Source organism: Delphinus delphis, chromosome 17 (genome assembly GCF_949987515.2).
Source record: "Delphinus delphis chromosome 17, mDelDel1.2, whole genome shotgun sequence".
Taxonomy (NCBI): domain Eukaryota; kingdom Metazoa; phylum Chordata; class Mammalia; order Artiodactyla; family Delphinidae; genus Delphinus; species Delphinus delphis.
The window spans coordinates 52,702,081-52,990,438 of NC_082699.1; the positions used below are offsets into that span (position 1 = coordinate 52,702,081).

At 39.8% G+C, this 288,358-nt stretch overlaps 2 protein-coding genes, 2 non-coding genes and 1 pseudogene across 14 annotated transcripts; 2 read left to right on the forward strand and 3 right to left on the reverse strand.

Moving 5' to 3' along the window:
- Nucleotides 1-8,386: 8,386 nt before the first annotated feature.
- Nucleotides 8,387-39,825, forward strand: EBAG9 (estrogen receptor binding site associated antigen 9). Of its 3 annotated transcripts, none has more exons than XM_059995072.1 (8): nt 8,387-8,612; nt 9,739-9,819; nt 18,484-18,581; nt 21,578-21,656; nt 22,374-22,532; nt 24,767-24,874; nt 35,407-35,498; nt 39,293-39,825. In XM_059995072.1, exons 3-8 carry the CDS (start codon nt 18,499-18,501, stop codon nt 39,411-39,413), a joined length of 642 nt encoding a protein of 213 aa, XP_059851055.1. In that variant the 5' UTR covers nt 8,387-8,612; nt 9,739-9,819; nt 18,484-18,498; the 3' UTR covers nt 39,414-39,825. The 3 variants fall into 3 exon arrangements, with proteins under 3 accessions (XP_059851055.1, XP_059851057.1, XP_059851056.1); XM_059995073.1 differs by lacking the exon at nt 8,387-8,612 and adding an exon at nt 9,119-9,166; XM_059995074.1 differs by lacking the exons at nt 8,387-8,612; nt 9,739-9,819 and adding an exon at nt 8,798-9,166.
- Nucleotides 15,198-15,301, reverse strand: LOC132413428 (U6 spliceosomal RNA). The gene has a single exon (XR_009516726.1). It is a non-coding gene; the product is annotated as a U6 spliceosomal RNA (small nuclear RNA).
- Nucleotides 39,826-52,183: 12,358 nt separating the features above from the next.
- Nucleotides 52,184-165,072, reverse strand: SYBU (syntabulin). Of its 9 annotated transcripts, none has more exons than XM_059995080.1 (9): nt 165,061-165,072; nt 124,258-124,338; nt 122,316-122,517; nt 100,601-100,798; nt 97,658-97,717; nt 63,488-63,590; nt 56,815-57,018; nt 55,665-55,814; nt 52,184-53,999 (listed from the first exon to the last, which is right to left on the reverse strand). In XM_059995080.1, exons 2-9 carry the CDS (start codon nt 124,279-124,281, stop codon nt 52,916-52,918), a joined length of 2,025 nt encoding a protein of 674 aa, XP_059851063.1. In that variant the 5' UTR covers nt 124,282-124,338; nt 165,061-165,072; the 3' UTR covers nt 52,184-52,915. The 9 variants fall into 9 exon arrangements, with proteins under 9 accessions (XP_059851063.1, XP_059851061.1, XP_059851064.1 ...); XM_059995078.1 differs by lacking the exon at nt 165,061-165,072 and adding an exon at nt 164,456-164,640; XM_059995081.2 differs by lacking the exon at nt 165,061-165,072 and adding an exon at nt 164,456-164,481 and having other exon boundaries at nt 122,316-122,514.
- On the reverse strand, nt 137,125-137,231 carry LOC132413419 (U6 spliceosomal RNA). The gene has a single exon (XR_009516718.1). It is a non-coding gene; the product is annotated as a U6 spliceosomal RNA (small nuclear RNA).
- A 43,533-nt stretch (nt 165,073-208,605) lies between the features above and the next one.
- Nucleotides 208,606-210,166, forward strand: LOC132440285 (importin subunit alpha-1 pseudogene; annotated as a pseudogene).
- The last annotated feature ends 78,192 nt before the right edge of the window (nt 210,167-288,358 follow it).

Sequence of the window (288,358 nt, forward strand, 5' to 3'; positions counted from 1 at the left end):
GACAAGAAAGGGAATAAGGTTTTAGATAGATTAACCATAAACTTCGCAGGGGAGCTCGGTTTTAAGGGGACTGGGTTTCACTAATACAAGTCATTTGAGAATAAAAGGAATTTCTAAATTTTTGCTTCTTAGCCACAGACTTTGTTAAAAAGTTCCTGATTTAACTTCTTTAGGTTTCTGGCTGTCTGCTTTTAAAATTTTTCTAAAGTTATTATAGTACATACCCATAATTATTTATGCCAGATAAATTACAATTTTAACTACTAGTGTTTTTTTTTTTTACAGCTTTATTGGAGTATAATTGCTTTACAATGGTGTGTTAGTTTCTGCTTTATAACAAAGTGAATCAGTTATACATATACATATATCCCCATATCTCCTCCCTCTTGCATCTCCCTCCCTCCCACCCTCCCTATCCCACCCCTCCAGGTGGTCACAAAGCACCGAGCTGATCTCCCTGTGCTGTGCGGCTGCTTCCCACTAGCTATCTATTTTACGTTTGGTATTAACTACTAGTTTTTAAAATGCCTAATTGTTATAAATCCGTGGGCAATATGGCTTCACATAGCCTTCATTCACAAGCTGGCTACTTTTTTTTTTTTTTTAATAATGTTTCTCTGAACAATCCTGCCTTAGAAATTTGTGTTTAAATTTTTAAAAATACTTCTAAACGTAACAAGTGGGTATTTAGCTGTTGAGCAAGTCATTTAAAAATACTTTGTGTGTTAGTACTGTTTCTCCAGGATCTGAAAGATTCATAAAGTAAATATGATGTTCCCATTTTAGTCAATATAAGGAAGAGAGAATAAAGAGGTAGTAAGAATATCTTCCTGTATTTCTGATAATAAGTAAAACATTTATGTCTTGTACTATTGTCTCTACTCTTTTCTCAGCTGCATCACCTTCTGATCATTGCAATGATTTCTAGGTGGTCTACCTACTTTTACCTCTTCTCCATTTTATCCTGAAGAGTGCTAGCTAAAATACTACTAGTACTACTACTAATAGTAATAACAATAACAATAATTAAAGATTTACCACATCTTTACTACATTGAGTGTTCTACGTGGACTCTTTCCTTACATTTATGCTATGAAGATATTATCCCCTTTTCCAGATGAGGAAACAATACAGCAAAAGATTAAATTAAATGCCCCAGTTCACAGAGCTTTTAATGGTAAAGCTGGGATTCAAATCTAACTCCAGATCTCAGCTCCAACATTTAATTGCCTCCCACTTTTCCCCAAGTAGGAGAAAGTGTTTCACTGTGAAGAGAGTTTTCAGAAAAACATATTTAGGTCCAAATTCATGTTCAAATTCTAGTTTAAATTTTACCACCTCTATGCCCTCAGGCAAGTTCTTAGTCTCCTTTATTTTCAGTATCTTCACCTATAAAATGTGGGAAATATCCTACCTTGAGGACCGATTATCATATATAAGGCACCTAACCCAGTGCCCAACAGGTGGTAAGCTCTCAGTAAAAGGTAGCCACTCCTGTTATTGTTATAACCATAATGTTGCCTATATTATGTCATTCGCTGGCCCATAAACCATTAGGCTCCTTATTGTACCAGAACAGTACCTAGCATGTAATGAACACAATGTGAGTGTTAATTATTAGAAACACTGGCCAGGTACAGGGCCATGAAGAACAAAGACTTTCTCAGCAGTGAGTGCAGCGAGAAATGACCAATTTGTGTACAGTGAGGTTTTTGTTTTGTTTTGTTTTGTTTGTGGTACGCGGGCTTCTCACGGTTGTGGCCTCTCCCGTTGCGGAGCACAGGCTCCGGACGCACAGGCTCAGCGGCCATGGCTCACGGGCCCAGCCGCTCCGCGACATGTGGGATCTTCCTGGACCGGGGCACGAACCCGTGTCCCCTGCATCGGCAGGTGGACCACTGCACCACCAGGGAAGCCCTGTACAGTGAGTTTTTATAAACAATATTGTGGCATCTTCTAGGGACTCTCCTTAAAAGATGGCTATTATGCATCCCTTTGCCCTTCTGCATCCTTTCCTGTTTTTCCCGCCTAATGGAGCAAGACGTCTCCTTGCACCAGGAAAACAAATGCCAGCCCCTTTGGGGAGGATATAGAGAACTCAGGTGAAAAGAGTTTGGGCCCCTGACCATAGCAGCCTTTGCTGTTTCAGGGTTTCATTGCTACTCTGCCAGAGTCCTAAGCCTAACTGATACATCTCCTGGTTTCATCAGATTCCTGAGGTGGCAAAACATGAAAGGAACAAGAGCATAGGGAATTCATCCTTTCTACAGGGAAGGTGGGCAGAGGCAATGCCAGGGCAAGGAAATGGTTTCAAATAGCTCATACTTTTTTTTTTTTTTTTTTGGCTGTGTTGGGTCTTGGTTGCTGCACGAGGGCTTTCTCTAGTTGCGGTGAGCGGGGGCTGCTCTTCGTTGCGGTGCGTGGGCTTCTCACTGCGGTGGCTTCTCTTGTTGTGGAGCACAGGCCCTAGGCGTGTGGGCTTCAGTATTTGCACCTCGCAGGTTCTAGAGCGTAGGCTCAGTAGTCATGGCGGCACGGGTTTATTTGCTCTGTATCATGTGGGATCTTCCCAGACCAGGGCTCGAATCCGTGTCCCCTGCATTGGCAGGCAGATTCTTAACCACTGCACCACCAGGGAAGTCCCAGCTCATACACTTTTGAAGTTATTATCTGTATCCTCCAAAACAGAGATGCTTAAACCTTGATCTGAATCCATGTGTATTTGGTTTGGGAAACCCATCAGAAACCATTGGAGGGGAACTTCTCAGGTGGCCCAGTGGTTAAGAATCCGCCTGCCAACGCAGGGGACACGGGTTTGATCCCTGGTCCGGGAAGATCCCACATGCCGTGGAGCACCTAAGCCCATGTGCCACAACTACTGAGTCTGTGCTCTAGAGCCCACCAGCCACAACTACTGAGCCCACTTGCTGTAACTACTGAAGCCCGCGTGCCTAGAGCCTGTGCTCTGCAACAAGAGAAGCCACCGCAATGAGAAGCCCGCACACCGCAACTAAGAGCAGTTCCGGCTCGCCACAACTAGAGGAAGCCCGCGCACAGAAACAAAGACCCAACACAGCCAAAAATAAATAACTAAATTTTAAAACATTAAAAAAAAAGAAAGAAACCATTGGAGGGTCACACCCTTCTTCCATTCTCATCAGTGGACATTTTCAGCTTCCTCAGGTTGCCACCAGCTGACAAGAAGTGTTCAATCTCTAGTGAAAGAAACATAAAGATTTATCCCTGCCAACTTTGCCTCCCCAGAGAGTAGCTACAGGCACAATGTGTAAGACCAAAAAAGAAGGGGCCTGCTGTCAGCGTTATAGTAGGTATTGATACTCGAATACTTGTGGGCAGTCTGCCCAGCTACAAACCTCTTACCACACTAGTTGCAGGCTCTGATACACTACTCTAGTTATTATGATCAGATCATGCTAAAATTAGAAAGCTCTTTAGGAAAAACTGTTCTTCCCAGAATTCTGTTTACCCCTGACAAGCTGATTTTATTAGGGAAATTCCTTTCAGTTAAGGGCTGTGTGTTCTATTGATTCCTCTAACATGCTTAGCACACACTGTGCCCATGGTAAGTGTTGAGTAAACTGTTTAATTAAGCAAATGAATAGACAGCATGATGAAACTTTTCCTCTATGAGATTTTTGAGATAAAGAAACCCTACCAAAATATAACAGAAATTGCACTGTACCTTGACTTACTGCCTTAACATTTCAAATAACAGTGTATAAAATTCACACCCAGTTAGAGACCACTAGTTACGATTGCCATGGTAATGGGCTCTGTGCCTATGAGCAGAAAAAAATAATTCCTTTTGGGCAGGATACTTATGAGTGTGTCTGGCTATGTGGCAAGATATTTTCCTTTGGTTTTTCTTGAGAGTAATGTATGTATTTAAGCAGATGATCCTTTATACATGTAAATTCTCCCTAGGAAGAGAGAAAATAAATAAGTTCTTTATACTGAAAACTTCTAGGATGATTATAATATGGATTTAATTCTTACTTATAAAGGGTTTAATTTCAAATAAAAATTAGAGCAAGGAATACATATTTCACTGTGAGGAGGTAATTTTCACTGTATGAAATGTACATCTTATACAGACAAATACCTTTAACAAGAATTGCTGATATGTCTAATATTTTAAAGGGCCAGAGGTGGTCAGAGAATGATCCAAGAGCAGCACTTTGAAATTAAGAGATTAAAAAGCAACAGTCAAGGGACTTCCCCGGCGGTCCAGTGGGTAAGACTCCTTGCTTCCACTGCAGGGGCCATGGGATCGATCCCTGGTCGGGGAACTAAGATCCCACAAACTGCGCAGCCAAAAAAAAAAAAAAAAAACCAAAAGCAAAAATCGAGACAGTATCCTCCTAAGTGAATTTGCATTAATGGACAACAACAAATCTTTATTTTGAACAGGAGCGTTAGCATGAAGAAGTATGTGCTTGAAAAATATTTCTATTAATCATGCAGTGACGTACTGAGCTGAACTAGAGGATCAAAGATCATTATGATAATCCTGGTGTGCTAAAATAATAGACACTGAGAAGAAAAAATGGACGAAATCTGGCAACAGATAGTATTTTGAGAAAAATATCCAGTGAGTAGTGAGAAACAGCATGAAGAGGGAAGGGTAGGGCTGTAGGTGCTTTTGTTCTAATAGCTGCTCTTTCACTCTACATCTTTAAAGCAAAGAGGCAAAGGAGGTGGGGGGTGAACTCAGAGCACAGCTTCAAAGCTGAGTGTTCCTTCCTCTTTTCCCCTTTTTAACATGTTACTAATAAATATGTCTATTTCTGCTTGCTGATGACACAAAATTCACCTCTGTTTTCCTTAGAAGCACTATTCCTTGTTGTGAGCTAAAAGAAGATTCAGGGACTTGAAGAGGATAAACCTGTACATCTAAGAGCTTTCATTGATTTTATTGCTTTGTTTCCAACACATTTCCATGTACATTATGCCACTTACTTTGCCAAATAAATCCATAAGGCAGGAATTATTAGCCTGATTTTGCAGGTGAGAAAAGGCTCAAACTTGTTCAAGATCAAAGCCATAATGTCCATCATGCTATAGCTGAATGGAGTAGGCTTTCATTGTTGATTCAGTGTTGCTTTAAGTTTTCAATTCACATGTTAGTCATGTTATAAACTGTTATGTTATATTGGTTGAATGAATCATATTTACTGTTAGAAATAGTAAATGGCATTAGATTGCCAGGTCCGCTCAGATCAAGTCTACTTAACTCATAATATAGCTGAATTATATTATAGCTCTGATAACAATATGGGCAGTGCCAAGAGGTATTACACTGCTGAACCTCACTACTGAAACATAATAATGAAGAGTTCACCCCATTTTTTCATATGAATCCATTTCTGAAAATAAGACATGGATTATTTTTCTCCATTCCTATCCAGACATCTTCTAAAGGGACTTGGTTAACTCTTAATTATTCTTAAACCTTGAGTCTTCCTGTATTTAGCAATAAAAATTACTACTAATTGAAGATATGCTATAGAAATAATGATGAAACATATTTATTTAAATCCTTCACAGAATGTTAATTTTCTTTTAATAGAAAAGAAATTAAAAAGCTGCTTCAGGGTTTTTGGTTTCTCTATTAAGCAATTGATCCTAACTATTAAATGGTGATTATGGATATTAAGAAATAAATTATGGTTTTCCATAACATTAAAATGTACTATTTTGAAAGCAAGCAAAATTCTCTAGAAAAGAAAGATCAATAAATCAATCCATTAAAATTATCACCAGATAATCCTTTGCTTTCAAATGTATCTGTTCAAAACTGTCACTCTATAAGCTACAAGGCTTTGTTTTGCTTGATCAAGAAATTAATGTGACTTTACGATCCGTATTCAACCGTGAACAGCTGCTCATCAATAAAAAGCCATTAATGTCCAAGTCAGAACAGCAGGTCTAAGATTGTGCTTAAGGAAAAAACCATCCCTTCAGTGAAAAGCCAGGGAACTGAGTTGGGAAAGACCTGGAAGCCCTGGGCTGTGTTTGCAAGGTCTGCCCTACCTCCCAGGCAGGGATGGGAGGTCAGTTGACAAGACACTACTCAGAGCCAGCTGGAGAATTCAGAACAAGGAAGCCTATCCAGGCTTTGAACTGGGAGAGTAAGTGGTGTGTTGGAAGCTGATAGAATGAAAATAATCAAGCTGGTGATTGGGGATTGGGCAGGCAAATCAGAAGACTTAAAGTGGGCAAAATGGTCCTGACACAGAGCAGGTATAATTAACTGTACCCCATGAAAAAGAGGCAATCCAAAAAGAAATATTTCATATATCAGGTTCTATCCCTTATGCCCCTCCCACTTGACATTTGGTGGTACTCCTCCCCACTCCACCCAAGCCTTGGGCAGAGAACAGGACTGCAAATTGCACACTGCCAAGAGTGGTCCCCAAGCAAGACCCCAAATTATTGGCACTTATGATCCCCAATTGTGGGATTACTACTCAACAACTAAAGATGATTTTTATTTTTTTTTTATTTTATTTTTTTGCGTTACACGGGCCTCTCACTGTTGTGGCCTCTTCTGTTGCGGAGCACAGGCTCCGGACGCGCAGGCTCAGCGGCCATGGCTCACGGGTCTAGCCGCTCCGCGGCATGTGGGATCTTGCCGGACAGGGACACGAACCCGTGTCCCCTGCATCGGGCAGGCGGACTCTCAACCACTGCGCCACCAGGGAAGCCCTAAAGATGATTTTTAAGTATTCTTTTATAGGTATTTTTAAAGTAAATTTTAAGTTTGCAGACTTTAGCAAGCTTTCTGTTTGTTTTGTTGTTGCGCTGGAAAACAAGTATTCACTATTTGTTTCTGGAAAAATATGTACCTTTTGTTTCATTTGCAAATGGAAAATTTAATAAAGAAAACTGAGGAATAATTAAAAAAGAAAAGGAAGAAAAGACCATAGGGATATAATAAATAACTTGAAGCAAAGATACACATCACTAAGGAAAAGCATTTTGAAAACATGCTCATGTCAAGATGTAAACTAGCCTGGATTTTTGATTTTGGGAATCAAAAAAAATTCTAGAAATTTTGAATTATTGGAACTTAGGCATTTGAAGAGTTTAAGGGCTAGAACAGGTGTTTAAGGGACTGTGGAGGGTCAAGTGGACTTAGGGAGCTGTAGTTACTGGGAATGATTTAGTAGTAATGTAGTACTAGTAGCAGGCAGTAACAGCTCTTATTTAAGAATGCTTGCTATGCACCAGGGTCTGCCCTAAGAGCTTTGCAAGCATTGGCCATGAAGTAGGCACTATTATGGCCACTTTACTGATGAGGAAACTGAAGTTTAGGGATATAATAACTTATACAAGGTTACACAGAATAATTCCAGAGCAAAGTAATAAACATTCTTTTTCTTCCCCTCCTGAGGATAAACAAGTTAAATTATTAATAGCAATGTGGTATAGACTGGGGTGGGGGGAGGGGGTGGAGGTACTGGAAATTTAAGTGGGTAGGTAAGTGCTGGTCAGGGTGACAGAACGAAGGTAGTTGTAGCCAAAAAAGAGGTTAAAAAAAAAAAAAGGCTGGTTGAGGAACAATTTGCATGAACAGCTTTCAGTCTTTGACCAACATAAACTTCTAACCTTCCTCACCAGTCACTTTACAACAGTGGAGCAGATACTTTTCTGAGGGCCCCTTACCAACAATAGCAAAGGATCCTAGCCTTTTAACAGCATACAGGATGAAAAGAAACAAAAAACAATCAGGCGTCAAAGACAGAACCATAGAAAAAGAACACCTTAATTTGGAAGGGTGGCTAGCTCGGTAAGCCAGGAACAAATGCAGGGACACGGTGAAGTAACACTTTTTAACTTACAGTTAAAGGAAATTCAATCAAAAATTACCAGCAGGAGCCTACATTCTGAATTAAACTCAGCGATTCGCACCCCTAAAGTTGTGGAATGATTGAGATCTGGCCAGATCCATCATTTTGAGACAGCTACGGCTCCCTCATTTTTTGCAATCTAAACACGTATTTCTCTTGGTCTCATCTGGTAGGGGGATTCTGTGGATTTAAGGAAAGGGGGCATGGTTGGAGCGGAGGCACTGTGTATAGAAACTAGAGCAACACGGGACGAGCCCAGACACTCAGCAAAAAAACAGTCTATATAGCCAGCAACGGTCACAAAAATCCTACTCCTGACCAAGCCCAGGCAGCTGCCACGCCGGCCTCCCCCACTCACCCCGCCCCCCAACGCTCATTGGCTCTCAGCCCCGACGCCGGACCCGCAGCCTCTCGCCTATTGGGCCAGACAGGACCTGGGGCGGGGTGCGGAAACAAGAGTTTGGGACTACTGAGAGCCGCCTTCGAGGGCTAAGGAGAGGCAGGAGGTGGGACTGGGGGAGGGTTTCCCGACCAGGGGGCGACTATGGCAGCTGCGCGGCGGCAGCGGCGGCTGAGACGGAGCGCGCGCCCGGCTTTGAATGAGCGGGGCTGGGACTGAACCGGCGGAGCGCAAGCTCGAGGAAGCGACCGGCAGCGCGCGTGCGCGCGCCCTGTGTGCGCGCGCAGCCCGCGGCAGCTCGGAGCCTCCGCCGGGCGGGCGGGGAGGGGGAGGGGCAGGTGAGTGTGTGCGGCTCGCGCGCCCTCGAGGGGCTTCCCTCCCCCACCCCCATTCCGATCCGGACCCGGGTCTTGGCGGGGGGGGGGTGTCCTCTGCCCTTCCCCAGTTAGCCCTCGTTTCTGCCCCGCACTTCCCGCCCTCCCACCTTCCTTTTCGGCCCTCCACCCGGTTTCCCCCCACCGAGGCCGACTGCCACTCTATGGTACTGTTTCCGGGTCAGGCTGACCTCTGGGGTGAGGGAACCGCGACCCGGAGCGGGCCCCGGGCGTGCAGCCCTCACCATGCGGGCTCACGCGTGGGAGACCGTGCTGCGGGGCTCCAGCCGGCATTCCCGGGTCCCCAGATTCGTCCCCCACAGGGAAATTTGCCCGTTCTTCCTGCCCTTCCTCTACAGGCCTTGCTCCTTACCAAGCAGATTTTTCTAAAATCCAAGTCCCAGTCCACTTGGCACCCACTTGGAGCAATTGAGAGCGTTTTCACCAAACGCCGTACATATGGCGTCGGATTGTGCAACCTGAAAACGCTCCTGTTGGTTTTCGCATCTGTACAGTGGGTATGATTTTTTTTTATCAGACAATTTCAAGTGGGTAATCTGAAGTTAAAACATTTTAGTTATGAAACTCGTTCCTTTTGAGCCTTTCAGGAGACTTTACTCTGCCTTTGTAAGAGCCTCAGTGGTATTTGAGGGCCTGACTTTGAGTTGCCTTAGATGGTCCAGTTTTCGCCCGCTCTCACGTTCTACTTCTAGTTCCCCTTCTCTTGCCGCTACCGAACTTTGGTTTTTCAAATTTAAGTGAGGTCAGGTGGTTTTATTTTTGGAGCCTTGTGATATACCTTAACCTACTTCAGAGATTTACAAACTTAATTTGAGGATATTCTGTACTGTACTAGATTATATGGTGTTTCAAATTTTGGTATTAAAAACATTCAAAAATATAGTTTTAGAAATACAGCAATTAGTGACTTGTTTAGTGTGTACCAACATAGATTTCGGCTTGGCTTATTTAACAATTTGTGAGATAGTGACTCTACTGAAAAGATCTCGCCAGCAGTTTACATGGAATTACAGGGACGAAGGATACATTTAATCTTTCAGTTTCTAATGCATTTTTTTTTTAATTGTAGGTGAATCTTTTTCACTTGACACAGCCAAGCTGTCACTCCTGTTGACTTCCTAGAGATGTCATTTGTCCAAAAGCGCTGAGGGTAGGTTGCTTTATGGTTCTGAACCTTATTTCGGCTATATCTCAAGTTTTTGTATTTTTGTAGTAATTTTTAAGGAAACTTTAACTTTAAAATTAGATTATATTAGCATATTTCAGTTCTAGAAAGTATTTCGACAGAGTAAAAATGCAAGTAGCTTAAGATGTGTACTTCTCAGATTGGTGATCTAGAGAGCGTTTCAAAAATCAACTGAGGCAATGAGTGTAAAATTTAAGAAGAGGTTTCTTAAATGGGATGTGATGTGGGAAGAGCCTGGGCTTTGGGGTCAGTCTCTTTAACTTCTGGGTGAGTGAATGTGAACTTCACTAGCAGTTGAGCCTCATCTGTTAAATGGGAATAGTGAAACTCACCTCCTTTGTTTGTCTTTAGAATTCCAGTGAGGCCATAGAAGGTACATTGTCTAGAACTATATTGAGTGCTCAAGGAATGATAATTTCCCTTCGTTCAACAAATATTTGAGTACCTACAATGTGCTTAGCATTGGCTAAGACCTAGAAATACCAACTGAGCAAGACTGATGGGGCCCTGCCTCCCTAGTTTTTTGCATTGTCACTGGCTTGTGACAGTTGAGCAGCGTACACAGGGTTTCTGTGTACTGGGTCAGTAGTGTTTCCCATCACCCGGGGTAGTATCTGTTACATAGTAGGTGCTAAATATACGTGTGTGTGATACACACACACACACACACACACACACACACACACACACACATACACACACACAGAGAAATGAATTGGAACATTAAGTAAATATGGGTCCCAAAGAACTGATTCCTGCCTTCAAGTCAGTGTAATTGATAAAATCAAAAGTGTTACTTGATGGTTAACATGATTGCATTTTCCCCCATTTCAGTTGCAATTGGTTGGAAAATTTATCTTGGAAATTATAATACCATCACTGAATTACTAAAAATGTTTATTATTAGTGAGGTATTCTTGGCTTTTGCATTAAATAGACCTAGATTTGAATCTAGATCATTGGGTGTGGGAACATGGAAACATGAGCTTACTCTCTGCTTCAATTCTATGAAAAGAGAGCAATAATATCTATCTCATAAGATGGTTTTATGGTGAGATAATACTTAAGTAGTGCTTGGCACATAGTAGCTAGTCAGTGAATATTAGTTTTTCTCTTTTATTAATCACAAAAGCAACTTTTCCACAGAATGAGGATATTCTTAATTGCTAGGGAGAGAATTCTATTCTGGTGTCAATAATAGTCCCACTTTCTGATTTACTATTGGAACAAAACTTTAAATTTTATTTTTAGTTACCATTAAAGTCATTCAATTTGACAAATACTTATTGAACAATGACACACAGCAATATTTGTGGCAGAGCGATGACCGTCGTTACCAAGCCTTTATATGAAACTTATTCTCAACTCTTCATTCATGTAAATCCTGAGACCGACTCTTTTCCCCAGTCCTTAAATATTAAATGTCTTCTCCCTTCAAAACATCCTGATAGAGTATCTCCTCAACTCTTTCCCCTTTTCTCCCTAATGCCCCATGCTCTACGGTCTCTTTCCTAGCTCTTTTTTTGTTTATAATTTTTCTGAAAATTTAGGCTAAATCTTCATTTAGGGAAGTTTGCTTTGAGAGTTTGGTTGAGAGTTTTATTTTTGACAAATTAGCTTTAAAATGAAGCTTTTGTTCATCACCTTAATTGTTCACATCATTCTGCTCGTACTGAAGCAATCAAACCTTTCTTTCACGTCTTATTTTGCAAGTAGTAACTGGAGGTAACAGATGAATAAGATTCTCATGGGAAGGATTGTAAAGGATGAATACAGTATATAGAAATAACTATGGTACAAAATAGAAAATATAGGTGCAGTAAGAGAAAAATCCTGCAATTAAAAAGACTTTGCAATAGTTCAGCAAGAAATAATAAAGGCTTATGCTAGGGAGATTGCAGTGGAAATAGGGAAGAATATGGATAGTATTAGGAAATGGAATTAGGTCTTTTTGGCAGTTTGCATGTAAGGGGATAAGAGAAAGGAGGAGTCAAAAACGTTACATTTTTTTAATCCTTTTAAATTGCTGTTTGGGGATGTTTTTGACAGAAATATTTTAGTTACTTGAACAGTGAAATTGTTAATATTTTCTTCGTTCAGTCTATTTTAGAGTCACGTTCTTTTCATCCTCTCAGTTAGTAGGCCAACTCCAGGCATAGGCATTCAGAAAATCATTCAACGCATATGGCGATACAACTTGCACATGTACAAAATGCATGAGCATTGCTAAGGGAGCCTTTTGGAACTCTTCTTACTGAAGAGTCTACTTGCCCTTTACACCCTTCTAACCCTAGAAGTAGAAAGTGTTTTGCCTTTCTTTAGAAGGGATTGGCAATAGTGGCTCTACGGAGCAGTTTAGGATCAGGTACTGCAAGAGTTAACTGCATTTTCCTTGCTTTCTGGTTTTGTTTCGCTTTTATTATTTTTGTTTTGTTTTGAACTTTCATATCAAGGTATAATACACAAGCAGTGTATACAGTAAAATAAACTGGTGTTGCCACCACTCAAATTGAGATACAGACCTTAGTTCCCTCATGCTTCTATACCACCCCCCCCAATCAGAGGTGAACACCATCTTTTATTATGTAATTTTTAACCAGTCAGTGTAATATCTTACTAGTTGAGAAAATTATTACATGCTCTTTTCAAGACTTTAGGAGGTTATTGCTCATATATAGTAATTGAAAGCAAAGCAGTGCTCTCTCCTTTAATCCACTTGAAATACTTTTTAAAATAGCATATTAGTACAGTGATGGTATATTTATCCAGGGAGATTTAAATATTTACGTTATATTTTAAATTTCATTGCTTATCTTATATCCATATAAGATAATTTTAAAATAAAAGTCAGCATCTCAGTTTTGCGTAGATGGAACATACAGCTATCTTTTTAATTTGGCTCCATGATCATTATTACTTAAGTTACATTTTATTCCCTTTTAAGTAAATATGTATAGAACTGAAGTCCAAATATACTGTTGATGTTTTCTTATTTTGGAAAAAAATATTAAATTATGTTTTCTTTTTTTGTTTTATGGAATCACTCTACTCCAAATATTGGTGTTAACCGACTATAATGATTGCTTGGAAACTTTCTACTGATGGCCTAGGAGTAGGATAAGTTTTAGTTGTGACTTTGTTATTGGTTTTTGCCTCACCTTGAACAGAAAAGTTAACTTCAGTGTATCTTAAGTCTGCTGGTTGAGAAAGCTAAGAAGTTGGATGATACATTGATATATTCAAATTACCCCAACATAAGAATCATGATTCTAAATGCTTACTCAGTAATTTTCCTCCTTTGACAGATGAAAGGCAAGGAAAAGCTAAAACATAAAATTCCATTGTCAGAAACATCATTCCTCTGTGTGTGTGTGTGTGTGTGTGTGTGTACATACCTGTAATTTCTTGTGACTTGATTTAACATGTGATCTACTCTACCTCTATACTGGAAAAATAGCCATCTCTCATGAATTAACAAATTTTAGTTTCCTTTTACCTCTTGTGTATTTATTTTGAGTCTCTGAATGAGGAAACTTATGGTTACTTAATATATTTAACTCTAACTTATGCCAAAACTCATTTTAAGAAATATTTAAATTAGTGATTGTTAGGATAATATATGTAGTACATGTATGGTATAGGTGACTAAAATGTGTAAAGAAATATTTGGAAATAATGACCATGTTTAAAAGGCTAGCAAAATGATACCTGTTTTGCCATTTTTGAGAATTTTTTTTGTCCTGTTGTTGCCACGGCTTTAACTAGTTCCCAGTTCCTTAGCATTTCTTTTATATAAATCATATCTTTTGATTTAATCATAGGGAGGCAGTATGAGTGTGATCTTTTAGGACTCAATCATTAGACTACCTGGGTTCAGATTCCACTTTTTTAACTTAACAGCTCTGTGTCTTCGGGCAGCTTCCTTAAGCACTCTGTGCCTTGGTTTCCCTATCTAAAATAGGAATAAAATAGTACTTACCTCCAGTCCTTCATAGGGTTGTTCTGAGCATTAAACGAGTTATTACATGTAAAGCACTAAGAAAGCTTGTATTAGAGTAAGAGTTAGCTATTATGGTATGTTGAAATGCTGCTGTGAAATCAGAGTTCCATTCCTAGAGAAATTCTGTAATATGTTTCTTGTCACTAATTGACTTAGTTTCCTACCGAAAATTGGCTCTCCATAGTTGCAACTAATCAATATAAAATAATGGTCTTAATGACTTCTTTTAAGATTCTCATCAGAATCTGAAAACTCATGACATAATACTGTTTTTTTAATGTCTTATTAGATTGTTTTTACTAGATTTTTGAGCTACAGTTGACACAAAATGAACTGCACATTTTTTAAATGTAAAATTTTATCAGTTTTGATTAATATATACACTCCTGTGAAACCATTACCACAATCAAAATAGTAAGTATATCCAGTACCTCCAGTACTCATGCTCCTTTGTACTCCATCCTTCTCACCCCTTCCTGCCCCATCTCAAGGCACCACTGATCTATTTTCTGTCACTAGAGATTTGTTTGTATTTTCTAGAGCTTTTTTTTTTTAATAAATGGGATCATATAGTATATATTCTTTTTTTGTCTGGCTTCTTTTCATTCAGCTTAATTATTTTGAGATATATCCATGCTATTGCTTGCAGTAGTAGTTCATTCTTTTTTATTGTTGAGTAGTGTTCTATTATATGTATATACCACAATTTGTTTATCCATTCACCTGTTGATGTACATTTGGGTTGTTTCCAGTTTGGAGCTATTAAAAATAAAGCTGCTGGGCTTCCCTGCTGGCGCAGTGGTTGAGAGTCCGCCTGCCGATGCAGGGGATACGGGTTCGTGCCCCTGTCCGGGAAGATCCCACATGCCGCGGAGCGGCTAGGCCCGTGAGCCATGGCTGCTGAGCCTGCGCATCCGGAGCCTGTGCTCCGCAGCAGGAGGGGCCACGACAGTGAGAGGCCCACATACCGCAAAAATAAAAAAAAAATTTAAAAATAAAATAAAGCTGCTATTCAAAAACAACACGTTTTTGAATGGGTGTATGGTTTCATTTATCTTGGGTGAATTCCTAAGAGTAGAATGGTTGGGTCATATGCTGCATGTTGGTTTAACTTTGTAAGAAACTGCCAACTGTTTTCCAAAATGGCTGTATCATTTTACCTTCCCACTACCAGTGTATGAGAGTTACGGTTGCTTCACATCCTTGACAGTACTTGGTATTTTTAATTTGAGCCATTTTAACATGTGTGTAATGGTTTTTAAGTGTTTTTCTTTTTAACATCTTTATTGGAGTATAATTGTTTTACAATGTTGTGTTAGTTTCTGCTGTATAACAAAATGAAAAAAAAATGGAACGCTTCACGAATTTGCATGTCACCTTTGCGCAGGGACCATACTAATCTCTGTATCGTTCCAATTTTAGTATATGTGCTGCCAAAGCAAGCACTAAATGTTTTAATTTGCATTTCTCTGATGATTAATGATGTTCACCATTATTTCAATGTACTTATTTACCATTGTATATCTTCTTTGGTGAAGTGTCTATTCACACCTTTTGCCCATTTTTTAAAAATTAAGTTGTTTTCTTACTGAGTTTTGAGAGGTTCTTATGTATTCCAGATACAAGTTCTTTATCAGATATATGCTTTGCAAAGATTTTCTTCCAGTCTGTGGCTTGTCTTTTTATTCCCTTAACAGTGTTTTTGAATTGTAGAAGTTTTAAATTTTGATGAAGCCCTGTTTATCCTTTTTTTTTTTTATGGATTGTGCTTTTGGTGTCGTATCTAAAAAGATATTTGCCTAAACCAGGTCACAAAGATTTTGTCCAATTTTATTTTTCTAGAAGTTTTGTAGTTTTTGTTTTTTTTGTCTGCGTTGGGTCTTCATTGCTGCTCATAGCTTTCTCTAAGTGCAGCAAGCGAGGGCTACTCTTCTTTGTGGTGCTCAAGCTTCTCATTGTGGTGGCTTCTCTTGTTGCAGAGCACAGGCTCTAGGTGCGTGGGCTTCAGTAGTTGTGGCATACAGGCTCCGTAGTTGTGGCTTGCAGGCTCTAGAGCACAGTCTCAGTAGTTGTGGCGCATGGGCTTAAGTTGCTCTGTGGCATGTGGGAGCTTCCCGGACCAGGGCTCGAACCCATGTCCCCTTCATTGGCAGGCAGATTCTTAACCACTGTGCCACCAGGGAAGTCCTAGTTTTAGGTTTTATATTTATATCTGTGGTCCATTTTGAGTACTTTTTGTAAATGGTGTGAAATATGGATTGAAGGTTTTGGGGTTTGGGTGACTTTTTTTGGCATATGGGTATCCAGTTTTTCCAGCACTATTAGTCAGAAAGACTGTCCCTTCTCCACTGAATGGCCTTCACATGTTCATAAATTTCAGTTGTTCATATTTTGTGGGTCTATTTCTATACCTTCCATTCTGTACCATTGATCTATTTATCAGTCTTGACTCCAGTACCACATCATTTTGATTACTGTAGCTTTATAATGAATCTTGAAATCAGGTAGTATTAGCCCTTCTGCTTTGATTTTTTTTCAACATTGTTTTGACCATTATAGGTCCTTTACGTTTCTATATGAATTTTAGAATTAGCTTATCAAATTTTAGAGAAAAAAGCTTGCTGAGATTTTGATTGGGATTTCACTGAATCTGTAGTTCAATTTAGGGAGATTTGATATCTTAACAGTATCAAGTCTTTGAGCCATGAAAGATCTTTAAGTTAATAAGGGTCTTTTAATTTCTCTCATCAATGTTTTATAGTTTCTGATACATGTCTTTCATTAGATTTCTCCCTAAGTACTTTATATTTTCTGTACTCTTATAATTTTTAAAAATTTTAGTTTGTGATCATTTGTTGCTAACATAAAAATACAGTTGATTATAGATTCCATTGAATTTTCTAGATAGACTATAGATACAATTTTACTTCTTCCTTTCCAGTCTGAATGCCTTTTATTTCCTTTTCTTGCTTGATTGCACTGGCCAGAACCTCTGCTACGGTATTAAGCAGAAGTGACAAAAGCAGATGTGCTTATGTTGTTCATAATCTTAGGTGGGAAGTGTCCAGTTTTTCACCATTAAGTCTCATGTTACTATGGGTTTTTCATAGATGTCCTTGGTCAGGTTGAGAAAGTTCCCTTCTATTTCTAGTTGGTTGTTTTTAAGGAGTTTTGTGTCTGTTCATAAGATACTGGTCTCTAGTTTTCTTTTCTGATAATGTCTTTGGTCTAGATTAGTGTCAGTGTAATGGTAGCCTCAAAGAGTGAGTTGATAAAAAATCCCTCTCCTTCAGTTTTCTGGCACTGTGTGTAGAATTGGTATTACTTCTTAAGTATTTGATAGAATTCATTCATGAAGTCATCTGGGCTTGGGGGATTTTTAACTACAAATTCAATTTCTTTAATAAATACAGAGATTTTCAGGTTATCTGTTTTTTCTTGCTGTGCTTTCATAACTTGTTTCTTTCAAGGAATTTGTCCATTTCATCTTGTCAAATATAGGCATAAAGTTATAATACTTTCTCAATATACTCTTCATATTTGTAGACTCTCTAGTAATGTCACCTCTCTTTTATGATATTGGCATAATTTGTTATTAGGGACATGTGTTTTGGGTTCTTATGTACTTTTGATTAACTGACCCCTTTATCACTATGAAATGAACATTTTTATGTCTGCTAATATTATTTTTGCTAAAAATCTACTCTCTGACATTGAAATAGTCAATTTAACTTTCTTTCAATTAGTGTTAGCATGGTATATTTTTCCGTCATCCTTTTGCTTTTAACCTATTTGTGTTTTTATACTTAAAGTACATTTTTTGCATCCTATCTAACAATCTCTGGCTTTAAATTTGCATTTAACGAGATTATTGATCCAGTTGGGTTTAATTCTATCCTCTTGCTATTTGTTGTTCCATCTAATATTTGTTCCCCTTTACCTTGTTTTCTACTACCTTTTCTATTGAGTATTTTCTATCTTCTCTGTTGGCTTATTAGCTATAACTGGACTTTACCCCTCAGAGAATATGATTCAATTGATTTACTAGGGGTGGGCCCAGTTATCATTATTTCTTTAAATATGTGTGAACTACTGGACTAGATGATCTCTATAGTTCACTTCCAGTTTATTAGCTATGTGCCCATAAGTTATTTGACCTGTCTTAATTTCCTCATCTACAAAATGGGTATGATAAAATGTATCTATCTAGAAGTTAAAAGTTTTATATATTTTGAATAGTATTAATATGTTCATATGATTCAAATTTCAAAAGGTACAGAAGACTCAGTATATACTGTTTTATACTTTTTTGATTTTTCATTTTTAATAGAAAAATTATAAATAAGTTGTAAATAGATGATTTAAGTACAATTTAAAAAAACATTCTGAGAGTAGTTTGAAAAGGTTTTTTTCCTCCCAACTATTCAAAACTCTTCAAAACTTTCTTGTCAATATGATTTACATTTTAATTTTTAAATTTACTGTGTTATATTTGTACTTTCTAAAGGAAAGTAAAAAATATGTCTGATTTTTACAGTTCATAGTAGGACTTTTCAGGTTGACTTCAGAACTTGAGTATAGCTTATGAAATCACCTTAATGCATTTATTTTTGTGCTTTTTTCCACAGGTTTTGATTCCCACCATGGCTATCACACAGTTTCGGTTATTTAAAGTTTGTACCTGCCTAGCAACAGTATTCTCATTCCTAAAGAGATTAATATGCAGGTAAAGAAATTTTATGTTCAAATTGACCTGGTTATCTTCTTGCTGATTTTAGATACCTTCATAACTACAAAAAGGCAGGACATACTATATTTAAGCTAAATATCTTGATTGCAATATTCATTTATTAATCTCTAGTATTTTTTATATTTTTTTCAGATTTTTATATATTTTTTCAGATCTAGAAAGTAGAGGTTCAGTTCTTCTCTTTCAAATTCTTACATCTTCCATTAAAATAACATTCTTAGTATTATAGAATTTCAGAGATAAACAAACTAAATTTCATTGTTGTAATCATCAGAAAGTTTTTATGTACATAATTGTTTTATTATCAGGATATTTTAAGATGGTTAAGTGGAATTAGGCATAGGTATTTCTTTTTTTTTTTTTTTTTAATTTATTTTTGGCTGCATTGGGTCTTTGTTGCTGTGTGCAGGCTTTCTCCAGTTGCGGCGAGCGGGGACTACTCTTCTTTGTGGTGCACGGGCCACTCATTGCAGTGGCCTCTCCCATTGCAGAGCTCAGGCTCTAGGCATGCGGGCTTCAGTAGTTGTGGCTTGCAGGCTCTAGAGCGCAGGCTCAGTAGTTGTGGCACACGGACTTAATTGCTCTGCGGCATGTGGGATCCTCCGGAACCAGGGCTCAAGCCCCTGTCCCCTGCATTGGCAGGCAGATTCTTAACCACTGCACCACCAGGGAAGCCCCCATGGGTATTTCTTTACATATTACATTATGAGTGTTCTTTTTCTGTTAAAAAAAAACCCAAAAAACTTTAACAGAGAAACCCCAAACAGAATAGATTTTTTTTTTTTGTCTCTTAAATAATATTCCAGAATGTACAGGTAGTCCAGGGTAGATAAGTCCTTCTGCTTCAGTAAGTCATTCAGAGACTCAGATTCCTTCTATTTTGTCATACTGCCGGACCCTAGAGCTATAGTTCCTAAACTGTATGCCAAGGTACTTCAGGGCTTGCATTACACTCATGGGGTACTGTAGGATACTTCAGATTTTCCAACAAAACACAATGAATGTGATAGTGTCTATTAAACACTAAACAAACTGTTGGCTCAAGGTAGTTCACATTTGCAACATTAGATCCTGCAGTATGTTTTGATGATGTTCTTGAATATTTGAGATAAGTTTTTGTTTACTTGTATTTTGGGTAACCTATCTTGGCAAAGCTAGGTTGTAATTAAAAGCAAGTACTAAACCAAAATTAATATGGAACAGAAAATAAGGGTGAGTCCAAGGCTTGAGGAGCTGTGCAGTATCCAACAGGCACACACATTCCATTAATAAGTAATTGTGGTTATTAAAGAGTGAAATCAACATATTATTTTTTCTTTAAATTCATATGTATTTTTTTCTAATGGCTACTAAGCAGATAGGACATACATAAGTATTAAATTGTTTGGGCCTAACTACTTAATCAGTGGAATTGTTAGGTATTTCTTTTGGCCTAGAAGTACTGTGAAAAAAGTACCGACACAGTAAGAGCAGCATAGAATAAAAGAGGAAATGGAGGGCAATCAGCTCTTTTTTTAAGTGGATATGATTTAGAAGTTACACACAATTCTGTTCACAGCCTATTATCCAGAGCTTAGCCACCTAGCTGCAAGGGAGGCTAGGAAATGTAATCTCAAGCTAAATGGCCATTTTATAACTACTAAAACTCTGAAGATTAAATGGCATTGAATTTTATTGTTAGAAGTAGCATAGCCAGAAAAAAACTAGGTTAAAGCAGGATGAGTGTGGATATTAATGCCAGGAGGCTGGAGGTTAAAAAGAAGTAGTTGTGTTAACAGTGGTGATAAATTATAGGTGCTTTTCTCTTTGCATCTGTTATTTTCTAAAACTTTTGTTGAATATAGATTACTTTTAGTATAAGATACTGCATTTGATTTAAAAATATTAAGGACATTTTTGTTGTCACTATGAACTTCTCTTGTCAATGTAAATATGTTCAGGATTGATTGTATATTCAGTTTTAAAGAAAACTGACCCTTTGTTAGAATAAGCTTTTCTTGTCAGAAAGAACCTAGATCATATGTTCTAAAATACCAGGTTTACATCATAAATTTAGTAGTAGACTGTATTACTTTTTTTCTTCATCCTTTAAACAAAGTATGATTTCTAAACTTAGCTGACTTTACCAACTAGTTCTAAGCAGATGCTTCATAGATTATTTGAAATGAAGCAAGTGACTAATCATTTATAATAGCTACCATTTTTTAATGTGTTATTAAAAAGCAGGCACAGTCTAGTGTCTAGCTATTTTAAATGTCAGTTAAATCCTTACAACAACCTTGCAAAGGTAGGTTTGAATACCTGCCTTTTACAGATGAGGATACTCAGGCCGAGAGATAGGTAATTCTAACTAGATTCATAATTAATAGAAGTAACATTGAAAACCATGGTTTACACAGATTCCATAGCCCATGCTCTTAACAACTCTGTGACAATACTTACCTTCTTTAATATAGTACTTTTCCCACTAATCCTTAAAACTTGGGTACAGTTTATAGTTCAACCCAGTGATTTTCAAACTTCTTAATAGTTTAATAGTAATCTTAATGAGAAACCAACTATGTAAAGCAAAAGCCAGGCCACCCTGGTTAAAATAGCATAGGTATCTGAGAGCTTCACTTACAGAATTCACAGTACTCTTAGGAGCATGGTTTGAAATCAGTTTGTGTTTTTGTTTTTGGCTTTATATTCTTCCTGAATTTGACTATAATTCTGAATCCTAAGCCAAAAAGCTGTTGGGTTATCCTGTCCAGTACTTCTAAAATATTTAAAAGATATTTGATACATGCCTTTTCTTTTCATATCTTAACAAATTTTTCTTTTCATATCTTAACAATTGTTAATTATTAAAATAAATAATTCAAAAATTGAAAAAGACCTTCTCTTATAAGCCTTAAGTTACTGTCCGTAGTGCTTTTGCCCATGCTTGTTTTGGTAGTTTCTTGAAATAAATTATTTCATTTTTGTTTTAGATCTGGCAGAGGACGGAAATTAAGTGGAGACCAAATAACTTTGCCAACTACAGTTGATTATTCATCCGTTCCTAAGCAGGTAATTTTTTTTTTGAATGTTGAATAAGTGTTCCAGAACCATATTTTTCAAACTGGATTGCCGACCATTAGTATGTCGTGAAATTAATTTGGTAGTCAGGGTCAGGATTTTTATTGTTGTTATTAAATTTTTTTATTCTAAAATTTTTATTTTCTGTTTCTTTGCTGAGGATTTCTTTTTTTTTTTATTGGTTTTAAGAGTGTTTGTTATTGCTTATTGAAGCATTTTTATAATAACAATTTTAAAGTCTTAGGTAATTCCAACATTTATATCATCTTGGGGTTTGTGTCTGTTGATTGACTTTTTCCATTCAAGTTGAGATTTCTTAATTGTTCATTTGCAGGTTACTTCACGGTTATGTTGAATATTATGTTTGGGACTCTATCTTATTTAAATACTATAAAGAATGTTATTATTTATTATTTTATCAGGCAATAAACCTGGTTAAGGTTAGATTGCAAGTTCCAAGTCTCCTTCTGTGGGCTGTAGTTTTAATGTCAGTTCAATTTTTAAAGCAAAAAAATTTTCTTTTGTTTTGTTGTTTGTATTTTTTTAATGGGTAGAACAGAATGTCCAACTCATAGAATATTTCTTTTAAACTTTTCATCTAGTTTTGGTATGTGGTATAAAATTTGTATTTTCCCATTGGTCAAAAAAGTTTGAATAACCAATGTTTTAGAAAGCTCATTTTTCTAATAAATGATGAATTAAATTTAGACAGATGTTGAAGAGTGGACTTCCTGGGATGAAGATGCACCCACAAGTGTAAAGATTGAAGGAGGGAATGGGAATGTTGCAACACAGCAAAATGTTTTAGAACAACTGGAACCTGACTATTTTAAGGACATGACACCAACTATAAGGAAAACCCAGAAAGTATGTTAAAGATTTGTGCTTTTGGAGATAAAACTATTAAACGACTCTTCAGATTCCTATAATTAAAATTAGTATAATTGGTATTTGTTAGAAAGCCTATTTCTAATTAGCAATTGTGTTTTCTGTCATGTTAAAGAAGCTTATATATTCAAGTGACCTGGACACAGATCTAGTAAATTGTACCCCCAAGTCTTTTAAAATTGTGTCTAAGCATTTATAGAAATCCTACTGTATGTCAGATTCTAGACTCCAGTCTCTGCTATGGAGACTAAGCTGATTAAGATACAGTTCTAACCTTAAAAGATTAGTTCACAGTTTAGTGATGTCTACAAACTGATAAGTAGTTTCCATTGTTTATAACCATTATCAAACTGATGCAAGGCTCTGAGAACTTAGTGTAATTGTTGTGGGTTTGTGTAGTCATCCACACTTTATTTTATCCCTTTTGAGTTATATAGTTATACATGGACAATCACTTAAAGATGCAGGGAATTATTAGAAAAAGAACAATGGCTGAGTATTTTCCTTTCTTTTTATCAAAATAGTACATGTACATTTGAAAGTTGTTTTTAAATATCTTTCTTTCTTTCTTTCTTTCTTTCTTTCCTTTCTTTCCTTTCTTTCCTTTCTTTCTTCGTTGGGTCTTTGTTGCTGTGCGCCGGCTTTCGTAGTTGCGGCGAGCCAGAACTCCTCTTCATTGCGGTGCACGGGCTTCTCATTGCGGTGGCTTCTCTTGTTGCGTAGCATTGGCTCTAGGCGCACGGGCTTCAGTAGTTGTGGCACACGGGCTTAGTTGCTCTGTGGCATGTGGGATCTTCCTGGACCAGGGCTCGAACCCATGTCCCCTGCATTGGCAGGCAGATTCCTAAGCACTGTGCCACCAGGAAAGTCCCTGAAAATTGTTTTTAAATCAAAGAATATAGAAGAGCTTATAATGAAAAGCAATAGGGCTTCCCTGGTGGCGCAGTGGTTGAGAGTCCGCCTGCCAACGCTGGGGACACAGTTCGTGCCCCGGTCCGGGAAGATCCCATATGCCGCGGAGTGGCTGGGCCCATGAGCCATGGCCGCGGAGCCTGTGCTCCGCAACAGGAGAGGCCACAATGGTGAGAGGCCCGCGTACCGCAAAACAAAACAAAACAAAAAAAAAGAAAATCAATAGACTTCTGCCCCATCATTCTTCATACCAGTTCTACTTTCTAAAAGCAGCCACCCATAACTTTTTCTGTTTGGGCTTCTAGCATTTTTCATCATATCTGTATATAGTATTCTTATATTGCTATGTCTTGATTTACCAATCACAGATATTGTCCACTGACTGCATACTATGGTAAACGGGGGTTTATTTCATACCCTCTTACCCCCTTTTCAAATACGGTAATGTTTTTATTCCAGTCTACCTCATCAGTCATCCTGCTGTTTTCAAAAGAAAAAAATACTTAAAGTTCCATTGTTCAATCAAGCATAGAAAATATTTTTTATCAATATACTTATAAAATGAGGACATTCTTTATTCCACAATTCTCTAATAGGGTTTTTCACCCTCTTCTACCTTCCAGCCAGTTTCATCTGTATATTTATTTTTAGATTTTCAAGGCTGATAACATTTACATGCTGTAATCATAGTTGTTTTTGTTGAGTTGTCCAAATGCATTAAGTTGTATATTTTTCAAGGAGTTTTAAGTGAATTTCTTAGTAGATGAGTACCTTTTATTTTGAAAGTCTATTTTGCGGCTCTTAATAGGAACTCAGTATATTGCAATAGTACCTAAATAAATTAGTTAGAATGAAAATACTTTTAAGCTACAAAACTAATACTACTGGCCTGAAAGAGTTAATGTATTCATAGATACCCACATGCTTAGAGAACTGGTTATACTTCTGGTAGGATATGATACATGTTCTTGTTTAATACAGTGACTAAAAATGCCTAATTATATTTTGGGGGGGTCCAGGGAAAGTAGGGAAAGAGGAAAGAGGAAGAGGAAAATTTATTGTTTTAGAAAAAAGTGAAATATAGTTTTTCTTAGTATGCAACTGATTTGTGTGACAATTGCCTAAGAATTTTGGTGCTCTATATAGACTGTAAAAAAATTTTTTTTACATTGTAAATTTTAAAAGAAGAAAGGTAGAACATATTTTAAATAATTATAAAATGCTTTGGTCAGTTAATTTGTCTGTGTTTATATAGTGATGTGTAAAATGTTCCTATAATTCTCTTTCGATTAATCTTTCAGATCATTATTAAGAAGAGAGAACCATTAAATTTTGGCATCCCAGATGGTAGCACAGGTTTCTCTAGTAGACTAGCAGCTACACAAGATATGCCTTTTATTCATCAATCTGTAAGTATGCTAATGGTATCTAGGCAAGAGCTTTTTTTTCATTTCTATTTTCTTAAAAGAAGAAAAAAATTAAAATGAATTGAACATAGTATTTGTATTTGTATGACTTTGAAACAGGTGTAGCAGATCAAGAGAGGTTACCAATCCTGTCCTTTTATGAGATTATAAATTATATCAGATATGAAGATCAGGGTCCATTGTACACATAAAAGATAGAGACAAAAATGTTATTGAAAAATATGACCTTTACATTTTTAAGTCTTTTGTCATTTACAGACAGTTCTGGGTGTACTCTGATGCTTTCGCAAAAATGTTCCTATAAAAGGGTTTCATCTTCAAGGAATTCATGGAAAAGACTCTGACAAGTACAGGTTTCTGGTAACTGCCTATACTGCTGAACTGAATGAATAAGCATTTTCAGAACGCTAATGGAAAACTGATGAATTCATAAAAGTGCTAACAAAAGATCAAGACGGAAAAAAAAATTACATGGGACTGAGTGAACTGATGAGGATGATTATAATTTTTGTGACTTTCTGTTTGAATAAAAATTAAAAAATCCCACAAGGACTCAGAGGCAAAAGATATACAAATCAATTTTCACTGTAAAGTAAAGGACCTGTTACAGTGGAGGATTACTGGACTGAATGTCAATATTGTGACATAGTGTGAGTGTGAGTGTTTGTTAATTGCAGTCGTTGCTTTTGTTGTGGTCATCCATTTGCAATGCTTGGTGTCAGTTTATTTATCTCTTGTAAAAATAAAATACAGTGTGTGTGTGTGTGTGTGTGTGTGTGTGTGTGTGAAAAAAATATGACCTTTAAAGAGATTACCACTAAAATTTAACCTTAATAGCAGGTTATTTTTAAGTAAGTTATGAATTGTTTCCCTAGTAGAGTATATTTACATTTAAAGTGTGGTTTAACTTAAAATAGATTTGACTTAAATACAACACTTCTATGGACAAAAGTAGTGAGGAAAGTATATAGCTGTGATTTTCAACCTTGGAGGCTATCAGAATCAACTTTGAACTTTTTTTTTCTTTTTTTTTTGTTGATACAGAGATGTCACATTTAATTTATTTGAAACAAATTAAAGGGAAAAATCATTGTGGAAACTCTCCTATAAATGACTGAAATTCTTATATCAAACTAAGTCATTTTTTTATCTGGTGTTGATATGAGAAAACTCTTTTCTCAGTAGAAGTGCTCTATTTCTTAAATTAGCTCCATAAATCTCTACATTCTTTCCAACTGATTAAGACAAGTTCACATTTGGAATATGAGGAGTCTGAAATGGAAGTCGAAGGTACTCAAAAGTATATATATAGTACTTTTTAGACTAAAAGCTTTCCTTAGAACTGCGATATAAAAAGCAGTGACTAAATATATAAAACAATAGCCAGATTACCAATAAGTGTACATCTCAAACACAAACCATTACTTTGCATTTAGGGAAGAAAAATATTAAATTCTTGCATCTTGCTTAATGTTCAATCTGCTTATGTAAGTAGATATTGGTTTTTTGGGTTTTTTTGTTTTATTCAAATAGTCACAAAAATTAAAATCATCCTCATCAGTTCACTCAGTCCCATGTAATTAATTTTTTTTCATCTTGATCTTTTGTTAGCACTTTTATGAATTCATCAGTTTTCCATTAGAGTTCTGAAAATGCCTATTCATTCAGTTCAGCAGTATAGTCAGTTGCCAGAAGCCTGTACTTGTCAGTCTCTTCCATGAATTCCTTGAAGATGAAACCCGTTTATAGGAACAGTTTTGCAAAAGCATCAGAGTACACCCAGAACTGTCTGTAAATGACAGAAGACTTAAAAATGACCACGGTTAAAGCTTTGATGAAAGTTCATGATAATACAGTTGACAAGGAAATTTAGTTATTTCTGAGATATACATTTTAAAGTAATAACTAGGATTATGACTTATAACATTCTACCAGTACATATAAGATTTTTAGGAATTTCATGTAATGTCTGAAACATTTATATTAATATATTTCCATACAAATAACCCAAAGAAAGTTTAGTATTAGTTTTTGTTTTTAATAAATTTATTTATTTTTGGCTGTGTTGGGTCTTCGTTGCTGTGCGCAGGCTTTCTCTGGTTATGGTGAGTGAGGGCTACTCTTCGTTGCGGTGCGCAGGCTTCTCATTGCGGTGGCTTCTCTTGTTACGGAGCACAGGCTCTAAGCACGGACGCTTCAGTAGTTGTGACAAGTGGGCTCAGTAGTTGTGGCTTGTGGGCTCTAGAGCGCAGGTTCAGTAGTTGTGGTACACGGACTTAGTTGCTCCGCGGCATGTGGGATCTTCCTGGACCAGGGCACGAACCTGTGTCCCATGCGTTGGCAGGCAGATTCTTAACCACTGTGCCACCATGGAAGCCCTTTTTTTAAAAAAATTTTTAAATTTAATTTTATTTATTTTTTTATGCAGCAGGTTCTTATTAGTCACCAATTTTATACACATCAGTGTGTACATGTCAATCACAATCACCCAATTCAGCACACCACCATCCCCAGCCCCCCATGGCTTTCCCCCCTTGGTGTCCATACGTTTGTTCTCTACATCTGTGTCTCAACTTCTGCCCTGCAAACCGGTTCATCTGTACCATTTTTCTAGGTTCCACATGCATGCATTAATATACGATATTTGTTTTTCTCTTTCTGACTTACTTCACTCTGTGTGACAGTCTCTAGTTCCATCCACGTCTCAACAAATGACTCAATTTTGTTCCTTTTTATGGCTGAGTAATATTCCATTGTATATATGTGCCACTACTTCTTTATCCATTCGTCTGTCGATGGGCATTTAGGTTGCTTCCATGACCTGGCTATTGTAAATAGTACTGCAATGAACATTGGGGTGCATGTGTCTTTTTGAATTATGGTTTTCTCTGGGTATATGCCCAGTAGTGGGATTGCTGGATCATATGGTATTCTATTTTTAGTTTTTTAAGGAACCTCCATAATGTTCTCCATAGTGGCTGTATCAATTTACATTCCCGCCAACAGTGCAAGAGGGTTCCCTTTTCTCCACATCCTCTCTAGCATTTGTTGTTTGTAGATTTTCTGATGATGCCCATTCTAACTAGTGTGAGGTGATACCTCATTGTAGTTTTGATTTGCATTTCTCAAATAATTAGTGAGGTTGAGCAGCTTTTCATGTGCCTCTTGGGCATCTGTATGTCTTCTTTGGAGAAATGTCTATTTAGGTCTTCTGCCCATTTTTGGATTGGGTTGTTTGTTTCTTTAATATTGAGCTACATGAGCTGTTTATATATCTTGGAGATTAATCCTTTGTCCGTTGATTCGTTTGCAAATATTTTCTCCCATTTTGAAGGTTATCCTTTCATGTTGTTTATGGTTTCCTTTGCTGTGCAAAAGCTTTGAAGTTTCATTAGGTCCCATTTGTTTATTTTTGTTTTTATTTCCATTACTCTAGGAGGTGGATCAAAAAAGATCTTGCTGTGATTTATGTCAAAGAGTGTTCTTCCTATGTTTTCCTCTAAGAGTTTTATAGTGTCTGGTCTTACATTTAGGTCTCAAATCCATTTTCAGTTTATTTTTGTGTATGGTGTTAGGGAGTGTTCTAATTTCATTCTTTTACATGTAGCTGTCCAGTTTTCCCAGCACCACTTATTGAAGAGACTGTCTTTTCTGCATTGTATATCCTTGCCTCCTCTGTAAAAGATTAGTTGACCATATGTGCCTGGGTTTATCTCTAGGCTTTCTATCTTGTTCCATTGATCTACGTTTCTGTTTTTGTGCCAGTACCATATTGTCTTGATTACTGTAGTTTTGTAGTATAGTCAGAAGTCAGGGAGTCTGATTCCTCCAGCTCCGTTTTTTTCTCTCAAGACTGCTTTAGCTATTCGGCATCTTTTGTGTCTCCATACAAATTTTAAGATGTTTTGTTCTAGTTCTGTAAAAAATGCCATTGGTAATTTGATTGAGTTTGCATTGAATCTGTAGATTGGGTAGTATAGTCATTTTCACAGTATTGATTCTTCCAATCCAAGAACATGGTATATCTCTCCATCTGTTGGTATCATCTTTAATTTCTTTCCTCAGTGTCTTATAGTTTTCTGCATACAGGTCTTTTGTCTCCCTAGGTAGGTTTATTCCTAGGTATTTTATTCTTTTTGTTGCAATGGTAAATGGGAGTGTTTCTTTAATTTCTCTTTCAGATTTTTCATCATTAGTGTATAGGAATGCAAGAGATTTCTGTGCATTAATTTTGTATCCTGCAACTTTATCAGATTCATTGATTAGCTCTAGTAGTTTTCTGGTGGCATTTTTAGGATTCTCCATGTATACTATCATGTCATCTGCAAACAGTGACAGTTTTACTTCTTTTCCAATTTGTATTCCTTTTATTTCTTTTTCTTCTCTGATTGCCGTGGTAGGACTTCCAAAACTATGTTGAATAATAGTGGTGAGAGTGGGCATCCTTGTCTTGTTCCTGATCTTAGAGGAAATGCTTTCAGTTTTTCACCATTGAGAATGATGTTTGCTGTGGGTTTGTCGTATATGGCCTTTATTATGTTGAGGTAGGTTCCCTCTATACCCACTTTCTGGAGAGTTTTAATCATAAATGGGTGTTGAATTTTGTCAAAAGCTTTTTCTGCGTCTATTGAGTTGATCATATGGTTTTTATTCTGCAGTTTGTTAATATGGTGTATCACATTGATTGCTTTGTGTATATTGAAGAATCCTTACATCCCTTGGATAAATCACTCTTGATCATGGTGTATGATCCTTTTAATGTGTTCTTGGATTCTGTTTGCTGGTATTTTGTTGAGGATTTTTGCATCTGTATTCATCTGTGATATTGGTCTGTAATTTTCTTTCTTTTTAGTACCTTTGTCTGGTTTTGGTATCAGGGTGATGATGGTGGCCTCATAAAATGAGTTTGGGAATGTTCCTTCCTCTGCAATTTTTTGGAAGAGTTTGAGAAAGATGGGTGTTAGATTTTCTCTAAATGTTTGATAGAATTCACTTGTGAAGCCATCTGGTCCTGGACTTTTGTTTGTTGGAAGACTTTTTTTTTTTTTTTTTGCGGCACGCGGGCCTCTCACTGTTGTGGCCTCTCCCATTGCAGAGCACAGGCTCTGGAGGCGCAGGCTCAGCAGCCATGGCTCGTGGGCCCAGCCACTCTGTGCCTTGTGGGATCTTCCCGGGCTGGGGCATGAACCCATGTCCCCTGCATCGGCAGGCGGACTCTCAACCACTGTGCCACCAGGGAAGCCCTGTTGGAAGATTTTTAATCACAGTTTCCATTTCATTACTTGTGATTGGTCTGTTTGTATTTTCTATTTCTTCCTGGTTCAGTCTTGGAAGGTTATACCTTTCTAAGAATTTGTCCATTTCTTCCAGGTTGTCCATTTTATTGGCATACAGTTGCTTGTAGTAGTCTCTTGGGATGCTTTGTATTTCAGTGGTGTCTGTTGTAACTTCTCCTTTTTCATTTCTAATTTTATTGATTTGAGTCCTCTCCCTCTTTTTCTTGATGAGTCTGGCTAATGGTTTATCAATTTTGTTTATCTTCTCAAAGAATCAGCTTTTAGTTTTATTGATCTTTGCTATTGTTTTCTTTGTTTCTATTTCATTTATTTCTGCTCCGATCTTTATGATTTCTTTCCTTCTGCTCACTTTGGGTTTTGTTTGTTCTTCTTTCTCTAGTTCCTTTAGGTGTAAGGTTAGATTGTTTATTTGAGATTTTTCTTGTTTCTTGAGGTAGACTTGTATAGGTATAAACTTCCCTCTTAGAACTGCTTTTGCTGCATCCCATAGGTTTTGGATTGTCGTGTTTTCATTGTCATTTGTCTCTAGGTATTTTTTGATTTTCTCTTTGATTTCTTCAGTGACCTCTTGGTTATTTAGTAACGTATTGTTTAGCCTCCATGTGTTTGCGTTTTTTTACATTTTTTCCCCTGTAATTCATTTCTAATCTCATAGTGTTGTGGTCAGAAAAGATGCTTGATATGATTTCAATTTTCTTAAATTTTCTGAGGCTTGATTTGTGACCCAAGATGTGATCTATCCTGGAGAATCCCGTGTGCACTTGAGAAGAAAGTGTAATCTGCTATTTTTGGATGGAATGTCCTATAAATATCAATTAAATCTATCTGGTCTGTTGTGTCATTTAAAGCTTCTGTTTCCTTATTTATTTTCATTTTGGATGATCTGTCCATTGGTGTAAGTGAAGTGTTTAAGACCCCCACTATTATTGTGTTACTGGCGATTTCCTCTTTAATAGCTGTTAGCAGTTGCCTTATATATTGAGGTGCTCCTATGTTGGCTGCATATATATTTATAATTGTTATATCTTCTTCTTGGATTGATCCTTCGATCATTATGTAGTGTTCTTCCTTGTCTCTTGTAACATCCTTTATTTTAATGTCTATTTTATCTGATATGAGTATTGTTACTCCAGCTTTCTTTTGATTTCCATTTGCATGGAATATCTTTTTCCATCCCCTCACTTTCAGTCTGTATGTGTCCCTAGGTCTGAAGTGGGTCTCTTGTAGACAAAATATAGATGGGTCTTGTTTTTGTATCCATTCAGCAAGCCTGTGTCTTTTGGTTGGAGCATTTAATCCATTCACATTTAAGGTAATTATCGATATGTATGTTCCTATGACCATTTTCTTAACTGTTTTGGGTTTGTTTTTGTAGGTCCTTTTTTTCTCTTGTGTTTCCCAGTTAGAGAAGTTTCTTTAGCATTTGTTGTAGTGCTGGTTTGGTGGTGCTGAATTCTCTTAGCTTTTGCTTGTCTGTAAAGCTTTTGATTTCTCCATCGAATCTGAATGAGATCCTTGCCAGGTAGAGTAATCTTGGTTGTAGGTTCTTCCCTTTCATCACTTTAAGTATATCATGCCACGGTCTTCTGGCTTGTAGAGTTTCTGCTGAGAAATCAGCTGTTAACCTTATGGGAGTTCCCTTGTAGGTTATTTTGTCATTTTTCCCTTGCTGCTTGCAATAATTTTTCTTTGTCTTTAATTTTTGCCAATTTGCTTACTATGTGTCTTGGTGTGCTTCTCCTTTGGTTTATCCTGTATGGGACTCTCTGCGCTTCCTGGACTTGGGTGTCTATTTCCTTTCCCATGTTAGGGAAGTTTTCGACTATAATCTCTTCAAATATTTTCTTTGGTCCTTTCTCTCTCTCTTCTCCTTCTGGGAACCCTATAATGCGAATGTTGTTGCGTTTAATGTTGTCCCAGAGGTCTCTTAGGCTGTCATCATCTCTTTTCATTCTCTTTTCTTTATTCTGTTCCACAGCAGTGAATTCCATCATTCTGTCTTCCAGGTCACTTATCGGTTCTTCTGCCTCAGTTATTCTGCTATTGATTCCTTCTAGTGTAGTTTTCATTTCAGTTATTGTATTGTTCATCTCTGTTTGTTTGTTCTTTAATTCTTCTAGGTCTTTGTTAAACATTTCTTGCACCTTCTCGATCTTTGCCTCCATTCTTTTTCCGAGGTCCTGGATCATCTTCACTATCATTATTCTGAATCCTTTTTCTGGAAGGTTGCCTATCTCCACTTCATTTAGTCATTTTTCTGGGGGTTTATCTTGTTCCTTCATCTGGTACATAGCCCTCTGCCTTTTCATCTTGTCTCTTTCTGTGAATGTGTTTTTGTTCCACAGGCTGCAGGATTGTAGTTCTTCTTGCTTCTGCTGTCTGCCCTCTGGTGGATGAGGCTATCTAAGAGGCTTGTGTAAGTTTTTTGATGGGAGGGACTGGTGGTGGGTAGAGCTGACTGTTGCTCTGGTGGGCAGAGCTCAGTAAAACTTTAATCCACTTGACTGTTGAAGGGTGTGGCTGGGTTCCCTCCCTGTTGGTTTTTTGGCCTGAGGCAACCCAACACTGGAGCCTACCTGGGCTCTTTGGTGGAGCTAATGACAGACTCTTGGAGGGTTCACGCCAAGGAGTACTTCCCAGAACTTCTGCTGCCAGTGTCCTTGTCCCCACGGTGACACACAGCCTCCCGCCACCTCTGCAGGAGACCCTCCAACACTAGCAGGTAGGTCTGGTTCAGTCTCCCCTGGGTTCACTGCTCCTTCCCCTGTGTCCCGATGCACACACTACTTTGTGTGTGCCCTCCTAGAGTGCAGTCTCTGTTTCCCCCAGTCCTGTCAAAGTCCTGCAATCAGATCCCACTAGTCTTCAAAGTCTGATTCTCTAGGAGTTCCTTCTCCCATTGCCGGGCCCCCAGGTTGGGAAGCCTGACGTGGGGCTCAGAACCTTCACTCCAGTGGGTGGACTTCTGTGGTATAAGTGTTCTTCAGTCTGTGAGTCACCCACCCAGCAGTTACGGGATTTGATTTTACTGTGATTGCGCCCCTCCTACCGTCTCATTGTGACTTCTCCTTTGTCTTTGGATGTGGGGTATCTTTTTTGGTGAGTTCCAGTGTCTTCTTGTCGATGATTGTCCCTTTGAACTTTTTAAAACACACCACTGTCCAGACCCCTCCCCAGACCCTAGCTTTTAAGTATGTTTTGATTGATTAATTATTGATTAGTAATTATTGACTGCTTGATTACATTAGTTATCCATTGTTGTATAACAACCCCACACTTAGTGGCTTGAACAACAATAAATATTTTTTTTATCTCATAGTTTCTGTGGATTAGGAATCCACAGAATTCCTAATTCTGTGATAGCTCTTTTTATACTAAGGATATTAACTCTTTTCTGTCATCGTTTACAATTTTCACTTTATTATCGGCTTTATAATTTAGTTTGGATGTTTTTAATGGGCAGATGTATTTAGTTTTTAATGTAGCAAATCTGTTAATTAAAACTTCTTCTTTACTTCGAAGACCATCTCTACTAAAGGATCAGTTACTCTTTTTTTTATGGTCATAGTCATTTCACCTTTTTTGTATCTAAATGTTTTATACACTAAAAGTCAAACACCTCAGTGGAAAAATGGATAAATTTACAAATAAGAAATAGACATACCTGATAACATGAAGAAAAGTTTGATCTTATTAGTTCTCAAAGAAATTCAAAGTAAATTAACAAGACACCATTTAAAATCTTAACATATTAGCAAAGATAGAAAAGAAGGCAGTTACCTACTCGTATTGACAAAAATGCAAGGAAACAAGACTTCCACCTACTGCTGTCAGGAGAATAAGTTGGTATAACTTTTCAAGAGAGTCATTCAGTGACTTTGAAAATCCTTTTCTTTGATTTAGCCAGTTTACTTTTAGAAATTTACATTAAACATACAATCAGAAATTTTTTAAAAAAATTTTTTAACAGTGGATTGTATCTCATTTATGGTTAAGAGCAGAAAATTCAACACTTTTTATTTCGGTTTTAGGTCTAAGTGCTCAAAAGAGAATATAATAAATCTGTTCACAGCTTGGTGCCAGTTATTTTATGCATGTAATTATTTCCCCACCAACTAAACATTCTAGAATGAGCATTTTCATTGTTTGTGGAAGGAAAAAGTGAACGTTTAGAGGTCTGGCCTGGGGAATAGTAGAAGGTAGTGTGGCCAGCCTGATGGTATCAAGTAAGACAGGCAAAAGGAAGCACGATATAGAAGTACTCCAATAAATAGTAAATTTTGCCTGACTTGTCATTTTTCCCTGGGACCCAGACAGTAACTGCCACTGAAAAATCTAGAAAATTACTTGTGCTTAAATGGAGATGACTATGCTAGTTTGGAGACGTTGGTTCTTCCAGTTCATCTCCCCAACACAGAGTAGTCCAGTCAAGCATCTCTAATCCAGCCTGGGATCAGTCTGTCTCTTCTCTTTCCTCCACCCCCCACTCCTTCTTCTTATTGAAAAGAGAGATAACAGAGAGAACAAATGTTCTATTCTTGTCTATTCCAAACTAAAGTAGGCAAAAAAAGAAAAGTTAATATAAAAGGAGTATCGTTTAAAACATAAAATAGGAAGAAACCTGGACTTTCCAGGACTGTTGAGTATGGAAGGTCATGCGTCTCAGGAAATCCCTCAGTTCCAGGCAAACCAGGGGCAGTCATTTGAGCCTATATAGGATGTGTTAAGAAAGTGGAGAAGATACAGGGCAATGACAAGGTCTGAGTTATGCTTTAAAAGATACTCTTCTTGGGCTTCCCTGGTTGCGCAGTGGTTAGGAATCCGCCTCCCAATGCAGGGCACATGGGTTCGAGCCCTGGTCCGGGAAAATCTCACATGCCACAGAGCAGCTAAGCCCGTGCACCACAACTGCTGAGCCTGTGCTGTAGAGCCCGCGAGCAACAACTACTGAAGCCCACGCACCTAGAGCCCGTGCTTCGCAACAGGAGAAGTCACCACAATGAGAAGCCCACGCATCGCAACAATGAGTGGTCCCCGCTCACTGCAACTAAGAAAGCCGCGCGCACAGCAATGAAGACCCAACACAGCCAAAAAATAAATAAATAAATAAATAAATAAATAATAAATTCTTTTAAACAAAAATACTGTCTTGACCACTGAGTGGAAAAAGGATGGCTCTTGACCATTGTAATTTTGCTTTGTTTTGTTTTATTGTAGCCTGAATTAGGTGACTTGGATACCTGGCAGGAAAATACCAATGCATGGGAAGAAGAAGAAGATGCGGCCTGGCAAGCCGAAGAAGTTCTGAGGTATTTGAGTAATATTTACACTGCAGCCCGCGTAGAAGAACTGGTTTTGTTCATGTCGCATTTAAGGTCAAGAAAGCTTATTCTGCCAAATGTTGTATTTTTCGTCATTCTCATTTGAACCTTGATAATATGGGATAGTTTTTTTTGTATTTCAGACTACATATGCTATTTTATATGATTAAAACCTCACAGAAACCAACAATTTAAAGCAATATAGATACAAAAGAATAATTTATTAATGGAGAATGAAACCTTTTACATATATACACGATATTGAACTATATGCTTTATACTTCATTCCCTATAAAATATATTTATCTCTTGAAATGTCCTGCCGTGAAATGTGAGTCACAACAATGTATGTTCTTTAGGTCAGAAGTTATACCTTTAGTTTTGTTTCCCCATGGTCTGGCATAGTGCCAGCACTGCTCATTTGAATAGAGCAGTGAATAGCACTGCTATTTGAAAATAACTTGTATTGTACTCTACATTTGTATGTGTACTTCAATTTATGTACTTGAAAGCCCTGAGGTAGATAAGATAAGTCATATACTTACTGCCTGCTCTACAGAAAATATTATTCTGGAGGTTTTCAACTTTGTTTTTGTTGGTTATGTTCTTATTTTTTTGTTTTTGTGAGCAGTAACTTAATTCTTGCTACTACCACATTAGGTCAAAAAGAAAATTTACCTTGAGAGAGTCTGTGACTCATCACTGATGAAAACTCAGATATGTAGATGTATCTAAATTACTTTTGCATTTTTCAAGATGATAAAGTAAAATATAGCAATGTGTTTTTTTCAAATATGGCTTTTATAATTGGGATAGAAAATGAATTACTCTTGGGCTTCCCTGGTGGCGCAGTGGTTGAGAGTCCGCCTGCCGATGCAGGGGACGCGGGTTCGTGCCCCGGTCCGGGAAGATCCCACATGCCGCGGAGGGGCTAGGCCCGTGAGCCATGGCCGCTGAGCCTGCGCGTCCGGAGTCTGTGCTCCGCCACGGGAGAGGCCACAACAGTTAGGCCCGCGTATCGGAAAAAAAAAAAAAAAAAAAAATGAATTACTCTTTATTTGACTATCTTAACGAAACAACTGATTTCATTTTTGTGTTGTCCTTTCCTCTCTTTACCAATAAATTATAATTACCTTGAACAACCAGCAGAGGGTGTAGTTAAATAACTGGGAGTTAAGGCTGACCTCTTTTTGATCTTGTCCTTACTGTTTTCAGCATTTTTTTTTTTAAACAGGAAGGGGTCACATTAGTAAATTTGTGAGAGTTTAAAATATTTAGTTCCTGCTTGATAATTATTCAATATAAAGGAAATAGTTTTAAAATTGTAAACATTTATGTTGCATGGATTTCAAAAAAGGTGTCACTTATTTTTTCATTTTTTATTTTTTATTCTGTTTCTTTTGGATAAATCATAGATACAGAAGTCTGGGTATTTTAGAACATTTTGGGGATTCTAGTGATGATTGGTGTCATCAACCACAAGGATAATAAAGGAAGGAGCTATTCATTTTGAATCCAGTAATCTTAATGCCAACACTGTAGAGTTTATGAGTTCACAAGTAGCTGAACATTCACTGTACAAAAACCTTTTCTTTTTCACCCTATCTTCTTGCACCCTGAACAAAACAAAACCAAAAAACTCAAACTTAGTGCTTTTGATATGACAGCTTGGGAGAGGGATCCTATTAGTCAGTAATAGACATGTTTCTTGCTTCAGGTTCCATAAGTAGAGCCAAAAACACTTCCATATGTTGTTACCGCCCTCAGGATAACACAGAGAATTTTAAAAGTGTATCCATAATCCACAGCCTCTAACCTAGCCTCTTCCCCATTGCCACTTTAAATACTGCCAGTACCATGATCAGTATCATTAAGGAAAAAGATTCTGGTACCTTAGTGATTCCAGACATGTATCTGGACAGGAAAAATATATTTTGTCTGCATTAATGTCTAAGTTGCCTCTTGTACCAGAAATATTAATTGTTGATGTTTATATATCAGCTAGTAACTAGGTCAAAGCTCGATTATCTTATGTTTGTAACCTAGCCAGCCCTTTTTAATTCTTTTTCTCTTTCTTTTTTTGCCACAGACATTTTGATGTTTTTAGTGCAGGTATCAGTTTTGCTTGAAAGTGAGCAGAGCTAGTGAAAAGTAGATTTTTTAAAACTATTCTTTTGAAATTTTAGTTAATTGATGGTGACGGTCAAAATGTTGCCCAAACTAAGGCTCTCTACTTTCTTGAATTTTGGTCATCCATACCTCTGCTTACTCCCATTTGTAAGTATGATTGAGAAGTGTATATACATTTCACTCACTATAGCCAGCTTTGAGCTGTCCCATGTATGGGTAATCCACACTAGATTTTTCTCTATATAATCCAGTGTTGCCTATCTGCTGCCCAGCTGTGCCCTACAGCTTCCTTCCTCAGCCTTGTGTGCTTCTTGACTTACTTTCTCATATCCTAAACCTTCAGACCCAGGACCAACTTCTGTTCTTCTTTCTCCTATTTCATCACCACACTCCTACTCCCACTTCCCATACAGATCAATAAGATAGAGCACTTAGATGTGGAATCTAAAATATGACACAAATGAACCTATCTATGAAACAGAAACAGACTCACAGACATAGAGAACAGACTTGTGGTTGCCGGGCGGGGGTGGGGGTGGATTGAGACTTGGAGGTTAGCAGATGCAAACTACCATATATAGAACGGATAAATGACAAAGTCCGACTGTATAGTATACAGACTATATTCAATATCCTGTGATAAACCATAATTGAAAAGAATATTTTTTAAAATGTATATATATGCATAAATGAATCACTTTACCATACAGTGGAAATTAACAGAACATTGTAAATCAACTCTACTTCAATTAAAAAAAATCAGTAAATATAGAGGGGTTTAGTGATTCTAGATCAGTGGAGTTAGGGAGGGACTGGGGGGAAGGTATTTCATAATGTGTAATTAGTAAATACCCACCATTCTGCCCCTTCATTAGTAGAGCTATTCAAATCTTTAAATAGATTTCTAGCTTCTAGTTGGAAGTCATGTCTTAGGTTTCCATTTTCTCTTTGCTTTGTGCTCTGTACATCTGTGTTCTTGACATCCTTTAGCTGACTATTTTTAACTATTATAATAACAGAATATTTAATCCTAAATATCAGGCTTTTCTGAATGGTACCAAAAAGAAGGTGTGGTCCAATGGAAGTAGTGTTTTAGTGAAAATAATCTGAAGAAGAGGGATCAGGAGATGCGGGTTCTTAACCTTAATCTTATGATTTTGGACATTTCACTTAACCTGAATGCCCCATTTTACTTTTTTTTTTTTTTTTTTTTGGCGATACGCGGGCCTCTCATGTTGTGGCCTCTCCTGTTGCGGAGCACAGGCTCCGGACGCGCAGGCTCAGCAGCCATGGCTCACGGGCCCAGCCGCTCCGCGGCATGTGGGATCTTCCCGGACGGGGGCACGAACCCGTGTCCCCTGCATCGGCAGGCGGACTCTCAACCACTGCGCCACCAGGGAAGCCCCCATTTTACTTATTTTTAAACCAGAGATAATACCTTTTTTATTTTGTAAGTCATGTTCTAAAGATTAAAAAAGTATATACTGTTTTTGAAAATCTTTGAAATTTCAAAGCAGTGAGAAGAATGAAGACTTTTTAAACTTAAATTTGATGATAATAAAAGGGCAGTGCTGTTTCTTTCTAGAATTTATTCGCCATTTTACCTGTGTAGTGTTTTCTAAAAGTAAAAATACAAATATGTTTCTTTTCAGGCAGCAGAAGATAGCAGACAGAGAAAAGAGAGCAGCAGAACAACAAAGGAAGAAAATGGAAAAGGAAGCACAGCGGCTAATGAAGAAGGAACAAAACAAAATTGGTGTGAAACTTTCATAGCAAAATGTCCTTCAGATGCATAGTGCCAGTGGGAGAAATATGAGCTCCACAGCCCAAGCAACATTTGTATGGAGCTAAGAGTATTTCCAGAATACAAATACTCTGCTTGATTTTGATGCATTCATCAGGCCATACAGGACACCAGGATTCTCTCAAAGTCCCTTGAACTCTTGGTGATTGAGACTCGAAGAACACAAAAGACTTGTGAGACAATATTTTCTTCAACATGTTCCAACTGTAAGACAATTGTTTGCTGTAGATAAATTATTACAAATGGAATATATCAGTACCTCTTCAAGCTAGTGTTTCTAGCTAATTAAATGGGTGTAAATTTTATGGTGGGAAAGAACTCTGCTGTCTATAATGCTTTCCTTCAATGTGCATAATGATAAAATAAATAATTTTAAATATTCTTTTGTTTCCATGATTACCTGACCTAAATCAGACAGACTTGCAGAGCTTTAACTTCTTATTTTTGTTGTCAGAAGCTGGTACTGGCACACATTTCCTTTAACTTGAACTGGTATTCATTAGGGATCTGGTAATTTCAGTTTTCAAGAAAATGACATTAAATGCAATAATTTTATTTAGTACAAACATTTTGTACATCATTGTTTTCTTTTAGATGGTGTTGTTATACATATCTGTCATTTATATTACATGTATAAACATACTGAAAATCAGTTAAAATGGCAAATTTGTTTTACATTATTATAACTTGTGAGTTTTAAAAGCTAGTATTAGTAGTTTTTCCCTGTCATTGTAGATTTTCAGATGTTATGGTATCTTTAAGTACCTTAGTTCCTCCCCACCAAAAGGTATTAATTTACAAATGCATATAGCCTTCAGTTTTACTATTTCAAAGCTTTTAGATAATTTCTGTGTCAGTTTTATATATCTGACATAATACAGGTTACCTATGTTGTTGACTAAGGTAACATTATTGATTTATTAAAACAAGATAGGAATAATAATACTTCTATTTTCAGATGTTGACTAGCTCCAAAATAGTTTTCAGGAAATAGATATAGACTGTGTTCATAGGGAAAAATGTAGATTTGATAGTTTAAAATCTCATTAATTTTGTCTCCACAATTAAAATACATCCAGCCTGACCTTCTATGGCTTTAGAATTTAATATTTTTACTTTCTTAAAAGCTGTTGCCCAAATGAACATTTTGTGGAGTTTGAAAATGTCGTAAATACTCTACAGGCCAAATACTGCTAATTTATTTGAATTAAAGTGATATTTCATGGTAAAATCACAAACTATACAACGAGCTAAGTTCTTACCCCTAAGCTTCCAGACTAAATGCAATTTATTTTTTATTTTTAAAAAATTTTTATTGGAGTACAGTTGATTTACAGTGTGTTAGTTTTAGGTGTACAGCAAAGTGGAATCGGTTGAAATTTAACTTTGATAAAAAAACTTCCTGTTATAGCCCCAAGCTATATTTTCAGTTATGTTTATTAGAGAGTTTTTGCCAGTAAACTCCCAATTAAATAGAATTAGACTCAAATTTTTAATAAAAAATGAATTATCTTATGTCATTTGTATTTATTTTAGTTATTTTAGGAATGCTACATGTTTTCTCTAAATTGGGGGTTCGAAAGGATAATTTCTCCTTTAGTACAATCAGTCTTACTGTTTTTCCCCCATAGTTTTTTTTTCTTTTTTTTCCCCCATAGTTATTGAAGTCTGCTTTGGTCATGATTTTCATGTGTGAGATTTTGTTTTTTGTTTGGTTTTTTATTTTTGTTTATTTAGAAATAAAGACTGGGTAGAAATTATAGTCTGTATAGATTAATTAGGAAGAAAGAGATTTTTCTCATGGAAAGAATAGATACGAATTCTTGAATTTTTTGACCTCTGTTGGTATGTAAACTAAACTCCTGTATTAAATTGGGTATATTGTTCCAAAAGAAGTCATGGAGTTAAATACATATGATAAATCCTTTAGTAGCAAACTGGCTCCTTTAGCTTCTAAATTTATGGTTTCTTAATTTTAGCAAAGGATTATCAGTTTTAGAAGCTTATTAGTAGAAGTGAAAAAGAAATATGGATAGGCATAGACAGAATTAGTGAAGTGCTACCCATCATCTGAATTGTGCATTTCATGTACTGAGATAACAAATAATCAAAAACATGTGAAACTTATTCTGTGTTTTTTATATATATATTTCATGGTTTCTAGCCATCTCCTTTTATTAAGCTTTAGCTAGGGATATCCTCTAATTGAATCCTGGCTCTTTTTTAGTAGCATCTTTAACTGAGTCAATATTCAGCATCTGAATTCCTCAGTTTCAACATGTACTCGCCTCAGGCCAGGGCAGTGACTGTTCCTGGATGAAGACTGGTGGTTGGGAAGAAGGTGGTAGCTCTAGAAACTGGCATCTGGATTGATCTTCAACACCACTCTACAAGCTTACCACTAGAGTATAAATTTAACCACGGCCAATGTTCCAAAAAGCCTAAACTTTGTCAATACAGGTACGTATACCTTGTTTTATTGCACTTTGTTTTGTTGTGCTTTGCAGATACTGTATTTTTAACAAATTGAAGGTTTGTGGCAACCCTGTGTCGAGCAAGTTTATCAGCACCAATTTTCCAACAGCCTTTGCTCACTTCTTTACATTTTGGTATTTTCACAGTATTTCAAACTTTTTCATTATTGTATTTGTTATGGTGATCAGTGATTTTTAATTTACTATTGTTTTTGGGGTGTGAACCATACCCATATAAGATACGACAGTGAACTTAATTGATAAATGTTGTATGTGTTCTGCCTGCTTCACCAACTAGCCCTTCCCCCATCTTTGTCCCTCTCCTCCCACCTCCCTATCCCCTGAGACACAGCAATATTGAAACTAGGCAAATTTAAAACCCTACGATGGCCTCTAAGTGTTCAAAAGAAAGGAAGAGTCATACATCTCTTACTTTAAATCAAAAAGCTAGAAATGATTAAGTCGTGAGGAATGCATGGTGAAAGTTGAGATAGGCCCAAACTAGGCCTCTTGTGCCGAACAGCCAAGTTGTGAATGTAAAGGAAAAGTTCTTGAAGGAAATTTAAAGTGCTACTCCAGGGAACATACAGATAAGAAAGCTTTATTGCTAACATGGAGAAAGTTTTAGTGGTCTGGATAGAAGATCAAACTACCCACAACATTCCTTTAATCCAGAAGCCTTATCCAGAGCGAGGCCCTAACTCTCTTCAATTCTGTGAGGGCTGAGAGGTGAGGCAGAAGAAAAGTTTGAAGCTAGCAGAGATTTGTCCATGAGGTTTAAGGAAGAAGTTATTTCCCTAACAAATGTGCAAGGTTAGGCAGCAAGTGCTAATGTAGAAGTTGCAGAATGTCATCCAGAAGATCTAGCTAAGATTATTCATGAAGATGGCTGCAGTAAACAACAGATTTTCAATGTAGGTGAAACAGGTTTACATGGGAAGAAGTTGCCATCTAGGACTTTTGTATTTAGAGAGAAATCAATGCCTGGCTTCAAATCTTCAAGAGACAGGCTGACTCTCTCGTTAGGGGCTAATGCAGCTGGTGACTTTAAGTTGAAGCCAATGCTTATTTACCATTCCCCAAATCCTCGGATCTTCAAGAATTACGCTAAATCTACTCTGCCTGTGCTCTACAAATGGAACAACAAAGCATTGATAACAGCACGTCGGTTTACAATATGGTTTACTGAATATTTTAAGCCAACTGTTGAGACCTACTGCTCAAAAAAAAAAAAAAAAAAGATTCCTTTCAAAATATTCCTGCTTATGGACAATGCTCCAGCTCTGATGGAGATGTACAATGAGAGTCATATTGTTTTCTAGCCTGCTAACACAGCATCCATTCTGCAGCTCATGCATCAGGGAGTCATTTCGATTTTCAAGTCTTATTATTTAAGAAATACATTTTGTAAGGCCATAGCTGCCATTGATAGTTATTCCTCGGGTGGATCTGGGCAAAGTCAATTAAAAACCGTATGGAAAGGATTCACCATTCTAGATGCCATTAGGAGCATTCATGATTCATGGGGAAAGGTCAAAATATCAACATAAAAGCATTTGGGAGACGTTGCTTAAAACCCTCGTGGATGACTTTAAGGGGTTCAAGACTTCAGTGGAGGAAGTCACTGCAGATGTGGAAATAGCAAGAGAACTAGAATTAGAAGTGGAGCCTGAAGATGTGACTGAATTGCTGCAATCTCATGATAAAGCTAAATGGATCTGGAGTTACTTCTTACGGAAGAGCCAAAGAAAGTGGTTTCTTGAGATGGAATCTGCTCCTGGTGAAGATGCTGTGAAGGTTGTTGAAGTGGCAGCAGAGGATGTAGAATATCACATACACTTAATTGATAAAGCAGCACCAGGGTTTGGGAGGAGGGACTCCAATTTTGAGAAAAGTTCTACTGTGGGTGAAATGCTATCAAACAGCGCTGCATGCTACAGAGAAATAATTCCTAGAAAGGAAGAGTCAATCAGTGCATCAAATTTCATTGTTATCTTTAAGAAATTTTCACAGCCACCCCAGCCTTTAGCAACCACCAACCTAATCAGTCAGCAGCCATCAACATGGAGGCAAGACCCTCCACCAGAAAAAGATTATGACTCACTGAAGGCTCAGATGATGGTTAGCATATTTAGCAATAAAGAATTTTTAAGTTGAGGTATGTACACTTTTTTGACATAATGCTATTGCACACTTAATGGACTACAGTATAGTATAAACGTAACTTTTCTATGCACTGGGAAACCAAAGCATTCCTGTGACTTAGTTTGTTGCAGTATTTGCTTTATTGTGCTCATCTGGATGACGTATTTACTAAAGGCATGCTCTGGGCCACAGAGCTAACATTTACATTTTCCTCAATCCTTTGTAGCTCAGCTTTGAGATAACCTACTGAAATGATTTTCACACTCCTTAGCCCCTTGTTCAGAGGAAATCTTTCATAAGTGTGTCGGCGAATACAGCAGTTACCAAGGTGGGTGCTTCCGGCTGAAGTCAAATTGGGAGGTTGGGGTGCTCTAGGGCCTGCAGATGGCTGCAGGCGAAGGAGCTTCTCCCCTCTCTTACAGGTGAATGGAGGGCTGAAGAAGATGGTGGATCCATTAAGAGCTCATTTTAGTAGCTAATAACTTAATCAACTTGTTTTTCCCATTATGCAGATTTTTAAAATTTAAGTTGTTCTCTCCTGATATCAAAGACAGCTTTTTTTTTCTTTGTGTAATTTACTTCCATTTTCTTTAATACAACCAAGGCTGTTTCAAGGTTACATCAACAGCTAGTAACTTTCTTTCACTTTGCTTTCTTTTTTAAAAATTATTATTTATTTATGTTTTATTTTGGCTGTTCCAGGTCCTGGTTGTGGCACGCAGAATCTTCCTTGCAGCCTGTGGGATCTTTAGTTTCGGCATGCGGACTTCTTAGTTGTGGCATATGGACTTCAGTTGCAGCATGCATGAGAGATCTAGTTCCGTGACCAGGGATCGAACCCGGGCCCCCTGCATTGGGAGCATGGAGTCTTACCCACTGGACCTCCAGGGAAGTCCCTCTTTTACTTTGCTTTCTTTTTTTTTTTTTTCCTTAAATTTGTGTATTCATTTATTTTATTTTTGGCTGTGTTGGGTCTTCGTTGCTGTGCGTAGGCTTCTCATTGCCGTGGCTTCTCTTGTTGCGGAGCACGGGCTCTAGGCTCATGGGCTTCAGTAGTTGTGGCTCGTGGGCTCTAGAGCGCAGGCTCAGTAGTTGTGGCACACAGGCTTAGTTGCTCCGCGGCATGTGGGATCTTCCCGGACCAGGCTCAAACCCGTGTCCCATGCACTGGCAGGCAGATTCTTAACCACTGCGCCACCAGGGAAGTCCCTACTTTGCTTGCTATCTTTTATTTTCAGTGTCCCTTAGTTGTGGCCATTGGACTGCTCAGTAACTAGAGTAAGTTTTGAGAGTAGTTAATATGCTTTTTCACCAGAAGCCTCAATCTCCTAAGCTGGAAAGAGACACTATTCTAGAAGACCCCTCATCCTCCACCCCATACGACAGATTTCTACCCTTGCATAACTGCTGTTGCAACTGCTAATCCACAATCAGGAGTGTTACAGAGAAACTCACTAGAAGTCTTTGACCACCCAAGACAATCTCAGCCTTTCCCTTCAGGGAACTTCCATGGCTATTTTTGCAGGGACCTTGCCTATATACTGCTCTGATCACATCAATTTTGAGAGCTTCTCAGAGTTCTCCAGCTGCTGCAGAGATGGGGCAATATTAAACAAATCGCCTGTGATTGCAAATCTTTTGAATGGTGGTGGTGGTTTTAAGGGTTAACTGAGACTGAGTGTTCATTATAGTGCCTGGCAACATATATAAGTGCTCAACAACGGTAGTTGTGAGCCCCTGCACACACTTCCTTATGAGCCCCTGCATGCACTTTCTCATGGGATCCTGTGCACACCTCCCACCTCTCACCACACACAGATGTTGCAGCCCCTTCCCTGAGGAGAGTGGGAGAAGTTGACTGATCTTACAAAATTTTTACACACCTTTAAGTTGAACTGCAAGTTTAATAAGAAAGAGAATCAACATTGACTCCGTGGCTCGGCACCATCAGAGAATTTTAACTATCAGTGACTCCTCACATCCGTTGAGGTGGACATTATCCCCACTTGACATGTAAGGAAACCAAAGCTTAGAAGCACAATTGTGTGCCAACTTAATGGAAAGGAAAATAGCAAGCTTTGAGAGCAGCTATATTAGTGTTTAATCAGCATTCTAAATGGACTATGAAGGCCTATCTTCACTTGATGAAACTACGAGCTGCCAAAGAGTGAGCTTTTAGTCATTCCTCTCTGGTTCTTAAAGAGCTCAGTGATGTTACAAATGATAGTAGATAATGTGTTTCTAAGAATTTATTTAATAAACATGAAAGAAATTAGCTTGGCTTTTATTTTCATATAAATAACAACTGTGGTTGAATGTCAATGCCATATAATTATGTATTTCCAGGTTACTCGGGTCAGATGTTATAATCAAGGCAAAATGAAGTGTGGTTTATATTCACACATTTGCATAGGCCAATTAGCTCACTTGATTGGGTCACATTTCAAATGAGGCCAAGGTCACAGTTTCATACATGTGCAGACCAGTACTACACCCAGAGACCTTCCTGCTACAAATTGTGTCCCTGACCTTGTCCGGGTATCTTCCTAACACGTGTCTTCAGGATCTGGTTCAGAGAGTGATTGGCACAAAAAAAATCATCCCCGTGAACGGGAACTCAAAGGACATAGTCTGAGTTGGTGGTGTGTTGAGAGAAATTGCTATGGTTTCTTATTCTTGGGTCAATTTTGGCTCATTATAAGATATTAATATCTTCTGGTAATTGGTTTCATTTGTTAAAATATTCAGACCTTAATTTGAATCCTTAATTTATACAGCAATGCAGTTTCCAAACCTGTTGACTATTCCTGGGTAAAAAGAGTCGTTACCTATTTTATGGAGAAAAGTGACATCATCATTAGATATACTGGCCCTTGAAATAAATGAAAAAAAAATTTTTTACTCGGTATTTTATTGTAGTGGTCAATAAAGTAAGCTGTGCATAAGAATAGAGATATGAAGTGTGCCCTATTTAAGTTTAAAGCACACAAGTGATTTTGATTCCTTTTTGAAGCTCTGCAGTGCATCCAGGCCTCTTTAGTTGCCTATCTGTCTTGATTCGAAGGAGCCCTTGTGGAGTAACGTGGTACCTGGGTGATCATCTTTAAAACTTTTTTCCATGCACTGCTTTCAGTGTGAAAATTATTAAGACTGCTTTCAAGTTTTTCATTTTCTCCATACAAGCCAGAAATAATGCGCTGGTTCAGAAGAATTAAAGGTCAGTTTAAAATGCCAGCACCTATTGTTTACTGTAGAAAGTGAGGCTGGCAAACCGTTTCAAACCCTGTGAGCTATCTGATTGCAAGGAAGGAGAGAAAGGATCTTTCTTACTGCACCATCAAATTAGAGAAATATTGCAGTTGTTAATAGTTTTCATATTCCAGTCCATTAAAGCTACAGTCTAGCAAAAATTTAATTTTTCAGTTATTCAAATAGCTTTGATCAGAAATGCTACTTTGAAGGAACAAGGGTGAAAATATCTCTGAAGGTGGGCCAGATAAGATTACCATGGGAGGAACTCTAGGGCCATGAGGAGGAAAGCTCTGACGCCTGCCTTTAACAGCATTCACTAGAAAGCCTGGACTGTGGGTTTTACATCATCATTTCACATCCATAATCCCAGATGCTTCCATTGCCTCTGGAGATGGAGTGACTCTCTTCCCACTCAAATCAACAGAGCAGAGGCAAACAAAGTTTTGTGAGAAAAGGTTAGAAAACATCTCTATTAAGCATTAATTTGTTTAGGACAGTAGAAGATCGAGTCCTTCACCATTATCCAGAGTACTTACTCTTCCAATGAACTGAGAGTTACCACATAGGAGATCTTACTTGAAGTGGCAGTTTTCAAAGAACCTGGTATATAGTGAACTGGTTTTTAAACTGTTCGCAGAGGTGACACTGGAACCACTGCAGGAGATGAGAGGGAGGCAAATGGGAGGTCTCCAGGCCTGGTGCCCTGTTCCAAACACTGCACTTTTATGTGTTTTGTGTATTGGGTTTTTTTATGTTGAAAATTTATTTTTGAGAGAGACACACCTTTTACAAAACTTAAATGCTGCTGAAATATTCCGGTCTTCTAACACAAACTTTTGAGTAGCATTTAAACCTTTTTTAATTTTAAAATTCTTTGGAATCATTGTTATAACCATTAGTTACCACAATCATCGTGATTGAGGGAGAATCAGTAGTCACAGCAGAGAATGTCTTCCAGTGGTTTGAAAATAATTACCTGATATAAACATGTTGTTTATATTCTATTTGGACCTTCCAATTGTTTTTTTTCTCCCAGGACCATTGGGAGTTTGTTGACATTCTTTCAAGATTTGATTTCTGTAAACTGCTATTTTTAATTGCCTAGGTTACTGCTTCATTGTACACATTTTGCCTGGTAAGACTGGGAATAAGTGAATTTTGTAAAAGTGCTCACTGAGCCAAAATGGCAGTCGGAACCTACCCCCAAACTTTCAAAATCCTCAAGAGAAAAACATATTGGACCCAGCCACTACTTAGGCAGGGCCTATGACAAATGTAAGTCACAGACTTCCTTTTTCTCCTGCCACAAATGTCAGAAACACTTGGCATCTGAGTGTATTGTATTTTTTCCCCTTTCTGAACAGCTCAACTTGGAAAGGTCAGCATATCCCTTTGGGAAAAATCTTTTCTCATAAATTGGAATGTTTGCACACGTAACTGTAGGAAATGTTTAACATTTGCTTTGATGGGACAGCAATTTATTCAATAGAGTAGAATTGTTCTTCTTTTTCCATCTTCCTGCCTGTTTGTACATCACAGGCACCCAAATTACGGAAAGCAACTTTGAGGCAGTTCTTTCTATGGGATCAGATCATCCTGTCCACAAAACCAGCCAACGCCTTGGGCTTCCGAAATGCAAGCTATGACCCATCTTTTATTTACTCTGAGGGACTCATTTGTGACAGACTTTGTTCTGAGTAAAAGCAGTAATTTTCCACAATACATATCGAAACCCTGGGAAAGAAGGAGAGGAAAAGGTGGGGGAAGGAGGCAGGGAGAAAAAGAAAAACAGAATAGCCACTGCCAGGGTCTCCTGTTTTACCTTCGCACAGATTTGTTTCCATGTGTATAACAAGTTACACTACACTGTGTCCACTGTTGCAAATGAGTTAACTTTCTTTGAATCTTCTGGTTTGAGTAAAAGAAAAGATACAGGTCATTAAGACAACAAAGCAAGTTGCTGTTTGGGATCAGCTGCCTCCAGTGTGGTAATCAACATAATCGTTTGCAGCTCACAGAGAATTCTTCACCAGCGCCCATCTTGCCATCCATCTTGAACTGATGAACAGTTCTGAGTTTATGTGGTTCTATTTGTTTCTGTAGCAACAGACGGATACCAAAAACACGCTTGTAATTTTTCTTAAAAATGCTTAATTTAGCAATGATGAAAAATAAACACAAGGAGGGAGTGTAAGGAAGATAGCAGTATCTAGGTGTTGGTCTGGGCTAGACTACAGGAAGGGACCTATGTCAGCATGGCTCATTAGTTTGGGAAGCTTCCGATTATTCACTTCCAGAAACAGCTTCCCTTCCATTTCAGCCAAGTCCCTCTGCTGCTGAGTGTGTGCTGTGTAAGAGCCCATATGTGTGCCTGAGGCACGTGTGTATCCCACGGAAGACACAGCCTATCTGAGACAGCCCACCTCGCTCCACGACTCCATCCTGTCCCTTTGTGTCTTCTCAAGGACTTCCCTCCTTCAATTAATTCTTTCTCTCCTAGATCATCAGTTTCTTTCTCGTCATTGGCTCAATCACAAAAGCCTACAAACATTATCTCCTCTCAATATTGAAAAATAAAACAGATCCTTGCAACGCATATCCCCTTGTAACTGCTACCCACTGCCCTACTCCCCATTCACGGTAAAACTTCAAAAAAAATTAGCTGCACACATTGATTTCCGCTTTCTCTCTTCCATTCACTCTCCAACCCACTCCAGTCTGGCTTCCATCCCCATTTTTGCAAAGAAAATGATCTTGACAGTCACTAAGACTTTGTTGTCAAAGCTAGTGGACATCTATCTGTTCTCATGTTACTCAACTTCCTAATAGGATTTCAATACAGTTGACCATTCTCTGCTCTTGGTTTTCAGAATATTGCAGTTATCTAGTTTTCCTCCTGCCTTTGGGCTGCCTCTCTCAGGCTGTTTTGTTGGTTCTACATCCTCCACCTCTATCTAGATGTAGAAGTGCCCTTGGACTCAGTCCCTGGCCTTCTTTTCCTCTTTACACTCTCCCTGGATGATTTCATCCATCCCATGGTTTTAAACAGTAAGTAAATGCTGAAGAACCCCTGTTTTATAACCCTAACCCTGATGACTCCTGTGATTTTCACATTCATACATGCAGTTACTCACTTGACATTTCCACATATTTAACAGACTTCTCAAATTTATTGTCCCAAACTAGCTTCTGTTGAACTTTTCCATTCTCAGTAAATGACACCACTATTGACCCAGATGCTCAAGTCAAAAACCTGAGTGATCCTAAATTTCTCTCTTCCTTAAACCCTACCTCATCTCCTCCCCACATCCCATCTATCAGCAAATTGCATCAGTACTATTTTCAAGATCTGTCTTTAATTATTCAACTTAATCTCTATATCCACTTCTACCTCCAAATTGTCGTCACTCATCTGGACTATTACAGTGGTCTTCCTGCTGCCACTCCTGCCTCCGTACAATACATCCTGCCCATAGCAGCCACAGAGTCAAAAAAAGAAAAAAAAAAGAAAGGAAAAAATCCAGATTGTATCATTGTCCTGTATAAAGTCTGTTAATATTTCTCATTGCAGTGGGAATAAATTCAAACCAACCCTACCATGGTTTACCTGGCCCCATATGAACTAGCTTCTCTTCCACTTCTCCAACCACCCCCGTGCCCCTCACTCTGCTCTAGCTACGCTGGTCTCCTTGATGCCCCTCTAACATGTCAAGCCCTTTTCTGCCTCAGGGCCTTTGCCTCTGTTCTTTTTGCAAAATTTTACCCCCCATATCTTCCCACAGCTGGCTCTTTATCATCCATGAGCACTAATGGTATTTCTTCGGACAGGTGTTCCTGGCCTTTGTCCCCATCAGTCTTGGTCAAAGCATCTGATTCCCTTGGAAGCACTTACACTATCCAGAATTAATTTGTTCATTTGTTGGCATGTTCTGCGTCTTTCACAGACAGAATGTGAGTTCCCTGAAGGCAGAAGCCTTGTCTGTCTCCTTCGCTATCGACGACAGGTCTAGCGAAGTGCCTAACGACGTGTGAGCACCCAGTAAGTATTTGTTGGATGAATTCATTCAACAGCTATTTTTAGAACCCCTACAATATGCCACCTACTGTTCTAAGTGCTTGACATTTTTCTGTGAACGAAACAGAACACAGATCTCTGCCCTCAGAGACCTAGTATTTTAGTGGGGGAGACGGGCAATAAGCAAGACATAGTAAGTGACAATACAGTACGTTTAAAGGTGATATGTGCTGTGGAAGAAGAGTTTCTGGGTGAAAACTTAGGATATTCCCCAGTCTCTTCCATTTGTGTGTAAAGTGGAAAAGTCATTTGCTTTGCAGACCCTTGAAATCTTGGCTTCTAGAGATGAAAGATGAGATCCTGAGCAATCTACCTCTTTAAGGCTCAGCTCCCTTATCTGTAGAGTAATACCCATATCACAAGATCGGTGTGAGGAATAAATTAATAGATTTAATACTGTCTCATCCCTTCCCAGCCACCCACTCTCACCCTATTATTCCAAGGGGAGGACACATACGGTGCAGCATTTTCTCCCTCTCTGAACCCCCAGCATGCTTTAAAACAAAATCAGCCCAACTTTCCTGAAAATACCCAGTATATCCTTACTGAATAAATATGTGGACTAACAAGTGTATGGATAATTTCAGAGCAAACAAACAATCAAAGCTACTTGTCTTCAGAAACAATGCTTTTTAAAAGACAGAGTAGGAAGTCCTCACCTTTCTTTAATAATTATTTTCCCTCTTTATCATTTAATTCCATTTTTACAGATCCCTACTGTTAAAGATGGAAGGATCTGCTTTCCATTTAGTCTTTCTTACCATATGTAAAAGTAAAATCCCAGAGAGAAATATTTTATAGGAGGATAGAACATTTATTTAAATGGAAACACTAATCTTTATTTTCATCATGCTGAAGTGTGTGGTTACAAACGATTTTCAATAAAACACTATATATAATAAGCAAAAAATAAGTTAATACAATGTAAACCTTACATATAGTTTCATCAATTGACAGGTTTAAGAACAGACAAGCCATTTAAGACTTTGGAGCTACATCTAGTAGAAAACTGCAAACACTCAAACCTTATCAACCCCAAGTAAGACACTAAAGAGCTATCAAGACTTCTTCAAACCAGTTACACAAATACATTTTTCTTTTTGGTTACAATCCCCTGCTATGCACAAGACCACTGGAATGCTGTAACAATTACACATTTTAAAACGGCAAAAAGCAAAGCAAGGAGATAACATGCCAGCCTTATAGAAGCTGTCTTGAAAGTGCAAACTTTGCATTTTCTCTACCTGCACCACTAGGATAAGTACGGGTACCTCAGACGACACGGCAAGATCGTGAGCATGCTTTCTATATCACACTGGTGGGACATGTACTGGAACCAGGTCTCCATGCCTTCGAAGATACCTCCCGTTTTAAACAGTGAACAGGCTTCAACTAAATATAGTGCAAATCAAATACCGAGGAGCAAAAACGACAGAACAGAGACCGCCACAGGTCGACCCGCTGCTTCTCCACCTAGCATCAGGCCACACGGGACAGACTGGCACACGGAAGTGACATCTTCTGTCTAGGGTTTGATATGACAGGTGGTGCGGCGGAGCGAGTGCAGGGCCACCATGCAGCAGCCCCGCAGCAACGCCCCGATGTTGTAGATGGGATCCGTTCCCCCCCTCTGAGTACTGAACGCCCACAGCACGGTGGGGACCACGGGGGCCGCCACGGCCAGGAGATCCACCAGGAAACTGCTGCTCCAGTACCGCCCCACGACGCCCCCGCCGCACAGCGGGACCAGGCTGTTCAGCCTTTCCTCCGCGGAGCCTGCAAAATCCAGCTCTCTCATGAGGCGGTTCCCACGTGCCTCCGGACCCACCTCGGCGGTCGGGGTCTCCACGGGAGACAAAAGGATGGCGGAGTTTGGATTTCTTGGAGTTAAATCGACCACGATGGCAGAGATGGACTCCAGGAAGCTTTCCATCGAGTCGGCCCTGGACTCATCCTCAGGGGACGTGGAGCTGGAGGGACAGGGGTCCTGGAGCTTGAGCACATGCCGGATGAGCTCAGAGACGGCAGGGCTGTAGGGCACCACGTCGGTCTGCACGGCCTGCTCTGCCACCGCGCTGCCCTCTTCCTGACCCTCCAACTCGAGGACCTTTGCCCCAGGGCTGGCACGAAGCAGCTCCAGGTCGCCGGCCTCCACGGTGGTGGCTGTCACCAGCTCATCGAACACATCTGTGCCGTGGCCTGCGCTGTGTTCCCCCAGCAGCTCGCTGTTGGCCCCCGGCTCCTCCGGGGTCAGCGCCTCGGCCGTCGGGCCAGAAGCCGTGCTGAGGGCTAAGCCCTTCTCCGGGGAATCACACGGAAAGTCGAGACACAGCTCGTCCCTCAGAGAGCCACTGTGCGCCATCTCCATGCTCTGAAGTAGAGACTCCAGCTTCTTGTTTTGAATGTTTATGTCCACAAAATATTTCTGAATGCCTTTGTCCTTATCGGCCAAGCTGCTCCTCATTGTTTCGATGACCTGTTTGAGCTGTTGGATCTCCTTCCTGGCTTCCTTGAGGGCCAGCTGGGCCTCCACCCGGTGGCACTCTTCCTCAATCCAGTCCTCCCGCATTCGGGCCAGCTGGGACTTCAGCTCCACGATCTCACTCTCCCTACAGCCAGAGGAGACAAGCCCTGCTCAGAAAAAGGCCAACTGTGAAGCAGGCAGCAAGCAATTCTGGCGCCCAGCCCAGCCCGTGCTCTCCCACCGGAAACATACAGGTTAAATCAGTTTTGAAATTCTATTAGCCCTGAACTGCCCCCTTAACTGTAAAACAGCTAAAATAATAACAGTAACTAGAATCAGAATAAAAAATGCTATTATTGTTTGTTTTTTTTTTTTTCTTTTTGAGTGCCCACCATATGTCTGATATTTCACTAAGTACTTTTCAGGAATTATCCTCTATTCAATACAGACAGACCTCGTTTTACTGCACTTTGCTTTATCGTGCTTCGCAGATAGTGTCTTTTTTTTTTACAAATTGAAGGTTTGTGGCAACCCTGCTTTGTCAGACGCTGGTTAGCATTTTTTAGCAATTAAGGTATTTTAAAATTAAGGTTTGTGCACTGTTTTTAGATATAATGCTACTGCACCCTTAGTAGACTCTAGTGTAGTGAAATAACTTTTATATGTGATGAGAAGTGAAAAAATTCATATGACTCACTTTATTGCAATATTTGCTTTACTGCAGTGGTCTGGAACTGAACCTGCAACATCTCTGAGGTAGTCCTGTATTTAATATTGGAAATTGTTTTATTGGAACACATTAGTGTCTCTTAGCTTGCTTTTATCTCCATAGTCTACTCTTTCCTATGTCCACAAAACAACTTGTGGAAGGAAAGTCCGTATCACTTTTAATTACCTATCAAAGGCAGAAGGCAGACTGATAAGCTTTAGCAGTGCAAAACAGTTCTGATCATATACCAATGATAAGTTCTTAAAAATTTATTTAAATCATAAAGTCCTTGCTACATGTTGCAAGGACTTTGTGAAATGTTGATCATTCTGTCTCCTCTCAGGCAGGATGACACTGGATCCATCCTACACGGAAGGGAATCTATTTTGTTTTTAGATCCTTCACAGGACCCTATTTCCAGATATTTGTCAAAAAATTCTTCCTTACATATAATTTCTTCATAGTCCGTGTAAATATATGTCCTCATATTCTCAGTGTTTATGAAGACCAGGTAGTCAGGATCCTGACATATTTGAAGAGATGCTGTAAGTATTGCTTCTTTAAGTTTAGGCTTGACTCTTCTCCAGTTTCACTGCCTTCCCATACCTCCCTCCCATGATTATTCAAACCCTCCCATAGATTCCTCAAATCATAAACCAAAGACTTGAAGGGCTTCCCTGGTGGCACAGTGGTTGAGAGTCCGCCTGCCGATGCAGGGGACACAGGTTCGTGCCCCAGTCCGGGAAGATCCCACGTGCCGCGGAGCGGCTGGGCCCTTGAACCATGGCCGCTGAGCCTGCGCGTCCGGAGCCTGTGCTCCGCAACGGAAGAGGCCACAACAGTGAGAGGCCCGTGTACCGCAAAAAAAAAAAAAAAAGCTGGACACACCCAGAAAAAGCAGAGGATCCCTTCCAACCCAGGAGGGTTCCCTGGACCCCTGAAACAGCAGGATTATAAAATAGCTCTTTTGAGAGACTGATTTAAGAAATGTGACAAAAATTAAATGAAGTCATTTGTCTTCTTTTCTTGTGTCGGTTCATATTTCATTTTATGGAAAAAGAAAATGTCCTAAACCACAGCGTGCAAGGAATGTGGATTCACCTCTCATGCAGTCGGCGCTCAGACTCCTTGAGCCTGGTCTTCAGGTGTCTCACTGTAACCTCTTTCTGCTGCAGAGGAGTCAAGTACTGCTCTGGATTTGGGGGTTTGACACCATGATTTTCACCACAGGACATGTACCTTCCAGATCGTCTGAAACAATCGAAGTAGCGACATGTTACTTTTTCTATAAAAAGAAAAGTTAAGGCACAGCTAACAGGTTGAGAAGAAATGGCAGCCGTTTGCTGGGACCTTAAACCCCAGCAGCGTGTGACCTCACTTCAGAAGGGGGACAATAATCCACCTGCCAATCTTAGGACTGTTCAAACTGGGAAGATTGGGGGCCGGGTGTTTGTGGAGGGGGTGGGGACAGGGGAGAGGGAGATTTTCTGTGGCCTAGGGATGATCTCATATAAAACAATGCACAATTGTCCACCGGCCTGCCTGGCAGTTCAGAGTAACAGGCTATTATGTTAAAGGACAGTGAGTAGGGGCAGGTGGGAGGGCAGGAAGGAGCGAGGTGACCTCGCTTCCACACAACGTGCCACTTGCCTAAAGGTCCTGATTGTTGTTAGTTGAATTCAGATTGTTCTGACATCAGTCCCTGGTGTGAGTGTGCTGACTTGGTGGAAACTTTCGTTCTTCTGCAGGGAAAAAGGCTAGTCGTCTCACCAGATAGGTTTTGTAAGAGAGGCGCCCAGTGCTCTACAAAACTTCCCTTGCTGGAATCTTGGCCCCTCTTAGGCCTGGCCAAGAGTTCCTGCTCTATTCCCAGTGCTTGACACAGTACTGGGCACAACGTGGTGCTCAATAAACATCTGATGTTTGAGTGAATGAGCAAACACACGAATGGCTCTTCTCTGTTCGGAGGGAAATGCACAGGACCCTCCTACTGCCGCTGTGCCATTTTTACTGCCTAGCCAGGAACTCCTGGGACTGCGGAACCTTATTAGAAATGAAACTGTGGCTCGTGTCCTTTCTGCAGCAGCCCTTGAAGGATTAGCTGAGTGTGGGAAAGGAAAGAGAAGTGTTGTATGACAGAATAAGGCAGGGGATCAAGAGTTGTATCATTTAAAAAAAATTTTTTTTTTAAAGAGAAGCTTACCAAGTAGGACAAACTAAGAGTCATGAATTGGGAGACAGACGCACTCACCTCATGACGGGGCTGCAGTCACTTCCCTTGTAGGAGCCGGAGTTGCTGCTACTGGGGGAAGAAGGCGCATAACTGGGATGGATGTTAACGGGACTCAGCTGATTCCTGCACAGCATGGACAGAAGGTCCTTCTCCCGTGGGGAGGGTGGGCTGTTGCCAGTCTTGTACGATGAAGCTCCATTGCTCCGCCCATGGGGACCTCGACTGGGAGAGAAGCATGAAGAATGTTAGAATCCTTGGGGCTGTAGATACTCAAATGCGAACGCTTTGTTCCTTCTTAAAAGCTAGTCACCACTGAGGAAATCCAATCTATAGGGTTGAAAAGGGCAACATAATTATTAGAGCAATTTGGCTTTATAAGTCGCCTTCTTCCCACCTGCCCGATATTTTCTCTCCTGTGTCACCAGCACAGGCAACCTCTCCCTCTTCTATTCTTTCAAATAGTTTCTGACCATAGATTAAACCCAGCTGCCTGCTAAGAACACAAACCATGTAAAATATTGATTTGGTTTCGTTTCGTTCCAGAGGCCATTTTGAAGATGTGGCTTTTGTTCCAGTATACCTGTTTCTGTGTAAAAATATTCAGATTTGGCTCACGTCGGGTAAGAAAATTAGGGTGTTTCATTTGGAGGATGGGGGAGAAGGGGTTTGCCCGTAAAGAAGAAGGAAAAAACAGGATAAATATAACCCACATAAATGTATCGTCTGTAATTTTAACCACCTATTTTTTTCTTTTTTTTTCCATCCCCAATGACATAGCACAACCTTTATCATTTAACTGCTTAAAATGTTAGCCCCCTTTTTTTCCCTGCCTCTTGTCTTGCCCCTCCAGCAAGGAGGCCGTCCCTGTGGTGAGAGTGGCTTTTCCAATATGGAATTTGAGTATCGCTGGCCTCCTCAAAGCCATTCAGTGATTCCCCGCAGCCTCCAGAATAAAGGCCAGACCCCTTAATACAGCTCACAAGGTCTGACCCCACTACCCCATCCAACGCATCCTCTGCTGTTCCTCCCCCTGCATTCCAGACGATGTACAGTTTCCTGATGGTCCACGCTCTCCATCATCTTTTTATTATTCTCTCTGCCTAGAATTGTTCTTCTGCTCCTACCCTGAGCCTCTGGGTACCTCCTACTTCAAGACTGATGGTAACCTACTCCAAGCAGCCTTCTCTGGACCCCTCACTCCTTCGGCCAGTGTAGGTAATGTTCACCGGTGCTTTCCAACACCCTGTGCAGGCTTCACCGTGGAAATTATCACAGTGCCTCACCACAGCACGTCTGTCTGTCTTTCCACTAGACTAGGGCATCCTGAGGGCAGAAGCACAGCCTGTGCTTTTACATCCCCACTACCTCCTGGCACATGCTAGGTTCTTCCTAAATGACTGCTAAGGGAATAAACTGGGTTGAAGTCCTGGCACTGCCACTTACTAGGAACTTAGGCAAGTAAGCCACTTAATATTGGGGGTATATGATAACTCTCACAAAGTTGATGTGCAAATAAATCAAAGAATGGATGTTGAGTACATTGGACAAGCTGTTAAGGGCAATTCAACTGCAGGGTACTGTTTCTGGATAAACTGTTTGAACCTCCCTGTTAATCTAGTTCCATTAAATTTGATACCCCGGAGTGTAAGGAAGCATCTAGAGAATGTTGAAATTACTTTAAATAGGGTAGCACGTCTATGTCAGGAATATATCTTGCTGACATTACAAGGAAACCAAAGGGAACAAGATACTTTTCATATAGCAGGACTTATTTTTGTCAATCCCTCTTTGCAATTTTGATTACAACTGTATCCAACGGACACATCTCACTGAGAAACATGAGTGAATGTGAGTATGAGTGTGTGTGTGGGTCTACTTGGCTCCAAAATCACAATTACTTACTTAAAATCGAATACAATTTGAACTAGCAGTCAACCCAGTAAATCACATATAAATGAAACATCACCAGATTCTAAACTTAAAAAGTTCTTTCCTTTTGAAATCATCCACATGGACTCTGCCTCCTTTTTTGTGAGAAGAGGACATTTTATATGGAACAGATGGGCTGGTGGCTTTGTGACAAACCAACTTCAGCAGTTCTTTGGTGGGTGTGGGGCAGAAAAGAATATGTACTCTGGCTTGGATGTGCCTCTCTATGCTTCACTTCTGTTGGCCTGACTATTTCTTAATGTGGCTGTGAGAAAGATGGAGAGTCAACCATTACAAGTTAGGAGAAAGAGTAAGGAGCTATCCCTCATGTGGACCTGGGGAGTTCTATTCTGAGTTAACCTTTGCTGAGAACCTTCTGTGACCCAAGCCTTGTTGCGGGTGCTCTATGAACATTGTTTCACTTAATTTTGACCATCATGGCAATAAGGCTTATGGCAGTAAGACTGGTACAATGATCATTTCCCTTTTATATTATGTGAAGTACAGGCAATACTCAGTTATGTGAAATAACTGAAGCTCAGGGGAAAAAAAAACTGGTTCAAGAACACACAGCTCAATTGGGATTTAAATCTAGGTCTCAACTCTACAGAAATGTCTCCAGCTTTATACAAGTGGAATATATTGTTTGGGTCTTGTAAACAGGTATATTAGGTACTGGCTAGGTATGTGGTTATTACCTGAAGAATTTACCACTGACTTCTTTAGTTTGATGCATGCACTAAGATGCACGATTAGTGACATACAAATTAAATGAGATGAGGATTTTGTAAGAACTCATCTGCTATACAGAAAAGAGCAAAAACTCTTCAGACTATCAAACATTACTAAGGTATAATTGAGTCTTGAAATATATTTCAGGAAATGAGCTATTAGGCTGTTTGTAATAGCTAACTTTAAAAAAAGAAACTACATGCTTTAAATTATCAGTTCTGTCCCTTACATTTAGTTTAGTTCAAATGCTAACATATGTGGGTACAAACTCATTGTGGATGATAATAAAAAACATTTGCAATGGAGAAGACAGGATTCCATGTTTGTCAAGGCCGTGCACAGGCAAATCTGACGCTACCTTCCTAGCTCTCCCCAAATCCCTTGGTCTGATGGACAAAAAGAATGCAGCCCACAGAGAGGAGATAGAATTCTGGTACCCCGCCCCCTTCCTGCAAATCTTCCTGCAAAACTGGAAAGTGAGAGAAAGGGAGAAGTGAAGAAGGGATCCTCAGAAGGCTCCCAGGTGACTCTCTATTCTCCAGGCATTGCCCTTTCCTTCAGGTAACATCCTCACCCTCACCGTCACCGTCACCACCACCATCACCATGCTCACCAGCACTATTATGGGCTGAATGGTGTCCTCCCCAAATTCGCAGGTGGAAGCCCTAACCCCCAGTACCTAAGAATGTGACTGTATTTGGAAACGGGGCTTTAAAAAAGGTATTTGTGCTAAAATGAGGCCCTTAGGATGGGCCCTAATCCCAATTTGACTAGTACCCTTATATGAAGAGGAAATTTGGACACAGACAGGCACAGAGAAAAGACAAGGTGAGGAAACAGGGACAACACAGCCATCTACAAGCCAAGGAGCAAGGCCTCCACAGAAGCCAGTCCTGCTGATACCTTGATCTTGGACCTCTAGCTTCCAGAATTGTGAGAAAGTACATTTATGTTGTTTAACGCCCCCCCCCCGAGTCTACGGTATTTTGTTATAACAGCCTGAGCAAACTAATACGATCATATTCACCATCATCAGCGGCAACAGTGGCAGCATCTTGCCCATTAGTATTATTTTTATCACTATTGACTAAAACAAGCATGTAATGGCTCTTTTCCTGAGTTCTGGGCACCGTGTTAAGCATTCATATCTATCAGTTCATTTAAATCAGTGAGGTAGGTGCCATTATTACCCCATTTTCCAGAACAGGAAACTGAGGCTCGGGGCCCTGGGTCTTGCACCTAATAAGCAATGGATGCTGAACTCAAGCCCAGGTCCATCTGACTCCAAATCCCGAGCTTTTTTTTTTTCTTCTTCTTACTTCTCTCTGCCTCTGATTAAGATTAGAGTTTTAGCTTTGTTGTTGTTGTTTTTAAATTAATTTATTTTTGGCTGCATTGGGTCTTCGTTGCTGTGCACGGGCTTTCTCTAGTTGCAGCGAGCGGGGGCTACTCTTCGTAGTGCGCGGGTCTCTCATTGCGGTGGCTTCTCTTGTTGCAGAGCACGGGCTCTAGGTGTGCAGGTTTCAGTAGTTGTGGCACGCGGACTCTAGAGCATAGGCTCAGTAGTTGTGGCGCACGGGCTTAGTTGCTCCGCGGCATGTGGGATCTTCCTGGACCAGGGCTCGAACCCACGTCCCCTGCATTGGCAGGCGGATTTTAACCACTGTGCCACCAGGGAAGCCCTAGGGTTCTAGTTTAAGAAAGAGAACTCCTCAGAAATATCAGCAGAGTTGGCCTTCTCTAAGACGAGATGGTTTGTAAATCTTTTAAGTTTTGTTTTTAAAATTGCCTGTCAAAAACATTCCTTCCAACTACCTCTGTCCTTCATTTCCCCCACCCCTTCACCACATGTTCCTGCTAGCCTTCCTCCCAGGATCTAATTCTCCACAAAGAAAATTCATCTACTACAGGAGGAACCAGCCAATTAAAAGGATCATAAGTTATTTTAAAGTTTTGCATGGTACCCGGCCCATCTAGAGGAGCTATCCTCAATGCATGGTCCTGTAGAACACACAGATTGCGTGAAACACCTGAGGTGCTCCAGACCAGATATCTACTGATGGTGCTCTGTGCCTGGGTCAGATAAAAAAGTGAACATAACGGACAGAACATTTGCCTATTTCAATTTCCCATTGAGCATATATCTATTATGCATATATTAGTCTATTAAGCATATATCTGATTTGCACATAACTATATTTAACAACTTTATGTTTAACACATCAATTTTTCATCACTGAGAGAATTCATGGATTCCAGACTAGAATATTTTCTCTAAGTCACTCAGTATAACTGACATTACCTTGGAATTTAACCACAAACACAAATTCCTTTGAAATGCTTAACAAAATTGGCCTGCTCTTCAGGCCGTTTCTTTTTTCTTTTGCCTCTCTGTTCTTTGATGCCTTGTACCAATGGGTATGTGCTAATTTCTTGAATGGGTGAGATAAATGGCTTATTCTCAGAGCAAGCCACGTCTGATTTGTACAGAGAATGTTTATAGTTACATCCTGTGATCCCAGAGGCACTTTATTTCCAAAATAAACGGTATTTATCGATTTTGAAGAACAACTGTGCTTCTTCACTGTGGACTTCACTCTTTAGTTACAAGTTTGTTTGGCTTCAGCTTTAACAATAAAACTCTGCACTGGGGATCTCAGGTCCCTTTATAAGTATCAGCCATATCTTCTGCTCACCTAAGAGAAGTGGGAAACATTTGCTTGCTCAGTCCTGGAAATGCAAGCTTTTAGAAACTAAACAGCTTTTCTTCAGCAAGGAACCTTAAAAATCATGTGGCCCAATCTCCTTTTTACACATTTGGACACTGCGGCCCAGGACAGTCAAGTGACAGTCACCCCTGTGTCGTGTGGCTCACTCCATCGCTTTGTTCAGGTCCCTGCCCAGAGCTCACCTCATCACAGGGTCTCCAGGAACCAGCCTATCTAGAATATACCAAACATCCTATTACCCTCCATATCCTTTCCCTGTATTAAAAAATATATATATTATTTATATGCATTTATTATCCTTCTTTCTCTACTAGAACGAAAATAGTTTTTCATAAGTTTTGTTTACTGCCATATCTCTAGAAACTGTGTCACAGTAGATGCTCAATAAATACGTATTGAATGAATAAATGAAGCCACTGACGGCAGCAGAGAATCCTGGGGCTGACTAGCTGTCCTGCCAAACGTGAACAGTGGCTCCCATTTCCCTCACAGATCTTCTCTCCCCCAGTCCAAACAGCACCAATGGCGAACACCTGCTGATGTTTCGAGCAATGACCTCACACTTTACCTGAATTAACTAATTTAACCCTAACAATAAACCCTACCAGGTGGGTATGACTGTAGTCCTATTTTCCAGGGGAGAAAACTGAGGCGTAGAGAAGTTGAGCAACTTGCTCAGGGCCACACAGCCTGTAGATGGTGGAGCTGGCGTTCAAACCAACGTAGCCTGGCTCCAGAGCCCTCACACTTAGCTATTCTGTTCTACTGCCTCTTTCGGTGGGTAGGGGACACCCAGGCCTATGAACTCCAAACTTTCTTCACCCCTTCCCCACGTGAACGTTGGAGGTGGCCAGAGGGTCACTATGCTTCTTTCACAAAGACGAAAAAGGAAGCTCAGCTAGAGGAAAGAAAGGGTGAAGTGAGAGGCTTTGCAGCTAAGAGGACAGATTCATGAAGGGGCGGCAGGGTGGGAAGTGGGAGCCGACTAGCCTGATCCTCAGGTGAGCACACAGGTGGGTGAGGGAAGGAGAGAGATGGGAGGGAAGGCGCCAGGGCTGCACGAGAGGGCGTCGCGGGCGGAGGAACACAGGGCAACCACGTCGTGACCAAGGTAGGTGAGGCTGGGAAAAGTACCAACTGTGAATCACTGTAAAAACCAGCCAAGCAAAAAGCACTCACTGAATAAGCATAAAATCGGAACGCACAGTAATCCAGGTGGTTCTAGAGAAACAAAGTACAGGTCAGTCGCCCGCGTAACACGTCTTAACGATTACAGAGCAGGGGGCAGGAGGCGGGCCTACTTGCGTGAGAAAGAGGACCGCTTGCTTCCCGCAGCAGACATGTGGACCTCAGGCGCCGAGATGCTGCCCGTGCTGCTCGAGGAGCTAAAATCGGCTTCGCTACCTGAAAAACAAAGGGGGAGAGAAGCATGAAGGAAATGAAACCCGAGAACACGCTGGCCAGTTCCCTGCCCTCCGACGTCCCTGGCTCCCCGCGTTTGCACACGGACTCGGCAAGTGGCCGGGTTCCAGCGCTCCCAGGCTCCCAGCGTTTTCCGCAAAGCAGACGAGAGAAGGCGCAGGCATGAGGGCGTCGTTTCATAAGCACAGCTTGGGAGCACAGTGAGGCAGGTTTCATAGATGCCGGCTTCCTGCAGAGGAGCAGCGGTGACCCGGGTCCGGCCCCAGTGCCCGCCTCTCCCTGTGCGCCAGCACTCCCGGGAACATCAACGTGCCGGCCCCAACGTTCAGCAGAATGAAAAGCCTGCTCGTCACCCCCAAAGAAGTTTTTCCCAGCGAGTTTATCTTTAGGCTTTGTAGTCGTCTAGCCGTACTTGAGTTTGGCACGTTAGGGTCTGGAGATAAGCAACCGTCTAGAAGCTGTCATGGGGAAAGTCTGGGCTGCAGATAACTGCTCCAACCGGCACTATCTGATTATCCACCTTCTCTGGCTGCAGCTGCAGTTTTTCTATGAAGAACAGAACCTTAACAAATAGCAGGAACTGAACATTTCCAGAGACAGTGAAAAAAGTTCACAGTGACAGTGACAGAAGCTGTGAATGAAATTGAAATTTGAATAGTTTTGGGGGTGAGTGGAGGGGTCTATTAGTTTACAAATATCACGTTACATTTGAGCACAGACCAGAGTTCAGTGTGTAATTGGAAACATGCTGTGTGGTAGAATAACTAATATAAATTCACTTTTAACAAAAAAAATACATAGTTCTGAAATAGTAATAATGAAAACATTCCATGGATTGCCTGGGGAAGTGCAGGGGCCATGGAAGAGGTAACAGAACAACAGGAAGAAGAGAACCAGGATTTTTTTTTTTTAAAGAAGAAATTCCAGATGTTTTTGGAGAAATCAATCTGATAGGTACACAATTTTATTTGACCTTGTTTCTCAACTCCTATGCCACAATTTGTGACTCTTCTGGTCTAAAACCCAGAGCCAGATCACATTTCTGAGTTGAGGAAAATATGAATAATCTAAATCCCTTGCATTTCTAACAAGCAGTGATCAGTAATCCTCATTTATTGATGATCGCAAGTCTTTATTGAGAGCACACTAGGTTCCAGGCCCTGTTCAAAATTCTTTCTATACTTTGTATCTGTTCATCTTGACAGCTTTGTAAGGCAGATATTAATCTCACTCTTCTACTATTGAGGAAACCAAAGCTGATTTACTTGTCCAAGACTTGTGGGTGATGAATCCTGTCCAGGACTAAATCCCATAATACTCCTGTGATAACATGTCCTCAGGAAGGCAGTGGTTAGAAGCGGGGGCAGGAGAGGTTCCTCTATACACTGCCATCTCCCCCACAGTCAAGATGAGCCATAGGGACAAGATGCAGCCAGACCAGCCCACTGGTGGACAGGTGCTCTCACTAATGGGGTGTTTTAGTGTTGCTGGAGGGGAACGTCAATGACAGCAAGGCAAAGAGAGAGAAAAATCCCTTCCCTGGTTTCTAGGACCTCTCAGGAAGGTCAGCCTCTTCTGGGAAATAGATCGAGAAGGACCCCTTAGTGCAGATGACAGCAGTGAATCCCAACTCCCGCAGAATTCTGGGAGGATTAAGGTAGCAATTTATCAGAACTGGGACTGGCTATTCCTTCTGGATTTCAGAGACTTTTGTCTAATGATGTAATGAACTCCCAGAAGCTCCCTGAACCTAATTAGTTGCCTCTGAGTAATGTGTTGGCTAACCTGTAGTATTTAACAGTCTCAAGGACTCATGATTGGTAGTGCTATCCAGGAACACACTAGTCCTGACAGCCTAATTCAACCAGCCTTGTCTGCTAGTACATTACCAGGCTGGTTATTAAATGATAGAGGTGGACAGTTTTCAAAAATAGATCCCATGGTTGCAGCTACCAGGTGTAAGATATTATTTTCTAATGTAAAATTATTACTCCGAAACACCCAATTTTCACTCTTTAAAAGGTATGCAGAAATTCATCAATTACAATTTAACTGCCTGCATAAAAACGGAAATTCTAGAACAGAAACAGACAATTGCTGAAAACCCATTGTTACCTCACGATGGCTCTGATCTGCAGTAATTATGTACCCTGAACTGAAGGGACAACTTTGTTCTAAACTTTATTGCTCCTGGCACTCAATATATTGACTCTTTACTGTTTGAGTACTATGATAGTGAAAAATGTATATGCTACTTAACTATTTCTGTTTATGATTTTTAAAAATATAAACTATTTCCAGTTTGCTTATTGCCATGTAAAGTCAATGCACTCTTTTTAAGGGATACACAGAAAAGGCAATTTTACTGTGTGATCTGAATATATTCTCCCCATTTACTAAGAAAACTCAGAATAAGGCTGGAGGCCTGAAAACCTCTTATTTATCTATTATCTGGCAACAAAGACACTGGGAGTGAGAGGCACTCCTTAATGCATTTCCTTTAAACAGTGTATGCAACTAGGTGATTGCCATGGGTGCTGTATGTAGTTCAGTGCTCTTTTGGGTTACTAGAATCATACAAAGAGAGTTCCTAACCTAAAAACATAGGCCCTGAGTCAGACAGCCCAGGTTCAAATCCCACCTCTACTGCTTGCTAGATGGAAGACGTAGGCACATTACTTCACCTCTCTCTGCCTCAATTTCTTAATCTGTGAAATGGACATTGATGATCATAGCACCTGCCTCGTAGGGTTATTGTAAGCAATGAATATCTATCTGCCATCTTAGAAAAACACCTGATCTGTTGTAAGCGCTCAATAAATGTTAGCTGTTATTATTATTCTGCAGGGGTTAAAAAGACAACTTTTATTATACTATACATCTCCTTTGCGGAAAATTTAGAAAATAGCAACGATGCAGAGGGAAAAATATAGTCTATAATTCCATCACCAAAAAATAACCTTTTGGCATGTAACTATTCAGCATTCATACTTAATACATTATTATGTAACCTAATTGTTTTTCTTTTAATATGTGAATATCTTTAAAACATGGCACATTTTGTTTTACTAAATCAATGAATATGTAGGCTATGTCCAATTTTTCCATCATTAGAAGCAAAAACTATGTGCCAGAAACCATCCTGAGCATCTTTTACATATTAATTCATTTATTTCTCATGACAGGACAGACCCTATGAGGTAGGGACAGCTAAGGCAGAGAAGTTGAGTGATGCTCACCAGGTGTCACGACCTGGCTCTAATTCTACTAAGAAGTAGAGCCAAGAGGGAAACCAGGCCATCTGACCCCAGGGTCCATGCTTTTTTTTTTTTTTTAATTATATCTTTTTTTTAAGTTAATTAATTATTTTTGGCTGTATTGGGTCTTCGTTGCTGCACGCGGGCTTTGTCTAGTTGTGGCGAGCGGGGGCTACTCTTCGTTGCGGTGCACGGGTTTCTCATTGCAGTGGCTTCTCTTGTTGTGGAGCACAGGCTCTAGGTGCATGGGCTTCAGTGGTTGTGGCTCGCAGGCTCTAGAGCGCAGGCTCAGTAGTTGTAGCTCACAGGCTTAGTTGCTCCTCGGCATGTGGGATCTTCCCGGACCAGGGCTTGAACCCGTGTCCCCTGCATTGGCAGGCGGATTCTTAACCACTGCGCCATCAGGGAAGCCCAGGGTCCATGCTCTTAAACAAGGGCTTAATGGCTATCCTTGGGCATACAAATTTACATCCTTGTTTATTTCCTTAGAATAAATTCCTAAAAGTGGAATATTTAAGCCATAGTATATACTCATTTTAAGACTTTTAGTATATATTCCATAGGGATTTTTTGGATGGCATCAGCCGAAAGCAGTTTTGGTGGACAAGGAAGTGTTTGCCCCCATCTGCCCGTGTGTAGACACCTGATTGGTAAATCTCTGATGCCACAGGGAATACTTCGACAAAGCACAGGAAACAGTATTTGGCCATTGAAGAGCTGTGCTTGAAAAGCTGAAGGGAATTTAAAAATATGCATATCCAAGCCATCCTCATCAACACTGTCTCCAACCAGCTGCTGGGGTTGGCAGAGCAGGGTTCCAGGACTAAACAGGGAGGATGCACTTGATGACCTTTAAGATAGTTGTGATGCCGATGTCCTGGTGATTACACACCCTGCAGCGGGCTTTCCAACCATCAGGGAGCTACGTTTTTTGTTCAGTGGTACTGCTGGATCCTCTCGAGAGGCTTTATTTTTATTCATAACCTTAGGGTAATAAGCATTCTGTGCATGTGATGGTAAGGCCGGGAATTAGAGAAGGAAGGGTCAATGGAAACAAAAAGAATATGGGCAAAGACTGATAACTAGATGTAGTTTTTAAAAACACTGCCTGTGATTCAGTCTCTTAGGACGTTATTATTTTTGCCTCCTTTCAGGAGACTGTGAATTCCTCATACATCAGAACATCACAGGCCTCTGAGAACAGAGCCATCCTGACGTCTACGAAGCTGTATTAAGCCAGCCTAAACCACTGCTTTAAGCAGCCCCAAACCTTCCTTTATCCTTTGTCACCACAAAGCTATCAAATTAATTCAGGTTGGCCACCTATATCCCCAGCTCAAATAGAAGCAGCAAATTAAAACAAAAACAAAACAGTCCCCCATCAATTCATCCTCCTATCCCCACCGCCCCCCCCCCCACAGCTACACAGATCTTTTATTTAAAGGTCTCTAGGGAGGAGAGAGAAGCCATTTTCACTGCAAGCAAGCAGCACTATGAAGGAGGAGCTGCAGCAGTGGACACATGTAATTACAGAAGGAGCTACTCCAAGTATGTTCAGTAGCAGTGACTCTTAGCTGCAGAGCTTTGCGGGCCCAGCCAAGGAATCCAAAAAATGCTTCACAGGGGCTTCCCTGGTGACGCAGTGGTTGAGGGTCTGCCTGCCGATGCAGGGGACACGGGTTCGAGTCCTGGTCCGGGAGGATCCCACATGCCGCGGAGTGAATGAGCCCGTGCGCCACAACTACTGAGCCTGCGCGTCTGGAGCTTGTGCTCCGCAACAAGAGAGGCCGCAATAGTGGGAGGCCCGCGCACTGCGATAAAGAGTGGCCCCCGCTTGCCACAACTGGAGAAAGCCCTCGCACAGAAACGAAGACCCAACACAGCAAAAAAAAAAAAAAAAAGTAAAATGGAAATGTTATATATATTAAAAAAAAATGCTTCACAGCCCAAAAAGGATTTTTGTTTTAGCTTTTGCAAACTATTCCCAGAACCCCCATAGGTGTTTATCTCAGAAACACACACACACACACACACACACATATATATATATGTTTTCTTGCATATCAGAACATGTCTTTCTGAAAAATTGTAAATACCATTTCCATTTTATCATAATTTCAGAAAAGATTTATCTTCATTCTGATTGATGTCCGTATGGAGCTGCCATTCAGTTAAAAGCATATATGTAGGGCTTCCCTGGTGGCGCAGTGGTTAAGAGTCCGCCTGCTGATGCAGGTGGACAGGGTTCGTGCCCCGGTCCGGGAAGACCCCACATGCCGCGGAGCGGCTGGGCCCATGAGCCATGGCTGCTGAGCCTGTGCTCCGCAACGGGAGAGGCCACAACAGTGAGAGGCCCGCGTACCGCAAAAAAAAAAAAAAAAAAAAGTGATTCAAACTGCCATGAGGGCATGACTCTCTCTCTGAGCCTGCCTGTGTGTCTATCCACACATACTGCACTTCTTTTTTCTCCTAATAAATACTTTACTTGTTTCACTACTTTCTTTGTGGGAATTCTTTTTCTGCAAAGCCGTAGGGCCAGGGCCTTGTCACCGACCACTGGTCTAGTGGCTAGGATTTGGTGCTCTCACCATTGTGACCCGACCTCAATCACTGGCTGGGAACTGAAACCCTGCCTCAAGCTGCTGCAGGCCCAGGCCACCCAAAATCATATTAAATCAGCCAAAAAAAAAAAAAAAACAACCCACAGAAAACTGGGCAAAGGACATGAACAGGCAGATGGCAAAGAAAGAAAAATAAACAACCAATATACCTGAAAAGCCATACAATCTCACTTATAAAATTAAAAATGTAAATGAAAAAAAGATTTTTCTCATCAGATTGGCAAAAGAAGAAAATCAAAGTTTGATAACACTGGTCTGTTAAGGGTTTGGGGCAAAACACTGGTAAGATTTAGCGAGAGTGTGAATTGGTGCAATGTACATAAAAAAGAAAACTATACTGCTAGGAACTTATCCTGCACATAAGCGTTCAAAAAGACAAGTAAATTGTCCTTCAATACTGACTGGTTAAGTCAGGTGGTACAGCAACCTAAGAGGATACTCTGCAATCATGAAAAGGGGTGACGTGAACCTGTGTGTGCTGAAGTGAAAAGATCCGGAAGACCTGTTTGTTATTAGACAAGAAAAACAAGATGCATAAGAGTGGGTGTGGCATGCTTGCTTCTGTGTAAACAATTCTTTAAATAATAAATAACTTGCTACATGCATAGAACATTTTTCTTGAGGGACAAAATAGAGATTTGTTAATAATGGTTTCCCTTGAAAATAGGACAGTGAAGATATAAAGAGACTCTTCATTTTATAACTTCCTGAGCCATTTGGCTTTTCTAACCATGTGCTTATATTACACTTGTTATAAAAATTATAAATAGGGGTACAGTGCAATTATGGACAATTGATTTTTTTTCTTTTTTCCTTAAAAAAATCTAAAATTTTTAAAGGAAAATCATTATATAATAAAAGTAATCATGGACTTCCCTGGTGGTGCAGTGGTTAAGAATCCACCTGCCAATGCAGGGACACGGGTTTGATCCCTGGTCTGGGAAGATCCCACTTGCCGTGGAGCAACTAAGCCTGTGCGTCACAACTACTGAAGCCTGTGCGCCACAACTACTGAAGCCTGTGCGCCTAGAGTCCATGTTCCGCAACAAAAGAAGCCATCGCAGTGAGAAGCCTGTGTGCCACAACGAAGAGTAGCCCCTGCTCGCCACAACTAGAGAAAGCCCATGTGCAGCAACAAAGACCCAACACAGCCAAAAATAAATAAATTAAAAAAATAAAAAGTAATCACATCACATAGTGCAGTATTAAGAGGGCTTCGGAGTGAAGCCACTTGGGTTTGAATCATGGCTCTTCTACTAACTCTCTGGAGCTTTGAGCAAGTTGTTTACCCTCTCCCTGCCTCAGTTTCTTCATCTGTAAAATAGGGATGAAGATATTAATAGTGGGTATTGCTAAGGGATTGTGGGGATTAGGCGAAACATACAAAGAAATTAGAACAGTGTCTGGCGCATAGCAAGCACTCAATATACGTTAGCTTTTATTATTTCTAACTAGAATTACAGGTACGGTGGCTTGAGGTCCAGAAGACCTTTCCCTTAAAAAGCCCCACAATAGGAAATGCCTTATCTCTCTCAAGTCAGGCATTTTTATAGTCACTCTTCACAAAAAGTGGTCTTCCCTCAGTGGAGAGCATGTTTCTATTTTCAACCGTGTGTGTGTGTGTGTGTGTGTGTCTGTGTGTACATAATAGAGTATGTATAAAGATCCATGGTTCTGAAACAAACTCCCCATGGACGCCTCCAAATATCTAGAGTTTCCCCTGGGTTAATGCACACAGGTTTGCTGCTCAAGTCTCGACAAGGCCAGTCCCCGGAGGAAGGAAGGAAGGGAGCATGGAAGAGGAGGCACAAGAGGGCCGTAAGGTCAAAGACAGCTCCATCATGGTCACTCCTTTATCTCGGCCCGGCTCAGCCACCTGTCCTTGGCAGAAATACAGACAGTCTACCTGCCGACCAAGAAAAGTAAATGAAAGAATTGATAAGCAAAGAGGGTGTAAAGAAACTTCAAGAGGGAAGGAGGAAGTGAATGTTTCAGAGCAAGGCGAAAAGCCTATTAATCTCCCTCAGGGACTCAGGATCTAACTAGTCTCCTTCTGCCTCACTCCCCAGGAAAATTAAGACTGCACTGGCCAACCTCAGCAGAGTACAGGAAGGGAGAATGGGTGCTGTTTGGCTTCACGAATGACCGCCCAGCTTCCCTGGGCCTCCTCTTGTCATTAGTAATAAATAAATAAGCGACCGTGTCAATTCACCAGAGATGGTCAAGAGGGGAATGCTAGAGAAGAGATCAATCAATTCAACCCAAGGCCCATCGGATGCTTCTGGGGTCCTCCAGCACCGCTGCCAGGCACAACCCAGCATCACCAGGAGGGGGCGCCAGCCTGCAAGTTCACACACCAACAAGCTCTACCCAGAGAAGGCTCTACAAAGCCTGGCTACACCCCTCACTAGCCATGTGTTCTTGGCCAAGTGTTTTTAACCTCTCTAACCCTTAGTTTCCTTATTTATGTATATACGTATATATACATATATATATATATATATATATAAAGGATAATTTATTGTTTAACAAAAATTTATTGAGCATCTGCCATGTGCCATGAGTCAGGCCCTGCTCTAGGTGGGTGATTCCTACCTTGTTGATTTGTTGTGAAGTTGAAATGAATGGGAAGTGAAATGCATGGAAAGTGTTTGACATGCTCATAAATATTAATCTTATAATTATTAATAATAATGCAATGATTTCTAAACCTTACTATGCATAAGGGTCACCTGGGAAGTTGAATAATAGTGCAGATTTCTGGGCAACACTCACAGAAATTCCACTTCAGAAGGTCGGGGGAACCCAGGAATCTGCATTTTACATAATTACGATATATGATTTTGCAGCAGATGGTCATGGACACACTGTGAGGAGGGGCGCTCCAAAGATAAAGAGCACAGAGAATCTCTCTCCAGTCCAGCCAACTGCAAGAGCTTTCTTCGATGGGAAGTGGAAGGTGAGTGAGCAGAAGTTAAGGCGGCCAGGCTGCCAACACGAGTTCATTCGTTCAAGGGCAAGGTACACAGGAGAGAAGAGTTTAACTTACAGAGTGATCTGTTCCCTCACCGCTCTCCAGAAGCACCTTCCTGGGCTAAAGGCATTTTCAGAGGATTGGAAGGGAAGGGGGGATATACAGAAGGTACCAGTTCCAGCCAAACTCAAGTGCACACATGTTCGTTTGTAAAGCTAGTAGGATACTTAGCAGTTGGTCCATGGTTTGAAGTCCTCATAGTCCTGTTTTAAAGAGGAAGGACCGAACAGTTTGGACTTGGGGGTGTCCAACATCATTCAGCAGAAACACCGCACAATCCAGCCAGCTGTCCTCTGGGGCATCCCATCAGCCCTAACCTGCTGCCTCTGGTGTGGTCAAGGTGTCCCTGGCCGACAGGCTGAGTGGCACCAAAGGAACCACACAGGCATGCGGAGCCTCCCACACTGAACAAGCATTGGGCACAGGCCCTTTAGAAGGTGGGCTTGAGGGGCAACCCTCTCCCCCACTAAATGGGTCTGGGAAGGGCTGCATCCACAGTGGCCATGAACTTCATCTATATTGATTATCTTGGGGGCCTGGTAATAGCAAGAGCAAATCCTCCTTGAAGAAGTTTTCACTCTTACATTTTCCTCATCTCTGATTTGTCGAATTTACTCAACTGAATTTCTCCCACTTAAAAAAAAGCCAGCTGGTGAGCCTGCTGCTTCTGTTTAAGGAGAAGTGTTTATCCAGTGTTTATCAAAGTGAGGCGCCTGCCCTCCGCGTCTGGGAAAAGTAGCGCTCAAGGGAGCAGGGGTGTCACCATGGGGACAGTTGACAGGGGAGGATGGAGACTGTGAAGGGGTGGGAGAGAGAACTGGGGACTGACATGCCACCAGCACTACAAAGTCAGAGCAGGGCTGGGAATTGTGTCTGGGACTCTAAGTCCAGAGTATAAGGGAGAAGGTTAAGGATGGATCTTTTTCCAAGTCCCCTCATTTTCCACCCTTAGTAAGGCTGAGCCAGTGCTGTCTGAAAGCAGTTTGAGACCATGAATGGAACAGAATCACCCACTTGCTAGGAAGAAGATGACATAATTTATAATTTGCTGCAGAGACATGCAAGAGGGTTCTAAAACAGCATTTCTTTCTTTTTTTTTTTTTTTTAAACCTCACTCTGTCCTTAAGCACAGTTTTTAAAATTGACTCCAAGACCTAACAGCCTTGATGGCCTCCCCTATTCCTTGTCACCGTCACGGCTATGTGACGGCCTGCAGGGCACACCATTCAAGGTCTGCTCTCTGCTCACAGGCTCCTGGGGGGCCACCACCCACCTCCCACACTGAAGTCGCAACTCACAAGGCCTCACTCCCTTGACTTTCGCAGCATCACTGACCTTGCCCTTTGCTCCATTTAAACAGTCCACCAGTGGAGTTACATCACTGGACCTTGTCAGCACTTGGCCGTGCTCCACTTCTAATATCTTGACATCCTTTCACCTTGGTTCCTAAATAATCTGTCCTTTCTCTTTCTCTCTCACATTTTCAATCCCCATGAAGTTGTTTCTCTTCACTTTTTATGAGGTAATATAGTTTAGTAGCCTCCGTTACTAGCTGTGTGACCTTGGGAAAGGCACTTAGCCTCTCTGTGCCTCACCTTCTTCTATGGAAGGAGAATGATAACAGTATCCTTCTTACAGAGTTGTTGTAAGGATTATGTAAACTAATATATGTAAAAGCATGTAAAAAGTAGGGCCTAGCACTCGGTAAGCATTTTAAAATATTGCTATTCTTTTTATTTTTCTTCTCACGATTTCCCTCTCTGAATCACATCTGGTTCCCAACACATGAAAGGCCAAAATCGGGAAGGGCTTGGAGCAGAGGCCAGGAGTGAGGTGAGGCTGGTGTGGGGTGTGAGTGGTGAGCAAGGATTCAAAACAAGCAAGAAAATAAACAAACAGAAAAAGATTCTGACAGGAGTGTGGTAAAGATTCTTCCTCATCCCTTTAGACTGTAAATCAACGAGTAAATCCTCAGACTCAGGCTGTATTGACTAAACTCTCCAATTTCACAGGAGACCCTCAAGCACACTAAACAATAGAGAGCTAATCATCGAACCTTCTCGTAGGGTCTGGGGGGTCACAAATAACGCACTCAGGAGACAACATCTCCACAAGGGCAAGATTTCATCAGTTCATATCTGTACATCCCACAGCTCTTTGCACACCTAGCAAATGTCAAGTTGAGGTGCTGACCCTGTCTTCAGAAAGAGGCAAACGTCTTAGGAGGAATATAAATTAGATGCTAAAAGCGGCCAACAAAGGAAAATACTATTCCCTATTGGAAGGATTAAGATTCCATGGAGATGCCCAGTGAACTAGCTAGCCTTTGAAACTATTCACGACAATCCAAGACTATAGCAGGAGGAGTCATAGAGATGGGCGTCCGGGGTGAAAGCAACAGCACGTGGAGACAGCACTGGAGGGAGAAGCAATGGCGGGAATGAGGTGATAAATTCAATTTAGAAGCAGGCTGGTTTAAAATCCTTCTTAGACACAGGTCCCAAAGTTTTATTGGACACATAGATCTTTTTAATTTCTAAAATTCCTACCTTTGCTTCTCTGAGAAAACATGTAAACATGTGACCTTTCTCAGACAGGTGGATATAAAAGAAAAGGAAGCATACATGTTTTTCCTACTCCAGGGATACTAAAACCTTAGTTTTGTCTGAAGTCACTCTACTGACAATCTTTGATGATCTACTGACACCCACCCCCCTCCTTAGTGATTTCCATATGTAAGCTGTACCAACTGAGACAAGAGAGTGGAGGAAGTGGCCAAGACGTCAGGTCACATAGTGCTGTGTGGAGCCCAAGCATGGACCTAGGGAGCAGCGTTGCATTATTTTCTCTGCAACCCAGAGAGCTATTTTCCCACTTGCCCCCCCACCCATTTTTAAATCTTAGTTTCAGAAGCACAGAACTGGATTAACCAAATTCCTTGGCTCTTGACACACACTCATCATTAGCTCATGTGAGGCTATATTTTTACTTACTGACTGGTTTATCTATTTTTGTTTTTGTTTATTTCTTCACACCTAATATTATAATAAATGAAGAAACCAGCCCCATCATAAAAACTAGAACGTCGACACCAACTTACATCTACTTCCTCATCCTACTGCCTGTTCACCACTTCCTGCTTTCATTTTTACAAAGAACAATCACATCTATTTGTATTCCTACAAGGCAGATTTTTTTCTTGTTTTGTCTATTTTTTACTTTTTAATAAACAGGTTATCATGATATGAATAATACTGGGGATGATTTTCACTCAAAATTATGTTGCTAAAATTCTCCATATAGCTGTAGTACATTCATTTGACTGCTATATAATAGTCCACTCTATGACCTACACCGTAATTTACGTCTTAATTCTTCTGATGACGAGAAGATGAGTTGGGTTAATTCCAGCTACTCATCTAGCTAGGTTTTCCACTCTGAATAAACATCTACTTGCATTTCCAGAGGCTCAAGTCTTCCAAAGAAACAAAATCAAAAGAGTAAATCCACTTTTATGTAATATATTCCATGGACAAAAAAATGCTCTGTGAATCATTTGTTTATACACATTTGTCTTTATATCCCTTTCCCTCTCATTGTTATGGAGAATCAAGAGTTAAATATAAAACTAGACACTGCATTACCCCAATCCAATTTTAGGACCCAACATGCCCAAGGTGACCCTTTGTCCTAGCGTCTTTCTGACCTGGAAACCCTATAATTTCAAGAATTACCTGATGTCCTATTGGATTTGGCTTAGGTCACTCCATGACCTAGCCCCTTAGCTTTGGCAATGAGACCAGCCCATGGACATGAGAAGCTGACCCAGAGTTACTGGACCATGCATATAACCTCACTGAGGGAGAAAACCCTTGTCCCTCACAGGGTAGAGGAAGGGGGACAGGTGGCGGCTTAACGCAGCCCAGAAGGTAGTTAAGTACCTAGTTCTAAGACCAAATGCTAGGTTTGAGTCACAGGTGAGGGACGTTTCCGAGTCTTAAAGCAGGCCCCACTGTTTAGAGAAGGGGGAGCTACTGTATAAACGTCTCTATGTTAGAAAGCAACTGGTTTGGTTTAGAAATGTTAAAGGCAAAGCAAAGATGTCCATCTTCTTTCGCATCTAAGCCTCTACATGGTAGAGCTGATGTTTGGTCGCTTCAAATCATCTTTGTGAATTTAAATAACTAGGTCTGTGGAGCAGGTCTGCTAATTATAGGGTAGATTTTAAACCATCCTCTGCCCTAGAGTCACCAATCATCCTCCTATTCCTCTAAGACAGTGGTTCTCAAAGTGTGGTCCCAAACAGCATCAGCATCACCTGGGAACTTATCAGAAATGCAGATTCTCAGATCCCACCCCAGACCTACAGACTCAGCAACTCAACACTAAAGTTTGACAAGAACCCCTATTCTAACGCACCCTCTGACTGAGATCACTCATATATCGGCTTCCTGAATGGCTGCCTCTGAGAAATAGAGCAGCTGGCTTGACTGTGATTTAAAATATAGCTGCGGGGACTTCCCTGGGGGTGCACTGGTTAAGAATCCGCCTGCCAATGCAGGGGACACGGGTTCGAGCCCTGGTCCGGGAAGATCCCACATGCTGCGGAGCAACTAAGCCCGTGCACCACAGCTAGTGAGCCTGCGCTCTAGAGCCCGCGAGCCACAACTACTGACGCTCACGTGCCTAGAGCCCATGCTCCGTAACAAGAGAAGCCACTGCAATGAGAAGCCCACACACTGCAATGAAGAGTAGCCCCCGCTCGCTGCAACTAGAGAAAACCCGCGTGCAGCAGCGAAGACCCAACACAGCCAAAAATTAAATAAATAAATATATTTTTAAAAAGAATAGTAAAAATAAATAAATAAAATAAAATACGGCTGCGCATCACAGCATACATTTTGGGAATCATTTTTACATATTTCACATTCAAAATGTGTCAGTTTCTTACTTTGCTTGGCACAATACCGAGTGTTACTAGCCATGCTTCATGAAACTGACAATACATATTTAACAGCTGTGGTTAAAAGCAGATTCTAGCATTGATGGGTTCCAAGAGAAAATATCTGATCTTTCAGTTAGTGATAGTGTGGCCTTGGCAATCGATTAACCTCTCTACCCCTCAGTTTACTCACTCTAAAGAGGGATTCCATGCCTATCGCATGGAACCGTTGTTAGGACTCAGTGACATAATGAGGACCGCCGTAAGTGTGCATTAACATTCCTCATTATTATTATTGGCCTACTTACCCCTATGTTTGGTATGTGTTGCTAAACACTAAGTTTCTCTAAGCATTTCTGCATATGGGCACCATACTTTTTTTTTTTTAGTACAGTAAGTCCTCTACATACGAACAATTTCCATTCCAAGAGTGAGTTCATAAGTCCAATTTGTTCGTAAGTCCAACAGAGTTAGCCTAGGTACCCAACTAACACAATTGGCTATATAGTACTGTACTGTAACAGGTTTATAATACTTTTCACACAAATAATACATAAAAAACAAAGAAACAAAAAATAAAGAAAACATTTTTAATCTAACAGTACGGTACCTTGAAAAGTATAGTAGTACAGTACAACAGCTGGCATACAGGGGCTGGCATCGAGTGAACAGGCAAGAAGAGTTACTGACTGGAGGAGGGAGAGGAGGTGGGAGATGGTAGAGCTGAAGGATCCTCAGCAATAGGAGACGGAGGGAAAGCTGCAACGTCACTCATGCCTGACGTTGATGGAACACACGTTCGCATCTTTCAAAGTTCACAACTTGAAGGTTCGTATGTAGAGGACTTGCTGTACCATGACTTAAATAAGAAGGTGAAGACTTTATTACATGACTAAACTCTTAATATAAGTGATGAGTTTATTACAGGTCACCTGGCTTCTCTCAGTAATGGTCAGAAAGGGCTTATTACGTTCGCATACTATTCAATGTGCTTTACGTGTATTCTCATTTAATCCTCACATCAAACCTATGAAACAGGTACAGTTTTATTCCCATTTTACAGATGACAGAGGAGAGAACAGGTGATTTGCTCAAGGTTAAACAGCTTGTATATAGTGAAGCTGGGGTTTGAAGGTGGGCATTTAGGCTTGAGAAATACCACAATAGGAGATGCATCTAGATATGCCCTGAACACTGAGAATGCACACCTGCACAAAACTTCAACTCTACCTTCCCTGTAAGCGCCTGTTTGCCTGCTCTTGTAAAGGGCTTGCTGAAACCTTTCAAAATTCATGTACAAACCATCTGCAGCGGGGGTCTTAATAAGATTATCACCCTCTGCTCTGCATCCCTTACCAGAGAGCAAACAATTAGCGGACACAGGCCACGCTAGCCAGGAGACAGCTCTTTATTCTTTTTAGCACATGAACCCATGGGGCTGAGCCATTCACCTATTTTCAACAAAAATAATAGGACTGAGCCTTCATTCTGAAATGAGAAGTTAATATATTGTGAATACACTTAAAAGATTGCCATTTTAAAACATCGAATAGATAGGGGTTTTTGGTGGTGTGATCTGAGGCCCATCTGCATCAGTGTCACCTGGATACTTGCTGAAAATAGATTCTTGACTCATATCCCAGATCTGCCCACTGACATTTCCTCAAGTCATTCCTGTAATACACATTTTTACAAATGCCCAGGTGATCTTTTACGACACTGAAGTTTGAGAACCACTACAATAAATGGCCCTGGTTTTCAATATTTAATTATAGATTGCAGCCACCTACTCAAATCGGTCTGTAGTAACTCCGTGATCCGTCTGCTTCTTCGCATCCTGAACGCTCCACCCCAGGCCATGATCATTTCTTGCTGGAATTATGACAGAGTCACACACTGTGTCCCAGCTGCTCTGTGTGGCTCCAAGCATTCCATCTTCCACGCTGCTCCAGAGCGTAAATCTGATCAGGTGTTTCCCCTGTTGAAACCCTTTAATGGTGCCCGTGTCCTTTAAGATAAAGTCCAAACTCCATAGCGTGGAGTGTCCGTACAAGTCCCCCATACCTGGATTATTGTCCTGTCCCTCTGGGACTGGCTAACTACTACCTGTTCTTCAGGTCTCAGGTTAGCCTTGATCTTTTACTCCTTAGGGAAAGAGATTAGAAGCCCTTCCTTTATGCTCTCACCCCACCCAGAATTTTAACGAGCATTTATCTCATTGTAAGACCTCTGTCTTGTTCATCACTGTATCACCCACACCAAGCACAGTGCCTGGTATAGAACAGACTCAGAAGAATATTTATTGAATGAAGGAAGAAAGGTAGTAAAAGAACTTACAGAAATAGTTGTGGAAATACTACCAGTTTTTGAGAAATCACAAAGCAAGAGAGATAGCCAGTTGGAGATGGACAAAAAGTACACAGATTATCAAGGCAGAGGAAAAAACAAATTCTGGAAATCATAAACTGCTTAGTTTGGTGCTTATCTCCAGTAAAATTGTAGAAAAGGTCCATCCCTTAATAAGGCAAGTAGAAGCCAGCAGAAGTTCACTAAGAACCTATAGATAGAAAAAAACAATTCTCACTTCCTTCCTTGACAAGAGTTATGCTTTGGGGCTGCCACATAATCAGCTACCTGGAATTCAGTAGGCATTTAGTCACAACACTTAGGAAAGTCTTATGAACAAGGGTGACGTATGCCCTGGAGGACGGCACAGGTCAGGACCCAGAGGATGTTGACTAATGGACTGTCTGCCAACCTCAAGGGAAATCTCTAGTAACGTGTCACCTGGCTCCGTCCTTGCCCTTATCCTATTTTAACATGCTTTATTAATGACACGAATGAAAACGTGGACGGCCTGGTGCTGACGGCAGACTAGAGATTACACAAACCTTGAAGGGAAAACTAAAACAACAGATGACAGAGTCAGACAGTAACATTACTAGCCGTTGTGTACTAAAAGCCTACTTCATCAAGGACTCTATCTCTGCTATTTTCTTGAATCTAAAGACGTATGTTCTAAAGACATACAGGGTGTAGAAGAGGAAACTGAGGTTCTGAGTGGTGATGAGCCTTGCCCAAGTCACAAAGCTAGTAACAGCAGAGCTAGCCCTTCTGGCTCCAGAGTTGGCTTTCTTCTTTGACCACTCTTCATGGGACCTCGTCATCAGAATTCACAAAGATCTAAGAACTGGAAACCAAGATGATAGCATTCAATTCAGTCCATTTCAAATACGTATTGAGCTGTGCACAGGCTAAGGCACTGGAAGGGGGGAAAACATGGAGAAGTACAATCCCAGTGCTCAAGGCTCCTTTCAGGAGGAGACAAGCTATAGAGACAAGCAACTAGGATACGAGAGGACATGCTGAGTGCAATACAGAGAGAGGGCACTAAGGTACCACAAAGGAGGAAGAAATACTCTCAGACAGGGTGAGTGGAAGAGGGCAGGGACTATGTCAGGGAAGAGATACCACCTGAGATGGGCCTTGAGCAGCCGGGGGAACACGACCAACTGCTGGGGGTGCAGAAGGAAGCAGATCTTTAGTGAACGGGGGTGGCATGAACTGAAACCCAGAGGAAGGAAAACACAGGGCATATTTAGAATATACTGAACCCCTTCTTTGGCTGGAGTACAGCGATCAGATGAGAAAACGCAGCCAAAAGGGTGAGTTGTAGAGAGCTGAAGAATGGAAAGCTACGCTAAGGGCCTCTACTCTGAAGGCAAGAGGGAGCCATGGCGAGTTTTGAACAGGGTGTTCACGTGAACAGAGTGGTGCTTTATGGAGATCTTGCAGCAGTAATATCTGGAGGAGCGACTGCAGGCTGGAAGGCAAGGCAGGTGACTATTACAGTTAGAAACTGGGCCGTAAGGGAAGGGGGAAAGAGTCCTGACTACAGAGTCCCTCTCCACATAGCTCTTAGGTTCACAAACTTAACCACATAGGTTCAAAATCGTTTAAAACCCCAGGTGAACTAAAGGATTGAAAACGGGAAAAGCATAAAGCAAGTTAAACATTAAGAGACACCTCTTCTTATGTTACACACTTGACTGCAGTTCTACCCACATAAAAGAACAACTGAATAGCGATGTGTATATTTTCTGTACAACCAAAGAGACAAAAAGCAAAACAGGAATTATCTCAGTCAAATGCAAGGAAAAAATGTCTCTTGTATGGCCCGAGGACTATGTGAAAAACAGGATAATCTAATCAGAATGGATTGAGCTGCTCCAAGACCAATGCTACATTTACCACTGTGTAATCCATGTTTAACGCAAATATTTTTTATTTGCAAGCACAAATGTCAATCAAATAAAAATAAACAAGCTGGGTAAATTCTGGCCATTTCTGGCATCTGTACAGAGTGTTAGAACAAAAGCGAATGGAGCAATGGAAGGCCTCATGGGGTTTGTTTTAATTCAGACATGTGTTCAAGGAACTAAAGTGAGAACTGGGGAGGCAGGGAAAAATGAAGTCACCTGGAAATGTTTCCAGAAGAAGGCCTGGCAACACAACAGAGAGGATTTCTGGATGAGGGGAGGGACGGGCTTGGAAGAAAGCAGATGCGAGGCAGGTGGACCAGCTCCCGCACTCTTGCCCTGGGACAAGCAAGGCCAGCGAAGCCTGGCACCTCCCAGGGAGGGGACTTCACCCAGACGCCACGCTCCCACTGTGCCTTCAGAGCTGGGTGCTCGCTGGGCAGAGAGGCAAGGCATTCTGCGAACCAGCTGAGCTGCCAGCAGTAAGCTCCCACGGTCACCTCACCCCACTGTTTAACCCAATGAAGACTATTTAAACTCTCCAGCTTCTGAACGAAATGTTTCTGAATGTCCCTCTGAAAACATTCTCTGCTGATTTTTGTGTGCTGCGTAGCATTTAGAAAGAATGAAGCTCTCTCGTGATCAGATTGTACCCTGCACACAAATTATGCTCTGCCTTGCCATGGATTTGTTTAATGGAACCTTCCCTAGGATCTCAACTCAAAATGACGTCTGGCACGGAGCACACGTTCCCCGGCCAACACTTGGCTGGCCCAGGTCCTCTACCCCACCCCCAACACAAGTCAAGTTTTTTTTTTTTTCCCCCGCGGTATGCGGGCCTCTGGGATCTTCCCGGACCGGGGCATGAACCCATGTCCCCTGCATCGGCAAGCGGACTCTCAACCACTGTGCCACCAGGGAAGCCCACAAGTCAACTTTTAATTCAAGTGTACTCGGTGTTCTCTAGTCTCTCCACCTCTCTCCTCCCCACCCCACAATGTTCTAAGAAAAGCCAAAATGGAATGGAAAAGCAAAGCTGATTATTACAAAACTATTAAGGCCACTCTCTTTAGGACCACTGGAGAGTGTTCACATGGTGATAAAATGAGGAGGGTAAGTAGGAAATGGTAGTCTCGAAGTATCCCCAAACAATTCAACAGTATGTAACTAATTCCTGTGGCCTGCTTCTATAAGCACCCCAAAGAGACAAAACCAACAAGGCTCAAAAGGAACAAATGCACTAAAACTGAATTCCAAAATCTCCTTGGTGTAGAGCATCACAAAAATATCTTCTAGGCTCTAGCAGGGCATATCCATCTGTTCACAAATATCTAGTAAGGACCTACTAAGTTTTAGGCACTGTGCTAATTATGGAGGGCACAAAGGCAAATGGCCCCATGTTCAAAGTTTACCCCTGTGCGCCAACATATTTTTAGGGACACATACCTAAGGTGGTAAAAATTATTTTTTAAATGCAAGGAATTGATAAAACACACATTTGAAGACAGTAGTTACCTCTGGGGAAAGGCAGAGAATGGGATCTGGGAGAGCACACAGGCAGCTTCGGTGGTGGTAATTCTTGAAGTGAAAGGTGGGTCACAGTGTTTGCTTTATTGTTATACTGCATAGCTTACGTGTATGTTATATCTGTTCTTTATCTGCGTCATATTATATACATAATATTTTAAAAGAAATAATGCAGCATAAATAAATTTTAAATAAAAAATAAAATGGGGGTGTGGAAGAAGGAAGAAAGGAAGGAAGGAAGGGAGGAAGGAAGGAAGGGAAGGAAGGACGGAAAAAAGCATGGTCCATGTCCTAAAGAGGCTCACATCCTAGTAGATGAAAGAGCCGTCTAAAAAATAAGTATTAAATACAACATGGTGGGCTTCCCTGGTGGCGCAGTGGTTGAGAGTCTGCCTGCTGATGCAGGAGACACGGGTTCGTGCCCCGGTCCGGGAAGATCCCACAGGCCGCGGAGCGGCTGGGCCCGTGAGCCATGGCCGCTGAGCCTGCGCATCCGGAGCCTGTGCTCCGCAACGGGAGAGGCCACAACAGTGAGAGGCCCGCGTACCGCAAAAAAATAAATAAATAAATAAATAAATACAACATGGTAACCATGACAATAGAATTTTTTTAAAACTCTAAGGAAGTATACAGTACTAAAGTTAACGGCAATGGCATGTAAAATTCAGATCCCCAAGTGTCTTTGCACTTAAAACCGAGTCTTACCCTTTATAAGTGTCAATATAGCATGACTTCCCCTGGGACTCTTTTCAGAACCCCAAAGTCTGGGTTCCACGGCCCTCCTCTGTGTACTCACGGGACCTGGTACTTCCCCCAGAAACATATCACATCACACATGTACAGGGAGCCCTTGGTTTTACTGTTGTATTTTGGTGCCTGGCTCACTGGCTGGCACATCAATAGTTGCTGAAAAAACAAATGAGTTGAAGCAACTGACAAAGGATTAATCTCCAAAATATACAAGCAGCTCACGCAGCTCAATATCAAAAAAACAAACAACCCAATCCAAAAATGGGCAGAAGACCTAAACAGACAATTCTCCAAAGAAGATATACAGATTGCCAACAAACACATGAAAGGATGCTCAACATTACTAATCATTCATTACAGAAATGCAAATCAGAACTAAAATGAGGTATCACCTCACACCAGTCAGAACGGCCATCATCAAAAAATCTACAAACAATAAATGCTGGAGAGGGTGTGGAGAAAAGGGAACACTCTTGCACTGTTGGTGGGAATGTAAATTGATACAGCCACTATGGAGAACAGTATGAAGGTTCCTTAAAAAACTAAAAATAGAACTGCCATATGACCCAGCAATCCCACTACTGGGCATATACCCTGAGAAAACCATAATTCCAAGAGTCATGTACCACAATGTTCATTGCAGCTCTATTTACAATAGCCAGGACAGGGAAGCAACCTAAGTGTCCATCGACAGATGAATGGATAAAGAAGATGTGGCACATATATACAATGGAATATTACTCAGCCATAAAAAGAAATGAAATTGAGTTATTTGTAGTGAGGTGGATGGACCTAGAGTCTGTCATACAGAGTGAAGTAAGTCAGAAAGAGAAAAGCAAATACCGTATGCTAACACATATATATGGAATCTAAAGGAAAAAAAAAAGGTTCTGAAGAACCTAGGGGCAGGACAGGAATAAAGACGTAGACATAGAGAATGGGCTTGAGCACACGGGGAGGGGGAAGGGTAAGCTGGGACGAAGTGAGAGAGTGGCACAGACATATATACACTACCAAATGTAAAATAGCTAGCTAGTGGGAAGCAGCTGCATAGCACAGGGAGATCAGCTCGGTGCTTTGTGACCACCTAGAGGGGTGGGATAGGGAGAGTGGGAGGGAGAGGTAAGAGGGAGGAGATACTGGGACATATGTATGCGTATAGCTGATTCACTTTGTTATACTGCAGCAACTAACACAACAATGTAAAGCAATTACACTCCAATAAAGATGTTAAAAAACAAAACAAATGAGTAGCATTACTGGGTTCAGGTCTGTTAAGTGGTGGCTGAGACTGAAGAGAAAAGGAAGGGTGGAAACGCTAAGCTGGAGAATCCTATCCAAGACTCAAGAATGCCCCAGCTTTGCACAGACAAAACCCCTTCATTGTCCCTGATAAGCTGGGCTCGGCAGTGTAGAAGACCACAGCACCGCCCGCAGATCCTGAACCACTGCTCTCTATGCACTAATGTTTCTCAGCTTGGATCCTTCGCTTCTTCCACAAACGCTAAGGGGAAAAACATTGGATGTCAGGCAGTAACCCAGTATCAGGTTCAGGCAGAGCCTCCATCTCTCAAGAACAGTCAGGCCTGCCAGTCGCCTGGGCAGAAATGAGATCTTCCTGGCAGAGGCTTGCAGAGCCTGCATATCTCAGCCACAGGGGTGAGCCCAAGAGGCCAAAGATGAGGGAAGATCCAGTTTCTCTGAATAATGTGTGCTGCCACACAAGACAAGGGGACATCCTTCCCTCTGAAACTGCCACAAACTCTCTCAGATGCAAAAGCACTAGGCAAATAGAACTGTCAACTGAGACCTCAGAATGCTCCTCAGATGTCAACAAAAGGATGTGATCCCCAGCTCATGACAGCAGCACCAAGCACCTAACAAACACTTGACAAATTGTGCACTGTCAGAGCATGTGCCTGTCTGATTAGTAACAATGGAAAAGGAAGTGGGTCATTATTTTGGTCACGGACCAGTATCATACAGATAAAAGGTCACCGTGCCAGTGGGGATATTGCTATGGATTTAACTTTTGCCTTGAAACATTGCAAGAGACGGCTTATTCTAGCTTGATTATCTGAGTGATATTGCAACAGAAATCGTGTTTAGCAGAATATATTTAGCTCTATGTTTGGACATACAGTGAGTCCCAAGTTCCCAACCTCTAGAGACCTCATTTTAAATTGCATCCTACAAATGTCCTCCCCTTTTTTTCCATTCAAGCAAATTGGTATAGCCCTTGTTCTACTTGCCACATTCTTTCCAGGGCAAACAGATGGAAGGAAGAGAACATGCCAGAAAGAAGAAATGGAAACTGAAAATGACATTACAATGAAAATAAAGCTGCAAAATATTATCTGGGTCAACTCTTCATACGTTTTAAAATCAGCACCAGCAGGCTCTGCACATATGGCATTGGTTTTATATTTTTTTGGTTCAGATGTCACACAGGATTAGTGCAAAAGGAAAAATCCCAGCATGGAACCTATTTTTATACAGATTAATCAATCATTTCGCATCTCTTCCTTTCCCATCATTCCCCAAACTTTCAGCTTAATGAAACTGCTCTCATTCAAAATATGTCGTTTACTGCACTCTGAACGGAAATCCTTTCAGGAAAGGAAGTGGGCTTAGAATTTGAACCTAGGTTTTTAAATGTCACATTTTTAATTCAAGTTATAAATATTAACTAGACTTAGGCTATGGCCCAGCCCCTTTTAGCTTATAGCCATTGTGGAGTCCTACATATCCATCAGTGGTAGCAAAACAAATTGGCAAACATTTTATTATGTAGATATAGATATAGCCATTTAACGAAAACAGAAAGCCACACATTTGAAAAGAGAAACCTACTGCATATTTCACGTTTTGTTCTGTTGTCTACATTTTCAAGTACACTGAATGTCATAATTCCCATCGGAAAACCAAGCACACAGTTAGGTTCTTAGTAAGTATTTGCTAGGAAATTTGATAGGCTGAATGGCATCAAACCAAAGAATTGTTCAAGTTATTCGCTACAGCCTCCCTTAACTACAAGGCATTGTGAAAATGATGACGGTGATGCTTACAGTAATCATAATACAACAGCAGTGACTGTTTAGTGTACGTCATGTGCCACTGATGATGTCATTGAATTTTCAAAGCAGCCTTGTGTCATAGGTACTATGATTATTCCATTATACAGATTAGGAAACAGAGAGGAAATTCCGATATTTTGAGGTTGAAAAAAATCCCATACAATGCTGGTTTTCAGAGATGGGCAGGAGAATTGATCACAGACACGTTGAAAAAGGGAAATGGAGCCTTATAATACTCATGAGGTGAAAAACTTTGGAGAAAGTGTCATCGACATCGTTTCCAGGTCTCCAAAACCATGATCACTACAGAGTTCATCATGCACCTTTATTTGTCTGCTGCCCCTTTGATGGGTGGAAATTATATTTATAAAATATGAAGGCAGTGACCTAAAGCTCGACCTCAGTGACAAAGTCAGAGCCAGAGGAGCCACCAGTAGGTTCACATCCTCAAAGGGTGGTACCTTTTCACCATTTGGGGCAATTAAAATTGAGCCATGACTAACAGTTAGAAGAGATGACATTACACTGGTTGTCCTTTGCATGAATGGTCAGTCATGAGTACAGAAAATAAGAGACATTTACAGTCTAGTGTAATACTCTGTGCTCCCTCTTTTATGCGATTAAAAATGAATCTCTGTTTATACCAATACAGTACATGTTCTGCTTTTTGTTTAGAGCTGCTAGATGCCAGCTACCTTCTGTGAAAATCTAATTTTACACAATTTTAAAGTTATTGAACTAGACTTGGTGTTACCATACACACAGTCTTTTGTTTCCACTAATTAATTTTAACACCACAGGCATTAATCATTTGCCCAGCAAATGAAAATTGCTTTAAGATGACTCATGTGTTTTACAACATTGCAAACCCAACCCTTATGCTCTTGGAATGTACAGTAAAGAGGAAGTATTAGAGCAAATCAGTTAATAAAAAGAAAATTCTTCCACATCCCAATTCCACAGTCATGGAGAGTTTTAGAATTTCTACTGGATGCTACATGAGAAAAGTAAATTAAAACTGGTTAGAGAGATGGTCTCCGAATAATTTCCATGGTGAACTGGCAGATATGAGCACATGAGCGAGATCTCTCTTGAAAATAAGCACATCGAGTTTCAGTCTACACAGAGGCCCACTGCAAACTCTGTGCAGTGCCAATTAGCATTAACTGTGGCTGTGCTCATCTATTCCCACAGCACGTTGCTGGGTAAGGCCAAGCTCTGCATTTACAAATGCAGCAAGCAATGCTCAGAGTTAGAAGAGCATTCTAAAATGTAATCGTCCATGGTCAATCTTTTTCCCTTTGGCTTCGAATGGCAGACTCACAAATGACAAGGGGTATTTAAAACAATATATGTGTGTATTTTTAAAAGTTTAGATCCAGATTCTGCATTCAGAATATCTGGAAGGCGAGTGGAAAATTTGTTTTTAGACTACACTTTTAGCCTACCACAACTAACTTGACACACACATATACACAAAGAGCATATGCTCTGGGATCCAATATAATTATTTACTTACTGTGACTAATATGACTTACTTAGAAGGTAAGCTCCGTAGACTTTCATGGCAAACACTGCCTCTGCAAACAGCCTCCCACCACAGGCTGGGCTATGTCTTGTGCAGAAATACAGTGTGTGCAGCTCAGCTCATCTCTCCGTGGAGTACAGTCTCAGAGTGGGGTATCCATGGAGACCGAGCCTCCTACTTGTGCAGGGCAAGGAAGTTACTCCGCTGGGCACCATAGCAACAGGAGGCAGAGGGGAGGTTGGCCAATCAGGGAAGAGCACAGGAGCTTCTCCCTGGTGACTGCAGCATTTCAAATGAAACCATCGCCCTCATGAATGAACACAAAGCATTTAAGGAAACATCAAATTGTCAAACAGAAGTAAATGCGTACACAACAGTCAAGGCTAATCCTTTGACAATTACGGAGCAACACTGTGAGTCTTTCCACAATGATTAAATCCGAAAGATCAAGGAAGAAATTACATCCAAACCCCACACAGTCCTACATTTAATGGCAAGCATGTGATGCTTTGAGGAAAATACTTGGTGTACTTCGTGAATTCCAGCTATTTAAATATGCAACGCACTTCACAGTGCTTCCCAGGAGACAGGAACAGGAGACATCCATTGTTCTGATGGGGGAGAATGGAGTCGAGCGCTCCCTAGGACAACTGTTGGCATAGCGCTTCCAAACAGGAGTTTGCTTAGAGTAATAAGCACGTTTATCAAGCTTCCAGCAAAGCCCTCCATTGTATCAGAATAATTCTAACTAAGAAGGCATCCATGATAAAATAGGGCCAATGCAGACAAGATGGTGAGTGAACATTCAAATGCCTTGAAGCTGTGCTATTTGCAAACTCTCTTCATTTCTCATTTAATCATGGTAACGATCATTTATTGAGCACATACTGTAGACCAGGCAAATACTGTAACTAGAAACACAACTTCTTACCAGATGCAGACTCTGATCTTTGCAAAGATACAGGATGTGCATGTTTACTTCTTAGTGCTGTGCAGTATTTACTCCACGCATATACAGGCCTATCTCATTTTATTGCGCTTTGCTTTATTGCACTTTACAGACATTGTGTTTTTTTTACAAACTGAAGGCATATGGTAACCCTGAGCTGTCAGATGATGATTTGCATTTGATAGCATAAAGTATTTTTAAATTAAGATATGTATATTTTTTAGACATAATGCTATTGCACATTTACTAGACTACAGTACAGTGTAAATATAACTTTTATATACTCCAGGAAACCAAAAAATTCATGTGACTCACTTTATCACAATATTCACCTTACTGCAGTGGTCTGGAACCAACCCACAGTATCTCTAAGGTAGGCCTGTACTCTGTTACATACTTAACATATTTTACGATTCTCACAGCAACCTTAGAAGGATAAGCATTAATTGTTCCTCCATATTATAAAAAAAAAGAGAAAACATTTCCTTATGTTTACAAAAGAAACTCTCCTGCCCCCTGACTCCCCCTCCCCTCACTGCTGGGCAGGTGACCTGGTCCACCCTATTCAATGTCTAAATACAAGGTGAGGTACCTTCCTCCTTATATTAAAGTTGTTCCAAAGCCTCTTATTATAGAGCTCTCTCTTATAATTACCTTCGTTGAACAAAAAGTGTCATCTGAAAAAGATACATCAGTCTGAATTGACCTCAGTCGGTGCTAGTTTGGGCCGCCTTCAGAGATCAACTGATGGGATTGTTTAAAATGAAGAAGGCCAAGAAATTCAAAACCAGATTTTGTAATTATTCCTGTCATATGACTTCTCCAACCTTTTAAAGATCAATTTAAATAGCAATAGTCAATGGTTAAGTTGTAGACTGAAAAACATATTCTTTGCTAACTAAACTCAGGAACTGAATAGCTTTGGGTAGTGACGGATACTTACATTGCATCTACAGGAAAACAGAAAAACCAGCTGTCCCGTGCTATCCATGGATGTTGTGATAGCCTGCTCTTTGCCCTCCAATGTCCACCTCATTCTCCCCTTCTTCCATAATAATAGGTGCCCAGGTGACTAAGATGTCCTGGGATATAATTGGAAACGACACGTGTCACTTCTGTGCTCTGACCTTAAAATGACTGGGTGAGTATCCCCCGGTCCCTCTCCCCCTTCCTTCTGCCTGGTATAGGACAGCTGGCCTGACACAGCTGCCTACCAGCCTCGGTCAACCAAACACTTATGTACTGTTTTATGAGACAGATCAACTCCTGTCTAATTTTAACCTCTGGATTTGGGGGCGTTTTTTTACATTAACTTAACTCATACCCTCACAGTACTTGTAGGCTTGAAAACAATACCCAATAAAAGCACCAGACATGCCTTCGAAACTGCTTTATATTAAACAAATTGGGCAGCAGTGAAGATAATTTGCTCTGGAAAAGATGGCTGAGTTGAAAGGTAGCTCGAACGATAAGCAAGACAATAAATTTTTTATATTAACTATGAATAACAAGATCAATGTTACTAAATTAATAAGAGTATAAATTGGTATGTTTAACTAAAAAAATAAATTTAAAAAACCTATCGGATATTGACTGTTTCATCCATCTCTAAAGGTTTACTCCAGTTAGCAAATAAAATAAAACATTTTTAATCTCATTAGGAAAATGCAGGGCCTTATATTCTGTCATATAACTGTTTCCCTACACTTTGCTATTTTCACTGCCTTCTCATTAATGTACCTGCTTCCAGTTTCATCTCTTGATAATCCGAGTTCCACAGAGCAGCCAAAAGGATCTTGAACATATACATTAAATCGTCTCTCTTAAAACCGGCCAGAGGTTCCCATTGCTCTAAAGACACAAACCTCACCTGCGACAACTCTTCTCCCTTCCTAGGTCACTGCTCTGCCCACTGCCCCCCAAACCCTCCCCAAATGTGAAGGAATATGACTAAGTTCTCAGCTCAACTGTCATCTCCCCAGACACTCCTTGCCCCATGCCCATGACTGTCTATAGCATTACCCTGTTTTCCTTGTCACTATCTGAACTTATCTTGTTTGTCTGCTTGTGTGTGTATCAGCCATCTCCCCCTGTTAAAGGCAGGCTCCAAAAGAATAGGCATCTTTTCCCTTTTTTCCACTCCTCTATCCCGAATGCCTGGAACAGTGGTGTCAGCACAGCGTAAATGCTTCATAAACACTTGTTGAGTGAATGAATGACAGCTGGTCAATCAATGTATAGCCAGGATTCAAACTGAGGTTTAGCAGAAACCTTACACGTGGTGAAGTGAGGGTTGCCGTCCTTCAGACTCCTACACAGTGATCACCTTCCTGCAATGCCACACTCTAATCCATGCATCTTGGAATGTAAGCCCATTGCAGCCAGCTTCCTGAAGCTTACCTCACTTAACCATGGGCTGCATTCACGTAGCTTGCTGCTGTCCCTTGGCTGCTCTCAGATACAGCTTCAGGTGGTAGTAGACCTTAATTCATTGAATTACCCAAATGAACTTACACGACTTTTGCTCAACACGTAACTTTTGTCAATAACCCTACTGTCCACCCATATGCCACACAACAGACTATACTGGTGAGGAAGAAAGAGAGGTCGGAGTACTTATCCCTCTGCTTCCTTTCTTGTCAGGTGCTTTGTTCCTCTACCAAAGTACACGGTTCCCTCACATGTAGCCTGGGAATTCTCTCCCTCTGGGTCCTGGGTATCTCGACCTTCCTCTGGCCTCTGGCCTCTTCAGGATGGGGGAAGGGCTCCAAGCCATTACCATCGCCGTACTTGTTGGATTTCCTTAATCAGGCCCATTCCTGTGTATGCAGTGTCTTCAATAAACTCTTCTCAATTAGGACAAAAAAAAAAAAAAAAAAAGCCCAACCTAAAGAATGTATCTGCATGATTTATAACTCTTAGTTTATAGGTTTGTGTGTAAAAGAAGTTTCCAGGTTTATTTCTCTTATGCTGGTAGTTGATAAATATCTTTAATGGTGGGTGTGTGGTCTGCTGGAGTGTCTGCTACGTATGAGAGCCCCATAATGCTTCGTTCTTAACACGTTAGAGCACTTAGCGTCTGGCAGGCTCTCACACCGGTAGCTAGAACACTGTACATGCAATAAATCCTCGTAGACCTGGGATCTGGATGGCAGGGCCTCTGGGAAGAAGAAGATTATAATTCACTAATTCTTAGGGAAAAACCATTAGCAGACCATTTGGCACCGTTACATTGATTGGGTGCATCATCAAAAGCACAGATGGGAGAGAGGCGTGAGAGTAAATATGTAAGTAATCCTGCCATAAAGATAAATACTCAGGTCTCCTCATCATATTTAAGCTTTTTTTCACTGGTCTGGTCTCTGCTGGGGGGAAGGGATAGACTATAAAATAGTTCACCATAAAACATTCTCTGCTGTATCCTGGGGGAACGTTGTTTCTCTCAGAGTGAAAGAAAGTTTCAGAGATCGATTTCGGTATCAGTGCAAAAGCTCTTGTTTAAGTTGACAAAGCCTAATGATCTTTGTTTACGAAAGTATTTTTTTTTTTTGCGAAAAGTATTAATGACATGCAGGGCAGCACATAAAACATTGTGACAAGTACAGAAAGGACTAGTTCATGATTAAGCAGAAAATCCTGAAGACCTTAACATTTCTTTGATGTTGACATCCTCAGGGTTTATTTTACTGACCTGCATCCAAACAGCCTCCTGTGTTTAACTTTCTGTATTTCATTGAAGTTACACTGAGGTTCACTGATTCTGTTACCAGCAACAGCCAGCATGATCTGTATACGGACTGTATCAGCTAATCTATAGGGCTCTACAGATATTTTTTAAAAATCCCTGTCTTATATCAATACATCTTTCTCAATTGTCACACTCTCCTATTAATTAGGAATAATTAAAATTATTCCTTTGAAGTCAGACCTTAGACGCAGTGCAGTAGTTAAGAGTTAGAAGCAAGACTACCCTGTTTAAAATCCATTTACAAACTGTGTGACCTTGCATGAATTAACCTCTCTATGCCACAGTTTCTCTATCTGTAAAATACGGGAGAATGATTTCACTTTCTCACACTGATATTGGGATTAAATGAGTAAAGTCCTTGGAATTTTGCCTGGGACAGTCAGGGCTCAATAAATATTAGCTAAAACAATTTTTAATCAAGCTTCAGAGTCATGCAAGCCCACAACATTTAATATATTCTTCCAGATATCTTCGGTATCTGAAATAGACTTAAGCCTTTATTTGAGGCTGGGCTTTGCTGCTGGAAGAACTTTGATTGAAACTGTAAGCTATTAGAAAAGTACTGCCCCTTGCCAAAGAATGCAGCATGTTTCCATTTAACCAAAATCTCTTTTAGCACTAAAATTTTAATTTTTCCACTCTATGAAAACATTTCTAAAATGTTCAAGACGTTTTCCTGCCCTCATACACATTATTTTCTGCCAACTCCACCATCACACTGACTCAGTCTGTTTCTGGAACATTAATTATTGCATTAAGTGCTACAAAACATTTAAAGCCTGAAACACTTAGAAGGCCACTACGCTTTTCAGTGGTCTTTTGTCTGCTTTTTCATATTTTCCCATCTCTTTCTTCATTGTCAAGCCAACAGCTGTCAGTTAATGCTCTTTTCAGTGCCCTCCTGTAGCAAACACTCCCCCCCATGTTATGTGAATTGGGAGACATGACCTCCTAGAATTTTTTTGAAATAAACATATAAGTTCTGTGGACAGTTTTAAGGGTTTTCCTGTAAACAAAGTGCAAGGAATTTCTGATATCTATTTTAAGAGCAACAAATGACCATTCTTAACATTTACTAAGGAGTTACTTTGTGCTAGGTCCAATGCTGGGCATTTTACATTCTTTAATCTGTTTAGTTGTCACAATAACCCATTTTACAGATGCTGAATACCAAGTTTCCAGAAGATAACAAGTAGCTGAAGAGTGCACAGTTATAAAGAGGTGGTATGGAACTGTGAACCTAGTACACTGGGCTCCTGAGTCTGGTGGTTAGAAGGTGTCCCCCCAGCCCTGCCCTCCCCCCACTTTTTTTCTGAAGAAACAAACTGGGTAAGCTGTGAGTCTCCTCTTTGTAGCTCAAATTATTATAAGAATGTATGTCCCACCCGCACCCCATCCTGTAAACTGTCTCTTTTATTTCACAGAACTAACTTTGAAGTGAAAGGGACAATGCTTGTGATAAGCACGGGAACAGCTGCAGGCTATCGGCTGTGTGTGAAAGAGCCTCAATCTACTAAGGGAACCAGTGTTGATTAATCATTAACCCAGTTGGTGCCTTCAGAGTTTTCCAGCAAATGCCTCTGAATGTGGGAAAGCGTCTTCTTAAAGTAACCCATCCTCTGTTGTTGTTGTGAGGTTATTACAGTTCATCTGGCCAGGTCTCTGATTTCAAAAGCCTGGGTGGTGTCTGATGACAAGGGAATACTAACTTAGTCTGAATGCTGATGGCAGAGGTGACATCTTTCAAATGCAGATTTCAACATTTCAGTTTCTAAATGTGGGTTTCTTTTTAATTATAGTGACCCTAACCATTTGCTCCTGACCTATCTCCTTAACCGGGAGGTGTTTTTTTCTCCCTTTCACATTTTCTAAATATTTGTTTAAATTGTGTAATTCTTCCCCCGCTCTCCCACAAGCCTTGTGTAGGAAGGATTTAGTACTTGCATTTGTAGAACAATAACACTGGGTCTTTTTCTCCTTTGGGTTAAGATGCTCCCCAAGTAGAAAATCAAGCATTAAAGGAGGCCCAGGAATGTCATTTAATGTCCTAGCACAGAAATCCAATTAGGCCTTTCCTTTCTAGGTGAGAAAAATCTCATCAGGAAAACTGACTGTGAACTACATATAGGAAAAGCACCTGGGAGAAGGAATGGTAGCACCGCAGATCCCTCAAAAAGTATTGGGATTTTATATACACACTACTATATATATAAAATAGATAACTAATAAGGACCTACTGTATAACACAGGGAACTCTACTCAATAATCTGTAATGACCTATATGGGAAAAGAATCTAAAAAAGAGTGCATATATGTGTATGTATAACTGATTCACTTTGCTGTACAGCGGAAACTAACACAACATTGTAAATCAACTATACTCCAATAAAAATTAATTATTAAAAAAAAAAGTTCCCAATCAGAATGCCTTCATTCCCTTCCTTTTAATCTGTACTGCAGCCCAGATTTATTGTAGTTTTCTGCCTTAAACGATAAGGTCCCTAAGAGCAGGGATGATGTTGAGGTCATCTTTGCTTATCTTTCCCATGTTCCCCCCACACTACACATGATTCCTTGTGCACTCTATTCTCAGAGAAGTATTTACTGAACACCTACCTGATGACAGACATTGTATTACACTCTGGAGATTCAGTCTTAAATGTGTGCTGAGTTGACATGAAAAAGGCAAAGCCATTATTCAACTGAACTGCAGGGGTGTTTTCTTCCGCTCTTTGGTGGTAATTTTTAATTAAATCTGCATAGGCATTAAGTGATAGAAGCCAAAATGACAGAAGGCTCACTGCCTCCAAGAAGTTCCAACACGAGTCCTGCTTGGCGGAAAGCAGGGCTTTCATGCTGGGCGCGTGCCACAGTACCCTGCTGGAGAGGTGCTGGCGTGCTCAGCTCACCTTTCAGAGCCCTTCCTGGCATCCTGTGACACAGTTCTCTTCTCCTTCTGCATTAGATACTCAGTAAATATTATTAGCTCTTTATCTGAATGACCAAAGGGGCATTTCTATAACTCCCTTCTGAGATGAACAGCAGTTTCCAGAATCTAGAACAACGGACCTAAAATAAAACGAGCCCAGGTTAATGTTAAAGGGCCCTTGAGCATCTGTATAAGAGACACTAATTGCTTGCTATTTTAATAAACTGGTATTGGTCCTAAGGAGTCGATTTATTTAAAAAAAGTAGAGCGCACATCAAGAGCGGAAGATGAGTTTAGGCTGAGGGGAGATGGTCACCTGGGGACAGAGGAGGTGGAACATTTTAACCGGAGAGCAGTATCTTCTTGTGGTTTAACAGATTATGTCTCTGCATTTTATAATTTTTGGAGTCACCCAGGGGCCTCGGTTCCAGGATTTCCTCTCCTCCTATTTATGAGAATGACAGATTTATTCTGCTGAAAGTTCAGAGAACTATAGGTCACGGTGCAGATTGTTCGAAATACAAAGAGCTTACTGTCCAGAATTGGGGCCCAGTCAAAAGCTCGAGCAATGGTTTTTAGTGATGACATTAGGAATTTCAGGCAACTAAGAAATAACCTTTAGGGACCCCTGTGACCTTGATAAAATGCAAATAAATCAAAAAACCACGAGGTCAGCACTACTTAGGTGATAAGTTTGCCTCTGAGCAATTAAACCAGAAGCAGTTGACAAAGGCCCTGTCTCAGGCTCTGCCTCTGGGCAAGGGTCATTAAACTAGGAGTCATAAATCCTAATAAAGGAGACCCATGAAACCTCAGAAATAGTATGTGATATTCTGTGTGTGTTTTTCTGGAGTATGGGTCTGTGGCCTTCACTATTCTCAAATGATCCATTATCAAAACAGCATGAAGAACAACTCTTGTTTTCTTTCCTCCCTTCTTCCCTCCCTCCCCCTCTCCTTTTTATTCTTTTTGTCTGCATGTTCTTCATGAAAGCATAAGGCTTAAACATTCTCAGCAAGACAAATAGTTGATCTTTAGCAAGTATCTTCTGTAGGAACCAGACTTGCTGAGGGTGGATTCTGTACATACACATAGGGTTTTAAATCTTTCATTAAGATATGATTATTCTTATTATGATTATTGAAACAAGGAAGGGCAAGGATAATCTTAACTGCCATTTAAATTTAGGTGGTTCTTGCTGCACCACACTTGTCTCTTTTTTCACTGTTTCTTTGTATTGTCACCACCATAAAATGTTTTTGGAATGGGGCCAGGGGGTGGAGGCGTGGTGAATAACAAAAATGAAATAATTTCAGGTTGCATTCAAGTCCTACAATACCTTCACAATAAAAATCTACTTTTTCTTCACAATCCATGAAGAGGACATTCTTTCCTGCAGCATTTCATATTCTCAATCCCATAGCCTACCTTTGCTGTTGAGGTCAACCAATGTTGATTGTGCCCTCGATACACACCGGCCCCTGTGTGCTAGGAATACAAAAAGAGGATGACAGGGCTTCTGCTCTTAAACTCACATCCTGTATGCTACAGAAGCAGACTCCATTGGTGACTGCTCCCAGGTTAAAAGAAAATTGAGAACATTTCTCAAAGGAAGATATACAAATAGCCAATAAGCACATGAAAAGATGCTCATCATTGGGCTTCCCTGGTGGCGCAGTGGTTGAGAGTCCGCCTGCTGATGCAGGGGACACGGGTTCATGCCATGGTCCGGGAATATCCCACATGCCGCGGAGCGGCTGGGCCCGTGAGCCATGGCCGCTGAGCCTGCGCGTCCAGAGCCTGTGCTCCGCAATGGGAGAGGCCACAACAGTGAGAGGCCCGCGTACCGCAAAAAAAAAAAAAAAAAAAAAAATGCTCATCATCTTTAGCCACCAGGGAAATGTAAATCAAAAGCACAATGAAATACCACTTCACACTCACTAGAGGGGGTATAATCAAAAAGATAGACAATAACAGCTGTTGATAAAGATGTGGAGAAACTGAAACCCTTATACATTGCTGGTGGTTTGTAAAGTGGTGCAGACATTTGGGAATACAGTTTGGCAATTCCTCAAAGGGTTAAACATAGAGTTGTCATATGATTCAGCAATTTCATTCCTAGGTATATACCTAAGAGAACTGAAAGCATCACAAAAACCTGTATATGGATGTCCATGGCACCATTATTCATGATAGCCCCAAAGTGGAAACAATCCAAATGTTCATCATCAACTGTGAATGGATAAGCAAGATGTGGTCTGTCACCACACTAAGGCAAGAGGTTAATAACAGGGGAAACTGGAAGTAGTGGTAGTGAGGGGGGATATAAGAACTCTGTTACTGTCTGCTCAATTTTTCTGTAAACCCAAAATTGCTCAAAAAAAAGTCTATTTTAAAATGTGGTATATCCATACAATAGAATATTACTGAGCCATTAAAAGAATGAAGTACTAATACATGAACCTTGAAAACATTATGCTAAGTGAAAGAAGCCGAACACAAAAGGCCACATATTGTATGATTCCTTTATATGAGATGTCCAGAACAGGCAAATCAGACAGAGGGTAGGCTGGTGGTTGCCAAGGGCTGGAAGAAAGGAAAAGCAGACAGTGACTGCTAATGGGTATGAGGCTTCTTTTGGGGGAGATTAAAATGTCCTGAAATTGGACAGTAGTGATGTTTGTATGATCTTTTTTCTTTTTTTTTTTTTTTTGCGGTATGAGGGCCTCTCACCATTGTGGCCTCTCCCGTTGTGGAGCACAGGCTCCGGACGCGCAGGCTCAACGGCCATGGCTCACGGGCCCAGCCGCTTCGCAGCACGTGGGATCTTCCTGGACTGGGGCACGAACCCGTGTCCCCTGCATCAGCAGGCACTCAACCACTGCGCCACCAGGGAAGCCCTGTATGATCTTTTGAATATGCTAAATACCACTGAAATGTACACTTTAAGAGGGTGAATTTTATGGTATATCAATTATTTCTTAATTTCAAAAAAGGAGAACTGAGTTGGGGGAGGGAGGAAGACAGTTCTGATTCTTGAGTACACAAGGTAATGGTTTATTTCTTGGCTATAATTACAGGACACTCTTCAATTCATTGTCTCTGTCTTAAATATTGGGGGTACCCAACACCTTTTTTACAATGTCCATCTTTCTCTTTTATATGCTGTCTTCTCCATTGTGTACCATTCTCTTTCTTTTTTATATTTTTCCGAAGCAAAGGACTGTTAACAAATTCATCATGACTAACATTTACCAGGAACTATTAGGAAACAGGGGATTTCTTCTTCATACAGTTTAAGTTTTGCTCTCAGACTAAACAACATTCTCTTTGGTTGACCAAAAGCAAGACGAAGAATAATCCATTAAGATATGCTATGCATGTCAATTATTCAGGAAGAACAAAAGCAGAGAGAGATGGAAGAGGACACAGGACCTTCCAATGGCAGCGTACACAGGACCAACCTTTGGCTCCATTGAAATAAAGCCATCTATAGCTCCTTGCACAATAATGATATCACCAAACAAAAATCAGAAGACAAATGTAAGGAATGGGGCTCATGCAAGCCATTAATCTGTCTTTTCAGGCTCATTAATATGTATAGTACAACTGGTGATACTGAAGAAAATAATGCAATATAGGGGTTGTCTCTCAGTGCCAATACTCAGGTCCTTTTATTTTCAAGTTATAACTTTAATTTCACTAAAACTATATTTGTTCATATACTGTATATATTTCTGAGATGGAAAATATTTATTTATATATTGCAAATTCTGAGAACTGACCTTTTCTGATGTTCATGGCATCTCATTCACTGTAATAAAAATCTCCATTTCACCTCATAGCTTTTACTATTTTGTAATTATTGAACATTCTATGTATATATATATTGAATATAGAGCATCATATTCATATTTAAATCTTTAAAAGCAAATAAAATAACTAGGTCAGCAAGTATGCCCAGCCCTACAGATGTGCATCAAGATAACTTGTTCTTTTCACAATTTGTGCACACTTTGAATGGTACCAAGTAATTTCTTAGTATAATTTATGCTAGACTTAATTATATAGTTTAAGTGTCTGTTAGACCATTCAGTTAACATTTCTTCAAATTTCCTCCCTTTTTTACATGTCTTTATAATGGACACATATGTCACTATGCATTCTCAATTATTAACAACTAGTACAGAAAATATTCCACTCTATGCTCTACCTCCTTTACTTAAAAAAAAAAAAAAAGATGTGTCTGGGTGCTAGGTACAGCATTAGTGTTCCCTACCTTGATATCCAGGTGTTTCATTTCAAATTTCATTTGAAATCCCTCTAGTCATATTGCTCCAATAAGAACATGAAGAGTTTACGTACACTCACCTGGCTTTACAAGGCCTGACTTTGGTTCCTTCTTATGTCGAGCTGACTGGATGCTTCCCTCACCAACCATTCCAACTGTGCATTTCTTTCTGATAAAGTCTTCATCACTTCCAGGGCAAAAGCCAACAGGGCTGCTGCCAGCATCCGAGGGCGTTTTCACGGGAGATACTGACTGACTACTAGGACAGCCTGTGTCATCTGGAAGACAAGAATCAATGAGTGTTTAATGAAGAGGGAGGAAATCAATGATGGCAAAGGGAGGGCAGGCAGTGAGCCATGCCCACACGCGCTCACACACGTACTCTGCTCAAGAGGCCCGGGTTGACTCCTGTGGGTGACTTGCCTTTTATTTTCCATATTCTGGCCAATCGTGTTAACAAAGGAAATATCAGCTATTATAAAACATATTTTAAGGCAAAACCTTACAAGATTTTGCATCACAAATACTTCTGTAACATTCTTGTTGTCAAAACCTAAATTAGTTTGTTTTGACCCTTGAGGTAGTATACTTTCGGGTCATAATCGTCCATACATTTTTGATGGGGTAGGTAAAAAAAACGTTTGCCAGAGCAATTCAGGATTATTCATATGAAGTCTTCGGGGTTGTCGGGGTTAGGAAAAAGTTACTTGAATATTATTGACCACACCCAGTTTTTGATTACTGGGCCCATCAAGTGGTTAACAGAGTTTGATAGAGGCGAGAGCTGGCTTTAGGAGTTCAAGAAAGCAGAAGGCAGTGATCCTGTTTTATTATAAAACGCACTCAACCCAAAATACATCAGTCAGATATATTGCTGCTTGGGGTAAATGGGTAAAATAAAAATGATATTCAAATTAAAAATATTCCCTTAACTTTCAAGTTATATATTACTACCATGGTCATTACTATAAGTTACTATGCATGATATGAAGTGACCTGTGTAGATGCTTATAAAGCAAACAGGAAAGTCGCATTGCTGACTCCTATAAATGCTTTCCATATCTATTAAATATTTATAATGGTTGGTTAATTCAGTTATACCGTGGTGAGAACTGTATGGGAATTTAAAGCCAATCAACATTACTTAACAGTATGTCTACTCAAACTAATCAATTAGTGGTAAATCTTCACTGCTAAATAATTCTTTATTACATGGAAATATTTTGATGTCAGAGTTATTTTAGTAACTAAGTGGGCAAAAAGTGAATAAGGACATTTAGTACTAATAACTTTTAGGACTCTTACACTTTTATAAATATTAAAGGAACTAAAATAACTTGCCATCTATCAAAGGCTATCTTAAAACTTCATAGCTTGAATGAAGACAGAAACAGAAGTAGTTCTGAATAAAATATACTGGTTGCCTGAATTAAGATGACTAGAATCCATCTAAAAAGTAATTGCCTTTGCTTCACTTTTGGCCTCTATTTCAATTTTTATTATGAAATATCTAAGTTCCTAGAACAAAGTGAACTTGGCACTAGTAAAATGATGTATTTCTCTTGTATCTTTTTTGACTTTTGGACATAGTAGTCTATATAGGACCTCAATGGTCTGTTTCTGGAAGTAAATGGTTTTTAGTGCACGGTTCATACCTTCTGTCTTTGTTGCTCTTTTAAATGTGCTATGTTCTTCCTGAACTGAAGAGACTTTGTCCCTGAATCACTGTGATGAGACTCCTCTTGGCCACTACTGCTCAGCTATTTCGCTATTGTCCCTGGCTTTCTCCTACATTTGCATGTCCCATTGCTTCAATCCAAAGAAATCTGAGTGCAAAGTTGCTAATTACTCAGACAGATTCCAGCACTTTTACAAGGTTCAACAGGTCTGCACATGGCCTTGGGAGAGCCTGCCTGGTTCCTGATTCCTATCCCAAAGCAGAGAAGCTCAAATGATTGAGGTCTAATCATCCAAAATTACCTATTGTCTTTAAAAGTATTTCCCTATGAGTCAGTTCCATAAATTACTTCTTTTAAAAGAGAGATGGCCCAAATTAACAAAAATCCATGCTTCAGATTCTCTACCCTAAAAGGTAATTTTTCTTGAGAACTCTCAGACTCAAAGGGACAAAATTAAACAATTTCCAGTACTGAGAAACACCGTCGAAATTGTAATTTAAGTAAACAGAAAATGAATGTGTTTTGTTTGGTTCTACTATCATTTTGCCAGAGTTAATAAGAAGGAATGTGGATATGCCATGTTTTCAGTACTAGTCATTTCAAGGATTAAGTACTAGGGTCTGATTAAAAATTGGGGACTGAAGTGATTCAGAATGGTGGCAGTTTAGGGAAGGCAGTAGCAATTTTTCACCTGGCATGTATGCCTCACCTGTCATCAATATTTACAGCCAATAACTCTGGGGGCAAGGACTGAGGAGATGAATACCTAAATAAATCTTTAACTTCAGGTACCTCGTACAGCAATTTGAATCATTACCTAGTAAACAAGTGTTCATTTATCACCTCTTAACTGTCTGGTACTGCACTTCACATTGTGGGGGAAACGAGAGGCATTTGAGACATTGTCTTTCATTAAACAAATATGTATCAAGTCCTGGCACTGAACCAGCCACAGGCACTGTACCCAGCCCCCATACTGATGGAGCTTATAAGTAAGTAAAAGGGGTTGGTAAATATCACTTCCAGCACATAGTTCCTGTAAGCTGCTAAGTCTGTTAAGGCAAATCCATACCCAAGAAAAACTGAGTTATCAGAGAAGCTTGGGGCATGTGCCTGTTTTGTGTAATGGGACCAACACTAACAAAGGAATCTGGTTTTGGAAAGGGCAGGGCCATTAATTTTCCTACTACAGAGACCACACTTTAAGTTATGCAAAGTAAGCCCCGAGCAAAAGCGACAGAGCTTCAGTACCAGAGAGTCATCTGGTCACCTGTGGCACCTGAGGTATTCTCCTCTGTGCAGCACTGAAGAAGTGGTTATTTTTCCAACAAGTCTTGTTTAGGGCCCCTTCCCTCCTCCCCCTTCCCCTTCCCTCCTCTTCCTCCTTTTTAACTTCATGATCAGAGCTGGAAGCAGACCACAAGCCCAGATGAAGATAATATTCCTTTCCAAAATGCACTGCAAGATACTCTTAGTTCACATTTACTCCAAGATTCTAAGAATAGGGAACCAAGTTGATGTTCTTTGCTTGTTCACGTCTAATCACGTGCCAAACTACATGTGGATCCAGCACATATTAAAGAGATTTATTTATTAAACCTGATTCAGTGAAGCACTTTGTGTGTGCCCTCTGTTCTTTGCTGCTACCTTGACTGTTGAATTTGTCTTATAGAATTATAGCTTTTATTACTTATGTTAGTATAAAGAAATTATCAATGAGAAAAACTTCTAATATGACACCATGAGGAAACTGTTTCTGGGCAGGAAACGGCAGAAATCCTGAATGATTTACCCAGAAAAGTGTGGGTTGTTTCAGATTTCCAGAATGGAGAAAAGTAAGAACATTTCAGTCTGGTTTTGGCATAAGGGAAGCTTTCCTCCAAGGCTTTATAGGAAGAGAGTGTAGGAGACTCTCAATTCTACTGGAGAGAAATGGGTTTTTCTTTTAAAACACACTTAAACACGCACCCACACCAGCTCTAACATAGTTGAGTTTTTACATTTCTTTCTCACTATTCATGGTTAAGTATAACTTCATTAAAATAAATACACACGCAATAGGACCATTTTCCATGTTTTGCACAGTGTGATCCATTTGGGATGGATCCATACGAGATGATTTCCTTCCAGGATCAACAATTTAAAATCCCATTTACTTGGGTCCGGGATGGCCCCTGGTGGATCTCAGGTGGTCTAAATGATCACCATCTGCACTGAAGGAGACTAATTTACATGCCCTGTTTTATTTATACTGAGGAATAAGTTCTTCCGCTGATTTGTTCTTGTTTATTTGCTTTGAATACGTCAACCCACAGGATTAAGGATAACTGAAGAATATTTACAGATCCAGGAACCTCCAGAAGTTGTGGCCCACCTCAAGTGCTGTAAGAAATATAATACTGACTAGTTTCCAAATTGGTTTTAAGGGAAAAAATTTTTAATGTCTATAAAGACAGATGAGAGAAGCAGACATCTCATATAATTTTGTAGTCTGGAGGTTGTTAAAAAATGATTTTTAATCTACTTTCCTCTCCCTTTACATTACAAGCTTTTTGAGAATACAGGATATAGTTAATAATTGTAAAATGACTCTACTTATAATTCTGAAAAAAGTGTGTATAAGTATCTTTTAAGATAATTTGTATCTTATTCTAAATGGACTAAAGAAACTTGCTAAATTAAAGAAAATCTGTTGGGTTGTTAAAATTTTAACAGATTTTTAAATTATAACAGTAATAATCTTTAATGCAGAAGATGTAGAGCACAGAAAAGTACAAAGAAGTGAAAAAAAAAAGGGGGGGGGGATAATATTTTCCTATAATTGTACTGCCCAGAAAAAATATTTAACTATTTGGCGTACTTCTTACTGATTTTTATACATAGGATTTACTTGCTTGCTTGCTCTTTGTTTTGTTAAAATTTCAACATACATTATAGTTTCATCACTCTGTTATCGAAAATTTCTCCCTGGAATTTGTCAGGCTAGAAAGAAAGAAGCTACTAAGACTAACAGTAGCCAACACAAAGGGGCCCCACTGGCCAAAGATGGAATAATTTGAGCATCAGAAAGAATAATAAATGCAAATGACTGATAATCATTGGATATACTTTAAAGGTCTATGAGTTCATAGTAATACAAAATAAAACTAAAAAAAGAAAGGCCCTTTCAACTCCCCCAAAATCCCAACCCACTGGAAATCTTTGGAAGTGACCCAGGGGCCAATTCTTTATATTGAAATTTGGCAATTAAAAGGAAAGAAAGAATTAATATATATCCTGATTGTAGAAAATGTTACTGGACAAACTGTATTTCAGGATAACTTAAATCGCTCATTGACATTGGAAAGTTCTCCCTTACAGAAGCATTCTGGTTAATGAAAGTAGATGGAATAGCAGAAAATTACTACAGTTGACCTTTGAACAACATGCGGGTTAGAGGTGCTAACCTCCATACAGTCGAAAACCCACGTGTAACTTAGCAGTGGCCCACCACATATGTGGTTCTATACCCAAGGATTCAACAAACAGCCGATCATGTAGGACTGTAGTATATCTCCATTTTAAAAATCTGAGTATAAATGGGCCCACACACTTCAAACGCATGTTGTTCAAGGGTCAACTGTATTTTGCAATTATTTATAATGAAATACTTGATTTAGGCAACAAACGTAACGGATGAAACCATCAGACAAAAGGCTGGTGGAGAGTCTGCAGTAGAGGGATCAAGCCTTTACCCATTTGTACCACCTGAGTATTCTTAGCATAGCTGACAGTGGGGTAACAGACATTATATACCTTCTGATGGGATGTGAGATGAAGCACACAGGATTCTCCACATTCTCGCCACAAAAAAACTGTCCCTGAATCTAATCAAGCTTTAACACTAATGTCCACCTTATAAAATAGATGGAGAACAGTAATGGGTTAAATCAGGGGTTGGCAAACTGCAGCCTGCAGGCCAAATCCTGTCAGCGGCCTGCTTTTGTAAATCAAATGTTATTGGAACACAGCCCAATACTTTACATAGTGTCAACTGTGGCTTTCAAGCACAAAGGTGAATAATTACAACAGAGATCATCTGGCCAGCAAAGCTGAAAATATTTCCTAGCTGGTCCTTTTCAGAAAAAGTTTGCGGGCCTCTGGGTTAAATGATACCATGAGGAAGCAAACGGGCACTTTTGAGACAACTAGGGCTAGTAGTTTCAGTGTTCTCTAGCGTACCAAGGAATTATGTTAAATTCCTTGTTAAATCATGTTAGTAATGAAAATGGCACTGTGATTATGTAAGAAAATGTCCATTTTTTTTAAGAAAGCATGCTGAGGTATGTAGGTAGACATGAAATAACATGATGTCTGGATATATTCTTTAAAATGCTTCAGCAAAGTAAAGGAGAGAAGGGAAAAAGGGATAGATGTCGCAAATATGACAGCACCTTGCTATTAATCTGGATAAAGTGCACAAGCAGCTTATTGGTGTTCATTGTGGTATTATCTCTTCTTTGGGTATGTTTTTAAAAGTGTCAAAATGTTTTATTTAATTTCGCAAAAACATTATTTTAAATAAGTAACTATTTAAAATAGGAACACAGTGTTTCTAAAAATCAATTCCTTCTTGTAGGGTATTTTAGGATGTTTCCAATTTTCTCACTATCATTGAAATTGCTTTAACACCACATTTTACAGATAAATCTCTTGTCAAAATTTTTATTATCTCATAGAACATATCTCTAAAAATGGATTACTAAGACTTCTGAGAAATTTGAGGCAATTTATATTCCTATTATATTGTATGAGAGTATCCCACTTATTCAATTCCTGCCAATAATGAATACTAGTTTGTTTGCATTTTTGCCAAGTTAATGATGCAAAGTGTATTTCTGATGTCTTAGCTTGCATGTATTTAATTATCAGTGAGGCTTAATGTCCTTCATATGTTTGCTGGCCTTTTACTTTTACACTTATCCTATGTATTGTTCATGTCCTCTGACAACTTTTCTATTAAGGTGTTAAGGACTTCTTATTGATCTGTAAGAAATCCTTATACATGAAAGGCATGGCCCTTTGGCACATTTCACCAAGTTCGTTTGCTTTTAATTTATAATGTTTTTGACAACCAACCTTTTCTAATTTCTAGTTGTCAAATCTCTCCATATTTTCCTTTGTGATTTCTTCCAATGCTTTAATGCTTAGAATGTCCTTATTAACTCCAAGATCAATTAACTATTACCTACGCTTTCCTCTAGATTTTTATAATTTCAGTTTTTATTATATCAAATCCATCTGGAATTCATTTTAAAATGCAGTGTAAGGTTAGATGTTAACTGTACTATTATTTTCTTAATTTTTAGGAAATTTATCCTTTCCATATTACTTTGAAATGCTTTTCTGATAAAATTTTGAAAGCAATGAATATCTTTTGCAAAGTGAGTATATATATACACACACACATATACATCTGTATATATATATATTTTTTTAATCCACATTTTAAAATATTAGGATTGCCCAAAGTGTGTGTGTCATATAATTTCCTGATATTTAACTGAAGTGTCTAACAACCAGTGCCACCCAACACATTTGGTGGCAATTAGGATGACCAAGTTCCTACTTCAACTTCCTTGTAACCTAAAGATTACATATAAAATATTTCTACGAAGTCCAAGAAACATCTCTAGAACTTCTGGTTCACTTCTGAATTTAGATCTCAGAGCTCATTTGTTTTCCGAAATGCTGAACTAAACAATTCCAAAAGACATACTTAAAAATAACATCAGGTGGAAGAAAACATGGTTTTGTGCCATAATGTCTTGAAACATTCAGTTATGGTTTGATGCTGTTCAATGTTCAGTTGCATAATGTGGAGGAAGAATCATTTCTATTTTAAGGAAACATTACTTTAAACTCTACAGAACTCTAGTTGATTCTCATGAATGACAAAAGTGTTTACAGCCTATTTATTCATCCATTCAACAAATATTTACTGAGTATCTACTACGTGCCAGACACTGTTATAGGTGTTACTAGTCTTACTGATCCAGACACTGACATTTTTTAAGATAGTCCAATGGAGACAGATAAAATGTCTATAGCTTAAACTCATGGTTAATCTGAACCCTGTGAAATTCTTACTACTAACCATGCTCTGAAAGGATGTAGGTAGGTAAGAAAGGATGCTCTGAAAGGATGTAGGTAGGTAAGAAAAGTAACGTTTATTAAGTAGCTATCATGTGGCAAGGATACTAATTTTTATCATATAATTTTAATAATATCTCATTTTTATAGGTGGAAAAACTGAGGCTCAGAGAGGTTAACAAATCCAGCCACACAGCTACTAAGGTATGGACCCAAAGATTCAAACTCAGGTTTGTCTGACTGTAAAGTCCTTGTTTTTCTCAGCACCACAAGCTAACTGTTTTCTAAGTTTTCCTACCTATGTTTGTTCCAAGAGGAAACAGCAGAAATTCTGGGAATGCTCAAATTAAAAACAGACAAAGGAAGCTGTTAGAAAGAAGCCATCCCATCATAAACAGACCACAAAATTTGAGACAAGAAACTCTAGTTGTTTCCAGTTTTTGCTTCAACACAGTAACCATTTAATGCATGTCGTTCAGATAATTTGCATTCTAGGCTTTCAGTAGCCAAATTTGAACTTCTATTCCTTCACCTAATTTTAGCATCTTTTCGGAGTGAGAATTCACAAGTCTACAAGTCTCCACACTAATTTTGATTCAGTATTATACAATGTGACACTACACAACTGCCAATGTTGAAGTGTAGGAATCTCATTCATCCATCCATCCATCCATCCTTCCCACAAACGATTAATGATTTCCTATTGTGTGCCAGACAGTCTTCAAGATATTAGAAATGTAATGATGACCAAGACTCCAAGATCCCCGTCCTCAAGGAGTTCCCATTCTAGTGGTGGAGACAGTTAATGAAGAAGTAACAAAACACACAGAGAAGAAATTTTGATTGTGATGTACTGTTAATGAAACAAACTGGGTGATACTATAGAGACTAGCTGGGTGGGAGGTCGGAAGGTACTTCATTAGACAGGTTGTCATGGAAGGTCCTGAAGAGGTAATTTGAATTGAGACCAAAAAAAATGAGAAGGAACCAATCCTGAAAAAGGCAGGGAAGAGAAAAGTCCAGGAAGAGGGAACAAGGAGTTTGGTGCATTGAGGAAACTGAGAAGAGGCCCGGAAAGCTGAGGGCAGAGAAGAATTGCTGATGAGGCTGAAGGCATGTGGAGGATTATAGGCAGGAAACCTACATTAATCTCCAGTGCAACGGAAGCCATCGTGTGCATTAAGCAGGAGATGACCATGATTGGTCTGTGGAGAACAGACTGAATTAGTGATGTTATGTCTTGCTAATATTTACTGAGTGCCTACTAAGTACCAGGTATGTTTAGAATACTAAGCACTTACTTAACACATTTAGTTAACTTAATCTCTTTGAGACAGACACTAATAAGACAGGCATACAAAACCAGCACTAGAGCTTAAGACACCTCCCTGAGGCCACAGTAAGCCGCGGATATGAGTCCAAAGAGGCTATAACTCCAGAGGCTCCTTCTTAGCCCCTATGCTGTGTGGTCCCTTTAGGAATGAAGGTTTAGAAGCAATAAACCCACGTGGAGACCACTGTCATAGTAGAAATGACAGATGACAGTGGTTTGGGGTGGTAGTAGTAAAAATTGAGAAAAGGAGATGGATTTGGGATACATTTTGGAAACATAATTGGCAGCATTAAGATATGACAATGAGGGCTTCCCTGGTGGCGCCGTGGTTGAGAGTCCGCCTGCCGATGCAGGGGACACAGGTTCGTGCCCCGGTCCAGGAAGATCCCACATGCCGCGGAGCGGCTGGGCCCGTGAGCCATGGCCGCTGAGCCTGTGCCTACGGAGCCTGTGCTCCGCAGCAGGAGAGGCCACAACAGTGAGAGGCCCGCGTACCGCAAAAAAAAAAAAAAAAGATATGACAATGAAAAGTAGGAAGGGGTCAAGAATACCTTCTAGGTTCTTTGCTTAAGCAATGGAGAATATGGTGGTCACTACTGATTTTGGAGAAAAATGGGTTTATGCGTTTGTGGGGGGTGAAATTAAGAATTCTGGTTTTGATACGTTAAATCTGAGACACAAATTAACCAGGACACTGGAGATATCAAGTAGGCAGTTGGATATGTGAGCCTAAAGCTCAGAGGAGAGGTCGGGTAGCGGAGCATCACCATCCTACAAGTGAGGAAGTTAAAGGTTTGAGCCCTTGGGGAGGGCAGGAAAAGAGGGCTGAAGACTGAGGCACCTGACACTGTGAGGGGGGAAGGGATGGGGTGGAGCTAAGACTCTCAGAGGGCGGGACCTCAGGAGCCAAGGAGGAAAATCTTTCCTAAGAAAGATGCTTGTTCAACCGTGTTGAGCGCTGCCGGGAAATCAAGGAAAATGAGGACAGACAAGAGAACGTCAGATTCGCCGACGTGGTCACTCACGTGCTTGACGAAGGCGAATTACGGGGATCGGATTTTGGAGTTTTGCTTGTGAAGGAGGAGCAGGGAAATAAGATGGCAGGTGCAAGGTGATGAGGGGTCAAAGGGAACTTAATTTCTCTGAAGGATGTGTAAACGCGAGCGTACGTGTGTGCCGATGGAGGTGAGCTTGTTAAAGTAATTGGAACGAAGCCCCTCCACGAAGACATGCAACCCACGTCTATAAAAACCAAGTGGAGAACTGAGAAATTATTTAATGAACGTTTCCCTGGTTTCTTGGAGACAAAATAATCATTTCCCATATAAACATTCCCGGGATTTCTGAGCTATTTTGGAGCCTTGAGTACTCCCATAAAAGTCATTCTGGTGCAGCACTCGGCAGCAAAGGAGCACGTGAAGTGAAGTGAGGTGAGGCAGGTCCATTTCTTCACAGGACTCGTGCTTTCTCTCAAACAAGGGTCTCTACTTGGTTTTCTACCAAGCGCCGAGTTGTCTGATTTGTACGAGCAACCACAGGAGGAATTTGCAGGGGAAAATATCTTGGTCCAAATAGTCAATGTAGTATAATGACACATTATCTAGGAGTTTTGGTGAGGGAGCAGCCGATGCTGAAATCGGGAACCAGGGTGGCTCAGTCACTGCCAGGAGACAGGTGAGCCCCAGCAGGGGGGTGGGGAATTCTTCTGTCTCGCAAGCTTTTATTTCTCTTGCTCTTTCTTTCACAGGGTTATGATCTTTCCAAAACAGGGATGTTACTAATACTTCTGATCTTCCCTCTTCTTAGTAATATGAGTTTATTTGCAGCCTCTAAGCCATACCTTTATAAAGATTTGTGTTTTTTTTAAGGTTCCTTGTTGAGAAAAGATAGCAGAGAGGGAGAAGGGGAGAGGGAGGGAGGCGAGCTGGAAGGTAGGAAGGAAAGAATAGAGACACAGAGACAGACACTAAGAAGCTATCTCTTGATCTCTTGAGAACCTTGTAAGAAGGAAACTGCAAACCACTCTTAGGACACCTGAATTACAGTGAGCTCTTTTGCAGCAATGTAAATCCTTTCCCCCTTCCTTCTATTTTTTTCTCACATTGAGAATTTGAAGATAGTGCTTGTCAAGACGGAGTAAGGCATAAAAATGGAGAAATGTTAAAGAACATTAAGGAAAAAACAATGCTTATTATACAGTTTGTGTAACTGCTACATGTCAATTTTTTTCTATTTGGAAAAAAAGGAATTGTTTTAGGGAATATATGTGAAGCACGGTATTTACTTCACTTTAAAGAAAAGGTACAAAGAAAGAAAAGAGAGGAACAAGTTAGTTCCAGTGACATTCACAAAATGAAATTCCGAATTTTGAAAGTTAGCCTCAGAGATGAAACGTCCATCCACAGAAGAATGGCTGAATAAATGAAGGCCCTCCAAACAGTGGAATACGAGCTGTCATTACAACGAATGGGGTCACTTCTATGGACTGACAAGCAGTGACAGGTACAGGGACTGCCTGGAATACACATTCCTGGAGGTCAGGAGTCCTGTCAGAGTTGTTCATCCTTCTAGTTCAGCTCCTAGGATAGCACCTTGCCCACAACAGGTGTTCAGTAAATATTCACTTAAATAAACAGAAAGGGTCATAGGTCAGTACAGCGTGATCTCACTTTGGCAAAAAGCAAAACAAGATAAACCCTATAAATGTGATTACGTCCACTCTGACATATGTGTTTGCACATGGTTATTAGGTTTGAGCTGAAAACATATAATAATTAGCATTAAGGAAAAGATAATCCTCACAAACACCTCAGAATACATAGAAGGGCAGGTTAAGGCCCACAGGGTCTCAAGAATTCTGAGAATTGGGTCAGCGTCTAAGATGAATCCTACCTTCAGGGACCCCCACACTAAAGAGGAGAGAATAAGAGGGAGCCAGCCAGGAAAGAGGAGGCGCCCTGTGAAAATTCACACGGAGCAGGGAAAAGTTGAAGGATGGGTTTCTAGGGGATGGGTGTGAGTGCTGGGCAAGCCCCCATCATGGGCACTGGGAAGTTTGGTTTGGGTTCCCTCAAAAGTGGGAGCAGTCAGCCCAACACGACTGGCTTCCTGGAGCCAGAGCAGTGTAACCCGGGCAGCGACTGGAGGGCGGGCGCCACGAACAACCAGCAATGCGCAGAGAAGCTGGGCAGGATCTCAGCTCTGGCAGACGAGGGGCTGGACTGGGTCTCCAAAGCAGGAGATGTCACAGTCCAAGCCCGACAGCAGCAGAGGTTTAGAGCGGTTACTGTGAGCAGACACCAGCAAAGCCACCTTACAATACAGGCACGCCCAGCAGCCTCATGGACCCCAAGTGCATGCATCACCCCTGGGGTTTCTCAGAGTAAAATCCACCTGGGCGGTGGGGCAGGGTGGTGGCCAGGGTCAAGTTGAGTCCTGGGAAACGTGGGTATGTGGCCGAATTCCTGCTTGACTCTAAACTGGGCTGCTGTTATCTAGATGAAGCGGGTACCATTTACTGAGATGGGAATTCAGGGGGGATGAAGAGGTGAAGACAAAGAAGCCACCGTAAGATTTGGTGGAGGGCACTGAGAACTTGGCAGGTGTCACTTCAGTGGAATAGGAGGAAAGCCTGATTAGAGTGGAATAAACAGAGCTCAGGCATCACTTCCTCCAGAAAGCTTTGCTGATACCCAAACCTTCCAGTTCTCCCACCACCAGGCACACAAAACGTGTGCACACCTCACACACTCATATACACTCATTCATACACATGTATATCACTCATGACATATCCACACACACACACACACATCAATCACACACACGCATGCACCTCACACACACATCTCACACTTACATATACACACAAAAAACTAAACAAATAAAAAATAAACCGGGCTGCTGTTTTTCTCCTGGCTTCCGAGTACCAACTCTTGAGTGGGGGATTTTCTGATTTTCTTAGCAAGAGAGCTCTCTTCTAGCTACCACAGCACTGGAGGCATGGTCCTGTTACGCAAATGACTCTTTTTGACATTTAGAGACGCTGAACTCCTCTGGACAGGAATGTTTCCTTCACTGAATAAACCTATTACATTGAGTACTGGGTACCGTTCTAGTTGTTTTACTTCCCCAGCAACTAAGTATCCTGCTCTCAATGCATTAAATGAATGAAAATATTTCACTTGTCCTGTTCTCCAAATTATACCTTCTACCAAATTCCAATAAATACTCATTAAGCAACCGCTGTGTGTCAGGTATAGTGCAAGGAACTATAGTGTTCCTGCCTTCATGGAGCTTACAGTCTACTGGAGAGTAAGGTAGCTAAATATGAAAATTTCAAACAGGTCACGCAGTCTGATAGAGGGAGGATAAAGAAGAAGCACCTAACCTAGACTGTGAAATGTATCCTTCAGCTACCTACCCTGACCTATGAATAAACTTACCTATATTCACTTCAGGCCTTTCTTTTTTCCATATGTGTCTTTCTTGGTCTACCTTGGTCTTATTACAAAGTTATCACTTCTCTACTATTTTCAATCTCTCTCTTTTTTCTTGTCTATTTTCCCTCAGCCTAAAAACTTTATCAAAATGTCTCTGATTTGATAAACACCCTATCTTTACTTTAAATGCAACCCTTGTTTTTATTCTATTTTCTCTTTCCCATCCCTGTTAAGCTTTTTTTTTGCGGTACGCGGGCCTCTCACTTTTGTGGCCTCTCCTGCTGTGGAGCACAGGCTCCGGACGCGCAGGCTCAGCGGCCATGGCTCACGGGCCCAGCCACTCGGTGGCACGTGGGATCCTCCCGGACCGGGGCACGAACTCATGTCCCCTGCATCGGCAGGCAGACTCCCAACCACTGTGCCACCAGGGAAGCCCCCTGTTAAGCTTTTAAAAAAAGTTGTCTACACCCTATTTTGTACCTCCCATTCACATCTCAGCCTGGTGCAATCTGGAGTCCATCCCCACAGTTTTCTGGGACTGTTTCTACCTAAGATCCCTGATAACCTAGTGGTCTCATCCTTGAGCACTTTTACAAACACACCTTACTTACTCTTGCTGCAACCGACATCTGAACCTGTTGGCTGCTTTCTTCTGGGAACACACTTGTCCTTTGGGATTGGAGACACGGTCACTTCTGGCTCACCTCCTCCCCCTCTATTGCCTGTTCTCAGATGCCTCGGTGTCCTTTTTCTGCGTCCTCTCGTTTTATCTCAGAGTTCTAGCCAGGGTCCTCTAACCTTCTTCCTCCATGTTCCCCCCTTTGGTAATGACAGCCATCCCCCATATTTAGAAAGTTTGCTTTACAAAAAAAAGTTTGCTTTTCACTTTCAGGAAAGACCTACGTTTGCATTGTTTTCGATAACCGAAAGAAATCCGAAGAGAACGTTTGCTTTTATGAAACAACGCAAATATCGAAAATAGCATTCAGCATCTGTTTTGTAACGATCTGTTGTAGAGGTAGCGTGCAGCCCGAGCAGTGAGTGTGGCTGCAGAGCTGGTCCTCCAGGAACTACACTCGGCATCTCAGCATCACGCTGCCAGAGCTTTGAACTGTGCCTGTTGCGTCTGTGCTTTACCTTATTTTGGGCATCCGTTAGCAAGACGTGTCCTAAGATGACTGCTTCTTCACTCTATGCCATTTCTGCTTACAAAAGGTTTCCTAGGATGTTCTACTTTAAGATAGTGGGGAAACCTGTATCACCAAGTCCCTTCACTTCAGCTACCAGCATCTCTGACTTCTCTTCACAGCTCCAGACCTTCATCTCAAATGCAGCAAAGCCTAATCCGAACTCAGTCACCAGACTCATCCCTCTCCCCAGTCCTGCTCCTCTATTTGGGTTCGTCCGGTGGAAATGTAGACACCATTCCACTTGTAATTGGTGATTCAGACACATATGTTCTGGGGCCAACCCTCACACATATTGCTTTATCATTTTTCACTTAGACTGTCACCACAATGGCCTTCAGCACAGGCAGGTTCCTCCCTGTCATTCCCTGTTTCCTCCTATCCACTCTCCAACATGTGATTAGAAAGACTTTTCTAAATTATAAATCTAGTCATAAACCAGACAACCCTTCCCTGCTGAAAACCCTTCACTGGTTCTGAAAGATGTTTAGCAATTGCGAAATGGCAGCCCGTGTGCCGTATCCAACTACTTATGTGTGCTATTTGGCCCAGATAGTAAGAGGGAAAAAAAAAGCTGAATTTTAAGAATTCTGAATATTGTTAGAAGGGGCACACACTGTCCAGTTCTAGACTCTAATTCTATTGTCATCTATCCAGGTGGCCTCACTCTTTACGTTTCTGGTCCAGCTCCTGTATAGACCCTGGATCTCAGGGGTCAAGTTTTTCACACAGCAAACAAAGCCGTCCCTGACCTGGCCCTGCCCACCTTTCTAATCTCATTTCATGCTTTTAACTCAGGTCTGTTGATGCCAAGGCTCATGTTTATCTACTACACCACACTAATGAATGCTGCTTCTTTGAACCCTTGGGCTTATGAAATGTGAGAGGCCAACGCAGATAATAAATGGAGCAACAAACTCAAATGACAAGGAAGGAGTATGTGTGGAGTGGGTGTGGGTAAGAGGGACCAGACACAAAGTCAGTGAGATAAAGTCAGTTGTGTGGGAAACGCATCCAAAGATGTGGCATCCCATTTATTTTGGTGTCAGGGTTAAGGCAGTAAAATAATTGATTTTTCCAGTCCCTGTGTTTTATTCATCTTTGTAGCCTCAGCCTGATCCTTAGCAGGCACTGAATAGATGCTTAACTGGGTAATACATTTTTGTGGACATTTGCAAGAAGCTCAATGTCCTGCTACTCCCAGGCCTCAGTTTCTCTTTTTTCCATCTCTCTCAGTATACCTACTGGGTGTTCAGGGTACATTCATGTTGTACCCAGTACACCTGCTTTCAGTGTACCCCAGATAATCCTAATACCAAAGTAAGTAAATGAAAAAGAATTAAAAGTATGGCTAGGGCTTTCCTGGTGGCGCAGTGGTTGAGAGTCCGCCTGCTGATGCAGGGGACACGGGTTCGTGCCCCGGTCCGGGAAGATCCCACATGCCACGGAGCGGCTGGGCCCGTGAGCCATGGCCGCTGAGCCTGTGTGTCCGGAGCCTGTGCTCCGCAACGGGAGGGGCCACAACAGTAAGAGGCCCGCGTACTGCCAAAAAAAAAAAAAAAAAAAAAAAAAAAGTATGGCTAGAGATAGTAAATCCAGGGAGAGGATTCCATAGGAAAATAAAGGAAGGAAATGCTTTCTCCTCCCTTTTGCTTTTCTACCACTTGAACACAAGCTAAACCCATTATGTAGACATAAATAATATTATTGCTAAGACTAATGACATAGGAATTGTAAATATAGAGTGAGAAGCTATAATTCCCAGGGAATGTGGAAGCATTTTCCTTGCCTCATGCTATGGGTTTAAACAGCTTGGCTGGCCACCACTTCTGCCATCTTTGATCCTTGTTCATCTTGGGATGCCACTGGGGCATACACCGCCCATCCCTCACACAAAAATCTCCAAACACATACAGAACACAAAGCGTGAGGCTCAGACTTCAGTAGGCATAAGAGTCATCCAGAAAGCCTACAAGATACGGATTCCTGGGCCCTCCCATCCTGAGACAATAGGCTTGGGTGGTGCCAAGTCATCTGCATTTTAAACAAGTTTTCCTGGGGATTCAAAAGCAGACAAACAAAATTTCTCGGAAATTGCGAAACAATGTCATAAACATGAGTATTGTACAACATAAAAGATTTTCACGTTAAGTACCATGATTTGCTCTCAGGCATGGTCCAATTCCAACATGATTATCTTTTACTGTTCCCATTGCTAAGTAATTTTTTAACTAAATGTCAAAAATTTTGCTCTTGTCCCCCTGATTGCAGTTACCACATCCTCAAAGAAACATTGTCTGTGTGCCCTTCATCTGTAACCTATTTCATTGGGTACTTATCTCTGACACTGAGGCAGCTAAGCACTTGAAATATATATTATGCAACAGTGCCTAGGTCCCACGCTCATTAAATTCATACTAAATTCTTAGGGTTTTTGTTTTTTTTCTTCCCAGCATGTTGGCAGTCATTCACTTATAGTGTAATTCAGTACTGCAGCTCACTCCCATCAGTTCATCTCAATTCTGATCATTATGTTCAAAGGCTTACTCTATCCAGATGCCAAGTTTCCTCAACTGGACAAAAGCATAGCAGAAATATTTCTGTTTGGCAAGGCCAGGCAACTTTTTGGAGGCATTATCATGCCGCGGCAGGGCACCAGTCAGGTTATAATTTGCTGTAATTGTTCTTCCCACAAACAGCAACAATGATTACCTCTAGGTCACTGGCACTCAAAGAAGGATTCCTCCTCCGCCACTGTAACCACCAAAGTACTTTCTGCAAACACCCTACTCAGGATTAGACTGCGAAGAATCTTGGATTCTGTCTTTCAGTTGATTGATCTGGTACATGTTTCTTTCTTTTTTTTTTTTTTTTGTGGTACGCGGGCCTCTCACTGCTGTGGCCTCTCCCGCTGCGGAGCACAGGCTCCGGACGCGCAGGCTCAGCGGCCATGGCTCACGGGCCCAGCCGCTCCGCGGCATGTGGGATCTTCCCGGACCGGGCACAAACCCATGTCCCCTGCATCAGCAGGCGGACTCTCAACCACTGCACCACCAGGGAAGCCCTGGTACATGTTTCTTAATGGGTTAAGTCATAAACTTGACTGTGTATGTGCGTGCACATTAGAAACATGGATATAACTCAGGGAAATCACTGGTCTCCCATAAAACCATCAGCGCACTATATGCATCATTTCCCCCACCTGCCATGTTTACAAGGCACCCCAAGGAGAACTAGCCTAAAACCCAGCAATCCATCTGCCTTCTAGTTCTAAGGGGTAATTATTGCCTCATCTGAGCAAAGAGAAATGTATGTCATGCTGCTAACCACGTCAGGTGACTGCTGTATGTGACAGACTTGCCCAGGTCATTAGCTTTTCTAATAGAGGCTGGAGTTGTGGCACAACGACAAACATGCATAACAATGCACTACCAACAAAAAACAGGGAGAAAAATGCACAGAGGCCTAGATTCAATGGGCCACACCCAGAACACAGATCACAAATAGGGGTTTTATCACTTCTCTGGGCACTTAAAACAGGAAACATGGGGAGGGGGAGTGAGAGGGAAGGAAGATAGGGTGATTTGATGCCAAAATATTGGTTAAAAAAAAAACTGACTAAAAATAAAAGAGAGGACATGAAAGCAGGGTTGTTGTTTTTTTTTCCTATTAACTTACTAGTAACTGTACTTCCTTATGTATTCTTTTTTTTTTTCTAAGAAAGCATTAGTTAACATTCATTAAGAACGTACAATGTTTTCCTTGCCATGCACACAAAATAGGGCCTGGTCTCCAATACAATATAAGCTTAGCTGTGCCCACCTGAGGTCATAGTGACTAAGACCCAGCACAAGTTGTAAGGAATAGACTCTTTTAACAGGAGAATGACGTCCAAGTGCAAAATGACATGTGCTGATGAAATGCACAAAACATATGCATCTCTTCAGAGAAATTCTGCTAATAAGAAGCTATTAAAAGAAAAGCTCTGGGGACACGCCCTCAATGAATTGCAAAAGTCACATACAGCTTCTTCCCTCTGAAATGAGATAGAGACAACATACAAATTAGCACATAGAATATCAAATCATTAAATGTTCCTCTCAAGGCTCCTGTGGGAAGGAAAGGGAGAAGAAGGCAGTGGAGGGAGGGAGGAAAAAGCAGGTAAAAACAGACAGGTCACTCTGAAAATAGCGCCCGGGCTTTTAATTTCACAGACCAGTAAAAATTAAAGGAAAAGCATGAGGGTGAGGGTGGAGGACATTTCAACATAGAGTTGTCATTTATTTTACTGAAGTACAACTCCAACCACTGTTTGGATTTTTTTGTTATAATACAAACGATAGGAAAGCCAGTCTCTCAAAATAAAGGATAGCCCTTTATAATAAGTAAAGTTAACTTTATGTAAACTCAATGCATTATCCTTCTTTTAAAAACTGAATATCTTAGGACATTTGATGCTCTTCACAATTAATACAGCCTTTGATACAGATTTAGGGAAAGACTCCAGTTTGCAGTTTTAAAACTGTAATTTTCAAATTAAATTGCATTGTGTTTGAGTAACATCTTCGTCTCTAATTTCACTATCAGATTGTAAGAACCCCTCTAACTCTTCATGCCCTCTTTCACATGAATGAATGTGATGATTTATAAAGAAAACAAACTAATGCACAACAATCACAGTAAGGTTATGAAGTTACAGCAGCAACAGACATCTCTAAATTATCTGAGTTTCACTCTAGCAGAGGATGGTAGTTTTAAGATTTGCATGTACCTTGGTCTCTGATCTAACTGCCATGATAACCAACATGTATTGCAGCTTCAGTGTTGAAGTGGCTGGACTAAAACCAGCTATTTCCCCCTGCTGGTTGGACGTGTTTTACAGTCTCTACCTCATTGCCTGCAGCTTCAGTACTCCCCATAGTACTAAACCCATTTATTTCCCATCCATCAACTGACCTCCTAAAGCATCATTAACATGCCCCCCAAAGACCTTGCTCCTGTCAATTTTAGTCAGCACAGCACTCAAAAGCCATCATGGGGCTTTACCAGGGCTCTTAGGAAAGGAAAGCAAAGAACGACAAGGCATCAACCCAAACCTTGGGGAATAGCCAAGCAGGAAGATGAGACCCAGGAACAGAGGGAGTCCTATCTGGAGGCAGGATTCAAGGCTCAAGATCGAAAGGTAGGTTTATAGACACCCATCATTAGGTGCTTCTGCCACTCAATTCTCAACTAGTTAATGGCAGAAGGATCAATATCTACTTTCAATTTTCATGGACAGCATTATGGCCTTGGTGGGAGACAGGTCTCCTGGGAAGGAGGGTTGATCCAGGAAAGGGGTCTTGGAAAGAATGATTCATGGCCAAAATTAACAATTTTATTTGTTTGCCAAATATATTTTCTAAGATCTATTTGGGGATTTTTCTTTTGTTTTGACCAACTTTTTCTTTTTTGCTGGTAACACTGCTCACCGTGAAGTCAGTCAGAGAGAGAATGATTATGTGGAGAGAATTTCAGGAATAAATGTGGAATTGAGTTATGTAAACAAAGCCATGTCAGTGTGAAATGATATGCCCCTGGGTTCATCCACATTCAACCAGAGTGATTCCTGAACTCCAAAACGGAGTGAAAGTAAACAGCATTACATTCTGCAAATACGACTCTGGGTTTTTCGAATCCGCTCCAGCAGTTTTCCTTTCTCTTTCTTCCTGGGAGAGTGTCAAGCAAACCATCAGTGGGTTTCCATTTTACACTGGATTCAGCAACACGTTTTAAAATAAAATACTTCGATAGAATTTTTTCAAAACCAAGTAGAGAATCTGAAGCCTTGTAGAGAAAAAAATATAAAAATAAGCGGCACAGTGTTTCTAATATACAACTTATGCATCGGGTGGAATTATTTTGTGAAAGTATATAACAAATCTAAAGCTACACTTTTAAAATCCCTGCAAATGTCATCACCAATACTAAATACAATGGAGTATTGTGTCCCGCTAAATTAGGGCATTAATCGTAGCACCTTGATTCATATGTCCCTTTTCATGCATGTGTTAACCTTCAAATTACATTCTTCCTAAATAAATTCTAAAACTTATCCTCTGTGAAACATTCTTCATGAATCATAAGACAATCACTCCTTTAAATTTTACCCAAATTCCTAATACTTTTCAAAGAATACAAGTCCTTCTAAGTCACGTGCTTCAATTTGTATAATAGGCTCTGTCAACAGGTAACGGTGGCACCTTCAGGAAGAGATTTATGCCTTTACCAAATATACTCACAACTCTAAGGAAACCTCCTCAAACATGTATCGAAACTGACATATGTTCTTTGTATTAAGGAACATCGTTTATTAAGCACATCTACAGGCCAGGACCTGCACTAGGAATATACTTAGGTACGTGGTCTCTCTCAACCTCTCGGCTACTCTACAAGGTAGGTATTATCATCCCATTTTATGGATGTAACAACTGAGGCTTAAGGAGATTAAGCGACTTGCGCAGGGTCACACAGCTTGTAAGGGTAGAAAGGCCAGGGATTCCGGCCCAGGCCTGTAAGGTTACAAAGCCTGTGCTCTTTCCCTCTAAAATACAAGGTCAGGCTGGTCCTGGGAAATAAACCACCTTGATCCTGACCTCATTCATTAGGAGTTGCTTTATCTTTGAGGATTCCATTAACAGAAGTACACAGGCTTACAAAGATTGCTAGTATAAAATGTAAGCTACTTTTTCCAGATTTAATGGAGGAATACATTTTACAAACAGTCATAGAAGCAAGGAGTTAGATTTCACAAAGTAAATTATCAACTAGAATAACATACAAAAACAGGTATGAAATTTCATTAGGCTGAACCATTTGAAAATGCTGTGTTCGTAGGTCAAAACAGCCAAAAAGATGCAAGCTCGTATCATTCATCCTAATAACTAACGTCCAGTCCTAGACTCTAAGGGGCCCTCTCCAGATGCATTTAAAATGCCAGGCAATGTACACACTTCCTGCCTTCATTCCCGCGGGTGCTGTACCTGAGCAGAAGCTGTTGCTAATGGTCCTTGCTGAGCGCCCAGAGCTGCTGGGGTTGAACTCTCTGCTCTCTTCCTCCGAGAAGGGAGACTCAGACGCTGGGGACACTTGGTGCTGTTGCCGAGGCAGATGGGGCCGAAGAATCAAACGGGGAATCCGGCTCCGGGAAATCTCCTTCTCATGATGCTGCACTCTCTGCTCCTTCTCCAAATTGGACATCAGAAATAAAACAAAAGAACATTTGTTGCCCCCTCTGAACTCCAGTCTGCTTCTGAGCTCAGTTTCTAAGAAGCCACATTTCTGAATATTGAATCTTCACAGAGTAGTCCTTGTTTCAGTAGCTAAAATGAACTCCAGAACTCTTCTACTCAGCTAAGCTTTCTAATTTACTGAAGAGCACACACTCCAGCACGGATGTACTTACACACACACACGCACACACGCACACTTCCAGCCGCTAGCAGAAAGGCTATTCCGTTCTCTCAGGCAGCTCCTAACTCACCTTCTCATTCTGGCTTTTCCTATCACATTTAAGCTTTCCACTCTCTCAAAGGCTCTTCATAACTCACAGCACACTCTGGTTATTACTTGATTTCCTCCAGACTTCCATTTTGCTTTCTCTGAATTAGCTGTGATACTTTCACTTCTGTTTTCCTGTCTCCTCACAAAGTAGACCCCTATACCTGAAACAAGTCTTTCCTGATAGATCATGCAGCCTGATCTTTCAAATCCCCTCTCTTCCGGCCAGGATTTTAATTATTCATTAATATCCTGGTACACAAGGCTTGTTGCCAACAGAAAAGCAAACAAAAATCCAATACCCAGTAAGATGGCTCCACCTTTTACATCACGTTTAGCTTTTGTTTTCCTTACAGGTCACCCATAGGAAGAGATTTTTCTCTCTCTCTCCTTCAAAACACAGAATTAAATGCAGAGGGCCGTGCCTTCCTTGGCTTTAAAAATGCCTAAAAAGCAGCATTTTAGCGATATTTTTCAATTTTTAAAGTGCTTTCCCAACCATTATCTTGTTTAATCTTTACAACCGAGGCCATAGGGAGGACGCTAATTTGTGTCCCTATTTACAGATGAGGAAACTGAGGCTAAAAGAGGCAAAGATGCTTAGCCAAACTGCTGCACATCATCTAGAAGCAGAACGGGCCTGCAGTCTGTCCAGTGCTTTTCGGGGTCACCACCACCCTTCCATATTAAAATGGACTCCTAGGAGGAGCTCTTCGCAAAAAAACCCACTGCTCACTCCAACCTCTGCAATTGAAAAAGGGCTTTGGATTAGGTAACGAACACTATTTGGAAATATGACCTCCTGCTCATTTCCACGCGGCTTACCAGGAAGGGTCGCTGCCAAAGTAAACACCTCTGGGAGGCCCTCACAGTGCAGAATTGAAGGGAAAGCCCCAGCCGCGGGTTAAGTCCCGCGGTCGCTCAGGCATCCACCCTATCCAGGGGAGAAAGCCGCACCCAGCCTCGGGGTTTGTTCTGCACATCAGTCACCCAGCAGGTATCACCCGTCAGCCACTCCGCTCGGCACAAGGCAGACCCTGAACCAATGCTGGAGTCCTTATTTCTCAGTCCCCAATACATCAAGTCCTTTTTTATCCACATCACACACAGAGGACATCGACTGAGAGCTAGATCCCAAATCTCCAATTTCAGGGGATGGGATTAACCATTCAGAGTCAGTCTTTTTAATCCTCGGGCCAACCCTCCAAACACAGTATCACCTGCCCATCTCCCAGGTCTCATCACCTGAGCAACTGTCCCCTGGCTTCTCATCGTGCCCACCACCTCCTTGTCCCCGTTTACCACAACTCTAAACGTCACCCCTCCAGCTCTCACCTGACTCCCTTCCCCGCAGTGCACACCACTCCTCTCCCCCCGGCGCTCGCGGACACTGCCATCCGCGCCCGCAAGACGTGCCCTCCTTACCTTGGTCTCCCGAAGGGGTCCCATCGCGCTGCCGCCCGCCGGCTCCTCCCGCCGCCGCTGCCGCCGTCCAGGAAGAGGCACCTGCGGGCACCGGGGCGAGGAGACTGTGCTGAGCCGGCGCGCTCTGCGGCCGCCGGCTGCTGCGGGGCCGACGCGCCGCCACCGCTGCGGCAGCTCGCGCAGGGCCCCGAGGGCACGCCCGGCCGCCCCGCCCCGGACGGACACGTGGTGCCACCGCGGCTCCCGCTCCCCTCCCCCGACCTCCCTCACCTGCCTGCCCCTTGGGAGGCGCCTCGGCGCGCCCCGCCCGCCCGACTTCGCCGCGGGCCCTGCCCACCAATTCCGCGCGCCCCTCCTTGTCTGCCGAGCCCGACCCGGAGAGGGCTTGCGGAGGCTCGGAGCATCTCCAGCAGGGTGACGCCCAACACCCCCTTTTTGGCACCTGGTATCGGGTTCGAAGGGGGTGCACGTCGCAGAGAAGAACCCAGAAAAGCTGTGACATCACTGAGAGCCAAACTGTAGAAAGGGAAAGTTTTTGCCTCGCGGCTGCTCCCTGCCCTCTCGGTTTTAAGTCAACTTACAGCTCCCCACACAATTACCTCGCAGGAGAGAGACGGGGCGGTCCCCCTCCACCCGGACCCCAGCCAAGCGAAAGCTGCACGACTGACACAGCATCTGGGTTCCGGAATCTCAAAGGCTGCGATTCTCCTTGGGGGATTTGCATCCGAAGGGCCTGGCGGTGGCAGCGCAGCACCGCAGGGACAGAACGAAGAGGCCAGTTCCCGCGGGCTTGGGAAGCCAGGTTGCCGAGGGCGAGAAAGCCTTTTTCTCCAGCTCTGGCCCACAGACGCCCGGGAATGAGTACCAGGCACGCTGCTTTGGGGACACCGCACTTGAACTCAGAAAACCAGTTCAAGGCAGCACTCCACTACCTTCTAGCGAAGTGCCTATGTGCCTAAAGTTCTTGACCTCTCTGAACTTCAAGTTTATCCTCGTTAAATGAGGGATAATAATAATAATACCTACGTCAAGGATGGCTAGGAGGATTAGATGAGGAAAACAAAAAAACAGCTATACCCAGCGGATTCAAGAGAACTTTCCAAAGGGCAGTCAAATCACGTCCAGCTCTTCCGGTCAATATTTGCTGAATCCTCTTACGTGACAGACAGAAAAAGCATTTGAGGCAGACAGATTTGTTCAAAATAGCTCAAAAACCTGTTCAGCTGAGGAAGTGGAATAGGGATCATCCTTCGTCTGGGTCATGGGCCTTGATTTATCACACTTATTACTGTAGTTTCATCTGATGATGCAACTCTACATGTATAATAATTTAGACGCCCTTTATTTCAGAATTGGAGAATATTCTAAGTAGCAGTGTGGATGGGGAACAGCCCGATCGTTACACCCAGTGTTCTACACGGAAGGACTGTGATCCTTGAAAATGGTATCTGAACCTCCACCATCTCATTTGTCTGCCCTCCGAAAAGCATTTTTCTGAGTCCTCAACTTTCAAATCTAGGAATGTACAGTGGGAGTCTAGAGAGAGCCTGAAATCAGAGGATTAGTGAAAGCAGTTTGCCTCCTCTATACCCATAAAGAAGTTTTATTCCATACATGTTCATGTCTTTTCAATCTACTTAGATTTGTTAAGTGAAGTTGATAACCTTACGATTCTTTATTTTGTGGGAAGAGCTTATTAATTCACACTTGTATACCGACAGCTGTCTCAGATACGGACTTCAGGAAAGTGATGTTCCAGGATGATTCCTACAGTCTATTATTTCCAAAATTATGAGCCTGAGGACATATACTGTGAGATAGGCTCGAACTGTTAACGTCAAACTGTTAAGGTACTTCTGAGGTCCCTCCTGAGAATTAAATCTGGGGGCCTAACAGCAGAAAACACCCTCCACGGAGGTGTCCAAGTCAGAACCTCAGAGTCATTCTTGACTTCTTCGCCCTCATGTGGCCCCGCATAGCAGAAAGCGTGAATGATCTCCACCCTACCCTAGAAATAGTGTCTTGAATCGGATTACTTCTGGCCTCTGTTTGAGTGCATTTTCTTTACTTAGAGCCTAAACCGCAAATATCCTGGATTATTGCAAGAGCGGTCTAACTAAGGTTGTCTTGCTTCCAATCTTGCCTCTTATTCCTGTCTCGCCAGTTTTGCTATTTTTCCACAAGGCCAAATCGAGCCGTGCTTCTTCATTAAAACTCATTAATGATTTCTTGGTTGTCCTCCAAGTAATATTCAAACTCCTTAACGTGGCACAAATGCCTTTCATGATCTGGCTTTGTGTATCTCTCCCATCTCATTTCTTGACACTGCTCTTCTCTGGATCCTCCCTCCCTCACCACCCCTACCCACCCCCAATCCATCGCCCTTGCCACTGCCCCTCCACATACAAATGGATACCCCTTGAACTGTAGCAATTGAAGTTCTCAGGAGGTACCGTGCTCTCTTTTTCCTCTAGACGGTGGCACACTCTGGTCCCTTTGTCTAGAGCGTTTCTTGCACCTCACCCACCCATCCCCCTCAACTCCTAAAGATACATTAAGTTTCATTTTAGAAACAGCTTCTTCCAGGAAACGTCCCCTGATCCCCCAAGAAGATCAGTCCTTACATACTTCCAGGACACCTGTATTTAATTCACCCCAGGAGAGCTGTTACGATCTTCTATCAGAATCCCCTGCTTATTTGTCTGTCTTCACCAGGGATGTAGGCAGTGCCTAGTACAGGTCCTGACACAGTAGACACTCAATATAAAACAGTCAAATGAATGAATGCATGAATGAGTGAATTTTCTAACCCCCTATGGGGCCCATCAGTACAGGATAAAGAACATAGACACAACGTCTGTTTAGAAAATGACTCAGATAAAGCTGCCTCCAATATTTCTTTGTATTTGATGATGGGGTGTGTGCCTTAAAAAAATCCAACATGTGTTAAGTGAAAGCCTTTACTGCAGAAGTGCAGGCAGTGAGAGGCAATGCTGTAGCCCTGTTGTCACCATAGCAACCTGCTGAGGGAAAGGCTGATGATTTAGTGTTCAAACGCCTTTTGGCTCTGTACTTTTGGAACCCAAGCCTGTTTTTTATGCTGTTCTAAAAGGCAAGTTTTACAAATGCTAATATCTATCTTGCCTTTAATTTCATTCAAGTGTTTCTTACGTCATTAAGTGTCTTATAACGTTTGCATTACACCATCAAAGAGATATAATCTAATACAGTATATTATAGTCACCTTTTATCTGCTTTAAAATATTCTCTGGTTTTGTAATTTTGTGGTTTTTCCTCTAGAAATGAATGTAATGCTGATTTTTTTTTAGAAAATAAATAATTCAGAAGGCTGGAACCCTTCAAGATTATAAATAATATCCCTGCCCAGACCTGGGAAGAACAGGGGAGATAGGGTATTGTAGGCTGGGAGAAAAGGGATGTATTTATGTAATTATGGCCCCAAATTTGGGATAAATTATTTGATTCTTTGCCTATGTGAAATTTGTAATTAAGCGATTCATACCTTTTGTTTGCACACAACTTTATATTTTCAGAGCCCTTTCACATGTATAATCTTATTTGAGCCTCACAAAAATCCGGTGAGGCACATGTTGTCAATCCCTGAAACCAGGTAAGTCATAAAGGACAGGTTTTTCTTGATAGGAACCCCCCAGACTGCAAACTTCACAGAAAAGACAATACAAAGGCACTGCCGAAGAGAAAAGGTCTGCACCATTTAACCAAGATACCTCCCCGTCTCCCGTGTCCACGCCTCCTCTCAGCTCACCTGCGTCTGCTGGGGTCTCTCGCAGACTCAGTCAGGGCTGACAAAGCCCCGGCTCCTAATCCTATCAGCCGTGCGAGCCAGTGCTACCGTCTGTCTCAGTCACCCGATGGTGGGTTATCCTCACGGCAACGAGGAGCAGCTGACGTGCCTTACAACACGTCATGAAGAAAAGAAACTGCATTCTGGGGCATCCTGGGATTTTTTTTTTGTGGTGGGGTGGAGACCCGTATTTTTCTTGCCAGGGAGAGAGCTGCCCGTTCTCCCGTAAGAGCATGTGTGAGTGATCCACTCTCCTCTCACTGTATGTGTCGTTGTTGTTACTATATGGTTAAGGGATTTTGATGTTGTAAAACTGTAATGGGTAGAATTCTGCAGGATCACTCCCTGAGAAGCGGGTCCAGAGAGTACCTGAGGCAGACAGGAGAGTGGGTAACTGAGGCAAGGCTGGCTCAAACCTTTGTTGGGTTCAGAGTGTGTCAACTATCTCTGCTCTGCCAATGAGCTTTCAGTCAGAGATCTCTCTCAGATGAAGAACAGGAATGAAGGGAGAGTCCAGGTGAGGAGGTAGAGGTTGGGGGTTGGGGTCTCTGAAGGATGGTAAGGATATAGTCTTCTGCTTGCCTAATGGGGAGCGGACACGAGGTAATCCTCCCCAAAGCCGTCTGCTGTTTGTGGCCTTTTGTCCATTTGTGAGAACAGGGGAAGAGATCAGCCAAAGACACAGGTATGGTGACTGTATTGAGCAAACTGGGGAAAGATGGATGGACAAGTCGGTGTTTACTTCTTGGGACAGTAGATTGGAATGATTAAAATCAAGATGCTCTGGAAAGTATGAGTGTAAAGGTTGCCATCCAGGTAGGAGAAACCAAGCCTTGACATTTATCTAATGAGATGATTCAAATGATGGGACAAGACAGGGAGATGTGTGGATCTACAGACTTACAGAAAAGGCAAAGGAAGTTAGTTATCTGTAAGGTCAACATAGGGAGGCCTAAATCCAGAGGCTGAATTCTGGACCTGAGAGAAAAGCACCTTCCTTTCCCAGGAGACCAAGGGACCAGACGGTATGAGAAGGACAGGGCCTCTGAAAGCTACCTGAGCCCAGCAGGGTAGCTAGCCTCCTAGAGGCATAAGGAGTGAAGGCTGAGATTCTCCTCAGACTTGGCAGGGGTAGAACAGGTATCTCAGGTTAGAGGCTCTGAGGGATTCATTCAGCATCCCACAGTCTAGGCTCAGAAAAAAATTTATAATCTGGGTTCTCAGGAAGCAGATCTGTGGCTAGATTTGAGTTACATAAGGATAAAAGAATCTGTTCTCCATTATATGATTTATTTCCATGAATTTGCACTTCTTTTCCCTTCAGTTTTCTAGTAAAAATGTTTTCAAATTTTTAACAATAATTCTGCCTTTATTTTTGCTAAACGATTGGGGTGGAAAGGAGGATTTTGAGATTGTCTACTGGAAGGACAAGAGCAGTATTGCAAAATGGGGCAGAGCGCCCCTAGGGACCAACTGCTATGATGGCAGCTACAGAAGCCCAGGGGAAACCTGGAAGCACCAGGCAGCTGCCCTGCTGGTGGCGGGTGGAGGTATTACCTCTGCAGTTGTGGAGCTCAGGAGACTCGTTTCTGCTTTATTTACACCTCCTAGGCCATTCCTATGAACCATTTTCCTTTATTACCAGAAATCTTGTGACCTACTGATTAAACTCAGCCCTTGCTATGTAGTTGTAGCTCCTCTCAAATCCACAGCAGAAAAATCTGTAGGAAGATAAATCCAGAATTTGGGAATCTGGCTTATGTTGTTTCATCTGCCCATGTGTCCCTTCTAGTTATTTCTAGAATGCTGTTTCATCAAAGAGAAAAAATGCTTTAAAAAAAGGTAACTTTAATATTTTCTTTTTAAAGGTACTAAAACCACATCGTCAAAATTTTGGCAATTAAAAGAAAAATATTACTCATCATCTCATTGCCCTAACATCAATTATCCATATTCCTTCTGTTAGCATTTTCGTGTACTTACTTTCAGGCTTATCTACTGTGCATCAAAATAGCACTATTAAAATGAGAATACGATTCGAAGTAACATATGGCATTTTAGGCCTTTGATGCCATCTCATCTGGCTGTTTCTGGATGGCTAGCACACATACCCACTGTTCTCCCATGAAGTTAGTCACCTTCTGTTTGTCTTCTGATTGCGCACCAATCTGAGATACGAGGCTCTCAGCTCGTTGACCAACAGCTCGGGCTGCTGCTGGAAGCTCAGAGCACAAGGATGGCTTCCCAGGTCTCTGGTGTCAACTGCACTGGCCAAAAGTTTCAGGAAGAGCTGCCGGTGGGGGAGAATTAGCAAATTCCAGACTGGAGAAATGACCTCAATTCAGAAGTTGGTACAAAAACAACTGTGTCCCTTTCTATTCAAAATCCCAACGTCTGGCTTGCCATAATGTGATGTTAATTCAAGGGAGAGCAGGAAAGTGAGATGAAGTTCCCAAAGTTTGCCAAGAGATCTGTGGTGGAAAAATGTAGTTTAATAAAGGACATGGATTCTCAAGTCCTGAAGGCCCAGATTTGACTCCTTTGCCTCTTTCTGACTGCGTGACCTTAGAAAAGTTGTTTAGCCCCTCTAGGACTCAGCAGGTGATAAGTACATGTTAGTTAAAAAAAAGAAGGAAGGGAGGAGGGAAGGAAAGAAGAAAGGTCAGGTCTCACCAGTTAATGTCTCTGGGCAAATTAACTTCTCTGATCCTCATTTTCTCACATATAAAATGGGCCTAATAACAGTAATCAGTTCATACTACTGTTGTTAAGATCAGACAAGAATACATGCAAAGTCTATCATTTATGTCTGGCACATGGTTGGAGCTTAACAGATATCCTCTCTCCCTCAGGACCAAACCATTCCAACCACTACTGTTGCTACCTGCTTGCTTGTTTCCCATTCTCCTCATCCTGAAGATTTTTATTTTAACTGTCTTTAAAGGGAAACAATAAATTTTCCCCAGATGACTTATGATATAATGTGAGAAATGATTTCTCATTAGAAAAGAAGTTGACAGAACTTTTCTTCCCAAAGGTAGATGGAAAAGGTTACAGTAGATGGCATGAAAAATGGCCAGATACCTATCATTCATTCATTCATACATTCGTTCATCCATCGATATTGTTTTGTTCCTATTCTGAGTCAGACACTGGCTTAGACCCTGGTTCGAGAGCCTTCAAAGATGAACAGTGTTTCCTGTCCTCAAGTATCTCACAGTCTAATTAATAGAGATATGGGTATGGCCATCAGCTGTTACACTATTCATTGTGTTAACGTCATGACTTGCCAGCATCCGAATTAGACTGGAGTTTGAGATTTCCAGGGGTGAGTTTTGAGATAAATTTTGAGGGATGAAAAGATACTATTATAATTTTGGCTCCTTCAGAATCCCTTTCTCTTGATCTCTCCTCTCTTCTTCTTTCCGCTCCCTTCCCCTCCCTCACCTTGTCCTCCTTCCCCCTCCACCTTATTTCCACTTTGAGAGACTTCTGCTGCCCTAATTGTTAATTAGCTCTATTATTAAAAAATTCAAGAACACCATGTTATACTGCCACCTGTTGGCTCATTAGTAAATTTCTCTTCTGACAGGTAGTTTCTTTGGTTTGCAACAAAGTTTTCAGAACAGACCTTAGTAGTGCCTTTATTGAAACTTTCAGCACTTTCAGAAAACTTTCATAGTTTAAGGTTACACAGAACTGAACACCAATGAATAGCATCAATATTCAGTGGGTAGAGGATAATGTGCATGTGCTTTGTGGTCTGAAAAGACAATAGTCCAAAGCTCCTTTCTTCTTTTGACCTGCCAAGCCACTGTAGACAAGCAAGATAAGTCATATGCAGTCATATGGTAAAGTCATATTCAGATAGTCCCTACCTTATATATTCCAAGGTGTATTTTTGAAATTAATAGACTTTATTATTATTATTTTTTTTTGGAGCAGTTTTAGGTTTACAGAAAAACTAAGCAGAAGGCACAGAGTTCCCATATACCCCTTCACTAAGGTCTACTTTTTTTACTTTTTATCTTTGGGCACCATCCATTCCCTCTCTACCTGATTAATTAAGTATGATTATATATGATTATACTCTACTTCTAAAGAAGGTTCGAGTAAGTGCCTGTCAAACGGATCTATACGCCTTAGTCTTCCCCTGCCCTACCCCTACCCCTGACCCATCTCATCTGGTTTACCTCCGAGGTCTTCTAGATCACCATGATTGACTAAACACCAAGACTTATAGATCCTTCTTGGATAGCCTTAAAAGCACGACCTCTCCTCTGGCCTGAAACTGAGCATGGGGAAACCACACAGCCCTGAAAATGAATGACATGGCTAGCACTGGCCTTCTAACTGCAGTGGGGTCTCAGGGCTGCCTGCAATCATTTTATGCTCCCTAGTTTACATAAATTCTCTCCTATTCTTTATAGGGTCTATTTGACACCTTCTTTATATTTCAAACCTACCAGCCTACCACCTCATCTCAGGCTGTGCAGATGCCCTTCTCTCCTGACTGACTGACAAAATAGAAGCTATTAAGAGAATTCTCTCAGTCTCCTGCCTCCAAACCTATAAATTCACCTTCCTCCATCCCATCCTTTCCATGTCCGGTCCTGTAGAATGGAAGTTGTCCCTCTTCTGTACAAGGGTAGTTCCTTTATCTGGGCTTTGGATCCCACTCTTTTCCACCTCTTAAGCAAAGTTATTCCATCAGTTAGTCCTTTCAACTCCCCAGGTTTCTATTTCCTTATCTGAAAAATGGAATAATCACAGTACCTACCTGTGAGCATCAAAGGAGTTACTAAGCATGAAGAACTTGGAAGAGTGCCTAGTATATACTGAGCATTCAGTGAGTGTTAGCTGTTATTATTAGCTATTATACTTTTTTCGGATAACTTTAACCTACTTTTCTATCAGACACTTCACATCAGCATTTAAACATGCTGAAACCTTTCCCAAGGAAATAAGTTACTCTCTGAACTCTTGTACCTGTCTAGTACTACCCAGTTGCTTCTCCCAATTCCTCATAGAACTTCTAAAAAAGAGTCTGTATTCCTGGGTCTCACATTCCCTGCCCCTTCACCCACCCCACTCCACTCATGCACCTGTACCCACCATTCTACCAAACAGCTCTTGCCCAAAGTAAAAATTACTTCCATGTGGTTAAATCTAATGGCTAGTTTTTATCTTAACCTTGATCTCTCATCAGTCTTTGGCATAGATAAACACTCCCACATTTTTGAAACCAAATTTCCTTCTGTGACACAGCCCTCCTGTGTTTTCCCACTGACCCAGTATCCTTTTAGGCCATTTCTTAAATGTTGGTGTTCCTCAGCCTAGCCCTGACCTTCTTATGTTTTCATCCTACCTTCCCTCCCTGGGTAATATCTTTCTTTTCAATTGTTTCAATTACTGTTTATACGCAGATCTTCCATAAATTCTATAAATCTTTATTCCATAACTATCCCGTAATCCAAGTGGATATCTCAGGGATCAAAACTCACTATATTCCAATTGAATTCATCATACTTCCTCTAAAAGCTGATCTTTTTTCCTGTGTTCCTTAAGTTAATAATGCCATCCTCGTGCGGACTCAGGAAGCTGGGTGACACTGTCAACTCTTCTCTCTCTGTCACCTTTACAGCAAAATGGAACCTAACTCATACCTGTTCTACCTCTTAATTATCTTTAAAATGTGCTCATTTTTCTACCATTTCTTGCTGCCTGGATTTCTAACCCTGCGCACAGACTTGTCCCTTCGGTACATTTTTAAACCCTAGCCAGAATGATGTCTTTAAAGTGCAAATCTGATCATCCCCTACCCTGGCCCCAGCTGAAACCCTTCTATGCTCACTATCGCCCTCAAGATAAAGTTCATACGCTAACTTATGGCTTACAAGATCTCGCATGATCTAATCGTTGCATTCTAACTTTGACTTTCACCAATGGTTTTCCTTCTGTTTACAACACTTCCCAATCTCAAACCTCTACCTCCCACCACCACCATCCCGTTCCTATTGCCCCCCAGATTATTCACTGGAAAATCTGATTTGTTAGAGGCATGCAATTTACTCCAGCCTTGAGTGTGAAATAGAAGAGAATGATTTCTGGTCTTGAAATGCTTTCTGCTGGAACTATATGGGTGTATAGTATTATGGCAAGATAAAGCCATATGAAAGGTACGGTAAACGTAGAAGCTGTGTTAGCTTTGGGGTTTGTTATATGAATTGAAGAGCAATTCAAAAGAATTTTTTAGTGATCAAGTGAAATAATGAGTTCCAAACTGGTATAATTTGAAAAGCTTCTGCCATAGAAAATACATGTCATCTTATTTATTATAAAATATTAGGCTTAGCTTCATTATTTTAATGAACTCACTTCTCTTAGGTGAGAATTCAAAGAATTCTCTTTGCAAATGTACTCCCATGATTCTTTCTTATAGTTTTTCCTCTTGTTTTCCCCTACCACTTATTTGACTTTTATTATTAAAACAGAAAACAATTCTAGATTAGGATTTATTTTTTTAAAAAGACAGTGGTGTTTGTATTTTTAAATATTCATATGGTTGCATTGCTATATTTTTATTGTTACAATAAACTCAGTAAAATGCAACCTTTTCAAATAAATATAAGATTTTAGCAGATCTATTTTGAAACTCGGCAAGATTTTAATATAATCGTTACTTGGGAAGAGAATATTAGAAAACTCCACATTACAAAAGCTTTTAAAATACACTTGAGAGCAGCCGATTTCCTAATGCTCCAGTTACTAAATATAGAAGTGTGAATTTGTTAAGACCAGTGTGCTTACGTCTCCCATGGTAAACAACTGGGGTTTTTTTTGTATATAAATTACTATTTTTTTCCTGCCTGTGCTGATGTCAGTATTTCTCTCCACAGAGTTCTAAATTCAGAAGTATTTCCATAGAAAAGGACTATATTGAAATATTGCAAATGGAGAATAAACATAGACCTAAGAACTTTCTAGCTTTCATTTTTGGCCTTTAATTATGCAATAACGGATATCTGAAAAATATTGTTTTAAGATAAGAAAATTATTCATCACTAGATACAATGGAACCAAAGCAAATAATAATTAGGCGGGGGGGGGGGGCAAAATTAAAAAAAAATAATAATTAGGCAGTTTCTGTAATTTCACTTAAGAATTGCCTTACAGAGTTATACTTTTATGGCTGTAAATCCTATCCTGTGAATTCCACACGTTTTATAAATAAGTGATTTTATTTATTCAACAAATATTCACCGAGCCTTTCTTGGCTATGTACCAAGAACTCAACTAAGAAATTTAAATAGTTTGCCTTGGTAGCAGTAATAGGTGTGATTTTTAATTTCATTTTGTGCCCTTGCACAGGGTCCTAAGTAGGGTTTAGACTGTTATATGGCCATGGAGAATAAAGGTAGAATGATGAACTCCACCCAAATATTTAAGCCATGCTGCATCCTTTTGGGCAACCTTTAAATAACAAAATAAAATATGATCATTTTAACACTTACAGGATAATGACATGATCTGTTTAATATTAATACTTCAATTTCTATCTTTAAGCTATATTTTAAGAAAGCAAGAATGAAAATACAGAAAAATAACCATGACAAAAGAATGCTACTTATTAATATATGACATATGCTGTATTTTTTTCTTTATAATTAAGAAATACGGTCAAGTGAAAATCAAGCAAGTCTTTTTTTCCCCCTTGGTTGAATCCCTTGAATTCCTTTTCTACAGAGTGCTGCTATTTCTATAAACATTACAAACTAAATGGACACACAACAACACTTAATGGTAGGAAATGTACTCACTTCATTTTATTTTGCTCTATTATTACACTTTACTGCAGACTAGTCACTTGTCCATACTTTACAAACATAGGCAGAGATAATGGTGATTTGCAGAGGGGGTCTGAGCACAAAATGCTGTTTCTTTTTTGTCAGAAGGAAGACGGTTCTCCTTCAAAACTGAGGTTTTCTGATGGTCTTTTGCCAAAGGCTAATTTGTTTGTTCTGGTGAGTTTTAATAAGAAAAGTTTGACAGCACGTCTGCAGTTACATACTCCTGGCACTGGGCCTTCCATAGAAATGTGCATTAGACACTCAAGCCCTGTCTCAAGCATTCTATTCCTGTAACCTTACTTCATCCGTTCCTTTCCACTGTAGCCATTGAAACTGGAAATGACTGCAGAATACAAATCATATGATAAATATTGGGGAATATGTCTTTGTAGTTTTTCAGCACCACTGCCAAACTTCTTGCCTAGGGAGCTGTGGGAGGCTTTTCAACCTGAAACCTGTGAGCAGTCCCATTCTCTGGCCAGCTGGGAAGCAGCCACATGATTGTATGGCAGCAGCCCTTCGAAAGGATTAATAAACATTTCAAGTTCTTTGACTGCGTATGCTTTTAAGGCATGCTCATGGTTGGGCCTATACTTATATCCAATCATTTTAAACACTGGGATGCATCTTCTTTATGAATATCCCCAAAATGTGACACACACAGTTTTAAATAACATTGTTATAAATGAGGACTCTTTCCCTGAAATTTTTCATCACAACACTATCCCCCATTTTGTCTGATCCTACTGAAGGATACATCTTGGGGTTTCTTTCTGCATTCACCAGTAAGTCACTGAGTGGAAGACAATGCCGTTTGGAGAGTAGGTCTAACATCTCAATGATGAGTGGAGGTGTAGGACAAGTTTTGCTAGTTAACATCTTCAGGTAGCACTGGATTCTCACTTGTAGGCCTGAACTTATGATTTTCTCAGTGACTATGCTTTTAAACAGAGGCTCTCACACAGGGAAGCTATGAAGGAGGGCTGTGTCTGCCCTGTTTTTATGCTCTAACCAGTGCATTCCATCTGCTTTCTTCAGTGATGTTAAGCAGTCTTTCAGAAAATCTGCTAAAGTTTTTTTTTTTTTTTTAACATCTTTATTGGGATATAATTGCTTTACAATGGTGTATTAGTTTCTGCTTTATAACAAAGTGAGTCAGCTATACATATGCATATATCCCCATACCGCGTCAATAATATGGAACGCTTCATGAATTTGCGTGTCATCCTTGCGCACAGGCCACGCTAATCTTCTCTGTATCGTTCCAATTTTAGTATATGTGCTGCCGAAACGAGCACTCTGCTAAAGTTTTTAACTCACGAAGACAAATGGGAGCTGTTTGATATGTTATAAAGAGAGGTAAGCGGGACTTCCCTGGTGGCCCAGTGGTTAAGAATCCGCCTGCCAATGCAGGGGACACGAGTTCGAGCCCTGGTCTGGGAAGATCCCATATGCCACGGAGCAACTAAGCCCGTGCGCCACGACTGCTGAGCCTGCACTCTAGAGCCCACGAATCACAACTACTGAAGCCTGCACACCTAAAACCTGTGCTCCGCAACGAGAGAAGCCACCGCATTGAGAAGCCCACACACCACCACGAAGAGTAGCCCTGGCTCGCAGCAACTGGAGAAAGCCCACATGCAGCAATGAAGACCCAACACAGCCAAAAATAAACAAATAAATAATTTTTTTTAAAAAAAGAGAGAGGTAAGTGTGGCAAAAAGGGCAACAAAGCCAGTGTTTTACAGGCGTTAGAAGCTCCTAGCTCTCTAAATGGTGACTAAGATGAAGGTATTGAAACTCGGAAGGGCATTTTCTGCTTCAGCAGGTCAGGGACTTCTCCATTTGGAGAGTAGAGTTAATACCCATTAAACCATTATGCTTGTTATTTACATCTCCACTCCAAGCTCTGAGACTGTGTCAAGAATTATATTTTCTTCAAACCTTGTATTCACCTGCTTGGTCTCTTTTAAACTCAATAACTTAACATTTGGCAAAGGAGTCTTACCCACATAGAATGTATACATCATTTCATGGTCACCAAGCACTTGTGTTTTCAGACCTGTTAATAAGGATGGAAAAGTACTGGGTTTACCGAACAGTGAACATTAGATCATGCTTGACAACTTTCTCAATGATGTGGCTGAGCCTTATGTGTACTTTCAGCAAAGTAGTCTTGCCCAAGTCTAGTCCATGATGGACTTCCATTTGGGCAATGAGAGGAAATCAGCCAAGGGAATTTCCAGTTTGGCCACTGTGTAGGCAATAACAAACAACTTGACAATGTGCTGCCTTTTGTTTGTCCCGACACCCATACGACTTCTAGTCATGATTGCCAGTTTGAGGTTCTCCAGTAACGGGGTAGAGACTTTAAAAACTGATAGCTCTTTGATGCATTTCACTGCCTATGTGTTTATTTACATTGTCCTTTTTCAGTGAGGAGCCCACGATGTCAACAAAGGCAGCACTGTGTTTCACAGTGGCCCATTTTGAATCTGTTCCTTTGTATACAGAGAACAGTAAGTTTTACCAACCACAGCCCCATCCCCAGATGCATAAGAGCTCTTCACCTCTGCCTGCCATTTTTCAACCTCCCCACACAAAGAGCCATTCTGCTCTTCCCTTCTACTCCTGTTTTTCACTTAGTAATTATCCTCTCTTCTAAATCTTATAGATCTTCTGTGCATGAGAAAGGGAACATATATATTTACTATTAATTCGCTTTAGAAACAGAGGTGGGTGTTTTAGTAAAGCTGTTTCTCAAAGTCAGTTTTTTAAAAATTATATTGATAAGAACTAAGTACATTTTTCACGTGAAAATATAAGTGCTACATGGAAAAGGACAAAAAAATAGTTCTGCTTCTATATCAGCCTGAAGGTTTATGAATCAAGCAGCCAATTAGTCAATTAGCCAAATAGTTCTCATGAAATGACTCTAAAATATACCGAATTCTGAACCGTCTTCTGGCAGTATCCATTTGGCTTCATTTATTTAATAAGAAATATAGAGAAAGACATTTTTCCACATTGATTTGAAATTTAAAATAAAACCAGAACCATATTTTTGGTTTCCAGATCCAAACGTAAAAGCCATTTTTCTTGTTAAGCTAGGAAGGAAGTTGGTCCACAGTTATCTGTAAATTCTTTCATATTTTTCCCCCATTTACAGTTATAATGAATGGGTTCCATCAGCATGATAGTGAGAAGTTACAAGTTATTTTAACAGCTACCTCATTATTTATATCTGTTGGGAAGATGAGTGTAGCACCAACTTTCTGGACTGTGTACTTGGCTCTGTTAGTATCGTGTCTTTTCTCAAAAAATCCAATTGGGGTTCCCAGCTGTTGTCTGATATTTTAATATTCACACTCACCATTTTTCAGTGTTAAGGTTTATTTTCTATGGCTCAAATGAGAATATATTTCCAAGTCTAGAGTGGCCAGTTTGTTTGTTTGTAAGAGTATTATCTGTTCAAACAGAAGAAAACCTTTAATTCAAGGTTAAAGAAAGCAATAAAGTGATTTAACATGAAAATATAGGAATTAATAACAGGAAAATATAGGAATATAGGTTATTAATTAATAACCTAAATAAATATAAATAAGACACATTAATTACCACTATTTTCTACTCACTTGACAAGGATTCATAAATATTTTTGACATTACCATTTGACTCTAATCTCCAAATTATTTCTCACTAAGCAAATGTTTATTGGGTATATATTCTGACTCAGATACTACTTTTACTTTTGACATATAAAAGGGAGGTCCTCATTCCATAGTGGGTGGAGGTTGGAAAGATATGAACTCCTTTGTTAAGAAATATACAAAAGGAAATTCTGGAAACATACAGAGAACATAGACCTGTCCACATACAAATCGAAAGTAGCTGACTCTGTAAATGCTATGAAATTCTCCATATCACATCCCAAGAACCATAAGAAAAACAGGAGAAAGTTGAAGCTAAAGTAAAAAAAAAAAAAAAGGAAACCTAAAATGGTACAACAGGGGTGAGGACATTGCATGAGGAAACTAAATCTACAAGGGTTCAAATCCAGAAAGGGAACAGCTGAGTGGGTTTTGAACAGAAGTGTGTACACCGTCAAGTGTACGGACACAGTGATCTCAGACTTGTCCACTCAGCACATACTGGAATGTGAGTATTGAGGTAGCACCTCCTGACTCCTGAGAAAGTCAAGACAAAGTCAGGTGTCTTTGAAGGGCAGAGAAGTTCCCTGGTTGGGGTAGAGAACAGTTAAACTACTGAGTGTGGAAAGGAAATGCTTAAGTGACAATTTGTACATTAAAAAATATTTACAAATATTTATTTGTAAATAAAAATTATTTACAAATATTTATTATTTGCAAATAAAAATATATTTAATATATGGAATGAAACCAGTGCCATTATTTAGCTCCTAAATCAGATGTCTGGTACCACCGATGTAAATGCAGTGAGAATGAGAGATCCATAATGCGGGTTTAGGCCGTGGTGCCCTTCTTTCATGCCCAGTGCATTGTAACAGAGTGTGTTTTACATGAGCCTGGATAATATAGAATAGTTTTAACTCAACAGAATGGAGAAATGGCTTTTAAAAGTCCTCTGCCAAAGGACTGCAGCCTGAAGTTCATGCTGGTAGTTCAAGGAGAAGCAACCAGAAAATCATACAGTTGCCTCTTCCTCCAGTATGAACTCTTCATCAGCTACCTTACTAAGTGAAAACAATAAGTTACACATACCAAGGGTATATGCTCAGAAGTTTTGTTATAATAGAGGTGTGTGACAGACCACTGGTCTAGGGTCATATAACATGAAATACCAATATGCCTGCTTAAAAAGTCATTACCTCCAAGAAGTAATACCTATGGAATAATTGCAATCTTTGGTACCTCGGCTGTATGCTCTTCTCCTGAGAACTTTTGATTTCACTGTAATCCTTACTGTAAAATTTAGATCTCCAGTTTGTCCAAGCTGAGGTCTTTCATCTCCAAATCTCACCTGGAGATGTCTGCTTGGAAATACTGTTGTCCCAAACCCAAATTAGCTTCTCATCCCAAGTTTACCATTGTCACCCTCATTTCTTTAGGGTGTGAGACAGAAAAAAGCACAGAAGTTAAGAGCATGGTATTTGGATCTAGGCTGCCTGGATTAAAATTTCCACTCAGCTGTGACTTTCGACAAATTACACTCTTTCAATGAATTTTTGTTTCCTCATTTATAAAATGGGAGAAGCATTAGTACTTACATCAATAACCACATCATGAAACTCTGGAAAATCCACACAAAACACTGTCTGGCACACAGCAAATGTTCAAAAACATTAGCTATTATTATTTTTAAATCTGTGCTCAAAACCCTGGGGTCATTTTGGACCATCCCACCCACATTTTTAATCTCGTGTTTCCCATCAGTCACCAAGTCCTGTCTGTCCTCCTCTTAAAAGCTGTTCCTGGTCTAATCCCATGGCCACTGCCCTAGAGAGACACTCATCCTTCCAATTTAGGTTAAAGCCAACAGTCTCTGGTGTGGCATTCCTCAGGCAGCCTCTCCCCAACTCTATCTATATATGAATCTAATCTATACACGACTCTAGAACAGGATTCATTAGCACATTAGCATAGGATTCATCTTGTAGATCCTCTCCTCAGAAATCTTCTAGGGCCCTCTGGTCTCTACCAGACATTGTGTAAACCATGCCCTTGGCTTTAATAGCCTTCAAAGTTGGCTTTACTTTGCAAACTTCCTTTGTATCCCAGTCTGCTTTCATTTCCCATTTTCTGAAGTATGTGTTTCACAGAATTTAGCACCAATTCTCCATTTGTTGTCTAATTATCTGTTTGTCTTTCCTTCTCAATCCTGAAGGCAAAAGAAGTATGTATTTTACTTTCTTTTTACCCTCCCAAAGTACCTGGCCCCAAACATAGTAAACAGGTTGTAAATACACACTTATTGATCAGTTGATTAAAACAAATGCAATATCGGGACTTCCATGGTGGCGGCAGTGGTTAAGATTCCGCCTGCCAATGCAGGGGACACGGGTTTGAGCCCTGGTCCGGGAAGACCCCACATGCCACGGAGCAACTTAAGCCCACGAGCCACAACTACTGAAGCCCCCGCGCCTAGAGCCCGTGCTCCAACAAGAGAAGCCACCGCAATGAGAAGCCCGCGCACTGCGACAAAGAGTAGCCCCCGCTCCCTGCAAAGAAAGAAAGCCCATGCGCAGCAACGCAGCCAAAAATAAATAAATAAATTACAAAAACAATATATGCAATATGGAAAAGGCATGGATGAGATTTATCATGGGTTATTAATGAAAACTTGGATACTGAGATACACTCTTGATTTTTTAGGTGGAAATCAAGAAAACAGCTACTCTCTTCTTCAATATGATATTTAACACCACTGTCTGGGAGTCCACAAATATAAATGAATTGTGCCAGGCACTAGAAATACAAACAGGCAGAAAACAGAGTTTTTTCTCCGTCTCCTTCATTCATATTCTATCTGGGGATGGGAAGGTCAAGTTCATAAATATATATGAATAAAACAAGGACATAAAGGGCAGAGATAGGGACAATAAAAGATAGAATGGGATAGAATAGTCTCTGGATCACACCTAACGTGACATTTCTTAGGTATCCTGTTTAACCCTTATGACTGGCTTAAATATTCTAATTTTGATTAGTCAATGCATGTGTGTATAATAGTAACGAATCAATTAGGGTTTTGAATTTGGCCACTGAGTGCATATTTTTGAAAAAAAAAATGAGTTGTCATTAACACATGGCAAACTGGTGTCTGATGGAGGTGCTTTTTACATCACAATTAAAATGTTTCTGGTGGTACTTTATTATTCATCTTTGGCTTTCCTTCTCCCTAGTTCATTTTTTACTTAAAGTTCTCTTTTTTACTCTAATTTTCTAATCTTCGATTTGACTCCCAGCTCATATTCTCCAGAGATTTTACCCCTTTTGACCTCAAAGAAATACCAGAGGTATTTATTGGCTTTGTTTAGTGTTGCCGATACTTTTCCACACTCAGCAGGTTAGAATGTCCTGCACTTCTAGCACTAATTAGAGTTTAAATTTGGAAGTATTGTGCAAGTATTGTGCCAAGTAAGAACTATAAGGTTTAGTGCACTGGAATGTCCAATTAGTATCGCTCTTAGCATTAACAGGACTAATTAATACAAATGAGGTATGATCACTTGATATATTAAACTAAATCAACAGGTAATTTTACAAAGCACTAACTGAGATTATTTCTGGCTTCGATGAATCACATATAGTATATGTTAGGAAACAACAACTAAATTTTGAAAATTTAAGTAAAGGCATATGATTTATATAATGGCTAGAATCAAGAGGAAAAAAAAGCCCCAATAGAATATGTGCTGATTAGTGTTATATGCATTATTTTTCAAAGTGTGTTACTCAGTAACTCAGTTCTATAAAATGCTTGGTGAAAAAAATATATACTCCATTGTCAAAAAGGACTGGGAAATGCTATATACCAAGTGGCTCTTTAAAAATTCCCAATACAGATTAAGCTATTAAGGGCCCTGAGAAGTCCTACAATAAACAGGCCAATTTGACTTCCTTTAAGTCAGTATTTCCCTAATTCATTTAACCATGGAACTGTTTTTCTTAGAAAACGTAACTCTGGCAGTCCCAGTGTCGAAGAAGCACACTTCGAGAAAGGCTGGTACAGATTAAGTGCTAAAGAGTTCAGAAGTGAAAGAGGCCACTTGCAGTTGGGGAAAACCACCATGAAGAAGGAGCACAGTCTCCGGACTCGCAGGCTCAGCGGCCATGGCTCACGGGCCCAGCCGCTCCGCGGCATGTGGGATCTTCCCAGACCCAGGCACGAACCCGTGTCCCCTGCATCGGCAGGCGGGCTCTCAACCACTGAGCCACCAGGGAAGCCCAAGAAGGAATGTTTCTGAGTTAGATCTTGAAGACTGTGGTGAAGATGAGGCAGGGGAGGCATCTCAGACAAAGAGAACATTGTGAGCAGAAAGATATACAGGAAAGAGCCCTGTAGGAAAGGCGTAGGAAGGAAGGTTTGGAAGAACCTGTCTGCGGGAAGCAGAAGGTTCCTATAGGGCAGAAATGGGCGCTAACACTAGGAAAATGATACTACATAGTAGAATGGTTAGCAAACTATGTATTCTTATGCATTTTCCCCTCATATTATCTTAATTTCTTACATGTTCATTTGATCATGAAAGTGATTACTTAATTAAAACTTGAATGGTCTAGGCCAGCACTAGACCATGTCCAATAAAAATAATCAGCTACAAATGTACTTTTAAACCTTCTAGCAGCAACATTTAAAAAATAAAAAGAAACAAATTAACTTAATTTTAAAACATATTTTATTCAACTCAACATATCCAAAACGTTATCATATCAACATGTCGGAATTCCCTGGCAGTCCAGTGGTTAAGACTCTGTGCTTTCACTGCAGAGGGGGCCTGGGTTCAACCCCTGGTGGGGGAACCAAGATCCAGCAACCCATGTGGCCCAGCCAAAAAAGCCCAAAAAACATGTCATCAATGTAAAAATTGTTAATGGAATTTTTCTCTTTTGGCCAAGTCTTCAAAATCCAGCTTGTATTTTACAATTATAACAGATTTCAATTCAGCCTAGTGACATTTCAAGGGCTCCATCATAACCACATGGCTAGTTCTACCATATTGGACAGGACAGGTTTATACACTAGCATAAATTAGCTGGATAAAGCAGTCAATTTGGATAGCTTTTCAGTAACTTTAATTATGATTGAAAGTTTTAAATTCTTGAAGATTAAATCGGTAAGACATATTTGCTTTACCGGTTTTTGAAATTTATGTTTTATTTTTTGGCTGGATTTGAAATAGGCAAATTAGGTGTAAGTATAGATTAAAAATGAAAATTTCCATTCTCCCTCCAAATCAGCTTATTAATGGAAATAAATTACCTTCTAGCTCTCTTACGGCTCTCTTTCAGCTACTAGTAAGTTAAGAGAAGTCAGTAGATTTGTGAAAGTTAAACACGAAGGCTCTGCTACATATGCCAGTTGATTTGTAGCCACATACATGCTCTATGAAACTATTTTTCAGAGTTTTAAAAATTTTAAATGATTTCTCCTGCTGGTGCAGTTTCTTTACACTTCATCACATTTCTAAATAAGTGATCGTGTAACTGAAGATTTCATGTCCCGAAGGCATTATACCAATACTTCCAAATGTTCCTACTTAAAACACAAAGCAGTTTTATTCACACTTCCCATTTTTGATTGCACTAAAGCCATTTGGGGCGGGGGGAAGGAAAAGCTTGACACCTGCTCTCCTGTTTTTGTTTTCTACAAATTGTCTTTACTGAGAGGTTGTAAGTTTCCAAAGCACATTTAATACCCGTCAGAAACTGACTGAATATGGCACATTCTTTAAATGGAAGCCCTGGAAAATCTGCTGTTTTAAAAAGGGAAGATGAACGCCAAGGCAACTGCTGTGCTTCTTAGTAGAGAGCTCTTCTCTAAACCACCAATGTGGACTAGGAATAGAAATAGGAAAATATCCAAGGACACAACATAGTCTTTGAAAGTTCACGGCTTTATTCCAGGGTTTCTGAGCAGCAGTGCTATTAACATACTTGGCCTGATAATTCTTTGTTGTGGGGGCGGGGGGGTGGGGAGGGATGTTCTTTCACTGTGTGACGTTGAGAAGCATCTCCAGCCTCTATTCACTAGATTCCAGTAGCATCACCCACCCCGCCCCCGTCTGTCCTCAAACAGGTCTTGACAAATCAAAAATGTCTCCAGACATTGCCGAATGTCCCCTGGGGCACACAGTTTTCCCTGATTGAGAACTACTACTCTATTCAAAGTCTGAAAATTATATATTTACAAGTATTAGTGTGAGCTCTAGTTTCAGAGTACAAATCCATCAATATTATTATCTATATCTGCTTTTCCTAAGAGCATGTAACCTTTGGAAAATAGATTAGATTTACACAATAATCTCTCGTGTCCCACCTCTTCAATCTCAATGATCTTGTTTTAGCTTGCTCTCTAATTTAAAGTTAAATATCCCACATCATTTTTACCGAGAACTGATATAGCATAATGATAATGTAGATTTTCATACACAACCATTATATGCAATAGAGAGTGAAGAGATGTAGCAGCTTGAAACCCCTTAGATATATTTCAGGGTATTTATTAAAATTGTTTTTGTAATGACCTGCACTCCCTAAATAAACAAGAAAGGGACTAAAACTTCACTACCATCAACTTGGTAACTTTCGGTAGTACCACAAAGAAGATTCAGTAATTCATGTTTTAAATAGACCCTGAAACATTTTCAACCACATAAAACACTGTGTATGAATAAAATGCTTCAAAGCAAGATTTACATTTCTTTTTCTTCTTTAAGACAGTTCAGTAATAAAGCATTTTATACTTAGTAGAGCCTATTCCCTGCCATATGTAAAATCTGTATATTTAAGAATAGTGAAAGCTTATTCCATGTTTTTAAGCTTATCCGTTTATTCTGAAATGACAGAATGTATTATGAGGACAAGAACATGGTAATGTCACAGAGGCAGCACCTGGAACAATGTATACAAACTATTTGTTCTCTACTACCCTCTGGTGGCTTGTTTAAAAAAAAAAGTAACAGTTTAAAAAAGAAAAAAAGCCTTAAATAACCATTGCTCTTATCACTGGTAATATCAACAGCTAATATTTGTTGGTAAACACTGTAGTACACTTAATGAAAATTCTCTCATTTAACCCTAAACAGTTGCTTGAGGTGGGTATTATAACTCATACCTGAAAATTAAGAAAACTGAAGCTCAAAGTGTTGATGTATTTTGACATCAATCACAGCAAGATCTTTTTTGATACACCTCCTAGAGTAATGGAAATAGAAACAAAAATAAACAAATGGGACTTAATGAAACTTCAAAGCTTTTGCACAGCAAAGGAAACCATAAACAACACGAAAAGACAACCCTCAGAATGGGAGACAATATTTGCAAACGAATCAACGGCCAAAGGATTAATCTCCAAAATATATAAACAGCTCATGCAGCTCAATATTAAAAAAACACACAACCCAATCCAAAAATGGGCAGAAGACCTAAATAGACATTTCTCCAAAGAAGACATACAGATGGCCAAGAGGCACATGAAAAGCTGCTCAACATCACTAATTATTAGAGAAATGCAAATCAAAACTACAATGAGGTATCACCTCACACCAGTTAGAATGGGCATCATCAGAAAATCTACAAACAACAAATGCTGGAGAGGGTGTGGAGAAAAGGGAACCCTTTTGCACTGTTGTTGGGAATGCAAATTGATACAGCCACTATGGAGAACAGTATGGAGGTTCCTTTAAAAACTAAAAGTAGAATTACTATATGATCCAGCAATCTCACTACTGGGCATATGCCCAGAGAAAACCATAATTCAAAAAGACACATGCACCCCAATGTTCATTGCAGCACTATTTACAATAGCCAGGTCATGGAAGCAACCTAAAAGCCCATCGATAGATGGATGGATAAAGAAGATGTGGTACATATATACAATGGAATATTACTCAGCCATAAAAAGGAATGAAACTGGGCCATTTGTTGAGACGTGGATGGATCTAGAGACTGTCATACAGAGTGAAGTAAGTCAGAAAGAGGAAAACAAATATTGTATATTAACGCATATATGTGGAACCTAGAAAAATGGTACAGATGAACCGGTTTGCAGGGCAGAAATTGAGACACAGATGTAGAGAACAAACGTATGGATACCAAGGGGGGAAACCGCAGAGGGGTGGGGATGGTGGTGTGATGAATTGGGAGATTGGGATTGACATGTATACACTGATGTGTATAAAATTCATGACTAATAAGGACGGGCTGTACAAAAAAATAAATAAAATTAAATTAAAAAATTTAAAAAAAAAAGAGAGCTCGCCTGACACCAGGAGCCCTGTTATTTAAGAAGACTAATGGGCTTTTTGGCAAAACTCCGAAGTCTTTTCATATTCTCATTTAAATCAATCAAAGTCAACTATTCAATCTGAGAGAGAGAGAGAGAGAAAGAGAGAGAGAGATTTTTAAGGGTAGGCATTTCCCAGCTTATGCCTGGGAGTTAAAGCGAAATGGGAGATGTGAATTTGCTGTTTCTTTAGTTCTCACATCTCACTGAATCATGTGTGTTTCTAGTATATAAAGACACAAATATTTTTATACAATGGTTCTAATTATAAACCAAGAAGTCCATCTGTTATTTACCCAAAAATGTCCTGTTGTGATGCTAGAAGGAAACTGGCTAAATGGTGAACTTACGGCCATTTTATAGAATTTTCCAAGATAATTTGAACTTTATTATTATTGTTGTTGTTGTTATTTACTTTGCATGCTTCCTTCAAAACCTCAACCCAGCATATAGTGTGATTCTACTACCTTTGTACGTGTGTATATGTGCTAGGAGGATGGGGGTAAGGCATGGATTTGAGGGGGATGTCACTCCACAATTTTCCAACAAGAAAAATGAAACCAAAAAACACGGACTTCATGAATCATTTAAAATAGCAAGTGTATCCTGCTCTTTAGGACCATTGCTGGCAAAAATGAATATATTTTAGAGAGTCTCAAGATGTACGCAATTCATTGCCCAGCCCAGACTGAGCCAGGGCAATACTGAATGGTAAATGTTTTATTTTCAAATTGGATAGTCCTTCAAAAAAGTCACAGTGAAGAAGACTGTGCTGATAACTCAAGCTCAGTAACTTATAACTTGAAATTCCCCTTAATTTTTATTATGTGTATTTTGTGAAAAATAGTCAATATGTGTGTTTAATTTAATTAGATTAGATTTTAGGTACAAATGGACTGAAATTCATCCACATGACAAATATTTGAGTGCCTATGAAAGGAGCAGAATTTTTGTCAGTGGGTGGAAATGCGGACTTATTTCCTTGACTTATTTAATTACTCTATGAAGCAACTGATCTATGAGATTGGAGATACTTATTGGCCCTGGCATAAAATCTGATTGAGTAGATTACGTTTATGCAGTATTATTATATAAAACATCAACGTGTTGAATTCTAAGTGAAAACATTGTCATTTCTGGTTTAATACTATTTGAGGTTTTATTCAAACACCATATATTTGAATTTCTGGAGTGCAAGTTAGAGAGTCTACCAATGAAAAGCTTCTTTGGGTTGATTCTTTCCTTTTCGCAGTTCTCTTCCCCAACCTGTCCAAGAAAATGCAGGGCAGCCAGAGGCTATTACTGATAAGAGAGAAGAGCACATCCGTTCATCTTACAGTTTGTATATGAAGAACATTTATTTGTTAGCTTAAATAAGTTGCTTATGCCTTGATTACAACTGTCGTTGTGTACGTTCTGTTGACTGAGCCTGGATCCTAGCTACATATGTAAAACATGGGAAATCCATACATGCTTATGCAGTCAAAGCACTTTAATTAATCATTTAATAGCTGATGAATGCTCATCATAGGTACATTTATTTTCAGTATAAATGTAGGGGATTAGTGAGTTTAGGCCAAATGAAAGAAAAATCAGTAATAGTAACAGAATTATGAACAGAACTCTAATAAATACATAAATTTTCATGATGTAGAAATTAACTTCTGTTATTGGCTATTACCGACATCTATATGTATGCATCAATATACCAATAAAAATATCAAAACTGAACATTAAAAAGGTAAAATTCTACTTTAAAGAAATTTTAAAAATCAGGCTTTTCATATTTACAAAATGAAAACTCCAGAAAAATACATCTTTAATGATATTACCTTATATATTTTAGTTTTACAAATCATTTTCATGTATACTAGCTCATTTAATTTCTAAATGCCTCAACACTTACTATAACGTTTTTCCTATAATACTATTTTTTAAAAATTTTATACGTGTACATTTTAATTTAAATTTAATTTAATTTATTTATTTATTTTTATTTGTTGGCCACACCGCATATGGCTTGTGGGATCTTAGTTCCCTGACCAGGGATTGAACCCACGCCCCCTGCAGTGGAAGCACAGAGTCTTAACCACTGGACTGCCAGGGAAGTTCCTATAATACTATTTTTAATGAACCTATTATATAATTATTGTTTTGGTTTTGTGACTACTATTGAATGAAGATATAAATGGTGGTTCACTTCTATCATCGGTGTTTAAATAGACTATCTTTAAATAAAATTTTAAGTTAAAGAACATTTGCTTTATCTTTGCCAGGATATCAGTTTATAGCAAACAGCCCTGATTCCTTCCTTTTTTTTCTCCCTCTGCCTCCCTCCCTTCTTTTCTTCCATATATAATATAATTTGGGGTATAAAGCAATTATTTTCTGTTTTTCTCTAAAAAGAGAGCGAGCGAAAGAGAATTTCTTTACTTTAAGATTCAAAAGGAATCTTAATATAGAATTTCTCCTATTTGTGCTGTAAGGGGGAACAGAATCTACAGGTTCTTTTAAAAGAACTGATTGAGATAACACCTCCCAAATTATAAATTTCCTAGATGATGCTACTGGCTCTTTGCAATTTATAGCATAGTAATTAAGTATGAAAATCCTGACTTCAAATATGATGCTGGTTTTTCTCCTCATAATAATTCCTTTTGATAAAGTGAACTCAAATTTATATGCAGAAAACCATTCTTTATGGTAAAGTCATATTAAGTTCAAGACAAATTTTATTTCAAATTTCCCAGGTGTTCTTCTTATCACGGGTGTGGCATAGTGTTTTCTTAAAAAGAGAGGAAAGCTATGGGAGTGCATATTTCATAAGCTTCTTATTTATTATTCATACCATTAGAGATAGAAGGAATATATACACACAGAGCATTCTCTCAGATGTGTCCTCTGAGAAGTACACTCAGCCTAAACCTCAAAGAATCTCTTTCACTGGGGGCTGGAGGGAAGCTCACTGAAGATGGCAGATGGCCTTCCTCAGACATATTCTTATAGTAATGCTCCAGAGGGTAGCAAGTTCCACTTTACCTTGGTAAAAAGTGGTTTACTTGACCGCTATTCCAATAGCACTTTACCCTAAAACAACTGAAGAGTAATTACAGCATTTGAAAAGTTTCAAACTAGTTTTGTTTATGTGTTTCAGAAATATTATTTTCTGAAATATGAAAATAAAAGCTTCTCTAATTCAATTTAGGGAGGGTTCTTGTCACTTATTTATTTACTTATATAAACTGGATTTATGTTTCTTGCATAAAGAAGCTGATTTAGGCTTCTGAGTTAATATGCACTGAAGATGCCGTGGGTACTTTATTAATATTTAATTTTTAAAATGAGCATAGTGTGTTCCTCCCCTATTAGTGTAAATCTTTTTGAAAAACTCATTGATGAAGTCAAAATAAACTTATAAATTGAGTGCTAAAATGTACTATGTAATTTAAGAATAGTAATGAAAATTTTTTTTTTTTTTTTTTTTGTGGTACGCGGGCCTCTCACTGCTGTGGCCTCTCCCGTTGCATGGCACAGGCTCCGGACGTGCAGGCTCAGCGGCCATGGCTCACGGGCCCAGCCGCTCCGTGGCACGTGGGATCCTCCCGGACCGGGGCACGAACCCGTGTCCCCTGCATTGGCAGGCGGACTCCCAACCACCGTGCCACCAGGGAAGCCCAGGAATGAAAACGTTTTTCCTTAATATCAGATTGTATTTTTCCCCTGAACCATCTATTTAATCTCAGTCATGAGTGAAATATTAAAAATAAAACAAAGAAACAAAAATAAATTTTAGAAGTAACCTCTTCCCGTACCCACTTCTGTCTATATCTGAGATAGATTCAGTTAGTTGTTATCTCAGGATAACAATTACTGACATAATAAATTAAGCTCTCGTGTAGTTGGTTATTAAAATGAGAAAGGATGTTGAGCATGTCTGTCAGTTCAAGGTTGCTGTGCATGTAATAAACTGTAGTCGAGCAACTTAGGTTCTGGGGTCTCAGTATCAGTAGCAGTGGTCTAACTCCAATTTCACAATACAGAGTCTGGTTTTTGATACATGAATTCGAGAATTCAACTGAAATAGAAAAAGTAAAGTAATTTCTGTATTAAGAGTTATAGCTTGATGTTCAGAAGTTGTATGATTAAAAATGACTTAAATATTTTCTTAATAAATTGAGCTGTGTAATGGTACCCAAGAGGGAATGAGATTTTCTGTATAACTAAGAGCGTGTCAGTTTGGCATTTCGTGGATTGCTTTGGCAGCAGCCAGTTGTTACCAACATTTACACTGGCCAAGATCTCAGAATATGCGTTGTAGAAAAATCCCTCTCTCTCTCTCTCTCTCTCCCTCTCTCTCTTTCCCCCTCTTTATTAAGGAAGATTAAGGAAAACAGAGCTAGAAATATGTACTCGGTTGGACAGAGGCAAGTGGTGTACCTATGAGTTAAGATTTGAGTTGGAAGCCTTTTAAAGAACTTGTCTCAATAAATGATAAGGGTTGTTCACAAAACTAAGAAAACTGAAGGCACTTTAAAAACAAAATATACAGATTAATCCCTGGAAACTTTTCAATAAAAAAAAATATGAGAGCACTCACATAATTGTAAATGCTTTCTGCAGTATATTTGCCATTATTACCAAAAGAAGGATGCATTTTAGTCATTTCCTTTTCCTGCTTTTAATAACATTTAGGCAAATTAATAAACCTTGCATTTTCTGCATGATTTCTTAGTTACTCTGAATTCCTTTAATTGTTCTGAAATGAATTAAAAGAAATATACACCATATTCCAGGCAAAGCTATGAATTAATCCACTTAAAAAAAAAAAAGAGGAATTAACATACTATATGGGACATAATAGTTTTTCCATACCTATTGCCTGAAGGTTAATCTGGGATATTTTAATGTTAAAATAAATAATCTAAAAAAAGAAGGGGAAAACTAATTTAGATTAATCATCTGCTGTGTGTCAGGCACCATACTAGACATTTTAATAGTCATTACCTCTTTAATTCTCTCAGTAGCCCTATAAGTAAAGTACTAGTTCTACATGAGGAAAGTGGTTTGGGTGTTTCCCAAACTACAGACTGAAATGGGTCTCGGGGATAGAAGTGTGATAAGCATTGCTGAATAACTCAATTTATTTATTAAGTATATTTAGTTATAGATATGAGACACGGAAAAGTAAAATTGAACACTTTTTTATTTTACTTTTCCATATCTGACTCTGAAAACACCAGCATTTAGATAAAACATCTTACTTTGCATTCTCAAAGCTAAACACATTTTCAGCCTTATGAATTTTATTTGTCATGCCTTGTAACTGAAGATTGTTGGGTTAAACTTGATAACTCTCCTCCCCAACTCCTCAAAAATAGATAAATCACTTTAGTATCCAATATTGCTGTCTGGGGTAGATGGGGGACCATTTTCAAAGGACTTTAAAAAATTATGGAGGTAATAAAGCAGTGGTTCTCAACCTTGACTAAATCTTAGGATAACCTGGGAAACTTAAAAAAAATTAATGCCCAGGGGCCACCATGTGATTCTAATATGCAGCTAAGGTTGGAAAACATGGCTCTTAGTTTCCATCCACAACACAAGCACTATTTTTTTGCAGTTGCTTTGCGATTGCACCCACGTGACTTCAAATAAGATGAGGTTTGAGGTACCAAGTGGGTGTGAAGAATTAGGGACAGCACAAGTATGACAGCTCTTTATGTTACAAGCAATGAGATAACTCGAATAGTAACAATAATCACCATCCCTTTGGGATAGATTTCTGAACTTCTGCAAAACAGTATAAGCCTTATTGGAGAGAAAGCTGCCTTAGGACAGCAGGAAATAACACTTCCCCCCTTGCTGACGTGGGAGCTCAGTTGACATCCCCTTAATGTCAACTGGTATTGGAGCCGATAGGAAAACAGCTATATTTAAATCCAGTTTCACTTGCAAGAGTCTCCATCAACTTGTAAATCAGATTATTAAATTCATGGTAGTTATTTTTGAAAATTTGCATACTACATAGTTTAGCAACAAATAATACAGCACTTCTACTTAACAGCAGAAAGACACTTTAACCCTAATATCTGACAGCTCCCAACCAGAACAGCATGTATAAACTCTCATAGGCTACAGAAGCATTCAATTTGTACAATCTCAAAACAACTAACACATCACACTCAAATTAACTTAATTAAAATGCTTCTAGGGCTGCCCTCGTGGCGCAGTGGTTAAGAATCTGCCTGCCAATGCAGGGGACACGGGTTCAAGCCCTGGTCTGGGAAGATCCCACATGCCGTGGAGCAACTAAGCCCGTGCGCCACAACTACTGAGGCTGCGCTCTAGAGCCTGCAAGCCACAACTACTGAGCCCACGTGCCACAACTACTGAAGCCCACGCGCTAAAGCCTGTGCTCTGCAACAAGAGAAGCCACCACAATGAGAAGCCCGAGCATCGCACTGAAGGGTAGCCCCCGCTCACCACAACTAGAGAAAGCCTGCACACGGCAACAAAGACCCAACACAGCCAAAAAAAAAAAAAAAGCTTCTAGATCAAGAGCATTATTTCTCAGTTACATTCTAAAGCAAAGCCTGCAGTATAAAATTATCAAGTCTGTAATAAACTCTGGATAGAAACTCACTGAAACTCAGTCACTGACTCAACTGCTATCTAGTTGGCAATTGTAGGAATGGCTATATGCCACTCTAGTTAGCAGTTCTCTCCTTGTCAACCAGATCAGAATTACTCACGGTGAAGAACACAGGAAGTAATTCTATATGACTTGATAAAAAGAAAGCTATCTTCTACCGAAGTGACAAATAAGGGTTAATTTTCATAAGACATGATTTTTAATTTCTTTGCAAGAATCATTAATCAGGCAGTGTAAATTCTTCACTGTTTAAATTCTCACTTGGAAACAAATTTTCTACAGATTTCTTACAACTCTAAAACAACTAGGCTTCTCTGGAAAAATAAGCAACATTTTATAAAATGTGGTTTAGCTAACCACACCTTCCTTAATATTTTTATGACAAATCCTTGACCCAAAATATAACTCCCTAGCAAAACAAATATTCCTCCCTCATCACCACAAGCAAACGTACCTATTGGGAAGGAGAAGTAATCAAAAAGCACTGGCTCAGGCAAATATAAAGAGCTATCTGAGCCAAGGTTTGGAGACACGTTTAAATGAACTCAAGAGTCAGATGGCTGTGGCTACCCTCTGTGGGGAAACCAGAGGAATCTGCACTGGTGTGTAGTGCTTCTGGGCGCCTCCCTTTGTTCTAACTAGAATGCTAATGCTAAAAGCACAGTTTGCATTCCTGCTAGCTCTGGAAACACGGATGCAGTCTGACAAAGCTTCCAGCTTAAATACCTTATGGGGAAAAAAATAAGTTCCAGAGATAGGACCTCCCTTGTGTACTAGTAAAACAAAGCACACAGTGACTGTGTCAATCTGAACAGTTGGAAATTCGTGGTCACATTAATGCTATCTCATCTTCTTTGAAAGATATATTAGAGACATTGAGAAAAGAAATTTTCCACTTCTTGTGAACGCCCATTAAGGAAGTCAAGAATGTGTCTTTGAATTTTTTTCCCACCTCTTTCTTCTCCCTAGTGTGCAAAATTTTCATTGGCAGAAAAAAGCAGGAGGTAAAAAGAAAAAGAAATTCCTTAGGGCAGTGAAATCTAGATCAAGGCATAGCATAATGGGAAGAAAACTGCAATGAAAAAGTTAAGGCCATGAAGAGAAAAAATAACCTAACAGTGTAATTTATTCATGTGTTAACATATGTTTTGAAGTATAGGAGAAGTTTAATATCAAATCATTTTTAATGCTGTTTTTCATTATACAAGAGGAATATAAAGCAAATGATTACTATTTAATCTTAATTTTTTAAAAATAATTTTAAAATGTCTTGTGTTATCTCGTCACTGTCTACACAGTTGATGACATTTGTTTTCCTCCCTTTATATGTGAAAATTAGATAACAGATTACATAGTTCAATAACTGGGGCCAAACTCTTTAGAGCAAGTGATCAAGCCATCATATATTTAATTTTCAAGTCTCTGTAGATATTTACCGATGAGCACATCAATAATATATCAGTCACTTCATCTATTGCATAACTTTATCATTACTTCAGCTAGGAAAATCAGATTGGTTTTGCCTTTTCCAAGGAGGAAAATGAATGTTTAGGTATTGCCAGGACATGGAATGTTTTTAGCACTACTGGGTTTCATTTACTTTTCATTTTTAAGTTTCTTAGCTGTATATCAGAATGCAAATTTATGAATGGTAAGAATTGTATGTGTTTAATACAACTACTCTACTATATCTATTTTTCTAGTACTCTTTTATGGCATGTGATCAATACTATGCCTTTTGAGTTGAGTTCAAGATGGTTGATGAATTTTCTGGACAAACTTCAGTGATGATAAGTGGTGACAGCTAAATAATAAATGCTGGATTGAAAGTTTTGATCTCAAAAATGCAACATAAATACAAGAAATATCAGATTGGGAAGTAGCGTGAGAAAATGACCTAATAGATTTCTTAATGAAACTGGTAAATAAGTTTAATATAATTGTATAAAAAAGAATTGGTCTACACTCCCAATTTGTTTGATATTGGTCTTGCTGGAAAAAAAAATAAGTCTCTTTCCCTGGAACATTTTTCCTCAAGACTTTGGCTGAACCCCATGCCACAGCTACTTCACTACAAAAAGAAGTAAAAGAGAACAGACCAACAGCCAGAAAATTATCACTGCTCTGTAGCCCCCCACTCCCCCAAAAAACGCATTCTCAACTGGGAGCAGAGGGTAGAGAGGCCTAACTATTCTTTTTCAACTGCATCATTTCTTTCTCTACTTCCATATAAACCCAAAGGATTCCTTTGCATCTTGGCTCTTGTGCTTTACCCTGTGAATAACCTTTCTTTTTGCCACTGTAAAGAGGGAGAAAAGTGAGTTCTTCACTACAAGCTAGAAAAGGAAGGTTGTGAAGGTAAGAAACCTTTCATAAACAGGTCAAGAGAAAGATTTCCAAAGATCTAGAATTTATATGATGATATGGAATTTACAAAGGCCCTTGAATGCTCAAAAATAGGTTGGGATTTTGGTAAAGTAATGGCTAAGAGCTCAGACTTAGTTCTGAGTTTTGGTTCTGCATTACTATTGACTAGGTTACTTAAGAAAGTCATTTAACTCTCCTCATTTATAAAAAGGGAATTATAATAGTTGTAGTGGAGTGACATAGATAAGCACTTTAAAAATGCCTCACACTTAATGCATACTAAAATGATGTTAGCCATTATTTTTGCTCTTGGTAATTTAATGCATTGAGAAAAATAGATGAATGTATATCAGTTTCTATAACTTGATAACTGGAGCATGCGTGCCTCCTCTAAAGAAAGTAACTGTAAATCAGTGACATCTGATTGGTGCCACGAATTCTAGCTCTTTTTGCACTTATTCATTCATATTCTAATTCATTTAACAAATATTTATTGAGTGCCAACTCTGTGTTAGGAACTGTGTTACATACTAGAGACAGAGCAGTGAAAATGCCAAGCAGATCCAGTCCCTCAATTAGCTTAAATTTTAATGATATATACTGCTTGTGTTATTTTACATGTACATGTAATAATTATTCAGTTTTAGGCTTTTCAGGGGTAAGAGCCATGTATCAAAATTCTCTGTAATCCTTATAACTATATGTATTAAATATTCATTGACTTAAATTGTAACTGATAATAAATGTTCTTTACACTTATAACAGGTAATTCAAATATTGTTCCATTATTTGAAGATATATAGCTTTTTCCTGTGGTTTGAAATTGTATGAAGAATGCCCAAAGTGTTTATTCTAATAAAAATCAGATAGAAAGCATTATTATGGGCTTAAGAAAATCCAAAATGAAGTTTTTGAAAAACAAACAGAAATTGACAAAAGTTAAATATCATTGCTATTGGTGTACTTTAACGAATAAAAGAAGTATAGGAGCAAAATGATAAAAATTCCCAAGCTGTACTTCAAATAGGTTAAAAACAAATATTTGCCAATGTAGCCTCCACTTTGCACACTACTCAAATACACAAATTTATAATATGTGCAAATTTTCTTGCTATGCTGATTATAAAGTTGAACAATGCATTCATTTTAAAGTCAATATTTGTATTCTTGTAAGTCGTTAACTGGAAGAAATATCAATTTTTTTTTTGTTTCCTTTCTGTCTGTTCCTGCGGTGGGGTCACTGAGGTAGAGCCAGTTTCAGAACCATGGACAAAGCATTGAGAGTGCTCAGCCTTATGAGAGATACAGGAAACATTCCCCTTAGGTTGAAATATAAGAAATAACTTTATGGTAACCATCTTCCATTTTAATATGTTTTAAGGGCAAAATAAATACTAAAGAAGGTTCAGCTGGATAATATAAAGTTTACAGTTTCAAACCCTTTCTATCTTATGGAAAAACATAATGGCCCTTTTATAGACATGCATCACTGTGATAAATGCATTTAAGTGTCATTAGGTTTAATGGCTCCTACTCATTCAGACTATTATACTGTACCTTTTAAAGTTAATTTAATGCGTACTAATGGTGTGAAATTGATGAAATTATGAATTGAGTCTCCCTGGGCACAGGTTAAACCAAGGAGGAAAGGAGAGGACAGGTTAATATTACCTTCCACCCCATTCTTCATCTGTCCTACAAAAAAGATGTCAGTTCTGCCCTTGGGAAGGAAATGCTCAGTGTTAGTAAGTTGAACTTAAATTGATTTTTGTGGTTTTAAATTCAGGTAACTGTCTGTGGTTGGGTCACTAAAGGTTTGCAGTTCCCTTCAGGGAATAAGAAAATATGTGCACTTCTGAGAGTAAGTTCATATTTTATTCCACAGTTTCAGAGAATTAGATAACTTGTCACTTCCTTTCCTTTGTGTATTCATCTTACAGATTCAATTCAGAGGGTCACTCAGGATATTATTTTGTAATCTCTCCCTCACATCATCAGCAGGTATCAGACAAAATAATGGTGTTTAATCAATTTAGAATCTGAGCTAACTATTATGATAATACATACTGTTATTATTATGTGAAAAATTGAAAACTCCAACATTCTGCTCCCAAGAACACTTGCTACAGCAAAACTTTGGTTCTTAGTGTCAGGAAAACTGGAATCCAGTTTTGAACTATGACTTGCAAAAATATTAAGGATGAGAAAACTATTCACTTTAATTATGCTTGAAGGGAGAGGAGAAAGAAAAGTATACACTCACTACTTATTGCAGTTCATTTAATATTGATGGAGGGATGGCTAAGAGAAGACAGAAGTTTGTAGCTACTCTTTTGCTTCTCTATCAAGTAAAATGATCTCCAAACTAAAAAGGATAGAATAAAACTTTGTAGAGAATACTAAAGCTCAGGCTAATTAATGCTACTAGCTTCTCTTAAGGCATTTAGTTCATTAGACAGTTTATGTCCTGGGCTTTATAATCTCACCCTTTGCAAATAGGATTATAAGATTGTTAATGTTGTTGAAGAACCTGGAGATAAGGAGAGATGCTAAGGAGACAGAAATCTAGAAATGAAGTATATAGTTTTGATTTTCACAAATTATAAGGAAGAGTCTCTAAAACAGTGTTTGGTGAACCAACATAAAATATTAGGCAATATTCTGAAACAAATTAATAAAAAGATGGCTTCTGAGTACTTGAAAAAGAAAAAAATGATATTCAGAAATCAGGTTGGTCTTCAAAGAATAACTTAGCAAGCATAGCATTTTTTTTTTTTTTTTTACAGATAGGGTAAAGACTAGTAAATCTGAGAAATGGTCAGGACAGAAGTCACAAAAGCAGAAGTTTACTTAGACGAGACAATTAACACAAAGGAGCTGAGCGGCCTAAATGATGTTATTTTCCCAGGGAAGCCAGAAATCTGGGATTTTTATGTGAATCATTGTGATTTTTAAAAATGTAACTGCAACTTTTTATTAATGAATATGCTCCTGATTCTAAAACAAAACAAAATACATCTGTAGAATGAACCTGGCCCATAGGCTGCCAGCTTGGGACACGTGGCAAAGCATATGGACCTTGGTGAGGCACCTGACAAGGTTTCACATATCATTACTGAGAATTTCTGCCTAGGGGGCAGTACAGACATTACAATTAGATGAGTTCAAATTTAATCTCAATATAAGGAAAATTGGATCTTCCCAGTGATGGCATGGGCAGCCCTTAACGCTAGAAGTACTCACCTTAACCACCATTTGGCAATTCAAAAGACCATATGGGAAAATAACCTGGAACTGAATTTTGAAATTAATGTTAATATTTTCTCATAAATGTGAATACACTATTGTGTATATACATGTCTTCTTTCATTCACTCATTTATTTGAAAACATTTATTAAAAACCTACTTTGCCAAGCACTGTTCTAGGTGCTGAGAGTGCCACAGGAACAAAAATCTTTGCTCTTATGGAGTTTACATACTATGTTTGCCCTGTTTGGACATTAAGTTATATGAGCACTTTACAAATGTGTATTTTTGTGTGCTAACTTCATTCTGGAGGTTTGCTCTGTATTAAGCATAAGATATGAAGTTACTCGGTGAAAAGCACATGACACTGTGATAAATGGGTGTTGTTAGCTAGTACCTTTATTTATTCATTTAAATTTTCTTTCTAAAATGTTTATTCATGCACCTGCCATTCTGCTAGGGCAACAGGCTAAACTAGATGGGATATAGAGTCAACTAGTATGGGCTGGGATACGTGGTCACACTCCACAGGCACCAACATTTTGAATACTTCGGTAACTCAGCAGCCCAAATGCCCTACCTTATCTTTGATCAGCTTTCCACAAACTAAACAAATTAGAAAAGAGGATGAAAGCATCTGACACCGGCAGTGGTTGTTCCAACATCAGTATAGAAGGGAAAATACCTTGCCTTTGTTTTTAAATCCCATCATGCTGTGGCAAACTAATTCCAAAACGAGGTGGCAAACATGCTGAAGTCCAGTACAGACCCATGAAAGAACCTATTTTAGTATAATTTTGGGCTTTTCTATCCATATTGGTGAAGGGATAAGGTAAATGATTTTAAAAAATTACCATGTATTCAAAATAATCCCATCTGATTTTTTAATTAAATTAAAAAAAAAAGGTCAGAAACAACTAGGGGAGTTAGGTTGTGACTGAGTTTATTTCTCCTTGTATTGATTCAGCTACAGTCAAAGAATCAATATTCTTTTCTCCCAAATCTGGATCTTGCTGGCTGGAAGGTTTAGGAAGATATTTTTCAGTTGTCCAAGAGACATGCCTACGTTTCTTGAGAAGCAAAGTTAAAAACAAGGTGATAGGTCATTTTTATGCTTGAAAATAGATTATTTAAAGAAAAAAACTCATGGCCCTGAAGAATGCCTTTGTAAGCCACATATTGTTATAGGAAAATGTTTTCTTTCTTTTTTCCCCTTTCTGATGAGTGAACATTCTCACTGAAGTTTGTTGTTCATCAAAGTTCATTTTAGAACTAGCAGAGGCACAATGAGTTAAAGTTTCTTAAAAGCATTTTTTTAGGAATGCATTTTAATAATGTTGTTATGGTATTATTAAAATAATATGGTATATTATTTTAATAGTATGGTATACTTCTCTACCTATCTTTTTTTCATAGAGTTTTTAAAAATTCACTTTGAGAATGCCAAGGTTTTCTCATCCCTTTTTTTTCCCAAAGGGATCTCTACAGCAAACCAAAGGCCATAGAGTTTAAGCAAAGTGAGTTAATGTGCTCTGAAAAGAGAGACAGAAAAAGCCCACATATGGATGACTTGGTGATTAAGCCTGGGAGACAACTTGAATAATCATTATCATAAATTATAGAATAAAAAGCCAAATATAGCTTCTAGTTTCTACAGAGCTAAATATACTGCTGAGATGTGCCACTCTGATAAAGACTTGAAGTAATTTTAGGAATATTTTATAATTTAAAAAGCTTAATGAAAATTGTCTTTTTCTAGAAGGAATGATAGGTCGTTTCTCAGATGGCAACTGGGATGTGCGGTGACCTAGTTCTCTCTCTCATTGTACCACTGGTCACAAGCTGTTCTGCAGAGCTGGGCTTGCCTTCCTCACCACTTCCTGGAGCACCTCCCAAAGCCTTGCCATTATACAGCACACCCAGTGTTGGGATAATTGTAGGTGAATAAGTCTCTTTCAAAGTTACATCTTTATTTTTACATATTTGGAGACGTAACCAACCTCTAAACCTGGTATTTCATGGATATTATTCCTTAGATGAAGGCTAAGTAAAAAAAAATGTGTGCCAATTTAAATGATAGTATTAAGTAAAGAGTATTATAATTTGTATTTAGAGATGATAAACATTGACAAGGATACTAGAGTAACTGAAGTTCTGGAAATAGTGTCTTCTCCCATGGAGAAAAATGCTTTGGAATTTGATGTACTTACAAAATGACTTTTGAAAAAAGTTTTTATTTTGAAATAATGATAGATTCACAGGAAGTTTTAAACAGAGTACAGAGACGTCCCCCCAATCATTATATCTTACATAGCTATAGTATAATATCAAAAGTAGGAGACTGACATTAGTGCAATGTGTGTGTATAGCTCTATGACACTTTATCCCATATGTAGATTCATATAACCATCATCATAATCAAGATACACAGCCTGGGCTTCCCTGGTGGCGCAGTGGTTGAGAGTCCGCCTGCCGATGCAGGGGACACAGGTTCGTGCCCCGGTCTGGGAAGATCCCACATGCCGCGGAGCGGCTGGTCCCGTGAGCCATGGCCGCTGAGCCTGTGCGTCCGGAGCCTGTGCTCCGCAACGGGAGAGGCCACAACAGTGAGAGGCCCGCGTACCACACACATACAAAAAAGATACACAGCCTTTCCATCATGACAAAGATCTCCCTCATGCTACATTTTTATAGTCACAGACCCTTTCAACCCCATCTCTAAGCCCTGACAATCAGGGCAATTGTAAGATTACTTTTTTATGCTTATCTGCTACACGCTGTTACTAAAATGTGAGAAAATCACAGGACTGGGTGTTAGGAGAAGACTGGTTCTAAGTTTGCCACTGGCTAATTCATGTTCTTGGGCTACTTACTCTCTGCCAGCCTCAGTAGCTCATCTATAAAAATGAAGATTTGCACTTTTTTTTTTTTAGGGCACCAGCATTTAAGAGCTCATATGATTATTTGGTCTCAATTATGATACCACTTTAAAGACTACTGCATGCAAACCAAGTTAATAATATTTGATTTAAATATGTGGAGATCAACCAGGATTGAGTAGTGTGTTATAAACGTATTCTGCATTAAAAGTGTCATTGTCACATAACTCAAGAAACCAAGAGCTGCATTATGATAATATATTGCTGCTCTAAAATCTGAAGCAAGTAAAAAACATCATTTCAACCATCTCTCAAGGGGACAAGTGCTGCTGTTCTCCCAAATGTACAGGTGGAGAAAACTTGGCACTGTGATTACCTGACTTCCCTTGCCCCAAAAACACCTTTGGAGGAAGAAGCAGCAAACATCTCTAATATGTGCCCAGCCAAGTGTCTGAGCTGGCAGTGCTGCAGTAGACACTTTAAGTTGAAGATTTTGAACTGTGGGGTTCCAATTTGGCCCTTTTCTGAGAAGGGAGATTCAGACGCTGAAGCTGCTCTTTGCTTCTGCTGCCCAGGGTCAGGGGTCAGGACCAGAGGACCTGCCAGGAACCTAGCAGTGGAGTTTCCTGCTTTCCTTGATGTCACTACTTACTCAACACTGGATAACAAGAGAAAAACAACAGGAAAGCCGTTTACTCCAAGTGGCGCCTTCCACTTAAAGCTTTAAGAATCTCTTCCCACGCACCAATTCAACCTTACAGATCTCTTCCTCTCTACAGTTCACTCCTATTTTAAATTCACCCAGCATGAGGATGTTCTGAGCTCATCAGCTGAGCCCTTCTAACATATTGATGAAAAATGGGTCCTCCCTCCTCACCTCAAATAATCTGGTGAAAAATTCCCAAGGAAGCAGAAACTTGAAAAGTGTCCTCTGGGGACTCTGGACCATCCACGTCGTGGGAGAGATCTACCAAAGCTTTCTTTCTGGATACCATCAATTCTTTACTGAACCTTCATTATCAAAAGGCACCATTTCCAAGCCCCACTCTCACTCCCAAGGACAATTACTAAAGGGATACATCCCCCCACCAACCGACGGCCTGGTCAACCGTGCCTGCAGCAACGAGGAGTCCAGCTTGACAATCTCAGTCACCAGACAGGAACACTGTCCCCTCAGCGTCCCTCTGCTGAGCGTCCCCATTTCCCACAACCTTCTTCTGTGTGTCCCCGAGCACCCTGGATAACGCCCCCGCCCCGCCGCCACCACCGGAAGGAGCGGTCCCGGGGTCCGGAGCATCCATCTCGGCCCTCACTGGACCACAGAGGATCAGTGGCCCTCCCGCGCCCGTGGGCACTGTCCGCAGAGCCCGCACAGACGCCTGCTCTTACCCTTGCTCTCCCAGAAGGGCCCCATCGCGCCGTCCAGGAGGAGGCATCCACGCGCGCCCGGGAGGCCGGGGCCCGGCTGGGCTGGCGTCGGGTGTGGATGGGGCCCGGTGCCTCCGCGGGTGTGCGCTCGGGCTCGGGGAGCCGGGCACGGCCCGCTCCGCCCGCGCCAGCCCGGGCCGGACACGTGGTGCCTTCGCCGCCCGAGCGCTGGGATCCGGGTGGCGGCCCCTCGGCCTCTGCAGCCGCTGGGCCGCGGCCGGGGCTGCGAACCGAGCGGGGAGAAGGGCGGGGACCAAAGAGCCGGCGCCGGTAATGGGGGCACGGCGACGCGCTCCTGCTCCGGGGGATTCCCGACCCACAGGCTCAGTCCCAGTCGCCAGGGCCCCAGCCGCCTGCGCTGCAGGCTCGGTTTCCCGAAGCCTCTCGGGGTGCGGGCGGCGCACTACACGGGGTGCGGGCGGCGCACTACACAGGCTCCGGGCTCCAGCCAGCGGAGGGATCCCGGGCTAAGGGCGGGAAGGTGTGCGTTGCACGACCTCCCTCTCATGCCCGCCCAGATCCGCCGGGTCTCTGAGGCTGGAGTGCGCCTCGCGGTCTTCACTCACCCCAGTTAACCAATGCCCTGTCCCCGCGCAGGAGGCGCAAACCACTGGAAACCGCAGCGTGGAGCTGAGGTGTCTTTTCTCCCCGAGAAAATTTCTCTGGCGACCGCAGCCTGTGTGAGGCAGCGAAGGAAACACTGCCCAAAACTCAGGGTGAAGACTTAGCCACAAGCTCTTTCCGACTTCTCCAGTGACCTTGGGCGCCTCGTCTAAACAAAGTGTCTCCGTCCGAATTTCCTGGTCCTGGGGATAAACGTGGCCATTCACTTTCTAACTCTCAGGACACAAATAGCAATTGCGCTTAAAAAAACAAGGTAAAATACCCTAGACTTCTTTAATATAGATATAATTTGCATCGACTTTAGGCAAGGCTGAGGGGAACCTCGGCACTGGGAAGAAAAGGGTTCGAATTTGTGAGTCGCAATGCAAAACTAGTCCCACTGCCTGCTTTCCTGGGAAGGTAGGTTTTTGAAGAGATTGGCGGGAAGGTACTCTCTTCTCTCAGACGTGCCAAGAGCCCCCGTTCGCCCCATCAAGAACATTCAGCTTTACTAAAGAGCTTCACGATGGAACTGGTTGCGTCCTTCCGGCCAACCATAACTAAGGGTCAAAGGGCAGTCACCACCTTCAGGCTAAAGGCTTTTCCAGGTAAGTTTCTTGTTATGTAAGTTGTTTACTCTTAGATTAATCTTCGTTTTTACCCCTAAGGGGAGCTTTCTGTACAGAAGACTGCTTTTGGAAAATAGCATCCCCGTCCTTACCCTGACTCCCACCCCCACCCCCACCCCTTTCCCTGGCTCCCCTTCTCACCATATTCAGGAGAGCTTAGCCCACACAATCAACTTACAACAGACTTCTATTTCTGTGTGTGAGAACTTGGCAGTGCAGAGTTTATACAATTGAAACCCATCAGTCTCACATTACTTAATTTGGCACATGTTAAAGGTATGAAGCATTGTAGTCTGTCGTTTCAGCTCCTTTTCCTCTGGTGATCCCTTCTACTTCTCTCTGATCGTAAAGGCTTAGACTCTAAGATTTCTTCTCTCTGGTGTTTTCTAAGTCTTGGAAACCCCTTCCTCCATGAAAAATGCAGATTCATAACATAATGGAACTCCCTCACAACAAAAATTCTTCTTTTGACAAAGCTTGACACTACTAGGTCTTAGTATGTACCTTGTGCTGCGCCTGTCTCTTCACCTGCATTCAAGGTCACCAGTGAATTGAAGCCTTCCTTGACTTTTTTGTAGCAGAGATCAATCCATCCCTTTGGCTCCTTGTCAGAACTGCTGTCTGCGTCAGCATTTTCTTCACCAGCTCATGGTCTCTTGGGACTGTGTCCAGGGAATTTGATTTTCTCTCTTCCTTCTCTCCATAATCCAGGATTCCAGGCCTTCTGCATCACATATTCCTGAGTTATTTCCTTTGAATCCCTCCTAGTTTCTTAGAAGAATATTGTGAAGCTAAAAAAAGAAAGTTAATATTAGAGTGCCATGGAAATGTAAGATAATGATAACGTGTCTCATGCCCTTGCAAGTTTACAGCTTCCTTTAAAGGAGGGATTCCCACCTTTTTTGGAAGGAAATGTCATCATATTTTTATTCTGAAGCCTTCAGAGCACTGGGAGTGTGTGTGCATTCGAGGTGGGGTGGGATCGGTTGGGTATGGGGTGGTAAAGTGGGGGAGAGGGAAGAGTGGTGTGGCACTGATGTTGATATTCTGAGTGGGAAGTGTCACGTGGACCAGAAGATGGGAAGAGGAGAGGGGAAAGTCCTGATAGGAATGGTTTTCATCAGAGTGGCTGCAGTGCTGACTGCTGTGGAACAATGGGTTGGGGGAGTTGTCCCCACGAGCTTACTTTCTTACTCATGGTCAATATAAATCCTCCACAGTGCATCTTCTGTAAGATGACCTTCTGCAATTAAGGTTACAATAAATACCTCTAGATGAATATCAAAGCACAAGCCACTGAATTCAAACTTACCTGGGCATATTACAAAAATACAGTGTAATTATAGAAACTGCTGTAGAACTCATTTTAAAAGAAAGGGTTAAACCAGGGGGTTTATAGAATCTTGGCGATAGAAGGGACTTTAAAAGATTAACTAGTCCAGCCTTTGAGATATTGTGTCAGTCATGCTTCCTCAGTTCTTGGGTTAAAAAAGTCTTTCTCTCTTATTCACTTGTTTCTTCTTAGATACTAGATTTGAATTAGACTAGAGAAAATTCTTGTATGGTTTCTCTAGACTTGAGAATAAAGTTAAATAACCAGCTCACAAGTTGGGAAGGTTCAAATGATGCACAGAAGCCACATGGTCCTTTCAGAAACCCAGAGTTAAAGGAAAACACATTCAGTTAAAGTGATTGCAAAGAAATACCAACTTTTCTTTTCTGGGGCTAAACTGTAATTGTCTTGTGCTAAGAATATTTGAAGTTTAGTTCTTCACAGCTTTTATCAAAATATATAGAGCTAGTACCTGTCTATAATTTATTTATTCATTCAGCAACATTTACTCAATACCGTATTCCAGACCTATTTTGTTTTTTCTCATCCATTTTACATTTCCATAAAGCTTATTTAAGTTTTATTAGATTGATATGTTACTCCTCTAAGTTACCAGAATGGGGAAAAACTCATGTTTGCTGAGTATGTACTATGTACCAGGCACCAATTCATATCATCTAATTTAATTATTACATTTTCCTTAAGAAGTTGTCACACTTTACTGATGAAGAAAAGGAGGTCAATGACTTGTTTACAATAACAAAGCTAGTAAATGTTGGAGTGAGGATGTGAACCCAAATCTTTCTGACTATTCTGTATTCCTATTCACTGCTGGGGCTTTCTGGAGGCAATGCCTTTATTCAAAGGAATAGTCAAATGGGAGAAATATTAGATGCTACTGAAGGATGGACAGGGAGTGGATTTGGTCAACTTATGTCACTCAACTCAAACAAAAGACAAGTAGCTTTGTCTTTTCTTGTAGAAAATCTAATCAAAATCCTTGGGAAGGGGCTTCTCTGGTGACACAGTGGTTGAGAGTCCACCTGCCGATGCAGGGGATGCGGGTTCGTGCCCTGGTCCAGGAAGATCCCGCATGCCACGGAGCGGCTGGGCCCGTGAGCCATGGCCACTGAGCCTGCGCTCCGGAGCCTGTGCTCCGCAACGGGAGAGGCCACAACAGTGAGAGGCTCGCATACCAAAAAAAAAAAAAAATCCTTGGGAAGATTGGAAAACTGTGTTAGACTCCCTTAAACCACACATATGATGATGAATATTTATTTAAAATATTTGGAAGAAAAATTATGTATTATAATTCCTATATCTACACTGTGACTATAAAATATTTAAAGTATTAGCCAAACCAACAACTTTTATTCATAACAGATTGTGTTAGGGAAAGGAGATGCATGGTGAGTTTGAACAAACTGTATACCCTCTCTGTGTCTATAGTTCTTCATCTGTTAAATGGAAGTAGTAAGTATAATGCTTCAGGAGTTTGAGGTGCCAAAGGAAATAATGGAAACAAAAATGCTTTGAGAACTATGGCTACATATGCATTCTTGTATATGACAACAAGAAAGGAGCTAAATGGAAATCACATAGTGAGCTTAGTGGAAAAGGAATATTTTATAATTCATGTAAGCTTTGATGACAGTTAGGAAGTTTTAGCCTAAATGGAAAATGTGTAGGTTATTTAATATCTTCCATCTTATAAATGAAGAAACAAATGCTCAGTGGAAATAAATAGTCTACAGTCACATCACATTCTTAAGAATATTGTTGAAAATTCTAAAATAAGAAAGTGATACCATCGGATGAGCCAGAATTAGTCAATAACTATTTTTTGAGTACCTACTATATATCAGGCACTGTTTTAGGTGCTGGAAACGTAGTGGTGAACAAAACAGTTTTCATTTCTGCTGTGCAAAGTCTGATATTCTAATGGAGTCAGAAAAAAATATATGAACAAACAAATCGTTTCAGGCATTGATAAGTGTTTTAGAGAAGTTAAAATAGACAATGTGGTTATGATGCCAAGGTTTTTGGTCAACTGAGTGAATGGGGGTACAATTTACTTGGATGGGGCAAGATGTGATTGTGATGGTTGGGATGAGAATGGGAGAAATGATTAGCTCTGTTTTGGTCATGTGAAATGTCAAATAATAATCAGGCATCCAAATGGAGCTATGGAAGCTATGGAAGTCTGAAGCTCAAAGGTTGGAGATAAACATTTGAGAGTTTTCATCACATAGACAGCTTCCAAGCCACGGAGTTTTTAAAAAAGTGGGTAATTTGTTCTTAACTGTAAAGGGCTTTCTTTGGTCAGGTTGCTGTGTAAGTGGGGTAGTTCTAACATGTCTTAACTTGTCCCCACAAACCAAAGCCACCTGAAGATGTTCAGCTATAGGCTAGCAGACCATCACCATAGCAACAGTGTCTTCTCACAGTGGATGGGGAATCTTTTCTCATTTTGAGGTTCAGTCATGTCCGCCATTTTAAAATGAAGGTGTTCATGACCACACAGTTATTCCTTTTATTAAGGCCCAAATGTGTACCTCAAATCCATTCAATAACTGTTGTGATGAGAAGGGACTATTGACCTCTCTGCAGAAACGGGTTTTCATTAATGCATTATACCCCCAACTTCTGAGTTGAACTTAGGTGACATAATTCTGTATTTAAGAAAGTTGTGTAAAGCCATCATTCAATTTAGATTTTCTTGTCAAAATTATCTTGAGAGCCTATTTTTGTGTATCTTTTAATTTTTGTGTGTTTTAAAAGATTTATTTTTCACTGTTTTCACAATAATCTTTATTTAGTACTCTGGGAGCAGTTGCTATATCTTGCCCAAAGGAATTTGTTCTTAGATAAAAATTCTTTTAATTTACAGGAAGAAATAATGAGGCCAGAGATTAGGCCTGAATGACTTCAGGTATTCAGAGTGAAGTCTGTGACCTAAAAGGCTCTCTAATGCCCCCAAATACCCAGGTTTCACAATGACTTACTGTTCTACCTTTGGAGAATAATTTCTGTTAGTTCAACATTGGATTTTCCTTGTAGTTCTGTTTTATTTTTTACAGTAAAAATGCACAAGCATATTATAGAAAATTTAAAAATATAGAAAAACACCACGAAGAAAAAAAAATCATTCATAATCTCTCAAAGATAAATACTAATAACATTCATGTGTATATTCTTCTTATATAACTTTTAAAATAAAATGAAAAATACTGAATATACTATCTTTTAAAATAATACCTTTTTCTGATCACAAATACATTATAGAAAATTTAGAAAATACGTAAGTGCAAAAAAACCCAGAAAAATAAAATGACTTCTATCCCATTCTCTGAGGTAATCATTATTATAAAATTTCCTGCATTTTTTAAAAGTTATTCTTTTTTAAAAAAATTAATTAATTTATTTTTTTGCTGTGTTGGGTCTTCTTTGCTGTGTTCGGCCTTGCTGTGCACAGGCTTTCTCTAGTTGCAGCAAGCGAGGGCTACTCTTTGTTGCGGTGCGCGGGCTTCTCATTGCGGTGGCTTCTCTTGTTGCTGAGCCCAGGCTCTAGGCACATGGGCTTCAGTAGTTGTGGCGCGCCGGCTCAGTAGTTGTGGCTGGTGGGCTCTAGAGCACAGGCTCAGTAGTTGTGGCACACAGGCTTAGCTGCTCTGTGGCATGTGGGATCTTCCCGGACCAGGACTCGAACCCATGTTCCCGCATTGGCAGAGAATAATGCGTTCTTAACCACTGCTCCACTAGGGAAGTCCCAAATTTTCCTGCATTTTTAATGAATGTATGTATTATACATATCATATGTATAATGTATGTATTTTTTGTTAAAACTTTACAACTTGATTTTTCCACAGAACTTCATACATTACATCATATGGCTGCACTATGCAGTTGTCTGCTAAAATGTAGATACTCATGTACAGTGCCATGTTTTCATGCAAAGGGGGAGGTTCACATCAAATAAAAATGAGTGTCTTTAACAATTTTATGCAAAATAAATCAAGAAAATAAGGCTACCAAGGTCATCGTTAAGGGGAATATAAGTAGGAAAATAGCAAGTTTCTAAGATATAGGTATGAAAGGATTAGGGCAGCCCCCAAGATTGTTGATTATGCATGTGTGAGCATAAGGGTGTGACCAAGGCATTGTATTGTAGGTCAGTTATAGTTACAAAGATTATTCAAAAGGTATTGAACAATATTAAAGCATCCACGTATTTTACACAGTATGGTTATACACACATACACACGTAGATATAGATACAGGAACAGATATAGGTATAGATATAGATCATCATCACCAAATTGTTGAGGTTTATGGGATTAATGTTTTCAGTTTATAGACTATTTCAAACTGGCACTGATCAGGGAGGCCTGGATGGAAGAACACCCTAGGTATTCACTTTTTTGGAGACTCGCAGACTGGGAACCAGTAAACCAGGTTCCTACATTTTATACAACCAGTGTGGCTCTTTGACAGGGTTAATAATGCGTTTTTCATAGTGAAGTTCATAGACCAGTACCGGCTGCAACAGAGATATTTTGGGGCTTTAAAAATTTTGATTTCTGGAGCCCATTCTAAACCAAATAAATCAAATTCTCAGGTTTAACACACTTCCCAGGAAATCAAATCAGTATTAGAATGATTGGGAATTAATTTAAGGAATTGAGAAAAAAATGCCTGTGAGCTCCCTTAGCATTAGGGATTTCTTTTTTTCTTATATATCTCTGGCACCTAGCATAGTGCCTGGCCCATGGGAGGTGATATTTATATATTTACTATATTGACCATTTTAAAAAATACTTGTAATAAGCTCTTGCCTTATACTGTAACAAGTTTCTCCAAACCATCTTGTAACAACTTTTCAAACAACTTCTCATAATCTCTGTGATGGTGCCTTGCATACAGTTGGAACTTGATGAATGTTGATTACATGAATGGGTAAAATGATGTGTGGTTACACATAATCACTCTTAACCTCAGAACAGTGGGCTACCCCCAATAACCTAGGACGCTGCTTTTGTCCTTGGAAGTATCAAAACTGGGAGTCAAACCCTCTGCATTTAATATCTGCCAAAATGGGCCATGGTTGAACCACTGCTGAGCTCCACTTTGAAATCTATAAAGTAAAGGAAGTTGTGAGATTCAGTGAGATAATATCCATGGAGATACTTTAGATCAATAAAGTGCTTTGCAAATGTAAGTTATTGTTCTTCTCCATCATACTGTAAAGGTTGAGTGAATGATTTAGTTACAGCAGACAATTCCATGTGAAATTTATTGGCTGCCATTCTGTTTCAGGGTGTTGGACTAAACCAACAGTAAAAGATATATATTTTGAGAATAGACTAAACATGGTTAAAAATCAATCACATATTACCATGGAACAAATAGAAACATTCTAATGTCATGCTAAAGCTACTGAATTAGGAATCTATAAAATTCCATGGGTTATACAGGATGAATCTTGTAAAACACATTCATATGCTTTTGAAAATGCTATTTATTATGCTGTATAACTGATGTGCCTGGTCACATATATTCTTGGACCTTAACTCATGGGAGATTGATTCTTTGTAAAACTCACATTCTATTAAATGGAGGCATTAAACTTTTCTTGGAAATACTTATGCCATCTTATCATCCTCACAGTCAAGGTTTAAAGCTTTCCTCATATTTGTTTCAGACTGATATTTTATTTAAAAAGTTGAAATTCTTGGGTTTCAGTAGATACATTTATTTTTTTTATTTTTTAACATCTTCATTGGAGTATAATTGCTCTCCAGTGGTGTGTTAGCTTCTGCTTTATAACAAAGTGAATCAGCCATACATATTCATATGTCCCCATATCCCCTCCCTCTTGCGTCTCCCTCCCACCCTCCCTATCCCACCCCTCTAGGTGATCACAAAGCACCGAGCTGATCTCCCTGTGCTATGCGGCTGCTTCCCACTAGCTATCGATTTTTCAGTTGATACATTTAAACCAGTACACAGGCCCTCTTAGTTCTTGCCGTGTGAAATAATCAAATCAAACAAATATGGAAATGGAATTTGTAGTGATATTATATTCCTGTGCCTGTAAGTGAATTTAATTCATCCTCTGGTCCTCTGACCTAGTTGGTGAAATCACTGGCCATAGCGGATCTGCATGCTTGTTCTTTACAACTTTACATTCGCCCTTCTAGACACCAACTCTGGAAGCAAATTTCCTTTTTTTTTTTTCCTAGAAAAGTTCATTATATTTTCCTTCATATAATACTAAATGTTTAAGGAAGAAAATAAACGTGATATGAGAACCTTTCTTTTCCTGAAGGTATTAAATGTGAGAGGAAGCTGGTAATGGTCAGTGCCTGGCAGGTAGGAGCCCATCAATTATCGCTGCTAGTTAGTGCTGCTTCACTACAGAGTCGTCTTCAAATTTTCAGTTCTGTAAGCTCCTAGAGGCCACTGACCGTGCCTTAGTAACCTTTGTGTTGCTGCATCACCTAGCACAGTCCCTCACACATAGGAGTTTTACTAAGTTTTGGTGAAAAAAATGAGTGAATCTGTGAATTAAAGAGAGAATTGAATGAGACAACATGTGTGCAAACAGCCTGTAAATTATAAAATGCTGTCTAATAATAAGGGATTACTATTGTTTTTACTATTTGGAGTAATTAAAAAAATGTTTTTGAAGTATGACTACCTGCAGAAAAATATAAGATCATAAGTGTGAATTTCCAAAAAGTGAGCCAACCCATATAACCAGCACCCCCCCAAAAAAAATTCCCAACATTGCAGAAGCCCCTCTTATGCCCCCTCCCAGTCACTCTCTCCCCCAGGGGTAACCACTGTCTGACTTCTGACATATAGATGTGTTTTACCTGTTTCTGCATTTCATAAAATTGAATCATAACAGAATATACTCCTTTTGTGTCTTACGTCGCCTCACCATTAAGTTTGTGAGATTCACTCATGTTTTTGGATGTAGTGATAGTTTGTTCATTCTCATTGCTACATAGTATCCCTATGTATGAATACATTTCAGTTTATTTATCCTTTCTACTGCTGAGGGACTTTGAGTTGTTTCCAGTTTTTGGCTATTAAGAATAATAAAATAATATTCTTCCATATGTCTTACGCCGAAGATATGTACTCATAGAAGAGGAATAGCTGTGGGGTATAGATACAGTCAGGTTTATCCGCTGCTGCCGAACAGTCTTCCAAAGAAAGTACACCTCCTTACATTCCCATCAACAGCAGACGAAAGTTCTATTTGCTCTTCATCCTAGAACAGGACTTGGCATGGCCTCGCTTCTTCATTTGAGCCATTCTGATGGGTATGAAGTGTTATTACAATGTGTTTTAATTTGCATTCCTATGATGACTAATGAAGTGGTGACCCTTTTTATTGGACGTTTGGATATTCTTTTACAAAGTGCCTGTGGAGGATTTTGCACATTTTCTAACGTCTGTCTCTTTAAAATTTCTGTAAGTGTTCTTTGTATATTCTGGGTATGGGTTCCTTGTAAGACACAGGTATTGCAAATATCTTCTGTGTGAATAATTTAAATCTGCAGTCCATTCAGTGTGAAGCCTCCCCACAATTACCAGCGACTGGTGGTGTCGGCATGGTGTGCAGTTGAATCCCCGAGTGGATTTTATGAGGTACCGGCTCTAGGGCCTTATTCCTGAACAAATGAATCAGAATCCCTGGGGGTGGGGACTGGCCCTGCACTTTGTTCATCACTGTATCCCCAGATATTGAAACAGATATTTAACATTTAATCTTTAGTTCATGATTCAGTGTTTCACCAAACCATATATATATATATATATATATATATATATACACACACAATACAATCTGAATGCATTTTCTCACATGATTAAAGTAAATTACACAGTTTATAGGGCTTGATAATAAGGAAAAATAAAAATTTATTTTTACATGTTTACTCTGTATTCATGAGGATAATAAAATAAACTTTCTAATAGAATATTTAGTAATAGCTCATATAAAAATGAAAGAGTCATTTAAAATTACTTTTAACTTGTTCCTCATAAAACAATGCCATGATTTAAGACGTTTTTAAGGGGGATTATGTGATTTTGTATTTTTCGCCAAGGAGGTTTATAGCTCAAAATCAGCTGGGTTCTGTGGGTCTGGAGGGGAAAATGGGTAGAAATGAAAGGGCTGCAGGTTGTGTGGCTCATGATTAAGAATATGAGGTGACAGCTGCCCAGCAATGCAGACACCTTTCAGGAGGCTGTGAATGACCCATTATGAAGAGTAATCGCAGGGAGTTTGAATTTCCATTTGGATGGCAATTTCCACAATGGGTCAGAGTAGATGACCTATAACAGTACCTTGCAGCTTTAAACTCTATATATTTTTGCAATGTGACCCCTGATATAATGCAAACACAGTTCTTCCCCTGGAGGTGAAATCCTCCCAAACCCTGTTGCTCTTGACATTCTTGACCTGGATGCAGGGGCATACTTCACCTTAGGGTTTTGAAAGTCACCCTTTGAAGTTTTCATCAAAAGATTTTCCTGTCATTGATCTAGCAGACAGGGTCTTAACAGACTTCCATCCTCCTTTTGGATTTATTCTTGCTCTGTATTTTTAGGGACCTCCCTCAGCTAGATCCAAGATGCTCTGTGAAATGGAAATACAGCTGAGTGAAAAGCAAGATTGACAGTGAAAATCCTCAATCTGCCATTTACGAAGGATAATTTTTCAACATTAAATATAAAAAGCTCTGCCTGATGGTTGCATTATAGCCAGTGGGGAGTCTTGTCAACCAACGTGCTGGGAAACAGGCTTATACAACTCATTCTTTTCAGTAATGATTGCCTTTAAGTGAGAGCACCCAAGCACGTTAAATGAGACTTAGTTTGTAATTGTCAGATATTAGTGTAATGGATTCATCTAAAAGGGTTTTAGACATTTGGGCCAATTTGGCCCACTTTTCTAGAAGCAGCACGAAGCGTGGTATGAACCTCCCCCTTGATGAGAGGACAATGTGAAAACCCTGGATGCCTGGCTTTATTTATGAACTTTTCCAGACTCACTTGTTACCCAACACTGCAACGCTGGCGTAAGGCAGGCCTGTAACAAGCAAAAACATTGGTGGGACGTTGCTGACTCCAGGGTGCATTAAAATCTGGAGCTTAATTCTCAGGCCGAAAACCCACAATCACAAATATTTTCAGTTGGCTTCTTAACTCGCATTTCCAAGTGTTATATGAGATTCGTTAGGCATCTTTTTAGCCTTATGTTAGGAAGCATGCTGTGTCTCAGTTCCCAGGATGTGTCCTGAACTGTTCAACATATTGGGCCTGTAGCAAAGATTGTAAAAGTTTTGGTATAAAGAAACATGACACTTCAAGTTAGTCTTTTCTTGGGTCTCTGATACATAGGGTGTATACCTACAACAGGGAAATCGCACCAAGTCTGTTAGTAACTCAATCAGCTCGTCAAGGCTGGTCCTAAATTGTCATATCTCGGTGGGGTTGGCATGTTATTTACAGAGTTAGGAACCATTTGAAGATCTCTTGTAATATCGCCTTGGGAACATTTGGGGGAGATTCCAGAGAAAACGTGATTATTTTGATAAACAAATATCCAAGGCCTGTGGTCTTTAAGCACGTAAGGATCTTTGACTTAACCTCAGAGAAACTTTGGTTGGGGACAGAAGCTCCCTGGTGGGAATATTCATTTTAGAAATCCCCTTGGTTATAGGGGAATCCTTGAGTCTATGAGAATATTCTGTATCACAGCCATGCCCAGATTCTGTCATGGATGAACCACATTTTTTCCATCTTTTAAAAAGTACTGATTAGTTTTCACAGGTAATACATGAATACACTACTGTGGGAATATTTCGAGCAAGGAAGAGCTATAATCAGGATTAAAGAGTTAGTCTGTCTTCACTACTGCCTCTAATTCCACTCCAGCTGACCCCACCCTAAAAGTAGTCACTATCAATAGCAGAGTAGCATTTTATGATCTTTTAAATGCATTTACATGTATGAACAGATACATAGTTCGGCAAATATTAAAGGAATCATAGAGTATGCCTTTTTTTTTTTTTTGCTACTTGCTTTTTCATTTAAAAATGTAAATTAAATTATGTTTAACCAGAAACCATTAGGATTCGGGACTGTTGTCCCTGTTTACAATCTCAGAATTGGAGTTTTCCAAAGGGCCCCCTCACGCGTGGACTGTACTGTTTCATTTCACCCCCCCCGCATTGTCCTTTCCATTGTCTCTCAGTCCAGCTGCATCAAGAGGAAAAACATTTCATTCAGTGCAAAAACTCAGAAAGCCTTGTTTGTGTTTTCAGATTAAAGTATTCTTACGATTTGAGCCAACAGAGTGAGAAAATGGAAAGACTAACAAAGATTTCAATTTAAAAAGCTAAACTGTCTACATAGATAGGCTGCTTAAGCAGCAAAGGAATATTTCTCATAGCCTCAGAGATAGAAATGGGATAACTGCTAAGAAAAATGGGTCAGTCTGACCTGTTATCCTGTTTCTACCAAATTCTAGTAGCTTCCCTTGTCCCTTCTTTTATGACCATTTGACAACTGAGCAGAAGGCAAGAGCTCTTCCTGCAAAAGTTGAGCTTGACTGCTTACAATTTCCTCCCTCAGGGAGTTCCCACCCCTCCCTTGATTAGGAGAAATGGCCCCCTGCTCATGCTGTCAAGACGCTCAGGCTGCACGGTGAAAACGGGAGAAATCTCATTTTGGAGACAAGCATTTTCTGTGAACTCTATTAAGCAACAAAGCAGCCAGGCTTTCCCGCGGTCAACATTTCCAGGATATAATCATCAACTTCTTGGGGGCAACAGAAGGCTCCTGCCGGAGTCCACTCTTTCCATGTTCGTCAGCATGATTATTTCATGATAACAGCTTTCTCGAGGGAGTCTGAGATGCTTTCTGCACATTTTAATGAGCCTGTCATTCTGCCTCAATTCTTTCCCTTAGTCTTTATTTCTTTCCTGATTCCTTTCTTTCATGTTGTGAGCTGCATGTATTTGGAAGGCCGAAAGGACACAGAGATTTTAAATGTCATCCATCATGGGTGGAAATCCATTGTCTTCCCTTCTTGAAATTTAGCAATATTGCATTTTCTTGGTTTAACAGGGTTAAAGATATTCTATATCTGTATTCTGAGAAAAAAAACTGTATAATTGAGCATGGAATTTCAGTATGTTCCTAAATAAAGAATAATCTTAATTTTCAGGAAGAATTGAAACACATTAAGTACAGTTATAATTAAGAGCATTACAACAAACATCCCTGGTACTAAAAGATTTCAGAGTCCTCTCCAAAGACCCAGCAAATTCAAGATTCCATAGTTATGATTTTGCTGGAATTCATTAAAAGAGACTATATATAGACCCAGTGGTTCTAACACTAACATTTTTGTTTTGAGGTATTACTTAATTTAACAGCAAATACTGAACATGGGATTCATAAAAATTTGGTTTTTATTTTCAAGAACAGAAAATAGATAAAGGAATGGTCAGAATATTTGATTTCATTTCTGTTACTCATGCCATTCCGTATTTTCTAAGTTTATACTTAATTTTTAATATATTTAATAATTTTTCTCACACTGGAGTTTGATTTTTATAACTAAATCTACCCTGGGATTTAGTATAAAAGGATAGTACAATAGGATTTGATTTTATAAATAAGTTTACTTTGGGATTTACTATGTAAGAACTGTAGATTAGTGTGTGTATTTGAATAGATTTCAACTACCCATTGATGATTTTTTATTCTAATTTTTTCAGATGGCTTTTGTTAATGAATGATGTCTGTGACTAATGCTCCCTGTAGCTTCACCTATTTAAATTAATCTGGCTCTTTATCCTTTGTAAACATATGTATGATCTGCTTCAATCAGATTTTCTGAAAACAAAGGAAAGTATTCCCCATCTTTTCCCAGGAGGTTTACAAATGATATGCATTGAACTAATCCAATTGGACTAATATGATTATTTTTGTGTGTGTATGCAAAAGGGCAAAGATTGCTCAATAATATATGAGAAAAGAGAGACGACTATTCTTAGGCAGTTTCTTTGCATCTGGGTCTGGGGGAGAAGGTATCTGTGGACTCAAAACCCAAACACATGTGGCTGCTGGGCTCCAAGACTTTGCCTAGGAACAGGGCTCGCTCTTCCTCTGGAAATGAGGATACATTCTCCAAGTCAGACAAAGAAGATGATGTGTTGCCTCACCTCCATTCACACTTATTTTTCTAGCAGTGATGAGGGGTTTATAGGCAAAAGCTCAGGCTCCCACCTGGCCACCACGGTGGCAGAACCGACGTGTGGGCATATCCAGGCCGGTTGGCTGAGAGAAGGACACACCCTCAGTATGAGCCTGCGTGCGGGTCCATGAGGCCGCCCTGAGTCACCTCCATGATGCGTGTTTTGGTCCGTATAGGCTGCTATAATAAAATATCTCAGATGGAGCGGCTTATAAACAACAGAAATTTCTCATAGTTCTGGAGGCTAGAAAGTCCAAGATCAAGGTGTCAGCATGGTGAGAGCCCTCGTCCTCGTTCATAGCAGGGAGGTTCTTGGTTTGTCCTTCCATAGCAGAAGAGGCTAATCGTTCCCTCTCACGACCTAATCGCTTCCCAAAGGCCCCACCACCTAATACCTTTGGGAGTTAGGTTTCAACGTATGAATTTGGGGGGACAAAAACATTCAAACCATAGCAGTGTGCTTCCTTCCTCTACCCTTCCTTCATTCCCTAATATTCCCCAAGTTCCTTCTTCGGTTCTTCTCTTTTCATGAGACATAAACTCCCTGGTAATGTCACCAAAGCCATGATTTTCATCATGTCCTGATGACTCTAAAAAATATATCACTAGCCCAGACCTTCTCCAGAGATCCAGACTCTATTGGGTATTTTCATTTGAATGTATCATTAGTTCCCCCAAACTGTCAAGTCGCAAGGTGAACTAATTATCTTTATTCTCGAACATTCTTTGTGTTTCTGATTTGAGGGAGTGACACCGCTCCCACAACTGCCATAACTGGAGTCATAATGTATGCTTCTCTCTTGTCACCTCTCACATTCCAGGTCACTAAATTCTATAAATTTTATCTCCTTAAGTATCAGTATATCTCAGATTCTTCCTCTGCTTTCCATGACCCTTTCACTATACTAGATCAGTTAGTGGATTTTGTTATTGCTTTGTGGAGGAGGGAGGTGAGTGCAGAGGGAGATGAGCATTTCTCATGGATGTGGTACCCACTCTTTGCAGGATGGGTTAGACACTGAACCTAATAACATCCCATTTTCTTTCTTCTTACATAGCTTTCCTGAATATAATTTTAAAAGACTGTACATTAGTTCAAGTTTAAAGACAAGCCATTTACCTGCTGAGGGTATGTTCTTTGCATCAATTTATTCTTCCACTAACATTATGTAAAAGTGTCCTTTTATGCACACGCTTGCCAACTCTCAATATTACCAGTTTTTTTAACTATCTGATGGGCAAAGAGCTGTACTTCATTTTCTTAAAGTCATATTTTCATGATCGTAACTAACTTCTGGTATTTTCATATATTATTATTCCTTTCTTTTTTTTATTGTGTGAATTACCTGTTCTCATGAATTTTTCATGGTTGTATAATAAAATTTAAATAATATTTCTGTTGAGTTTGAGGAGCTCTTTATGTGTTAAGGATATGAACCCTTTCTGGGAAGGTGGTGCATGTGTGGTAAATTTTTCCTTTTACTCTGCCACTCACTTTTAATAGCTTTTTTAAAATTAATTAATTTTTGGCTGTGTTGGGTCTTCGTTGTGGTGGGCAGGCTTCTCATTGCAGTGGCTTTCTTCATATGGAGCACGGCCTCTAGGTGCGTGGGCTTCAGCATTTGCAGTGCGTGGGCCCAGTAGTTGTGGCTCGCTGGCTCCAGAGCACAGGCTCAGTAGTTGTGGCACATGGGCTTAGTTGCTCCGCGGCATGTGGGATCTTCCCGGACCAGGGCTCGAACCCACGTCTTTTCCTTTATGTCTCCACAACATTGTTCTAGCTGGTCTCTCTGGTCATTCAGAGTTACTTGGATATGTGTTCATGGATTCAGTGTTACTTGCAATAGATATGAGAAAACCATAAAAATAAAAACATAACTACTACAAAAATTTAACTGCTTCTGTAAAATCAGCTTGCATATCAGTAGTGGTACACATGCTACCTTTTGGAAAGCACTGCTCAATTCTACCACTTAACCAAATTATCCAACCATAGGCTTTTAAAGAGAGAGATTTTCTGAAGATTTACAGATCGTACTACAATTATAGCTTATAAAAGAGACACAAAGGGTTTAAACAAAACTTTAAACAATCACATTCATTTCTAGTTATTGTCACAGTAAAAAGTGTTACTCTTATCCTAGTACAAATGAAGCAAGCCTTGGTTGACTATACACTGACTGAAGTCTAAACAGAGTGTGATGGAAAGCTTTCAAAATGTTTCTTAGCCCATCTTTCCTATGGCCTTTGTCTTAATTCAGGAGGGAAAATGCTACACACAGATTTTTTTTAAAAAATGAGATCAGCAGGACAGTGAAAATGGGGTGTTGTGCCTCAGGGAACAGATGTCTTTACAAAAAATTGTCTGTCAGGCTGAATTTGTTAGATTTGTTAGATTCATATGGTAGGATGGATATGAACTTAGAATAAAACACAGCATTATATTTAGATTTGGGAATGGTTGAGGACTGTTGCTAGACTAGACTTAATTACATGTGTCATTTGACTTTGTGGCACTCTATATTCATAAAAATCTCAAAGGGGTCCATTATTTATCTTAAAAGTTTAAATATACAGTTCACCTTACTTTTTATTATTGTCTTTTTCTTTTCATCTCTGTATGTTTAAAAGAAATGCAGTAGAAATAGTCTGCATTCAAATGATTTCATCATTTGATTGGTTAAGAATGAGTCAACATAGAAGCTGAACATTTAATAAGTTGAGAGCCAGACACATAGAAAATTCTTACTTAAAACTTTCAGATTGGTTACACTTCTCATCCCAAGCTTATAAAGTACCAATTTCTACTAAATGCATAAAAGTGCTGCCAATCCTAGAAATTCCAGAGAGAAGAGTAAGCATTATCTAGTAGTATAAAAATAGAACTTCGTGGCCAGTAATGAAGGGGTGTTTATTTCCTACATTACTCCAAATGTATAATTTTAGTTGTTCCTTTTCAAATTACAACCAGATAAGAAAACCTCTTTATTCAGAAAGGATGTTATTAAGTTTTCCTTAAAAAAAAAAGCAGCTGTGTACAGGTCTCAAAAATGACCCAAAGACGAATGCAATAGATTATTAACAAGATTCTATACTTTAATGAGATGAAGTCATACTGTTTAATTCTTTATCCTTCGTGCTGATTTTATTACCACTCACTATTTGTGATCCTAAGTTACGAGAAAGGCACTTAGTTTACACAGGCTGAGATTGCGCTCATGAGTCAATGAGCTTTTGGACTGTTAATGGCTCTTCTTTTGTTCTGTTGTCCCATCTGTGATTCCAGAGTTTCTCTAGACCTTTAGAGAAGTTGGAGAGCCAGTGATCTTCCCCTTCCTTTAGTGAAAGCCATCTGACATACTCAACAGCTGGCTCGAGAGCTTTGCTGAGGCTCACCTGACTGCTGTCTCAGAGAGGCCAATGGGGAGACTTCAGGGCACCACAATCCCTGTCCCACAAATTATACACAATGGTGCTTCCCCTTCCCCCACCCAGGAGGAGTACCATAACTTCCAGAAGATTCTTCAAGTGTCCATTAATTTTAAAAAGGTTGAAAACTCCTTCAGTGCCTCACTTTGTTGTCATTTACAGTCCTGGTGCAACTGCCTCCACATTATGTAGGCTCTAAATCTTTTAGGGTGAGATACGTAAGATCTCTTTTTAAAAAAATATTATGAGCCCAGAGATGGAAACAACCTAAGTGTCCATCATCGAATGAATGGATAAAGAAGATGTGGCACATATATACAATGGAATATTACTCAGCCATAAAAAGAAACGAAATTGAACTATTTGTAATGAGGTGGATGGACCTAGAGTCTGTCATACAGCGTGAAGTAAGTCAGAAAGAGAAGGACAAATACCGTATACTAACACATATATATGGAATTTAAGGAAAAAAATGTCATGAAGAACCTAGGGGTAAGCCAGGAATAAAGACACAGACCTACTAGAGAATGGACTTGAGGATATGGGGAGGGGGAAGGGTAAGCTGTGACAAAGCACGAGAGAGGCATGGACATATATACACTACCAAATGTAAGGTAGATAGCTAGTGGGAAGCAGCCGCATAGCACAGGGAGATCAGCTCGGTGCTTTGTGACCGCCTAGAGGGGTGGGATAGGGAGGGTGGGAGGGAGGGAGACGCAAGAGGGAAGAGATATGGGAACATATGTATATGTATAACTGATTCACTTTGTTATAAAGCAGAAACTAACACACCATTGTAAAGCAATTATACTCCAATAAAGATGTAAAGAAAATAAAAAATATATATTATGGTAAAATATACACAACGTAATATTTATCATTTTAACCATTTGTAAGTGCATAATTCAGCAGCACGAAATACATCTACAGTATGTAACAATCATCACTGCCCTGTACCCATTAAATAAAAACTCCCCCCACCCTCCTCCCTCAGCACCTGTTAACCTCTATTCTATTTTCTGTCTTTATGAATTTGTCTATTCTAGGTACCTCATGTAAGTGGAATCATATAATAGTTATCCTTCTGTGTCTGGCTTATTTTCACCAAGCATAATATTTTCAAGGTCCCTCTATGTTGTAGCATATATCAAAATTGTATTCCTTTTTTATGGCTGAATAATATTCTAGTATATGTATATACCACATTTTGTAATCCAGTCATCTGTTGATGAACATTTGGGTTGCTTCCACCTTTTGGCTGTGGTGAATAATGTTGCTATGAACATTTGGTGTACAGCTATCTGTTTGAGTTCCTGCTTTTATTATTTTGGATTTATACCTAGGAATGGAATTTGTGGGTAAGACCTCTTTTTTTTTTATTATTAGTTTATTATTAGTTTCTTCTTTTCACCATTAAGCAAAGTTTTTGCCACAGAATTAGTCAAAGTCAGTTGTTATTCCCTAATCAGTTTGTTATAAGTGATATGAATCCACCTGGGTATCTCCGTGATCACCCCACTTTCAAATTACAAGTACTTCTCTCATGTTCTTGCCTTGTTAAACACTTGGAAACAAAATCCATCAAAGAAGAAGATAGTTTCTTTTCATCTTGAGCATAGATTCCATAGATCCTATTCTTTTTTCAACATTCATGACACAGAGAATTTTTTACTTCATGGAAAAGATATTCTAGACATTATTTCCATACAATTTTCAGAATTTATTTTGCAAATTACTTGAAATGGCACCTGTCACCAATGAACAGGGATGGAAAATAAGAGCATACCATTTCCCTTGTGGAAATCATTATTCTGGACACAGCACTAATTTACCAACCCTGAAAAAGTCAGTTCTGTTTATAAAGACCTTGACATATCCACAGAATTGAGAATTTTAAGTAAATATCATGAGCTTGTGTTTGCTGGTCCCTGGGGTAATTGCTTAATACAAGTTCCTCCAGAGATCTTTATCCTCAGAAATCTTATTAAAATGATGACATTATCAGGGTGTTGGAGGATGGGAGAGAAAAAAAAAAAGGTGGATTTATAGCGGGAGCTCAGCCTGAGGAACTCATTTTCTTAGAGATATTTTGTAATTTCTCCTAAACTCATCCTCATGTCTATCAGGGAGGCAAGAGAGATGGAATGGACATAGTCCTTTGAGACTCATAGTTAATTATCCTAAATAATGGGGTAGATGCTACCTGTTAATGGCAATGGAAGTCAAGTAATCTCAGGGACCTGCGGTGCCCACATCACCTCTTTCACTCCCTGCTGTCAGATACGCTCTGGATTAGCTCTGCTTCTGTAGTTTTGCCTTATTTGGGAGAACAATGGAATCACAGAATTGAGGGTTTGGAAGGTGTTTGTACTCATGCGTTTGAATTACATCTGCAACTCTGCCAAGTGGATGTCTGGATCCCAAATGAATTTTCAAGAGACAGCAGTATAGGGCAGTGGTTCAGAGGGCCCAATTTGGGAGACAGACCAATTTGGATTTGGCTACAGACTGCCACGTATTAGCTGTGAGTCCTTAGATAAGTCACTTAAACATCCTGAACCTCAGTTTCTTCATCTGTAGTACATTTCAAATAACACCTTGTGTGATTGTTATGAGAGCAAAATAGAAGGTTTGTGCACTCCTGTCATCACTGAATGGCTGCTTTGTCTCTACACAGTAGTGAGTGTTTTTCATACATGTTACTCTAGTTGGAACCATAAAAGTGTCAGGTGACTATTACCTGTGCCTGGAGTTATCATTCAGGCAGGTTACTTCAAGCGTTTCTTAACATCGTCAAATCTCGCCCCTCTCCCACCTTCAAGTCAGTCCCGCCAATATGATTGTGGTAATCACTCTAAAATGGAAGTTTGATCATATTATTTCCCGACTTATGTCGGTATCATCTTATCACCATCAGGACTTTATTTATACTCCTTAGTGTGGCACTCCAGTGAGGTTTGACTTCTGACAACTTTTAGCCATTTCTCCGGCTCCTCCCATTTATTTGTCCTCAGGTACAATAAAGTATCTGAAGTTTCACACATCCTCTATTCTATTTCACAACCCCTCCTCTTCTTTTGCAGGATAACATACAGTGTGTATGCCTCATGGGCCAGAGTCAAATGTTACTTCTTCTGGAAGCCTTCCTTGATACCTTCCCATAATGTCACTGTAAACTTACTTGGCTGCAGTGGAAACAAAGCTGCAGTTCTCAGAGAACAAGAATTGTCTTTCATTTTCTGTACAAAAATACTCAACATCTTTACTGGCCTTTAGGAGTTCTCAACTAATATTTTCTGAATTGATGAACAAATGTATGTCAATCCTTTGACAATAATAAGCATGTCTCCCCAGGCCTCATGCCCTGAACTTTCTCTTCTCCACACTAAACCAGAGACACGTATTTAGTTACCCTTATTGATTTACCTCAGTAAACCCATTGTCCATAGGATAAGTCCTACCTTGGCTTATGACTGAGGTGGTCATTTGAACACATGGCTTTACCTCTCCTTTTCCTCAAAAATCCACTGAAATGATGGTAGAAAGGTATAAAGGGTAACACAGTCTCAGGAGTACAAAGAACTGGAGTAGGGATATCAGCACATCAAGCATTTTAATCAAGCTCTGGGAGACTAGAAATGGGGAGGCTCACATGGCTGGTGTGGAAGAACTCAGCTCAATGTATGTAGGATGGAATTACTGAAAACTGAATCTATTTTTTCATGATAAACCTATCAGACTGAGTGCCGGGAGGAGGGGCAGAAATCATATGACTGACCTGGGTTACTAAGCACTGGTGATCAGTAGCTCCTGTTGGTTTATCCCCCACCTCTTCCTCCACTACTGCATGTGTAGTGCTGGCATTTGCCCACAGATTGAAACCAGGTAGGAACTTTCCAAAGAAACAGAGTACTACTCCTAGGAAGAATAAGGCCTCTCAGATGGGGATTGGTACTCCTGATGAGGACCCTCTTTGTCTTGGCATTTGGAGGGTAGGAGGGTTGGGGAGACCTGCCTTCCGCTCCCTACCTGCATACCCTAACCTCCTCTCCATAGCGTTTACATCCGTATGCTCTTTTACCCACAGGACAGCCAGGTTCTTGCAACAGTTAGCAATCACTCATGACTATGAACAGGTAACCAAAATTTGCCAGCCTTTTGAGGAGATCCAGTAATATGGAAGAGAAACATCAAGAAGGAAAAAAGAAAAAGACAAACTGGCTTCTAAGGAAACAGAGATAATTCGTAGTAAGAGAGAAAACTTTAAGTAATTTTGATTTGAAGAGACATCACACCTACAAAACAAGAATAGAATGTGGGGAACAAAGAGTTTGTAAAAATATAATACTTGAAGGACTGGAATAAGCAGTCAAAGAACTTCCCAGGATATAGAACAAAAATACAAAGACACTGAAAAATTAAGAGAAAAACTAAAGAAAAAACACAGAGTATTAATACAGGAGAGCCAACATCTGAATAACAATTGTCAAAGGGAAGACAGAAAATGAAAAGATAGAAACAATTCAAGACGTCTAAGCAAACAAATAAGAAAACCAAACCAAACCCAAATGAAAATCATCTTCCCAGTACTGATGAGACCTCAAAGTATTCGAACTGAAGAAGATGGCTGAGTGCCGAGTGTTCTGTGCTTCCTTACAGTTCTGGCCTCCTTCCGCAGATTCTGCTACAGTCAGTTTATAGTTCTCCAGACACAGTCTGAGTATATGTAGGGCTGGGCTGGGAGTGGGCAGATTACCCAATTGAAATTATTTGTTTAAAAAATGTATTGAAATAGGGCTTCCCTGGTGGCACAGTGGTTGAGAGTCTGCCTGCCAATGCAGGGGACACGGGTTCGTGCCCCGGTCCGGGAGGATCGGCTGGGCCCGTGAGCCATGGCCGCTGAGCCTGCGCGTCCGGAGCCTGTGCTCCGCAGTGGGAGAGGCCACAACGGTGAGAGGGCCGCGTACCGCAAAAAAAAAATTAAAAAAAAAAAATACAGTTTATTGATTACTCTGTGACCATCACTGTTCAGCAAACTTTGCGTAATCACAAATGCTCATAGCCACTCTACAAGATAACTGTCATGTCCTCTCCTGTATCAGTTTCCTATGGCTGCTATCAAAAATTACCACAAACTTGATGGCTTGAAACAACAGAAATCTATTCCCTCAAAGTTCTAGAGGCCAGATGCCCGAAATCAGTTTCACTGAGCCAAAATCACAGTGTCAGTAGAACTAGCAATACTCCCTCAGGAGGCTCTGAGGGAGAATCCATGCCTTTCCTCTTCTAGCTTCTGGTGGTCGCTGGCATTCATTGACTTGTGGATACGTCATCCAAGCTCTACCTTTGCGGTCACAATGTCTTTTCCTCTTCTATGTCAAATCTCCCTCGGCCTCCCTCTTATAAGGATATATGTGATTGCATTTAGAGCCCATCTCACAATCCTTAACTTAATCGTATCTGCAAAGATTTTGCCATATAAATAACGAACGTTAAGTCCAGGGATTAAGACATGGATCTCTTTGTGGGGGGAGTACCTTTCAGCCCACCATATCACACTTAACAGATATGGAAATGAAGGGATTAAGTTGCCTGATGACCATAGGCGTTAAGCAGCAGAGTCTGGATTTGAACCTGCATCTATATTATACTGGAGTCTGTCTGTCCCTTCTTCCCTCCCTTTATCCCTAAATAATCAGTAATATCATAGGACATTTGCACTGCTGTATTATTCTGAGTCAAGGTTAATTATAAAACTCCTGGGTTCGGGATTCAAAGGGTAGGCAATACCGAGAGAAATTACTAATGATGCATAACACGCAAGGTTAGTGCAACACTTGCGTTGATTTCCTTGATTGTTGAAGCAGGCAGCGAGGCACTGGGGAGGGAAGGCTGATGGAGACACACTGCTCAGGGGGATGGGTCAGCATCTCATTACCTTGGCTGCTGCAGACTCAGCTAGTGTGTCAAGGACCTCAGCTAGCAACCTCCCCTTCTACATAAGAGGTGGTCTGCAAAAAACCTAACCCAGTGTCTTCCTTTGGAGATGCGGGGAGGTGACTACTCAGGCTCAGGGATGGTGTTGCGACCCAGCTTCTATGCCAGAATTTCTACTAGGGGATGAGGACTACAGCAGCAAAGAGTATTTGCTCCAGTGGTTTTTATTGAAATCCACACCACTTTTTAGATTACTTGCTTTTCAGATACAAACATGCTTTCCCCTTTTCAAAAATGTTTCTCAAAGACATCATGTTCAAAACCAAGTTTTATATAAATATATACAATGTGTTTATATTTAACAAAGTTGGTGAAAACACTATCAAAACAGGCTCATTTGAGGGGAGTGCAGAAGGTATCTAGGAAAAAGACTTGAACCACACAAGTCTCAACTGTACCTAATCAAACTATAGAAATGCAAGCAGAGCTCAGAGGTAACCACTGTGGATGGTGAATAATTTCAGTCTTCCTTTTATGCTTTTTAACAGACATATCTAATTTATTTATTTATTTGCCTTACGCGGGCCTCTCACTGTTGCGGCCTCTCCCGTTGCGGAGCACAGGCTCCAGACGCGCAGGCTGGAGCAACCATGGCTCATGGGCCCAGCCGCTCCGCGGCATGTGGGATCTTCCCAGACCGGGGCACGAACCCGTGTCCCCTGCATCGGCAGGCGGACTCTCAACCACTGCACCACTAGGGAAGCCCTAATATATTTATTTTTATTTTCAATAAATGGGATCATATTTTGGCTGCTTGCTCTTTAAAGTTAACAATGAACCTTAGAGGTATCTACGGGTCAGAACTTACAAAAAGTTGTATACTATCCCAAAGCTTGGGTATATAATACCATAATTTATTTACTCCCTTATTGGACATTTAAATGTTGCTTTTTTGTTATTATAACAATACTGTAAGGAGCAGTATTTTAAATGTAGCTTGAGTGTTTGTGCAACTATAAATCTAGGAGTGGATTTTTTAAAGGGGCACACTTTTTCTACTACACCAAAAATGGAAAAATTGGCACCAGGCCAGATTTGAATCAAAGGAGGAAGCTTCTCTGAGATCTTAAAAATTTTTAACTCTGCAGCCTCAGTTCATAATGTGAAATAAAGGTCTTCTGGTAGCTGTACTTTATAAAGAGGGTCCTTGAGGGGTGTCTCCCAGAAATACCCTTCCAACCCTTCTTGCATGTGCATTGCTGTCCTTTAAGCTGATCGTGGTACTCGTCACGTTACTGGGATAACTTCATATTTCTGTAGTTTCCTTTCATGGTATATCATTATGGTTTTGCTTGGCCGCATGTAGTGCTCTTGACTGTAGTGGCTTACAGTGTTCAGTTTGCTCGCACAACATGTGTTCAGTTTGCTCGCACAACATGTCCAGAGGCCATTGTCCAGGACAGGCAGGACAGCTCCATGACACCACTAGAGACCTGGGCTCCCTCTGTCTTCCTGCTTCATTATCCTTTTCATGTCTCTTTCATCCTCATGGCTACAAAATGGCTGCTCTGCCTACTGCCGTAGCATCTGCATCCTAGACTAGAACTGGGGGAACTGGGGGAAGCTAGGGGCAAAGGACAAGGACAAAAGATGGATTCCAGCAGAGGCTGTTGCTTTTTAAAGACTTGTCCCAGAAGCCTCAACTCAATGTAAGCAGTGACCTCTGCTTACATCTTATTTTCCAGAACTGGGATACATGGTTGTTCCTAGTTGCAAAGATTCTGGGGACGGTGAGCATATTTAACAGGGTTCTTTGTGACCAGACTGTGGGTTTGGTTAATGAAGATGGAGGGAAGAATGGAGATTGAGTAGAAGGTAGCAGTGTCTGCCATACTTGGCAATTCAGCTGAAAAGGTCTTGAAGAAAACCGTAAAAATGTGGAACATTCAACACTGATTCTGTTACAGACAAAGGGATTAAAATAAATCCTATATATAACACTGTAACGATAACATTGCAAATAAGAAATTACCTATAATTCTACCTTCCTAAAAAAAGTATGATTCTCATTTTTCTATGCCTCATTCTGGTCCCACTGAATATGCAATCATGATTTTTACATACCTTCAATATAGAATAAATTAAATTTTATATTCTTTGCTTTTTCACTTAATATAGCATAAGTATGTTAATACCTTGCTACCCAATCTTCTAAATATTCATAAAAGAGCTGCAGTGTATTCCACTAGCTTGATACACCATTTATTTCATTAATTAAGTCTACAATGTTAGAAAGTTAGATTATTTCCACTTTGAAAATATAGTGTAGGAAATGTTACAAAGACCATTTTCTGGTGTATTGCTTTTTATTTCTTTAGGACTCCGACTTTATGGAAACATTTCAATAAGATGAATTACAGGTTGAAGCATATGAACATTTTCATGATTCTTGCAAAAGGAACATGATATTTTTGAAAAAAACTTTTTACCAATTTATGCTATCTTCGTCACTGCATCTGTGTACCCTTTTAAACACCTTAAAAAAAAGAGAGAAAAAGAAAAGAAAAAGAAAGACGAGGTGCCCAGGATTGAATCAGCCCTGCCCTCTTGTGGTAAATCTTAAAATTTCAGGGCAGGCTTTTTCTTTCCCAAGGGCTATTTTTATTATTTTTTTAATTTTTTTAAAAAATAAATTTATTTACTTATTTATTTTTGGCTGTGTTGGGTCTTCATTGCTGCACGCGGGCTTTCTCTAGTTGCTTCAAGAGGGGGCTACTCTTTGTTGCGGTGCACGGGCTTCTTTCTCATTGCAGTGACCTCCCTTTTTGTGGAGCACGGCCTCTAGGCTTGCGGGCCTCAGTAGTTGTGGCTCGCAGACTCTAGAGCGCAGGCTCAGTAGTTGCGTCGCACGGGCTTAGTCGCTCTGTGGCATGTGGGATCTTCCCGGACCAGGGCTCGAACCCGTGTCCCCTGCATTGGATTCTTAAACACTGTGCCACCAGGGAAGCCCCCAAGGGCTATTTTTAGAATGTGGCAGCAGATTGCTGTTCTCATCAGCCACTGATCTTTACAAATACAATGTGTGGGCCTCGATATTAGTTGTACAGAGTTAAAGAATAGGAATGGTTTGGACTTGAAGTCCACATCGTTAACAAAGGAATCACCTTACAACGGATCCATATAGGAGTGGGTCAGTTCTTGTTCTGTTTGATTAGGTAGTTGGTGATATTGCCTGGGAAGCAATATTCTGAAGGGCTTCGTCCTTAACTGATGATTTAAGGAAGTGATAATATGTAGTTGAGGACTGAGATATATATATATATATATATATATATATATATATATGTTTCAGAAGAAACAATAAGGAATGTCTAGCCCAATTATTTTATTTTACAATCGAGGAGACTGAGGATCAGAGCAGTTAAGTGGCTTTCCCAACAACAAAACAAAACAAACAAACAAAAAAACATTCAGTGAATCACACAGAGCCTATGGGCCAGCCCAGGCTCTTGGAAATTTACTGCATGGCCTTCCCATTAGGTTTCTTCTAAAAGAGTTGTGAGCATCAAATGAGATAATACACAGGAAGGGCCTTGAGAAAAAATCAGTACAGATACGAGGGAGCAGAATTATTAGGTGATACAGCAGAGAGGCAGTGCAATTGGAACTAAGAAAGCCGTCTTGCATTCAGAACCTCTGGGTCTGGGACTTGGCCCTCTCGTGTAGCCTTGGACAAGTCATCCAACTCCCCAGAGTGTCAATTTTTCTCATTTTCAAACTAGAGATGAAAATAAAATCACAAGTTGTCATCACCTGTGGCCTAAATTAGTTTGCTTAGAATCATTGAAATGGTGGAACTCAAAAGGCTCATAAAAAGTGTCTCCTTCAGTCTACTCAACTTACAGGCTTCGCTTACTGTACACAAAGTGAGTGGCACAGTGCCAAAGCACAGCAATGGCCCCAAGCCATTAAATTGTAATCCTTGCCATTACGTGCCTGTTACCCTGGCCTATGTGCTTTACGTATACTAACTCCTTCAGTCTCCACAGCTACCCTATGAAGTAGATCCTGTTTTTAATCTCATTTTACAGATGAGGAACCTGAGGCCTAGGGACCTTAAGTAACTTGCTGTGGTCAACGGCATATCCAGATTTGACTGTAGGCAGCCCGGCTGTCTCCTGAGTGCTTACCGTCTCCTTAAACCACTTTTAAGGACTCAACATTGCTCAGGCTAGAAGCCCATTTTCTGGCTACCATACAACACAGTGTCCGCTCCGTTATGCACTTCTCTATCTTATACTATCTTATACTGGAAAACAGAAGACGGTCTCCCCAGATCTTTTCAGACAAGCTACAATGTAATTTCATTGAGAGTCCGTATACTTTCAACAATGAAGTAATTGTTGCAACAGAAAAGTGAATATTTAACTTGCTTTCTACTTAGTCCTAGTAGTGGTGAAAGAGATATGCCAGTAATCTTTTCTTTCTCAGTAGCAGATGAGGACAGTGCAAAGAGATTCCTTTTTCATTCAAAAGTCAGCTAATACTGGCTGCCTTTTTAGCATAGGGGCTGAGGTTACCTTGATAAACAAGGCCCATGGGGTCCTTGACCTCAAGATGCTTACATTGTTAAGGAAGAAGTGAATAGTAATTAATTGACCACAATGTGATAATTGCTGTTTAAAAAAAAAAGTTTCCCTGGTGGCGCAGTGGTTGAGAGTCCGCCTGCCGATGCAGGGGACACGGGTTCGTGCCCCGGTCCGGGAGGATCCCACGTGTCGCGGAGCGGCTGGGCCCGTGAGCCATGGCCGCTGAGCCTGCGCGTCCGGAGCCTGTGCTCCGCAACGGGAGAGGCCACAGCAGTGAGAGGCCCGCGTACCGCAAAAAAAAAAAAAAAGCATATATGAGAGTACAACGGTGATACATCTTAATATGGAGTGTTGGATAAGGTTTTCAGAGGAAGTAACATTTCAAGAGGAGGGAATAGCAAAACTGTCCTAGGAGGGACGATGACCCCATTAGGGAAGTGAAAGAAGATGACTGTGGCTAGAGCAGTAGAGAGTAGGAGGGTACAAGGTAAGACGGAGTGTAGGTGATGGACAAGTCAAGCAAGCAGCAGTGGGGTATGACTGAAGCACTTCAAGCTGGTGTGTGTGTGTGTGTGTGTATGTATGTGTGAATCTTGCAACAGTCTGAAGAATGGATTGGAAAGGAACATTTACAATGTAAATGCTATGTAAGTAGTTGCCAGCATAAAGCTAATTCGAGTTTTGTGTTTTGGAACTTTAGAATGATTATTTTTTTGGATATTTTAAATTTGCAGTTAGTTGAATTCCCAGATGTGGAACACATAGATACAGAGGCCTCACTGGCTGTACAGTGAAATATTCAGCCATGAGGAAGAAGGAAATCCTGTTCTTTGTGACAACTTATATGGATCTTGAGGACATTATGCTAAGTAAAATAAAAAGTCAGACAGAGAAAGACAAATACTGTATGATCTCACCTATGTTTGGAATCTTAAAAAAAAAAAACTCCTAGAAACAGAGAGTAGAATGGTGATTGCTAAGGGATGAATGGGTAGGGGAAATGGGGAGATGTTGGTCAAAGGGTACAAATTATCAGTTATAAGATGAAAAATTTCTGAGAATCTAATATACAGCACGGTGACTATAGTTTACAACACTGCATTACATACTTGAAAGTTACTAAGTGAGTAAATCTTAAGTGTTCTCACCAAACACAGTTATATGTATGTCAGTTATATCTCAATAAAGCTGGAAAAACCCCCCCAACAAAGTAGATGCTTCTTTGTTTAGCAGGGCCTGCTAATAACTTTCTGGGTCTGCAGAGACAGACCTGGATGGTTGGAGGAGTAAAGTTAAAATGCTACTGTTCTGAATAAAAACCCCAGAGGAATTGGGAGATGTACACATAAACGGCAGGGTGATGGTGAGGGGGGAGATAGGCACCTAAGATGAACGGTACTGGAGTAAAGAATTCCCTATGGAGATGGGCATTTGGGAGACTCCAAAGCCCACTTTAAATTTGAAGCTGGTTTATCTTCTGTGGTATCTTCTACTCCTAAACTTTCAGAGCTGGTCTGGCCAATTCTACTGCTGGGGATCATTAGTGCTTGGGAGAAGAAAGGAAGATGGGATGAAGATGGGGACTGGCATGAGGCTGAATATGGCTCCGGCAGTAGGTAAAGCAGAGATGTAAGGTGCAGTGAGAGCTGGTTCATGAGTGGATATGAGTCACATATACTAGAGGAAGGGGACCCTTGAAAGATGGGGAGGTAGACATTTGGGTAACTTAAGCAATAGCAATAACATGTTGATAATTATTCTAGTAGAGAAATTGCGAGTTTCTTTGGAAGAACATAGCAGAAGCATATAAATTATTCTAGACCATAGTTTTTCTTGAATAGTGTACAATACCTTAAAAAACTTCAGTTTTAAAAAAAATATTTATTTTCAGCTGCAGACTCTTCGTTATGGTGTGAGGACTTCTCTCTAGTTGTGGTGCGTGGGCTCAGTAGTTGCGGCGTGTGGGCTCAGTAGCTGCAACGTGCAGGCTTAGTTGCCCCGTGGCCTGTGGGATCTTAGTTCCCCAACCAGGGATCAAACCCGCGTTCCCTGCATTGGAAGACAGTTTCTTAACCACTGGACCACCAGGGAAGTCCCAAAACTTCAGTTTGATGAGAGTAAAAAGGCAAAAGCAAATGAAAATACAAGAAATAACATCAAATAGATACACAAACAATTACAGTGGCAAAGAGTTGCTGAAATATTTTGAACAACAAAAGCTAGGTGCTATCTGGAAAAGCTTCAGGAAATAAGAAGCATGATGTTCCACTGGATGTGGCAGTTTCAGTTTTATTGAAACTTCAAGATTCCTTCCACTTTCCTGTTCTAGGACGTGTTGACCTGAAATAAAGAGGTGGCCAGATATTTCTCCAGCAAAGATGGATTTATTCCAGATCAGCAGAGAATTGCAACCATGAAGAGACACATGCAAGTCCCCATGCAGCAAGGAAGGAGGACCCTTTCATAGTGGAGAAAAGGAAGTTGGGAGGGCTGAAGTAAACAGTCCATGGCTTTTCATTGGCTGAATCCTTGCCAAGGAAGAAGAGTTCGTCTTCTAACTGTTGATCTTCGCAGTCATCGCGGGGCACGAGAGCTCCCCCTTCTGGTCTCTCGACTCTATTTAATTGAGATTTCTGTTCAGTAATTTTTTACAGGCTCCACTTGTTTATTGCTTTGTTCCTGCTATCTTATTCACAAAGCCCCAAAGGATGCACAGGGATAGAGGGAGGTGAGTCTTCCAGGTGCCTCTGCCCCTCCACCTCAAGATTCTTGGAAGAAATAGGATGTAAGCAATGATTTGGGGAACAGCAAGTGGTGTGTGGAAGAGAGAGGGGAGCAAAGCATCCTGAGTGGCGGGATAGAGCTGCTTGCAGTCATAGATGAGTCACACAGGAGGAGCAGTAAGCTTGGCTCACCAACCCGCGTGTGCTGGGAGGAATATCCAGCTTATGTGCTCTGAGGGTGTACTACGTGCCAGGCTCTGAATGACATATTTTACATACATTCTCTTATTCTTTCCTCTCAGTCACCCAGGGAGCTGTGCACTATTATTACCCTCTTTTTAAAGATGAAGAAATTGAGGCTCAGGGATGACTAAATAAAGTTTTCCAAGTCACACAGCTGGTAATTGCTAGAGGTTTTAAATCCCAAATCTTGTTCAAATCCAAAGCTCACTCCTGGAGCCCTCAGGCCAGTGAGATAAGGCAGCACAGGACAGGGGAACAACTGTGTCTGTAACATCAGCATCTGAAAGGCACGTGTCCGTCTACTGGGCTCACAGTGAATTCTGTCAAGTCCTGTTTGAGGTGCAGAACACTGTGTACATCAAGTCATTCTCATTTAGTAGATTGGAAGGCTGAAGGGCAAAAGGTTCAGCCTTTAGTGTAAAGAAAATGAACAGCCAAGCCCTATTAGGATTTTGCTCATTTCTGGGGTAGATTATTTATTTCTGTTACATACTCAGCAGCATTAAGTTTCTGCACACTTAATTGTTTTGGGTCTCAGAAGAAGCTTATCTGTGAATAACAGCTATGGAATGCGGCTTGTGAATAATAAAGTGAGAGTTTCATTTTCCAGTTGTCTTATTCCATTGCTGTTGAGTTTACATAGACATCAAGGGAGCAAGGATTTCAGATTAATTATGATAGAGCACATTAAATAACACAGGTCAGTGGTTGCATTACTTATGTGGAAACACTTTCACTGGATCCTTTCAAAAGTAGGTTTTAAACAATATCCTCAAGGATTTACCTCCAGACTAAAAAAAAAATGCATTTAATAATGCTATTTGGAGGGATGTGTTTTCATTATCATTCAGTAATAGCCACATTAGAGGCTTTCTCTGATGGCTCAACATTTGAGTATATCTCATACCCACAAGCCTAGTGCATTAACATCTGAATCTAGCTCTGCAAGTCTTGTGCTAGAAGTTTGGGACAGATTGACGCTGCTCTTAAGATCATATTTTAATTGTTGTGGCTGAGAACATTGCCACTGCTTTCAAAATCTCCAGGAACTCGTTTCTTTTCTCATCCAGGTTTTCTAGAACTCTTCCTGAGCTTCATTACATCTGCCAAAATGTACACAGGAGTGCTCAAACTCATCTATAGAGGCTAATCACTTTTATTCCTAGTAAGAATATCTTACATTCCTTCTACAACTAGCATATGAAAAAAACCTTCTGACTTTACGGTAAAATAATGAAGAAAAATATTAAATCTATTACTGTAAGGAACGGCACCAAGAAACGGAGGAAAGCTTAAACAAGCTTTATTTGGGAAAGCTCGCGGGCGAGGTTCACTGGTCCGAAAGAAAGGGGCCAGAGAAGTCGCGCCCGGGCGAGGTTTTGGGCAGAATTTATAGGGAAAGAAGGGAAAGGGGTGTGGTGAATCCGGGAGGGCGCAGGTTGTTCCTTATTTGGTGGTCTCTTCGGGTATCGTGGCGATATCCGGTGCCGGTTGCATCAGTCTTGGGACCGTTAGCCGCGCCCCTCGAAAGGCGGGAAGGCTGGGCCGGGTGGAAAGTCCCCAGGTCAGTTTCTGGAACTGGGTGGTCCGGAAAGTTTTGGCCTGATGCAACCTGTGAGTCTGATTGCGTTCCCCTGCCTCGGGCCAGTTGTCCTTACAATTACCAGGTGAATGAATATAAATAGTTAAAAATGAATTTCTCTTTCATTGCTTGGCCTCTGCTAGTTTAGAATTCCACCATTTGGAGTGGTTTAATATTTGAGAAGGAAAAGTCTTGTTTTATAAATACATACAGACAGACAGACGTACAGATGAACAGGAGAAAAACAAATTTAATTTTGTATAAGCAAGAGTCCAAAAGATATGACTCAAGGGCAAGTTGGGCAATTGAGGCTTATATGCCTTCCTGAGCTAAGGAATGGGAAAGGGCCTGGGGCTTCACAGGGGAGGAGGGTAATTCACAGATGATAGGAAGAACAGATGGTTGGTAATTAGAAGTTTACCCTGCTATAGAAATAGGTCTTTTGGAAAAAAAAATTACCTCTGGTAATAGCTCTTTTTCTGGTCTAGGCTTCCTATCTAAAAGTCTTGTAGGTAGTTAAGGGAGAGGGAAAAGTTTTTCCTGAGTCTGCTGGGTCTTGACTGCCTTCAGCTCAAAATAACCCAGATGCCAAAGTGACATATTTTGAGGTCGTCTCTTCTGCTCCCCTTCAATTGCTATCACTTAAAATGGACTTTTTGTATCTTACCTCATATCCCCCAGCCAAGATTTAGATTTGTAAGGAAAGAATGTTGCTCACCATTCCGGTTCTACAAACATCAAGTCGTTAGCTACTGCAAGTGCTGATCTACAAGTACACCCTGAAAGGAATTCAGGATGAAGTATTCTGTGTACTGGATATATGAGCCCCTAGATGGTTAAGATGTATATCTAAGGAAGAATTTCAAAGACCCCAGATTCTTGCGTCTTGCCATACCTAGAAAAGCACTAAAGGACTTCCCTTGTGGTGCAGTGGTTAAGAATCTGCCTGCCAATGCAGGGGACACGGGTTTGATCCCTGGTCTGGGAAGATCCCACATGCCGTGGAGCAACTAAACCCATGCACCACAACTACTGAGCCTGTGCTCTCCAAGCCCATGAGCCACAGTTACTGAGCTCATGCGCCACAACTACTGAAGCCCAAGTGCTCTAGGGCCCACGTGCTGCAACTACTGAAGCCTACGCGCCTAGAGCCTATGCTCTGCAACAAGAGAAGCCACTGCAATGAGAAGCCCGCGCACCGCAATGAAGAGTAGCCCCCGCTCGCCACACCTAGAGAAAGCCCGTGCACAGCAACGAAGGCTCAACACAGCCAAAAATAAATTTTTTTAAAAAAGCACTAAAATCATTGACTGGGATATCTGATCTTCGTGACTAGCAGTAACCTTTCACTGAGATCTTGACTGCATGTTCTCCCTAGCCAAAATTCACATATATATGTACTGGCTTCTCCTCTACCACTTCAGAGAAGTTCCTAGGAGCTATCGGAGAGGCTGTTTCCTGGGCTACAGTCCTCAGTAAGACACTGAATAAAACCCAGCTCATAGCTCTTACATGGTGCAGTTTTTAAAAAGTAGACTGGTTGTAGGAAAAAGAACAATAGTTTTAGAAACATTTTGATTATTTAGGTGTCATTTTTCTAGGTTTCATATTAATCAGACAGATTTTCTAGATTCTTGACTTTTTCTCCTTTCATGTTGTCTGTTTTATTTCATTTTTGCTTTGCAGGCTAAAATACTTGGTTTAAAACTCTCACAAAAGTAGGCAATTACTGCAATAGAGTACGATAACAATTCATTAAAACTCTTGATCAGTTTAGGTCTTTCCTCACGTTCCCTCAGCCTTATCTCCCACATCTTTTAAAGGAATTTTATACCTAAAATATTCCTTTTTCTTTTTCTGTGTTTGAATAAGTGCTCTGACCAGCTGTGTGACCTTGGGCAAGACACTTAACTTTGCTAAGGCAATTTTTCCTCATCTATAAAATAAGAACATAGTTTGCTATCTTTGAGGCTTGAATGAGGAAGTGTATGTGAAGCTCTCCGTGAGCTGTGAAACCTTATATGGACACCTATGAAGTATTAATAACCTTCCTGTCCTGCTTTCTAATGTATTGAATATATACATTTACGTCTTCCAATTTTGATGTCCACAACCTGATATCTCAGATAGGCTTCCATTACTCAGTATTGCTGAGAGAGCTCTCTAAAATGGAGCTGGGAGGCCATTGAGGAAGTGTGACTTGTGCACATCTCAGCTGGATGAAATCTGAACTTTGACCTCGTATTGTCTTAACACAGTCATCCAGGCAGATGCCCAATATTCCAGAAACTCAAGGTACTTATTGGACCCCTTAATCCTAAATAACTCATGACAGCTTATCCCTTAAGAACAAATATTTCCTTTCTCGCATCAGAGTCAATCATAATTCTTGCCAAAAACTTTAACAGCCTTGTGGATTTGCCTTTATATAAACCCCTGACTCTTCCCCTTCTCTGAGCACTCGTTTGATTTTACCTGAATCTCTGTCTCTCAAATTGCAATTCCTAAAACTCCAAATGAAGTCTTTTCTTACTGCAGTCTTCTGGGTTTCTTGGTTGACAAAGTCTAGGTCAAACACTCCCCCAACCCGATTCTCTTTTTAAAGATGTGCCCTGGGCTTCTCTGTTGCAGCCTGTCACTTTCCAGCTCTGTGCTCGTCATCCACATGGGAATGGTTTATCCCTTTTCAAAACTCTCTTCCAGAAAGCGAGTTGGTCATGCTTGCAGCTCATTACTTCTCAGATTGGCTTTCCTTGTATTTTTTCTCCCTTAAAAAATGTAGAAACAATGCTTCTGGGACCTTGTTTGCAAAGATCAGGCCCCTCACCGTAGGTATCCAAATCTTGTAAAACTTTTATCTCACAGCCCTTCAGCCATTTCTGCAATGTACTACTACCTTCACAGAGCTACTGCAAGCCTCCAACAGAGCAGCTGAGTCTGCACATCTGAATTTGCAACAGAACCTCCTACAATGGCCTGATGACCACTGATATGGTGAAGGGGGGGAAAATATACCACCCCGAAACATGCCTCTATGGATTGCCTCTATGGACATATGCCTCTATGGACATATGGATTGTTTTGAGTTGGTTATTTTTAAGAAACAGCAAACACAGGTGAAGCTCGGAAAACTGAGAAGTTATCTTTTGTAAGAGACATTTACATTTCTAAGGGAAATATCCTCCTCTTTCTACCAGGAGGAGAGTGTGATTCTAAATCTCCAGAAACTCTTATCAAAGGAGAAGGCAACAATTTAAATCTGTATAACAAGTTTACCCTTGTTTGCTGTGCTTTTCCTAGTAACCTCCCATAACTACCCCCAACCCCAAGGTCTTATTTTGTCTTTAGCTGAAGGTGGTATTTAAGGTAGTAGCTTAGGCCATTTTGGGCAGTTACTCAGTTTTCCTGAGTAGCTCCCATGTGTACAGGAGGTACAGATGTTATTAAACTTCTGTTAGTTTTTCTTTTGTTAATCTGTCTTTTATTATGGGGGGGTGGTGTGTGTCTCAGCCGAGAACCTCTAAGGGTAGAGGACAATTATTTTTCCTCCCCTGCAATGGAAAAGTCTTGTCTCTGAGAAAACAATTTTGAAGCAAGTTCATTAAAAAGAAAACTCGAAAAAAATTTAAAAGTAGAGACTATATCATGTACAATCGAGGTACTCTTTCCATCAGGCATAAAAAAGGCAAGGGATGTTTCTGATTATTGAATCAGTGCCTAGAGACTATAGTTCTATTTTATTAGAATATTTTCTCTTGGGTTTAATAATATCTTGCAAGGAATGGAGTTATATTGGGTCATTCAATATTTAGAAAAAGGAACTTGTTGAAATGCTAGAATTCCAGGATGTAAGTTTTCTGGGAACTTGTCCAATGTTGGGACACTGGGTAAGTGAGATCATGGAACTTCTTAGAATTTCTTTAATCTTTGGAGCCTTGGCTCTGTATTGAAATGCTGTGGACATTAACAGATGCAGACCATTCACAATCATGTCTAGACCAGAGGAAGGGATGGAACTTGTTACAGAGGTCGGGTGAATGACTCATCACATCTTTATTTCAAGAGTTCTATTGTTGGGACTTCCCTGGTGGCACAATGGTTAAGAATCCGCCTGCCAATGCAGGGGACAGGGGTTCGAGCCCTGGTCCGGGAAGACCCCACATGCTGTGGAACAACTAAGCCCGTGCACCTCAACTACTGAGCCCGTGCGCCTAGAGCCTATGCTCTGCAACAAGAGAAGCCACCGCAATAAGCCCGTGCACTGCAACGAAAAGTAGCCCCTGCTCGCTGCAACTAGAGAAAGTCCACGCACAGCAATGAAGACCCAATGCAGCCAAAAATAAATTTATTTTAAAAAAAAAGTTCTATGTTTTTTTGTGATTTCAGAGATCTGACTTAAGCATTACTACATGACAACCACTAGATGGCAGGAGTGAACAACATAAAAAAGTACAACCTGGCTTCTAACAGGGAAAACTTTACCTCTCCTCCATCCTCTCCTTTTTATAATCTCTTGCCTTCCCTCATTCCTCTACTTTTCTTCTCTCTCTCTTATTGTATTTGTATTTCTAGTTATAATTTTGAATAACTGATTCTCAAGAATCACATAACTGATTCTAAAGAATCAGATCTGAAAAACAGGCTGTTCCATGTACTTATAATTTGAATACTAAAGCACAGTTTTTTCTAATTCAAGAGGTCTTATATAACTACTTTCTACTTGAGCTGAGGATAAAGCTTCAGAGGTTTTTGATGCTCAGAAATCCTCCTGTTTCTGTCCCAACTGGCAGTCTCACACTGGCAGGCAGAGGGGCTGGCTGTGTGCAGACAAACGGGGCTGAAGGAAGAGAGGGGAGGGGCCCTAAGGCCTCTGGAGCTTTGTGTAAACCCATAAGCCGTATTACTTCTCTGTGATACTATGAAAGGAGTAGTTTGATAATGATCGAAGTGCTGTGCTGAAGCTATTCCTAAACACACACACACAGACACACACACACAGACATACACACAGATACACACAGGCACACACAGACATGGACACACACACACCGACACACACAGACATGGACACACACACACAGACACACACACAGACACACACACACCCCTCAAACCCAAAAAACACCACAACTTGGCCATAGGCAGCACTTGAGAAATGAGCTATCATTTTACTAATCCTTTCAATGGAGGAAAATTCACTGGTTTGAATTAATAGCCATGCAATTGAGCCCCATGTTTGAGAGATGTGATTTAGGCTCTCTGTTCTCTCTCTTTCTTGGAGTCATTGTTCCCTGCTCAATAAATCTTCCTTTCATTTTTAAATTTATTTTTCTATTCTCAATGGCTTCTCCTTTTGAAGACTAGTGTTCTGATTTCTCAAGGGCAGAATTTGAATTTTGTCCCCCAATCCCTCAATCACTCAAAGGCAGGCTTCAGAGAGCTTCTTGGAGGTTAGCGATACCTCCTGGGGTGCTCCTTGACTATCACTGGTAATCCAGGGGTTTTGCAAGGTCTAGCTGTTATATTTTTTCAGACTCTGGGAATTAAGGAATTGAGGAAGAGCTAACCCTTCCTCCCTCTCTCTGTCCTTTGTCCTTCTCTCTGTCTCTGTCTCTGTCTCTGTCTCTCTCTCTGTCTGTCTCTCACATACCACACACAATACTCACAAACATACAAATGAGAGAAGGAAACACACTCATTCTAGTTTAAAATTAAACCTGGCCGAAACAAATGGGATTATGAAAATCCCCTTGAGACTGTCATCACCCTGTCGATTCACTTTTCTGCTGTTGCAGAAGTTAAATACCAGGACTTGATGAAAGATTAAGAGAGAGGAATAGCCTACAAAGTGAGGTCATTTCTGGGATCATTGGAATTTACTGATAAGAGCTACATAAGCTCCAACAAAACTCAGAGAATTCACGGTATAACTGTTCATTCCAACTGTTCTGTGTCTGAATTGCAAAGCAGCCCCGGCACAATTCATATGATCCTTTTAACTAAGTGGACTGGTCAACACTGTGATACTGTCACTTATCAGGATAGGTTCTTAGCCAAGGGGCTTAACACTCTGAGCTACAGTTTTCTCATTTGTAGAACAAAGTTGATAATGTCTACCCCATGGTGTTGTTCTGAGGGTGAAGTGAGAAAACATGAGTAAAGTGTCTGGCATTGTGCCTTGTTCATAGTAGTGCTTAACGAATAGAAGTTATTAATTTTGGAGAAGGGATGGAGGTGGACAGTGGAGTTAAACAGACCTCGGTTTAGATCCTCTACTTTGTCTCCTACAGACCGAAGGTCTCGGGCCAGCTACTCAATTCTCACCTGCAAAACGGTAATAATGCCACATCGTTTCCTGGGTTACTGTGCCTGCCATGTGGTAATAAGTCTACAAATGGTAACTAGTATTATTGATATTACTTGTTCGTTCCTTAAAATATTTATTGAAACCAAACCATGTTATCTGTTTAGGACAGCATTGGGTGGCAGGAGAGACTATACAAAAGAATCACGTGATGGTGTTTGCTTTCAAGAGGCTGACAGCTTTGCTGAGGGGTAAAAACAAGTGAAAACCTGGTCATTTAGTGTAACAGTGTGAAATAATCAACTGTCCGTAAAAAGTGATGTGCATAATCAAGTCTGGTAGATTGCAGAAACAGGAGCGAATGTTGGGGGTCACTATTGTTGGGGAGGACCTATAGTAAAATTCTGGAGGGTTTTGAAAGATGAGTAGGATTTGCAGATGTGGGGACTGAAATGGACAAATATAAAGTGTGTCAGCTATACTTAAAATGGATAACCAACAAGGACCTACTGTACAGCACAGGGAACTCTGCTCAATATTCTGTAACAACCTAAATGGGAAAAGAATTTGAAAAAGAATAGATACATGTGTATGTGTAACTGAATCACTTGGCTGTATACCTGAAACTAACACAACATTGTTAATCAACTATACTCCAATATAAAATAAAAAGTTTAAGAAAAAAAATAAAAAGTATGTCAGATTATGACACGTGCTATGGAGAAAAATAACAGGGAAGGAGCAGAGGGAGTGCTGGATGGTTTACAATTTTAAATAGGGTGGAAGGCAAGGCTTCACTGAGAAGTCCTCAGGAGAAGTTGCCAACTGAGCAAAGAAGATGAGGAGTGATCCAGGTGGATATCAGGGGAGAGAGAATTCCAGGCTGAGGAAACTCCAGGTACAGAGCTCCTGAAACAGAAGCACACTTGGAATGTTGGAGAAATAACACAGAGGTCTGTGTGGCTACTGTAGAGACAGCAGTGGGGAAAGGAGAAGGAGAAGAGGATGGAGAAGCAATATTTTGGGGTGGATGGTAGAGGAGAGTGGGAAGTCATGTAGGGCACTGTGTTCTATTTTAAAGACTTTGGCTTCACTCTGAGTGAGAAGGGAAATCACTGAAGGATTTGAGCACAGGAATGGCAAGACCTGACTTCTGTTCACAAAGGCTCACTCTGGCTGCTGTTTTGCAAAATGGGCTATAGAAAGCCAAGGGTGGAAGCAGAGAAATCATTCAGGAGAAATTTGCAACAACACAGGTGAGAGTTGATGGTGTCTTGAATCAAAATATCAGAAGTGAGAAGAGTTTGGATTCTGAAATTCTGGATATATTTAGAACTACCAGAAATCACACATAAACAATGATCTCATGAGGTACTTTTGAGATAGTTAAGCTTCAAACCCTTCGCTTTAGATTTATTACATTTTAGAGGTGATGAGAGACATTGTAGGGTTAGTTGTTCTTGGTTTTTGATTGTTTTTTTACATTGTAGGTCTTAAAATTCTTTCTTTCCCTTTACCTCTATAGCACTGTTCTGGTTTGATCCCTATCTTTCACCCTCCATTTTGTCTCCTTCGCTCTATGTCCTTCCCTCATCTTTTCATCCATCCATCCATTCATCCATCCATCCATCCATTAATCCCTTTACCCTTTGGGAACCCGTGATGTATTAAGTTTCAGAACTAGTGCTTGTGATTGAGAGATGAATATAGCTCATAAAAAACTCATAGTCTAATAACGGGGACAGGGAGGTAAACAAGAAAAAGTGAAACAGTTTGACAGGAGCTATGTTAGAGAGATTAAAGAAAAATGTGGCACAAAGAAGATGTTTAACACTATCTGCCTGTCAGAGAAGTCTTCATAGTTGAAGTTTTCCCTGTCCCTAAATGTAAACATTCACTAATGTTCTGTTCCTTCAACCTTTGTTTTCTTTTTCCTTTTGAGGTCTCATTTGTTCCCACAACTCTATTTATTACCCCTATGATTATATCTTCCAAATCTTCATCTCTAGCCCTGACCTTTCTTTGAATGCCCTCAATTAAATTGTGTCTTCCTGTCACCCCAGACCACAAAAAGCATTCTCCAAGTGGATGCTCAGGTTAGATTAAGATGCACTTGAACAAACAAATTTATTGAGGCTTAGAATGTAAATCACGTAACTACTCGCAGCAGCAATAGTCTTTTCAAAAATGACTAAAACAAACTTTTAAATATAAAGCATAGGGCTTCCCTGGTGGCGCAGTTGTTGAGAGTCCCCCTGCCGATGCAGGGGACACGGGTTCGTGCCCTGGTTCAGGAAGATCCCACGTGCAGCGGAGCGGCTGGGCCCGTGAGCCATGGCCGCTGAGCCTGCGCGTCCGGAGCTGTGCTCCGCAACGGGAGAGGCCACAGCAGTGAGAGGCCCGCGTACCAAAAAAAAAAAAAAAAAAGCAACACTAACATACTGTATGATTCTATTTATATGAAATATCCAGTATAGAGAAATGCAGAGAGACAGAAAGAAAGACTGAAAGTGGTTGCCAGAGGCAGGGGAGGAGGGGAACTGGAAAGTGACTATTTAAATTGGTATAGAATCTCCTTCAGGGGTGATGAAAATTTTTAAAAATTTTTATTTTATATTGGAGTATAGTTGATTTACAATGTTGTGTGATGATGAAAATATTTTGAAATGATAGCAGTGATGGTTTCATGCCATTGTGAATATACTAAATGCTACCAAATTATACTTTGAAATGGCTAATTTTGTGTTACATGAATTTCATCTCAAAAATATATTGGCACAATAACACAAGATTTAAATGCAATATTCAAAGTAATGTGCTGTCAAGAATGCAGATTGGAAAAAAAAAAGAATGCAGATTGGGACAGTTCTAATTTTCACATATGTCTAGAGAGAAATGTCAGGCAATTTGATCTTACTATGTAAAGGCTGTTCATCATTAACCTGGTTGAACACTAGAAAAGGAATTTTTTATGAATAAAACAAAGCAACTGACACAGAAGTTTGAGAAGCTTAGATAATTTAAATGAAGACAAATTTTCTCTTTTTGGATGACATTTACTGACTGGAAAGTCTGTATTATTATCTTGAGGATTAATGTCTTAAAATGGCATTGCATTGTTGAAGATACTGTTTTTCATGTGATTCAAACTGCAAAAAAAGTCAGTTCAATAATGCAAATGTATAAATTGATTAAAATCAGAGTATCTCAGCATATAAATTACTTCCTAGAGGAAAGCATTCATTTTTAGACTAGATATTGTTATAAAATGAAAAAATTACAATGTTTTAAAATTATGGACAAATATGCCCATAAACTTATCCTATACTAACACAACTATTATTATCTTGTGTATTCCATTACAACTTTTAAAAATAGGATTCTTTTAAAAAGGATCTTATTTTTGGTCCTCAGAGGCAGAGACCTGAGTTTATCACATTTTCCGTCATAGCAGAGTACATCAGTGGTCTGTTCAAGGCCTTTCTCATTTTATTTTATCTTTCTTCTTCATTTTCAACCCTGCTCCAATTTCACATCCCCTTAGTTATTCTATTCTTTAATCTATGTTCATTGAGTTGTATACATACACACGTTTTGGAAATATATATTGTGCTGTTTTGTTTATCTGTGCTTTTGCTTTATATAACTGGTATCATTCAGATCTCATTCACTCCACCTATCTTTTTAAGGTACTTTCTTCATGGCGCTATCCTTTGTGCTTTTCAACTTCCCTTTTGAGTTTTTTATTTCAACGATTGTATTTTTCATACTCAGAATCTCCAGATTCGGGCTACTTAGGATTGTGTTCCTGGTTCTTGTTTGTAACATTCTGTTTTGTTCCTTTGTGAATAAATATTTTATTAAAATTTTATTTTACTTAAAATTCTTATTTTAGCCAATCCATTAATTAGGCTTCTTCTACCAAGAAGAAGAAGTGTTGGGTTTGTTGTCTTTCTTCTATAGAACTTGTGCTCCTCCTGTTGAATTTAGGGAGTAGGTTCCAGGGAGATATGGGAGGGTGGGGAGCCTCTGATGTTGCCACCTGGGCTAGACCATGCCCTCTTTACATCTCTTCCTCCCCAACACTTGATTTTGCCTTACCTCTCAACGACCCACTGTCTCTCTCCCTCAGGGCCCAGTTCTTTCCCGATGATTGCTTGTCTTGGATAAAATCACCTAGACCAGTGATTGTATAACTTTAGTGTGCATCAGAATCATCGGTCATGCTTGTTAAAACATAGAGTGCTGGGCCCAACCCCCCCAGACTTTCTGGTGCAGTAAGTTTGCGATGGAGAAGAGTATTTACATTTCTAAGAAGTTACCAGTTGACACCATCCTTGGGCTGACCGTGGTGGATGTTTTGAGGGCAACTGACCCACAGCCTGTACACCCCATACCACCTCCTGTGGAAGCTTAAGCTGTCTGTGTAGCTTTCTCCCTTTGTCTCATAACCATGTCCACCAATGAGAATGCTAATTCGCCAGCTGCCTGCCTTAACAGATTCAAGAACAAGGGGAAAGGCAGTACAGAAATGAGGCAGCACCAAATAGAAGTTATTAATGTGGAGCTGAGGAAAGCTAAGAAGGATGACCAGATGCTGAAAGGAGAAATGTCAGCTCTTTTCCTGATGATGCTACTTCTCCACTGCAGGAAAACCACAACAACCAGGGCACTGTAAATTGGTCTGTTGATAACGCTGTCAAAGGCATAAATAGCAACAATTTGGAAAGCCAGCTCCAAGCTACTCAAGCTGCTAGGAAAGTGCTTTCTAGGAAAAAACAGCCCCCCATAGACAACATAAGCTGGGCTGGTTTGATTCCAAAATTTGTGACCTTCTTGGGCAGAACTGATTGTAGTCCCATTCAGTTTGAATCTGCTTGAGCCCTCAGTAACATTGCTTCTAGGACATCAGAACAGACCAAGGTTGTGGTAGATGGAGGTGCTATCCCAGCATTCGTTTCTCTGCTGGTGTCTCCCCACACTCACATCAGTGAACAAGGCTGTATGGGCTCTAGGAAACATTGCAGGTGATGGTTCAGTTTTCCAAGACCAGGTTATCAAGTATGGTGCGGTTGACCCGCTGCTGGCGGTTCCTGATATGTCATCTTTAGGATGTGGTTACTTATATAATCTTACCTGGACACTTCAAATCTTTGTTGCAACAAGAATCCTGCACCCCCCTTAGATGCTGTTGAGCAAATTCTTCCTCCTTTAGGTCGTCTCCTGCACCATGATGATCCAGAAGTATTAGCTGATATCTGCTGGACTATTTCCTACCTTACTGATGGTCCAAGTGAACCGATTGAAATGATTGTGAAAACTGGGGTTGTACCCAAACTTGTGAAGCTTTTAGGAGCTACTGAATTGCCAATCGTGACTCCCGCGCAAAGAGCCATAGGGAATATTGTCAATGGGAGAGATGAACAGACTTAGGTTGTAATAGATGCAGGAGCACTGCTAACAAACTCCAAAACTAATATTCAGAAGGAAGCTACGTGGACAATGTCAAACATCGCGGCTGGCCGCAGGACCAGATACAAGTTGTAAATCATGGATTAGTCCCGTTCCTTGTTGGCGTTCTCTCTAAGGCAGACTTTAGGACACAAAAGGAAGCTGTACGGGCTGTGACCAACTATACACGTGGTGGAACAGTTGAGCAGATTATATACCTTGTTCGTTGTGGCATAATAGAGCCGTTGATGAACCTCCTAACTGTGAAAGATACCAAAATTATTCTTGTTATTCTGGATGCCATTTCAAATACCTTTCAGGCTGCTGAGAAACTAGGCAAAACTGAGAAACTTAGTATAATGATTGAAGAATATGGAGGTTTGGACAAAATTTAAGCTCTACAAAACCATGAAAATGAGTCTGTGTACAAAGCTTCATTAAACCTGATTGAGAAGTATTTCTCTGTAGAGGAAGAGGAAGATCAAAATGTTGTGCCAGAAACTACCTCTGAAGGCTATACATTCCAAGTTCAGGATGGCACTGATGGGAACTTCAACTTTTAGATTGTACATCTGAGGCATAAAGTTGTTTGTTGCCTACTACATTTTGTATAAGTTTGTCTTACTGTTTCTCTACTAAGAACACTTTTTTTTTTTTTTTTTTTTGTGGTACGCGGGCCTCTCACTGCTGTGGCCTCTCCCGTTGCGGAGCACAGGCTCCGGACGCGCAGGCTCAGCGTCCATGGCTCACGGGCCCAGCCGCTCCACGACATGTGGGATCTTCCCAGACCGGGGCACGAACCCGTGTCCCTTGCATCGGCAGGCGGACTCTCAACCACTGCGCCACCAGGGAAGCCCTACTGAAAACTCTTTTTAAACGTGGTTTGTTATTGTAATGCTTTTTACAACGAAACTATACTTGAACAGTTCCAAACTGTACATACTGTATGACGCTTCTCCTCTCAATGGGTTTCTTATTTCTATGTGGAATTTCATATCTTGTAGTGTCCTGTAAATAAAGATTAAATTCCACTCTTTACTTCAAAGAAAAAAAAAAGAAGAAGTTACCAGTTGATGCTGATGCTGCCAATCAGGAACCAAGTTTTGAGAGCTGCTGACTTAATGGGATAAAAGGAGAAGTAAACAAATAATTAGGTGTTGGCCCACCTACGTGCACCTCTTGTGTTCTGCTTTTCCTCATGAGTTCCAGGATCCATTCCTGCCTGGATATTACCCTGAAGCTTCTATTTAGCTCTGGCTGATCCTGGCTGGCTCCTACTGCCTATGATCCAGGACTATGTGAGGTAGGATCAAAGCCCCAACAAGGCAGTTCTATTCCCATGATCATGGTTTTGGACCCTCTTCTGCTCTGGGTTGCCCTTCTTCTCTTCTCTCATTACCCCCACTTGACTGGGACCCAACCAACTTGTTTCCTTAGAGGTTTCTGACAGTCATATGTTCAAAAAAATTTTTGATGTATTTACTTTTGGCTAATAAAAATTGTATATATTTAAGGTATATAGCATGATGTTTTGATATATGTATAAAATGTGAAACGATTACCACAATCAGACTAAGTAACATATCCATCAGTCTTCCATAGTTACTATTTTTTTGTGGTGAGAACACCTGGGATTTTCTCTCTTAGCAATTTCAAGTATACAATACATTATTAATATTGTCATCATGCTGTACATTATGTCCCCAAACTTCTTTATCTTATAACTGAAATTTTTATCTTGTGATCAATAATCTCCCCTTTTCCCTCCTCCCCCAAGACTCTGGTATCTACCATTCTACTCTCTGTTACTATGAGCTCAACTTCTTTTTTTTAAGATTACATATATAAGTGAGATCATGCAATATTTGTCTCGATTATTTCATTTAGCATAATGTCCTCCAGTCTCATACATTTTGTCACAAATGGCAGGATTTCCTTTCTTAAAGGCAGAATAATAATCAATTGTATATACATACCAAATTTTCTTTACCTGTTCATCTGTTGATGGACACTTAGGTTGTTTCACATCTTGGCTATTGTGAACAATGCTGCAGTAAACATGGGAGCGCAGATGTCTCTTTGAAATATTTTATTTTCTCTGGGTATATACCCAGAGTCAGATTGCTGGATCATATGGTACTTCTATTTTTGAGGAACTTCCTTACTGTTTTCCATAATGGTTGTACCAATTTACATTCTTACCAACAGTGCACAAGGGTTCCCTTTTCTCCATATTATTACCAATACTTGTTGTCTTTTGCCTTTTGATAATAGCCATTCTAACAGGTGTGAGGTGATATCTCACTATGGTTTTGATTTGCCTTTCCCAGTTGATTAGTGATGTTGAGCATCTTTTCATATACCTATAGGCCATTTATATGTCTTCTTTAGAAAAATGTCTATTTAGGGTTTTTTGCACATTTTTAAGTTGAGTTATTGGGATTTTTTTGATATTGAGTTGTATGAGTTCCTTACATATTTTAGATATTAACCCCTCATCAAATATTGATTTGTAACTATGTTCTCCCATTCAATAGGCTGCCCTTTCAATTTGTTAATTATTTCATTGCCGTGAGGAGGTTTTTATTTTGACATAGTTCCACTTGTTCATTTTTGCTTTTGTTGACTGTGCTTTTGGTGTCAGATACAAAAATTAATCACCAAGACCAGCGTCAAGGAGCTTAATCCCTATATTTTCTTCTAGGAGTTTTATGGATTCAGGTCTTCTATTTAAGTCTTTAATCCACTTTGAGTTCATTTTTGTATGTGGTGTAAGATAAGAATCCAATTTCATTCTTTTGCAGGTAGATATTCAGTTTTCTCAACACCATTTATTGAATAAACTATCCTTTCTCCATTGTATATTCTTTGTGTCTTTGTCAAAAATTAGTGGACTGTATATGTGTGGGTTTATGCGATCTCTTTGCTGTTCCATTGGTCCATATGTCTATTTTAATGTCAGTGCCATACTGCTTTGGTTACTATAGTTTTGTAGTATAAAGTCAGGAGATGTGATGTCTCCAAATTTTTTGTTCTTGCTTAAGATTTCTTTAGCTATTTTGGGGTCTTTTCTGGTTCCATATGAATTTAGGATTGGTTTTTCTATTTCTATAAAAATTCCATTGGAATCTTGATGGGGGTTGCATTGAAACTATAGATCATTTTGGGTAGAGTGGACATTTTGACAATATTAAATCTTCCAATCAATGAACATGAGCTATCTTTCCATTTATTTGTATCTTCTTTGATTTCTTTCATCAGTGTTTTATAGTTTTCAGCAAACAAATCTTTCATGTCCTTGGTTAAATTTATTTCTAAATATTTTATTTTACTTTTCGTTGTTATTGTAAGTGGGATTATCTTCTTAATGCCTCTTTTGGATAGTTTGTTGTTAGTGTATAGAAACACAACTGATTTTTGTATGTTGACTTTGTATCCTAAACTTTACTGAATTCATTTATTAGTTTTAATAGTTATTTGATGTATAAGATCATGTTATCTGCATGATGTTCTGAGATCCACCCATCTCCTTCTTCTTTGTGCAGCTTCTCTAGGGCCAAGCACAGGTGCAGAGCCAGCATCCTGTGGTAGATTGCTATCTTGTCTGGCCTTCTAATATTTTTATGTATTTTTTAAACGTAACACACCTGTGCTTTGTGGTGCTTTATTGTCTATCTAGCACCGGTCATTTTAAGGTTTATAGTTATGACACATAATGAATGTAATGATTTCAAAATACTGTAATATTACATTACTTGGATAAACTATAATTTATTAATTATCCCCTAATGTTGGACATTTGGAATGCTTTCCATTGTCCCAACATGAGTAATAGCATTAAATGTATTAACTTTTTATACCTACAAAAGTATTTTTGGGTACTTTCCTTTTTTTGTTGTTGTTTCCCTGTATTGTGAAAGAGTTAAGGCAGCTTTCAGAAGTACTTTAAGTTCTAGGAGAATCTGCCTCTTTGTGTCTGATTCATTTTCTGAGTGGGTGGTGTACTGCTTTAACCTTGTCACTGACAGGAAAGTTCAGATTTTATACTGTAAAAAGAGAAGAGGTCTGTCCTTGCAGTTCTCTTTGACTGAAGTGTTTGCTTTTAGACAATGATTGTACACACTCTTCCATCAACACGCTGGTACTTGATAGTGTCAGTTCTCCTTTGAATTGAAATAGCAATTTCCTTTGTTCATCTGGACTATTTTTAAACTACGGCAGCTCTTATTTAAAAGCCACAGGTTGTGTTCCAGATTAACCCTGTCCAAATTTTGTAATGATGATTACACCATCGAGGGCAATCAAAATAATCAAATGAAGGAAAAGCACTTATTTTCTAACTTATTTAGCTAAAATGAATGTTCAGATAACATGATTTTAGTTTTCATATAAACCCATAGCATCTTGGTAAGCAACTTCTGAAAATAGGTTAATGAATCATCATGGGAGGAAACTTGAGAATCTTTGATTTGGAAAGGAACGTTAGCAGTCATTTAAGTCAATCTACCACACAAAAGAAAAACTCATCTACAGGGTGCGTGATGGTCTATGATTTTTTGCTTAAACCCCTTCCATGGCTAGATTACCACCTTATCAGTCAGCCCATTTATTGACATTTTTGAATAGCTGTAATTAAAAGTTCTCCTTTTATTTTTTTCTTGAATTGAAACCTGTCTTTTTAACATCTACATAAAGATACACTGATTTCCCTTCGTGCCATACAGAAAAAGGAGTATATCTCATTATCATAGTCTTCTGAATATTTGAAGACATCTATATGGTTTCCTCTTAGTGTCCTCTTCTCTCTTATTTAGGATAAATGTCCTTAGACCATGCAGGCTTTTTTTTTCCCCCGTAAACTTTAAGATGATGATGTCTATATCCCTAATCATCTCAAACACTTTCCTGGATATTTTCCAGTTCGTCCATGTTCTTAAAACAAGGGTTGTGGGGCATAGTGGCTCACAGACACAGTGGAACCATCTCACATTTCTGTGATCTTGACTTGAGATATTTTCTTTACAAATATCTATCTTAGAGACTTCCTCCAAAGTTTATTATCATGTAAGATTTCCCTGTGATATACCTATAGGTACATATTATTTCCAACAGTTTTATTTTAGAACATAGTCACCAAGAAATGGCACCTTACTTCTGAGAATTAGGTGTAAAATTGGTAATTATTAAATTCTTTTATAAGGGCTATCTCTTAAAGCCACATTGCTTTCAATAGGAAATATGGTTTGCAGTAATAGATGAAAAAACATTATCGTTTACACTTGAGAGCTAATCTTTAATCGCAGCTTGAATTTCATGGCTCATGATGGGAGAAAATAAAATCAAAATAAGAATTTGTCAGTACAGTATAACTAGCAATAGGCAGTGTTTTGTGCCTAGAAGATTTGTGGTATAATTATTTTTTAAAGCATATTAGACTTAAACTAAAAGGGATCTTACACATCATACTGTCTTAATTGTACGAGTGACTGACCACTCATTTATCTCAACTATCTGGGAATCATTTGTGTTTTGATAGATTATTCGAGAGGTGATTCTACTCTTTTGTTTTCTTTATTTCTTTTTGTTTTTCTAGTTCCTACTCTACACAGAAAATAGTTTTGATCATTTTGAACATCCTGATTAGATTCAATTAATCTGTCTATTTAATAGAAAACAAAATCAGTTAATGTTTAATGACATTTATTATTCAAGTTAGCCACAAGAGTCAATCTAGCAATTCCCTAAAAGTATAATAATAAAAATCTGTGGTATACATAGTGGTGTGTCTTTTTTATATGATGAATTACATTTTAAGATTTTTTTAAATTGTGTAATTTACACACAAGTATAATATGTTTTATATATATATACACACACACGTGTATATGTGTGTGTGTGTATACATATCCATCCCACATAATCTCGTTGAAGAAATAGATATCATTAGTGTTTAAAAACACCTTACCCCCAATGTGTACACCTCCTGATTTAGCTGTCTTCCCAACAACTGCCCAGTCCAAAACGCAATCTTAGCTTTTGTGATAATCACTCCTTTACTTTTATGTTTTTACTATCTCAGTATGTATCCATAGGCAATACTTTACTTAATTTTTTCTATCTTGGGCCTGGGTATAAATACCATTATATTTTTTACATTTTTCTATGGCTTACTGCTTTTGTTCAACACTATGTGTAATACATCCATATGGATATATGCAGCATGTTTCATTTATTTTTACCACTGTATGGTAAAAACATGTACTACTGTATGTATTACAATTTATTTATTCAACTTACTATTGATATACAATCAGGTTATTTCCAGTTTTTGCTTTGCTTGTTTTTGTTTTTATCTATTAAAGACAATGCTGCTAGAAATACTTATTAATATGTCAACTGGCACACAGGTGCAAGAGATTTCCCACCATTTAAACCTAAAAATGGAGGTGCTGGATTGTAAGGTATGTGAATGTTCAGCTATACCACATCAGGCCAAATTATTTTCAAAATAATTATATCAGCCACGTATGAAAGTGTTTCTTATCCCATATCCTTGCAAATACTTGATGTTGTCAGACTTTAAAAGTTTTTACCATTCTAGAGGATGTGCTCTGTACTTCCTTGTGATTTTAATTTGCAAATCTCTGATTACTAATGAAATTGAGCCTCTTTTCAAGGGTCTTTTTGAGTGTCCTTTATTTTTAAAGCGCCTGATTAGACTTTTTCCTTTTTAACTCATAGACTTAAAAATAATATTCTTGATATTAGTCATTTATTATTACGCATGCTGCAAACATCCTTTACTAATAGAATTTTTAGTACATTAAATTTTTTTTGAATTGAAGTTTTTAATTTTAATGCAATTGAATATACCAATCTTTTCTTTTTTTTGGTCAGCATGTATTTAATTTTGAGTTCTGTTTAAAAATTTTTTCTTCTCTACCTTGAGGGCATGAAAATAATTTTTTCTAAAAGGTTTACTGCTTTGCCTTCAACTATTATATGTTTTTGAACAGCAGGAAACATATCTACCAGTGGTAAGCATGGACAAATTAAAAACAAATATTTCCATGTCTTCATCCTAAACATAGGATATTTGGTATTTATGGAAGAGATGTACTGTCTGTTTAGTGCTTGAAACCAATTTTTAAATTATATAGCTTGTCTCTGACGGTTTTTTTTTTTTTTTACTTCTTTATGTTTAATTGCTTAGAGACAAACTGAAGCAAATATCTGATTCTTTTAATATGTATTATTTCACAGTACCAGATAATTTCTGGAAAGTGCTAGAAATGGTAATTCCAAATGGTGCAGAACACCTGCTTCCCTGAAGATTCCGGAAGACACCACTCAGGCATACACAAATCCTTTCTAAAGTCACATTAACAGCTAGAACATATGACAACCGAGTGTCACTCTCAGAAGGAAATTCCTTCTTTTTAAAACTTTCCATTCAGGTGATGATAAATAATCCCCTTTTAGCATAAAAATGTAAAATGAACATTTAAGTTCATGAAAATATTCCTCATAAGAGGTTTAGTTTGGTCTCTTGCTTTCTGGTGTTGTGTCTAAGGAGTCTGTATAACCCAAGGTCACAAACATTTACTCCTATGTTTTCTTCTTAGAGTTTCATAGTTTTAGCTCTGAGATTCAGTCTATGAACGAGGGGGTCCAACTTCATTCTTCTGCACATGAGGATATCTAGTTTTTCCACCACCATTTGTTGAAAAAATGATTATCTCCCTACTGAATTGCTTTAGCACATTTGTTGAAAATCAATTAACCACAAATTTAAGAGTTTGTTTCTGAATTCATATGTTTCATTGATCTATATGTCTATCTTCGTTACCACAGTGTCTTGATTACCATAGCTTTGATTTGAGTTTGAAATCAGGAAGTGTGCTTCAACTTTGTTCTTCTTTTTCAAGATGTTTTAGTTTTTCTTGGTCCCTTGTATTTCCACATGTATGTTAGGGAAGGAATTATCATTAAAAAAGTTTTCTGGGATTTTGATAAAAATTGCATTGGATCTATAGATCAATTTGGGGAGTACTTTCACCTTATAATGTTAAGTCCTCTGAGTCATAAATATGAATCTTTCCATTTATTTGTCTTCAATTTCTTTCAACAATGTTTTATAATTTTTGAGTATGTTTTGCATTTCTTCTGTTAACTTTATTCCCGTGTGTGTGTATATGTGTATATATACATATATATATATACACATATATATATGTATGTATATATATATGTATATATATTTTTGACGCCATTGTAAATGACATTTGTTTTTAAAATTTCATTTTGGATTGTTCATTGCTAGTGTATAGAAGTGCAATTGATTTTTGTATATTGATCTTTTATCCTGAAATCTTGCTGAATTAATTTATTATTTCTAATAATTTTTGTGGGTCTCCTAGGGCTTCCTATATATAAGATCATGTCATCTACAAGTAGGAATAGTTTTAACCTTTTCTTTTCAATCTGCCTTTTATTTTTCTTTCCCAATTGCCCTGGCTAGAACCTCCAGTACAATGTTGAAGAGAAGTGGCAAAAGTGGACAGCCTTGTTTTGTTCCTGCTCTTAGAAGGAAAGCATCCAGTCTTTCACTATTAAGTACGATGTTAGCTGTGGGGTTTTGCCCTTTATAAGACTGAGGAAGTTTCCCTGTGTTCCAAATTTGCTGAGTGTTTTTATCACGAAAGAGTGTTGGATTTAGTCAAATGCTTTCTCTGCATTATTGAGATGATAATATATTTTCTTTCCCTCTATTATATTGATGTGGTGTGTTACATTAATTTATTTTCAGATGTTAAAGCAATTTGCTTTCCTGGGATAAATCGCACTTAGTAATGGTATATAATCTTTTTTATATGTTTTAGATTTGGGTTTCTAATATTTTGTTGAGAAGTTTTACATCAAAATTTATAAGAAATATTCATCTGTAGTTTTATTGTGATGTCTTTGTCTGGTTTTGTATCAGGGTAATACTGACCTCATAGAATGAGTTGGGAAATATTCTCTCCTCTTCTATTTTTAGAAGAACTTGTGAAGAATTGGTATTTATTCTTCTTTAAAGGCTTGATAGACTTAATCAGTGAAGTCATTTGAGCCTGGGCTATACTTTTTGGGAAGTTTTAAAATTATTAATTCAGGGAATTCCCTGGTGGTCCAGTGGTTAGGACTCTGTGCTTCCACTGCAAGGGGAACAGGTTCGATCCCTGGTTGGGGAACTAAGATCCCATGTGCCGTGCAGCCAAAACAAAACAAAACAAAACTATACTTCAATAAAAACATTGAAAAAATTATTAATTCAATTTTATGTTTATTATAGATCTACTCAAATTTTCAAACTTTTTCTTGAGTAAATTTTTGTAGTTTGTTTTTTGCAGGAATTTTCCCATTTCATCTAATTTTGTCAGTGGATTAACTCTTATGGGGTATTTTCTTCATGGTACTTTGAAGTTAAAGGAAGGTTCTGAGCAGTTTAGTTAACTGTTTGGAATGGAGTTTTGATAACACCAAAGCCATCCCAAAGCTGGTGAACTAAGCAGATATATAATTCCATACCGGCTGTGGATCACCCTTTTTCTTTAGGAATTGAAGTCTCTATTACTCTAGGCTATGCAGAGGATGACCAAGCATGGGGAGGTAAGGGAGACAAGACATGTTTATATTCAGTCTCTTTGCTCAAGAGTTTTTTTTTTTTTCTCCCCGAGGCTATGTTTCAAGGATTTCTTGAGTCCTGTGATAATACAAGGCTCTAGAGAACCAGTTTTTATGACTAGATTGGACTGAGTGAAGACGAGGAAACAGCTATGGTTCTGTCTTTATGGAGGAAGGCCTCTTCTAATCATCCTTTTCATGCAAGATATGTATAACTCTTGGTTCACAGAGATACATTTTACCCAGACCTAGTTTTCTGTATGGTTTAGGGCTATGGATTTTCCAAATCTATCAGGGTTATATCTGGTCCTGTGTTACCTGTCTGAGGAAGCAGCTTTAGTCAGTCTTCTTGGCCAGAGTGTACCTAGCTGAGGCCAATTATGCAGAGTCAATCCAGGTGTGTCAACAAAGTAATAGGTTCCAGAGGATTTGAGAGCTTAGCATGTGGGATTCAAGCCTGGGGAGCCAGCAGGCTGAGCAGGAGTAAGCTCTGGAGGTCAGAGCTTACCAGTGAGTTCAGATGCATGGTACACAGGAGAGTCTCCTTTGATCCATCTCAAGAAGGGGATTTAATGTTTTTCTTCTCATAAATAAGCTTCTGGACTTCAGGAGTTTTAGTCCAAATGTCACAGAATTGCTTGTGACTGGTTCCTGGCAGCACTGGGAACAGCTGTGCCGAGTTGCCTTGTATCGGGAAGCCTGCTGGGAAATTTATCCAAATGTCCTCCAAGGAAGACAGAGTTCTGGGAAGTAAGTGATTATGTGAGTCTTATGTTAGTGTTGGAGTGAAGTGCAGCCAGGAGCCAGCTCACATTTATGTTCATCCAGAGAGAATGGACCATTCCTAGGAATTGTTCAGTCTGGAAATGTTTAACTGTGAGAAAATCATTCCGTTTTCATTTCAGAGATTTATGCCTGTCCTTGTATCAGAGTTGGCAAACTTGGGGGTTTTGGGAGATGACTTAAAGCCTATTTGTGAGCTTTGTCCAAACCTGGGTGACTGTAGGCCTATTATTTTGGGCAACGGGTTTTCCACAGCCATCCTGGAAGGGCTGCAGCAGGGTGTTGTCATTGGAAGTCAATAGGTGTGGTTAGAGGTTACGGGGAAGGGAGAAGAGACCAGTAAAAATGACCTCAGTCCACTCCTCTTCCCATCTGGCTTTCAAATGGAGTCTGTGTCTCCCAAAATAGTCTCATAAATTTGGGGTATTAGATTTTTTTCTCTCCCTTGCTTGGAACGTCTGGCTTCTGGCTCTTAGGCTTGTCAGGGAGTGAAATTTCCTTTACATAAAGTGTGTGTGTGGCTTTGAATCTAACCTAGACCTCTCTTCTCCAGGTGTTTTTTTTCAGTAGGTTCTCTCTCTTCCTTCAGTCATCTTTCTCAGGCCTGAGAGAGGCCAGGCTAACCATTTATGTACCATTCCAGGAAAAGCCTCATGTTGGTCGATGGAGATTTTGCTCTGGAGATTTTGAAAGCTCTGGCAACTGCTGGTTCAACTTCTGTGTTCTGGCTGTTTCCTTGCACTCCTGCCCAAATTCCTTCTCTTACTCTGCCCCCCATCCCTCATTCAACTTTTCACATCCTAGTAACAGATCATCGGTATTTCATATGCTATTCTAGCTCTATGGATACTCTATGTATTCAATGAGTTTTATGTACTTGACATTTTAATGCTATTTATTCTAGTTACTGAATTATTATTATTTTTCCTCTTTTTAAATGCTAGTCATACAAAAATGTAGATTCATAAATTGTACCAACTAACAAGTTGTATTAGAATGACTGACAATAGCAGTATTAAGGAACTTTGGGGGGAAAAACTGCCGTCATTATCACGCTAACCTCTTAATTTTTACACATTACATTTTAGTTTTTGAAGATGTAATTTTCCAGTTTATGTATTGTTTCATATTCCACTTTTTCCAAGTAATTATTATTTTTATATCTATTAATTATTATATTAATGGACATAATGACTTTCTATCATACATGTAGACATGTATGAGCAATTCATTGATCATAGAATATTTAGGTTAATTTTAATTTCATTCCTTCCTCCCTCCCTCCCGCCTTTCCTTTCCTTTATTAAAGATACATTTGCAATGGACCTCTTATTAATGTAGCTTTTTGTTTTTGTTAAATTTATTTCCTTAAGCGTCATTCCTATGAATAAGGTTGCTGGATAAAGAATATGGACATAAATGGTTTTGCAAACAAAAATATGTTTAAAACTTTTAATGCTTCCAGCTGTGTAAGTCTATACAAGTTTCACCATGGCTTTGAGCATCGTGTATTATAATTTAAAATGTTTTACTATGTTGACATAATTAAATTATTGCTTTGTAGTTTGCTTTAATTTGCTTTTCTTTTAGAATGAGGAAGCAAGACATTTTTTATTTTGTGTTTGCACTTTATATTTTCTTTTGTACGAATTCTGTTTATATTATAATGTGTATTTCTCTTCTCCCTCCATCCCGAGAGTCTAAAAGCAAATTCTACCGAGAGATAAGGAATTTTATAACTTTTGTATTAAACATTATTTAATATATTTATATTTAAATATTATATCTCTTTAGATATATTTATACTACAAATACTTTTAACTACATAGAATCTAGGTTAAATTCTCCAAAAAATCCACAAGCTTGATTAAATTTAAATTTTGATAAGGGATTATTTTCCTTTTTTTTTTGCAGTTAAGGAGATTACATTGCATTTTATTTCACTCTTAGACATGTATTTTAAATAGTATAATGGAGTGCTTTGATACATTATAATCATTGAATTGAAAATGATAATTGAGGAACTGACTTTTGGAACAAGCTTCATCCATTCACTTTTCTTTACTGAGCCTCTGCTTGAACTAGATATCGTTCGGTACTAGGAACTAAATGGTGAATTGACCTCTACCCTTTCCCTCAGAGAACTCTGTGGTCCAGTTTGAGAGCAAGGATGATAGATAATGGATGTGCTATGGTAGGAGAAATACAGTCAAGAAAAACTCATAGCCAGTTGAGTCCCAAAAACCCAAAGGAAGCCAGCTCAGTGTGAAGAGGACGCACCTAACCTAATTTGGGGAGTTAGAGCTGGCCTCCTGGATGCAACAGTGTTTAAACTGAGATCTGAAGTGTGAGCAAAAGTTCCTGCTTCACGTCAAAAGGCTTTATACATCCCCACTGTGTTGCTCTGGTGACTATTATTGTTATTATTTTTGGTCTCTATGGGTGGGTACTAATACATAGTTTTTGTCTTTTCTCAGAAGATAGGCACCATGAGAAAAGAGTCCTGCTTTATGGAGAGAAGCCAGGCAGAAGCCCTGAAGGCTAGACTCCTCTACCAGGATGTTTGCTTGGCAGCTCAGCGTCTTGACCTTCTCCTTCGAAAAGGAAATGCTCACAAAGAGGTTTTCAAGCCTCCTGTCCTGGCCCTCAGGGATGCGGTTCAGCAAGTCTGCATTAAACTCATGTTCCTTCACCCAGTGGATTATGGGAGGAAAGCAGAAGAGCTGTTATGGAGGAAAATGTACTCTGACATTGCTGTGCTGCTGTTGAGGACCAAAAGAAAACACGTGGACACCTTCAAACAGTGGGAAGGCCCCTTGCGGGCTCACCTGAAGGGCAGCCTCAGGTTCTATGACCATGTCTTCCTGTTCCTGCAGGAGCACACTATGAGCTGAGGTTACTAAGCTACACTGATTGGCCTCACAGTGCCATCCACTTGATTGGCTGCAAGAAAGCAGGTCCTGCCTCAGAAGAAGAGGTGGCCTGGGTGCGAACCGCCTGCCACCGCTGTCGGCTGTACCTGGGAGACTTGTTCCACTTTCAGAATGAGTTCCCAGCCCTGGCCACCAAGGACTTGGCGGACAGGTGTGACACCGAGCCATGTCAGTGGCCCTGCACATGGGCATGCCCTTCAACCAGCTGGGGGCTCTCACAGGGAGGAAGTATGACATTGAAGCCACGTACTCTACCAGCGCTGCCTCCGCTCAGGAGTGCCTTTTAAAGGGGCATCTTGGAACCTCAAAGGATTCTATGACCATGCGGGAAAAAGGTACAGCCAGCTGAAAAGGTACCAGAGAAAGAAGCTATCTCCCAGCCAGAGGCAGTGTTGGGATAACAAAAGGCTGCTGGTTAGCTTCCTGTACCTTCACAGCCTCTTGCAGCCTCAGCGGAAATTCAAAGCAACCAGGCTTATGGCCCTGTGCCAGCTGGTTCTGGAAGACTTCCATCTCTGCCTTTCCTATAGGCCGTGCCCATCCGACCTGAGCCAAGCCTCCAGAGAAATCCCCCAAGGGGCTATCTGTTCCTCCCAGACCTCCTCATCTTCCACATGGTGGTTCTTTGCCTCATGAGTGTGCACAGCCTGAGGACAACAGGCTCGAAGCAGCACAGGCCAGTGGTCACCTTCACCTTGACCCTTTTCTCCCATTTAATTCAACATGTGACTACCCGCATCCAGGCTGAGCTCCGGAAAGGGAAGCTGACTCCAGACGTGGATGTCCCCAGGGACAAGGAAGACCAACAGAAGATAGAAGCTGGGCAGGAACAACAAGACCTTCCAGCCCCCTGCCCTGGGCCCCACCACAGCAAATCTCAGAAGAACCACAGTCATCTTACGATTCCAGGGAGGGTTACAACTCGGAAGCCAGTTTTCATTCTTGCTGTGACTCAGATGAGATAGATGAAGATGAAGACAAATCCTTATGCTCACAAGCCAGCTCAGAAATCAGTAGTGAAACTACTTATTCAGACACAACTGATGAAGAGGAAAGTGGCTCCCTGAATCCAGAAGCAATGCAGGAGCATGGGGCCAAATCCAAAGGTCAAGTTGCCCATCCGGTGGATAAGTTGAAGACACGTCAACCTCTCAGTCGTCTATTAGGTCACTTAAAAACAGGAAGTTCTGCTAACCTGCCAGCCACGCTGAGCCACAAGCTCCCAGTAAAACGTGGCTTGCACTTGACTCCTGTCTTCAGCCACAGTTTTCTGATGCCTCCAGCAATGCCTCTGGCACAGAGGATGGTGTGAGCAGCTTTCCTGAGACAGAGCCTCCCGCTGGCTCCTACTTGGGGCAGAAGGCCTCCATCAGCCAGTCTTGCAACAATCTCCAGACCATTCAAAAGAAATTGCAGATCCTCTCTGCAGAGGGCCCGCTGCCCACCGTCTAGGTGATCCTAGGCTGGCCCCGCACCAACCACAGCCTCCTCACCTCACAGTGGCGGAGTCCACTTAGCCTGTGGGGTCCCCTGTCTGTGCTGCTGAACCTGCTGCCCTCCATGGGAGACCTTCAGGAGCCAGGCCTGGGCCTGTCCCACCATCTCCGTGATCTACTGCAGAGCTGTGAGGGCCCAAACTTTCCCAGGTTCCTGCAGCTCCCTGAGGACATTGCCCTGGGCCAGCACTCGCCCCGGCAGGCTTCCCAGGAGACGGCTGGCTTGGAGCAAGACCCACCTCTACTCAGCTCCCAGGATGAAGCTGCTGTGCGCATCTGTTTCCTCAGAAGCTTTGGCCACTTTGCAGCGACACTCCCTGGACAGTTCCGAGGTTCAACTCTAATTTGGGGGTCTTTGTGAGCTCTGGATTTGAAGGACCAGAAAACCCATCTCAGCAGTTTCTGGAGAGAACTTCAAGGATCAGGTTTTCCAAAGACATAGTTCAGCTCTGGCTTCAGAGTGAAGTGGTGCAGCCGGAGAAGATCCTCAGGCACCTCCAGATTCAGTCAGCTTTGACCCCGTACCTGTTCCCTGACCCTCGGGCCCTCTGTGAGCATCTTCCAGTCATCGAGCAGCTTGCCACCAGTGGTAAGTTTCTCCTCATCACACCCAAGATCGTGGTCGACATATTGTACGTCCTGAGGAGGGAAGACTGCTGGGCTTTGGCAGCCATCACCTTCCTAGAGGATGAGCTGAAGAGAGGGAACCGGTACATTTTCTGCCAGTCCTTTGTGTCTACGAGGTTAGTGAGGCCCAGGATGACCAGGCCAGACTCTGATGCCTGGGACCTCTATGACATTCTTGAGTTCTGCAAAGGTCTGCTGGACTCCTCCCAGCCAGGGACCCCTGACCCCAGCAGCATGATAACAATCATCACGGGCATCTGGACAGCCCTAGGAATTTCTCATACCCCCTGTAGCTGGTGCTGGGAACAGCAATTGAAGCTGGTGTGGAAATCAAGAACATCCGGCGCTTCCACAGGGAGTGGAAGACGGTCAGCTGACGTCACATCTCCCTTCTTCCTCCTTCAGCACTTAACCCATCAAACTCAATCTGTTCACCTCTCTTGTTCACACCTAATGTTAAAGGTAGCCATTGGGTAAACTCATATCTGTACCTACTATTGGTAGAGTCTCAGTGTACTTACTGCCAGGGGCTTTGTGTTTCCTTCTTTGTCATCTTCGCTTGATATCATGTTCTCTGTCTGAAAAACAGATTAAACTAATTCAGTGCTTAATGTTTTTATGGTAAAACATCAAGTTAAGGAAGAATTTCCAAGTCCCCGCTCAGCCGGTGGAACTATAATTTGCTTTGCTCTGTTTTGTGACATGAAACTTTTTAATGCTATTTTATTGTGATGGATCATGCCTATTATGTAAGGTAGGCCTTTGCCATCTGTGAAAACTCGATAAATGGAAAGCTAAAGTTTTGATTGGAATAAAGGGTTTTATTGCAATTTTCGGCCCCATCTTCACCTTCTTCCATGCTCCATTCAGGTTTTTCCCTTTTGGCTAGGACTAGGTCGGTACGATCAGCTGATTGGTTCTGCTTTTGATAATCTGGGAGTAGGTATTTCATGGTACAATATTGGTATTTTTTCTCACGTCTGCTCAAAGTTTCCAATTTGGCTACCATGACATTGTCTCTTGCTTTTTTTCTGGCTCTCAGATATCTTTTGGGACCTCTTGTCAACCTCCTACTTTGCATATACTCCACAGAGAGCTCTTTTCCTGCCATTAGCATAGCTTGAACGTGGACCCTGTAAATATTGGATATAAGTTAAAATCTACCACTTCACTCAGACTGGCATGCATTAAAAGCGTTAACACTAATCTGCCCCCCTCCTCCCGTCCACAATAAACCATCACATTGCAAGGCCAAACTTAGTATTCTTTCAGGATCCCAGGTTCTTGAGACATCTGAATCCTCCTCTTTCTGGGTATACTCCTCACTAACTCAGCCTCAAATCCAATTGCTCCCTTCAGAAGCAGAGAAATTACCTTCTGAGCTTTTTCCTGACTCATGGATTCTCATTTCTCAGTTGTTCTAAGCTGCGCCTTTGTGTTTCAGTTAAACTTCTGTCACTTCCCCTTTTCCATGCTTTTCTAAGCACTTTATTACATTTATTAGAAAAATTTCAATAAATGAGAGAAAACTAGAAAAAAGAAAAAACCCAAAGGTCATTTTACCCTAACATTAGCATTCTTGTTTCCAGTTATTTACAACTTGTCATGCTTCCTCTGCATGCGTATTTTTCCTAGTTGTAATTATATTCTATAAACATCTTTTCAGCCTCCTTTTCTTCAGATTACAGACACTTCTTATATTATTGCATTATCTTCATCGTCCCTGTAATAGCTCCTTCTTATTATTGTTTGCTTAAGCATTAATCTTTCTTTTCTAATGTTTTTAGTATTAAATCATTAATAATTACTAAAGATCTTTGTATCTGTTGGGATTAGTTCCTTAGGATAGGTGACCAGAAATTGAGTTACTGAATTAAAAGGTATAAATATATATGTATGTACATAAATTTTACGTGTGCATATATATTTGTATGTACATATGCATATAAATGTAACTTTTATGAAACATTGCCAAATGGCTTTCCGAGAAAGGAATTTAGTTCCCAGAGGGGAGTAAACATTTTACATAGTTTTGTAGTCACATTTTTCACCAAATATGTTATGATCATTTTCTTCTTTTTTTAAGATGATTTTTAAAAGTGACCATGATACGGATATACAATAATTTGCTAAACCATTGTCCTGCTATTGGATATTTGTTTCTACACTTTTTTCTGGTTACAAATAATGTAAATAAATTTTTATATATGTCTTTGATTATTAGAGTAAATTCCTAGAAGTAGAATTGGTGAGGCAAAGAATCAGAATGCATTAAGGTCCTTAATTATACAAAATAATAATGATAATGATACTGAATCGGCCTCCTAAAAGGTTGTAAGAACTCTTACTCCCAAGAGTACAAGTGTACTTACTTCATTGCATTCAATTCAGAGAATTTCAATTTTTTTTCTTGCCAGCTTGAAAAGTGAAATTTTCATTGTATTATTGACACTAGGAGATTGAAATAAAGAGCTTAGTGCTGTATTTTAAGGTTTTTTGCTCATGTCTCTTTTTACTTACAATTTTTTTCTTATTTCTTATTGTTATAATCTACAACCAACCTAAAACATATGAGAGCACAAATTTAATTGGACCCTAAATACGATAGCCTAAGCCAGGTAGCTGACTGCCCTTATGGTCTTTGCCTTGCTTGCTGTAACCTGCCAGGTAGAGTGTTATATTCATATGAGAGAGCTGATAATACTGACAGCTTGAGAGGAGGGAAAAAGTAACTCAAAGCATGCAATGGAGCAGAAGAGAATAAGAGAACAAGAATAAACTTTTATTTTATTTTTTAACATATTTATTGGAGTATAATTGCTTTACAATGGTGTGTTACTTTCTGCTTTATAACAAAGTGAATCAGTTATACATATATATATGTCCCCATATCTCTTCCCTCTTGCAGCGCCTTCCCTCCCACCCTCCCATTCCCACCCCTCCAGGCAGTCGCAAAGCACCGAGCTGATCTCCCTGTGCTATGCGGCTGCTTCCCACTAGCTATCTACCTTACATTTGGTAGTGTATATATGTCCATGCCTCTCTCTCGCTTTGTCACACCTTACCCTTCCTCCTCCCCATATCCTCAAGTCCACTCTCTAGTAGGTCTGTGTCTTTATTCCTATCTTACCCCTAGGTTCTTCATGACATTTTTTTTCTTAAATTCCATATATATGTGTTAGCATACGGTATTTGTCTTTCTCTTTCTGACTTATTCACTCTGTATGACAGACTCTAGGTCTATCCACCTCATTACAAATTGCTCAATTTCGTTTCTTTTTATGGCTGAGTAATATTCCATTGTATATATGTGCCACATCTTCTTTATTCATTCATCTGTTGATGGACACTTAGGTTGTTTCCATCTCTGGGCTATTGTAAATAGAGCTGCAATGAACATTTTGGTACATGACTCTTTTTGAATTATGGTTTTCTCAGGGTATATGCCCAGTACTGAGATTGCTGGGTCATATGGTAGTTCTATTCTTAGTTTTTTAAGGAACCTCCATACTGTTCTCCACAGTGGCTGTATCAATTTACATTCCCACCAACAGTGCAAGAGGGTTCCCTTTTCTCCACACCCTCTCCAGCATTTATTGTTTCTAGATTGTTTGATGATGGCCATTCTGACTGGTGTGAGATAATATCTCATTGTAGTTTTGATTTGCATTTCTCACATGATTAATGATGTTGAGCATTCTTTCATGTGTTTGTTGGCAGTCTGTATATCTTCTTTGGAGAAATGTCTATTTAGGTCTTCTGCCCATTTTTGGATTAGGTTGTTTGTTTTTTTGTTATTGAGCTACATGAGCTGCTTCTAAATTTCGGAGATTAATCCTTTGTCAGTTGCTTCATTTGCAAATATTTTCTCCCATTCGGAGGGTTGTCTTTTGGTCTTGTTTATGGTTTCCTTTGCTGTGCGAAAGCTTTGAAGTTTCATTAGGTCCCATTTGTTTATTTTTGTTTTTATTTCCATTTCCCTAGGAGGTGGGTCAAAAAGACTCTTACTGTGATTTATGTCATAGAGTGTTCTGCCTATGTTTTCCTCTAAGAGTTTGATAGTTTCTGGCCTTACATTTAGGTCTTTAATCCATTCTGAGCTTATTTTTGTGTATGGTGTTAGGGAGTGATCTAATCTCATACTTTTACATGTACCTGTCCAGTTTTCCCAGCACCACTTATTGAAGAGGCTGTCCTTTCTCCACTGTACATTCCTGCCTCCTTTATCAAAGATAAGGTGACTATATGTGCGTGGGTTTATCTCTGGGCTTTCTATCCTGTTCCATTGATCTCTCTGCTTTTGTGCCGGTACCATACTGTCTTGATTACTGTAGCTTTGTAGTATAGTCTGAAGTCAGGGAGCCTGATTCCTCCAGCTCCGTTTTTCATTCTCAAGATTGCTTTGGCTATTCGGGGCCTTTTGTGTTTCCATACAAATAGTGAAATTTTTTGTTCTAGTTCTGTGAAAAATGCCAGTGGTAGTTTGATAGGGATTGCATTGAATCTGTAGATTGCTTTGGGTAGTAGAGTCATTTTCACAATGTTGATTCTTCCAATCCAAGAACATGGTATATCTCTCCATATATTTGTATCATCTTTAATTTCTTTCATCAGTGTCTTATAATTTTCTGCATACAGGTCTTTTGTCTCCTTAGGTAGGTTTATTCTTAGATATTTTATTCTTTTTGTTGCAATGGTAAATGGGAGTGTTTTCTTGATTTCACTTTCAGATTTTTCATCATTAGTGTATAGGAATGCCAGAGATTTCTGTGCATTAATTTTGTATCCTGCAACTATACTAAATTCATTGATTAGCTCTACTAGTTTTCTTGTAGCATCTTTAGGATTCTCTATGTATAGTATCATGTCATCTGCAAACAGTGACAGCTTTACTTCTTCGTTTCCGATTTGGATTCCTTTTATTTCCCTTTCTTCTCTGATTGCTGTGGCCAAAACTTCCAAAACTATATTGAATAAGAGTGGTGAGAGTGGGCAACCTTGTCTTGTTCCTGATCTTAGTGGAAATACTTTCAGTTTTTCACCATTGAGGATGATGTTGGCTGTGGGTTTGTCATATATGGCCTTTACTATGTTGAGGAAAGTTCCCTCTATGCCTACTTTCTGCAGGGTTTTTATCATAAATGGGTGTTGAATTTTGTCGAAAGCTTTCTCTGCATCTATTGAGATGATCATATGGTTTTTCTCCTTCAATTTGTTAATATGGTTTATCACATTGATATATTTGTGTATATTGAAGAATCCTTCCATTCCTGGAATAAACCCCACTTGATCATGGTGTATGATCCGTTTAATGTGCTGTTGGATTCTGTTTGCTAGTATTTTGTTGAGGATTTTTGCATCTATGTTCATCAGTGATATTGGCCTGTAGTTTTCTTTCTTTGTGACATCCTTGTCTGGTTTTGGTATCAGGGTGATGGTGGCCTCGTAGAATGAGTTGGGGAGTGTTCCTCCCTCTGCTATATTCTGGAAGAGTTTGAGAAGGATAGGTGTTAGCTCTTCTCTAAATGTTTGATAGAATTCGCCTGTGAAGCCATCTGGGCCTGGGCTTTTGTTTGTTGGAAGAGTTTTAATCACAGTTTCAATTTCAGTGTTTGTGATTGGTCTGTTCATATTTTCTATTTCTTCCTGATTCAGTCTTGGGTTCTGCTTTTCTAAGAATTTGTCCATTTCTTCCAGGTTGTCCATTTTATTGGCATAGAGTTGCTTGTAGTAATCTCTCATGATCTTTTGTATTTCTGCAGTGTCAGTTGTTATTTCTCCTTTCTCATTTCTAATTCTATTGATTTGTGTCTTCTCCCTTTTTTTCTTGATGAGTCTGGCTAATGGTTTATTAATTTTCTTTGTCTTCTCAAAGAACCAGCTTTTAGTTTTATTGATCTTTGCTATCGTTTCCTTCATTTCTTTTTCATTTCTTTCTGATATGATTTTTATGATTTCTTTCCTTCTGCTAACTTTGGGGTTTTTTTGTTCTTCGTTCTCTAATTGCTTTAGGTGTAAGGTTAGGTTGTTTATTTGAGATGTTTCCATTTCTTAAGGTAGAACTGTATTGCTATAAACTTCCCTCTTAGAACTGCTTTTTCTGCATCCCATAGATTTTGGGTCATCGTGTCTCCATTGTCATTTGTTTCTAGGTATTTTTTAATTTCCTCTTTGATTTCTTCACTTCGTTATTAAGTATTAAGTTATTAAGTATTGTATTGTTTAGCCTCCATGTGTTTTTATTTTTTACAGATCTTTTTCTGTAATTGACATCTAGTCTCATAGCGTTGTGGTCAGAAAAGATACTTGATACAATTTCAATTTTCTTAAATTTACCAAGGCTTGATTTGTGACCCAAGATATGATCTATCCTGGAGAATGTTCCATGAGCACTTGAGAAAAATGTGTATTCTGTTGTTTTTGGAAGGAATGTCCTATAAATATCAATTAAGTCCATCTTGTTTAATGTATCATTTAGAGCTTGTGTTTCCTTATTTATTTTCATTTTGGATGATCTGTCCATTGGTGACGGTGGGGTGTTAAAGTCCCCTACTATGAATGTGTTACTGTGCATTTCCCCTTTTATGGCTGTTAGTATTTGCCTTATGTATTGAGGTGCTCCTAGGTTGGGTGCATAAATATTTACAATTGTTATATCTTCTTCTTGGATCGATCCCTTGATCATTATGTAGTGTCCTTCTTTGTCTCTTCTAATAGTCTTTATTTTAAAGTCTATTTTGTCTGATATGTGAATTGCTACTCCAGCTTTCTTTTGGTTTCCATTTGCATGAAATATCTTTTTCCATCCCCTTACTTTCAGTCTGTATGTGCCTCTAGGTCTGAAGTGGGTCTCTTGTAGACAGCAAATATATGGGTCTTGTTTTTGTATCCATTCAGCCAATCTGTGTCTTTTGGTGGGAGCATTTAGTCCATTTACATTTAAGGTAATTATCGATATGTTTGTTCCTATTCCCATTTTCTTAATTGTTTTGGGTTTGTTATTGTAGTTCTTTTCCTTCTCTTGTGTTTCTTGCCTAGAGAAGTTCCTTTAGCAGTTGTTGTAGAGCTGGTTTGCTGGTGCTGAACTCTCTCAGCTTTTGCTTGTCTGTAAAGGTTTTAATTTCTCCATTAAATCTGAATGAGATCCTTGCTGGGTAGAGTAATCTTGGTTGCAGTTTTTTCTCCTTCATCACTTTAAATATGTCCTGCCAGTCCCTTCTGGCTTGCAGTGTTTCTGCTGAAAGATCAGCTGTTAACCTAATGGGGATTCCCTTGTGTGTTATTTGTTGTTTTACGCTTGATGCTTTTAATATGTTTTCTTTGTATTTAATTTTTGACAGTTTGATTAATATGTGTCTTGGCGTATTTCTCCTTGGATTTTCCTGTATGGGACTCTCTGTGCTTCCTGGACTTGAATAACTATTTCCTTTCCCATATTAGGGAAGTTTTCAACTATAATCTCTTCAAATATTTTCTCAGTCCCTTTCTTTTTCTCTTCTTCTTCTGGAACCCCTATAATTCGAATGTTGGTGCATTTCATGTTGTCCCAGAGGTCTCTGAGACTGTCCTCAGTTCTTTTCATTCTTTTTTCTTTATTCTGCTCTGCAGTAGTTATTTCCAGTGTTTTATCTTCCAGGTCACTTATCCATTCTTCTGCCTCAGTTATTCTGCTATTGATCCCATCTAGAGTATTTTTCATTTCATTAGTTGTGTTCTTCATCATTGTTTGTTTCATCTTTAGTTCTTCTAGGTCCTTGTTAAATGTTTCTTGCATTTTGTCTATTCTGTTTCCAAGATTCTGGATCATCTTTACTATCATTATTCTGAATTCTTTTTCAGGTAGACTGCCTATTTCCTCTTTATTTGTTAGGTCTGGTGGGTTTTTGTCTTGCTCCTTCATCCGCTGTGTGTTTTTCTGTCTTCTCATTTTGCTTATCTTACTGTGTTTGGGGTCTCCTTTATGCAGGCTGCAGGTTCATAGTTCCTGTTGTTTTTGGTGTCTGTCCCCAGTGGCTAAGGTTGGTTCAGTGGGTTGTGTAGGCTTCCTGGTGGAGGGGACTAGTGCCTGTGTTCTGGTGGATGAGGCTGGATCTTGTCTTTCTGGTGGGCAGGTCCACGTCTGGTGGTGTGTTTTGGGGTGTCAGTGGACCTATTATGATTTTAGGCAGCCTTTCTGCTAATGGGTGGGGTTGTGTTCCTGTCCTGCTAGTTGTTTGGCATAGGATGTCCAGCACTGTAGCTTGCTGGTCGTTGAGTGAAGCTGGGTGCTGGTGTTGAGATGGAGATCTCTGGGAGATTTTTGCCGTTTGATATTATGTGGAGCTGGGAGGTCTCTGTGGACCAGTGTCCTGAAGTTGGCTCTCCCACCTCAGAGGCTCAGCACTGACTCCTGGCTCCAGCACCAAGAGCCTTCATCCACTCGGCTCAGAATAAAAGGGAGATAAAGTAGAAAGAAAGAATTAGTAGAAGTAGAAAGAAAGATAGAAAGAAAGGAGGGAGGGAGGGAGGGAGGAAGGAAGGAAGGAGGGAAGGAAGGAAAAAAGAAAGAAAGAAGATAAAGTGAAATAAAATAAAGTAAGATAAAATATAATAAAGTTATTAAAATAAAAAAATAATTTTTAAGGGAAAAAAATTAAAAAAATAAACAGACGGATAGAACCCTAGGACATATGGTGGAAGCAAAGCTATACAGACAAAATCTCACACAGAAGCATACACATACACACTTACAAAAGAGGAAATGGGGAAAAAATCATAAATCTTCCTTTCAGAGTCCACCTCCTTAATTTGGGATAATTCGTTGTCTATTCATGTATTCCACAGATGCAGGGTACATCAAGTTGATTGTGGAGCTTTAATCCGCTGCTTCTGAGGCTGCTGGGAGAGATTTCCCTTTCTCTTCTTTGTTCTCACAGCTCCCAGGCGTTCAGCTTTGGATTTGGCCCCGCCTCTGCGTGTAGGTCACCGGAGGGCGTCTGTTCTTTGCCCAGACAGGACGGGGTTAAAGGAGCCGCTGATTCGCGGTTTCTGGCTCACTCAGGCCGGGGGGGAGGGAGGGGCACGGAGTGCGGGGCGGGCCTGCAGCGGCAGAGGCCGTCGTGACGTTGCACCAGCGTGAGGCGCGCCGTGCGTTCTTCCGGGAGAGTTGTCCTTGGATTCCGGGACTCTGGCAGTGGCGGGCTGCATAGGCTCCCCGGAAGTGGGGTGTGGATAGTGACCTGTGCTCGCACACAGGCTTCTTGGTGGCGGCAGCAGCAGCAGCCTTAGCGTCCGATGCCCGCCTCTGGGGTCCGCGCTTTTAGCCACGGCTCGTGCCCGTCTCTGGAGCTCCTTTAAGCAGCGATGTTAATCCCCTCTCCTCTCGCACCAGGAAACAAAGAGGGAAGAAAAAGTCTCTTGCCTCTTCGGCAGGTCCAGACTTTTCCCCGGACTCCCTTCCCGGCTAGCCGTGGTGCACTAACCCCTTCAGGCTGTGTTCACGCCTCCAACCCCAGTCCTCTCCCTGCGCTCCGACCGAAGCCCGAGCCTCAGCTCCCAGCCCCGCACGCCCCGGTAAGTGAGCAGACAAGCCTCTCAGCCTGGTGAGTGCCGGTTGGCCCTGAACTTCTGTGCGGGAATCTCTCCGCTTTGCCCTCCGCACCCCTGTTGCTGTGCTCTCCTCCGCGGCCCCGAAGCTTTCCCCACTCCGCCACCCGCAGTCTCCGCCCGCGAAGGGGCTTCCTAGTGTGTGGAAACGTTTCCTCCTTCACAGCTCCCTCCCACTGGTGCAGGTCCCGTCCCTATCCTTTTGTCTCTGTTTATTCTTTTTTCTTTTGCCCTACCCAGGTACGTGGGGGGGTTTCTTGCCGTTTTGGAGGTCTGAGGTCTTCTGCCAGCATTCAGTAGGTGTTCTGTAGGAGTTGTTCCACGTATAGATGTATTTCTGGTGTATCTGTGGGGAGGAAGGTGATCTCCGCGTCTTCCGCCATCTTCCCCAGCAGTCTCAGAATAAAGTATTTTAAAAAATGCAAACAGAATTGTTTTTCTGATAGGAGATATATGGTGTTTTCACATATGAAAATAAATGGATATTCATCACTGTGGAAGATCCTCTCTTCAAGAAGCTTGGATGGGAGGCTCCAAATTACATTTGGGAGGTTCTAGTCTAAATAATATGAATGGGGTGAGGGCAAGAAAAACTAAGGCAGTGTTAACTAATTGTCAACACAGTAGACATTGTGTTGTGTCTCACAGCGGGTTTTGGTTCTTCCAAGCCCCAGAGCCAGCCCAATTCTCATCCTTACTGCTAAAGATGAATCATTTCAAATTGTCTTGGCAGTTACTGATGCTGATGCAGGGCAGAAAGCAGCCATTGTAGCAGCAGCTACACCACCATAGTTTTGCTAATTTTCGATTTTTTTTTTTTTTTGCATGTAGGAATCATTCTCCCTAAGAAAGCTTCCTTTTGGGTTCTGTGATATTTCCTTGCTTTCCTTTGTAGCAGTTTTGAAACTACAGGTGTCAGCTGATCATCAGCAGACACCCCTGGTCTGGACTTAAGTAAACACTAGGCGGGGGTGTGGGGTGGGGTGGGGTGGCTGCCTTGATGTCACTGCTGTGAACTCGTGACACATGTCCCAGATGTCTCCTGCATGGCTTGCTGATTCCTGGTGTAAATCATCTGGCTTCACCTATGGAAGAGCTAAGAGGCCAAGAGGACATATTGTTATTCAATGATTGGACTTCATTTGGTTTACTTAGAGGATAAGCACCTGTGATGTCAGCCCCTGCCAGTGAGAACCACCCAGGCAAAGCCCTTTAAAGAAATATCTTAGATTACTTATTGTTTCTACTCATCCTAAAAGTGTTTGTCTTCTAAAAGTACAGTCTTTTTGCTTAAACCTGTGGGATTGTGGACAAAATTTTATATGCTAGGAGAAAATTTTCTTATAGTTTTTTCTCCTCTTCATCATTGCGTATCAGGAATGATATAGAAAACAACAGGTACAATATTAAACAGTATAGTGCCTAAATCTTTGTATTTGTATACAGGCTCAGCTGAGGAAAATAACTCTTAGTTTTATTATCACCTGAGATTCTGATAAGGAGAGCACTGTTTGTTTGATGTATAAGAGTTTTATCACTGGGTGTGGCTATTCCTCCAGGTGGCATGGGGTCCTTCTTTGGACAATTGGTTTCTAATTTGCTTTTTACTCTAGGAAGTAGAAAAGAACTCTATTTTCAGATTAGTAAGGTAAAATCAGTCAAGTTAAGCAGCTTTCCCAAAGGCCTGCAGCTACTAAGTGACTTACCTGAGATTTGATTCCAGATATATCTAGCTTAAATTTATCCCAAATAGATCTGGCTCACTTATAAGCACACGAAAGCATAGAGTATCCAGTAAGTAGGCAGGAAGAGGACATCTCAGTGAAGGTCAGTGACAACCTCAAGGGCAGCTTGTGGGACACAGAAACAACCCTCATTCTTCTCCCATCTGATTGTCCTGGTGATAAGCAAACTTAGGGAAGGAAAAGTTAGTGGAGAGAGGAACAGCCGTGACAGGGAGTTTCAACTCTGGCTAGAGGAGATATTTACCCGAAAAGAAATTGCTTTAAATGGGAAGATGCTGAGTTATTTTACTGAGCAGGGTTAACACTGAGCTATTTTACAAGTTTTACATTTTGAGTGCAATAGGTTAGAAGGTAAGTTATGTTCAGACAATAACTAGAGCTAGATTTTTCTTTTCTATATATGAGTTATGGTGTGTAAATTTCAACCTGACTGTGAATGTGTGTTGTATGTGCTTTTTAGGCAGCCAGAAACTATATTTATTCTGGCTGAATAATATATTTTGACTATAATAATTTCTCTTACGAGCTGAAGATTCTTATTTCCATCTGTCTCCTCTACAAATCTGCTGGAATTTTCCATATATCTGAAATTCAGCATGTCTAGAAGTGAAGTCACTCTTTCAACCTGAACTGGTTTTCTCCTGGTGGTCCTTATTTTGATAAGTGGCATTTAGCTAAGTTTCAAACACTGGTTCCATTCTCTTCTAACTCCCCCTCCTCTCCTTCAGCCAAAAGCTTTAATTGTAAATACGTCAAGATCTATCAATATATAGATGAAAATCGATAAATCTGAATTCACTTATGCAAGTGGGGGCTGGTAAGTCTGAAATTTGTAGGGCAGGCTGGCAGGCTGGCAGCATCTTGGGCAGGACTGGATGATGGCAGTCTCAAGGCAGAATTTCTTCTTTCTCAAGGAAATTAGTGTTTCTTTTTTAAGGCTTTTATGATCTTCCCACTGATTGAATGAAGCCCACCTCATTATCCTCATTGTTGAGGAAATCTCCTTTACTTAAAGTCAACTGACTGTAGATGTTTACCACATCTACAAAATATCTGTACAACAACACTATATTAAAATTCCACTCCATAACTAGGTACTATAGTCTAACCAAATAGATACATAAGAGTAACCATTATACATATACAATTTCTCAATAATTTTCTGAACACATCAGTAATCATTTATCAACAACTTACTGAGTTCTTGTTAGTTCCAGATATTATGTTTGTTGCTGTGGGAACATGAGAAGTAAGACATATTTCCTGTCCTTGATGAAATCACAGTTCTAGAAATTGAAACTGACATCTAATCAAATATAATCGCTGTAGAATGAACAAAGTGTTCCGACTCTGGAGAGGAGATGGTGACTATGCCATCTAGGGAGTTTACAAAAGAGATTTCTATTCAAAGCATCTCTAAATCTACTGTTTCAACCCACTGACACTGTAACCCGAGTCCTACTGGGTTACAGTGTTACCCAAGTTAACCCAAGTCCTACTGTAACCCAAGTCCTCTTCAGCACCAGCTGGAAAATTGCTGTATCCTCCTAACTGATCTTCCCACCTCATTCTTGTCCTACCTCCACCTTGCCACCGAAATTATTGTGCTCTTATACAACTGATTATGTCTCTTTCTTGGTTAAAATGCAATGGCTCATCACTGCATATCAAGTCCAAATTCCTTAGTGTGGCATAAAAAATTTAGGACTAGATGGCCACTTCTATTCTTTTCAGATTCATTCAGCATTTCCTTTCCGTCAAACATAAACTCCATTTTCCAATTACAATAAACCACTTGAAATTCTCTGAACCTACGTTTCTTTTTTTCTTGTATCCAAGCATTTTCACACACTGTTCCCTTTGTCTGGAAAGCCTCCTTTCCCACTTTATCTAGCAAGATTTTATTTATTCTTCTAGTTTCAACCTAAATATCTCTCCTTCTGTGAGAGTTTCTTTATCTCTGAGCACATGCAGTTGCTCTCTCCTCTGTAGTCATTGTTGCTGATAGTGTTACAATGCATATATTTCATTGGAATTATTTGTCTTTCTCTTTTACTAGACTTTGAGCTGCACGGTAGCAATAACTACGTTACTAATTTTGTATTATCCTCTCTCTTATGCCTAGATTCGGACCTGGAACATGTTAGATATTTAATATACTTGTGTATTTAATATATGTGTGAAAAACAATTGCACATTTTTCCAAACTAGTGCCTGAATGTTACTCCAAGTTAATGTTGGACATTAAAAATATCCTAATACTGTTTAAAGTCATTCTTAAAACTTAGGTATTGTTTCTTGCCCATGAGATTGAGGCTGCACTCACATTCTGAAGATCTGAGTTCAAGTCTTTGCATCACTTACTATGTAATTTTTTGTTTGTTTACAATGACAGATAATTTATTATTCAACAAAAACAGAGGCATAAGGACTCAAGTAAAGAAATTAACAGAAAATATTTTACAAGGGACCTTGAAGATAGAGCCCGCGTTCTAGCACCTACGCACCGCAGCTACTGGGCCTATGTGCTGCAATTACTGAAGCCCGCAGGCCTAGAGCCTGTGCTCTGCAGCAAGAGAAGCCACCTCAATGAGAAGCCCATGCACCACAGCGAAGAGTGGCCCCCGCTTGCCGCAGCTAGAGAGGGCCCACGTGTAGCAACAAAGACCCAATGCAGCCAAAAGTAAATAAGATTTAAAAAAAGTAAACTCAACCTATGCTTTTATCATTCTCAAAGAAAATCTGAAATCGTTTAATACACTGTGCATTCCTGAAGTTATGATGAAATCAAAATAAATCTTCAGGGCTTCCTTGGTGGCGCAGTGGTTGAGAGTCCGCCTGCCGATGCAGGGGACACGGGTTCGTGCCCCGGTCCAGGAAGATCCCACATGGCGCGGAGCGGCTGCGCCCGCGAGCCATGGCCGCTGAGCCTGCGCGTCCGGAGCCTGTGCTCCGCAACGGCAGAGGCCACAACAGTGAGAGGCCCGCGTACCGCAAAAATAAATAAATAAATCTTCATGTACCAGGTAGAACTGCTTGTCTTTTTCAAATAGTTCATATCTTAAATGACTATTTCAAATGAATTGTTTACAGCCCGCCATTGGATTTTTGTGAATGGGGAGAACAACAGTCGTTCATCTCGAGGATGTCGGTCTTGATTTTACTGCACACCTGTTAGTACTTCTTGGCTCCTCAGGAAGTGCCAACCCACACCTTTGTTCTACTGAAAGGCTGTGCCCAATGTTAGGATTTTCTTCTTTCCCTTAATTAAGTTACTATAATGCAATGCTGAAGAGCATGGGCTTTGAGCCAGCCATTCCTGCCTCAGTCACTTTCTAAAGCCAGATAATGGGTGAGTTTTTTATTTTTCTGAATTGATTTCCTCACAGAGCTGGCATGCAGATCAAATGAGCCAATATGTGTAAAGCACTTTGCAGGATGCCAGGCACATGGTGGCACAAATATGGCTAAGAGTTATGACTCTTGAATTATAACTAGCTAGAAAATCTGAATGGTTGTTCTGTATCAAAAATAGATAACAAACGAGAACCGGCTGTATAGCACAGGGAACGCTACTAAGTGCTCTGTGGTGAGCTAAACGGGAAGAAAATCCAAAAAAGAGGGGATATATGTATACATAGAGCTGATTCACTTCACTGTACAGCAGAAACTAACACAACATTGTAAAGCAACTATATGCCAATAAAACAAAGAAAGAAAGAAACAAACAAACAAATGGAGATGATCCTGGGCAGAGTATTTCTAAGTTAACAATTCTATATTCCTAGTTTTATTTAAAAAACAAAAAACAAAAAGCCTCTGACTTGGAATAAAATGAAATAACCCAAAATTGGATGTCAAAATAAAAAAATTTGTGATCATTGAATAATTATTGAATGTTATAGTTGCAAGAGTCTGTACAAATGATCTAGGACAATATCCTCTGCTTAAAAATAAGGCACTTGAGACCTAGAGAGGGTAAGCTACTTGTCCATGGTTCTAGTATATCTAGAGAGTATCAAGGTAGAAAGCCCCACTTTGGCTCATTCTTGGAAAGAAACATGACACAACTTTTTTCCTCCTTAGCTTCTTAATGCAGCAGATTTATCTTATAAATAGAGGAAACTATATTTTTCAAATGAGTTAAAATTTTTAATTATATCTATACAATATTTAAAATATTAAAGACTCATGAGAGTGAATAAAATATATACAGGACAGAACGCCACTACTAATTTATTCTCATTATTTTCTAATAACGTGTAGGTATATCAGATTGGATGAGTTTATTTGTAACTAGCTGACTGATTAATTTATATGGTGCCTGATTTAGGCACTCCCACTCTCTGCTCTTTGAGAACTTAGTGTCAGGAAGGAAAGCTGGCATTAAATTCAGAGCAGATGTGCAATCACTTCCTCCTCTCTAGCTTGGCTTGAGCTATTCGTACAATCACTAGTCTACCCTAACTTTCAATTTTTGGATCACTGCCTTAAAAAATAATAACATTCAGAATGAGACTCCAGTTCAGAAATCCTGTCCCCAGTGGGATGATCCTTCTCGTGTTTCATTGACTGGAAATTCTGGGAGAAGCAGACAGGTTGGAAAGGCACATAGTTAATATAATTTCTCTTCTTTGTGTAGTATCATGAGTGCTATTTCCATAAGGAAGTCTCCCTACTGATATACACCTTGCTCATAAAGCTTATTCTATGGGTCCAACCCTGATTTTATTTCCTCTTTTGGGTGCATCATACCTACTTGCCAACTGGAGTGGCTATTCGTTGTGTGTGATCTTTTCATTTTGAGTCTCTTAGGCAAGTTTAAGCAAGCAGCAAATGCTGAAATGAGTTTCCCCAAAGTTTAAACATGCTAATGGCTTATAGAATCTGTCCAACTTGGTAGAGCAATGTCTTCATTCTAGCTGAGCAGATTTTGTGGAGTCTTCTTAGAGTTTTCCGCTTGATTTCTCTGTTGTCATTTGGTTTAGCTATTATATTTATTATGCTTTAAAAGAAGAAGAGACATCAGTTCAACAGTAAACTCTATGGGCAGTATTCTGGAAGAGCCACAGAAAGTCATATGAGTCAAAATGCTGAGTTGTAAACATGGCATCACAAACCTAAGAGTAGGTCTATTTGAAGTAGGGATAGAATGAAGATATGGTTTAACCATTTGAATTTATGAAATGAAGTCTTGTCACTTTAACATTAGAAGGTGGTTCAAATAATCTAGAAATCAATGAGAGAATCACTCACTTGAACTCTGAGACTAACAAATGTCAACTTTTTGAGAGAAGGTGCCATTAGGAATATTTTACAATGTCTATCCCAGCAGGAACTAGATTCTTTCCACTTGAATAAGTGTATTCAACCTCTCTCTGGGCTTCTCCTATAGCAGGATCTCTGGGTCTGTAATGAGATCAGACTTTTAAGTTACCACTAAGTGAACACCATTTAGCATTTTCATTCCTCTAAGAGAACTCATCAAGTAATTGCCCTCTAATAGCAGGCAAGCAGGATGACAAGTAAGATGAGGCATCACGAAGCTAATGAAAATTTAAAGTGGTCCCCATTTTCCATTGGCTTGGGAGAAGCTTATCAGAGCAATGACACGTCCCACAGAAAATGACATGCCCCCTAAAATGATCGAAGCAGAGACATACAGAAGCCAACATAAAGTCATCTGGTTCCCCAAAGCATAGCAGTGGCTTACACTTTACAAATTAAAAAACAAAAAGTCAGAGATTAAGATCCTTATATCTGAATAGAACTGATCTTGTCTACAAGCAGGCATCTGATACAAAGATGAAGTTATCACTAAAGCTATCTGATTTTAGGTACTGTGTCAGGCCTACATATTTCTGGACCTGTCCCAGGATATTTTCCTTTGCTCTAACTTCTACTCCTAAAACATACTTAAGTTGTATATTAAGGAAGGAAAGATATTTTCTTTAGTTTGGGTTTACCCCAAATCAGACCTTGAGACAGTAAAATAACTACATATATTTTATTTGGGAGGTGATTCTAGAAAGCACAAGAGATGGTGTGGGGAAATTGAGAGAGAAAAAGTAGAAAAGCCAATGAAGAGAGCATGAATGAGTGGGTTACCAGTGTGGACAACTGGGGCTCAATTCTGGGGATCTTCTGAGAAATCATGTGGAATGTACTTCGGTGTTATCTCATCAGTGGAAGAGGAAACTGGCTTATTTATTCGACAACTCTCATCCCTCATTGGTTGAGGGCTACCTGGCATCTTGGACTACATTGCATACACATCAAACAAGCTCTTGTGGCACTGGAAAAAGCCCCAGATAGAGAAACAGAAGGAATTAACACTTGAGAGCTCCATGCTCACGTCCTAATCACCTCCCAAAGGCCCCACCTCCAAACATCATCACACTGGGGATTAGGTTTCAACATAGGAATTTTGGAGGGAGGGATACAAACGTTAAGTCTATAGAATTTTTCCCCTGGACCTTCCAAATTCATGTCCTTTTCACATACAAAATACATTCATTTCACCCCAACAACCCTAAAAGTCTTAACTTATTCCAGCATCAACGCTAAAGTCTAAAGTCCAAAGTCTCATTTAAATATCTAAATCAGATAGCGGTGAGACTTGAGGTAAGGTTTATCCAGAGGAAAACGTCCTCTCCAGCTCTGAACCTGTGAAACCAAACAAATTACAGTAAGTCCCCCACATACAAATGAGTTTTGTTCCGAGAGCGCATTCGTGTGTCTAATTAGTTCGCTAAGTCCAACAAAGTTAGCCTAGGTACCCAACTAACACAATCGGCTATATAGTACTGTACTGTAATAGGCTTATAATACTTTTCACAAAAATAATACATTAAAAAGACACAAAAAGTAAAGAAACCATTTTAAATCTTACAGTACAGTACCTTGAAAAGTACGGTAGTGCAGTACAACAGCTGGCATACAGGGGCTGGCATCAAGTGAAGAGGCAAGAAGTGTTACTGACTGGAGGAGGGAGAGGAGGTGGGAGATGGTAGAGCTGAGGATCCTCAGCAATAGGAGACGGAGGGCAAGGTGCAATTTCACTCACGCCTGATGTTGATGGCTGGCATTCAATTCTATCTACCCTCTTGAAAAAACGATCTAGTTATGTCTGGGTAGTAGATGTTTTTTCTCATCATAGATGACACGGTAGCACTGGATTGCATTCTGAACGGCTGCTGCAGCCTTCAGTGCAGCAACCACTTGTAGAGGATGCACACACGTGACAATGCGCCAGACACGTGAACTAACTTACGTGATTGGACATGCGAACACACGTTCGCATCTTTGAAAGTTCGCAACTTGAAGTTTCGTATGTAGGTGACCTACTGTATATGCTTCCAAAATGCACTGGTGGGACAGACATAGGACAGACATTCCTATTTAAAAAGAGGGAAATAGGTAAAAAGTATTAAATCAATTAAAGAAGCCATGAGACTGAGGTGGCTTTAATGCCATAGTAGCCTACATAAATGGACCAAAACTTAAATGTGTAACGCCTCAGGGTTAAGAAATTGAAACCTAAGGACTACCAATCACAAACAGCCAGCTAAGCTTTCCCAAATAAGGCAACTGCTTAAACTGCAGCCAATCAAATAATTGCTATGCTTTGCTTCTGCATCTTCTCTATAAAAGTTTTTCCTCTAGTTTCTGTTGGTGAAGTGATTCTAACTACTTCTGGTTTGGTGCCACCTGATTCCAACTAATTTTTGTTCAAATAAATTCTGAAAATTTTTAATATGCCTCAGTTTATCTTTTTTTTTTTTTTTTCGATACGTGGGCCTCTCACTGTTGTGGCCTCTCCCGTTACGGAGCACAGGCTCCAGACGCGCAGGCTCAGCGGCCATAGCTCACGGACCCAGCCGCTCCGTGGCATGTGGGGTCTTCCCGGACCGGGGCATGAACCCGTGTCCCCTGCATCGGCAGGCGGACTCTCAACCACTGCGCCACCAGGGAAGCCCACCTCAGTTTATCTTTTAACAGAAGAAAGGAGTGATAGGTCCCAAGCAAGTCCAAAACCTAACGGAGCAAATTCCATTAGACCGTGTCTCAAGAACAGTCCTCTTGAACTCAGTGTTCTGCCTTCCAGACCCACAGGGGGTGGCAATTTTACCTCCACCACTTGGTGGGGCTCCACACATGCCATGGCTGTCTGCTGGGGCTCCAAAGCTCTGGCAGTTTGGGGTCCTATTCCCGTGGCTCTGCCAGGTGGCCCTTTGAAACCTAGGTGAAGGCATCCACACCCCCAAGCCTGTGCACTCTGACCTGTGATGGAAGTGGCAACGCTGAAGATCTCTGAATTGCTTTCAGAGTCATCCTTCCATTGTTGCAAAGAATGACACCTGGTTTCTATAGAGATGACTGATCCATACTAATCTCCTTATGAAAAGGTCACTTGGGTGGTGATATTTACCTAAATAAAAAAATAAGCAATGTTTTAATATCTATTTGGCACTCATTCTTCTTAAGAGCTGAAATCTAGGAGAAAATTAATTGTGTTGGTATGTTTGTCAAAAAAAAAAAAAAAAGGAAAGAAAAGGTCACTTGGCCACACCCTCAGTGTTCTTATTTTTTACAGTATGGATAGGCTGAGAATTTCCCAAATGTCTAAGTTCTGCTTCATTTTTTTTTTTTTTTTTTTTTTTTTTGCGGTTCGCGGGCCTCTCACCGCCATGGCCTCTCCCATTGTGGAGCGCAGGCTCAGCAGCCATGGCCCACGGGCCCAGCCGCTCCGCAGCATGTGGGATCCTCCCAGACCGGGGCACGAACCGGTGTCCCCTGCATCGGCAGGCGGACTCTCAACCACTGTGCCACCAGGGAAGCCCTCTGCTTCATTTTTGATTAACAGTTCCATTTTTAAGTAATTTCCCCTCTTCTCACATTTTACTATAAGCAATCAGTAGGAGTCAAGTCGCACCTTCAAACCTTGCTTAGAAATCTCTTTGGCTAAAGATAAAATTTCATAGCTTGCAATTTCTACCTTCTATAAAACACCAGCACATGAACACAATTCAGCGAAATTCTTTGCCGTTTTATAACAAGGATAGCCTTTCCTCCTGTTTCCAATAACATGTTCTCCATTTCCATCTGAGACCTCATCCAAGTGGCCTTTATGGTTCATATATTTCTATCAACATTCTGTTTATGATTCCTTAGGTATTGTCTAAGAAGTTGAGGCTTTCTTGACAGCTCTCCTTTTTCCCTTCTGAGCTCTCACCAGAATTGCCCTTAATAGTCCGTTCATGGCAAAGGAGACTTCTGCTATAATGAAACTCAAAATTCTTCCAGCCTCTACCCATTACCTAGTTCCAAAGCTGCTTCCACATTTTTAGATATTTGTTACAACAGTACCCCACTTCTTGGTACCAATTTCTCTCTTAGCCTGTTTAGGCTGCTATAACAGAATACCATATACTGGGTGGCTTATAAACAACAGAAATTTATTTCTCACAGTTCTGGAGGCTGGAAAGTCCAAGATCAAGGTGCTAGCATGGTTGTGTTCTGGTGAGGGTGATTTTCCTGGTTATTAGACAGCATGTTCCTGCTGTATTCTTACATAGTAGAAGAGGCTAAGGATCTCTGTGGGATCACTTTGATAAGAAGGCTAATTCCATTCATGAAGGCTCCACTGTCATGACCCAATCACCTCCCAAAGACCCCACTCTTCCAACCATCACCTTTGAGGGTCAGGATTCAACATTTGAGTCAAAATGTTCATAGCATAACAGTGTGTGTCTTTCCTCTGCTCTCCCTTTACTCTTTAGTATTCCCGAGTTTTCTACCTTGGTTCTTCTCTTTTCATGAGACATAAACTCCCTGGTAATGTCACCAAAGCCACGTTTTTCATCATCTCCTGATGACTCTCAAAATTTTACAAGTAAGGTGACTGAAAAATACCCCAATCTAATGTCTCCTAGTAAGATAATTGGAGCAAAAGCCAAAAAAGTCATTATCCTTGGTCTTTGGAATTCCCAGCCTGGCAGGTTAGGTTTATTGAAAAATTGAATTTGCATGTATGTATATCCTTGGGTTATAATAACTACCTCCAGAAGCCAATTATAGGAATTAGAAGTAGACTAACGCTGTTATTACTTTATTTGAAGAGAAGTATTGAAATTTGTTTTATGCTGCACAAAGAACTTGTTTGATGTATATTTCATGAGCCCTGGTTGAGAGGGAACATTTCATATTGGAATATATGAAAGCTTCTAATCAAACATTTATGTCAGCAAGAGTTTTCTTTTGTGGAAGAAAGTTAATATGATAAGAAAGTAAAGAGGGGATAATAATGCCCTGAAGATGCTAGTCCATTTTGGACAAGATACAGGGCAGGGAGAATCCCCAGTAATGAACTGATCTTGACATCTGGGTTGAAGTCAGGAGCCTGGGCCACATAAGTGGCTTTTGACATTGGCTTCTGCAAGGTGCCTCTTAACCTCCCCTTCTCTTAGTGAACTCTTAGCTAACCTGCTTAGTGACACAGCAGCTGTGTCACAGCAGCTGAATGGTTGCCTTTAAATCTCTTAGGACACTTTTACATTTGAATGGGAGAAAACAACGCAGTTTAGTTTAAATGAATATAGTATCTAATGTGAGCAATTTCTGAAGGGGAGATAGGTGCTTTAAAATGTGTTCATTTCATTTGGTATGATATATTTGTTAGCCTCTGTCTTTCCAGCTATTCCAAGCTGTGTCTGGCTATAAACTCATATTCTCCCTGGAAAAGGAATTAATTTTCACAGGGCCTGTGTGTGACTTAAAAGCCTTCAACAAAGCTTCCCTTTCTCTACCCTCCTCATGTTTGACATGGCTGATTGGAGATTGGAATAAATCTGGTGTTCTAGTAATGACTACTGCACTCGATTTCAACTTCTTTACCTCTGTACAGTTCTCCCTACCCTGTCCCACTACGTTCTTTTCCATCCATAGACTCGGCATCTGGTGCACAAAGGAAGAACTTTGGGTTTTTGACCAGCTCAGAAGACCAAACATCCAAAAATCCTCATCTGTTATTCTTTTCCTACGTTTTTGGTCCAATCCCCAGGTCTGGGTATCGACCCAGGATCTGTTCTCATTCAGTCTAAGTAGTGTCTTTTTCTTGTCTCCCCCTCTTTCCAGAACTGGAGTCCTGACTTCAACTATTTGACTAGCTGGGCCAGTTACCCTAAGATTGAACTAATCTTCTGTTTGGGGGGTCATATTTATTGATCTCTTGTAAAGCAACTATTTCTTGCTTGGGAATCTAATGTGCAGCAATCTCCTGGTTACTCCATCCTACCTTCTTGATTGAAAACCATGCTGCTAACTAGTTCCAGAACCTCTGTTGTGAGAGTTGGGTCCTAAAACACTGTGTCTTGACCACATGGGCCTCTTCTCTGGAACGATCTGGGAATCTGTTCCCTGACTCCCTCCTTCTTGTTTGAGTCTCAGTCTTGTCCTTATTCTGCCCTTTCTTCCAACTCTTCACCTCCCTTCTGGCACATTGTTGCTTTTCAACCATCTGTTGAGTAATTATACAATAATTTGAGTTAATAAAGTATAAACACACTAACATTCATCTATTATAAAAATCTGATTTTTTAAAACGTATTTATTGGAGTATAATTGCTTTACAATGGTGTGTTAGTTTCTGCTTTACAAGAAAATGAATCAGTTATATATATACATATGTTCCCATATGTCTTCCCTCTTGCGTCTCCCTCCCTCCCACCCTCCCTATCCCACTCCTCCAGGCGGTCACAAAGCACTGAGCTGATCTCCCTGTGCTATGCGGCTGCTTCCCACTAGCTATCTACCTTACGTTTGGTAGTGTATATATGTCCATGCCTCTCTCTCAATTTGTCACAGCTTACCCTTCCCCCTCCCCATATCCTCAAGTCCATTCTCTAGTAGGTCTGTGTCTTTATTCCTGTCTTACCCCTAGGTTCTTCATGACATTTTTTCCCCCTTAAATTCCATATATATGTGTTAGCATATGGTATTTGTCTTTCTCTTTCTGACTTCACTCTGTATGACAGACTCTAGATCTATCCACCTCATTACAAATAGCTCAATTTCATTTCTTTTTATGGCTAAGTAATATTCCATTGTATATATGTGCCACGTCTTCTTTATCCATTCATCTGTTGATGGACACTTAGGTTGTATCCATCTCCTGGCTATTGTAAATAGAGCTGCAATGAACATTTTGGTACATGACTCGTTGAATTATGGTTTTCTCAGGGTATATGCCCAGTACTGGGATTGCTGGTAGTTCTATTGGTAGTTCATATGGTAGTTCTATTCTTAGTTTTTTAAGGAACCTACATACTGTTCTCCACAGTGGCTGTATCAATTTACATTCCCACCAACAGTGCAAGAGGGTTCCCTTTTCTCCACACCCTCTCCAGCATTTATTGTTTCTAGATTGTTTGATGATGGCTATTCTGACTGGTGTGAAATGATATCTCACTGTAGTTTTGATTTGCATTCCTCTAATGATTAGTGATGTTGAGCATTCTTTCATGTGTTTGTTGGCAGTCTGTATATCTTCTTTGGAGAAATGTCTATTTAGGTCTTCTGCCCATTTTTGGATTGGGTTGTTTGTTTTTTTGATATTGAGCTGCATGAGTGCTTGTAAATTTTGGAGATTAATCCTTTGTCAGTTGCTTCATTTGCAAATATTTTCTCCCATTCGGAGGGTTGTCTTTTGGTCTTGTTTATGGTTTCCTTTGCTGTGCAAAAGCTTTGAAGTTTCATTAGGTCCCATTTGTTTTTCTTGTTTTTTTTTTATTTCCATTTCTCTAGGAGGTGGGTCAAAAAGGATCTTGCTGTGATTTATGTCATAGAGTGTTCTGCCTATGTTTTCCTCTAAGAGTTTGATAGTTTCTGGCCTTACATTTAGGTCTTTAATCCATTTTGAGCTTATTTTTGTGTATGGTGTTAGGGAGTGATCTAATCTCGTACTTTTACATGTACCTGTCCAGTTTTCCCAGCAGCACTTATCGAAGAGGCTGTCCTTTCTCCACTGTACATTCCTGCCTCCTTTATCAAAGATAAGGTGACCATATGTGCGTGGGTTTATCTCTGGGCTTTCTATCATGTTCCATTGATCTATCTTTCTGTTTTTGTGCCGGTACCATACTGTCTTGATTACTGTAGCTTTGTAGTATAGTCTGAAGTCAGGGAGCCTGATTCCTCCAGCTCCGTTTTTCATTCTCAAGATTGCATTGGCTATTCAGGGTCTTTTGTGTTTCCATACAAATTGTGAAATTTTTTGTTCTAGTTCTGTGAAAAATGCCAGTGGTAGTTTGATAGGGATTGCATTGAATCTGTAGATTGCTTTGGGTAGTAGAGTCATTTTCACAATGTTGATTCTTCCAATCCAAGAACATGGTATATCTCTCCATATATTTGTATCATCTTTAATTTCTTTCATCAGTGTCTTATAATTTTCTGCACACAGGTCTTTTGTCTCCTTAGGTAGGTTTATTCCTAGATATTTTATTCTTTTTGTTGCAATGGTAAATGGGAGTGTTTTCTTGATTTCACTTTCAGATTTTTCATCATTAGTGTATAGGAATGCCAGAGATTTCTGTGCATTAATTTTGTATCCTGCTACTTTACCAAATTCATTGATTAGCTCTACTAGTTTTCTTGTAGCATCTTTAGGATTCTCTATGTATACTATCATGTCATCCGCAAACAGTGACAGCTTTACTTCTTCTTTTCCGATTTGGATTCCTTTTATTTCCTTTTCTTCTCTGATTGCTGTGGCTAAAACTTCCAAAACTATGTTGAATAAGAGTGGTGAGAGTGGGAAACCTTGTCTTTTTCCTGATCTTAGTGGAAATGCTTTCAGTTTTTCACCACTGAGGACGATGTTGGCTGTGGGTTTGTCATATATGGCCTTTACTATGTTGAGGAAAGTTCCCTCTATGCCTACTTTCTGCAGGGTTTTTATCATAAATGGGTGTTGAATTTTGTCGAAAGCTTTCTCTGCATCTGTTGAGATGATCATATGGCTTTTCTCCTTCAGCTTATTAATACGGTGTATGACGTTGATTGATTTGTGTATATTGAAGAATCCTTGCATTCCTGGAATAAACCCCACTTGATCATGGTGTATGATCCGTTTAATGTGCTGTTGGATTCTGTTTGCTAGTATTTTGTTGAGGATTTTTGCATCTATGTTCATCAGTGACATTGGACTGTAGATTTCTTTCTTTGTGACATCTTTGTCTGGTTTTGGTATCAGGGTGATGGTGGCCTCATAGAATGAGTTTGGGAGTGTCCCTCCCTCTGCTATATTCTGGAAGAGTTTGAGAAGGATAGGTGTTAGCTCTTCTCTAAATGTTTGATAGAATTCGCCTGTGAAGCCATCTGGGCCTGGGCTTTTGTTTGTTGGAAGAGTTTTAATCACAGTTTCAATTTCAGTGCTTGTGATTGGTCTGTTAATATTTTCTATTTCTTCTTGATTCATCTTGGCAGGTTGTGCATTTCTAAGAATTTGTCCATTTCTTCCAGGTTGTCCATTTTATTGGCATAGAGTTGCTTGTAGTAATCTCTCATGATCTTTTGTATTTCTGCAGTGTCAGTTGTTACTTCTCCTTTTTCCTTTCTAATTCTATTGATTTGAGTCTTCTCCCTTTTTTTCTTGATGAGTCTGGTTAATGGTTTATCAATTTTGTTTATCTTCTCAAAGAACAAGGTTTTAGTTTTATTTATCTTTGCTATTGTTTCCTTCATTTCTTTTTCATTTATTTCTGATCTGATATTTATGATTTCTTTCCTTCTGCTAACTTTGGGGTTATTTTGTTCTTCATTCTCTAATTGCTTTAGGTGCAAGGTTAGGTTGTTTATTCGAGATGTTTCCTGTTTCTCAAGGTAGGATTGTATTGCTATAAACTTCCCTCTTAGAACTGCTTTTGCTGCGTCCCATAGATTTTGGGCCGTCGTGTCTCCATTGTCATTTGTTTCTAGGTATTTTTTAATTTCCTCTTTGATTTCTTCAGTGATCACTTCGTCATTAAGTAGTGTATTGTTTAGCCTCCATGTGTTTTTATTTTTTACAGATCTTTTCCTGTAATTGACATCTAGTCTCATAGCGTTGTGGTCAGAAAAGATACTTGATACAATTTCAATTTTCTTAAATTTACCAAGGCTTGATTTGTGACCCAAGATATGATATATCCTGGAGAATGTTCCATGAGCACTTGAGAAAAATGTGTATTCTGTTGTTTTTGGAAGGAATGTCCTATAAATATCAATTAAGTCCATCTTGTTTAATGTATCATTTAAAGCTTGTGTTTCCTTATTTATTTTCATTTTGGATGATCTGTCCATTGGTGACAGTGGGGTGTTAAAGTCCCCTACTATGAGTGTGTTACTGTCGATTTCCCCTTTTATGGCTGTTAGTATTTGCCTTATGTATTGAGGTGCTCCTAGGTTGGGTGCATAAATATTTACAATTGTTATATCTTCTTCTTGGATCAATCCCTTGATCATTATGTAGTGTCCTTCTTTGTCTCTTCTAATAGTCTTTATTTTAAAGTCTCTTTTGTCTGATATGTGAATTGCTACTCCAGCTTTCTTTTGGTTTCCATTTGCATGAAATATCTTTTTCCATCCCCCTACTTTCAGTCTGTATGTGTCTCTAGGTCTGAAGTGGGTCTCTTGTAGACAGCAAATATATGGGTCTTGTTTTGTATCCATTCAGCCAATCTGTGTCTTTTGGTGGGAGCATTTAGTCCATTTACATTTAAGGTAATTATCGATATGTTTGTTCCTGTTCCCGTTTTCTTAATTGTTTTGGGTTCGTTATTGTAGTTCTTTTCCTTCTCTTGTGTTTCTTGCCTAGAGAAGTTCCTTTAGCAGTTGTTGTAGAGCTGGTTTGGTGGTGCTGAACTCTCTCAGCTTTTGCTTGTCTGTAAAGGTTTTAATTTCTCCATCAAATCTGAATGAGATCCTTGCTGGATAGAGTAATATTGGTTGCAGGTTTTTCTCCTTCATCACTTTAAATATGTCCTGCCAGTCCCTTCTGGCTTGCAGTGTTTCTGCTGAAAGATCAGCTGTTAACCTAATGGGGATTCCCTTGTGTGTTATTTGTTGTTTTACGCTTGATGCTTTTAATATGTTTTCTTTGTATTTAATTTTTGACAGTTTGATTAATATGTGTCTTGGCGTATTTCTCCTTGGATTTTCCTGTATGGGACTCTCTGTGCTTCCTGGACTTGATTAACTATTTCCTTTTCCATATTGGGGAAGTTTTCAACTATAATCTCTTCAAATATTTTCTCAGTCCCTTTCTTTTTCTCTTCTTCTTCTGGAACCCCTATAATTCGAAAGTTGGTGCGTTTCATGTTGTCCCAGACGTCTCTGAGACTGTCCTCAGTTCTTTTCATTCTTTTTTCTTTATTCTGCTCTGCAGTAGTTATTTCCAGTGTTTTATCTTCCAGGTCACTTATCCGTTCTTCTGCCTCAGTTATTCTGCTATTGATCCCATCTAGAGTATTTTTCATTTCATTTGTTGTGTTGTTCATCATTGTTTGTTTCATCTTTAGTTCTTCTAGGTCCTTGTTAAATGTTTCTTGCATTTTGTCTATTCTGTTTCCAAGAGTTTGGATCATCTTTACTATCATTATTCTGAATTCTTTTTCAGGTAGACTGCCTATTTCCTCTTTATTTGTTAGGTCTGGTGGGTTTTTGTCTTGCTCCTTCATCTGCTGTGTGTTTTTCTGTCTTCTCATTTTGCTTATTTTCTGTGTTTGGGGTCTCCTTTTTGCAGGCTGCAGGTTTGTAGCTCCTGTTGTTTTTGGTGTCTGTCCCCAGTGGCTAAGGTTAGTTCAGTGGGTTGTGTAGGCTTCCTGGTGGAGGGGACTAGTGCCTGTGTTCTGGTGGATGAGGCTGGATCTTGTCTTTCTGGTGGGCAGGTCCACGTCTGGTGGTGTGTTTTGGGATGTCTGTGGACTTATTATGATTTTAGGCAGCCTTTCTGCTAATGGGTGGGGTTGTGTTCCTGTCCTGCTAGTTGTTTGGCATAGGATGTTCAGCACTGTAGCTTGCTGGTCGTTGAGTGAAGCTGGGTGCTTTTGTTGAGATGGAGATGTCTGGGAGATTTTCGTTGTTTGATATTACGTGGAGCTGGGAGGTCTCTTGTGGACCAGTGTCCTGAAGTTGGCTCTCCCACCTCAGAGGCACAGCACTGACTCCTGGCTGCAGCACCAAGAGCCTTTCATCCACACGGCTCAGAATAAAAGGGAGAAAAAGCAGAAAGAAAGAATTAGTAGTAGTAGAAAGAAAGAAAGAAAGAAAGGAACGAGGGAGGGAGGGAGGAGGGAAGGAAGGAAAAAAGAAAGAAAGAAGATAAAGTGAAATAAAGATAAAATATAGTAAAGTTATTAAAATAAAAAAATAATTATTAAGAGAAACAAAAAACAATGGACAGATAGAGCGTTAGGACAAATGGTGGAAGCAAAGCTATACAGACAAAATCTCACACAGAAGCGTATACATACACACTCACAAAAAGAGGAAAAGGGGAAAAAGTCATAAATCTTGCTCTCAAAATCCACCTCCTCAATTTGGGATGATTCGTTTTCTATTCAGGTATTCCACAGATGCAGGGTACATCAAGTAGATTGTGGAGCTTTAATCCGCTGCTTCTGAGGCTGCTGGGAGAGATTTCCCTTTCTCTTCTTTGTTCTCACAGCTCCCAGGCGTTCAGCTTTGGATTTGGCCCCGCCTCTGCGTGTAGGTCACCGGAGGGCGTCTGTTCTTTGCCCAGACAGGACGGGGTTAAAGGAGCCGCTGATTCGCGGTTTCTGGCTCACTCAGGCCGGGGGGGAGGGAGGGGCACGGAGTGCGGGGCGGGCCTGCGGCGGCAGAGGCCGTCGTGACGTTGCACCAGCGTGAGGCGCGCCGTGCGTTCTTCCGGGAGAGTTGTCCCTGGATTCCGGGACCCTGGCAGCGGCTGGCTGCACAGGCTCCCCGGAAGGGGGTGTAGATAGTGACCTGTGCTCGCACACAGGCTTCTTGGTGGCGGCAGCAGCAGCAGCCTTAGCGTCTCATGCCCGTCTCTGGGGTCCGCGCTTTTAGCCGCGGCTCGCGCCCGTGTCTGGAGCTCCTTTAAGCAGCGTTCTTAATCCCCTCTCCTCGCGCACCAGGAAACAAAGAGGGAAGAAAAAGTCTCTTGCCTCTTCGGCAGGTCCAGGCTTTTTTCCGGACTGCCTCCCGGCCAGCCGTGCCGCACTAACCCCTTCAAGGCTGTGTTCACGCTGCCAACCCCAGTCCTCTCCCTGTGCTCCGACCGAAGCCCGAGCCTCAGCTCGCAGCCCCGCCCGCCCCGGCGAGTGAGCAGACAAGCCTCTCGGACTGGTGAGTGCCGGTTGGCCCCGATCCTCTGTGCGGGAATCTCTCTGCTTTGCCCTCTGCACCCCTGTTGCTGTGTTCTCCTCCGCGGCTCTGAAGCTTTCCCCACTCCGCCACCCGCAGTCTCCGCCTGAGGAGGGGCTTCCTAGTGTGTGGAAACGTTTCCTCCTTCACAGCTCCCTCCCACTGGTGCAGGTCCCGTCCCTATCCTTTTGTCTCTGTTTATTCTTTTTTCTTTTGCCCTACCCAGGTAGGTGGGGGGTTTCTTGCCTTTTGGGAGGCCTGAGTTCTTCTGCCAGCGTTCAGTAGGTGTTCTGTAGGAGTTGTTCCACGTGTAGATGTATTTCTGGTGTATCTGTGGGGAGGAAGGTGATCTCCGTGTCTTACTCTTCCGCCATCTTCCCGGAAGCCCTAAAAATCTGATTTTAAGTACCACCAAATTTTAACTTCCAGACTTGAGTGGAACACAGTTTTAAATCCCTATCTGAGGCTCAGATTTACTTTCACTGAAGTTATGTCAATTTCATGAGCTTTTCTGAAGTCAGGGTCTTCTTTTCAGTGCTGAATTAAGAACAACTATAGATCTTACATGTATCCCTTACATGGATCAACGTACATTTCCCTAAACTTCCTTCCAATCTGAAGTTAGTGACATTTATCTTTTTTTTTCCTTTAGCTTGGTTTAAAAACTGATTTTTTACTAGTAAATTTAATTTTACATAACCTTGGTTCTATTACTTGCTCTAATGATCTGATCACTTTTAAAAGAGAATTGAAGCTACTCTGACAGCCTGTCTGAATACCTGACTCTTTATAGAACCACATTTGACCATTATGAACAATATTTTAAGACAGAAATATAATTTCTTTACATTTTACTCCCAAAGTTATTTGCTTCAAAATCGCATGTACCCTTGTTATGCCTGGAAATGAGAAAAAACTCTGAGAATACTATGCCTATGTTCTCTGATCCCCAGAGTCTTTAACATAATAATGATGATGCTTTCATTTATGTATCATTTTATGCATTAAAAAATACTTCCGCGCTTCCCTGATGGCACAGTGGTTGAGAGTCCGCCTGCCGATGCAGGGGACACGGGTTCGTGTCCCGGTCTGGGAAGATCCCACATGCCACGGAGTGGCTGGGCCCGTGAGCCATGGCCACTGAGCCTGCGCGTCCGGAACCTGTGCTCCGCTACAGGAGAGGCCACGGCGGTGAGAGGCCTGCGTACCGCAAAAAACAAAAACAAAAACAAAAAATCTTCCGTGTATGTTTTTTGGAGCAGCATGGTGAAATAAAAGAACATGAATTTTGGATTTATACAACCTTAGACTTAAATCCTGACTAGCATCCTACCATCTATGAGGCCTTTGTCAAATTTCTTAATCTGTCTGAGTTCATTTCCTCAATTCAAAAATAGGTTTGATGCTATTTATTTGGAAAAGTTGTGAGGATTAAATCATGTAATATATGTACTGCTCCTGGCACATGGTAGGCTTTCAGCACATCCTGATTTGACAGCAACTTTGGAAGATTGAGAGGAATTGGACTAATAACCAACATAAGTAACTTGCAAGGACTTTTTATATGTGGAAGTGATAAGTATTTCCTTCTCACACATCAGTACAGGAAATGTTATTTTGGTTTAATTTTCTAACTCAAATAAAATCAGTCTCCGTGCCCCTACTCTCGAAGGAGGTGAGAAATGAAATCTCAGTCACGTGTTTTAATTGTCTTCTCACTCCTTGGATTCCAAATTTGGAAGGGGGAAGAAGGATACTTATGTGCATATAGAAAGATGTGGGAGGTGGAATGGCCCTCCCTGTTCGTGTAGCTCCTTTTTCTGGAAAAGCTACTTTCCATTTTTCCCTCCACCACCTACCAAGCCCTCTTGCTTTCTGCAAGCTCAGAAATGCATTCTCCAGCAATCCTAGGGAGGATGCATGGACCATACGTTTGGTCCCTAAAGACCTTTGACTGGTTCTTGGCCTCCATGGATATCCCACAAGGCATTACCATCAGGGATATTACCTGCATTCATGGCATCTCTCCAAGCCCCTAGAGCCTACCTTCCCTGAGGAAGCTTCTCTTTCACTGGTCTTCTTTCCCAGCACCAGCTTTTATCCTGTTCATCCAAGTGTCTTCACCTCAGATTTAACCTGTGGGGGAGTTATTGCTTATGCATAGCAGATTTTACTTTCAAATCTCAGATTCTCTGAGGCAGAGAGGCCTGAGGTAGAGTACCAAGTTTTAGTCACTTTTGGGGGAAAGGGAAGAGAACAATAACAGATTCCTTTAGTATCCTATATTAGTCAATATAATATATCCATTATCACAAGGACAAAACATCCTGCAATGGTTTAGTTTTTCCATCACTTTTATGATGTAACTTCTTTAGGTATCACACCACGCTCACTAAGGAAAGCGATAGGTCCTGGCCTCCTAGTCTACAAGGATCTGTCCTTTCTTAGACTGCACCACTGCTTTGCTGTTAAGAGAGAAGAGGCCTTTGAGTGGCTGGGGGTTCTGGCCAAAGTCCTCTGAGAAGGTGTTCTCAGAGGACTTGGGCTCAAAACATCCATCATGAACATACCAGATGTCTCTCAAGGCCTTCTCAGGACTAATCCCATCACGGTTCACATCCCTCTTCTGATTAGTCACCTTTAGAACCTCAGCTGCCTATGTCATCCATCACCAGGACTCATTACTATACCGTTCCCCTGTCCATCTGCCTCCGTTGTTTGACCCAGTCTCCTGCATCTCACAGGCTTCCTAAACCCTTCTCATGTGCCTTCTGCCATTAAGAAAATTCCTTTCATCCTCATCCTTTTTTTTTTTTTAAAACATCTTTATTGGAGTATAATCGCTTTACAATGGTGTGTTAGTTTCTGCTTTATAACAAAGTGAATCAGCTATATGTATACATATAGCTGCCCTCCCTTGTGTCTCCCCTCCCTTGTGTCTCCCCTCCCTTGTGTCTCCCTCCCACCCTCCCTATTCCACCCCTCTAGGTGGTCAAAAAGCACCGAGCTGATCTCCCTGTGCTATGCGGCTGCTTCCCACTAGCTATCTGTTTTACGTTTGGTAGTATATATAAGTGCATGCCACTCTCTCACTTCATCCCAGCTTACCCTTCCCTCTCCCTGTGTCCTCAAGTCCATTCTCAACATCTGCATCTTTATTCCTGTCCTGCCCCTAGGTTCTTCAGAACCATTTTTCTTTCTTTTAGATTCCATATATATGTGTTAGCATATGGTATTTGTTTTTCTCTTTCTGACTTACTTCACTCTGTATGACAGACTCTAGGTCCATCCACCTCACTACAAATAACTCAATTTCGTTTCTTTTTATGGCTGAGTAATATTCCATTGTATATATGTACCACATCTTCTTTATCCATTCATCTGTTGATGGACACTTAGGTTGCTTCTATGTCCTGGCTATTGTAAATTGTGCTGCAATGAACATTGTGGTACATGGCTCTTTTTGAATTATGGTTTCCTCAGGGTATATGCCCAGTAGTGGGACTGCTGGGTCGTATGGTAATTCTATTTTTAGTTTTTTAAGGAACCTCCATACTGTTCTCCATAGTGGCTGTGTCAATTTACATTCCCACCAACAGTGCAAGAGGGTTCCCTTTTCTCCATACCCTCTCCAGCATTTATTGTTTGTAAATTTTTTTGCTGATGGCCATTCTGACTGGTTTGAGGTTATACCTCACTGTAGTTTTGATTTACATTTCTCTAATGATTAGTGATGTTGAACATTCTTTCATGTGTTTGTTGGCAATCTGTATATCTTCTTTGGAGAAATGTCTATGTAGGTCTTCTGGCCATTTTTAGATTGGGTTGTTTGTTTTTTTGATATTGAGCTGCATGAGTGCTTGTAAATTTTGGAGATTAATCCTTTGTCAGTTGCTTCATTTGCAAATATTTTCTCCCATTCTGAGTGTTGTCTTTTCATCTTGTTTATGGTTTCCTTTGCTGTGCGAAAGCTTTTAAGTTCCATTAGGTCCCATTAGTTTATTTTTGTTTTTATTTCCATTTCTCTAGGAGGTGGGTCAAAAAGACTCTTACTGTGATTTATGTCATAGAGTGTTCTGCCTATGTTTTCCTCTAAGAGTTTGATAGTGTCTGGCCTTACATTTACGTCTTTAATCCATTTTGAGTTTATTTTTGTGTATGGTGTTAGGGAGTGTTCTAATTTCATTCTTTTACATGTAGTTGTCCAGTTTTCCCAGCACCACTTATTGAAGAGGCTGTCTTTTCTCCATTGTGTATTATTGTCTCCTTTATCAAAAATAAGGTGACCATATGTACATGGGTTTATCTCTGGGCTTTCTATCCTGTTTCATTGATCTATATTTCTGTTTTTGTGCCAGTACCATACTGTCTTGCTTACTGTAGCTTTGTAGTATAGTCTGAAGCCTGGGAACCTGATTCCTACAGCTCCATTTTTCTTTCTCAAGATTGCTTTGGCTATTCGGGATCTTTTGTGTTTCCATTACAAATTGTGAAATTTTTTGTTCTAGTTCTGTGAAAAATGCCAGTGGTAGTTTGATAGGGATTGCATTGAATCTGTAGATTGCTTTGGGTAGTATAGTCATTTTCAGAATGTTGATTCTTCAAATCCAAGAACATGGTATATCTCTCCATCTGTTGGTATCATCTTTAATTTCTTTCATCAGTGTCTTATAGTTTTCTGCATACAGGTCTTTTGTCTCCTTAGGTAGGTTTATTCCTAGGTATTTTATTCTTTTTGTTATAGTGGTAAATGGGAGTGTTTCCTTAATTTCTCTTTCAGATTTTTCATCATTAGTGTATAGGAATGCAATAGATTTCTGTGCATTAATTTTGTATCCTGTTATTTTACCAAATTCACTCCTCATCCCATTTTTGCCCATTCCTATTCCCTTCATCTCCTTTTTCTAAAGAACCCTAGCTTTCCCATTATGACACTTACTCTCCTTCAATCCTTTTAAGTGGAGGATGTGTTTTCTTCCTAACATTCTTACCTCCTTCTAGAAGTAGGATAAATATTTCCCCCTTTACTCCTCTTATTTCCTTATTGATGCCAACAAAGTAAATCCAGAAAATGTCAGCCAGTTTAAGTTGTCACCTGCACTTCATCATTCCAGTCCAGAGGCCTTGGGAATAAGGATGTTGCCATACAAGGTGTCCTCAACACCTATTTCAATGGCAGGAGAAGGAAAAGCATTTGTGCTTAGGTTGTCATAGGAGCAGAATCTGCATTTAGACTGAGAATTGGTATCATATGTCAAAAGAGTATCTGGCAACCAAAATGATTTTTGAGTTAAAAGTAACCAAATATGTTTCTATGAGCTTTTCCATCACCTTTGGAGTCCTCTTCATAGATTAAAAAATATTACATTTTTATAAATTTACTTTTTGTTGATTACCTAACTATGTTCATAGATGAACAAAACAAAAGGAACAAAGGAACAAAGCAGGAGAGGGAGATAAGTAAAGGAAACAAGTGATAGTCTCTTATGTTCCATATTAAATATGGGACCATGGGAAGGTCTTTTGCTGAAGGGTGTATTATCACAAGTAATTGCTATCTACTGAGTATATATTTTGCTAGATGTTGTTTAAGCACAAATGCAATATACCCTTTTAAAAAATTTGAGCTTTACAGTCTGAATAGCAAAATAGTAATTTCCAAAATGCAACTGTAATAGCAGCTCTGTTTTCTCAGTTGAAAACTAAAAAATAAGAAAACTATTTTTTGATTATTGGTTGGGGTTTGGATAGATTACAAAGAAATAATTTACCTGTCTTGTTCTGAGACGTTATGGTTTTGTTGGATTGATTGTTTTCAAGACAGTTCCCCGACAGACACTGGCTTAAGATCTCAACCTGGATCAGATGAACAAGGAGCATGTTTTGCCACCAGATGGAAGCCTGCAGTAATCAGTGAAGTCAGATTCCTGTCACCAGCCATGTGTCACCCAGGTAATGAAAGCCCCTATTGTACACTGTGCACGATTTCCAGAAAGCATTAGTTAAAATTGGCTAATCTTTGCTCTGCATGTGTTCTCTCAACCTGATTACATTATTTTCTTGGAAGAAAATGAGGTACTAGGATCAAAACGTTAGACTCAAAATGAGATGTTTTCCATATTCATAATCCTTAGGTCATTGCCATATTCAGAACTATATTAGATAATAAAATTTAAAAAGCCCTTTTTCATTCCAAGTTGCTCAATTTTAGTAACTGTTGAATTTCACACCATCATTCCTTATCCTTGCACCAACTTCCTACAGGAAACACAGAAACTTAATTATTGACAGACCAAATATTTGCATCCTTTGGAAAACAGAATATTCCATAATTTAAGTACTTAGCAAATATTTTCCCTAAAACCAGATTTTGCACGTGGTTGTGGGTTGCCTTTAAAAATAGCAGTGTAACCTTTTCAAACTGCAGTTGGAATCTTTATCTTTTTTGAGGTCTGAGTATATGTTATGAATTCTTCCTTTTTAAAATGTTTACTCTTTGCCGAGTTTTGCCATTTCTTCTTTATGTGCTATAAAATATCAGCTTACAAATTAATAAGCACCTACGTGCACTATTTTCTTTCAGTATATGAGTAATTTCTATGCCATGTGGATGTATTTGTAAAAGCCACCTATTAAGGTTGTGCTGTGTAAAAGGATCTTGTTTCAGAGTGTCCATATATGGTTCTATTTTCTCTTGCTTAATCTGCAGCTCTCTGAAAAAGGTGTAATTGAATGACAACTCATCTGCTGTAAAGAAGCTGCCCCTTAACAGGGGCAGCCTTCTTTAGGGAACTACAAACTATCATATGCAAGTATTTTGAGAAATCTAAAGCACTGTGAAAATAAAAAACATTATTGTTATTATTTTCTTATAGCTTATAGATGACTTGCATTTTAAGAATTACTTTTGTGAAGTCCCCCAAGTCACTAGTATCATGGAAGTAACTCTGCCTGGTTGAGACTTTCCAATCAGATTTTTATCTGTCAAAACAAGGTTGTCCAAGATGGCTTCTATCCCTGAGAGTGGCAGAAGCTAGAGTCCTTTCTATGCTTTTCCAATGGTCAGTCCATTTCAGGACATTATTGTGAAGAGGGAATGGGATTTGTGAAAAGGGCATGAGATTAAGAAACAGAAGATAGAGTCTCTGCTCTGTTACGATCTCCTATATAACTCTGGGCAAATCATAGAGCCTGTTTGAGACTCAGTTTCCATATCTATAAAATGAGGATGAATATACTTGCTTTACCTAGTTTTTAGAATTAAAAATAATCATGGATTTCAAAGTGCTACAGAAACATGGTTATTACTAAGACTTATTTATTGATGTATTGTTTTTCATCAGAGAGTCATGCACCCAAACTGCACCATTTTAAAATTACTGTCACGAAACTGCATTTTAGTATTATTCCATTAGCCAAATTTGAGGGATGTTATAAGAAAATCGAAACACTTGTCTGTTTGCTTTACTGTAAAAAAGTAATTGAGGAAAATATTTACACCTCACATAGAGACCTTATTGTGAGGACGTAGAGATGTGACACATTTTTTTTTAGAATATCTGAGTTTCTTTTATTTATTTATTTATTTAAAAATTTTTGGCTGCACTGCTTGTGGGATCTTACTTCCTCGACCAGAGGCTGAACCTGGGCCCACGGCAGTGAAAGCACCAAGTCCTAACGGCTGGACTGCCAGGGAGTTCCCCTATCTGGGTTTCTTTTAAACATGGCTTTCTATTTTTTCTTTTTTTTTTGAAGTCAAATGACTGATCACGTTTTCTTCTTCACACCAGCTTCTAGGGACCTCTGAGTTAAATTCATGGTTTATATCTAGCAGAGTATGTATGACTTTATGACGTGTATTTTAATCTCACCACTGTCTTCAACTAATTATTTTTGGCTATATTTTCCTTTTCTTCACAATTTCCTCTCTTTATATAAATATAAAAAATAATTTCTTCTATAAGACATTTGAAGTAAATATAAAACTTGCTAGCAGATACTGAACACTTACTAATTGCTAGACCCTATGATGAGCACTATATAAAGAGTATCTAATTTATTGTTTGCCATGAAGAAAGTGTTATTTCCTATATTTTACAAATGAAGAAACGAAGGCTTAGAAAGTTTAATTCACTCATTCAGTGGTCTTCCACTGCTAAATGGAGGGTGCTAAATTCTAACACAGATTTATCTGACTCCAAAATTCATGATGATTAGCCATTATACTACATTTTGATATTAATTATAATAATGTAACGAATTACTACTATTGTATGATTTTCAAAGGTTTTTGATGTAGTAGAATATTTAATCTTTATCAAGAGCATACACAATTTAAAAAACATTAGGTGTTTTGACTCTATTATTCATATCTTTGCTTGGAAATTTGATAGAGCGAATCTTTTGTCACATCTTTCCTTTACTGTCCAAAATGATATCGAGGTCTGTCTCTATATGTGACTTGGTATGATACCCAACACAAGTGCATGCCTCTTAATGACATACGGAGAAATACATCCAGCAATCCCTTTTTAGAATGTAGCAAATACTGCCTGGCACTTTCTAGCCATGTTCTGTTATACTTCATTCTTTTAAGTTGTACTTCAAATGCCTTTGCTACTGCCTTTCTTTTCATGACATTCAAATGTCATTATCCATTGTCATATTTTTCTGTTTAGATTTGTTTAAGTGGAAATGTTCTGTTTAGTCTCCTTTCCTTTTGGTACACGGTAACTGCCCTTAGGGGGTCTGTTACTTTCCAAAGTCATAGACATGGTTGTAAAAAAAAAGGGTTGAGAAAATGTAGGCCACACATGGTTGATAAAAAATGATTAACAGCAAGATCCTGGCTGCAGTAGTGGGAAGATGATGTTTGATATCACAATAAGGAAATCATTGTGGAGTGAATAACTTCTGAACTGGGTTCATATTGAGGGGAGTGAGCATCTTGAGGATGGAGTGCTCAGGACCTGAAAGGCTTTTCCTCCCCAGCAAAACCACATAAAACCCCGCCTAGAGTAGGTTCTTCTCAGAAGAGAGAAGAGCAATGTTCACAAAGCCTGGTAGATAGATTCAGACAATTAGGGAAGTCATTTCCAGAAAAATTGGTAACTGAGGAGTCATTTTCAAGAGAATTGAAGGAGACAAGATCTCCATGACTTTAGCTTTTGAACCGATCTGTGTAGTAACTAATAGGGTTGGGAACAGCTGGAACTATGCGCATTAATTCATAAAAACTCTTAGAGTGATCATTTGGAACATTATCTTCAGAAAGAATGAAATGCCTTTGCGACTGCGCTGTCTTTTCAGTGCATATTCCCATGAGACGCGGATCAAGATGGAACACAACATAGGGCCTGCCAAGGATCCCAAATTAGACCGTGAAAAAAAGGATAAGAAAAGAACCAGCAGGGAAATTTTTCCCTCAGCCAGAGTTTGTAAAAAGTTTCATTAAACGCTTATTGAAGTAGAATTAGAAGTGAATTTCACACCTTTGTCTTTTATTCTTTATAATTTGCTTTTGTGCAGGGCCATTTTATCCATTACGTAATATAGGCACAATTTGTAGGGCTATAAACTTTCAGATGACCTACAAATATATGTACAATCAGAAAAATGACTCTAGAATTGGAAATCTTGGAAATTAAAAGAAGTTAACATTTAAGGAAATATCCATAGAGCATAACATTTTATCACTTGTTCAACTGCAGCTTAACTCAACTGTCATATCTTATGATAGAGGTAAAATAACAAGGCAAACTGAAATGAAATATTTGTTCTCAAATAAGCAAAATTATGAAAATCTCTCCAAAAGCTTTTATAGTAAAAATATTCTTAACATGTGATGGCGTTTAAAAATATGCTTGATATAATGTACAGGGAGACTGTTAAAATTAAGAAGGTTAAAATTAGGAAGGTTGACATAAACAATTCAGAATAGGTTTATGTGCATGTGTGTTTGTTTTAGTTTTCTGTTTCTATGTAAAAAATTACCACATATTTGCCAGATCAAAACAAAACACATTTTTTATTCCATAGTTTCCTTGTGCTAGGACTCAGTGCATGGGTTAGTTGGGTCCTTTGTTCAGAGTCTAACCAGGCTGAAATAAAGGTGCGGTTGGGCCTGTGATCTCATCCAGAGATTTAATTAACTTAGTTGTCTAAGATGGAGTCACCATGAGAGTGACATTCTATCATTTTTGTTATATTATGTAACGTAGTCAAGAGAATGGTTGCCCATCACCTTTGTTATAGTCTGTTGGTAAGAAGCAAGTCACAGGTCTTGCCCACACTCGAGGGGAAGAGATTATGCAAATGAGGAGTGGACCATACATCCTAAGGTGACTTATTGGGTTAACTCTAAGATGTGTCTGTCTCAATGACTGAGCTTTTTTTTTTTTTTAAGATTTTGTTCTCTAGTATGGTTTCTGTTATTGTCAATTATTTCTTTAGTTGTCTTTATAAAGTTCTGAAATAAACAACCCTTTCACCTATGTTAAAGGTGGATATTAGAACCAGTTCATCCTGTAGTACGTGCAGAATTCATGAACTGCAGAGAAGATTTTTTTGACGAGAAGAGAAGAGATACAGAACTGAGTTCAGAGAAAGATTTGGTCTTGTCTGGGTGTGTCTCCTGTTCCCAAGCACTCATGCTCCAAGTGTTCCAAGAGATTTCTTGGTAAACTTTAGTTGAGAGCTTTACCTGAGCTCTTAGAGCAGGTTTAAGGCATTAAACTAGCAGCGCGTTCAAGACTAAGACAAAGGCATCAGTTAGGACTGAAAGTAATATTGGTTACTACTTGTAAGCTTATCCTGGTAACGTTGCTGACCAAAAACATCTATCTTCCTCTGCCTCAGAGTCTTTTCTGTTCCTGTTTCTTTCATTTCCACAAATCCCTGTCTCTTCTACTTTTTGCTTTCTTACTCATAACCCCTCATAACCAGTTTGGCTTTCATTTGATCATTTTATCGCTTTAACATTTTAATACTCTTCTAATATTTGTTTCTCATACTTTATGTTTTTGTCTGTTTGGGCTACTGTAACAAAATAAGATAAAGTGGATGGATTATAAACATTCTCACAGTCTGGAGGCAGGGAAGTTTAAGATGAAGGTATCAACAGGTTCAGTGTCTGGTTTCAGGTTCATTGGTAGATGGGTCCATCTTCTCTCTGTCCTCCCATGTTGGAAGGGGTGAGAATCTTGCTGTAGCTTCTTTTATAAGGAGACTGATCCCATTCACAAAGGCTCCACCCTTATGACCTGATAAACTCCTAAAGGCCCTAAATTCAAACATCATCACATTGGGGATTAGGTCTCAATATATGGATTATGAAGGGTCACAAATATTCAGTCCATAGTACTATATTACTCCATCCTTTCAGGATTATTACTTTCTTACATCAATAGTGAGAGAGAGTGAGTGCATGTGTGCATGTGCATGTGTGTGTGTGTGTGTGTGTGTGTGCATGTCTGTGTGAATATATACTTATATGGCTGTGTATAAATTTGTTATGTTAAATTAGATGTCCTTACATTTGTGTGATTGAGCACATATGTCCTCTTTCACTCTGAGATGGAGTCAGAGTCACCTGAGTCATGGTGGGAGTAATGATTCCTGGGACATACCTGCCCTTGGAAAGAGTCTGGAAACTGGAGCAGGGGCTTTATTGGAGAGGTCTAACTTGTAGTCAGGACTTCACAGATGGAACAGGATTCCTAAGGATAAAGTGAAACTTGGTGAATCTCAGAAACAATGGAGAGTTTGTTTTCTTGGATGAGATTCTTGGCTTCTTGAAAGGCACAGGGTTTTCAGGGGCAGAAATGTACATTTAACAGCATTAGCAAATTTTTGAGATGAAGATGAGGGCGGCTAGAAGGGAGGATCTGTGGGTGATATTATTGGTTTCGAACCTAGTACTTTTGGAATCCAGCAATGAAGCAATCCTAATATGATAGGTAGTTCTATCTGCTGGCGCCATAAAACATTAAGATAGCTGTATCTGTTCCTGGCTCCCAGTTAAAATTCCGACTCAGAGGAAATGAGCTATGTATATTTAGAAAACAGTCACTTCTCTGTAGGAGTGCTTTACACCACAACCATCTGAAGAACTTTCAAATTCAGTATATTTTGGTGTCAGAGCAAATAAAACCACTTTTTTAATGAGTGAAAATTTCTAGTCTTCTCCATTTTTATTTTCTCTTCTATGGTTATTGCAGATGCTTGAGCTAGCCTCTTCAGCTGAAAATTGATGGATACAGAGCTAGCCACATGGAGTGTTCATATGATTTTTGCCATCTGTCTTTAAATATAACACCCCAGCATGTGTCTCTAAGTAACATAATAAGAAAATCTCTACCTGGAATCACTAATCAAGCTTCAAATCTACATTTTTCAAACATATAGATTATGGAAAGATCAAGAACTAAAGAGGAAAAAAGATCATTTACGTATGGAAAATATATAAATATTATAAAAGAAGAAAGGAAAAGTGAAATAAAGTAGGAAATTAATTGAACAGCAGGAAAGAGATGGATATTTTCCAAGAACAATATATTCCTCCCACTCTAAAGCTGGGAAGCTTTATTTCCTCCCCTTATTTCAAAATTACAGGGGGAACCTCTTTAGAGATAATACATTTTATTGGTTCAGTTAAAAAATATTCATTATACTGGATGTACATAAATATGAATATAGTTGTTTTAAGCCTTTATTAAAATTGCCTATCCTTAAATACTATATATGTTAAATTATACTATATTTTAAATAGACCTTCACAAATAGTTTGGAATTGTCACTGAATTTTGAGTGAATAAGAAGGGTTTTAGAATGACTTAAAATTAACTTTATGTGAGTTGAATCTCCTTTTGACTATATTTTAAAAAAACTGGTATAATCATATTCAAACTAAAAGGGACTCAATGAACTGATATGAGAAAAGCAGTTGCATCCTGGAACATCATAAAATGAGTGGGATTCAAAATTAATTAAGCTCCACTCTTACTTGTAAGGAGATTTCTAATTAGAAGATTCTCCTTAGAGAGTATAATGTTGCGTCATCAAATTTTAGTTCCCTCTTAATATATCCTGGATATGAACGTTCAATTAAGGAAATCCATGTCCAAAATCTCCATTTAAGAGAGTAGATTTGTACTGACTATCTCTTAAACTAAGTGGAACTTTGGAAACTCCCCAATGCTGTTTCAGTTCCTAAGGGAACATTACAGTGAAGAAGTTTGTAGTCTAGATAATACTCCTTAAAGGCAGAAAGTGCTTCCTCTATATCCATACTTTGTTTTTTATAAAGCAATAGAGTCCATAAAGGGTAAATCTTTATTCAACCTAGACAGAAGTTGATAATTATGTAGAGAACAGATTTTATCTTATTTGAGTTGTTTTCATATTTTGAAACATTTTATCTGTGACTTCGAGAAAAAATGCAGATGCTTAGCTTGACTCAGAAATTTTAGACGGAATGAGAGGATATGTAAAACTAGGTCTAACAGCAGTGCTTTTCCTGTTGCTGAAAGAAGAAAATCACCCATATAAAGTCATTAGAGTTTGACACTGAACATAAATCCAGAGGTGGAAGACTCTAAGTTGCAAGACTGATGATCTATCAAGACTGGAAGTCAACTATTCAATGACTAGGTGTCACTGAGAGAAATACTCTTACCCTAGAGAACACACAGAGAAGTATATTTCAGGGAAAAGCCCTATATAACACCAAAAGTAAGTTATATATTGAGTCAGTAACAAATGGGAACTTATGATGACTTTCTTCACTAAAGTAAACTGACTTTAAAAAAATGAATTAACTTCTTAACATAAAAGTTTATCATCATTGATAAAATGGAAAACATCAGAATACTGGTTGGGAAAATATCTGAACTCATCACACATTAAACAGAACCAATTTAAATAAAGTACATAAATCCTCTTAATGGGCATTTTCAAAATTTAGAATATTATTATAGCTTTTATGTTTGCTGTGAAAACAGCAGAGTCTGGTTTTCTGTTGTTTCCTATCATGTTTCTAATTGATGCCACAAAGGTGAGGGGCTGGCCTTCTTGCACTTACAAAAGCTGTAATTGGGAATATGCTTTCCTATTTGTTGATTCAATAGGGAAGAAGGAGAGAGAAATAACATTGAGTAAATGAAGGGAGTTATTAAGTTGCTTCGATGAGACAGTATAATGAATGGGGAAATAAAAAAGATTTTTGGGTGAGATTAAATTAGCTGTGTAGCCTTACAAGTAATTTGAACTTTCTGATTCTTAATTTCCTTACTTAATTAAAATAAGTAAGTAAAATATTTTAAGTAAAATAAGGGTAATAACACCCAATTGGACAGGTGGCTGTGATGTGTATATGTATAATGTTTGCAAAAATCATTGTGTGAAAAATGATACTGATTTTTGTGATTGATATATCCAGGTATCTGGAGTTTATTGGAGAAAATGGAAGGTGATTATCCTGGATACCTTGAAATTATAGACAAAGAAAATCCACAGTTGGATCTTGTTCTCTGTGAGAACAAAGATAAACTTGATAATAGAGAAAAGCTTACTTGGTTACATTTTACAGTGAAGAATAAAGCTTGAGGCATTTTGTTCTATGGGCATCCCATTATTCGGGCCATTCTGTCATCTGGGTCATATCGCATTGCCTTATCTGCTAGGTTTGGTTGGGCTACTTAACTGAAACTTTTTCTAGCAGGGAAGTAGAATATGAGGTGAATTCTCAACTTAAGAGAATGATCTCATGATAAAATTAATTGATTATTTTATCTTGGTACATTTGGAAGTTTCTGGTATAATATGAAAAAGATATAAATAAAGTCTTGAAAGATGGTATTTCTCACTTCATTTGTCCCAGTGGATACATGAGAGCAATAATAACATAAGAGAGGAGTCTAATAAGCGCCCCCAGCAAATGGTAAGATCTACGATTTGTGTGTGAAGTTAGGGGTGAAAGGATGCAGAAGACTGTCTAGGCTGATTTAGTTTCCAGCTGTGGGTCTACCTCCAGCTATGGCAAAGTAGGTTTTTTTTTTTTTTTGTGGCCCAGCTAATACATTAGGGAATTAAAGTAGAGTTTGGAATCAAAGCCCCAGCTAATATGTAAAGTGTTTATCTCCTTCTCTTTGTTCTTTGTGCACACACATCACTGAGGAATATTTTATGGAGGGATGCCCCTTTACAGACAGAATATAGATTTGAGATCTTGGGTTCCTTATATCTCTGTCTGCATATTTATATAGGTACATTATTTATCTGTAAAATAGGATGTATAATGTCTACTTAATTTCTTTTCTTACCTTACATAATTGAGTGAGACTTTCATGTTGAAGAGGTTTTGAGAGAAGTTGACTATTCAATACTAGTCTAAGGTCACTAGCAAGAACTTTAATGAAGATTGTACAAAGGAGAGAAGATAGGAAGAAACCTTTCACCTTTCCCTAGCCCTATGTTTACCTCCTTTTGCTTTTCTTTTAAAATTAGAGGAATGGAAATGAATTTATATTAATTTTTTTTTTTTTTTCTTTTCAAAGCTTGCTTTCATTGTGACCTCAGTGACAGTAATTCAGTTGAGGAGTTGAAAGACCATGCATGTAAATGGCTAAGAGCAGGGATTCTGGAGCCAGCCTGTTGGGTTTGAGCCTTGTCTTTGCCACTTACTCTGAGCTTTGAAAAGCCATTTAGCATCTCTGTTCCACAGTTTCCTTTATGTCAAAAGGGGATAATTCCATGGGTTTGTTGTGAGGATTAACTGAATTATTTCATGTGTAATACTGAGAATAGTGTCTGACACTTCCTAAATTCTCAGAATTTGTCAGCTTTTTCCTTCTTATTCTTATTATTGTAAAGACAGCCATTTATTTTTCCAGGAAATTTATGACAGCCCCAGGCTGATCAACTGATTTTTAAACTTGTAGAGAGAATGTGGAAGGATATTTGAAATTAGTCACTTAATATTTGGAGTACCAGTGCCTTCTCCAGAATTATGGCATTCGGACCCAGAATAAACTAAGAAATTTCTCCATATTATCTTTAATGAGTTCAGCATTGGTGGGAGGTACAAAGGTTTTTAGAATTTATTCTGTATGACAAATTGAAATCAAATTAACCAAAGAAGACTGTCATAGCAAGAGATTGCAACAGCTAGTGTGGTATTGGATGCTGAACATGGCTAAGTAGTATATAACATCATGATGGTGCTCCTACATGTGCCTAAGTCTATTGTGTATTTAATTTGAATTCATCTCTGTATTTAGGAACTGAGGCTATTAAACATTTTTCCCTTCAGTTAGAAAAGTCAGAATGTTAGGTTTCTTATTGATATAGTGTCTAGAAGAGATAATTAAAGCTTTAAAATTAAGCAACCAGTTGTACTTTTGATTGGCAGGTTGTGCCTTGGAAGAAAAATCCTCCTGTACCTCTCTTTTTGTCTGTCCTATTGTCTTTCCTCTAGTGACTTCATATATTTCACAAATTATACATATAATAGTTTAAAAAGGATAAACATTCAATAAATAAGAAATTTGCATTAATTGAATTGTCCACAGAAGGAAAACAATATTGTTCATTTATAAATTTCACCAATAAATATTTATTGTGGGCACTCTTTTAACCATTGGGATATAGTGGTAAGCAAGAAAAAGACCTCTTACAGTGAAATGAGATTGAAGACATACGTATAATTAGCATACAAAAATTGTAATTTCAGAAATTGATCAATTTGATGGAAGAAGTTAAACAGGATAATATGATAAAGAAGATAGAGTAAGGTGAGACAGAGATAGGATGAATCTTGTCTTCAAAGAAAACCCCGATAATACCAAAATAATAATTCCTCCCCTAGGCTAATTTCTTGTGGAAAACACTATTTGATCACTACCTGATAACCTTTCTTCTTTTATCCTTAGCTAACTAGCAAACTTAGGTTTAAATTTGGCATTTGGGGGCAATATACTTCAATATGGACTGGGTGAATCTTGATTATTTTCAGCTAATCATGTTAATTCCATTCCCTTTCACTGTTAATTGGCTTAGGAATAATAATCATCTAACATAATTCTTAGTCATTAGACTTGGAGGAATATCTATTAAGGTGTTCTGGAAACAATTTCTTCTGTATTTACAAAGGGGTAAAAGGACGAGACATTCTTCTTGCCTTTGAGCTGTGTTGTGCGAAGATGTAATGTATGGAGTTGCTACAGCCATCTTGCAACTGTGAAGGGACTAGTTTCAGAGCCACAGCCAATATATTGAGGGTGGCCAAGGTGAAAGAAGGAAAGACCTGGGCCTTTGATGGTTTTGATGAGTTCTGAAATAAACAACCTTAAAAGGAACCTATCTCAATATTTCTCATGAGGTGAGATATTTAGGGAAGCCATTTTGAGTTTTTAATTTTTTTCCCAGCCCAAAGCATCCTAATTGATTTTTTCTTTTGCAGTGTTAACATCTATCTTCCCTTTCCCAGACATGCTTCTCATGCATAGCAGGTTTCTGGGTTGATTGGTATATAATGATACCTGACCCAATAGAATAATGGTTTTTCTTAAAAACCATTAAAAGAAAAATGATGCCCTACGCAGTGCATAACAGAAACATCCTAATTGATTTGAAACTATAATTCTGCCCCTGAACTGAATAGGGTTTGTAAAATTCTTCCCAATAGCCTCAACCTGTATTTCTAGTATTATTTCCTTCCCTATCTATACATTCATCCACTGTAGTACCTTATGCTTGAAAAATCTTTCTGTATTTCTTCACCTTCTCATCGTTATCCTTAAAACTCAGACATCATCTTCCCCTTGCCTAGCTTTTCCTAATTCCCTGAGGAAGAATGATTGTTTTTCTCTCTTCTTGCTGCCATAGAACATTATTATCTCCTCTAGCACAGAAGTTTTCCTCTCATTTTGCATCTGTGTTTACATTTTTACTTACCTGCGCTTCTTAAGGGCATAGAAGTCATTTTATTTATGATCATATTTCCCCACTGTGTTGGTATGATGTAAATACTGATCATATATGGTACAAATGTGAAAAATGAGGTGCTGGATGGAGGGTTGATTGCTCTTCAGCGTTACTGGTTTCTCGTGCAATAAACTCTTTGGCCAGGTGATATATGACAGTCAAGAGTCTGAAGGCTGTGAAGATTTAAAGGTGCCTGGGCTCCAGTAAGAAGAGGAGGCATTAGTGACAACTCAGGCAGAAGAATAATGACTAAGACTGGTTTTGATTTTTAGTCATCATTTTCTGCTTGTACACAGCATGAGAGAATTATCAGCGTTCTTGTTTGGGGAGACTCTCCGGTGTACTGTCTCTTCAGAAAAATTCAAAAGCATCTTATTCTTTGAGTGGGTTTCTCCTCCCAATTCATTTTGGAATATCAGCAGCAGCACAGCCAGCACTTTACGTGTCAGCACTGTCCACAGTTAATTTTGAAACCAAACACTGCAGCTCTGCATTTAGTATAGATTATTAGGAAATGTGTCTGACTACCATGATTTCATGAAACAAAACTAAGCATTTACTGTCACCTTTGCCCAGATCTTTTATAAGCAGAGACAGATCCAATTTGTGAAAGTATGAGGAAAGAAAAATTCATAAGTTTTAAAATACGAGAGAGAAAGCGGGCTTGAGAACAGTTGGTTGTTGTTTTGATCATTATATGCTCCTTCAAGGATTTTGTCATCTTTGGAACTAAAGTCAGCTCAAGTTTCTGAATATCAGATTCAGTTTCTTTATGTCTAAAGTGAGGAGAATTATACAGAGGACTTCTAAGACCTTTCAGGGTCGGACCTTCTAAGATGGGAGACTCAGATTTTCTCTCTTCTATTGGAGAGACATCTTGCATTGCATTGCATCGCATCTTGCATCTTCATGTTGAGCCTGATCAATTACTACTAATAAAACTAAGAAAAAATGAAAAATTATCTTTTGCTTAATCATTATAGTTATTTTTAGTGAGTGGCATTAATATCATGTTGGGATTGAATATTGTATACAGAGAGCAAAATATAAAGACTGTAACATTCACTCTTAACAGTTTTTCATTTTGTGATTCTAAGAAATTTCAGAACTGTACAAAAGGTGTCAAAAGTTACGTATAGTACAGTGACTCTGGGAATTCTAAATGATCAGTGTATTGCTGAGAAGTATTTCTTCTCTTGGGGAATTTTCTCATTAAGCAAATGCTTTCCCACAGTGATATATTTTACATTTGGAATAAACTGCACTTCAGAAGTTAGAGAATTACTAATGGGCTTCGGGTACATTTTCTTACTGCAGTTAAAATGCTGTATTCAAGAGAAAATCTTTCAAGAGAGTAGAGTAATAGAGTGACGTTTATATTTGGAAGATGAATGATCTTAGTGTGAGTTCCTCTTCTGACATTTCCTCTACAGTTTAAGAGTTCTAACTTTTCTGGGTCAGCTCAGAAAACTGAACACATAAGAAATGGAATTGAGCTATACTTTTCATCCTCAGCATTAATGACCTGGGATGAGATTTGCATTTTAGGGTAAAAAATCAGAACCGTCTTAGCCTTACAATTACTGTTTCACAGTGTTCGCAGCAAGTGAAAGATTTACACAGCATTTCAACTGCAAGTTAGAAAAGGTCAAGATGATTGGAGCATCATTTAAATTCAGAAATGATTAAAAACAATAAATGGCATACTTTATTCAGTGGTCAGGTAACTTGCAAAGGGAAATCTTGTGAGGAGACAGGGAAAACCCCTTTCATCTAAGAGTTAAAAAGCCTGAGCTTTCCTACAGGCCTGGCCCTTACTTAGTAGCAGAGAAGCTTTGGGAGGTCCGCACACCTTCTTTGGGCACAGGCTTCTCATCTGTGAAATAACCTCATGACATTATGACATAGTTCAAGTCCGGTCTCTTCCAGTATTGATAATTCATCCTTTCCTTTTGCAGAGTCATTTTGCATTTGACTCAGAGGGAATGAAGATTGATGAAAGGTTCTTATTAAAAAATCATTTTAAAATCAGAAAATTAAATTACTTTAAACAATGATTCCATATCTACTATGTCCCAGTCACTCTTCTAGATGTTGGGGGCACATTCCTACTTTCATGCTCCCTGCCTTCTAAGTGTTCTTAGTTGGTATTTGGAGTGTAAGGACGACTGCATAAGAAGTTTGTTTATGTCACCCTTTCTTTGTTTAGGATAGGAAAGCAAGGCAAGATTGGGAAATTAGCGACAAAAGGATTAACTTCAGAAAGGGTGTAGTACATATTTTATTTTGGGAATTGTCAAGGAGGCCAAACCAGACAACCATTAAAAATTAAGAACTAGTACTTCCTGCAGCTGCTTCACATTCCAGCTTCTGAATATCTCCTACACGCTATTCTGCTGTGTCCCAGACCAGAGTTTCCCAAATATCTAAAAGTCCCACTCCACAGTGACTTTGTGTATACGCTTCTCTCCTGACGTGAACTGTAGTGGTGATGGTGAAGTACTGAATATATTCTCTATTGGGCAGAAAGTTTAAAGAACCGAGAGACAAAGGTTATGACTGCGTCTTAGAACCTCCTGCTATGGGTGACTTGAAGTCCAGGGTTAGTGCTGTAGTCCTTGGAACCTCCAACTCTCCCCAGAGAGCTGTGTTTATCTTTTAAGCAAACTAGAGAGAAAGGCCGAGAGAGAGATTAGAATTAAGGAACATTGGGCTTCCCGGGTGGCTCAGTGGTTGAGAGTCCACCTGCCGATGCAGGGGACACGGGTTCGTGCCCTGGTCCGGGAAGATCCCACATGCCGCGGAGCTGCTGGGCCCGTGAGCCACGGCCGCTGAGCCTGCGCGTCCGGAGCCTGTGCTCTGCAATGGGAGAGGCCACAACAGTGAGAGGCCCGCGTACCGAAAAAAAAATAAAAATAAAAAATATTAAGGAACATTAGCGTTGGCACGCAACTTACCTACATAAACTGTGGCCCCTATATGAACTTTCATTATCTGGTTTTTGAGAAAAGAGATTATATTATTAGTTGCTTAGCTTCCACACTCAGTTGGGATGGAGTGTCTCTTTATTAAGGCTCTTCTAAAGCTCTGTCCCATCCTGGGTGATTCCAACAACCTGAGCTTTAAGGAAACCTTTTCATATTTCTTCCCAACTTCTCGGTCTCAGAATTGGAAGAGTGTTTACTTCCAGCCCAGGCCCACAATAACATCGGTAGAGCAGGATAATGTAGACACAGATAAGCCATCAGTGAAGTGGGCAGTAGATAAATATGTACAGAGGAGGCACCTGCCATTAGTAGAAAGAAGGAACCCCTTGTCTCCTTGTTCTTGCTTACAATGGAGTCACGAATATATTTTGAGTTGTTGGGCTTGACAGGGATTTAATGTCATATTTCTGCTTCACAAGCCCTATCTTTGATAAACAAGCCAGAAGCATTGATTGAGAGCTTCCATTTCCCGACATCATTTCGAGATATGTACAAAGGTCCACCTGAATTATGACTGCCATATAGAGGCAGCCTGCATTGAAAGCCCTACTCTATTTCCTCTTCCATTTAAAAAACCAAAGTTTTAAATGTTAAATAGCACACAATACAGCAGTGTGTACAAATGATAAGTGTATAGTTCAATGAATTATCATAATGTGTTACATAACATCATAAGCATCCCTAAGACTTATCTGTGCTGTCCTCTGATCTTCCCTCTCTCCTTCCCCAATTGCAATCCCTATTCTGAGTTCTAACACCTTTATTCTGCCTGCATTTGAACTCTACATAAGTGGAAACATACAGTATGTACTCTTACCTTTCTGAATTTCATTTTCTCACAAATATGATGTCTGTGAAATTCATCTGTGTTTGTGTTCATGGCAGAAGTATGGCAGACTCTGTCATTATTGCTCTACTACATTCTCTCAGACCTACCATTGTAGTGAAATAAGGCAGAATTCCACCTGCCTGAAGCCTTTCTTGGTAGCCAGAACCCCACCCCTTGCATCTGGCAGTCAGAAGTCCAGAGAGATAAGTTACTCTTTTGTAGATCTCAGTCAGTGACTGACAAGAGCTTATGTATGGACAGGTGCTCTCACTCCTTGTGTGGATAACTCGGAGGCATGCATTTTATACTGATTCTTAGAGTTCCTCGGGAGGATTAAGCTCAACCTACTCACAGTGTTACTGAAAGCGGAGGTCCAGGTGCTTGCTGCTCAAAAGCCAGTAGAGAGGCAAGTTGGTGGAAAGGAACGTTTGCTTTATTTTGGATGCTGGCAACGGGGTGGGGGTGGGGGATGCGGCTGACGCCTGTCCAAAGGCCAACTCCTCCCGACTGACAATCAGGGGACAAGAGCTTTTATAGGCAGATGGAGGGGGCTACATGCAGAAACAGCACAGTCAGCTCTGACCGTCACCTTGAAATGGATCATGCGGTGGTCTGACCAGGGTCATCTTGATTGTTTTAAGTACAGTTAATCTTCAGTTCCAGGGTTGGTTTGTTCCCATTTTTTTGAGGCCAATTCTCGGAATTGTGGCAGCTTATGTCATGGCTACAGTCTGGTCATCATGTAGTTAACTTCTTCTGCCAGGTGGGGGTTTCAGTCTCTGCAAGACAGCTCACGGGATACTGCTCAGAATGTTATCTATAGCCCTTGAGAAGGAACTAAAGGTCCTTCACTATGTTTACTGACTAAACTTTTATTATTTAGTCTTGTTGGAGTGTGTTCCTTTGTTTCTGTATTTGCTCACTTCTCTGATGAAACTTACTGTTTGGCTAAAGTTTTTCCACAGACAAAATTCAGGCCGAGGACATGGGGGGCAAGAACCATAGGGTCCTGCTCCGTTTCAACAATGGTAACTGGCTTTCTAAAGTACCCTTTTATTGGTTAAATTCCCTTCCCTGCGTCATTTCCCCACTCCTCCAGTAATGTTTCCTGGATTAAGCTTCCAGATAAATTAATTGGACCTGAATCCTCATCTCAGGGTCTGGTTCTGGGAACTTGATCTAATAGCAAGTAGTTTGATCATCTTTATTGCTCTGTATTGTTATATGAATATATATTAATTATTTATATGTTATTATGTCAATGGACATTTAGGTTGTTTCCAAATATGGCTGTTGTTAAAAATATTGACATGGACACAAGCCTCTTAGATAGCCTCATCCACCAGAGGGCAGACAGCAGAAGCAAGAACTACAATCCTGCAGCCTGTGGAACAAAAACCACATTCACAGAAGGATAGACAAGATGAAAAGGCAGAGGGCTATGTACCAGATGAAGGAATAAGATAAAACCCCAGAAAAACAGCTAAATGAAGTGGAGATAGGCAACCTTCCAGAAAAAGAATTCAGACTAATGATAGTGAAAATGATCCAGGACCTCGGAAAATAAATGGAGGCAAAGATCGAGAGGAGGCAAGAAATGTTTAACAAAGATCTAGAAGAATTAAAGAACAAACAGGGGCTTCCCTGGTGGCGCAGTGGTTGAGAGTCCGCCTGCGGATGCAGGGGACACAGGTTCGTGCCCCGGTCCGGGAGGATCCCTCATGCCGCGGAGCGGCTGGACCCGTGAGCCATGGCCGCTGAGCCTGCGCGTCCAGAGCCTGTGCTCCGCAACGGGAGAGGCCACAAGAGTGAGAGGCCCGTGTACCGCTTAAAAACAAACAAACAAAAAAACTTCTTCTCAGAGGTAGTAGGGTACCCTAATTATCCACCAGAGTTCCTTTTGTATCCAAATCCTCAACAACCTGGGCTGTAATGGAGGTTGTTAATCTAGAAACAGAAGTCAATTTAAAAAGCATTAATAGGAACAACAACAACTGTTATAAATAGTGCTTCATACGCCTTTTAAGTATTGTATAACCTGTCCTGAGACTGAAAGGACTTGGGAATATGGGAAACTTTAGTAACACATCCGTTCAAAATTCAAATACAAATTTCAGTTCCATTCAGTTTTGCAGCAATACTTCAGTGCTCAATGATCAACTCTGTTCTGGGTTTGGTGGAGGATCAACATAAAGAAAGCCCTCAGATTGTTTTTCCAAAGAGGAAAAGCAGATGGCCAACAGGCACATGAAGAGATGCTCAGCATCGCTAATCATCAGGGAAATGCAAATCAAAACCACAATGAGATACCACCTCATACCTGTCAGAAAGGCCATCATCAAAAAGAATACAAATAACAAATGTTGGTGAGGATGTGGAGAAAAGGGAACCCTAGTTCACTGTTGGGATTGTAAATTGATGCAGCCACTGTGGAAAACAGCATGGAAATTTCTCAAAAAACTAAAAATAGAACTATCATATGATCCAGCAATTCCACTCCTGTGAGTATACCTGAAAAAACTGGAAACACTAATTTGAAAAGATACATGCACCCCAGTGTTCATTGCAGCACTATTTACAATTGCCAAGACATGGAAGCAACCTAAGGGTCCATCAACAGATGAATGGATAAAGAAGATATGATATATGTATATATATATATACACACACACACACATATACACACAATGGAATACTACTCAGCCATAAAAAAGAATGAAAGTTTGCCATTTGCAGCAACATGGATGGACTTGGAGGGCATTATGCTAAGTGAAATAAGTCAGAGAGAGAAAGAGAAATACTGTAAGATATCACTTATATGTGGAATCTATAAAAAACAGCAAAAGTGAATATCACAAAAAAGAAGCAGACAACAGATATAGAGAACAAAGTGGTGGTTACCAGTGGTGGGAGCAACATAGGGTGAATGGAATGGACAAACTATTGGGTGTAAGATAGGCTGAAGGATGTATTGTACAACATGGGGAATATAGCCAACATTTTGTAGTAACATTAAATGGAAAATAGCCTTTAAAAATCGTATAAAAATTAAAAAAAAAACTGGCAAATCAACAAGTAGACATACAAACATGGTATTTAAAGACATGTAGGTAAATGTAATCAGCTGAAAGAAGTGAAAATGGTTGCCTCTCTAGAAGGGGACTGGGAAGAAAGGCATGGGAAAACTAGTGTTTTCTATAACAAATTATTTGATCCTTTATGTGCATGTGTACCTTTGATTAAAAAAGAAAAAACTTTTAAAAATACCATGTTGGTGTAGGAATCTGTGAGTTCCGGGATACAGAATTTGTATCTGAAAATCCTTTTGTTAAAGAACTAAATAAAAGGTGTTATTTGTGATTTAAAAAAAAAAAAGAAAGAAAGAAAGAAGGCCCTCAGATGCCCTGATCTGGATCTTGCAGACTGCTACCATTTTTAGAATGCAGTATAACAAATTACCTTTTTATTTTAGGGAGATTTTTGTCTTATGATAACATATCCTGAGTCCTTACACATACAATAAATATCCTTTTGTAGTTAAGCTGTGGTTAATGTCCATAATTCAAAACATAATCATGATAAAATGTGTTTAGAGGAGAGAAAAATTACTGCCATAAAACATAGAAATTTTGTTCTTTAGGAGAGATGTGAGGTTGTGCTTTAAGAGTCTACTGACCTGAAGTCCTGTCTTAAAATAAGAATCTGATGAAGTAGACTTGGTTATTTTTTTTACCAGGAATCTTAATTTTTTTTCAAATAGACTACAGTAGAGTAGAATTACAGGTGTGGCATTCATGAAAGTGGACTGCTCAGATCTCCAGCTGCAGGGAGCATGATTGACTGATGGTTTCATCTACTGCCCCAGAGGATCCAACACTGCCTTTGTGCTGAGGCCACACTTCTTCTCAGCCAATGACTGAGCATGATGAAAATACTACGACAAACCAATCCTTGAAAGATGTTGGACTCTTCCTGTGTGTTTTTGGATTAAGAACTCCCTCTTGGCTTGGCTCAGTCTTTCTTAGAACTGTGCTGCTTTTGTGACTCCTACCCCATCCTTACTTCCCTACCTCCTTCCATGGGAGTCACGGTCTGAAGGTTCCCTCTACTTCCTCCTGCTCCTTTCCCCAGTAAACTTTTTGCATGCATGATCTCATATTGGTATGTGCTTCTCAGTGGACCTAAACTAACCCAAGTTTTTATGAGAGTGGTCCAGGAAAACTGATGGAAGGATGAGGATGCAGGACTAGCTCACTAAGCACTTGGTGGGCAGAGAAGATGCCATCCTGAGCAGATCATCCCTGCAAAAGTTTGGTGTCCCGATTGCTAAATATTTCACCAGTGGCAACCTGGTAAACACACCAGTGCAGGGAAATGCCCTTGCATATGTGATGATTTAGAGATATTTGGGTGGTGGGGCGGAGGCAATGTTTATGAAGACAGCAACACAGCTTCACAACAAAGTGAAGATTCGATAGAGTCACAGAGCTCTCGAGACATTTGAATGTCCATCATCTAAGACAGGTCAGTTATGCTAAGTTCAGAGTATTGGATTGGAAACCTGGAACTCTGAAACATAGGATGGGAGATCTGGGTTGGTACTCCTGAGGGTGTTGTGCTCTGCAGATCCTCTAGAATCTTCAGAGCTTGAAAAATTTGTCCATCTTTTCTTAGAAGACTCTGCAGAGGCCTCATCCATGTAAGGTAACATGTATATACTCAACAACTATTCCTAGTTCCTTTCCTGGCTTCCAGGCTATAAGATGAAAATCCCAGCTGCTGGGTCTGATAAGGGAGAAACAATCATAAGACTTAGCTGTAATGTACAGGCAGAAGTCGGGACAGTATATTTGGGATTGGATTTCCAGGGTGCTTGCTCAAGGAGCTGGAATGCAGAATAGGAATTCATTAACCTGGTGGTGTTTTCTCTGACCAGGAATTTAGATCCCTGTCAAGGACCATAGGGGATAAGACAAACCCACTGCTAGGGTGGCTCTTAAAAGCTTGGAAGAATTAAGGGCCGATGGTGAGCCCCGAGTATGACATGATTCTGGAAGGAGACCAACAGGCCTCTTGGTGACAATCAACCATATTAGGCCCTTTTGTCCTGGAATGGCCAGAAGTTTGCCTTTATGGGGAGAGACTCATAGTCTCAGTATGAATTTGCCTTTCTTGACTGCAGAGCCTTAGCTAGCACTACTATCTTGGGGCTATAGAAAGCTCATGGAGGCATTGAATCCCATACAGCATAACATCTGACCAGCGGATCCACTTCCCAGTGAAGTAGTGGAATTGGTCCACGTTGTATCACATACTACACGATGCTGAAGGACGTGTCATCACAGAATGCTGGAACAGCCGTCCAAAGGCACAGTTTCAAAGGTAATGCTCTGAGAGAATGTGGTGCCGTCTTTCAGGATATAATACATGCATCAAACCAGAAACCTCCATCCAGTTCTATATTCCTAGTAAGAAGAATACATGGGTCCTGGAACAGTGGAGTTGAAGCAGGAGTGGCCCTATATGCCACCATTCCCAGCGGCCCACTGGGCGACTTTGTGCTGCCTGTTCCCACAACTCCAAACTCTACAGCGTTGAAGGTCTTGGTCCCCAAAGGAGGCTCACTCTTGCCAGGGGACACAGCAAGGGTCCCATTGATTATAAGTTTCATCTGCTGTCAGGGCACTTTGGACCCTTTGTGCCCAGGAATTAGAGGCAAGGAATCAGCATCATGTTAATCACCATCAACGGTTAACAACCGATCAGCGGGAGGAGTATATAGCGTCCTTTTATACAACGGGGCAGGAAGGAATATGCGTGGCGCTCATGATGGACAAGCTGTAACAGTGTGACCTGAGAAAAGTATGATTGCTGAGGGCTTGTACCCTTCAGGAAGGAGGTTTTGTGTCACACTACCAGGCAAGCCAGCCACACCTCCTGAGATCACAGATGAAGATGCAGGGAATTTAGAGTGGAAAGTGGAGGAAGGTGAGGATGTGTACCAGCTGTGGTCTTGTGATTAACCACAGTGATGAAATTCTAGTTCATCCCACTAAATGTCCCCTTTCAAGATGCACCTCAGGGAGAGAGACCCAAAGGAAGTGTAGGGGAGCTGTTCTCAAAACCTTCATGAAGCAGTAGATTTGTAAGATGCAAAGGTGGGCCGTGTAGCTATGGAAACATACTGCTGAACTCTCCTGCTGCAGGGAGCATAACTGATTGATAGCCCCTGCTGTTGAGTCTGAATCTACCACTGTGTTTGCACGGAGCCCATGTTTCCTGCTGGCTGTTCCTACTTAGTGACTGAGCATGGCAGGGGGTCTAAGGCAGGTTCATCCTCGTGAGGTGTGGGAAAGTCATATGGGTGACATATGACATGAAAATATTTTATATATGTATATACACACACATTTATATATATACGTATGTGAAAGAAGAATCTTAGTTTCCATTATTTCTTCAGTAAGAGTCTTTAAATATTAAGAAACCTCAGTTTCTTGGTTTGGTGATTATGGTGATCATTTTACCATATACAAATTTGATATACAAATATCAAGTCATGTTGTACACCTGAAACTAATACATTATATGCCAATTATATCTCAATTAAAAAAAAGAAACCTCGGGAATGTCATAATTAAAATGAACAGAAGGCATGAAAATGAATAGATACAAAGAGCCAGGATATATATGAAATGCATTCTTCTCTCATCATTAAAGAAATTTTAAAGGAATCTCTCATGATTAAGGGAATTATTAAAATGAGATATCATTTTCTCACTTTCAGATTTGCAAAAATTGGTTGAGTTAACCCAGTGCTTTTAAGGATATTGGGATGAGGGTAAAATCCTGTATCATTTTTCAGAGTTAACTGTTAATCATTAATTATGGGAAGTTTTAGGGAGGACAATTTTTACTATTTATCCAAATTTTAAATAACATTTCATTTAACCCAATAATCCTATGGCTAGGAAGTGTTCATAGTGGCATAAGTAGAAGGACTTTGAACTACACCACTGTCTGTGATGGTAAAAACTTTCTGGGAGCTAATACTTACTGAATGCTTACTTTGTGTCGAAAAATGTTCTAAGCAATTTACATGCATTAGTTTATTAATTCCCCACGGCAATCCTATGAGGTAGGTAATTTGTCATTCTATTTTACACATGAGGAATTTAAGGCGCAGAGAGGTTAAGTCTCTTGTCCAAGGTCTGGTTAGTGGTGGAGATGAAATTGAACCCAGACAGTCTGGCTCTGGTGTCCATGATCTTAACCACTATCCACATTAGTTCATGATCAATTGTGGCACAGATTCACAATTGCTTAGCCACAATTTTGAAATTCAGCTCCGATAACTGAAAGCTCTAATTATAACACAACTGATGGAAAATCTGACCTAGCTGAATTCAGATGGCAGCAAAACCTGAAACAAACTGACATGAAGCTATTTATAGTTGTTATTTATCACATTTAGTGATGTATTTATTAATATTTCACTGCAGAAATATTCATGTATTTGATTGCAGAGTGTGTCCCGTATCCTGCTGGGGTGTTTCATAATATATGGCATATACACTGTATGGGGATGAAATAGATACTTAGGAGATAAAATCAATAGTAATGGAAAAACTGGAATGAGCTGAGGAGAGGAAGGCTTGAAGAGGGACTCATGGATTAATAATTTGTAAACCTGTATGGATCCATGAGCCTTTCACTGGAAAAGGAAATGTTGTAAAGGGTTGGGTTTGGAGGAAGCATGAGTTCAGTTTGCTGTGCCTTTGAGACATCAGCAGAGGCATCAGGTAGGCAGCTGGGTATATAGATGTGGAAGTCCAGGACAGCTCTCTGATGGAGATTGAAATTTGTGTATCAGAAGCAGGATGTGTGAAATGCTGCTGATATATCAAGTAAGACAGGATTTGACTTAGCCTTTTGTAGATTATTGTTAACTTTAGTGAAAGCTGTTTCCATGGACTGTTATTGGTGGAATTCTGGGCTGAGGACTTAGTGGTAGGGAGGAAATGGAGATAAAAAATGCAGATGACACTTTCAAGAAGTTTGAGGATGGAGAGAAAAAAGGTGGTAATTGGAGGAGGCTGTGAGGATAGAGGGAATATTATAGAAGCTTGAGCTTCAGAACACAAGATGGAAAAGACGTAATCAACAGGCAGGTTTTCTGAGTAAATGCAGTGGGGCAGGATCCAGAATGCTAGTGGAGGGGTGGGCCTTAGGAGGAAGAACAGGGGATCTCTTGTTTTCGAAAGGAAGGAGGACGGCACATGTGCAAATTCTGTGTGCATAGGTCTCAACGCTTGCAATCAAGAAGATGAAGAGATCCCATCAGATAGCTTCAAGTTAGTGCCTCAAGTTATGGGGCAAGGGCATGAGATGCTCATGTCGGTTTCATGAGAGAAGAGATTTGTTAATTGCGGTAGATCATTAAAGAGACCAGCAGAACATTGTCATGCAGTTTTGAGAGTCTGTTGAGATGAGAGTTAATGGTTTGTTTTGATACCAAACTGCAGCATTTTCTTCAACAAGACTTTCTCCTAATAAGGCTATTAGGATACAGAAGTAGAAACATCCCCTATGGAGAGAGCTGTGCCCCTTCAGCAGACCCTTCCCTGTTTAAGGAAAATCAGCTCTTCACCCCAGAAAAGTATAGTTGTCCATTTCTAAATAACTATTGTAACCAAAGTACTGAAGTAAAAGTTACAGTGTAGCATTTAAACCAAGTTTGGGCTCAGAGTCAAGTGTTCTTAACCGGAATTCCAGCTCTGCATTTACTTAGCTGGGTGTCCTGTGCCTCAACTGCCTCATCTTTTAAAATGGGTTAATTGATGGAAAACACTTAGAATACTATTTGCACATAAATGCTCGAAAGATGTGAGACCCTGCCCAGGGCCTGATGGATAATAATATGAACGAGTCAGTAAACCAGGCAGTCTGGCTTCAGAGTCTCTCTGAAATAGTATGCACGACTTCTCAGGGACCCCACGTGTTAGCTGCCGTTTTTTAAATTTATAAATACCGTCTAAAGTAATAAGGCTTTTTGAAGTATGCCCTTATATTTTCTGTTTGTTCACTAAAAGTCAGTGAAGAATAAGTACTTCATAAAATATGCTCTGTAAGATTGTTCTGGGTGATTTAGTGAACCGACGTGTGTATAATAAGATCCCACTCAGTGTGGTGTTATCGACGGGGAGAAAGAGAGAAGAAGAGAGAGAAGGGGAGAGAACACTCTCTGGGGTCTGTGTCTTTTCTTATAACAGCACTAATCCCACTCATGAGAACTCCACCCTCATGATATAACCACCCCTCAAAGTCTCTACCTCCTAATTCCATCACATTGGGGGTTAAGATTTCAACATATGAATTTAAGGGGAACACAAACATTTAGTCCATAACACTACTGAATACAATTTCTGAATTTGAAGTATTTGTCAATAGAATAGCTCATTTAATAGGAAATGGAAAGTACCAAGAATAGTCCTGTATCAGGGTTATCTGCATTCTGTATTGTGGTCTGCAGCCTTCCTATTGATTGAGTGGTTTCTTCATTCCTGTTAGATTATTTTTCCTATGTAGGTATTATTTTAGCTCTTACTCTTCCTTTGCTTTTCACTATTTTCCCTAAAGAGTGCTTCCTGCAATTTCTTCTCTGGCCAGCCCCCATCCCCTCACCCCCCCAGCCCCATTCTCAGTATTTATGCATATTGTTAGTTAATTCTTGGACCTTTTACACCCAATTTGTGAAGATCTGTGTTTCCCTGTAAGATAATTGCATACTTTTCAAATGGTTATGCTGAGTGATAAAACCTTGGTTTCCTAGAATACTCAGGGAATGAGTCACTCTGTTCTGCTTACAAAAGTCTTCTGTGGGCATCTAGTAAACACTTTGGATATCCCAAGCTGTGTGTTTTAATCATTTTTGAAGAAAAACATATATCATTAGTTTGCTTTACTTGTAAAAGCATACTGTCAGTTTGACACATATGATATCTACCAGTATTATAAAGATTCTGATTTCTTAGTAATTTCTTACGTTAGTACAATTTTCAAATTGGAGTATTTAAGTTTATTTTTTTTTAAATGTTGATACATTCGTCTCTTGAGAGAAAGTCATTATTCGACTTTGGATCAACAGCATATTAATTTTCCTCATCCTTATTTTATTCCGTAACTCATGTTTATAATCCAGAGATGTGCTTCTTTAGGATGTGATACTCATTTTGTTGTGTATCAGAAACAATAACTTAAAAGCTACCTTTAGTGCCACAGGAGTAGTATTATTCATTTAATATCAATGATTTGAAGCCAATGAAAATATTTTCAACTTGAAAACATTTGGCTTTTAGATTTTGCTACTTTGTGCTTAATTTCAGTCATGGCTCTCTCCACTCACCCTCCTTCTTTCCCCCAAAGGACTAGAATTAGAACCACAGTTTGTATTCAAAGCTATTGAGGAACAGTGTTTCATCTGATTACTTGGTGCCTTGCCCAGTATGTGGCAAGACTCCATAGATCATGAAAATCAACATTATCATTAATGTCTCAACACCAATAATTTGAAGGAAGAACAACCCTTAATTTAAAAATAAGAGTGAATCAGCACTAAAGATGTTGCTGCTGCCAGGGTTCTCATACATCAGAATACTTTTAACATGATATTTTAAAACTCTAAGTTATGGAAAATTGTTTTCAGAAGAAATGATAAAGAAAAGGAAGTAAAAAGGAAAGAACATTTATGAAGTTATAGGGTAAACATGGGTGAAATTTGAGTATTTCGCCATTTCAAAAATTGCTACGGATATAATAAAGTGAATATTCTTTCAGCAACTATACTTACTATTATGGACAAAAATGACATTGTTTTCTGGTGACTGTCTTAATCACCATAAGGGTAATTTACTGAGTTTCTATTGCATGTAGCTCTCTCCTATGTGTTATATTTAGAGAAGCCTGTAGGTTTTGATTATTATAGGAAAATATTTATATATTCATTGCATCTGCAGAGATTATACCTTTTCTAATACTGTGATATAAACATCCATTGTTTAGAGTAGTGTAAAACACAGCACTAAATACATAGGTTTTTTGGGCTTCCCTGGTGGCGCAGTGGTTGAGAGTCCGCCTGCCGATGCAGGGGACACGGGTTCGTGCCCCCGTCCGGGAAGATCCCACATGCCGCGGAGCGGCTGGGCCCGTGAGCCATGGCTGCTGAGCCTGCGCGTCCAGAGCCTGTGCTCCGCAATGGGAGAGGCCACAACAGTGAGGCCCGTGTACCGCAAAAAAAAAAAAAAAAAAAGGTTTTTTACTGACTTTAGAAAACTTTATCTCAAGAGTAAAGAATAAATCTAGGTAGTGGAATCATACACAATCTTCTGGTTTCAAATTCTCTTTCTAATTTTACAACTTTGACTGAAACCATCAATCACCTCCTCATTCTGGAAGCCAGAAGGTATCATGATTTTTATTACAATAACTTTCATATTTCTCTTCTTAGGTCTTTTTAGATGGTGCTTCTTTCTCTTGTGCCTTAAATATGGCTCCCCCAGGAATACTCTTTGGTCTTCTTTTATTTTTTTCTACACATTTCTTCTCTGTGATTGTAACAGCATGAATTCCATAACCTTAGGCTCTACTAAACTACATAAAGAGCATTTTATAGATTCTTGAATTCATTCTTTTTTTGAAAGTTATAAAGAATTTCTATGTATCTATGGAAGGTG

Coding starts and splice junctions, on each gene's coding strand:
- EBAG9 (XM_059995074.1), top strand. CDS start 8,813: ATGGTACTGTTTCCGGGTCAGGCTGACCTCTGGGGTGAGGGAACCGCG. Junction 18,582..21,577: donor CTAAAGAGATTAATATGCAG/GTAAAGAAATTT, acceptor TTTTTGTTTTAG/ATCTGGCAGAGGACGGAAAT. Junction 24,875..35,406: donor TGCCTTTTATTCATCAATCT/GTAAGTATGCTA, acceptor GTTTTATTGTAG/CCTGAATTAGGTGACTTGGA.
- SYBU (XM_059995080.1), bottom strand. CDS start 124,281: ATGGGACCCCTTCGGGAGACCAAG. Junction 122,518..124,257: donor GACCCCTTCGGGAGACCAAG/GTAAGGAGGGCA, acceptor TCCAATTTGGAG/AAGGAGCAGAGAGTGCAGCA. Junction 100,799..122,315: donor TAGCAACAGCTTCTGCTCAG/GTACAGCACCCG, acceptor CTTGTCTTCCAG/ATGACACAGGCTGTCCTAGT.